At 42.7% G+C, this 223,806-nt stretch overlaps 5 protein-coding genes and 1 long non-coding RNA gene across 15 annotated transcripts; 3 read left to right on the forward strand and 3 right to left on the reverse strand.

Moving 5' to 3' along the window:
• Window positions 1–10,635: 10,635 nt before the first annotated feature.
• Window positions 10,636–15,834, reverse strand: LOC116995921 (putative Dol-P-Glc:Glc(2)Man(9)GlcNAc(2)-PP-Dol alpha-1,2-glucosyltransferase). Its single transcript, XM_033059029.1, has 3 exons — window positions 15,652–15,834; window positions 15,245–15,442; window positions 10,636–13,494 (listed from the first exon to the last, which is right to left on the reverse strand). Exons 1-3 carry the CDS (start codon window positions 15,814–15,816, stop codon window positions 12,439–12,441), a joined length of 1,419 nt encoding a protein of 472 aa, XP_032914920.1. The 5' UTR covers window positions 15,817–15,834; the 3' UTR covers window positions 10,636–12,438.
• A 44-nt stretch (window positions 15,835–15,878) lies between these two features.
• On the forward strand, window positions 15,879–18,153 carry TPRKB (TP53RK binding protein). The gene is made up of 4 exons (XM_033058432.2): window positions 15,879–16,220; window positions 16,656–16,778; window positions 17,071–17,247; window positions 18,036–18,153. Exons 1-4 carry the CDS (start codon window positions 16,080–16,082, stop codon window positions 18,120–18,122), a joined length of 528 nt encoding a protein of 175 aa, XP_032914323.1. The 5' UTR covers window positions 15,879–16,079; the 3' UTR covers window positions 18,123–18,153.
• Window positions 18,154–20,981: 2,828 nt separating this feature from the next.
• On the reverse strand, window positions 20,982–27,166 carry LOC116995582. 2 transcript variants are annotated; one of them, XR_004417765.2, is made up of 4 exons: window positions 26,610–27,166; window positions 26,144–26,183; window positions 22,983–23,076; window positions 20,982–21,767 (listed from the first exon to the last, which is right to left on the reverse strand). It is a non-coding gene; the product is annotated as an uncharacterized LOC116995582 (long non-coding RNA). The 2 variants fall into 2 exon arrangements; XR_004417764.2 differs by lacking the exons at window positions 26,144–26,183; window positions 26,610–27,166 and having other exon boundaries at window positions 22,983–24,149.
• A 60-nt stretch (window positions 27,167–27,226) lies between these two features.
• Window positions 27,227–38,966, forward strand: GTSE1 (G2 and S-phase expressed 1). 4 transcript variants are annotated; one of them, XM_033058430.1, is made up of 12 exons: window positions 27,227–27,261; window positions 27,853–27,936; window positions 28,624–28,687; window positions 28,761–29,364; window positions 30,421–30,591; window positions 31,940–32,090; window positions 33,231–33,608; window positions 33,799–33,871; window positions 34,283–34,531; window positions 35,645–35,852; window positions 37,413–37,553; window positions 38,550–38,966. In XM_033058430.1, the coding sequence occupies exons 2-12, from the start codon at window positions 27,858–27,860 to the stop codon at window positions 38,631–38,633; spliced, it is 2,202 nt and encodes a 733-aa protein (XP_032914321.1). In that variant the 5' UTR covers window positions 27,227–27,261; window positions 27,853–27,857; the 3' UTR covers window positions 38,634–38,966. The 4 variants fall into 4 exon arrangements, with proteins under 4 accessions (XP_032914321.1, XP_032914320.1, XP_032914319.1 ...); XM_033058429.2 differs by lacking the exon at window positions 27,227–27,261 and adding an exon at window positions 27,419–27,643; XM_033058431.1 differs by lacking the exon at window positions 27,227–27,261 and adding an exon at window positions 27,565–27,577.
• A 429-nt stretch (window positions 38,967–39,395) lies between these two features.
• On the forward strand, window positions 39,396–50,752 carry TRMU (tRNA mitochondrial 2-thiouridylase). The gene is given in 12 exon segments (XM_033059038.1): window positions 39,396–39,483; window positions 39,859–39,950; window positions 39,952–40,025; window positions 42,143–42,249; window positions 42,806–42,928; window positions 44,064–44,236; window positions 45,196–45,249; window positions 45,760–45,826; window positions 46,748–46,848; window positions 47,886–48,030; window positions 48,265–48,347; window positions 50,328–50,752. Coding segments are annotated over 12 exon segments (1,254 nt in total). The 3' UTR covers window positions 50,475–50,752.
• Window positions 50,753–60,312: 9,560 nt separating this feature from the next.
• On the reverse strand, window positions 60,313–222,055 carry CELSR1 (cadherin EGF LAG seven-pass G-type receptor 1). 6 transcript variants are annotated; one of them, XM_033058071.1, is made up of 35 exons: window positions 219,223–222,055; window positions 154,770–155,408; window positions 133,748–133,970; window positions 129,265–129,380; window positions 126,567–126,655; window positions 107,895–108,052; window positions 106,822–106,985; window positions 105,654–105,779; window positions 100,939–101,105; window positions 100,292–100,477; window positions 99,852–99,965; window positions 99,352–99,526; window positions 98,389–98,530; window positions 96,745–96,865; window positions 95,449–95,632; window positions 94,468–94,569; window positions 92,735–92,829; window positions 92,196–92,405; window positions 89,382–89,565; window positions 86,559–86,702; window positions 85,191–85,389; window positions 84,692–84,859; window positions 82,234–82,360; window positions 81,659–81,859; window positions 78,179–78,353; window positions 72,489–72,601; window positions 71,109–71,188; window positions 69,445–69,571; window positions 67,452–67,577; window positions 67,007–67,143; window positions 66,440–66,543; window positions 65,483–65,650; window positions 64,382–64,624; window positions 63,783–64,047; window positions 60,313–62,459 (listed from the first exon to the last, which is right to left on the reverse strand). In XM_033058071.1, exons 1-35 carry the CDS (start codon window positions 221,903–221,905, stop codon window positions 62,435–62,437), a joined length of 8,280 nt encoding a protein of 2,759 aa, XP_032913962.1. In that variant the 5' UTR covers window positions 221,906–222,055; the 3' UTR covers window positions 60,313–62,434. The 6 variants fall into 6 exon arrangements, with proteins under 6 accessions (XP_032913962.1, XP_032913961.1, XP_032913958.1 ...); XM_033058070.1 differs by having other exon boundaries at window positions 85,191–85,392; XM_033058067.1 differs by having other exon boundaries at window positions 64,382–64,582; window positions 219,223–222,002.
• Window positions 222,056–223,806: the final 1,751 nt, after the last annotated feature.

Genomic DNA, 223,806 nt, shown 5'->3' on the forward strand with positions numbered 1-223,806 from the left:
AAAAAACGTCATTGTTTGAATCAGGAGCTCTCAGCACTGTGGCTTTCATCTGCAGGTCACCTGCCTGCCCTCAGGTTTAAAACTGTCAGCAATTATTTTACGTTTCTGTGAAGGAAAAGGAGCAAATTGGGCACATTACCAGAAAAGCAAAAGCTGAAAGGAGCTCAGCTCTTCATGAAATACAGAAAGTATTGCAATAGCTGTCTTGAATTCCTGAGCCCCATCATGGCACCACTTTTCACTCCTGTGAAGGAGCTCTTCAGACAGAAGGAAGAAGCCATCTTACTAAAAATCTGGAAACTGAAGGATTGCTGTTGATAAATATGTAGTACTCAGGCTTCTCTTTTCCATCCATCCACTTTGGGTTCTTGTTTTTCTAGAAAATGTATTTTTATTTATGTTTTATGGGCAAATGATTTATTCAGTTTGAACAATAAAGGGAAGGTTTAATAGGAGCAGTAGGAATTCAAATACAGTAATTTCACGAATACAAGCCGCAGCAATTTGACAAAAATTTTGGTGGAAACCCGGAAGTGCGGCTAATATATTAATAATTTTCTGACATTTACAACCCCAGACGTGCCAGCCAGAGTGCCGAGCCAAGCACCGGCCAGTAAAAGCCGGCATTTCGCAATTGTTACAGTGTTACTGTGTTGCCCTGGCTCCCTGCAGGCAGCACGGGGGGCGGGGAGAGAGGCGGGAGAGCTCTCTTTCCTCCTCTGCTGCAGCCCAGGGGAGGAGGTGGGGGGCGCGCCGCCATTGCCGCGGCTCGGGGAGGAGAGGTTGGGGGGGGGGGGGGGGCGCGGGGGGCGCTGCCATTGCCGCGGCCCGGGGAGCCGACGGGGGGGGGGCGCCGCCATTGCCGCGGCTCCGGGAGCCGATGGGAGCCCTGCGCAGCCATTGCCGCGGCCCGGGCGGGGGGGGGAAGTGCGCCCCGCCATTGCCGCAGATCGGGGAGGAGGCGGGGTGCTTTGTCCGCGCCCACCGCCGGCGCCACGGGCGCGGGGAAGCTCCATCCCCACCCGCCGCCGCGGGGCAGCGCCGACCCGGGGTGACCGAGCCCAGTGGCAGCGGCGGCCGGCCCCGAGCGGCAGCACCGGGCTGGGCCACCTGGCCCCGTCAGCGGCCCCTAGCGGGCCGAGCCTGCACAGCCTTAGCTCAGCCAGTAAACCCTGCCCTCCCGCGGTTCTGTTACTAATTGCACGCGGGTCCTCGCTGCGAACGACAGAGCGGCTTATATTCGTGTGCGGCTTATCTATGGACAAAAACCGAAATATTTGCCAACACACAGAGATGCGGCTTATAGTCAGTGCGGCTTGTATTCGTGAATTTACTGTATATTGACTCTTGTTGTCCAAGAGGAGAATTAATCCAATCTGTGTTTTATGATTGAAGCCAAAATGTAAAGGTTAATTTTTACAACTTCATTTTGAAGCAAAATCTCTTTGTAATTAAAGATAAAAGATTAATCTTCAGTCTAATGTTTTTCCTTCCATGAGGACTTGTATTTTCTTAAATAGCTACAAAGGACCAATAAATTTCCTTCAATAAACACTGGTTGCAATTTTTTGTTGGGTTATGTGTGTTGAAAATGTATTCATCCAAAGCAATTTTTAAGTATTACAAACAAAGTATAGAACAAGAGGAGAAGACTGGTTCTATATAAATAACTCATCATCTGCTCATAAAAAAAAGCTTTGTAAAAAGCCATGAGATGCAGGGAGAAAATAAAGGCAACACTCAAAAAATCAGAAAAATGCCCTTGTCCGCTCAGGAAAGCCAATGACACTAGTTGGCCATGTATCACAGACAAAATGCAAAAATAAGAAAGTGGCTGGAAATTAAAGAAAAAAGCCATTCACCAGTGCTATTTGACCACGATCAGCAGCTGCACTCATGCATTTTGAAGGACAACAAGCTCTCATGGGCCACCAGGGAACCTGTCTCACCAGCAGAAACCAATGTAAGGTCTTTCAGTCTTTTAGAGATTCATGTACATGGAAAGCAGTGAAAAGTGTATTTTATTCTGTAGTCACATGTCTAGTAAAAATTACTCTTTCATGCATTATCTCGTCCTCTCACCACTACCTTCAATGGGAGCCACGTGACAAAAAGCACAGAACAAAGCAAGAGTGTTATAAGGTGAAGTTTTCCATATTAATTTCAGTTCTAACAAAACTACATTTAGTGTACCGTTGAGTACAAGAAATTAAGAAAACATGACAGAAATTGTCTCTTCCTTTGTTTCTAAATCTCAGGACTTCTGAAGCCTGAATCATAAGACTTACGTGCAGGTCTGCATTTGTGCCTTTCAAAATATCTTCCGTGGGTGAATCAGGGACACAATTTATATTAGATCAAATAAGAACCAACACATCAAAAAACAACCTTGGCTTCTGGGTTGCTGAAGAACCATCCATTCCCAGGTTGAGCAGATGCTGATGCTGCAACATCTCAGAGGAGGAGGCCAGGCTGGGCTAACAGCTGACATGGAATTTTATGGCTGTCTTTAGTGCTTCTTCAAGGTGGGGCAACACAGTCTGCTGAGCTCAGAGCTTTGTTACATTATCTCAGGACAAGGCAAAAGGGCTGTCAGCTCACCCGAGCTAGAGAATATCAATCATCTGAAGACGCCCTACTAGGGAAATCAAGACAAGCAAAACTCCCACACTGCAAATTTTGCTTCTGATAATCAGGGTAGGATGATCACACACTCCTTTTCCCAGGCCAGTCCTTTGGATGCCATCCCGATAGTAATGATAGTAAATACAGCCTCCATTTACATCTCTTTAAATCCTTGCCCAAATGAACACTCAGTTTTGTTTTTCAGCAGCAGGAATGAGATAAAGAAACAGTTTCAGCATGCCAGGGTGGCTGGGACAAAGCCAGCTACAGCTGTGGACAGTCTGTGGCACATGCTTACATGGAGAGCAGAGGCTGGCACAAAAGGAAGAGCAGCCAAGCAAAAAGCAGTACAGCCTATGGTGGGAGGAATGGATCACTCACCCTAGAAAGAGATGTAAGTGGAATTTATTCCTGGCCCAAGTTTCCTGCAAATGCACACAGCATTACTTTTATCTTTTTTCTCCATGCAACTTACCAGGAATACCCTACAGTTTTTTCTTCTATTTGTTATCAAAATACAGAAGTCCTAGCAAAGGTTCAAAGGAAAATATCAGATTAATAAAGGTATTTAGAATGATCAAAATGCAGATGAGCACATAAACAAGTAGATCCACTTTTCAGATTTGGTGCACAGCTACTTTCTACCTTATATGAGCTGATAACAGAAAATCTGTTGGAAGAAATCTTTTCAGCTTTGTATTTCCTTGCATTGTTCGATTGTTGTAAATATCAAATGGTAATTAAAAAAAAAATAAAGTCATTGCCCTGAGTTTTATTTTATTTTTTAACATTATATGTTCTGGTGAACATACAAATCCAAAAATCTGTAAGGTCTTTATGCCTGTTCTTTCAGGTTGCAAGATTGAGAGCACACAGCTGATGCATTTCCAGAGGCCATTATTATTTCTGTAGTGAGTAGTCCCTGTTGATTTATATCCTCTAGTGTCCTCAGAGAATGCAGTATTGAAATGAAAATAGATCCATCTCATGAAGTTGTACTTACATAATTTCAATTAAATTAGTGTGTGGGTAATGGATAAGAGACTTGGATTGTAATTACCTTCTTCAACTCTGCCTTGGAAGTATATGTTCAAAGAACCAAACAAATTGTCAATATCTATACACTTGTAGAGTAACATGAAAGTTTAAATCTGATACCAAATTATCCTGTCTACTTTAGGCTAGATTTAATGAGAAAATAAAGTGCTGAATATATTCTGTCAATACACACTGTTGTTTGCATTTTGACTGCAGGGTATAGATCCATTTGGTTGAAGTATTACTCATGTTAATGCATGAACAATTCTTTAATGTAATAAAACAGACCTCCAAACCAATTTTTATCCAAGAGGCAATAAAGCCACCTCAAGGGAAGAGGATCCTGCATTGTGAAGAAAACACAAAAAGGGCTGGAGAACATTTACGTTGAGATCCATCACAGCAAAACCCCCAGAAATCTTTTAAAGCTCTTTACAAAAGAGACTACAAGCTGATTTTGACAGGCTACTTTTTTGCCAAGTAACTGCAGACTACCAGTTAGTTAGATGTTAGGACTGACTTTAAAGGCTTTTCTTGCTTGCTTATTCTCAGACAAACTGATGGCCAAGAAAGTTCAAGAGCATCATGTCATTTACTGTATATGACTTAAATAATAAGGTAGAATCTTTGTAGGTGTTAATATCTTTCATTCAGATTCTATCACAAACAACTTCCTTTTACTGATCTTTGCTGTAATTGCATGCTAAGGTTTCTAGAAGACTTAATTTCTAGTAGGATGGACAATTTTTTTCCAGAAAGACTCTTTATTCACAAAGAAGTTGTAATTATAATACTATGATTTGAAAGTGCAAGAGGAATGAGCCCACCAGCTGGTGGTGGTGGTGAGTTTTTATTCAAAATCAAAGGCTTCCTGCAAAGTTAGCTGATCTGATAGTTGTTTAAAACAATGCCTAAAGTCCTCTAGCTTTCACACAGAGCGATTCCACGTATTAGAAAGTACAGAGCCCCATCAGAGCAAATAAAATTTAGTTTAGTCAGTAAAAGGACAAGAAAAGCAGGCTTCCTTACAGACTTCTCATTACCTGAATACCTTTATTTTTAATTCAACAGGAAAGGAAAATTCCTGTGCTCAAACTCCACAAAGAAACTGTATCTCAAGGCAAACACAGCCAACCTCTCAATACAACAGCAAGCCATTTGAGTTAGCCCCGGCTTTAGATATCAAGACAGTAATGAAGCAATTAAATTTGCCTCCAGAAGCATTTAACATCAAGGAACTCTACAGGAAACAGCCATATCATAAACTGCTCGGCCAAACCGAAACTTCACATGCCCTAACTACTATTAACATAGCAATAATCAAGGAGAAGCAAGTAAACTGCTGTGTGTATCTCCAGCCACTTCACTAGTAAAGATGAAAGCAGTTGTTATGAGAATTGTTAACATATTTATTTTGGTCTTATTTTTCTGTCAGCTTGACTTTAAAAGTCAAAAATTGATGTTTCATGTACAAGCTACCCAGCATACTCCTCACAGTGTGAGTATCCATGCATACAAGGTACACAGACCTTGTTCCAGCTAAACAGAGCAGGGTGCACAGGTCTAGGTAGATAATATTTCTTCCTTATAGAAAGAAGTTTTGTGAAGACTTCAATTATATTAATCATAACTTCTTTATGTGCTGAAAATAAAGCCAGGGAAAACCAATCTGGGATGCCAAACTCTCACATCTCTGTAGGTCAGTAGGTTAAGAGGCTGTTGTGTTGTGAGCTGCACATATGAGCATAAATTATATGTATCTGCACAACTGGAAGAGGAAAATGAGGAAAATTGTCTTTGCACAGATGTAGCAAATAGATCATAACAAGAGAGAAAAGGTTCCTAAGAGTAGAAGTAATTAATCTCTGCAAAAGCTCATCTAATGAAATGGCAAATTCATTACCACTTGACTGCTTTAAATAGAGTGTGTTTTCAAAAGAGGAGCTCCATTTCAGTTTCAAAATGTTAAACTCTACAGGATTCACTTACATAATATGGAAAGTAACTTTCTGCTTGGTAGCAGTCCTTAGATAGTTTTGTGCCTTCCTGTCAGGCAAACAGCCAGACCAGGCCACTGTAATGCTACCCTCCTCTTCCACCCTCACAAAATTTAAGTAACATATATTTTATAAGCAGTATAGGAGGGAGAAGTAAAATTACTAGCATTTATCTTGAAGCGAACTTAAAGCTTCTCTCAGACAACAGCCGTTTCAGAATCCCAAATATATTTCCTTAATTCTTAAGAAAACTGTCAGCACCTAATTTCTTTTTGGTTTTAAACAAACTATTCTTCTTCCTTGTTCCAGAAAAGAAGGCAGAAAATTCCATTCTAGTGATAATTAAGGCAACAAAACTCACTGTTACTCAAGCAAATGTGCACTGATACAGTTTTAGCAAAGATACATACAACTCTTTACTGTAGACAACAAATAAATTTCTTTTCCTTTGATGTGTTACTTTTTCTTTCTCCAGGGGCTGGACCTGAAGAGACAAGGCAATGCCACAAGGCTTCTTGAGATTTTAAAGTAAGTTAGCAACACATTGGATTGGGTTGAAACTTCACAAATTTAGCTAGCAGAGTGGTTGCCAGGAAAATCAGCTCGAACACTGGTCATCCTGGCCTCAGTCCTGGATCTGAGGCTTCCCCAGGCCAGGGGTGCCCTGCCTGAACAGGAGTGCTCTGGCAAGCAGCTCACACTAGAAGGTGGTTTCAATGAGACATCTGGCAGATGAATTCCCATCTTCACAACTATCTCTAGCAAAATAATGCTATTGGTAACAAGTATGCAGCACTGTAGCAGCTCAGGAATGCACAGAGCAGCTGGTGAGAAGGAATCCCACACACAGCACACAAAATACCCTCACTGCCCTTCACCAGGACTATAGCCATGCTTGCTTGCTGCCACACACCAACAATGTGGTGGCATTTGATCAGCACTGACCCCAAGGGTGAAGAGTTACCCCTGAAATCAGTGATGCTCCCAACTGCCTTTCCTTTGTTCTTTTGAAGTGTGACATTTAAATTTCAGTTCAGCAAGGCAATGCCTTGAGATTTCATGGGAACACAGGAAAATGCAGCATGATTTACATGTACTAAACTTGCAGGTCTGAAGTAGTGCCCTAAAATTAGAGTCTTGCCAGCGATAATCACCATTCCTTTTTCATTATATTTTCACAAGATTATTCCTATGACAATACTTTTAGGAGGGTTGATATGAAAATGTCAAAATGTAGTCTCATTACAGAAGATGGGAATGTAGCTAAGGACATGAACTCTTGCAATTACATCTTTGAAAAGGCATACACTGCTGTTATTAATAGGAGTTCAAGCCAATTTGAATTAAATGCATGGGATATTAATTTACGTCTACTTAAAACCAGAATATAAAAGCACATGGGAAACATTACTTTAACAACATTTATTTTTTAAGATGCATCAATTCTGTATTATAAACCCACTAAAGTATCTGGGCAACTGACGATGTGAAAATCATTCACATTGATGAACGACATCAATGTTCTGTTTGAGATTGGATGGGAATCAAATGAGAATCACAGGAAAATGCATGAAAAAGTGATTTAAAAATATTAAATTTACAGGTTAAAGGGGGTTTAAAGTGGTCTCTGAAACAAGGCTGTAGCCAGGTCAGGGCTGGTTTCTCCTCCCATGTAACAAGTGAGAGGACCAGATGAAATGGCCTTAAGTTTAGATTAGACAATACAAAATTTTTTTTCATGAAAAGGGTAGTCAGGCTTTGAAACAGGCTGTCCAGGGAAGTGGTGGAATCACCATCCCTCCACAGGTTCAAAATGTGCATGAATGTGGCAGTTGGGGATATGGTTTAGTGGTTAAAAAGGTGGTACTGGGTTGATAGCTGGACTCAAACTTGTGAGTCTTGTCCAACCCTAATGATTGATTCCATAAAAATGAAAGCAACTCCTTCCTTATTTGTGACACACGGCTGTGTTTCAAGTAAGCTCACATTTCCTGAACACAGAAAGGTTATTTATTTACAGATGCACAGCAAAGCACTAAAACATTCCAACAAACCAGTTCACTGTCAGGTTTCAGCAGGATCATTCTGCCAGAACCTCCTTGCAGCTGGAGAAGACGTTCCCACTCGTGTATGGCAAGCAGCTCTCCCCTGTCACCGTGTACTTTAGCCAGCCACAGTGCTCTTCTAAATTCAGCAGTGCCCTCCAGCCCCCCAAACATCCACTCTCTGCTGCTCCTGGCAGCCTTGCATGCTCCCAGCCATGGCAGAACTGCAATGACAATGATCTGCAGAAATATTTTTCCTCTTGCTTCCTGCTCCTTGTATCCCAACTATCCGTGAAACTGAAGGAACAGCGTGACGTCCTGAGCATATTCTGAGATCAAGCAGAAAAACTGGCAAATTAAGGCCATTTTAGCTACACATGGCTAGGTAAATTAGCATTTCTGTCTCATAGAGATCCCTTTTGCATCCAAAAGGATGTTTGTTAGCAAATCCAATTATCTGCATCTATATAAAGCATACTTTTAAGAAGGATGTTTTTCTATAAAACATGCCTCAGGTGACAGAAAAATGTCACTGAATTGAAAATAAAAGGCATGTCTTATCTAACAAGGGATAAGCAAGGAGAGCAAAGTTTTTCAGGAGAAAAAAATTAGGATGCTGAATATAGACAAAGTTTAAGATAATTAGAAGCATTTTCATGGACTGGGATTTACAGTTTTTCATTACACAAAAACTAGATGATGCATTTAAAAGACAGTATGTAGACTACTATAGGGCCAATAGACACTTGAACATTTATAGTTTATATGTGCATTGCACAAATAAGACTGAATATTTTAGAAAATCACCATCTGTCAGTCTCAAAAGCATAATTACTCTGCTTTTCTCAATTTGTCCTTCAGGGTTTTTTCTTCTTAGACCAAGACAAATGGAAAGAATATGAAAAGAAAATAAGAATACAGTGAAATTTAATAATAAAATACCCAAAGGAAATTTGTTAATCTGCTAAAAACAACACCTTTACACAGGATTTCAAGTTTCATTTTGTTCTCTTAGAGCAGACATGAAAATTTCACAAACAGAAAAAAATGCTGGAAAGACACTTTAAAGATGAACAAACTTGTCCTAGTAAAACTTAACATTCTATATATATTTAAAATTGACAAGGATATTATAGCTAAATCAGTTACTAAAACAAGCAACTAGCCATGAGAGAGCCTGAAGTTTTCTAATTATCAGAGTGCTGCTGGAACAACATTATGATTTCAAGCAGCATTGCACTAAGCACTTGGTCACTCAAGAAAACAGCACAGGACTGCCACCTTGTGAACAACAAAAAACACCAGAGCTGCATTAACAGGACAAAATTCAACTGCCCCCAGATACTATAGAATACTTTTTCCTTATTTTCTAAGAAGTAATCCATCTTGTTTATCAACCCTCCAGAAAATTAACAGGTAAAAAATATTTCAGCATCACTTATTATTATTATTATTATTAGCAAATCCTTACTAATTTTGAACATTAACATGTACTGTCAAAGAATTTAAAATGAATGAAATATAGAATGCTCACAAATAGCAGTTCACAGCATAAAGAATTATCAAACTTCCTATATTGCTGAATAACATATTTTTAACTACAAGAAATAAATAATGTTCTATTGTTTGTATTTTCCCCTACTTCAAAACAATTCAGCCATGCTGTGACTGTTCAGCTATTTTTATTGTTCCAACAGTTACTGAAAAATCATCTCATTTCTGAGAAAAAATAAAAGTGATCCTTTTTTCAAAGCAGCCATTATAGAAATACCAGCTATGCTATTTTTGTTTTTACCTCGAATACGTCAAGAAAATTAGCATGATTTTATTCTAGATTTATAACTAATAAAATTTACAAGAAATCAACATTTTAAAGCTGTTGTAAGAAATTTCATTGACACCTGCTGAGAATTAACCTAAAGTAAGCAATTACAGTTCTATTGAATCTATTGAAGACCTTGGCAACATAAAGCAACATAAATATAGCCCTTTCTGCATGTCTTTAAGGAAAAGAGCTAATACATTAGAAACAACTACAATGGGAATATTTCAGGAACAAAACACTAAAATCCATTTTTCAATGGATTTCAAACATTGCTACTGCTATTTGTCGAAGTTCTAGAAAACACTGGTGGAATTTGGAGATCTTTCTTTACAACCAATTCTGATACAAACATAACCCCTCTGATTTCTGGACTGACTTGGCTAACATTGAGTATTACCTACAAACACCCTCAGGCTCATAGGCAAAAGTGAAAACATAGCTTTATTCTACAAATACATTCTCCTTTCATACTTCAGTAATTCATCAACTTCCCTCTTTAAATAAACTTTTATCAACTCAGCCTGCTTTCAAATGAGCAACATATATTAAGCATATCTGTACTTTTAAATTAAAACCTGTAAGTATAGTGATAAACTCCATTATAAAATATTATGGCATTTCACAGTTCTGGATGAACAACCCCAACAGGTTGCAGACATCTCTGTATGTGTAATTTTTCTAGTGTTTCCTGGCATGGAGCTCATTAGAAAAGTATTGTGCTCAATATTTTGGTGGACTTTTGGCATTCACTTTTCACAACAAAAAAAAATGTTTTAAAATTGTACATATTTAAACTGGTTCTTTCCACTTGAAACACAGCTGCTACTTCTGTTAAAAACAGGAAGCATGAACAGTCTCTCAACAGAGTTGCTCATGGATGGCATTTAAAACCAGTAAAAACAGACATGCTGGATGGAACACCTGAGGACTACACAGGGATCTTTGAAAGGAAATTTTTTTCTCAAGGGAATTAACATCTGCTCCCCTACATAAAACCAGGAAAACCCCTCAGATCTAAGGTACAAGTTGGAATACTAGACAGAGCCCCATGCCTTTCCATGTTACCATTCCAACTCAGTATTTCAGGGCACAAATGAAGCTGTACTTAAGCAGGCAAATGCTCTTTATTTTATGATTTTATTGGCATGGCATACAAAAACAAAATTGGAAGCAGAAGGCACACAGGGCTTCCCCTCCCAAATCTGTGATACTGAAATCACAACACAATATCCCGGACTCTGCCAGAGCCATGCTGGATTCTTCAAAAGCAATCTATTTTGGCTTTCTCTTGCCCCTTCAACTTGAAGAAGGAAACAGGGACTGATTGAAAAAGGCTTTCCCTACGGTACACACTGACAACAAATTACCAAGCTGTCAAAAGGCCAAGAAGCAAAAAGCAACCTGGCAATTATCTTCAATTCAATACAAACACAATACTCCTTGAAGAGTGGTTCGAGGGTTTCCTTAGGAGAAACAGAGTTGCAAAGGCATTGCTAGAATCTGAACTCACCACACCCATCACAGTGCCAGTGCAGGGAAGGAATTGGAGCCAGGACACGGATTTTCATGTTGTAACTGAAAACAGTAACAGTACTGACCTGAGTCTCTAACTCCCCAGTACTGTCCTCTTGAGAAACAATTCCAATTCAGAGTGACCTGAGTGGTGATAATACGACGTTTCACAGATTTGGCTGAAGTATTTTCATTACAGAACAATAATGAATTTGAAGAAGCTACACCGTATCTGAAGTTTTAGACAGCACTCTCCCCTGCCACACGCTTTAGCAATCAAATTGTTTTGAGACTTTATAATAAAGTGATTTACTGACAGGAACTATTACAGCCTTCATTTACCCTGATGATAATGCACACCACATGCTTTTAAATATATATACATACATGTATGTATATATACATTGCATTTTACTTTCATCAAACAAAATATATACATTCAAGTTCCGTTAAACATGAAAAATACTTAAAATAGATCAATAATGCCATTAGTACTTCACAAAGATTATAAATCAAAGATCTTTGAAACACTCAGTGCAATTCAGGAGTGCACTCAGAGTCGATTTCAGCACGAACCTGTGAGGACAGAACCACAGGACATAAATGCTCAATTATTTAAGAGGGCTGCAATCCATTGCATGTTGCAGTCTGACATCTGTAAACTACTCACTTTCCAACAGGTCACATTATCAACTGCCATTTATGTTCTATTGTACAGTAACACTTATTCCTCCAAAGAAGGTACATACACATAGCATCCACTGTGTTTCCTAAATACCAGTTTGAAATAAAATGTTCAAAATGCCCTAATGATTTAAGAGCCTACATTTTGCTTACAAAACTAATGTAAGCATTTACTCACAAAAAAAAATAATGAAAATTCAGTGAGACATAGGAGGCTTTGAAAATATTGTATTTTAGTAGTGGTTTATACTCTGGCCACCAGTAAACCTAGAAGGAAGTTGCCTGATCTGAGGAATAAATATGCACACAGATAAATAAACAGAAATGTTGAAAAGGTTGAAATCCTTCATTTCTAAAAGAAATCTCTGAAACATACTTATAAACTGTTATACCTTCAAGGCCATGTTATATAATATTTTAATATCATGAAAAGTTACAGTAAACATCTCCTTTATTTTACACTGATTACAGAAAGGTGTTCTCACATTTCCCTTCATATTGAATTTTTAAATTCTCATAAATTCAATATATGGAGTATCTTCACATTATAACAGAACTTGCATTTGGTTGCAACAATATAAGCAAAGCACTTTCTTCCTAGTTCCAACTAGGAAAAACAGTCCTTACATGATGCAAAACATACGTTTCATTCCATAGTCTAGTCCTGAAACAGAACTGTATTTTCCTACAGGTATAAAAATATAAAAAAAAGTCACCACATAAACCTCTGTACTTCATCACTATTTTCCCATTGGAATGTTCTGTTTAGAAAAAGATACAAAGTTACAGCATTTACTAAAATATAAAAAGCCAGCTCCAGAAGTTGTCTATACAGAGACAGCAATGGAATATTGAGCCTATATATTAAGAATGGTAAAATAAAGTAACGAAATTCTAGCAATTTCTGAGGAACTGTGACTGCTAATAAACATACAAAATACACTAAGATCCAGAATATTGATTTTGATTTTAGTGTATCAGCAAAACTCCAGCCAGCAAATATATAGAATGGAACTAACAGGTATTTTACAAGTTCATGTCTTTGGAACACTTTTCTCCAGACATAGAATGTATAATGTCTGTTATCTGCTAGTAAATACTTATGGGCATAGGTAAATTTCCAGATCAGGAATAAAGAGATGACAATGATTAAGCTATACTGCACAGGGTGCTTTCGCAATGACAAAAGGAATTTCCTGATTTTAGTGGGGGTCAATAAATGAGGGAACGAAAAAAAAACTGTAAAGGACAGAAAATAGAACAGCTGAGGAAAGTGCAAACAGGCTTCATGACTACTTCTATCACCAACAACTATACCACCATTGATGAAGACAAAAATAAAGAAGAGAGATACTAATGTGATGTATGGCCAAGTTAGAGCAGTAAGTGTAACTAAGTTTTTAGGTGACATGAGATATTGAACAAGAAACTGCAGCATTCTGGTCAAATTGGAAAATGATCCTTTCCTAGAAGAAATCTTTTCATCTTTCTTTTTCTGCAACTCAATCTTCCAGGCTTCATTTAGCTTCTCTGCAACAACATTTCCAGCACAAAAAACTGTCCATACAATATTCGTCTGACGAAACATGAAGCCACAAAATCCAAGGAGAGCAGAAGTTTTATGGTTACCATAAAGGCACATTAAATAGGAAAAGAGAGTAAAAAATACTGATCCTGGATCCGTATAATAAAGGAATGTAAAAAAATAAAGGGTGGGAAACATTGCAAGAGTTAACGCAGACAGTATTCTCTGGAAACCAGACACAGCCTAAAGAAGAAGAAGAAAAATACGATTAGACAACATCCAGTAAAATAAAATAGTGCATTAAAAGAAAACTAGTATAATTCTTGAGAATTCCATTAATGTAACATGTACTCTCTTTGTTTCCATTATTGCACAAATGCTACATTTTTCTTAAGCTCCAGCTACATTAACACAGTTACACAATGTTAAAATCCAAGTGAAAACATTACTGCAGGTGAGTTTAAAATATTGCAACAAAAATACACCAACTTCTCTCATATGTAATGTGTGTACATATTTGCGGCATTAAAATCAAGGTGGGAGCATAATTGCTGCCATACCTTAGATCAAAGTCTATACTAATGGCCAGAAGAAAATAAAAAAAAAAATTGGTTTACATCCCTGCAATCTCATAATTATCTGTGAGACATTCTGTGCCTCTGCTATCACCTCTTTTGAATCCAGTCCATAGAGAGCCCACTCCAAGTTTCCCATCTTTGACGCAGCTTTTATTGTTTATAATCATTATAATTCATGAGTCAGAAGGAAATTTTAAAAAAGGTAGGAGACCATGCAGTTAAAAAGTCTTCCCAATTATTCCATTCACTACATGACACCACCACAAATCATAAATCATAAAAAATGTTGTATGTTTCTGAATGATAGTGCAGGATGAAACAGCTCACTCATCACCTTACAAGAAAGAGGAATTGAGAAAACACCGAGGTCAAAGAAATGTCCAACTATCACTAAATGCTTAGCCTACTGTCATGAAACTTCTTACATTTATGTTTCCGCTTCCAAGTCATAAAATTAAAAGTAGAAACAATTTACTTAATCTAATCCTGTACAGTGTTATCATGTGCTTAAAAATGAAGAGGTTCCTCCAAAAAAATTTTCTTTATAGTAAAGGAATCCTTCAGTTATCAGGGAATAGGAAAAAAGTCTTTTAAGGTTAAAAGTTAAACTACTGTAACTTCACTAACATGAAGGTTTTTAAACAGGCCATTAATCACTGAAACAATTTATTTACTGCAGTGGTGGATGCTCCAGAATTTTAAATATACAGCATTCTTGTATCCAAGCTGAACTGTTATGACTTGGATGCATGGACAACTAGGCAGGTAAAAACTGGCTGGATGGTGAACTCTACCCAAAGAACAGTAACAACCCCAGTACCACAGGGATCTATACTGGGACCTGTCCTGTTTAATGGCTTTATCAAAGACAAGAAAGCATCAGGAGCTACACTGTGACCAAGTCTGGAGCTCACACTGTGTGGGCAGGACCAGGCAACTTGCTCAAGAGCACAGGTGTCATCCAGAGTGACCCACACAAGCTGGAAGAATGGGGTAACAAAATGTGATGAAATTCAACAAGGACAAATCTAAATGCCTGCAGCTGAAAAAGAAGAAATCCCCATCAATGACAGGCTGCTCACAGAGCAGCCGAGGAGCTGCTGTTCAAGTTTTGTGAGGACTTTTAAGCAATTCCAACTACATGAGCATTCAGACCTTTGGATAGTAAGTCTGCACACACTACTAACTTTTATTTCAATGAGACTTCTTGTAGTTATGTATAAGAATGAATCTTGCACCTTATGCAAGAAAAAAGATTAAAAAAATAGAGAAGGAGGATTGTGCTTTCTCAGTCAAACTGATGGTGGGACTCACAGGTTATATAAAACTGAGACCATCTCACACATGTGAAGGGAACATACACTGAGCCAAAGGTGCTTGTATGAGTGCATAAAATGATTTCACTTTGACCGTACCTTATTCTTCTGATGGATCTTGAACAGAAGCAAGTACAGTAAATAGAAGTTCCCAGCACTGAAGAGGAGGTTGATAAACCTGAGCATTCCCACAGAGCACACCACGCTTCCCGTCCAGCCGAGGAGCCAGGCCGCGGGCTTCACCAGTCCCACGGAGAGCAGGTACAGGCCGGGCAGGGTGGTGATCATGGGGTCCCACTGCCAAGGCACACACACACACACACCGCGTTACGGACCCGCTGCGGCACCGCTGCCCCTGCGCCCGGCCCGGAGCACACACAGCTCCTGCCCCCGCTGCCCTGAGGGTCCCCAGCCCTGTGCGCTGCTGCTCCCCCCGCCACAAACCCGCGTTCGGCCACCCCGACCCCGAGCGGCGGCTGCGCTGCCGCTGCGAGTCCCTGCCCGACCTGCAGGAAGCGGCCCTGGCAATAGGCCTGCGCCTGCGGGACGTGGAACACCTCGTCCATGTAGGGCCCGCGCTGCCGGCGGCTGACGGCCGCGAAGAGCAGGCACGACAGCAGGAAGGCGCCGCTCATGGCCCCCGAGAAGCCGTAGGCCTCGGCCCGCTCCATGCCGGCTCCGCGCCGGCCGCGGTGGGGCCGCCCTTCCGGGGAGGGGCGAGCGGCGGCACCGGCGGGCGGGAAGGGCCGGGAACGGGGCAGGCCCGTAGGGAGAGCCGAGCCCCCGGGCCGGGAACGGGGCAGGCCCGTAGGGAGAGCCGAGTCCCCGGGCCGGGAGCGGGGCAGGCCCGTAGGAAGCGCACACCGGGCGGCCTCGTGTTGTTAGCGCTGTGTTTTCTACGGGACCTCCGTGCCGCCGATAGCCTGGGGCCGGGATGGAGCGAACGCACCGGCTGGAGCTGTTCCCTGACCACAGCGTCACGCTGCTGCTCTTCCAGCACCTGAAAAACGCCGCTGCCCTGCGGAAAAAAGCCATGGAGGGATCCATTGAGGGAGCACTGATAAACCCGGCGATGGTGAGTGAAGGCGTGTGCCGCCCTGGCGGGGTGGAAATGCTGGTGGGAGCTCGGCGAGGCTGCCCCGTGCTCTCAGTCGCTGTCACACGAGTTGCTTTGCGCCTTCTCCAGGCTGTGCGCAAGTGCCCTCCTTTGATTTCGTCTGGGTACAACAGCCTTGGCAAGATTGGCCAGAAACAGCGTTTCGGTTAATTTTCTCATCCTGCTTGGTGGAGTTTAAACATGCTTCGTGTGTAAACTCTACTGCTAATTAATTCATGCTGTCAAAAACCTATTATTTGGTGCTTTTGTTCTCATTTAACCCATAAATAGTTTCACAGTCTAGTCCTTTTTTTGTTAGAATTAGGCTATCAAAAGGAAGTAGTCAGGGTATTTTTTTTCAGATTTTAAAACAGTAAGTTAATTCTGTATAATTCTTTCTGTTGTGTTTTATAGATTGTAGATCCTTTTCAGATTCTTGTGGCAGTCAACAAAGCAGTGCATCTACAGAAGATAGGTAAAATGAAGACCAGAACACTCAATGCAGAAATTATTTTCAGCCTTTCACCAAGCAACAATGTAAGATTTATTGAACAAATTTCCTTTTTGCCAGAAAAGCTTGCTAACATCCACAAACTAAGCCAAACTAAGTGCATGTATTCCTTTAACACTCTACCTGGCTACTAAGTTTCTAATTGTTATTTTTAATAACTACTAATGTGCTGTTATGGTTTGTAGCTTGTCAGAATTCCATTAATGTAACACGTCTGTCAATTTATACTCTTAGGTGTATCTGAGACAGTAACTGAAAAGGTTCCTTATGTTAGTGAGAAAGTGACTCATAATATTTTAATTTTTTTTTCTGTTTCAGATTTCAGATGCATTTAAAAAGTTCGGGATTTCAGACAGCGACACAGCAGTACTCATTGTGCTGGTTGTGGATGGAGACAAGACTGTAAACCTGGCAGATATAGCATCTCAGGTGGAAGGCCAGCAAGTTTCCCTAGATGAACTCCCCCAGCTAACAGACACTGCCAAAGTTAAAAAGGTGTGTAACCAAAAGAGAAGACTGACACGGAGAAAAGGGATAGTTTATTTAGTTGTCTGATTAAATATCAACAGACATAATTAATTTAGTATCTGTATTTCTTTAGCACAACTGTTTTAAGTGGACCTTGGTTATTTCTTAGAATTTTTTATTTGAAACAAATTTTAGTTGTCACATCCTAACATCAAAAAGTTTAAGTCTTCAAATTATTAATGTTGTCAGGGAATTAGAACATAAAAATAAATTCCTTATTGCTGCCTACCATCCAAGCATTTTTGATTCCTGTTTTTAAGGCAAATATTAATTTAATTAAAAACTTCAGTCCTGAGCAGTTTCACAAGCTTAAGTACATAGATAGTCCCAGTAGAGGTGGTTAAAATAAAAACAGCTTAATTAGCTGCTAGGAGCTGCCTTAGGGCATGTATACTCTTAACAGATTACCATATGCTACATGTCTCCTACATGATAAAATTCAGGTAACTTAAATCATCTTTATCATGTCTGTCAAAGCATTGATAGGAGACGTGAATAAAATAGGACAAATCATAGCACTTAACATGTGGAGCTAAAGATGCTTCTGTCATTCAGTTTCATAGCTTTCCTTGTTCTTGCAGTGTCAGAATTTACTTCAGTCCAAATTTGTCTTGCAGTCACAAGAAGATAGGAATTTCCAATGTAAAAGTGGGGGAGAGGGTAATAATCTTTTCTTGTGTACATATTTTTAGAAGATATGTAATTAGTTTTTTTCTTCCTTATACATCTTTCCTGTTTTCTCCTTTTTTCTGCAGATGTACAAAGTTACTCCACAAGAAGAAAAAATCGGCACCTTATTGGATAGTGTTGTTTGCAGAATGTCAACAAAAGATGTTTTGTGAAAATGAGGAAATAAATTTCAGAGGAAGTGAAGTAGTACTGAGAGTTTGATGACATCTGAGCTTTAACCAAGCTTGGACACAAGGGTAGCGTGAACTGTGTTCTAAGCACAGAGAGCAACTCTGCCATACCTAGCAGAATTTGCCACTGGCATTTCTGTCCTTTTTCTTGACAAGGAAGAATTGGCAGTACTTTAAGTTGAACTTAAACAAAATGCTTGGAAATCTGTACTTACTTTTGTCTTTTGTCAAATGTTTTAGTAGTCCCAGACAGGGTTCAAACATTGTAAATAATTTTTATTAACTGCACCCTGATTTGTTTTGGTTTAGCAACTTGATGGATGATAGCCTTCTAACAATACAACTGCCAGAAAAGGCATCTTTACAGCCCAAGTATTTCTGATTGACTAGAAAGAGGAAATTTTCCATAAACAATCAGCAGCATCTTCCTCTTTGTGCTACTGGCATAGAGTTGCTGCCCACCCTCTGAGGACAGGAAGAGGCAGAGAGGTGCCGTGCTGGCCAGTGGCAGTGTGGAGCAGAGGCATCACAGATGTGTACAATGAAGAATAAGGTCAGTGTGGATAATGCTGTGGTGGTGTTAGCACCTGGCAGTCTGATGTCATCCATTGCTGGTTTTAATGATAAGGAGTGATGCTTTTAGTTCATAACAGTGATTTATGCATGGTGATGCTAAACTCAGAGCCTGGTTATAGGTGCAGAATTCATGGACAAATTTGCACCATAGCTTGTATCCACTTAAATTGTCAATAGAGCTTACATAACATTCTGAAAGGACATAAAACTTGTCTTGGTTTTTTGAACTACTGCTAGGAAAGGCCATCAAAGGGAACTAGGAGGACCATTGATTTCCAATAGTCACGAGGTGCAACAGCTGTGAATGTGTATCATTTAATCACATGTATGCATCCTGTTTAAGTAAAACTACTGCCCTAATTAGGTAGAAGTCCACACTGTTTGTTATTTTTATGCTGTATTATTTTTCTGGGATGTGCATAAAACTACAGCTATCTGCATTTTTTTTTCTGGTGTTTTCTGAGGTATTGTGATCTGTGTACTTAAAAGATCTTTGGAAGAGAATGCCTCACATTCTTACACATACATTTTGAAGGAAAGTTGAAATGTCCCATACAGTAAACAGACCAGTGAACTGATATATAGACCTGTTTTTGTCCGTGTTTCTGTGTTTAATACAGAAACAGCTTCAGTTTTGCATTTTGATTTCAGTTAAGTCTTCCCTTAGTTAAAACACAGTAGTACAAATACCATCCTTTTCTTACCAACCAGACCAATGGCAAATTTAGTTATGAAGCACTAAGGGAATTACAAGGTTAGGGACAAATGGCTGTGCCAACTTCTTGCATTAAAGATGGCTTTACAGAATGCATCATCCTCTCTAAAGGAAAATGTGAGGCAATGGAGCTTGGAAGGACTTGAGTCTTTAAAAACAAAAGTGTGTCACATCAGCATGTGAGAATGACCATGGAAAATAAGAGACTTGTTTTTCTTTTCTGACAGTCCAATTGGTACATGGAATATATCACAAGATTTACTGGCAGAACTACAATGTTTTTGTTTAAAATAACAGCAGACAGACTTACTTAAACCACTGCCTTTTTTGAACACATATAAAACATCTGTCCGGTCTGGTTAATACAGGAGAAATAGTAATATAATGATTGCTGCATAAAAGTTTTGACACACAAGTTCCAACCAAACTTGGATTCCTAGTTTCTATTTCTCCATCTATTTCATTGGTGTAGAGACATTAAATAGCTTGTTACTTTGACATAAGTTAAATTGTGATTTACCCAAATGAGGTGTTTTTCATGGATGGATTTACAGGAAATTATTTTGGGAGCTGAAGTCTCCAAAGTGTTGTTCAGTCAGGCAGATGATTTGGGTCTGTTTGCATTAAAGACTATGCCCTGCAAGACCACAGGTTTCCCTAGACATGGTTGCATTATCTTACTTAAATGAGTTATTTACAAAAACTGATAATAAAAGTAGGTTTTGTTCACCCTGCAAAGATACAGTTGTCTTTCTGGAACATGTTAAAAATTATTTAATTTAGATTGCTAATGTTACTGTTAAATCAACCAAGGCTGTTTTCCAGGAAAGCAAAAATTTAAGAAAAAAATACACTTTTTGAAACATTTAATGTTCTGCAGCAGTCTCTTCTGAACTTTCATACCTCATCTCCTCCATCACGAGGTGAAAGAGGAAAATTAAGTATTTTCAATCCTTATTTGGACCTCCAGTGCTTCAGAGGCAAGGATTATACCTGCAGAATTTATAAATTTAACAACTAAATGCAACATCATGATGTGTGATCAGTTATTCTAGTTTTTTTTTCCCTTGGTGGCGTGCATTTGGGATTTTGTGTTTGAATTCCAGAATTCTGAGGCCATTGCCTGTCCCACAACCCTGATCACTGGGAGTTTTGTGCCACTGTCAGAACATGTAGGTCCCTTTCCCATCTCATGTACCTCAAACATTTTTTACAAGGGAGGACCCACCCTTTTGTGTTCACTTGTAATGTTCATGCTACATGTTTTAAGACTGGGTCCCATGTTCTGTGACCATGTATTTAATGTGCCAATCATCTTTTCTTAAGTATTCCTTTGTGTGCTGCTCTTTAGGGAGCATCAACAAAGCACTGCTCCTGTGTTAAAGCACTGATAGAATGACCCCCATCAGTGATGGGCTAGTGTACTTAGAAGCTGGTGTTGCCATGAGATGTTAATGAATTGTGAAAAAACAAGTGGTGGTTGCAGATAAATACATACAAGATGAAGACTGAGCCTTCTGGTTCTGTGACAAAAGATTCACAAAAGCAGCTTATTTCATCATTTTATTCCTGAGTTTAAGAAGTCATTACCATAATTTAAAAATAACGGATGCAAGTCCCATATAAACTCTCTTCAGCAATGGAGATGAGAATTTGACTTTTTCAGTGATCTTCCTTTGCCAGCAGAATAGCTGGGTTTGTTCATTATTTTTTCCTATGTTGTTGTGACATGGCAGGTTATTTCCCTCCTTATAGTATATGTTTTACCATGGACTGGGACAGGCAAACTTAGCAGAGGTAGACTTGACAAGTTCACAAATGGAAAGCTGGGGTGGACATACAAAACATTGACCAATAAAACACAAATTGAACTCTTCTTTTTAGAATATCATGCTTAAAGTTTCATATACATGCTGAGAGTAATAAAAATGTGTACAGGTCAAACAAGTCTCTGTTATTCACAAAATTATGTTCTGTAAATGGCTTGTTAAATTGCTTCATAGAGTCATTTCCACAAGTAGCAACCATTTAAACAGTTTAAAGTAAACTGAAATATGCTGAGACCATTTTTTTGAGCCTCTTGAGTATGGATAATTGACACAAATACTTCTTTAAATATTTCACAAACGAAGTTGTTATATTGGTGCTATGAGGATGAGTCCTTTCTTGACCAGGCTCCCCAGAGTGCCACTAGAAGGATCATGATGATCACTGTGTAAAGGGTGTGGACTATAACAAGATCATCTCCGTGCTGGTGCTTGAACCCAGAGGTGCTATGCCAGTTCTCAATTTTGTTTCCATTAGTTTTCTGTCTGTGAGCACGGAGAGAATGTATCCTGACATAACAAAAAGCAAGATTAAGGTTAAAAATTATTCTTCTTTATTAACAGTTCAATAGTGTTTGTAATGAAATCCAGAGTGTGCATTGAATCATTGACTAGATTTGGGAAAGAGCTCTTCAAACTGTCTGGGGCTAATAAAATAATTTCTATAATTGGAAATGCAAAACCTTTACCAGCCATTTGGTATTTCTCTCCCACTGACAGGCACAGAGACTGGGTATGGTAAACAGTGTTCTTACTCCTCACTATTGATACAGATGACTGTATGAGAAAAAACATACCCATTCATTTTGCAATATTATGAAAGTGACAGGGTTCAAATAAAAAATTACTAGTTTCCAAAGCTTGAATCCACAGGAATAAGCACAGCATGTGATCTACCCATCCTGTTCTGGCATGTTTTTCTATATCTGCTTTTCAGAGGGGACTTGTGTCAGGGTATTCATTACACAAAGATAGCAGTCAGGAGTAACTATGCAAATTCTGTTACTGCAGGACTCTCTGCAGTAACATTTGACATTGCTTTGTCAAACCTTTCCCAAAGGGTTTGAAACTGGAAGTATTCACCTATGGCAACAGACCTCCTGTTACTATCTTCACTGAAAATTTCCTGCTACCTGCTAAGTCCCAGTGCTAAGTCCTTGTTCCTGCTGCCTATTTTTTTCCCTTTTTTTAAGAGAAATGTTTAATGTACACAATTACATCTGAACTGGAATGCCAGAAGGAGATTAACTAGTTTGTGGTTTTCACATTCATTAGGAAGGGGTCTGAGATGGATTATATGTATTGCAGATCTGGTTCATACATGTTCCTGCTGTTACTATGACAGAAGAGTAGAGATTACCACAAATGTTAGTACAGATAGAGCTTATGAGTAAAAAAGAACTTTAAACCACAATTTACATACTTAGGCACACTTTGAAGAGAGCTGTCAAAACTGATTTGTTAAAACTGAAAGACTAGGAAATGCAATCTCCAAAAGGGAATTTATCAATTAAACAGAATTTCTGCCCTTGAGCTTTTTCAGAAGGTAATTGCAGAATTAGATATTTAACATTTGTATCAGGACAATCTGTCATGCGTAGCTGCAAATCAAATAACACAGTGCATGATCGTTTGGGAGAATGATGTGAAGACCACAAGAGGAATATTCTGCCAACAGTTTGCTTTTCTGTTCCTACTGAGGGGAATGCAGCATATGCAGCTTACCTTCTGCAAGCATTCATGGTGTCTGGGTGACTGGGTTCCCACTGCGTCAGATTTCTTCTTGCAGAGAGGAAAAAAGCCTGTTTTTATCCTCTTGCTTCCGTGCACAAAATGAGAAAAATTTCTCTCAATACCAAACAAAAGAATCTTCCTTCCAAGCCCACCAACTTGACCAACAATAATATCGGAACACTTCTTATGTATCAATGAAAGCTCTCAAATTAATGATTCCTAAAGCTGATTTTGACACAGTTCTTAAAGAAATTCCCTTGAGCACTTCACAAGGCAAGTTATGAGTAATCCCAATGACTGGCTTCTTTTAGCTGCTGGGATCTCTTGTTATAAACAGTAGCTTGCTGCTGAAGTGTTGCCAAATTCATAACAACACAAGTAATGCACAGATGGAAGGTGGTGGTGGTGATGAAAAATGCAGGATGAGCTGTAACTTAGAATTACTTTCTATTAGATCATAGGCTATTTTGGGCTAAAACTTAGTTCCTTTCTACAACTGCAATTTGGTTTAAATTGCCTGGAATGAAATTTTAAGCCACCATAACTTACATGGGCTCTAATACTCAAATATTTTTTAGGAAAAAAGCAGATGCCTTTTTTAAAAAAAACCACTTTGACTTTTCTAATATGATCACATATATATGATCACATTCAATAAGCAGTCAATAAGCAATATATCACCACAAAAAAACCCACATTTTGACATCCTGGGGTAGTAGCAGTCACATACATCCTATTATTCCCTGACCACCTGGAGTCATTAATTATCAAGAGGCTGTGCCAATGCAGAATTTCTCCCAGGCTGGCTGTTGCATGATCAGCTGGGTTAATGGTGTGTTTAGTACAACCAATTCAATGGCCCTGTAATCATTTGTAGGGCTTGTAAACAAACACATTTAAATTTGCAATTTATAAAGACAGACCAAACCATTCTTTCCCAAAGCACTTTACTGCATCATCTTTAACTTTCAAATAACTGTATTTCTCACTTAACTGTTTCATCTTATTGTCACGTATAATTGCTATTAAAACAAATCTGAACTTGTAGTTCTGGTGCATGTCTAAAGGATTTTGCCTTTCCTTCACATATGTTCTGGTTACAGCATTTATGTTTTTATATAAAAAGAACTATTTCCTTTAGTTTTATTAAAACAACTAGTAATTTCCAAATATGTCCTGGAAAAATCACTTATACTCCAGAAAATTAAGACTTAGTTTGTTGACCCATGTGACTAAAACTGTGACATTGGAACCGGTGAAGCTACCAAGGACAAAAACTCATTCTTGATTATTAGTAATATATTAAATACAGAAAACCAGAAATATACAATGACTTGGAAGAAGAACTTCAGACATTAGTAAAGAATTACTGACTAGAATCAGTTCTAGTTTTTTCAGACCTAATCCTGAGAATATAGGAAGCTACAACTCTTGGATTTGGTTTCCTTAAATAACATACACAGGGATAGATGCAACAATAAAAGCTGTACACTGCTCCAGGGTCACTGCAGCTACAAAAGGCATGCCATGGGGAGCATGAAGGGGAGCACTGCCCCGAGATTGCTCCATCTACACCTTTCTGCTCAGCACTACCCATGTGCTTGGCAGCTCACCCTCAGCAACAGGCTGCTTTTACTGCTCCACTTAGGGTTAGGCTTGAGAAACCCACAAAGCCCAGAGCTCCAGGGACTGAAGAAGGTATGCCAAGGGGAGCTGACACTGCCCCAACATTGCTCCCTCCACACTTTTCTCCTTGGCACCAGCCTCACACAAATGCAGCTTTTCCTGCTCTGCCTAGGGTTAGGGTTATGCATAGGGTTGGGGTTGAGAAAACAACAAAGCCCAGAGCTCCAGGGACACTGCACCTGCAAAAGGCACACGAAAGGGAGTACAGCACTGCTGCAGCATTGCTCCCTCCACAAATTTCTGCTTGGCATCTCAGCCTCAGTGATAACCTGCTTTTACTGTCCCACTTAGAGTTAGGCTTAGGCTTAATAAAAGCACAAAGCCTAGAACTTCAGGGACATTGCAACCACAAAAGGCATGCAAAGGGGTACAATTCATGTCAACTCCCCACATTTGATGACAATTTCCTTATTTCAGAAATTTCTTTTACTTTTAACTACTGAATTTCTTGTCATTATAACCCTGCCCCAGTCAGTTTGTTTCACTTTTTTCTCTGACTTTGAGATTTACTTCAAATTAAATATTGTGATTTCAAACAGTACCAATTCGGCAAGGTTTGGTCCATTTCCCTACGCTTCATGTCATCCCATTCCATTTTAGTTTTTTTACTTTGGTTCAGAAATTTCAACAATGAAATTTTGAAAATGGAGAGGAAAGTGTAACAAGCACTCTGGAAGGCAGATTGGTAAGATATGATATGACATATGATAAAATGTATTTTTTTAAAAAAAAGCAAATTTGAGAATGCAGTGACTCCAACCAAATCAATTGGAGTTAAATGAGGTGCAGTGAAGAGGACCAAAAAAATTACCAAAATTAAAGTTACTGGAATCCCGAAATCAGGGAATCAAGTAAAAAAGACAGGAGGAGAAACTGATGAAATTAAATGCTCAAAGAAAAAAATCTGCAACAAAGGAAAAACAATCAAATGGTAGGGAATGACATGAAGTGCAGGGAAATGGACCACACCTTGCCAAACTGCTCCTCAGTGAAATTGGAAGATTTCATTTTCTTTGAGGAAATGAAGAATTTCCTTTCATGAAAAGAAATGAAATCTTGAAAACAGAGAACAAAGTGAAACAAATGGATTAGTCAGGAACTATAATGGCATGGAATTGAATGGAAAGAAACAAATCAATAAATTGAAATCCTTACATCCATAAGAGTAATTCAAGGAGCAATGAGGAAATCAAAGAGAATGGGTAGAAAATTCTGATGTAAAAAGCTGGAAGACAGAAACTGTAACAATGAGGGTTGGCCTATTTTACAAGCAACTAAGCTGGACAGTTCCCCATGCAACTGATCACTGCCAGCCAGGAGGGACTGTTCATGTCACTTCAAGGGAGAAGTGTGAGGTGAGCATGTTAATATTCAGCAGAAGCCTATTTGTCCCAGCCATTTACTGTACATATTTGCCAATACATACATTATTGACTTATATATAACTATATAGACAAGTTACATACCTACTGCTTGTGGGCTCCATGAAAAATTACAAATGGTCAGCTGGAGAAAGGATTAGAGAGAGTATCTTATCTATATGAAAATCTGCAGGTTATGATTAGCTGTTCTTATTCAGCTGATAAATTCCAGCTGATTGATTTAGCCATCCCAAAATACTCAGAACAGAATACATCACTGGAACACAATTTCTCATGCCACGCATGCATTACGTGAAAACCCTAAGTGCTGCACAGCATTAATGTTAAAAGAAATGCAAAGAGTGGTGTTTTCCTAGTGTTTTTTACCAATGCAGTTCTAATTTTATAACTATTCTAGTCAAGCTGCTTTAATAGAACTGATGATAATAGTCTGTAACTGGGACCAACATCCACGGATCTCATTATTCTTTATGCCACTTTAGGATTAGATATGCATCCCCTTCACAAAATCACAGAATCCATTAGGCTGGAAAAGACCTCTGAGCCCAACCTTTGACTGAACACATCTTGAAAATAGACCGTGAGCACCACATCCAGTCTTTCCTCGAACACCTCCAGGACGATGACGCCACTGCCTCCCTGCATTGCAATGTCTAACCATGCTTTTTGTGATTAAATTCCTCTTATGTCCAAGCTGAACAGCCGTTTAGCTTCACTTCTAAAGCTAAGCTACTAGGACAACATATCCAGCAAAGGTGTCAAAGAACGCAAAGTTATCGGCGCGCAGGCCGCGCAGCACCAGCCCGGCGGCTGCGCCGGGAGTCACGGCCCACGCCGCCACAGCCTCAACGTGAGACTCCTGCAACGCCCACACCCTGCCGAGGATTTCCCTTGCGCTGCTGCCGAGGCCGGCCAGGCAAGCCGAGCTGTGCAAGGACGACCCGCAGGGGTGACACACCACGGCCAGAGCCCGCGCCAGGGGCGAGCACGGAGCGGAACGGGGCGGCGCGGCCTGCGCAGCCCAGCAGAGCAGCCGTTAGGGTCCCCTGCCCGAACTACAAGTCCCAGAATGCACCGGAAGCGCTCGTGTATCCTTCGAACCTGCCAATGAGAGCGCGCGGGGCGCGTCACGTGAGCGGGGCGCGCTTTCCAAGTGCGGGCGGTGCGCGGCGCGGCTCGTGCGCGGCGGTGAGGGGCGAGCGGTGAGCGCGGGGGGACGGCGGCGGCTCGGGCCCGGGCCCGGGCCTTTCCCGAGCCCCGGCGCGGTGCCCGGAGGCCTTTCCCCGTTTCCCGTTGCGGTCGGGGAAGGGGGGGACGTGTGCGAGCTCGCCTGAGGTGGGGCGTTGGGCGGTCGGCGGGATGGTGAGCTGTGTGGCATTCTGTAAACCAGCTTTGCAGTGGTGTCCAGCGACAGGATGAGTAGTAATGCTAAATTAAAGTAAACAACAAGTTTCATTACAGCGTGAACAGGAACTTTGTATCGAGGGTGGCAGAACACCGGAATAGGCTGCCGGGGAGGTCATGAATTCCCCTCCGGAGATGTTCCTAACCCACCTGGAGGCCTTCCTGTGTAACCTGCTCCAGGTGACCCTGCCTTGATTCGGGGTTGGACTAAAGGATCTCCAGAGGTCCCTCCCAACCCTCACTATTCTGTGATTCTCTGTGGCAGTCCCTAAATATGAGAGCCTTCAAAGGGAATGTTTACCTCCTCCCTAATTCAGCAGTATCTTCAAAGTCTGTGACCCCGTTGTTCAGTTTTGGGGTTTTTGCATGTGTACTTCTATATTTTCCAGGTACTATGGAGGAAAAAAAAGAAATGGCAGCACATAGCCCGAGTCATTTGATTGAAAGAAAACTGGATGCTTGCTTGAGCAATGGTAGGTGGAGAATATGTTGAGTTATTCTCTGTGGTATATCCCCTGTTAGACATTAGCACAGAGCAGTAGACATCTTCTGCCTGCCTTACATCATGTTCTCTGTACTCACTTCTTGCATGGGCTGCTGTTGCCAGTCTCAGAAGCCTCCTGAGGAGCTTGTGGAGGGAGCATAGTGCTAAAGCTTGTGTAATAGTGACTGATGTAATTGACCTCTCTTCTGTGTATCTAACTGAGCTCCTCCCTTATCCATTAGCTGCTGATTTATTTAGTGTATGTGTTAACTAATAACAAAAGTAATCTTTCTCATTGGCTCCTGCTGCTGTTCTGTGGCAGCCTGACCAAGAAAAGAACTGATGTATGGGACAAATGCACTGTCACATAGCTCTAGATTGCATGTTCTCACTTATTTTGATTGGAGGCTGCTGATAAACTGCATTCCATGTTGCTGTTACAGCTACTTAGAAATTACTATTGAGCTGTTTCATAATATTTGGGCATCTCACAATTATGATCATATTTACAGTTATATCTTAAATTTCTTGGACCTAAAATATGTTTTCCTAAGTTTAGTATTTTAAACTTGGTAGCTAAAGCTTTTTTTGGAGCTGACATGAGTCACCAAATTGTCAAAGCATAGTACAATAATTTTCATTGCAAATCTGTGCTGTGACAAATTTCTTTTTATAGTTTCAGACTTTGATCTTCTGACTGATGAAAAATTTGATTTTGACCTTTCACTTTCTTCAACAAGGTAAGTTGTAAATTATATTAGTACTGTAGACCCTTCAAAATGGGGTTCTGGGCTAAATTATTTTTCTTTGTAGTGGAAATGAAGATGAAGTTTTTGTTGGACCTGTGGGACACAGAGAAAGATGTATTGCTGCCAGTATTGAAGCAAAAAAGTGTGTGTCTGCTTTTGATGATAAACTTGTGTGGAGCCCACTTCAAGGAGAGAAATTTGTGGAAATTTTCAAAGAAGCTCATTTGTTGGCATTGCAGATAGAGACTGGAAGCAAGGACAAGGAGACCAAAATAAGCCAATCAGAAGAACAGGAAAACAAGGCTGTAGAAACATTTGTGGCGGACTCGAAGTCAAAGCTGAAGATACTGAGAAACAAAACTATAGATTTAAGTCCCAGGGCTGTGAAGCGGGAAACGTACTGTGTGCAGGATAGCCCAGCATGTCAGCTGCCACCTTGTTTTCAGAAAGCTTCACATGAGCTTGTATCAGATGGCCAAGGACATGCTCTGCCTGCTCCTCCTGACAGAAGCCCTGTTAAAATATGTGTGTCTCCTACAAAAAATGCCACTTTGTCCCTGACAGAGGAACAGAAAACTAAGGAAACAAATACAAAGGCAGCTGGCAAACTGCCAATGGCAAAACAATCATCTACTCTTGGTAAAAGCAATTTGTTGACAATTGATAAGGTAAAGTCATGTTCTGGGCAACATTTTCTTCAAGTTTAACCTGTCTACAATATTTTCTTTTTAAAAGCAAACTTTAATCTTCTGATAATTCTCTACCTCATAAGATCCTTAGTTAGAAAACACATACAGAAAAAAAGATGGCAGGTACTATGGGATAGTAACCAATTACTTTGTCTATTATGACAACATCGAGCATTTGCAAGTCAGTTTCTTTTATAGTTGTAGTCTGGTTTTGTGAATACTGTAATTCTTGGCTTCTCTTCTATCTGGCTTCTGACACTGCTGTGTTGCTGGTAAAATGACTACACTGTTACGTTCATGTGTAATTTTATACTTTATTTACTGTTAATCCTTGTCAGTGGAAATGTATTCTGGGATAGCAAGGAAACAGTTGTGTTAGTGACCTTGTGAGCACAAATTCCAGTCCTTTGATGGAATATATTTTGGATTTTATTGCTCTACACTTTATAGCTTAGGCTTTAGTATATATTACAGGTTTTACTGAAGATGTAGTAGAGGCTTCTCAAGAGCCATCACCTGTAGAAATTACAGGACTCTGATTTTCATTTGTAGTATAAATGCCTTCTTGATTTTGTGTGCTAAAAGAAAAGACATGATCTTAAATGCTTTAACTAGACAAATTATACCCCACTATCTGAAGTTTGCATGGTGCAGTCTTACTGTTGTAATGACTCACCTTTTGGAAGCCAAAGTAGAAGAATAGTAAATGAAGAGTCCAATATAGTTGTAAGGTACAGCTGTTGTAGTATGGAACACTATGTAGGTGAATATGATTACATGATTTGCACTGATGAATTGTTGCAGAACTGTCCTTAAGTTGCTGTCCAATATCTGGGTTCAGGCATGTCCTAGTATTTGGCAAATGCACTCACTAGACTTACTTCAGACTGTCTTTTTCTGGAGACTTCACTGGGTTTGAAAGTTTCTTCATTGACTGTTGTCACTGTTTCTGAACAGAATCAGTGTATGTTAAAAGCTTTATGGTGATTTCTAGAAGCACTAATAGCTTTTAAAACGTTGCATTGAAATTTGCAGCTCAAGCGAGGAAAAACTACTAGTATTTCTACAAGAAGAGACTTGGACAGCATGGGATCATCTGAAGATGTAACTTCTGATAAATCTAGTATTGCTTTAGATGCTGTTGAGTCTTCGTTAAGTAGCAGTTCCTCTGTGCAAGACACAAAAGTCCTTCCTGCACCAAGTAAGGTAATAGCAAATCTCCTTAATACGAAAAGAACTTCTGTAGTATTTCTGATGAAAAAAAAGAGTATCGTTTACTTTCTGGTTTAATTTAACGCTGTTATGTAAAATGATTTTAAGGAAAAGCAATCAGTGTTTTATATTTGCCATTCTTGAATGCCCTAAGTCTGTAATGCATGAATGTGCTTAAGAATACTACAAATGTGTTAGATTAACAAGCATGCCTTTGTTTTCAAAGCACTAACTGAAGGTAAGTGATGAGCAGTTTCCTGTAAAAAAGTTTTTTATGTGTAGTTAACTATACCACATGAAAATATTGCCATAACTTGCATGAAGGTAGTATACCTACAGCTGTCAGTTGTTGTGAAGCTTTAAATGCCTATTTTAATGCTGGGTGCCACTTCACTGAATCACAGAATTGTTGAGGTTGGAAGAGACCTCTTGAGGTCATCTGGTTCAATGCCGTGCTCAAGCAGGACCACATGGAGTCATTTGCCCAGGCTCATGGCCAGACAGCTTTTGAGTATCTGCAAGGATGAAGTCTTGGCAACCTCATAGGGCAGCCAGTGCCAGTGATCGGTGACCATTGAAGTGAGAAAAGTGTTTCCTGATGTTCAGAAGTAGAACCTCCTGTGTTTTACTCTGCCCATTGCCTCTAGTCCTGTCACTGGGTACCACTGGTTACTGTTCTTTCAGGTATTTGTGTATTGATGAGATCTACCTTGAGCCTTATCTTCTCCAGGCTGAGAAGTCTCAGCTTTTAGCCTTTTCTTCAGTGGGAGGTGCTCCAGTCTCTTAATCATTCTAGGAGTCCTTTTGTTGGACTCTTTCCAGTAGCTCCAAATCACTCGTACTGGGGAGCCTGGAATTGTATGAAGATCTTCAGGTGTGGGCTCAGTGCTGAGCAGAGAGCAGGGTCACCTCCCTTCACTTGGTGCCAAGGCTCTTCCTTGTGCAGCCCAGGATACTGTCAGCATTCTTTGCTGCAAGGGTGCATTGCAGACTCACATTCAGCCTGTCCACCAGCACTCCCAAGGGGCTGGCGTGCCCTGCAAAGCTGTTTTGCAGCTTTCAAAGCTGCAACTTTTGCAACTTTTAAAGGCTGACCCTTTATTCTTTAATTCCTTTAAGTCCATACTCAAGTTCATGGCAGGAATAAAAACGACTGTTTGTCTCCTAGATCTGATGTTCCAGTTCTGTATAATCCAATGATCTGTCTCTAAGAAAATTAACCTTTTAAAATGTAATCTGAGTTAAGGAGCTTCTCTAAAATTCATGAGGAAAAAGTTAAAATACCAAGACATAATGGCAAAATAATGTGTTAAATAGGACATTTCCTTTGCTTTTGATTCAGCCTGGCTTAAGGAGGATGACATATCTGAAATGTCCTCGTGTTACCAGTGGTCTCCCAAGAAAGGCTACATCATCGTCATCTTCATCATCAGTTTCCAGCATGAACTCAAGTCTTAATTCAAGTTTGCCCATTTCTCCTATAGACAAAAAAGGTAATCACTCTTACTACAGATTTGTGCCACAAAACAATTTTGAAATAGCTAAGCAATTTCTGGTCTTTGGAAGTGTTTTTACGGTGTCCAGTACATTCAAGCACTAAGAAATGTTTTGTATGGAGAATAAAATTTTCTAGGCTAGCCCAGTAAATTGCTGTGGACATCCATATTTTGTAGGTTGACTAGATTGATACAAACCTGATGCCTACATGTGAGCATCTGACACAGCTGGAAAGGAATTCACTTGATGCATGGTCTCCTCTATTATAGCCAAGGACATGAGCTTCTGAGTGCTCTAAGTTTGACTGGAATTAAAAGGAAAAGCAAAACACCAAAACAACTGGAATTTTGATGGAAGGTGGAAGGCATTATTCCACATTTCTGTAAGCCTAAATAAAGGATGAGCTTTACTCAAGCAGGTGGGAAAAGCACCTTTAGGGAGATAACACAGCCAAGAGGCTTGTACTGTATGGAGACTGTCAATTTGACCGTTTCATTAAGCCTCAAAGGATCAGGAAAATAGTCTTCTAAAAGTACTGACAGATGTAAGGACTACCATGCCTATACATCTATCAAAATACCAAGTTTGAGCTAATTTTTATTTTGCACTTTGTTTCTGGGAGATTATTAACATATTATTAAAAGCTTAGTAAGAACTATTTTATGCAATAGAACTGTCTAATCAAGATTCATTCTTTCATTAACAGTAGTGAAAGTAACCTACAGACTAAAAGAACTTTACAGAAATCTGGGAGAAATGCTTGTGCAGTAGTTTAGCCTGTGGTGTTAATCAGTGTAACTCAAAAGTATTACCTCCTTGAAAGGCTGCTTAAGGGAACAGGGCCAGCTCTGCTGGGAGTAAATGCTAGAAGTAATCTGAATCTGCAAGCTGTTTTGGCATTCCTTGAAGAGTGTTCTTTCACTTGATTGCAGTAATTCAGGAATTTGGTGAGAAGACTACAAAGTAAAATTGCCAAAGAATTTGAGGAATAAATTTTCAGTAGTTGTATATATTCTCCTTAAACTTGAATTGTTTGAACCTAAATTTAAATGCTGTAAATAACTATTTTTCTTTCCTGTGTTAGTATAATTATTCTGCTTAGTGAAAAACTTCAGAAGTACAACTTTCTATTTCAGGAAAATCAACTGTGTCATCAAAAGCTAGTGTGAGTGGCTCTAAGCTTTCATCTAGTACAAGCAGGCTGGCTCTTGTCAGACCTACCACAGTGTCATCTCTGCAGGCTGGCAATACTGAGAAGTCCAGGAAGCAAGTGAGATCAGCTAGTACTCCCAAAATATCTAGTGGTATAAGCCTGGCTAAATCTTCAGCTTCTGCGACCTCATCTGAGGCTGCAGGCAGTGGAATTCGGAGACCAAGCTCTGTTCCCAGTCTGCAGCAGCTATGTCAGCAGAATAAAGATGGGAGTTCAACAAAAGGAAGCCTATGTCCAAAGCCCAAGGCTGGAGTTCTGTCTGCTTCAACAAGTCAAACTAGGGCTCCTATGAAGACTCAAGGTAAGCACATACTTTGTATGACCTGTCTTCTACTTTGGTTATTAAAAGCAAATGTAACCTTGAAGGCTTGTTATTGTTTCATTACACTTCTGTCCACCTTTGGGAAGGAATTAGAATTTAACTGAGAGGTAACTGCTACAAAAGAAAGAAATATGAATCTGATAGCAATTAACAAAACTTTTCTCTTTAGATGCAACACCAAACAAACTGGCACCAAAACCAGCACCATCTCTTGGATTAACATTTTGTGGCACACCTGGAAGGTAGGACTTCATTGAAAATTGAATGTACTGAGCATACTTAGCATGCCACGTGGTTGGGTGTTGCAACAGTCTTTTAAAAGTTCTAACTTTATTGTCTAGTCCCTTGAGGCCTGCCAAGTTAGATGTGTTGATGCCTATTGGAACAGATTTAAAACAAATCAAAACCCAAAACAAAACCGAATTACCCTTCCCACTCTATTCGGAAGAGGTTTCTTTGTAGTGCTAAATAGACTAAAATAATTCATAAAAGAATTCTTATCAAGTAAAGTCCTTACTATGCTGTGATTATCAGTGTTAAGGTGACTACTATTCCCTCAATGACCTAAGGGAAATGGATTTCTATCATTTGGTAGAATATTGTTATTCAAACAGTTTTTAGAATGTTTTGGCTAATGCATATTCCCCTTCTAGCGCCATGGCAGTCAGCACTCCTATGAAAGCCTCAGAAGATAAGGTCTTCCAGAACTTTTGTTTTCCTGGGAAGTCTTCCACCATGACTCCTGCCAGTGTGAAACGGTCTGGCCTACCTACACCTGTCCGACGGCTCTCGGGGCTCCCAGCAGTGACTCCTAAATCTGTGCCAAGAGCGGCATTTTCTCCACATGCTGCATCTCTCCGGCAAAGCTTCAGCTTTTCTAGCAAAAAGACCTTTACAGCTGGGTAAGAGAAATCTTCATATATGAAATGACTGTTACAGGTAAATTGTCTCTTATTCTAGTGATGACTCTTAGCTTTCAAGGGCTTCTGCTGAATGTTAGAATAAGCCATTTGAGCATAGAAAAACTGTGTAGGCCTAATAAAAATTTATAACTTCTGACTGGTAAAATGCTATAAGCCATACTGAGGTGAGTCAATATCTAACACTAAAGAATTACAGCTTTAATAGGAAATTATTTGTATTTCTTGAGCAAGGAAAAAATTTAAGATTTGTGTCTGATGCTCTGGTGTTATTTTGCTGTTGCATTCTGATGAAGGGAAATAGCTGATGAAAATGCATATTACTTTTAGCTATTGTTTTTGTGTTGCTGCCAATGATCTGTAAAATTTCACTTTTTAAAGCAGCAGTCAAAAAGCCAAGTATTTTGTTGACTTGAACTTTATTTTCTGAGCAGTTTTACTTATGTTTTAATTCTGGTTTTGTTTTCTGTGAAAGTAGTGTTGCTTTCTGCTATCTGCCCAGCATCTTTTAACAGGGACCATATATATGTATGCAGGCTGTTTTGTGGCTGGTGGAGAGGAGCTGTATTCAATAGAAATGATTCATGGCTTCAAATCTGTGTCACATTACTTTGGCCAAATGTCTCAAATAGTTTTTTCTCTCAAGGAAGCAATTATTCTGTCTACAATTACTTTATCATATTAATCAGATTACAGCCTCTGGTCCTCCAGCCAGTGTCAGTACTTCCTTTCAGCAGGGACTGAAGTGGGTGCTCAGTGATAGACAAAATCAATGCCTCTTTTCTAGCTGTTCCAAGTTAGAAAAAAAAAACAAAAAACAAAATACCTTGTGTGAAGTTTAGGCTGGATGGAAATATCAAGATTAAATTCTTCATAATCCCCCCTTTTTTTTCCATGGGTATACTTTTTCTGCAAAATGAAATATTTTGTATTTTGTGAGTAACTAGCATTTATTTGGGTAAAAATGTGGGAAGCCTTTTGACCATTAAAACTTGGGGTAAAAAAGGAGAAAATGAGGTTAGAAATTGGCTTGTCTGTCTTTAGTAGTTAATGCTGATTAAAGAACTCAATTATTGCTGATGTTCTTTTCCCTAGTCCTAAACAGAAACAAGAGAGTAAGACACAGATGAAGACATCATCTTCAGAAGATGATACATCTCCTCCACCTGTGCCACCTCTTGTACTTAACTTCTCGCCAGAGAAAACTGCTACAGAAGGAGTAGAAAATGCATTAAAAGAGACTGAAGTACAAAATAAGCTGGCTGAAGTACAAAATCAGCTGGCTGAAGAGAAACAGCCTGAGGTAAGAAATGACAATATATATTTTCCTATAAAACTACTAAGTAAACTGCTTGAATTATTTCAAGATGAGGGATAAGTAGGGAAACCACTTCAGTATACATGTCGCTAAAATGTGTTAGAATAATGAAATAATAGGATATGTTGAGTTGGAAGGGACTCATCAGAATCATAAAGTCCAGCTCCAAGCCCTGCTAAGGGCACTCCAGGAATCACACTGAACACCTCTTGAACTGTCAGGCTGCTACTGTGACCACTTCCCTGGGGAGCCCGTTCCGGTGCCTGGCCATTGAGGAAAAACCTTTTCCTGCTATCCAACTTCACCTCCTCAACTTCATGATGTTTCCTTGAGTCCTGTCACTCATCATGGGAACGAAGAGATTGGTGCCTGCCCCTCATGAGGAGGATGTTCAAGACCACAATAAGGTCTCCCCTCATCTATTCTCCAGGTTGAACAGACCAAGTGCCCTCAGCTGCTGATAAGGCTTCCGCTCCAGACCCATCACCATCCCTGTTGCCTTCCTCTGGATGCTCTCAAATAGCTCAAAGTCTTTTTTTATATTGTGGTGCCCAATGGACTGTAACTGTGTGCACCTTCTAGTGCCTACATTTAGCACTGGACATCATATGTTCAGTATTTCCATTAAGTGTGTTCCCATGACGCATGCACTGACAAATACCTGCATATTATATATTAAATTTCCACTTTTGGAAGAGTACTGTGAAATCCTTGTAGCTTCAATTAGAAAAGTACTGTAGCAGGGCAGTTTGTGTTGCAACCATAAAGCTCCTTCAGGGATTTAAAAACACCTCCAAACCCAAAACACTGCTGTAGCTAAAAGGATGCAAAGCTGCATACAGTGAGGGAGGATTAAACCCCAACGTCCATATAGCAGTAAACTTAAGTGCCAAGTAATTAGTTCAGTGAACATTTCCCCTCTCTCAGGAATGCTGAAAGCTGGCACTCCAGAGGCAATAAGAAAGGACTGAAGTTGTAATTCTGAAATATTGACCTGACAAAGTGGCTATTGATTTACAAATACTGAGGTTTAGAATAATCTGTGGATTAATTACTTGGTATTTTTCTGCACCAGTATGTTCTTAGCTTACTTGGTGACATAAAGCATGTGTTGCAGAATTGCTTAGTACATGTATGAGGTGGTTAAACTGGACAAAAGGATAACTAGAGTCTGAGGCTGTAGAGAATAGTTTATATGGCTAAATAATTGCACAATAATTGTAGTTAAATCATTTAAGTATTAAGGGGGTTACTAATCTTCTGTTTTAAATTTAACTCTACTTTTAAATGAAAAACTGTTTTATGCCCCAAGGGATCTCTTTTGCTTTGCTTTATCATGTTTCCCCTGTGATGCTAGCCACTGGCAGAGTAGAAGCTGAGGTTTTTACACTATGTGCGATTAATCCTGCATGAAAAACACCAAGCTGTAAATGAAGCCTGATCTGTGATTATTACAGCTGTATAAGCTAAACTGATTACCTCAATATATATGAAGGAAACTTGGTGAACAGGAGAGAAAACCTGAATTTATTTTGTTTTTTAAAGGCTCTACTGCTAGATATTGGAGCAGACAAATCTCTCCCACACACTTCTGAATGTGAAAGTAGACCTTTGATTGACCTTTCCAATACTCCTGAAGTGAGTAAGATTGCTTCTCCAAAGCCTGTGTTATCTGGACAGATAAAGGTAAGCTTTTTATTCAAATCGTCTGGGGCAATTTATGTTAGCAGAAAAATGTCAACTGGCTGCTGCCCTTGTCTGCAGAGCAGTTCCACAATAAGAATTATTTAATATTAGCTCAATATGATAGACATAATTAGGTACTCTTAAGGGAATGTTATGTTTAAAAACAATCAATATGTTTTGAACAAGAGCTCAGTGAGCTATTTGCAAATAGGGAAAGGAGGATGGAAAAAGAACTTACTACTTAAAGCAGTTGTTCAGAATAAAACTGTTCTGAAGCAGGAAGTGACTGTTGTCTTCAGTAGAGTTGGCATGCTTATTATTGTTTTACCTTTCTTGCTCATTTTCAGTTCTTGGCAGCAGCTCATTTTAATAAAAAAAGAAAGGATGCCTCTCCTGTTTAGCACCTCTCCTGTTTAGCTCCTCTCCTAATCCTCTCCTTAGCTGGAAGATGTGTGCTGTTGGAATCTGCTCTAAATTTTACAAGCATTTCTGGGCGAATGTTTTTTATACATTAATAGCTTGAAGGTAGATGCCTGTAGATCATTGTCAGATGAATGCTGGTAACTATGAGGATGCAGCCTTTAACAAAAGATGTAGTTGGGCTCAGTTGAGTATCAGGCCCTTCAGATTTTCTCAAAAGAGGAGTATTGCAGATCTCTGACTTTGGTGGGAGGGGCATGTTCAGAAGTACTGTGTCCTGTCTGGATGGCACTGTCATTAGAATGTGCATAGTAGTGAAACTTAGAAAAGGTTTTTAGGTTTTTAAGGTAAGTATGGGCAATAAGCGCCTTGTGAGAAGCTTGTGCTTGTCTAAGAAGGAGCATGTTTTCCAAAGCCTGAACACAAAAGCTTGAGTGTGGTACTTGTATTTGTCTTCTAGATACTAACAGGAACCCTAAACAAGAAAAGTATTTGAGAATAATAAAGATTATAACTGGCAGTAGTTATGCACAAAAGTTGACTACACTAGCTAAATTTTACTGTTTTTTCTTTCAGCTTATTGATTTGAGTTCTCCTCTTATCACTCTGAGCCCTGATGTAAACAAAGAAAATCTGGATTCCCCTCTACTCAAGTTCTGAAGAATTCTTAGCAACTGTGATCTTTGAAGTGTTTTTGGTGTTATTCCTCACTTATATAATTTGTTGAAGATGGCTCTACATTGTCTGATGAACTGCATTAACAAAAGAGAATTTTAACAGTCTTGATACAGTCAGAGTCTGATAATGGTTTTGTTCATGGATGTGCTGCAATGGATGTATTTAAACTATGTTGCTCTAAGGCAAAAAAATTGAAATTCTAATTTCTGAGTTGGAAATCTGCCTCTTTACTTCTTAATGCTTGTCATTTGATTCCTTTCTTCTATGTAAAACAAAGTTTAATTTAAAATAAATGAGTTGTTTGCTAAACCTGTACAAAATAGCTACTTTTTATTGAGTGTTTTGGGTAGACTTTGCTAGTGTTTCACTAACAACTGCTACTATGTAGGTAAAAACTAGTGGACTTGAGGGTGGTGTAGCAAGTTTGGAAAGAAACATTTTGGTATTGAATGCCAGTAGAATAAATCAACAGCACCACCTGTGATGCCAAGGAGATAACAGCAGGTTACTGCCAGATGGTTTGGTCGTAGCTGCTCCCAGCTGGGCTAAATTGTGGGTTATTTCAGGGAAAACGGACATAAAGCAATCAAAGGGAGACTTTTTCATTCTGTGCTTTGCTTTATCGGCCGAGCCTGTGCTGTGGTGCGGGGCCCTGGTGCGGGCCGGGGGCGGCTCTGCAGGCTCTGCAGGCCCGGCCGTGTGCGCAGGCGCCGTGCGCAGCGGGGCGGAAGCGGCGGCGGGGCCATGCTGGCGGCCCAGGGGCGCCGCGTAGCCTGCGCCGTGTCCGGCGGCGTGGACAGCGCCGTGGCCGCGCTGCTGCTGCGCCGCCGAGGTGCGGGGCTGGGGCTGGGGCAGGCACGGAGGGAGGGCGGCGGGGCCCGGCCCGGCGCTGTGCCGTGCTGCGGGCCCGCACGGCGCCTCTCGGTCCCCGCGCAGGACAGCGCGGAGAGCCGGGCCCCGCGGGGCCGCAAACGGCCCTGAAGGAGGGGGCGGGGATGTGACTGACTTAGCGTCGCGTTAGGGTGCTGGAAGAGCTGGGTTAGCATCACCTAGAGAAAAAAACATAGCTGTACAGTAACTGTACTGTAAAACGTAGCACAGGCTACTCACATCTTGGGTAAGATGCAGTTACCTAAACCATTCTTGAGAAACACAAGGCTTGGGTCTAGGCTGTTAGAATGTAACTAAGTCATTCTTGCCTTCATAGGCTACCAGGTGACAGGTGTGTTTATGAAGAACTGGGACCCTCTGGATGAGCAGGGAGCTTGCTCCGTTGACAGAGATTGTGAAGATGCTTATCCGGGTGTGCCAGAAGCTTGATATCCCGTTTCACCAGGTTTCCTACGTGAAGGAATACTGGAATGAAGTATTCAGGTAGAAACACATTTACCGTAGCTGGTCTTTCGGTATATTAGTGTGGTATTGTGTTACAGTGAAAAGTGAGAAATGGACAGATAATGAGCAATGGCAAGTTTATTTATCAATGCTCAGAGAAAGCCCTGAAGCCTGTTAAATATTGAGGAATTATTTTTTTCTCTGATTTGTATTTAAGGTCAGAATTTATATTTTGCTTTTAATATGTTGGGGGTTTTTTTTAGTTAGTAAGAGATTTTTCCTTGTGTGAATGTGTAATTGCTTTGTTGAAGCTTATTTCTTCAGCAACTGATGTACTGGCTCAACCTTACTGAAACTTGAAAAAATTTTTTTTCAATGTGGTGCTGTTATTGCCTGTGTGTGTAATTTTAAGCAGTGCATTTTACATAATGTGTGCTGAATCCAGTTTAGCACAGAATGATTGTGACATAACCTTGCTTCTTTAAACTTATAACAAATCTGAAATTGTTCTTTAAAAAAGAGTATTCGTATTTTCTGTGAAGTTGTTGCACTTTAAGGCAAGTTCTGCATAGGAAAAGCTGAAAGATTTTCTTGGAAGGCAGGACAAGAAGGGGCACGTTGGTAAAACAGCATAATTTATCTTTATGCACTGGGCACAAGTACACAAAAATTGTTCCCTGATCTTCATCATCCTCCTTTAAGTAGTGCTGTTATTACCTTACATGAAACTGAGGAATAACCTGGTCATGCTATCTGTACTGCATGTTGAAATGGCATCAAGCTGAGCACCAAGCTTTAGGACAGTCAGTGAAGAAAACAGCCAAACAACTCTTTCCTGGGAATGTTCACTCCATTTTTCCCCTTTTGATGTGAGAGAATGACTAAGTGCTACAAAACTGCTTGGGGTTTATTAGTGGAGTACTTCCTAACGTTCTGTTACGAGTGTTTGTTTCAGAATCCTTTTTTTCTTTACTGTCATCACTGATCTTAAATTTACTCCTCTTCTGGATCTCTCTTTAAAGAGCTATTCACCATAAAACACCTTTTATCACGAGACCTGTTCCAGATCTTGTCTTTTCTGTGGTTTGTGCAAAGCCTGTTTCAGTTCTTTCTGTCAGAGAGAAATTCAGTAGACACCCTTCATTGCCCTTTCTCTGGTTCTGTGCTTCACTAGAAGGTGTGAATGGTGTGAGGGTGGCTTCGTGGTGACTCCTTTGTAGAACTCCTAGGGTACCATAAGAGTATGCGGTGAGCCAGCAAGAGGGAGGCAGCTCTGGGTAGATCCAGGTGCTTTAATTATTAGTATGAGTTGTTGAATTCAGCTCTTTAAAAAGGAGTTCAAGAAAAAAAGGGATATGTTGCTTTATTTTCTATTTTTTAATGTAACGTCACACGATAAGGAAGAAGCAATTTATTCTGTTTCAGATGGAGAAAAATAAAACCATATACTAGGATTGCTGTTGTTCCTTTAAATCCAGTCTGTGCCCTTAATTCATCTTGAGTGCAGTGGTTACTGACTACAACCTGACAAACAAAATGATGCAGTGATAAAGCCTTCTGATATCTCAGGGTATTGTTGGATACTGGTTTAATTTCATTAGATATTATTTTTGTGTTTTCAAGTGAATAATACTAAGTAATTATGCAGCAGTGTAAAACTACAACATAACTTTGAGAAACTCTAGAATTTCTAGAAAGCAAAAAAAAAAAGGAAGAAAAAGTCTCTAAAATTAAGCCCCATGAGTGACTGCTTGTGGTGACATTATTGCAGCTGAAGTTACTGTCTGCTCAGTAGCTGAGACACTCCTGGTGTGTACCACTGTATTGTCCCACTGAAAAATTAAATAGGTTGTTTAGTTCTGAAGGTAAGTATTCTGTGAGAGATGAGTAGGATGTGCACAATGGACAACCACATCTGCCCAGAGGGAATACTGATTTAATAAAGCAGGGTTATAAGATTGTAAGTCATAATTTGACCCTGTCCTTAGTGGTCTTTGGAGAAAAACTTCCAGACATTGTTTTTTTGCACATTAAAATATAATGGGTATTTCTAAAATGTTTACAGTGGCTGGGTCTTCTGTGGGGCTGGGACTCAGTTTCTGATAGTATTATGCATGTTAATGATTCTGATAGACATTTGAATCTTTATTTTACAGTGAACTTTTAAAAGAGTATGAATTGGGAAGGACGCCTAATCCCGATATTTTGTGTAACAAGCACATCAAATTCAGCTACTTCCTGCATTATGCTATGGATAACCTTGGTAAGGCATTTTCAAGTGTGTCAGTAGAGTGTGTGACGTGGAAATGCTTAAAGAAAAAAACTCTTTAAAAGGTGGGGAAGTACACAAGTTCATGTGCATGCCTAACTCATATCTCTGTAGTAGTGTGTCAATAATTGCGAAGTATTTGGTTTTAAGATTGCTTTTACACGAAGAATCATAGAATGGTTCAGGTTGGGAGGGACCTTTAAAGGTCATCTAGTCCAGCTCCTCTGCCCTGGGCAGGGACATCTTCCACTAGATTAGGTTGCTCATATGTAGAAACAAATTTATTTCAAGGACATGCATTGACCTGACCATTAAGTTTTACATTCTTAGGTGGTCCTTAAATTACAAAAGCACAAGTGCTGGCATGCTGGTGAATAGTTTGCATTATTTGAGTAACAGGAGTACAATTATTGTCAGTGTAAGACTTCTCTAGAGGTTTTCTTCTTTCATTGCTTTCTGCTTTTCTTACTGTATGTTTGCAATTGTGTTTTTAACTGTGAATTTCAAGTTTGTGCCTTTATGTTATGTTTGGTTTTTCTTTGCCTAATAGGAGCAGATGCAATTGCTACTGGGCATTATGCCAGGACCTCACTGGAGGATGAGGAAGTGTTTCAACAGAAACATACTAAAAGACCACAGAAGCTTTTCAGAAACCGTTTTGAAGTTAGAAATAGTAAGTTGTGTCTTTATTTCATATTTTGTCCTCATATGAAAGAGAAATGTAAACTATATTTGGTGTCACAGAATCAGATGTTTGTGACCTTACACACAATGATTACCATTTAAACCCCAACCTTTGTAAACAGTTGTTTGTGTTAAACATGGTATTTACATTACTGAAAATGACCCTGACTTGTCAAGCATTAAATTTTCTTGTTTTAAGAGTCAGATTAATGTCTAATATATGGTGAGAAGCATGCTATATCCAAAGGGGAAAAACTTGTAAACTAAAGCTATGCAAACTGCCACAGTGATGATTTTACATTACAGATTTTCTGCTTTCATTTGTCCACCCCTGGACTTAAAGGGGTTTATTTGTTTCCTTGTTTTAATTTTACTTCTGAAAAGTTGAAATGACCTCAGCTGGACCTAGGGTCTATTTATGTGACAGACTGTGATTTACAGATGTGTTTTGTGATGGGCTGTGACTGACATTTTGTGTCACCAGTTGTGACTGAACTATTGGCCTGTAGGTTGAGTTCAAGTCAAGAAACATGTAAGTAGTGTTTGTACAATAGCAGAGCTATTAACTTTTAAAGAGAGGGGGCAGAATATGATTGAAAAATTGTACCAATTTTATTCCATCTCGGTAATCAGGAGATTTAATCTATTTTAAAGAAAAAGGTGAAACTCTCGTCTCTGAGCATTGGTAATAACTCCATTGATTGCTCAAATAATTGATTTCTAGTAGGGTGATTTCAGGGCAAAACAGTGTCTTTCTGAAGAACAGTATACTCCAAGTATTTGGGTCTTCATTCTCTCTTTCACAGGAAATATGAAAGTTGTTTTTGGTTTTTTTGTATTGTCAATGTCCTTGCCAGTGACACATGCACTGTTGAAATAGATGAGGTACTGTAAGTCTTTGTAAGATTCTGCATAGTACAAAACCAGAATCTTGTAGATCATTTTAGTGATGAGAAAATATTCCAAGTGTTTTTGTTAAATTTTGAAAAACATGTAAAATACTGTCTCTAACATATATTTGCAAATAATAAATCAGAAATGTTGATTTGTCAAACAAAATACGAAAGCAATTTGAACTATTAATAGTAGTTATGTTGAGATGTTCTATGTGTTTCACTTTGCAGCTGTGAAACTCCTCCAAGGGGCTGACCTCTTTAAGGACCAGACCTTCTTTCTAAGTCAGATTTCACAGGATGCTCTGAGGAAAACCATCTTCCCTTTAGGGGATTTAACAAAAAGTTTCGTAAAGAAGATAGCAGCAGAACATGACCTTCATCATGTGCTAAAGAAAAAAGAGGCATGGTAACACTTAACACTCTTTTTTTAATTTATATTTCTCTCTAAAACAACTTTCCTGAACTTTTTGAACTTTAACTTGTGACAAACTGTCCATTTCTGATAGGAAAGAATAATATAATAGGTTGGGAAGCATTTTTCATAGTTGGCTACTTCCTTAAAAGTACTTGTAGGAGCTTGTGGTTAGATGTGTAGTTAGCTTGCAGGTATTTTGTCTGCTGTTGTATCAGAAGAACTAAGATGAAGGTGAATGTATATGATGCTATGAGCCTAAAGGAAAGCATTCTCTATCACAGCAAGAGAGAAACTTTTGTTCTTTATTCTCCATAGCTTTTAAGAGCTTCCTCACTTATAATTATTTCTCACTATGTCTTTAGAAATTGGATCATAGTGTTTTTCCACAGTTACTCTTTAAAAAAAAAGGTTATGTTTCTCTGAGAACCCAGACTTCATGAGTCGATCTCAAGAACTGTTATGCAGGCTGTAGTTATGTTGCTGATGCTGCCTTGATTGCTTTTCATGCTTATATTCAGCCTCAGTAAATGGATGTTTGAAGAATGTCAGCAGTAACTGGAAGGCAAAGAGAAACTTATTTGGTTCTGAAAATGGTTTTTTTTCAAGAGATGGACCATCACTGTATCATTTTGTTGCTTTTGTACTTTAATATTAAAGAGACATCTGTTTTCAATATGCATACAATCTAGTCACTAAGCTTAATGTATTTATTGAACAGGTGTTCTATTTCCTATTATCCCTCTTCTGTGCTTACAGCTCTCACTAATTCTGTACAGAATTCGTTTACCTATGTTGCAGCAGATGTTGTGGACTTGCTTATGAGATGCCTAAGATAGTTTGGGATACATGGGAGGGAGAAAAAAGTCTTGGGCAGATTATTAATTGACGTTATTTCAAACGTTTTTCCTCTGCTTTTGTGTATTCAATTCTATGTTTCTTTTTCAGAGTATGGGGGTCTGTTTCATTGGTAAAAGAAACTTTGAAAATTTCCTTCTTGAGGTGAGCAATCTTTTTGTTCTGGTGTTCAGTTTTTAAAACACTGTCTATAGAAAAACCTCTAGCAGCTTGGGCCCACTGTAAGTAGCAATGTCCCACCTCCCTTTGCAGTCACAAGCCTAGTTAGAAGCTGATACCCACAGCCTGTAGGAAGTATCTTGCCCCTCTACCAGCTGTCACTCATTTTCTGGAGCAAAAGGAGTGAACATGCACTCCTGTGCCTGCCAGGCTCTGACAAATGGTTGGAATGTGAGAGGGACAAAGTACTGGATCCTGCTGTCTCCTGACATACTTGAGGATAGGGGAAGTGAAACCTAGAATTACTGTTCATAGGGACTGCCCTTCCTGCTTTTCTCTGAGAGCAGCATCGAGGAGGAGTCAGTAGGTTGCTTGGGCAGAGTTTGCTTCATGAAGAGTTATTTTTCATCTTCAAGAGAATGTAGTGACAGAATCTGAAATATACTATGAGATTTTCTTGGGCTGTCTTGTGACTTACCTCTTCCTCTTCGGTAGTATTTGGAACCTCAACCAGGTAACTTTGTTTCCATTGAAGATAAGAAGGTGATGGGAAGACACAAAGGTAATTGGCTGGCCCACCTTAATAACTTACTTTTAGATAAATGGAACAAGACTGCTTTTGTTTGGAGGGACAAATTTTGGGAATTTCCAAAGGTGTCTGCAGGTTTTACTCAGTTTGTTAAACTATGGAAGATTTGCTGTATACAATAGTAGAGCCTTGAACTACAACTGATTCTTGATTATTTGTTCTGTATTGCAAGAAAGCAAATAATTATTAGGATTAATCTACTGATATTAATTGCTATTTTAATACCAAGAGATCATTGTTCCCTTAATTCCTTCAAAATGACTGTACTTCAGTTCCATATTCATTAGTACCTAAACTTTGCAGAAGATAATGCACCTCAGTGATGCACAGCAGGACATTATCAAACATGGGCACCTTAACTTTGCCTTTTCTCCTGTGTGTTCTTCCTTTGCTATCCTCAGTTCAAGCTGCCAGAACTGAGTTTCGCTCCCAAGTAATTTATGATAGGATGTTATGCTGGTTCATAAAAGTAAGAGAGACTGGGGAGACTGAGTGGTAGATAACCCACAAATTGAAACTGAAATAAATAAATGTAGTCTTCTGTAATACCTAAGAATTCCACAGTTAAAATGGATTAATATGTAATCTTTAGTTTGCATTTCAGGTAGAGATGAAATTTCAAGTAGATGTTAGTTTAGTTTAGTTTAGTTTAGTTTAGTTTAGTTTAGTTTAGTTAGATGTTAGTTACTTAGTTTAGTTAGTGGCCAGCCCTCTTCTCTAAGACAGCTTGGTTTGTTAATCTTTGTTTAGTTGTAAAGTTTTGGGGAAATGATTTTAATGTGTTCTTCTTATTATAATTATTATTATTATTATTATTAAACACATTAATGTGTTTAATGTGTTAAGTATAAGATGAAAAGTTGCTAGCAACATTCTATTTTCTTATTTCTTTAGGTTGGTTCCTCTTCACAATAGGCCAGAGGGCTCGGCTGGCAGGCCTCAAGGAGGCTTGGTTTGTTGTAGACAAAGATGTCAGCACTGGAGATGTCTTTGTGGTGAGTTAATTAACACTGGATTTGCAAATGACTAATGCATGCATTTTGTGACTGCTGCTGTATGGAACGTGAACCAAACCTGGGCAGAATTCTTGGCTTTCCTCTTGGGGGAAACAAGAACCAAGTAGTGTAGCATCAGCAGATGTGAAACATCTTTTCCAAACAGGCATTTCATGAGCACCAAATTGTTTTAGATTTTGGCATAGAGTTTTTCCAAGCAAAGAGCAAATACTGAAAAAAATCAGCCAAATCTGAGCTCTCATTTCCTACTCTAAAGCATGATGGTTTTGTCTCAGTTATTATGACATGGTTTATAAAATGTGTATTACTTTGGTTTATGATATATTGCTGCTTTGTTTTTCTAGTAAAAGGATGAGGAGCCAGTGACAGTTTTATCATTTTGAAAACTGAGGCAGAATATATATGATAAATAATAAGTAATTAGTGTGTTGATGGCTAATCATATGAGGTGATGCAGACTTCTGCAGCTTGCTAGCATTGATAATATTTCTTCCTGTTCATGTAGTTGTTATTCTTCGTGGATACTGATGTGATTATAATGAGGTGTTCCGCTACTTGTTGATGTGCCAGTGCATAGGACCATAATCAAATGAGAATTGAGAAGAAACAGACAGGGGCACTAAGAAAAAATTTTATGTCCTGCAGCGTTTTTTAAAGGCAATGCCTTTGCTGGGGAGGTGTTCATTTGGGAAGCTGGAGAAGAGGGAGGTAGCATCCTGTTGAGATAGGATAAAGAAGGTCAGATTTCTGAACTCAGCCTCAAGAAGGCAAAAATGCAATTGAAGGGAAAAGCATACATAAGAGAGAAATGACTCTGAGGAGTAGAAGGCTGACAGATCATTCAGGCTTGCTTTAACCTAAGTTAAGTGCTGATAAGTGTTCGCTTCCCTGCTCATATTGCCTTAATTTTGCTATGGCTTGATGCATTTTCTGTATTTCATGCTTCACTTTAATGAACTTCAGTTTCATGCTTTTTAGCAAAAACATCAGCAATAAATAAATAAATGTATTTTAAGGCACCATCAAGAGATCACCCTGCTCTGTACAGAGACCTCCTGCGGACAAACCGAGTGCACTGGATAGCAGAGGAGCCTCCAGCAGAGCTCGTTAGAGAGAAGATGATGGAATGTCATTTCAGATTTCGGCACCAGATGGCACTGGGTAGTCAAACCTTGTTTTTCTTTTGGCTTGCTCACTTTGTGAAACTCTGGTAGTGTGTTGGTGTAGTTCTACAGTAATAGTGGATAGGTTCTGCCTTGGCCCTCCTGTTTCTGCAGTCTTGCAAAACAATTCTGTGCTGTGGTATCTTGACTTAGACCTGTTTTAGCCTCAATTTTCCTTCTTTAATGTGAACATAATGGTTAACTTCAGGTGTTTGACCATTTTCTGCTCTAGTGCCTTGTGTCCTGACTCTAAACCAAGATGGGAGTGTGTGGGTAACATTAGTGAAGCCAGCAAGAGCTATCACACCTGGACAGGTAAGTTATTAGAAGTTGTTTTCCTTCCATTTTTGTGTTTTACCTTCTCTGGCTAATAAAACAGAGTAGCTTTTTTTATTAGCTGGGGCAAAGTACAGTAGTTTCACGAATACAAGCCGCACGGATTATAAGCCGCACCCCCGGTGCCTCGACAATGTTGCTGTCTTTGTCAATAGATAAGCCGCACCCCGAATATTAGCCGCACTTTCGTTCGTCGCGAGAATCCCTGCGCAGCTTTCACAAATTGGCCAATTAGTAACAGGATCGCGGCATAGCGGGCTTTACTGGCTCGGGGCGGGGCCAGGAAGGCTCGGCCCGCTCATGGTTGCCGACGGGGCCGGGTGGCCCAGCTCAGCGCCACGGCTCGGCGGGGCTGGCCGGGTGGTGCCGCCGCCGCCGCCAGGCTCGCCGGCCGCCCCCTCCCGTCTGCACCGCCGCCGCGTTTCCTCGCCCTGGCCGGCACTGCAGGCCCCCGCACCGCCGGGCTCCCCCACGCTGCTGGCCCCGATTCTGCTGGGCTTCCCCCGCTGCCAGGCAGCCCCACCCGCCGGCCTTCCTGCTTCTGCCATGCTCCCCTGCACTGCTAGCCCCAGTTCTCCCGGGCTCCCCCGCCCTGCTGGCCCGGGCTCTGCCGCCCCCCTGCCCCGCCCTGCTGGCTCAGGCTCTGCCGCCCGCCCCCCACACTGCTGGCCCCGCCTCTGCCAGGCTTTCCCACCTCTGCCGGGGCCGGCCGGGCTCCAGCTTGGCTTGGGGCTGCCGCGGGCTCTCACTTCCGTGTTGGCAGCTTTTAGAATTTTGTTAATGTATTAGCCGCCCCGGAATATTGGCCGCACTTCCGGGTTTCCACCAAAATTTTGGTCAAATTGGTGCGGCTTGTATTCGTGAAATTACTGTAATTAATTTATTTGCATGTGAGAGTGGTTAGCTCTATTTTTACTATTTGTCAACTATTTTCAGGGAGATTGTTTCTAGTTTTAAATGATCTGTTATTATTTGTATGGTCCAAGAAACTTGCTTACAAATTTTAGAAGTACATGGAAGCATCTCTGGTCATCAGTTGTATATGCAGAAATGGAAGCTGTTGTTGTTTGCAAGAAATAGATTTTAAAAGGCATTAATTTGGTAATTGCCTGCTTAATATGGGTTTAGTGTTCAAATCTGTTTAGTGAGACTCTGTCTGGTGAATTCCATTGTCCTATACAGAGCTGAGGAGAGGTGCTGTGCCTAACAGGGATGCCTTTTAACATTGCCAGTATAAAGATACTCCATCACATTCCAGCACACTGGCTCTCAAGCATTCCCTGCATCTCTTCTGCCAGCATAAGTTCTACCCATCCTCCTCAGTACCTGGGGACCTATGGGACACATCAGGAGGAAAATTGGCTGAGAATGGAGAGAAGCTGAGAATAATCCAGCCAGAGCTTATGAGAGGTGTGAGAAGCCCCTGAGTGCCAGGAGCTGCTGAGCCTGTAACCAGGCTCTGTACTGCCAGGTAGTGAGACAAGGCTGGAAGGCTGGGCTGCCCTCTCCTTCAGGAGCCTGCTGAGCACATCAGGAAGCTCCAGTTGCTGCCACAGTCCTGGGTCCCCTACCTATCTTGACAAGTGCCACTGTAGGCTGGGCACAGTTTTCTGGGGAAGGTCAGAGAAGATGAAGGTGATCTTATGCATGTCATCACCTTTGGAAAGGAAACTTTCCAGCACAATCCATTCCACTCAGTAACTGAAGAGTTTTGAGATAGCCTTGTAGAAATTTATGATTAAATTTCCACCAACACATTTGTAAATTTACACTCACATGAGCCTACAAATTCTCTGTAATTTGGGGGTTTTGTTTGTTTTGGGTTGTTTTTTTTTTTTTTTAAGATTTATACAGAACAGATAGAAATTGCTCACCGTCCAGCATGTCTTGCACAGCCTGCAGGTGCTCACCATGGTTGTTGCAGCTGCTAAAAAGACTCTCTCTGTGTTTATCTCCTAGTTTGCTGTGTTCTACAAGGGAGACGAGTGCCTGGGCAGTGGGAAGATCCTGAGGATAGGCCCATCAGTGTATACCTTGCAACAGGGCAAAAACCGAGAGGACAGCCCAAAGAAGGAAGAGATTGATAAAATAGAACCAGCAACATAACACCTGGGATTGTTTATTGAAGGACTTTGGAGAATTTGCTGCCTGAGAACAATAAAAACTGTAATAAATGTGGTTCTTAAGACCAGTTAACCAGAGAGTCACAGCTCTTGACTGTTAGCACTGAAGGAGTTTAAAGCCAGCAATTTTGCTGGACTGTATGGTGCTGTTTATGTTATTACGTATCCTAAGGTGTTCTGTAATAGTAGTTTTACATACAAGAATTTTAATACAAAAATCATGTCTGAAATAATAAATCTATCTCCTCTGTGTATGTGAAATGCTTTTTTTTCCCTTACTTAAAGGTACCTGTCCTTAGTAAAGTACATATGTTATTTTGCACTAAATATGTGTGCTTTGAACTCTGGAAGAGGAATTAATGATGTTTAAGTTCAGCATTTGGAATGAACTCCAGGCAACAGATACTTATTTTTCATTTTGCATAGTTTTATAAAAAATGTTTTGGATTCTTAAACTGTGTTAAGTAGTCTCATCAGATGTTTACATATATCAGAATTACAAATCTCAGGGGCTTAACAGTCTTGAATGTTTTCACACAACTGTCTAATTTTCTGTTGACTGCTGAGGTCTAAGGCTGTTTGGTTTATCTTCTGGAGAAGAGAATGCATTGTTGTGCTTGAGAAAAATGCAAATTCACAGGGATTTCCTTATTGTGCATCAGTATGGACCTGATAATGATTGGATCTTGCCATGTCTCAAAATGGAGTGCTCTTAGGAAGAGCTGAATACTCCATCAAAATTGGGTAGTTTTATAAAGATTGGGTGCATATTGAGGATACTCCAAGCTTGTAATAAAACTTAATTGCAGCAAGTTAGCAAAAATGAATTCCTGTCTTTCAGCATGGTAGCAGAAGGTAACAGTTCCTGGAGTACAGTTGTGCAGGAGCAGGGCTTCCTGGTGGTGTAGAATTTTGAGATTTTAACTGGCAGTGAGATCCCAGGTTTGCTGAGAGCTGCTGAGCCAGTGCCTCATAGCAGGAAAAGTTAACCATGGTTAACCAAACCAAGGTTTGTAGCACAGCTGGCATTGGATGCCATGAATGTCTGCTACAGCACCTGCAGAACAGAGGCTTTTGATTATATTCTCTGCTTCCCTCTTTTTGTTTAAGCATCCTTAACATTGGACACAGCAATAATCCAGGATGGCTAATGCAGAAAATTCAGAAGCTAACATGCTGCTCTTTGGTGGAAACCTCTCCAGTAAAGGTCTCCATTCACTTTATAGGCCCAGACAACTTTGATTATTATCATCAGGGGTGAAACTTCATGGTTCTGCTGAAGGAGTCCTCATCTGAGGTGAATATGGACAATGTTGGGTTAGTACAGATTCACTGTCTGAGAGAAGGGTGGAGGCTGCAGCTCAGTCTCTTGCCATAACGACTAGCAAAGCCCTTTGACATGGAGTGATTGCAGCTCTTGTTCCCAGTGAACCACACCACACTGCTGTGAGCTAGGAGTGCCTTTCAAATTGCAAACAGCTTCTTGCATGGGATGCTTCACTGGAGGCTGTCCAGCAGTACCATAGTTGTGTGTTTAAACCAGCATTTCCAAACTGCTTGGAAGAGGGAGGTAAAGGAGTGAGGTGGGAGCAGAGGTTGGTGCTGTGTGCCCTCTAAGGGACCATCACTGACACCGTTGCTCACAGAACCTTTGCCAAGGCTGGAATTTGGCCAAGATTAAGCTTGAATGGGGTAAAGGAAGTCTGGCAGGTCAATTTTCTTTATTATATCTATTGCAGAAGATTAGCATCAATGTGCTTTTTAAAATGCATTGGCATTTCACTTTTTTTGGTCGTTTCTTCTGCCACTTTGGGCAACAAATTGCAACAGGTGATTTCACTTTCAAGTTGTCATTAAGCTTTTCAGGTCTTGAAATATTTGGTTTCAAAGAGTCACATACATAACTATTTAGAAAAGGAGTTTTTCCTTCCAAAGTAGAAAATGTGATAACAAGATTAGGATCATGTAACTGAAAAACCGCAACTCATGTCAGCTGAGGCTGGGTCTGAATTGAAATCTCTGTTGTGCTCTGTGAATATAGTTGGAACCTGTGTTTCTGAGTGTATAATGGCTTGAAAATTGCACTCCAAGTGCAGTTTTATTCCAGAAGTGCTTGTGTAAAACCTGTTTAAATTGCACTCCTGGTTTTGCTCCATGCTGGCAGTGTTCCTGCCCCAGCTGGTGCTGGAGCAGAAGTGTCCCCATGCAAGGAGAGCAGGGCTGTCCTGTGATTCTGTCTTCACCTGCTGAGGAGCTCTGGAGCACTGAGATGTTGCACAGGTGTGGTGAAGGATTTCATTTGCACTATGGCAGCACAGTATTTGCAGTCCAGCAGTAAAAGCATTGGCTCCTAGTGTTTGTATTAGCTTTTAGGGCTGACAGAAGCTGTCATCCTTCCATTTCAAAAGTGAGCATTCACTCTCTTTAGCTGCTTTCTCTCTTTAGATGCAAACCACAGGGGAAACAACTGTTTTTATAAAGCTTTATCCCCTTCCTCCTTGTTAGAGTAGTCTATATTTTTAAGATACTTACAAGCAAAGAAAAAAACCAAAACAACTTTTTGGATGCAGCATTTAAATGTGTATTTTTATATATTAAATATATATCTATTCTATATTTAATTTAAATATATATATTCAATATCTATATGTTGAATCCAGCCCCTATGGACAAGGCTGAGCTCCCCCTGGAAGCTGGGGATGAGTGTGTGCAGTCTCCTGTGCAGTCCCTCCCTGAAGGCAATGAGATGGGACTGGAGTGAAGGCTCACAGCACAGCCTCTGTGCCAGGATTTCTGGGTCATGCTGTTTCAGAGTAAAGGATACAATTTCCCCTTCCACCTTTATTCCCAAAACAGAATTTTCTAACCTCTCTTTGCCCAAAAGAGCCCCTTCAGCTTGGAGGCTTCTGCACAGAAGGGCTGGGGAGTCTCTGCTGTCCCTGCTCTGCACAGGACTCCGTTGGGTTCTGCAGCCACAATGAACTGCAGGGGGATCCCAGCGCCATCAAACAGCCTCGAGTTTAATTTAAAAACGTTTTCTCTGCATTTATACATATTGACATGCTTTAAAGCATTGAACAAAGTGAAATGATCTCTGACAAAGGCGATAACCACACCAAGGTGGTACACACCAGCGATGCAGGGGAGTGATGTGCCGTTTCCAGCTGGAGCACCAGGAGGCACCAGGGCATCACGGCCATCCCTGCCAGCCGTGGGCAGCATTGCTGGGAAATGGTGGCAATTAGCACATCTGTAATTGTGAGTTTTCCCCTGTTTTAGATTTTTGCTGAGCCAATCCACTGGAAGACTTGCCCCTCGGTGAGTTTGCTCACGGCAGGGATAAAGCTGTCCAGGCATGTCAGCACAGCCATGAGCTGGCTGAGAGGCAGCACCTTTTAGAGCCAAACTCTCACTGGGGCTGGTCAGAGACCATGCTACAGATCAGGCCAGTGATCCCTGGCAGCAGGGAAAACACACACTTCTTCCTCAGAGTTCAGGTCCTGCCTGCCTTCTTCCCTGTGCCAGGCTGTGAAACTTATTTGTTTCCTGGTCACTCTGAAATTTCATCTGGAGCTTGAATGGGTAGAGGTAAAAGGGAGATTTATTTGTTTTCCTCTTGAGAACCAGTACCAGATTCTTACCCTTTGAATATGTGAGGGTTCTGATAAATAGTGACTTCTGAGGTTTTTTTAAATGTCTTGCTTTTTACTACAGGCATAGCACCAGCTACAGAAATGAGAAAGCAAAAAGTGAATGGACTCCTCATTCTGTGCAGGTTTGCAGCATACAGAGTAATTTCTTCAGTACAAATAAGCTTCCAACTCATTCTGCAAGTTTAAGGTCCTAGAAACAATGAAAAACATGGACAGATACTCCTTAAACAGACCCTTCCTGGAGAAATTAAGGTTTTTTGGGTGGCTGCCCTGCCCTGAACTTTGGTAATTCAGTGGCACTTTTCCCATTCAATAGCACCATCTCTTGAGGAGGATCCCATGAAAATACCAGCATTGTAATTACAGCATATCAGTCTCTGTGGCAAAAAGCACCAGACCTATTTCCAGTAAGCAGATACATCAGGAGAAAAGTGACCTGACTACTCTGTCCTGGATTTCTCCAGAAGTGCTGGGGGGGCTCAGAAATTCCTCTGGAGCTTTGCATTCCTGCAGGGCTCCTGGGTTTGTGTCTCTGGGGTTGTATGAACTGGTGATGCTTGGAAAGGCTGACCTGCAGCAGAGATTAGACAGAGCAAAATATATAAAATAGGTATTTATTGAAAGGATACACCTTGGGCACTGCAAGAGCCCAGCAGAGCTACACCCAAGTCAAATCCAAGACAGATCCTGGTCACGAGTTTTTACACTTTTATAAGTTTTGGTTCATCTACATATTGGGGTCAATTGTCCAACCACAGCCCCAGGCTATGAAGTCTCAGCTCCCTGGCTTGCCCCCTTCCCTTTGCTGTTATTTCTGCTTTTTGGGTATTGGGTGTCCTTGATTCTCTAGCTGGGAAGGGATTGTTTTGTCTAAACTACCCTATGAAGAGAACTTGCCAACACCTAATATGAAGTTTCAGAGTTACACACTAAGCAGCAGAGAATCTGAAAAATATAAAAGCTAAAACCCAAGGTATCACTGGATGTAATCTGCAAGTTATGTTTGTGACAGTTCTGGCTGGCAGATGGGACATCTGGGTTGTATCAAAAAACCTTCAAGCTGGATTCCTAGACAAATGGTGAATTCTTCCTTTTCTCCAAGAATGCCCTAGGGAGGAAAGAGACTCAAGATGCATGTAGCACTGACTTTTGGGAGCCAGTTGTTTCATCCCTCCGTGCATCCAGTTCTTTTTATTTCAATGAAGTTTGACCAGAGCAGAGACAGGAAGTTCAGCCGTGTCCTTGGGAGCAGGGAAGATGTGCCATGTGCTCCTCTCCTCTCTGGCAGGTACTGCAGAGATTTCCTGTCTGCCTCCCAGTCTGCTGTGCTCTCCAGGGCTGATGAACACCAGCCCAGCAGGGAAACCCTGGGCTGTGCCCACTTCTCAGGGCAACTCAGGAGAGACTGAGTGAAAACCAGTGATGGAACATTTCTTCTCTCATTTGAAGGACTTCAGTGAAATTTGCATCTAAAAAAGGGTAGCACAGATCTCTTTGTAAATCTGTCATTCCCAAAGGCTGCATTCCCCAGCCTGCAGCAGCTCCTGCCTGGTGGCAAAGCAAGCCCAGCTGCTCTGGTATGGTCTCATTACACTGGATGAGGCTTTGTATGAAACCATGAACAGCAAAGAAGGATGGATTGTAAGTATAAAATTGACTAGTATGCAAAAATAGGATAACTAGCCATGTAGCATCTGGTGGATTTCAGATTGGTGCTGGATTAAATGTAGTTTTTATATTAATTTAGTTACTTAACTACTCTTCACACATTTTTCTCTCTTCTCTCTGAGAGTACATGAAGGAAGACTTTATAGGCCTTCTGTAGTCACACCAACAGCTCCATGGCTGTTAGCAAATTTGCTGTAGGTAGTGAAACTATTTGATCAATCTATTACAAGTTTGAAAGCTTTCAGGTGTGGCTTTTAAATTGAAAACTACTTTACATACTATTAGTTCTTACTCATGTAGTAACACCTTTAGAAATAAATCAGAATAATCTATGCTGGGTTTAAATATTAAAGGTGTTTCATGGTATAAGATTGTTACACTGAGTTAGTTTTACACCTACCTTTTAGGGTGAAGGATACAGCACAAGAAGAATCTGTGAACTGGTTGGTAGCCAGGTGTTGATCCTTATTTGTGACAGAACCATTTCATGGAGCAGAGACTGTCCTCTTGTGGTGTGTCTCCTCTGCACTGCAATGCAACAGTGGTGCTTGAACTGCAGAGCAAGCAGGGGAATTCCATACTGAGAGGAGAGCTGAGACTGATGACTGAGAGCTGAGACTGATGACTTTTAAGGTGGCTCCCTGCAAGCTGCCTTCTTTCTGAGGCCAGAGGAGAGCATCACTGATGGATCAGAAGAAAGATGTAAATACTGTCTAAGCACAATAGATTGATCCAGGGAATTAGAGCAGGCAGCTCTGCTCTGGTGCTTCTCGCCACAACTGTCCAACCCTTTAATTACAATGGGCTTCCTGTAGCTAATGCTGCTGAGCACCTGCCACGGACAGCCAGCCCAGCAGAGGCCAGGCTTGAAGCTCCAGGGTTAAACCTCCTAAGAGGCATGTTTAACACAGATGGAGCTTGCAGAAAATCCCAAGGGATGCATGGTGTGTCTGTGTATCACCACAGAGGCAAACTCTGCAAGAAACAGAAATGCCTTGTTGCTGCTCTGCTCCAGCAAAGGCACAGCCTTGTCAGAAGCCCCTTTGGGTTCCCCTCAGCTGTGATGGCACTGGCTCTGTCACGGATCTGCCCACAGGGAAGTGACACAGGAGGACCTGCCCTGTCACTGAGTGAGTGAGAAGGAAAATACACAAGCTGCTCTGGGGTTGTGCTTGGCGTAGCCTAGGTAAGATCAGTGTGGAGAAAGCTGTGTCAGGAGTGCTTTGATGGCAGCTCGGTCCCTCCTGACCACCTGCTCACTCCCATTTGGCCATTTTGTGCCAGCAGTATGAACCCTAACCCCTAAAGCCCCTAAGCCAACTGGGCTTTTCCCTGATCCTTTCCATCCCTGAAACCTGTGCATCTGTAACTGAAGGAGTTAACCATTCTAGGTTTCTGTTTGTTTTATTCAGGAAATAAGTATGTGATTATAGGTATTGATTTTTCTCAAAATCAATGCCCAATTTACTGTTTCCCCTGGAAACTTGTTCACTTTGCTGGCTCCCACTCACAGCAGCTGCTGCTTTGTATGGGATTCAGTGGGATGTTCCCAAGCTGAAGGGGATGGATCATTCACAAGGTCTCTGCCTTCAGCTGCCCTGTTTATACATACACAGGACTTCCCATGCTCCCTGGTTCCTGAGTATATGAATGTCTAACAACAACACAGACCCAACTCTATGTTCTCCAGATGCAAAGCACAATTCAGGCTGAACATGCAAACAAGATCATTCAAGATGAACTTCTGAAGAACTTCCATCAAAAGACCAAAAGCAAGAAGTTTTCCTACACACTAGCCCAAGGGATTGGTGATTTTGCAAACTGTTGTATTTCTAGAGAGGTGAAGCTCTCTCACAGCACCTCCACGAAGCATCAGTCCACAGAGAAATCAGTCTGGGCTTCCCTTCAAATAAAAACAGTATGTTCAGACTATGCAAATTTGAGTTTGAAGGAGTGGATACTCTATTCAGAAGTATCTTTGAGCAGAGGGATGGCAGCAGCAGATGTCTGGCCAAGGCAGAAGGGGACACACCACCACAGCACAGAGCTCTGGAGGGCTCCTGGGGGCACTTACAAATGCTTTGAAGTATTTAGAAGACAATAATGAAATAACAGGGTCTCTTTGCCACACACACACTTCAGATTAATCTAATTTTCTTTAATACAGTGCCTGGCACAGTGAATAAAGGGGCAGCAGCAGCAGATGGAACATGTCTTCAGTAAATGGTGTGATACTTCCCCACACTCTATTCTCATACACAAAACACTGTCAGTGCAGCTGACATTAATCGATATGAGGTAGGTGCAAAACTTGCTTGGCAAGAAAAGAAGTGTTAGAAAAGCCCTCTTGGGCTTAGTTTTGCTTGATATTTCCTTTCATGGTTTGAATGATGAAATAAAAGGTAGCTTGTAAAGGTTGCAGATGCTGCCTCCAGGCATCCTCATGGGCAGGACTAAAATCCAAAATGAGCAGGAGAAACTGGAGGATGGATCCAAAAATCAATAAATTGAAATGGAAAATGAGTCCAGTACAAATTGTTCCTTTTAGGGAGGAGAAGCGAGTTGTACTTGTGAGAACAGGAGCACAAAGGCAGGGCAGAACCTCTGCAGGAGAGGCTGTGAGACCCAAATGGATCCCAGAGTGCTCCTGGCACTGCTGGTGGTGTTGGAGTGACAGAGGTGATATCTCACCAGGGCTGCTGGGGACCTTTCTGTGATCCCCAGATCTTGGCAGGAGCATCCTCTGCAGCTGAGCAGGCTGTGTGCCTAAGCATGGCATAAGGATTCAGAAAAACTCATCATCCTCAGAAATGCTATTGCAGGCTACTGGCAATTCCACTGGAATTATTGTTTAGCACTTTTAGACAGACCCCTGAGTATATTTGAATCTATTTGAGTATATTGAGTTGTTGAAGGAGCTGGGCTTCATGACTGCTTATGTTACTGCAGCCTTACCATGCCATGCTGCTGCCAGTGGTGCATCTCTTACGGAATTTTTTTCTACAATTTGCTTAGGTCAAATATAATTGTAAATATTAGGACAGGAAAAGTGAATGAAATGGAAATTTTTAAAATTATTTCTTTTTTAGTGGGTGTAGGCAGGCCTACTGCTTGCATTTTGTGGACTGCTCTTGTCTCTTCTCTCCCTGCCACCACCAAAAAGGCTATAGTTGATGTGGTAATGGGTTGAAGAAGGAAGGGTAAAAGGTACAGCAGTGTTTCTGCACGTGGAAGAGTTACAGAGATCCAAGCTGCCCAGCTGGAAAGAGATTACTCATGTGCTCTAGGACAGAGCCTGTCTCTCTGACCTGGAGAAGGGGACTGAAAGATGATTCTCACTGCCTCTCCTGCTGCAAGCAACAAAGGTATCCATTGTAGGGGCAGGAATGAAGCTGAAGGAAGAAATTTTTCTTGCAGCTTGTGACTGAATCAGTCAACCCACCGTGTACTAGAAGTTTAAATGGATCCAAAACAACATGGGAGATGTATGAGGGAAATGCTGGAGACAAGCACAACCCCTCCCTCTGGGAAGCCCTGATCTGCAGAGCTGGGGGCTGTGGACCCTGCTGGGGCCACCTTGCCACTTATGTGTGGCTGATAATCCTCTTTTCCTAAACATATGCTGTAGGTGGCTGCTGGAGACAGGATCACAGCCTGGTCTCTCCCTTAACTAACCTGCTTATGTGAAAGCCTGAGGCTTATTTCTGCTTCTCCACAGAATGGTGAACTAATACGTGAGAAAAAAACTCAGTGTTCCACCAAACAATGCACTTGTATAATGAAACTAAAAACAGTTTCTCTTTGGGATAATTACTTGGGTTTGTTTAGTGTTTTGCCAGAGCTGTTTCCAAACCGAAGATCCTGAAGATTTGATTTTGTCCTAAATCAGTAGCCAGGCTCTCTCCACCTGGCTTCACACTGGCCAATTGACACTGAAAAATACTTTTATTTCCAGAAAGCTGACAAGACACGTGCAGGTCACTCCTGTGCCTTGTGAGATGCATGAATGAGGACTTGCATAACAGTCTGGAAAGAACTGAATGAGCAGGACCCTGGCTTGGCCTCAGCTGGCTTAGGAGAGCCAAGGACAGAGCCCAGACCGTCCCAGAGGCTCTTGTCACTCCCTGCAGGCTGTCGTGGGCTGGGCTGGCTGCCACTCCCCTCAAGCTGCTCTCACACGTCCTCTTCTCAATCTGATGCTTTCCTGGTGATCTGCTCTGCTCCAGGTTAGCAGAGGGCATTTCTCTCCCATGGACCATTTCCCACATCTGAAGAATTCCACAGGTTTGGACTGGAACGCACTGTGGCATCCTGTGCCAGCACAGGGCTCTGGGCTGCAAGGGGGTGTGCCTTGGCTGTTTGGTGCTTTACAGCCTCTGCTGCCTCAGTGAGAGATGGGTACCTGTATGTTCCTGCTCCTGCTAATCCCCAGGAAATGCCATTTGGACTCTCATCATCCATGCTGCACTTAAAAATAAACCACCAGAGGAAGAATACAAATTCAAAAAAATTTCTTAATTTATTGTAAATTCTCCTTTCATCTGTGATGCAATTCCAGTGTTCTGCACATTAATAAATATACATTTGTTAAAAAAAACAAACAAACTTCCAGTGTCTAATCTGCCATAAAGCTTTTAAAAAGTCATAAAAATAGGTTTTAATTTTTTTGTCATTAATACAACTGACCCTCATTTACTGCGACAATTCTGATCAAAATAAAAACTACCTACATCTCACTGGGACAAAATATACATACACAGATGTAAGAACAACTAGCACGGGTTATACACAATGCCTGAGCACACAGCCAAGTGCCAGACCCTTAAAACATTCAAAATTTTCTTTTCTGTCTGAAAATGTCACAGAGTGTGTTGCATAATTTTTAAAGGAACAGCTTTTTTTCCTGCCTCTCCCCTTCCAAAGGCCTCCTTGATACTTTGAAAATGCATAAGAATATAATGAAACCGAGATTACAGTATACAGTTTCTCATCTTTTCCTCAACTCCTCAACGATTTTCTGTTTATTTCCCTTCACACCCATTTGCACAAACCATAGCCAATATTTTCCCAAAAGGGCTGCTATGGTGAGCAAGGAGCTCCTGAAAGCCTTGTTGGCAGACAGCAGGCACAGGCTCACCACTGTCATCCTTGGAGTCACCTATTCCCACCATGGGAGCCACTGGCTGAGCTCTGCCTCACACTGCTGGATGCAAATTTTTTCACAGCTTACTTTTCCTCTTTTTGTAAACATTGCAGGAAGGTGAAGACAGCAGACAGGTCACACTTAACTTTTCTATACTTGTGAAACCAGCACATTTTGTGGGAAACATGAAACCTTAAGCCATCCATGAGCTTTTTGAAATATCAAGAAGAGCAGGAGTTTGTTAGAGCTGGGCAGTCAAATCTGCTTTTAAGTCATGTATTTCTGCTTTGATTAGCAATGTGCTGAATCCAGTGAGCAAAAAAGAGAAAAAACCCCCACACCTGAGGCAGACCTTGATCCATGGGAGGAGTGCCCTCTCCTTGGGACACGCAGAGTGCTGGTTTGTTGCAGAGCCAGACCAAGGTCAAAACCTACCACACAATCATACCAATTATTTTCTTGTTCTTGGTAAGGGAAATACTGATTTAACTTCTTCCAGACAAGGACTGTGTTGAAACCTTACACAAAGATATGTGTAGTCCCGAAGTTCAGTTCCTGAACACTTCAATGCACTTGTGAGAAGAGATCAAAATACCAAAAAATGAAAAAAAAATGGTGGGTTTTAGAAGAGCTTATGAGAAAAACATACTGTGCCCTTATAAGTGTTCCAAAATCTGTTAACAAAGCTTTTAAATTACAGTCATGGATTTTGATGTAATCTTTACTGTATTATTTTGAAAACTGCATTGTGTCTGAAGGTGGCTTCCATGCAAACCTCAGTTACTTATCAAACGCCAAATTCAAGTAAAATTGTGCAATGTTCATATAAAAAATATCAAAACATCTTTTTAATTGATTTCCTATTATCAAATTAAGAAGATCAGTATAAATGTAAAATATACAAAGGAACTTTGTCTTTAGCAACACCATACAAAATATATAAAAGTATCTACACTTTTTATATATATATATAAAGGATTTTTTTTTCTTAAGACGTGTCCGTAGGGGGCTGGACAGAGATGCTGGCATAGAAACCAAAGGACACTTGTTGTGATATTCCTCCCCTAGAGGTCAGAAACCTCAAGGGCTCATGCTGTAGCCGTGAAAACTCCACAAGAGACACCTCCTAGTGCTTGTCTTTAGGCTTACTGTAGGTCCACTAGGAAACAGTGCGTTTTTCCTTGGTTCTCCCCTGTAACAAGCACCCCCTGCAGCACTGTCTGCATGGTGCACAGGAATCTGTCCATCACACTGCATCCCTGTGGCCATTCCCACGTTTTCAGCATGGGTTCCCATGGGAGGAGCGTACCACACAGAGCCCTTATTGCAAGTGCAGCTGGGAGCAGGCAGGAGTCTGCCAGAACATGAAGCCATGTGGGAATCAATGCCCACCTCACCCTCCTCGCCGTGTGGCCACTCTGATGAAGTTCGAGGCAAGGAGCTGGAACAGTGCAGAGGTGATCACAGTTTCCTGATGGTTCAAATTGAAGTTTCATTACTGCCTCTGTTAGTGAGAAGAAGTGATCATGCAGGCTTAGGGTTGAACAGGCACAGGCAAACCACTCCACCCAAACCCACCTAATTGTTTTTAGTAAGGGCTCATGCTCTGTGAAGTTACCATGCCTTGCCAATCCAGTGCTTGCAAGGGAGATGCTGTCCTGGAGGGGAACACCAGCTGGGAGAAACAGTTTCAGGTAGGACACAACAAAAATGTTGTAGAGGAAGTTCTGCAGAGGGCTTGTGTTTGTCTAATGGTTTGCTGAGGATGCAAGGCTCACACACAGATCTTACAAGCTGCTAGAAGCCTGGTGTATCAGACAGACTCGTGCAATCTGCTGCCAACAGCAGAGCTTTCCATGATGCCAAAGCTCTGGAGATAACTCAGTTGCTTAGTACAAGCTGGCAAGATATTATCCAGTAATGACTGTGTTACCTGGTAGCAGCTTATTCAGTAATGGCTTATTCAAAACACCCATGTTTCCTGGCTAACCAGGATCTATTCCATCAGCCAATTCCCAGCAATCCAAAGATGTGCTTTTATAGTGAGGTGGGAATGATCTGTGCACCCAGACAACAGGGGTATTTAAAGCCTGGTGGGACAGTGCTAGAGTTAAAGCTGGGTGAGAAATTTTCTCTCGGTTTGGTGAAACAATAAGACTGTTATTCATGTTAATAAAAAATGAGACTATAGGCATAAAATGCCTGCAGAGATTTTACATATGGCTGTGGTCTTAATTTGAAATGCAAGAATTATTATGAGTAATAAAGTTTCTGAGAATTCCCTTTGGCTGAGAGCTTGCTCAGCCTTTTGTTTATGTTTGATTTAGTTTACAATGGTAAATTCACACACTGATTGCCATGCACCAGTTAGGAATCACATGCCTGGTAATTTAGGATCAGTAGCTTAGGTTTCTCTCCAGCCTAGCAGTCTCCTGCCTCAGCCATGGTTTCCCTCAGCCCAGATGGACACTCACACCATGCCCCCCACAACCTTGTGCCTTTCCCCACCCAATCCTGGGGGGGTGGCAGGGCAGAACGAGGTTGCTCCTGTCCAAGTGTGCCAGTACCACACCAGCCTGCCAGTTCAGAGCATGCCAGGGTGACCCAGTGGCAAGTGTCTGTCACAGCACCTTGCCCAGGACACCTGTTTTGGCCTTCTCATGGCTGAGACACCACGGCCTGGAGACACGGTATGGGCCACCCATCAAGACAGTCCCTGGTGAAGGACTCTGGCCAGCCACCAGGGGAAAGTTTAGCTCATGTGTGAGTCTGGGTTGGAAGGTGAAGGGTGAGACCACAGGAGGTCAGGCAGGGATGTGGCACTTACTCTGAGTCTGAGGTGTCAGCATGTCCTGTTCCCACGTGGAGGCTCATGGCCATGCCATTGAGCTGGTCTCGAGACTGCTCCCTCCGAACATTTTTTACTGTTACCCCTGAGTCCGAAGGAGAGCGGACCCCCTCATTTGTCCCTAGGGAAGTAGTCCTGGATGAGACTGTGCTCTGATTGTAATCCGACAGCTTTTCCCGCAAACGATTCTTCATATTCTTATCCACCAGTGGGGGAGGGTAGGTAACTTTATTTTTTAAGATGCCTGTTAAGGAAAAGAGGGAATAATAAAATTTTTTAAGTGTATCAGTAATTCCATTTATCAAGCTAAGCACATGCAAGATGTCACATTCTCTATTTGTTACTAAGACTTCTAGTTTGGCACTTCATTTCATAACCAAAAGAAGAGACTTCAGCAACTACCTACTAGTTACTAGTTACTAGTTACTACCTACTACTTCCCATGGTGTATCTGACTACACAGGTTGGAGCCATTTGGAAAGTATTTTTCCCTGACAGATCTGCCTTTTAAACTAATTAATGCTCATTAACCCCCCCAGTCTCCCAATCCAACTGTGAGGCCAGGTGGGCTGTGCTACCTTTCCTCTGTTCCGGCTGCTGGTTATTCTGGTGGGCCAGAGGTCTGTTCTCCTTCTGCTGCCCTTCATTCTCCTTGTCCTGTGGTGCTTCATTGCTGTGGTTCACCTGGTTTTCCCTGTGAAGCTCTACGTTGACCTTGGTCTCTACTTTGAGTTTTTGTTTCCTACCGGGATCCTCACCATCGCTGGCTGTCATGCACTCTGTGGGCCAATAGGGTTTCACATGATTGGGAAGGGTATCAACTGCAATGCAAAAAAACACTAGCTCAAAAAACACTTTTGATATGTTCTCTGAACCACTGCCTGGCCTCTGTGGCTGGAGAGGAGCTGTGTATCAAGCCAGAGCAATCATTCAGTCAGTCCTTGCTGGACTGCACTGCCCTCAGGGTGCATTAAATCCCCAAAAAATCACCTGGTAGGATGGCAGGGTGTCCAAACCCTTCCCAGAACAAGGTTGCCAGCTCCATTATGGAGAAGCGTAAGGCAAATCTGCCCTCTCAGCTCTCCAGGGTCAGAGATTCCTCCTTGGGGAGTTTGGTTTCTGAAACCTGAGGGTAACCCAGGTACCTTGTGCTGTATCTGTGAAGAGCCACAGCACACAGCCTGGATGTTTGTCAATCAAAGTTGCCTTTCATTACAACGGGGTCAACTATGTTTAGAAACGCCTCCACCCTTCCACACAGAAATTATATTAATGGTCAATGATTGCCAACTCTTTAGGTAGAGCCTCCCCAGCATCAATGCCTTTATTGCATGAGGAGGGGCAGGCATCTCAAAACAAGTGGCATCTTACTCCTATTTTTTCATACAAGATTTTGCTGGCTAGGTAATGCCATGTCCAACTGCTTTGGGGACCTGCCTACAAAGTTCAGTCTGCCTTAAAGCATTCAGCATTCAGTGTGATTCTGTGTGCCTCAGTACTCAGTCACCCCTGTGAACAAACCTTTGGAAGAAGAAAGGTCTCTAAGCTGGAAACAACAAGGATCTCTACAGAAGAAAGGCACAGAGGTGGAGACGTTGCCTCAGTTGCATGGCAAATTTATCCCATCTAATCTAAAGCTATTTTAGAGCACCACTGCTCTCCCCTTGCACTGGGGGTACCTTTGGGTGTGCTGTGGAGTGGGCCATGTTCATTGTTTTTGGAAGTAGATGTGTTCCACTTGTTCTCTGTCTCGAGTCCATCCTCCTCGCTGTCCGAGGAATGGGAGGAGGCGTAAGAACTGCTGTGCTCATCGAGGGACAGCTCGCTGTCAGAGTCTGAATCGTGCTCTGCAAACAGGGGTGGCAAAACACAGTGGTGAAAATGTACACAGGAGTTGAACAAATCTACATGACAAATGCACAAGGAGAAAGGAAAGGCAGGCATCTGTTTCAGGCCATGAGACGAATGAGCTCTTACATCTCTAAGTGTATATAGGATAAAGTGGGAAGGACAACCACAGGGAAGCACAACCACTAGTGGGCAGGATCTTTTACATGTACAGGACATGTAGAACAGAGTGGGAACATATTTTTCACTATTTAATATACAGAACAGTAACTCTATTTGATCTCAATGAACACATCACACAGGCAAAACAGGATATCTAGAAATACCAAGAATCTGAAATCCACTTTACTTAAAAACTGCTACAAGGAAACAAAATTGAATATGGACACCAAAATGAAAGGAAATCAGACAAGAGGCACTTCTTATTTTTTGTACAAACCACAGAGCAGTAAAGGAGAATACTACCTCAAGGTCTCAAACATTAAAATTTCTCCAACTAAAAATCAAGAGCTACAGTATGTAATTTGTGAGAAAGAAAGGGGACTCCATAAACTGTCAACAGTTGTGAGAGCATCAGATAAAACTTAAACCATCACAAACAGCAAATATATGATACTTCCATTCCTGGATTTCCTTGTAAGGCAGACATTGCATAGCTTGTTATGCCAATAGCATAATGAGAATGAGAACATCTAATCATTCTAATTATTCTTCCTGTTATAGAAGGCTTCAAAGAAAGTGATGAGAAGGCGCACAAATGGGTCAAAGCATTTAGAAATTATTCTTACCGTTGGATTTGGATGGATTCCTGTGAAAAATGGAGGAATCTGCTTCAGTCTGACCAGCCCTTGCTTGACTTGAGGATCCACTGAGTTTATGAGCAGCCTCATCCCTTTGAGAAAAAAAACAAGACAATCTTCTTGGTCACTTCACTGCTCTTAACAACAAGGCAGACATGCAGACAGCTGCAGGGGATGCCAGCCAGCCTGTGCTTGACTGCACAGTCACTTTATGGTGAGACAGAGGCCATCCTGATGTAGCTATCTGCCTTATGCCACATGGATCACACTCTGAAAAAGCCTAAAGCCAATGAGCTAAACTGTGCTCCTTGAGACACATCTGAATTGTAACAGGCAAGCAGTACAGCCCATCTAGGTAACATCACTCTTAGGTTAACCACTGAGTTGTTGGACCCCTGCCCCGAGACACATGCAACAGAAAATGCACCAAAGAGAACAACAGTCACATGAAACACAACTGTTAAGACATGAACCAATCAGAGTTCTGATTTCCACAAGAGCAATAAAAAAGGGAAAGGCAAGCACCTGAAAGCCATGCACCTGCCACCGGATTACCTGAGAATATAAGCAAGGTAGCTATTGTGGCTCTTGGCTGACCTGACGGTGCTTTCTAGGGAGACAGTGGATTCCCCCATAGTTGTGCGGTACATGTTTGGCTCTTCTATGTACGTGTTGTTACAGTTCAGAGATCGCTGAAAGGGGAAAACAAAGACATAGAGCAATAGTGAATGATCCTTCCAGAAGCTCACATTGCCCACAAATGTATTAAGTTTCAAAGAACCAAATGGGTTTTGATGCCAGGGAAAATAATTGTTTTCTCTCAAAGGTTTAAATCAAAATAATAATCAAAACTTTCAAGAGATGCCATCATTAATCTTTGTACAAGTGACTGAAAGCAATCCTTTAGTTCACTTAACTGCAGACAAACCAACTGTAAGTTTATTTTAGGTAACTTCTACCAGAAAGAGGATATTTTTTCTCCCAATGCTTTTTTCCTTACAGTTAACAGTGTAGCTCTTGTTGCAGTGGAATCATCTGGAAGAGGTTTCTTTCCAGTTAAAGTGTTCTTCAAGTGCTTTCTCACTTCTTTGTTAAATACACAGTGGAAGAAGAAAATGAACAGCCCCTGCATAATAGAGAGGAAAATGTAAATGCTTCACTACTACCACATTGCAAATATGGATATTAGAAAACACCCATTTTGAAACAACTCCTGAATTCTAGTTTGTAGTCCATGACAGTGTATTTCAAAAGCAATAACTATTTTCTTTCTTGACTGAAATGGCATTGACTGATCTCCTAGCACTTCTTCATAATTTGATTCCAAGTTCAAATGTGCATTAAAGGCCTGGGAAAATATACAATAATATGCATTTCTCCAGAATTTAAGAGCACAGGTTGATTTGGGAAGAAATCCAAAGGGAACGTCAAAGTTCCACTAGAAAATATTGCAGAGATTTTAGAATTTGGGATTTTGGAGCTTAGCAATAGCAGCACATGAACAATATCATAACCTTTAGTGAAAGCCTCTGGAAATAGGCAACTTCTGTGAAAGAAGCCCTTAATACCGTGTCTAAGAGAATTTCAGAAAGCCTTGTGAGACGTGAAGAAGTACTGGGGGCAGAGAGGTCCCAACTTTTGTCACTCAAGTTCCTTGGTTAAGCAACACCTCTGGTGGGAAAATCAGTGGAGTCCCCAGGGCTGGGCAGTTGTTGGCTGCCAGGAACACACATTAACAGCTTTTGCTGGGGGCAGGGCACACACACGTGTGTGCCTTCAGATGTACTTGCTCTGAGGGAATTAACGCAGCTGCCAAATTGTTATCAACTTTGGTTGGACACACAGTATAGAAAAGCCAATACTCATGAAGTTGCAGCTGTACCAACATCATAAGAAGCCTGAATTTCATGATTTCAGCCAAAGCAATTGACTTAGAGTAACTTTAAACTTCAAGCTCAGTTTCTTAACATTCAATCAAATGTGATCTTAGCTGGCTCTAGCACTTTGGGATTATTCATTAATAAAACTCACACAAATGTCTCTTTAAAAATATGAGTTCAAAGAAGGCAGTGAAATGCCACATACCTCCTGGGCAAGTTTGGAGAATTCTGGCTTCTGACTTTTGTCCCTCTCATTAGGTTTACGTTTAATTTTATTTTAGATTCGTGGAAACCTGGTTTATCAGCCTGAGTAGGTGCATTTATTTCAGAGTACACTGGCTGCAGCAAAATAGCTTTGTTCCAGGCTGACCTATCTGCTGTGCTTCCAGGGCACTGACAGCTGACTCCAAAGGAGACCCATCAGACTTTGTTTTCTCTGTGGCTGCAAGTTGTGGCTGTTGTGCTGCAGCTGAGTGTCCTGCAGCAGCTGTGGTAGTACTGCAGGCACCTACTAGGGCAGTTACTGTCATCCTTGGTCACATTCAAATTGTGACCACATGAAGCTCTGTGACTACTTCTGCGCCAGGTCTCCTGCAAATAACTACTTTCTGCATCTTTAATCAACAATTGTGTAAACTGGGACAGGCAACCCAGGAAAACCCAAACGCAACTCATATTTTATTTGAAAATCCTTATTTGTCTCATTTCTTTGAAAAGTAACTTATTTTGTGAAAGCCTTGAAGTTGGAGCCATTCACTCTGGGTGTAACATATAGCAGTCTCTCCTTTGTGATAGCAACAGAATGACTTAACAAAGAGCACACAGAACACAGTAACAAAGATTTTGTGTCTAGCAAGACAGAAGTATAACTGCCTACTGTCACAGGTTACTATGGTAGTGCATTCACCTTTAGAATGACTAAAAGTGAGAGATGTAATTACTCAAAATTATAGTTTTGATGAAAAGAACCTTCTCCTTGAGAAGAGAAAGCAGAAATTGCCCTTGAGATCTCTGTTTTTCGTAAGTTAGTTCATGTTGAGCAGGTTTTTGGAGGTCTGGGTGTGGCAGTGCGCTCACCAAAGTCTACCATAGACAAGATGCTACCCAACTTACCTGCAGGCAGCTGAAAATGGCAAAGAGATAGTGAAATGTCATGACATCGCTGTTGACTGCCATGAGCCCCAGTAGCCACGTGGCGCTGACAAGCAGCAGGAGCAGGAACGCTGTCCGCAACACAGAGCTGCAAAACCAACACACATGGACATTTGCAGGGGGATGGGATACAGGGGAACGGCCCAGCCTCTCCCCAGGGATGGTGGTTTGTGCCCAACAACTTGGCAACTGGAAAAGCCCTTAGGGAAAATGAGGGCAGTGTTCACCAACTCCCATTTCCAACTCTCACAGCAATACTCCACAGCTTAGCATGTTCATGTTAAAAAAGTGATTTCTTTCCAAGTTTATTACCAAGACTTTCTTCGAACAAATCTGTTTTACAAGCCTATGCTGTGCAGCCTTTATGACTCTGAGGAACACATCTGGGCAGTAAATGGCCATGTCCATCTCATTTCAGTTTGTCAACTTCACTCTCACATTCCTTCCCAACATTACTAACCAAGGTTTTGGATTGAGGGCACTCAGGGAATATTTGTTTGCTTAAAAATACAATTTCCACAGACACTTTCAAAAGACAGAAGCAAATCTAGTGGCAAAAGTTTTACATTATGAGTAAAACTGCTGCCATTAGGTAGCAATTATACTCCTTGATTTAGGGAGATTTAGACCTCAACTTCAACACCCAGACACTATTGGGGTCAGGGTTCAGAATGCACAAAAGTGACAGTTGCATGGAAGCTGGGACTGGAAAGGGCATGCCAAGGGGAGCATGGCACTGCACCAACATTGCTCTTTCCACACTTTTATTAACTGGGCCACCCATGCTGCTGGGGAGCTCACCCTCAGATTCTAGTTTTCATTAAGCTCAGTGTTAGTGTTAGGGATAGGGTTCAGAGAACCACAAAGTCTAGCTCCAGGGACACTGGGGTGGAAAAGCTATGCCAATGTGTACACAACACCCTACAGCCAGAGCTGAAAAAATAATGAAAAGCAGCTATTTGAAATCTCATACAGCTACCTCGTTGGAAAAAAAAAACCAAAACCCAAAGGGCTGTTCTGCCACTAGCTAATCACATTTGAGTTCACAGGTAAATTCTGAGCTTTGGGCAAAACAGATGTTAATGAGAACGGGTTGCCACAGCAGCTCAGGAAGGTGGCAGGTTGCAGCTTGCGATGCTGCTCATCCCATTGAGGCTGGGACGCAGGGAGGTCAGCCCTCAGCATGGAATGTCAGTGGATCTCTGCCATGGCACAGCTGGTAACCCAGACACTTGAGAGGAGAGACCTTTCTGAGCCATGGACAAGCACAGGGAGACCCAGAATTATGTCTACCTGGGCATGCCATGGGCAGAGGTGAAGTGACAGTGTAGTAGAGACTATCATCAAAGGTCTGGAAGGACTGCAATGATACCACCTGGAAGACAGATCTTTCTGTTCTCCCTTCTCCTGCCTACACCTGGTGGTGCAGAGCACCATGGTGGAAGTTTTACAGGATCAACAAGGGAGCCACAGGAGTGGGTGGGATGAAGCAGCTCCAATTGCCTCAACCAACACTCTCCTCCATAAAAGTATCTTTATTTCCTGCTCCAAAACTTAATTTTAGGCAATTCTGTCTTTTATCATTTCTGGTCAGAACTTCTACAGGTTTTTGAACTCAAACTTACATGACTCCTGTTTTCTCAAATGACCGTTGCCTTCGTCTGCATGATGCTTTCATTGCTAGTATAAAGATGACAGTGTTTATCTGAAAGAGAAATTGAAGTAACAGCATGGATTCTTTCCATACATTTGTTACAGTTCCATTTTCAATAACAATGCAATTTTTATCCTAAAATGGTTTGTGGCACCAAAAATTTTTTTTGTTCATCCTACAGGTCTCTAAATTCCAAGATTCACCTTGTTTCAAGGCAACATAGTCAAGGACATCCTGGCACTAGATCTGGATAAAACTCAGTAAGACAACCCTATGCAAAGATGGTTGAGGTTAAGATAAAAACACAAGAATGGCTGTCCTTGTCCAAACCAGTGTCCACCTCAGCTCAGCACCTTGTTTCAGTTGGGTCAAACCCGAATTTGGCAATATTTTCTAACAGAGTATACAGTGATAATTACTCTGAATAACCTCCAGTCTCCACAGATTTCCATGTCAGCTGGGATGTACGAGGTTGGTGATGCATTTGTACTTATCACTTGTAATGAATATTAATGCTGAGCATTTGTCTCATCATTCACTTTCCAAAACTGTGTAGAGTTTTACCACTGCCATTGTCCAATTTCTAGGAATTTCCAACTTAAAATGCTGTGGAGAAATGATGCAGCTTGTCCTGTTTCTGCAGGATCTGCTGCCTCTTGCTTGCGTTGAAAATGGTTGGGTCCATAGCCGATTTCTCCAGACCAACACACTATTACAGGCTCCTCCTTCCCCCATCTCTGCAGCTTTCATTTCTCTAGGCTTAAGACTCCTAGTCCACTTGTTGGTCCTCCAGTGGGAGCTATCTTATGTTTCTGATGACTTGTGACCATAACCTACAGTGCTTCCAGGTCTACTTTTTGAGGTGAGGAGACCAGAACTTGCATTTGGCATTCAAGATAAGAATCAAACCATGAAAATTTATCTTCTGGTGTTACTTTGGGGGAGCAGCTGTAAGGGAAAAGTTAAACAGCAGCCCATTCTTTTAAATTCCTGAAAGTGGAAATATTTAATATTTCTTTAGGACTTCTGGATGAAGTGACTTGTTATGACTCATTTTGTTGATTTGTTTACTAATCTCACAGACAAACCCTTCAAAAATGGAACAAAGCAAATGAGAAATAGGTTTCTGGCCATACAGCCATTCTCCACAAGCAGTCTTTGTATGGACAAGCAGCCCTCTGACTTCCAGGAGCTTAGCTCATGTCTTATCTATTTAAGCAAAAGATGCAAGCTCGAGCACATTTGCTTCAAATGTAAAGAACTTTGTTTTGTATGACTACTGTTTGACAAAACTAACAAGAAAAGGTAGCAGTAAAGAAGAGAGTTCTGGATGCCAACTCCTCCTACTTACAACAACAACCATTACGATGGGCCCAGCAAAACTCCAGATCAGGGTGTCATGAACAGACAACCAGCAGAAATCAGGATTCCCATAGCCCTGAGGATCCAGACCAACAGCAAGCCCTGTGTCACAAAATGGAGAAAAAGTAAATCAGAAAGGTGCTGCCTTTAACCAAATGTAGTTTCAAATAAATGAAATTATAATGGCAAAATTTATTCAACAGGAAATTCTGGAAGGTAAAAATTGAAATAAAACTTTTGTAAATCAAAATCTTTGTCCTGGTCACTTCATATCAAACAATACTCTGAGTTTTGCCAACTAGAACAAAGTTCAGCTACTTAAAAATGACAACAAATGCAAATCCCAAATTAATTCTGTTTCAGCATAGTTTTATAGTCATTCTCACACAGTGTGAGCCTTGAGGGTGAGTGACATGTTAAGGAATTTCAATAAGCCTGTGCAGCAGAATGACATGAATCATAACTGAGGAGATGTCTATGCTGTGAAAAAAAAAGCGCATTCTTAACTTGCTGTCACTTAAATATCATCAGAGACAAAGGAACCTGGGAAATAATGGGAGTTAACTGCTTGAGCTCAGGTGGGATTCATTTTGAACTGCCATCCCAGGTACCTCACCTTGCTTTCAGCACTGTCTGAAATGGAGTTAATGCCCCAAGGCAATCGAGTTTAAAACACAGCTTTTATTACTTTATTCTTCAAAACCTGGCCAATTCCAAGGGGTTCTCTGAACCCAACATTTACCTGCTGATTTACAATGCTGTCTGACTTGGTGACCTACACCCCTCCCATATGGTGATGGACTGGGATTTGCCTTTGACCTGCAAAATCATACACCATGCAATTGTTTATTATGCTGCTCCTCATCAGACCTGAATTCCAGACCCTTTACCAGCTCCTCTTAGACTTGCTCCAGCATCTCAATGTCTTCCTTGTAGTGAGGGCCCCAAAACTGAACTGATTCACAGTGTGGCTTCACCAGTGCTGAGCACAGGGGGATGACCTCAACATTCTTTCAGTCCTCCTGAGTTGCCTGCTTTTTCCTCCATTTTTCCCTTGGTTCCAGCAAAAGCTCCCTCTGCATCCAGGCTGGTCTTCCCCATTGGTTTGTCTTACAACACATGGGGATGGCTGCTCCTGTGCCTTTAGGATTTGCTGCTTGAGGAATATTCAGCCTTCCTGGACTCCTTTTCTCTTCATGGCTACCTCCCAAGAGACTCTGAGTTAAGTGTCTAAACAGGCCAAAGTCAGTCCTGGGAAAACCCAAGGTGGAAGTTCTGCTGAATCCCCACCTTACTTCTAAGAGAATTGAGAACTATCATTTTGTATCATTATGTCCAAGACAGTCTTCAGCCATCACATCACCCACCGGTCCTTCTCTGTTCACAATCAACAGGGTCAGTGGGGTATCTCCTTTTGCTGGCTCACTCATCAGCTGCATCAGGAAGTTCTGTTCCACACACTCCAGGAACCCCCTGGAGTCTTTCCTGCTGCATTGTATTCCCAGCATACACCTGCTAAGTTGAAGTCTCCCACAAGAACAAGGACTAGTGATGGCGAGACTTCTCCCAGCTGTTTGTAAAATATTTCCTCTGCCTCCTTATCCTGGTTGGATGGTCCATAATAGACTCTTACCATGGTATCTGTCTTGTTATCCTTCCAGATGATTCTTACCCATAAACACTCAACTCTTTTATCACCAAATCAACATCTACACAGTCAAAACAGCCCCTAACACAGAGACACATCTGGTCTTTGCTGCCACATGGATCTCCAACCCCTGCCTCTGAGATGGCAGATAGAAGGACTCTCTAACACACTAACCCACAAACACTGGCATTCTGCCCTCAGTTGCCTCTAGTGAGCTTGGTTTTATCCGTTTCCCCCTTCAAACCTAGTTTAAAGCTCTTTTAATGAGCCCTGCTAATTCCTGTGCAAAGATCTGCTCCCTCCTTTGGGAGAGCTGTACCCTGTTTGCAGAGATCTTCCTTCTCCAGGACACAGAAACTGATCCCTGTGAAGCTGTGGCCAGTGACATATGGCAGGTGGTTGCAGCCTGCTGTCTGGGCGTGGGGGCACCTACAGCAGTGAGCGTATGTCCTGTCTCGAGAGGCGGCCAAGGCTGACGGCAGCGCTGCTCTGCAAGGAGGGCTCGTGCATTCAGAGCCACCTTCTCCTGAATTGAAGCCTGCATGCTTCGATGAAAGGACACTGAGAAAGGGAAAGGTAGCTGCATTTCACTCTTGCTGCTTAGAACTGGCCCACAGCCAATATTCACATCTGGTACAGGCCTATGGTCTATGAAAACTAAACTGGCTATTTGGCAAAGCGGTGGATATTGGATCTGTTTTCACTGAAATGTGGAATGAGATAGGACTAGCCTCCCTTCCTGCTCCCATTGGCCCTTCCACCACCCCCTTCAGCAGTTGCCATCCAGAAAGAATTAGCCATAAATGATTAAGGGACCATAAAGTATTTTACACAGATGTAATTCTATGGACACAGTCTGTTTCCCAGGACTGGATTTCCCCATTAATAGGACTCTGGCTCTATGAGTAATTGGCAGACAGCAACATTTTTTCCCTCTCAAAATCCTACGCTTAAGTTCTCCATTAAACAAATGGGGCAAGTTGCAGTCTTCAGGTACATGGTTCAAATATTACTGCAGTCAACAACACGTGAAATAACACTTTACTCAAAGGCAGAATTAAGCCAATGCAATGTAATACTGAGAAATATTTTGGCACATCAGTTAAATGCTGCAGCCTGTCTGCCCTTAACAGACTGAGTGTGCAGGCTGAGTGATACCTTGCTGACGTTTGCAGGAACTGGGGCTGGTCCTGTGGCCAAGAGTCCTGTGGGGACCAGTACCCATCCCCAGCATGCACACAGTGTGCCAAGGGCTACAGGAGGGGCATGCTTTGACCCTCCTGAGCTCCTGAGGGCTCAGCAGCCATGTGTGTCTCAGGTAGCTATGGAGCAGCCTCAATTCTCTCCTGATTCATTGCTTTGCTCAGGATTTGAAAAGTGCCAGTTTCTGGGGGATATTGGTTTTAGGGTTGTGTAAGAAGCTGCTTTAACACAAGTGCTGCAGTCTCCATGGCAAGGCAGTTTCTGCACACATATGTTGAGCAGTTAGCGTGCTGCCACGGAGACAGGCAGAACTGGGGGGTCTTGCTGAGTGCCAAATCCAGCCTTTGCTCCTGTAGCAAGGAAGCCATAAAATCCCTCTTCAAGATGGATCAAACTACACTCTAAAATGAGCAAGCTTAAAGCAAATTTAAAATGTTCCACTATCACTCCCAAAGGAGGACTATTCCAGATCCACACTCTTTTGATGGCTGTAAGCCTTCTTCCAACTTCTATTCTATTCTATTCTATTCTATTCTATTCTATTCTATTCTATTCTATTCTATTCTATTCTATTCTATTCTATTCTATTCTGTTCTATTCTATTCTATTCTATTCCAATTCATGGCAATTTGCACTTCTATGCTGTGATTAAATGTGGTTTTTCCCTGTTGGAATGCTCCTTTACTGTTTTATCCCTCTCTAAAGGCCAAGGTTCCCTTCTTCAAGTAGCTTAGTATCATCACAGATGCCTAGGACCACTATGTCCCAGCTTGAAATGAATATCAGTTTGAGCACAGAAAGTAGAAAAAAATAATATACAAAAAGACATGGCTACTGTAGTTAAATTTTCCCTCTCAGGATAGCTATGATGAAGATGAATGGCATTTATCTTTAAAATAAAAAAGTCCTCTGCATGTCCCAAGACTAAAATTTCTTCCCATTGGTAGACTATACCAATAATAAGAAAAATAAACAATCCTTCCCTCACAAAGCAATTTAAATAACGTTTAGGATTCATGTTATGAAGTTGAAACCTTTTTACTGTTTAGAAATAAAAATTAATAAAGAAGCTCACTTAAAATATGAACAGTAACAAGTTATACAGAGGCAAGAAATCCTACATTGTGCTATTTATAAGGAAACAATTTTCTCTTCAGATGATTTATAAGCCTGGAAGGGCAAACTAAAAGCTTAGTTTTCTTTATCCTTCGTTTCACAACATCTCCTGACTTTCTGAGTAATAGGGGTCTGACTTTTCATTTAAACAGAACTGCAAATTCAGTAGATTCAGAGATTAAGTTGCAGGACACAACATGGAAAGTTTTAAAAGTGCAAGATAGTTTCATATCACAGAGAGCAATATCTAAATAGAAAAATGTAAAAATGGTAAGCTTGTGATATTTAAATTGCATAATACTCCTGTTGAGAAGGTCTGAATTAATTTAGATTTCAGGAGAGAAAGTAAACCTGAAGCAGAAACTCCTTCCAACATAACTCTTCTAAAGATAATGAATTCTGAAATTTAATTAGTTTTTGTTATTTAATGATACTTCTTTTCTGCTAGAAATTATGCTGCCAAATATCCTGAAAGTCCTGTATGCACTGATAAAAGTCACATAGGTTGAAATGCTTCAGAAGTTCAAGGACAATTTCTATTTTAAATGTCTGGGGTACGTCTAAAACAGCAGAGCCTTCTATGCTGTGCCTTCTTACTATAAACTGATAGAAATAGAAATTATTTAGGCACAAAATTATATGGAAAAACTTATCAGCTCCCTAAGGAGAGAATTAACCTGTACCAGCCTACACTGTGATTTGGTATTACACTTTCTTAAAACACACAGAAAAAAAGAACAAGTGCGTATTTTTAATTTTCTAACTTGTTCCATAATATTTTTGCAAGTGTACATGAGTGATAGCTATTTGTTTGATCTCAGAGACATTCAAACCTCTGCCATTGCTGACAGTATGATATTATCTGTAAAAATAAAACTAATTGGAAAAAAAAGTTAACTGCCTATGATCTGGTTTTCCATATGGCAACAGAAACATGCTGAAACAGTTGAACCCAAAAAGCCCACTCCAACTGTTCCATGAAGCACAGTTCCTGAGGAGCTGTCTGCCTGAATTAACACAGCGCCGTGTGCTCAGGGTAACACTGGAAATGTCTGTGGCAAAAATAGGCATAGTGGGGGCGGAGATGGATGTGCTCCTGCAGATCACTCTGGATAGGTTTAAAAGATTACTGCCTCCAGTTTTTCATTACTTTTCCTCAACTGGAAGTTACAGCCTTTGTATCTGAAATTAAGTAAAAGGTAGCTTGAGTATTCCCAGCTTGGTTTTATGCCAAGTAAAACAGAGCCTCTGAAATTCCCTTCAGGAAGTATTTACTGCTGGTTGACAGTAGGTAGTGGGAATGAAGGGCAGTAATGTCCTGTGGGTAGGCAGCATTGCTTCTGAAGCCACTACAGTTACCTCTGAGAGACCAGGTGCCCACATCTGGAGGTACCAGCACAAGGAAAGAAAATTTCTCTGACAGCTATTGCCAAAGTTGCTAAAATAAAAATACTGTTATTCCCAAGTAACGTTATCAAGTCTTGATTTAATCTGTGCACTTATTTTATTGGATAACATAGTGTCATTTCAGCTGGGGCAACAGACGTTTGGTACACAGATGTGCCAAATTCAGGCTGACTTCTGCCAGATGTGGTTTGGTGCTGCCCTGGTGCAGGAAAACACCCACAGCTGTCTGGGATGGGGTAACGACCCTGAACCTGGCCAGTGAAGATGACAGGGAAACAAAGCTTTTTGGGGGTGGTTGAGGGTACCTGTTATGATGGCAGGAATGCCCCAGCCAACAACGTAGTAGAACCTCATGTGGCCAAAGTTGATGTTCCTCACTTCAGTCAGCATCCGGTAGATGTGGAGCTGCTCCACAAACATCCATGCAAAGGTGCTCATGTAGAAATAATGCAGGAGGATGGCAATCACAGTGCACACAAACTGCAGAAAAGAAAGGGCAGGGAAATTAGAGTTGCTCTTCTGAATCACAGCCTGGTGAGTCATTGGTTCCCCCCGTGTAGCTAATGGCAAGTGTAATAAAAAGATTTTGGCAGAACAAATATACTGCCAAATATACTGAAAATTAGGTTTTTCAGAGTTTCAGAAGAACTGTTCATGAAAGATTTTGCTTTTTTAAAGTAAAGCAGATCATTAAGCTCTGTCAGGCTGAGAGGAGCAAAAATTCTGCTGAAACCAGAGACCAGGTCCACCGTGTGACTAAAAGTAAGAGCTACAATGGGCAAACTAGTGGCTGAAGTCATCTTTGTGATCAAATAGCCACCTTGAAACCTATGACCTTGAGATACTTGCATTTCTGTAATATCTGCTGACCAGTTTTCACTCCCAGCTTAACAGTTTGATGAGTGAAAACAAGAATGACCATAAGCATCGACACCTAAATTGCAATCTTGCAATTAACCTCCTTTCAGAAGCCAAACAAGGATCTGTTGATAAGCTTGAATTAAGAGAACTTTGTACAACCATTCAGTTTTTGTTCAAAAATGTTTTGCATTGTGTTTTGTAACCTTTTGTTCCCATGCAGCACTGACCCTGCTTTCAGAATTTGGCATGACTTTTTAGTGGTTTTTCATGGTGTAATGCTCAGAAATGTACATTTCCCTGTTTAATGTACATTTAACCTCTTTGCTGAGCAAAAGAATCATACAAAGACTGCCAACTTTCTGGATTCACTTACCACATCAGCGTTATTACAACATCAAGTGTTATTGAAAATGTGGCTCACTAAATAAACCATCTTTCTTCCCTCTATGTAAGTAGTGCTTTTCTTGTTTCTATTCTCACATGTTTATGAGTAGAGTGCTGCCCTGAACATTACCTTTTTCAGGTAAGAAAAAAGAAAGAAAATAAATCACTTTCTATCAATAGTCCAGGGAAAGATTAAGACCTCACCCAGAAATGTGACTGTTAATTTACAGAAACCCATAAAAACCAGGCTGGGTGCCAAGCAGCACAGCATTATTTGTGCTCCAGCATTCTTTACCTCTTTATGTTCATCAGTGCATGACTCGTTAGACAACTCTCATTCCATACAGACAGATGAATAATTGTCTCAAGCAGACATGGCTTACAGCCCTCCTACCTTCTCAAATTGACTGGGTAGGCTGTAAGGAGCAGCTTTCTGCCATATGAAATACATTCTGTAAATTAAAGATCTTTGTAAATGGTTTAAAGGTTTGGGGTGCTTCATTGAGTCCTACAGAACATGATCCCACCATGAGCCCTAAAGCACAAAAATGAGGAGGAGTAAAAGAGAACAATCTCACGAAGTACAACCATTAGGATTTGTGGTATTGATGTAATGAACTGTTTTACTACTTTTATATACCTCTACTTGGTGCTTCATGATAGGAATTTGGAAATGAGTAGCCATCATTTACTGCATAAGTTTTGGTAAAATTCTGTAAGGATGTGGACTTGGCCCCCAACTTCTCAGCAGATATATTGGAGTATAAACCCCTTGGTAGTGTAATGCAGTGAAAAATGAGTGGTGTGTTCAGCAAAGCATGGGAAAGGTCAAGTTACACAGAGTGCTGTGTATCAATTGGCAAGGTGAGCTCCTTTCAGCATAGTTATTTCAGTATGCAAACATTTATATAATGAAACAAAGACAACACAAGTTCACACATGACATGAAACCATATCCCAGAGGGCAGGTCACTGCAGATGATCTCACCATTGCAGCAGATAAAGGACCTGAGTTCCTGGTAAAGGAGAATATTGGTATATGGGATTGAAAGTGATGCAATCAGCTAAAAAGCTTTATCAGTTAGGCATTCACAATTTTTCAAAAGGTAAAGTTGGAAAAGAAGCCCAGGAAAAAACCCAACAGACTAACCTGAATCTTAGAAATGGAATAATTTCAACAGCTTAGTTTTATACAGTTTTCCAAAAGAAATACTATTAAACAGAGGTTTCTTGGCAAGACAATTTTTATAAGAGAGGTCTCTCAAATTTACTAGGTAAAGTTCTTGTCAGCACTCAGTTACTGGAAGTTGAAATTAGTCAAGGTCAGATACTTTTAAAAATGCATGTTATAGCTCCAGTGGATATTAGAAGCCAGAGTGACAGTGTAGAATTAAGTTATACAGCAAATGAGGCTGTGTGTTAGGCACCACGGTGTCACTACCATGATGGTGATGATATTAATTGAGTGTAGGCATATTCTCCTATTTCTGCTGCTTGGACAATGTAAAATCAGCATGATTTTGATCTCAACATTGTACTTCCCTCTCAAAAATTAGATTGAAACATGTACAGTAATGGATTTCTAAAAGACAAATTTCCTTCACAGTGTTCAGATAATCCCTAAAGTAACATTTAAAATATTTTTCCTATCAATTAAGGACATACTTTTTATTGCATGTCATCCCCCATCCGTGTCCAGCCTGTTGGCACAGGTGCCTGTGCAGCCTGGCAATGCTGGAGCCCCTGTCTGTCTCTTACCTGTCTGAATGGCAGCCATGGCTTTTGGGATGGGTGCTACTAAGAAACAGCAGCAAGACTACATATAATGCCACATGGGAGAAGTGAGGTCTTAAGTAGAGAACACACACACTTCATGTGTGGTTTATATCTATCTCATAGATATAACTTGCATTTCTTGCATGCACAGTGCTGGAGTTCCTTGCACTAAGCTTTGTCAACAGGTATGATGGGCTGAAGCCAACAATCACTGTGTCTGGAAGGCACAAAGTAAACTGACAGGTCTCCTACTGAATCTTAGATGCAGCAAGCTGTCCCATGCCTGGCAAGTGGCTTCTCCAGAATGGCCAGTGGGTGTACAATGTGCATATCAGCACCTGACCAGCTCCACATCAATGACAACCTGTGAGTCAGCACCAGGAGCCATTTGGGCTTGGGAGGTACCTGCTGCAGGAGAAACTGCAGAGACTCCTACTTAACAAAGCAAGACAGAAAACACACTGATGAAAAGGAAGGAAGAAATCAGTATGCAAGGTTCAGTTCCTGGGATAAACCTTCAACAGGGCTGTTGTCATATATTCTCTGAAAATAAGATATAGTTCTATTGCCTGCCATTGCTATTAATGGTATCAACCACACACGAATATACTAAAAATCTGATGCTTTTCAAGTAAGTGTTGAAGTCAAAAAGAAGCCAAAAAGAGGAAAAAGTGAAACAGATGGGAGAAGGTAAAAGCTGCAATATGAACTCCTGATTTAAAGCTTGAGAACAACTCTAGCAATGAACACTGAGTAAGTCTTACCGGGTTTTCAGTCTGGTTGATTCCAATAAGAAAGACAAGCTCAGAAAAGAACAGGGCAGCCACCAGGTTTTTGTGGATACTGTGCAAGTTGGAGCGCAGTGTGCGGATCAGGACCAGCAAAATGAAGGTGATCAGCAAAGCCGCCAGCGAGATGGACACGGTTGTGTAAGTGACGATCTTCAGAGGAAGCACCTCCCCATTCTGCAGAAAGACAGATTGACAGGATCTCTTGGGGCTTTTCCTTGCTTTTCCTCCAATCAAATCTACTACTCAGAATCCCAATGTTTTCATTACTGCTGAGCCAACACACAGATTTACTTAGGGACCAACAGGAGAGGGTGATCCCACCTCTTTAGTTGCAAAACATGTTGAGTGTTGGGAGCTGCATGAGCAGTACCCAGGAGATACATCAACCAGGTTAAAAGCTGTTTAGGTGCTGTCAGGCATGGGCAACACACTCCTGACACTGGGATTGATCTGCTGACAATGGCCTGAGTCACACGCAAAGCTCAAGCTCTGAGTCAAAGCCCTTGAAAACCAAAGTCTCCAAAAATCCTGAGTCTGACATCACCCACCTCTCGTTTAGAAATGTCCATCAGGACAGCAAAGCTGGTTATATGGTTGCACTGGCAAGCAATATGGCTCTGGTTTCTGGAAAACAGCTCACACCCCCTGGAGGACCAGGCACCTGTCCCGCCAATCCTGTGGGGAAAAAAGGCATTTCTGAGTGCTATCCTTTGATCTCCCCTCACCTTCCACTGCCCTCTGTGGCAGCTTGTGCTGCACAACCAGAGAGAACTGCAAGTACCAGCACAGAATTATTTATAACTGTCACCTGCCTGAAAGAATATCAGCAAATTAAAAAGGCCTTCAGTTGAAGTCGTTTCTGATAAGACAGCTGACTTTGATGCCCGGATTTTGTAGGTTTATAACAGTCAGTTTTGAGTTTAAAAAAAATAAAATTAAAAATTTGCTTTTCGGTCAGTGACCACACAACCAATATGGGAAAGAGATTGCACCGAACAAAATGCCTGTAACCAAGATAAATAACACCAGAACCACAGAGAGAAACATGTTTTTGAGTCATGTGAATTAAGTTTCAGAAACAATATTATATCACTATAGAGTTCCCCTGAAAAGTACACAAGAAAAGGCTAAAACCTTCTCTAATAAATAATATTTATATCAGGAGATCTCTTATATTAACAATGGGGAGGAACTGCTGCCTTAAAATTCTTCCCTGTGCAGTTATGGTTAACTCCAGTGACTTCAGAAATTATTTTGTATCAATATTAATTATTCTATTCTGAAGTTAATGAGTAATAAAAATAGCCTTGCAGTTACTGAAAGATTTTTCAATTACATATGACAAGACCATTTTTTCATTCAACAATAAAATACTTGTTAAATTTTAATATCACTTTCTCTCAAAAAGTACTCCCTTTCTTTCTAAAAGCTCTTTCATTACGTGCCATGTAAGAGCTGCTTTTCAATTGTGGCTGTAGGAAGATGTAACACAGATAACAATGCCACTGAAGTTGCCAGTGAATAGCTAACTGATGAATCACTTTAGAGCTAATGAGTTATCCAAGCTCATACAATATTTAAAAATTTATGAACAAGGACTTGCCATCCCCTCACAGTCAGCAGATTGACAGAGTGTATACAAGCAAAAACACTACATCACATGTGGGCAAATGGAAGAGTTTATTACTGTGAGTTTAAGAGATTTCTGTTGCATCTTCGAGCCTTTAAATAACATAATCTCCTGAAGCCTTTAACTAGGAGGCACACATTCCCTAGGTTAGTTTGCTGTTTCATTTCCAGCACAGGATATTGCCTTTTAATGGCAATAATGGTTTATTAGAGTTTTTGGGTTGTTAGGAAACAAGTAACAGCCCTTTCCCCTGGGCAGACCATGTCATCCTCTCAGTGTGTACTTGGGTTTGTAGCTGGAAATAGCAATGCATATGTAATAATTACAATATTGTGAAAGCATAATATGAATGTGGTTACCTCTCAAAACATTTTCTTTGTTTTATTGACACTCTTGAAATATCTCTAACAGGACTGTGCTGATTCCAAAATGCCATAAAACCAATGAAAATCAGCATATACATTTCCAGCTCATACAATTTTTCTCATTTTCAAGAAAAAGATGTCTTTCTCTTGAACTTTACTGAATACACAATACCTAAATGAACCATTTTCAGAACATTTCATCTTTTCCCTCCCAGAGAGTCAAATACTCTCTCCTCATACTCTGCTTCTGTATTACAATTGCTTTCCAGAAACTGAAAAGGTCTAATGTCCCAAAGAAGGTATTTTCTCTCCCTCCATTTTTCACTAAAACAAATGAAAGCAAATCTGCAATAGTTGACAAAATCAAAGTTGTTTCATATCAGTGCAAATGCCTTTGCATTGAACTTTGATTAAAAAAAATTGATTCAGAAATTCATAATCTTTACTCCTAATTTCATCTTCAAACCCTCAGTCCTCATTTCTACCAAAATGAAGATTTGGTTTTGTAATTTTTTGCACTGACCCTGGCTGAGGCACCAAGGGTAGGTGTCTGCTTGTTAACTATGTCACTGCAGTGTAACAGGAAGCCCCTGGAAGAGCTGAATCATTTCCTGAAAATCCTGATTTAAAGAACTCAAACAAGTCATGAATTAAGACACTGGAGTCAGACCATGCCTGTCCAGACATACATCTCTGTATGGATAGCATGGGCAAATACAAGAAAATGGTGAGATTTATTATTTCTGGGTGGAAACCCTGCAGAAAGACATGACAGCACTGTGTTTCTTAGAAACCACATGGCTAATCTTTTGTTTGAAGAGTTATGATAATTACTTTCATTTTTCTCATGTTAGTGGGAAATGACTACATGGCTGTATTCCACCAAAAATCAACTGTTAGTTGAAAAGACAGCCCATGAAAGGGTTTCCTCCAGAACTATCTTCCTGGGCAGGCCTTTTCTGCTACGCAGACAGTTGTCACTCACAGCCCTAAAGCAAGCAGGAGACATACGTGATGGAGTGATTCCAGAAGACACAGACAGGCTTCGTTCTCTCCTCTGTTTCCAGCATGGCATACTCCACTATGATGGGCTTTTCCACCAGGTTGGGAGGAAACTCCCCATCACTGTGAATGGCTGTGCTCACTACAGGTGTGTTGATGATAGGGCGATTTGGCAATCTGCACAAGGAGAAAAATTGCACAGTGATCTACACACCAAAATACAAAGCTACATTCTGCAAATAGAAGATTTCCAGTTGCTTCTGCTCAGAAAGTGAGGCAGGTGTACCATCAGCCCTCCATGGAGCTGTGTCTCCATGATCTGCTGGTACTTCTGGTGTGGTTATTCTCCTACAGTGTGCCAGAGGAGGACATGAGATAGTGCTGCGGTGAGAAGAGCAGCATTGATGATATTTGGCTGGTATAAAAGCATCTCTGTTGCCCCTACACATTCAGAGAGTAGAAGAAGGGATCAGAACAATTCACAAACAGCCAATTGTCTGAATTTTACCTCAAGCTCCTTCTGTCAGGATCATAGTTTTCAGGCAGGAGGTGTCCCAGGGATCGGTATATAATGACCATGGCAACAGTATGATGTGTCTCAATGTCTGGGTGTCGCTTCTTTCTCTTTGCAAAAGCACTCTCAGGGTTGAACACATTACTGTTCAACTTAGAGGGTATTTTCTGATTTGAAGGTTTCATTGTAGGCACTGCTATGGAATTAATACAAACATTAAATTCTTTGCACACAGCTTCAAAGCTACCATTTAAACTGATCATTTTGCTTTGCCAAGATACAATAATATCGGAGTTGTTACAACCTCAGGCTTAGAGCACTCAGCATGTTCCTAATGTTATATTTGATATTTTTAATAAAATTTCAGCACAATTCATAGTTATATAGCTGATAATCAAATAACCATTGAACAGTGAAAAACCACTTAGTCTAGCTACAAAATAAGCAATTTCTAAGCTAAAAGGTCCATAAGTACTCTATATATAACTTAAGGAGAACATTAAAACATTATGCATGCTGTTAAATTGCATGTACCTTTATATATGGTAAAACTAGTATTAATGAATACACCAACTACTCACATAAGACTTCACCCTGCTAAGTCTGTAATTTAAAGACCTTTCAGTTTTGGGAGATTCTCTTAAAATTCCCATTCCCCTTTTTCTTACAGAAAAGATACAAATCATAGAAGCAGATACTCTGTCTCTAAGCAAAAAGTCATAAAGCTGTATTAGCTTATTATGTATTGTTTTCAGAAGAGTTACTATTTCCCCATTCAGAAGACATTCAGCCATGGTACAGGTATTGAACTTTGAGTTACCCTCTCTCCCTTTGCCCAAAAATCCTTCTGGTGCTTTGCAGCAATCTTGGGGTACTGGGAAACAGGCACTCCCCCGTGTATTCTCCCTTACCCAGCCCAAGACTTTTTCATTGCTGCCTAGTTCTGATAACACTTCTCTCTGCTCCCAGATTTGGATTCTCTGTCTCTCACACCACTCCCTCCATCTCTGCAGGGACTGGAGAAGGTAGCTGTGGGACTGCAGGCTCTGGGCAGCCATCCCATCCCATCCCATCCTATCCTGGTGGGAACAGAGGCAGAGCATTTCTCCCGCTTTGACAGGGTTTAGAGGTGCTGCAAGTGAGACCTGACAGACAGGTACAGCCAGTCCCACAGCCCCCCATGCCTCCATCACTGCCGGCAGGCAAAATGCCTCAGAAGTATGCACAGCTGCTCCATCCCGAAATAACGTTCACTTGTGCAGCCCTGCTCTCACCCTAGTACCACTCTGCTCCCTGAGGATCAATCACTCTCCCTGGGAGCTGGCCAGAATTGCTCACCAAACAGCAGCAGAAGGGTTTTACCTTTCCTTTCTGAAGGTCTGAATAAAGTATCAGGGAAGACAACAGATGACTCCAGATCTTTTGGGTAATCTTCTTTAATCTCATGGAATCGTGGTATTCTAGCTCCCGTGAAATTAGACTTGTCAAAGATGTCAACAGCAATAACTGGGGGGGATAAAAGTTTCCCATCATCACAGTGAAACATTATTGAAAGGTTAAAATGACTGCACAATGCAGATAAAAAACTTAAACCCTAAAATAGAAAATAAAATTTATTTTTTTCCGTTAAGACCTTATATGATAACTAAAAGTTTATGTGTCAGCATTATGGTACATTTATCAAAATACAGATTTATTGTTCAAGTGGAAAGGAAATCACAAGTCAGTATCTCATAGCATGAAAACATACTGCAAATATTGGAAATAAATGAATCATAAAATTGTTTAGGTTGGAAAAGATCTCCAAGATCAAGCTGAACTGCTAAATCAGCACATCCAAGTCCAGCACTAAACCATGGCCCCAAGGGCCAGATCTACATGTCCTAAATACCTCCAGGGATGGTGACTTCCCTGGGCCGCCTGCTTCAATGCCTGAGAATTGTTTCAGTGAAGAAATTTTTCACCAGTGAAGTGATCTCGAGGTAGCACTTCACTGGTGCTTCTCCAGCAGCAGCTGACTGTGGTTTCACAGAGGCTTTTCCCTGGCTACTGTTCAGTGAATGCTCCTGCTTCACAGAGTTTCTCCATGTGCTGCTGGCATGCTCCAGCGTGTGTTGCATGTTCCAATTTCAGACTTGCTTTTTAATGGGAAGACTAAATCTACTGCTTCAAAAACATACTTCTACATCTGCTGGATTGTGAAGTCAGCTGACCAAAGAAAATAACATGCATTTTATCTGGAACTACTCCTTAGTCCTCTACTAGCAGTTCCTCCCTAGCTTACCTCATCATCTCTGCCTGCTTAACTGCCCAAATACTTAAAAGTAGTAGAGTTGGCTTTAACTTTCTCATTTAAGACAAGTCACTGAGTGCCAGTTTACATGTCCTGGGGACAACCTTACACCAAAAGGTGTGATCCTTTGCAAATTTCTGTATGAAGAAATATCCACATTAAGAACTTTCCTAGTTTCTAACTAACTCCCAGATGAGCCATTAGAAAACTCTATTAACATCATGTTCACCTGGAAAAACTGCTCAAAAGAAAACAGACCTCTTTCAGGCCAGAGTTGCCTCATACCTCTCAAGCTCACACCTCTTTACACAAGAAGAACTGGTTGAAAAAAGTCATGATTTACAACCTGCATGAAATTTTGGGGTTTGTTTTCATCTCAGTTCAGTTGGGTAAAAATCCTGAGCACACTTTTTTTCTGAGTATGAAGTTAAAAATATTTTGATTCTCATAGTCCTGAATGATAAGAAAGCATTTCCGTTTTGGTTTATTAAACAAAAATCAAAGTGCTTCAGTTTGGCTCAGTTCAACAATAATCTATGCCCTGTTGATGCAGGATGCTGCAGCCTTTGTAACTTGATTGCCTCATGCCTTTCATTTTCTGCCCCTGTGATTGTGGTCATAAAGCATTCTTGGGACTAGCTTTGTAGCCAATTCAAATTCTTATTATAACAGCAGGTGTGTTGGGAAAATAAGACAAACTTTTGTCTTCATATCTGAAATAAAAACAACAATTTGAAAAGCTAAACATAAGTTCAGGCTGATATAGTTTAGAGCACCTCTGAAAGAAAACACAAATAGCAATGCTGTTGGTGAGGGATTTCTGAAGGTCAGCCAGCCCCATCTCCCCTCCCACTCAGAGCAGGACTATCACCAACACCCCCTCAGCTCAGACTGCTTGTAGCTGGGAAAGAAATGAAATAGAGAGGGCAGGGGAGAAAATGGGGAAACAATCTGACCAGGCTGTAGTTGCTGTGCTTCACCTGCATATGCACTGCAGGGATGTCTATGAAATATATCACAGTCCCAAGTGCAGGAGCTGCTATTTGTTTGTCAGAGGAGAAATTTCCTGTGATAGGTGCGGAAGGTGTCTTGGGATGCCTGATGTTTCCTTCTCAGTTTAGACTCATTCTGGATATTTTGGATCCCATGGATTTTGCCCTGATTATGGGTCTTGCAGGACTGGGACGGCATTCGAAGGATTGATGATTCTATGAAAATACCTTTCAGCACAAGAATCTCTACAGGTGATGATTTTCTGGATAGGTTCCAGGTTAGGAAATCATGTGAAAATCAGAGATAGAGTCACAGAATCATCTAGGTGGGAAAAGACCTATAAGATCATTGAGTCCAATCTTTGATGGATCATTACCCTGTCAACTAGACCACAGCACTAAATGCCACTTTCAGTTGTTTCTTGAACAACTCCAGGGCTGGGAATTCCACCACCTCCCTGGGTAGTCCATACTTACGCAAGTAAGATTAATAATATGCAATAAAATTAATAGTAGGGTTACTTTTTTTTTGTACTGCAGTAATTCTTCAGGTGGCGTTGGTGTGCTTCCTCCAAAAATGAGATCTACTACATTCAACTATATTAGTTGGTCTCAAAAGGCATCACCTTTATGTACAAACTTAGTCCTTCCTACTATCTCTGCACTGCTATGACTGCAACAAAAAGCCACATGGAGCAGTGGCATGGTCCAGAGACAAAACAGATCAGACATCTCCCAAGAGGCCCCCATGGCAACTGAAAGATATGGATCAAGGCTCAATGGATTTTAAATTAATGCAATGATTTTTCTCAGTGGGTACTATTAAAACAAATAAGTAGCACCTCTATCCAGCACATTTTTAAGACCAAAAAAACGGCAGTTTTCAACACAGATACTCACTCATGTTACTGGTAACAATGACAAAAGGTCTCATGTAGGTTTTTTTCATGTTCTGGGCCACATTGTTGAAGTATTCCTCATAGTGCCTGAGCAGGTGAGCGGTGCCACCCTCTGTTCGCTGAATTTGCTCCCAGTGCTCCTTGTTGGCGGGGTCCAGCAAGGCACTAGCCACTTTGATAATATTCTGAGAAATAAAGTACAAGCCTAAATTATTAAGCAAATGCAGATCTGGGTTTCAAGTGAGAAGTACTGAAAATGATTGGCCTGACTGCCTCAGGTGAGTGTATAATAAAATATTTAATGCAGGAATGTTCTACTGCAGGCATATAAAAATATGCACACCAGTTACTCACCCAGAGGTTTTTTGGTCATGTAAAGAAAATCCCTCCAAACTTTTTACGAGCAAAGTAAGCCAAAACTGGAGGCTATAAGAGAACTGACTACTTTCTTCCCCTTAATGACAGGAAATAGAGCAAGAAAATGCAGGACGAAAACCTATCCATGTTTTCTTTGTTTCTGAGAGATCAGACACATAAAAAGCACAGCTCTTAGCAGGTACACTGAAGAACTTCTCCAGAGAAATCAGAATAATGTTTTTTTGTTAAAAAACAAAAGAAAGCCATGGATAGAAATATCACTTCCTCTTTCACTTCAGTTTTTTCTTTCACTTTGTTTCCTAGATAACAAAGACAACTTATAGAGTGAAGAATGATAAGAGTGAGTATCAACCCGCATAGACAAACCTGAAAATACATAAGAAAACTTAAATCATGTTATTGTCTCTCCATTTTTATGTTGCTTATAAATGGTATTAAAAAGGCATTTCTTTCTGAGGACCTGACTCTTCTGCCCTTTTCTTAGAAAAATATGCAAAGGGACCCTCAGGCTGAATGGAAGGAGACTAACCCCAAAAGAGAGCGCTAAATGGCTTAAATGAGAGAGATGATAAGAAGTTTTTATTCTTGGCATACATATGAACTGTGTTGTTGTAGTAAAACCTAATTCCTAACTAAGGCAAAATTAGTGTAAATGATGGTAGGAATAATCACCACAAGCTCTAAAATAGCCAAGAAAAATATTTAGGCTTCATTTAGGAGGAGTTATCTGTATCCTGTCTGTATTGTTTGAGGCTGCAAAGAATGTATTTGAGCTAAAAGAGACTCCCAGTATGATCATCTTTACCTAGGGTGAGAAGCACGACATGGTTCCCAGGAATGCAGGAGACACATACTGTACTTGGTACCAGGCCTCCTCCATGTTTGTGAACATTATTTATGGATTTTTATTATCTATTTTTCAGACTTCTATGTGGGACTATAAAAAATAAATTCCTTCTCCCTTTGTGCTTCCTCAGCCTAGGATGTTACCTCCTTTTATTCATGAGTTGTACTCGTTAGTTTTCAAATTCCTGACCTATCCTAAAATATTTAGGGAGTTCTTGGAAACATCATCTGTATGAATTTCAGTGCCAAGTGCAGAGAAAAATAAATTAAAGCTTATGTTTCCAAACCAGTTATTTTTTTGCTTATTGTTCAAATTTCTACTTAGCAAAACATGATAGAAATGAAGTTCCTTTTCAAGATGTGAATGGCCTGCTTCACAGCCCACAGAAAAGAAAAAACTGAATCTCTTAAAATCTGATGCATCTAAAACGTGAAATGTTTCAGAAGTTCTCCACTCTCTGCTGACTATACAGTCCAAGACACTAAGGAATTTTCTCAGTCTTTCTTTCTCAGCCTTTCTTCCTGCTCCTAACTCCAGTGACATCCTCTTCTGGTGCAGCTTGGCTTTACAAAGGCTCTCCAACTCACCCCAAAGCCTGCCTGACCTATGTGGTGCTCCTGGAGTATGGTGAGCAGTGGCTTGGGTGCAGCACACCCTCTAAGGGAGCCAGCAGTGGCCAGCGTGGGCCAGTCTTGACCCATGGAGGGTCATTCATTTCCCATGCTGGTGCCCAAGCTCTGGCTCTGTCAGCACAGATCCAAACAGATGTTTCAGCTTGGACTCTGTGTTGTACCATGGTCAGGACCTTGGAAATAGCATAGGCAAGGGTGGAGAACAGTACCCCACTGTACACATGGATTGAGGAAAGCTCTACCAGCCTGACACGGGTCATCCAGCCTTCACATTATCAGACCACAGAAAACTCCCAAATGCCTTCAAATTTCCCATTTTTCCATCACAACTACATATTTTATGGGACAGGGAAGGTGCTATCGCTTGCTCTCTAGCCCTGGTCAGGTCTTTGGTAATAACTGGGTCTTTTATGAATGCCCTGAGTAGCACAAGCTCTCTGGCACACATTTTAGTATGTGCTTTAAAATACCAATATGATATGGAATGTCTTTCAATGTACCAACTCATGCCTCAAGTGTTTTCAAACAGAATTAGACGGAACCTTCAGAGTCAGTAACTGGGTCGGAGTTAGCTCGCTGCACATTTACATGAGCATGATGACATTAGGCATGTTTTAGAACAAAAATAAATATAGTACACAAAACTATTTCAGCCAGGAAAAAATCATTAACTTAATGATTTTTTTTCATATGGGGACTATTGCTTTTGGTTGTTACTACGATGATATATGTTAGAAAACCACATTCTATTATATTTGTATTACACATATGCGTGCATAGACACATGCATAACTAACTTTCCATTCTAATCTGAGAAGAAAGCCTTATTTGTGGAACAGATTAGGCAACTACACAATATCCACTTCACCTTAGTCAAAGACAAATTTAATTACCCACTGCCACCTTATTTTTAAGGGAAACTGTAAGGCCTCAGCACCGTATACAGTATTTCTCTTACCTCATTGAATTCCACATCCCTTGTGGCTGCCAAGTCAAATCCTTGCTGCTGGCTCTCATACTGGAGGACCTGGATCATTATCTGGTAAGCTGTCCTCACATCATTGCCATACAAGCTTTGTGTATATCTGGTGGCATTCTGCAGGGATCTCACAATCCGTATGGTTTTGTCTCCATCCATCTTGGTCTCATTGTGATGTAACTTCTCATTCTGAATCAGATAAAAAGAAAGAAACAATCCAATTAGATATATATGCATATTTATTTATTTATTTAATTCTAGTTACAAAGACAATCACAAAAATTTTGGTATTTTTGGCACAAAGGAATTGTTTGGTCAAAATTTTATTTGTCTTGAGAAGGAGTTGGCAACAAAACTCAATGGCAAATGTAACTGAGAGCTAGAAAAGTACCAGGGTCCTGATGCAAAATTAGGGTGTTCAATGATGAAGTCAAAAGATTGAGTGCAAGGATATCAAACTGGAGTCCAAACGGATCATTATTTACACAATAAAGGGAAAACTGTAAAAATCAGCTCACCATGATTTTCAGATCCACAAAGGTGTTGGTGGTGCAGTTGAAAAGCTCAGGAGGCAGCCAGCCCTTTTCTATATTACAATGGCGAACGGCATTTCCTGAAGGAAACAAAGCATCACTGGCAAACAATGTTCTGAATTGTGCAGGGTAAATATTCCTAGATTTCAACTATCCTAGACTTTCAGATTTCCTACATTTCCGAGTTGCTCAAAGCTACACGTGTATTTCAATTTCCAAACACGGGGTTCCTGTGAGAGAAAAGTTAAAGACTACTAATCTTCAGGAATCACTTTCCCCAGGCTTTGGAGAAAAGTGCAATAGCCTGCACAGGAAGACCTCCTGGACAAATGTATTCACATCAACACATGCCCACACATCTGCATGCTGTATGTGCTAAACACTTCAACCAACATGCATAATTGCCTTTTTGCCACTTGCAAATGGACCGAGAGCAGCTTACTGTTTAATTTAGCCTATTATATTTTGTACTATTTGTCAATTAATTTTAAAATGCAATTCTTGGCTGAGGATCTTTCACCATGAATTGCAAGTAATCAAATTCAAAATTTACATTTGTGCTAGTTAATTCACACATAACATGCTGCATGTGTCTAAGCCATTCAATTACCAATACCTAAATAAGAACTACAATTTATTTTACTACATCTAATTATTTCTCTTCCATGATTAGGTGAATACAATTAAGCCTCAGGTTCTTAGTCTGAATATTCATTGTTATAAGGCTTACTTTTTTGAATGATCTGTAAAATTTACTTAGAATGTGCAATTATTATAAGCAACACTGTCTGCTAGTCTATTTCCTAGAAGAGACACAACCACAAGAACAGTGTAGAAAACTCATTTTAATTCAACTTTATACTACCATGAAAATATTCTTCACCTAAAAGAAAGAAAAAAATCTATCTCCTAAAATCCTTAGAATAGGAGCTAGGTTGACCACAAATCTGCACACCTATAAGCAGTAGCCTGCCCGTAGAAATATTTGGGGCAATCACATAACTATTTATAACTCCTTGAGCCTAAGGAACACTCACTGCACAGAGTTACCAGGTCCAGAACCAAGACTGAGTTTTCATTTCCCATAGAACAGCCTTTGGAAAAGACTGGGAACTCTATTTTCAAAAATCTGATACATGTTTTTCCGAGACATACATGTAAAAGCAGATTGTTATTTGGCTGTTGTACAAAACAACACAGCTCATCTGCTTTATAGAAGGTGTTTTTCAGCTGTTTCACTTATGGAAAAGATATTGTGTGGAAAAATGCAAGTTTTGTTGCAACTCTTCACTTTAGTAGGCTGCAATCCTAGTAAAGTAGTCATCAGGAATATGATTTTCCTAACTTTATCTTTGCCCAGATGAACAGTACAGCTAAAGAACACTTATAAGTCACTAGAAATTAAAAGTTACATGTGTAAGAATTGCTTGATAAATAGAAAATAAAAACCAGAAAATTGGATTCTGTTTTTTTGAAAATAGAGAATTTCTGTGCTTTGTACTTCTGCTGTACTGCTGTATTTATTTATTGCTAGATTTCCAAATGTATTTTAACAGTTCTTTTACTTCAGCTGGCTACACATCTCTGCTCATGATATGCATAAGCTGTGCTGCAGTCTCTAAACCAAATGAATTAATGCTATTCCCTATGTACACATCTTTTCTATTTTAAAAAAGGCATGCAGATAAAGTAGGTAATTATTTACCATGGGCACTTACCCACTGAGCCCTTAGGACAAGGCACAGCAGCTGGCTGGCCAAACTTGGTCTGTGGCCACCAAATACCAGCCTCGAAAGCTTTGGGACAGCCATTATAAATTACTGAAAGCAGAAAAAGAAATGATGCATTTTTTCTGACAAGATAAAAATCACAACAATGAGACATTTCAACCTGCCTGAAGGACCTTCCTGTTACTCCAAAGCCCTGTCAGGATATCTATCCTCTGCAGTGCCTCCCAAGCTGTAACCCATCAGCTGCTCCTTATCCAGCAGATTGGACAGACAGGTACAGGCAGAGGAGAGCTCAGGATGATTATGGGGCTCTGGATTTTGGCTGTGCCTATCTCTGCTTGCTCCTTTATTGTGGGAAAACATTTCTCCTTCATTTCACCCACACACTGTGGGGAGATGGCTGTTGCAGCAGCTTTGTGCTGATCACAGGAGGACGGTGGGTGGGTGGGTGAGAGGAAAGGCAGGATGGGCAAGATGGGGAAGAAAGGCAGAGTGCACGAAGTGCACGGCACAGCCTCTGTGGGCAAAAGGTGTGAGGGCTCTCACCTGCCTCTGCAGCTGCAGCTCAGCAACACAACACTGCACTGGCAGGTGAACTCAGGTTTAAAGAAAAGCTGGTGTTAATCTTGCCCCCCATACTCTACCTCAGCTCACTATATTGCCATTTGAGAAAAACTGAAGAGGTAAGAGCTTTTTTTCTGTTTTCTCAGCCCCTGTGAGTCACACTGGCACATATATAGGAGTAGGGGCGTATGTTTGTCTGCTGTAGCCCCCATTGTCCTCACTGCTGGAGCCACACTGCTGGGCTCACAGGCCCCAGGACACAGCTGTGTGGCCACTGCAGTGTCCCCAGTGCCACTGCCAGGGCTCAGTGTCCCCCAGTGCCACTGCCAGGGCTCAGTGTCCCCCAGTGCCACTGCCAGGGCTCAGTGTGCCCCAGTGCCACTGCCAGGGCTCAGCTGGAGGTACCTTCGCAGCCCCTGACGGTGACCTCTGCGAAGGGGTTGTCGCAGCGGTTGCACTGCCGCCCTATGACGCCGGGCTTGCAGGGACACTGCCCCGTCTCCATGTCGCAGGCGCGCGTGTGGGAGCCAGATGGGAAGCAGTCGCAGGGGTAGCAGGTGTCACTGCTTTGGGGCCTGTAGTAATTGGCCTGGAAAAACCAAAATGATGGACATGAGGTATTTGACTTCCAAACTGCTTACATTTCTGAAACCTGCTCTAGCAGCATGTACATCATAAAAGGGCTAACTTTGCAGAGCACAGATAAAAATTACATTACTACTATCAGGGTTTGCGTTGCCATTTGCAGTGGAGCCACAGGGCCCACATTACTCCTCGGGCACTTGTTACAAGTGCCCACCTAACACATTCTTGAGAAAACATTTAGAGTTTCCTCAGCTTTGCAATTCCACTGTTGTACAGCATAAACGAGCCACTAAGGAAAGTTCCTGCACTGTGCATTTGTGTTCCACGTAGAAGGCGGAGAGCAGGCAATGATCCCATATTCTAATTGCCTCTGTGCATGCTTTTGATGTGAGGCGCTGGGATTGCAAAAGAGCACGGAGCTGGCACCCCACTGACTCCATTTAATGCAACAGTTGCTGTGTGTCCTGCTGGCATTTTGGAAAGGAGCAGGGGGCCAGATTCACAGCCACCATTCTGCACAAGCACAGCTCCTCTGATGTCATTCAAGCCAGTTGTAAAACCTATTGTGAGAAGTCCTTTGTAAAACCTTCATGACGAGGTGCCTCCCCTCCCATGTCCCCCATCTGTCCCTGCCTGTCCACAGAAAATTCGTCAGAGAGGGCAGTGAGGAAAGCATTTAGCTCTCCAGCTCTCTCCAGCTGACAGGCCCTTTGCTGGCCATGGCCCAGGGGAGAGCTTCACCCAGCTGGCCCGAGCTGTTTCATGGCTATTACTCACTTGTGATACACAAAACCCCACTGACACTCCTCTGCACCCAGGTCTGATCTCCCCTGATAAACCAGGCTGCACTTCAGAGATCAGAGCCAGGCTTTCATCCTCTCACTTCGGTTTTCCAAACACAAATAAGATAAGAGCTCTACAGTATGATTTGGAGAAGGGTGGTGCCAGCAAAATGTCTAGGTAATGATTAACTCCACTGTGCACATACATATATATGTGATACAAAGCACAACTGTGTGTACTTTGTCTCAGATACTAACTTGTAATTCTTTTTACAAGTTAGTACAGTTTTTAAACTAAAGAAATTTTGACTTAAGACTGGCTTCTTTTACTTACCTTACAGTGGCATTCTCCATTGGTCTTATTGCAATCAGAATCAAACCCTTTACTAGTCTCACAATTACATGGGCCACAGATGGGGTTTCCCCACCAACCTCTGGGACATGGTAGGTCGATCCTATTAAAGAAAATCAAATTGAAAGAAAGTTATTTTAAGTTCCCTCTTAAAAAGTGTGAAAAAAAGCTTTGGGCTAAATCTGCACTCAACCACATCAGTTTACAGACAGTAATGTAGCTCAAACATCAATACATAAATATATAAATATAAATACACTATAATATGGGAAGATTCAGCATCAGCTCAGGTGCAAAGCTGTTTGCAAGCTCATCCTATAAAGAAAAGTCACTACTTTCAGCCAACCTGCTTTCTCGGATGGTTCACGACAAGGTCTGAAAAGCCCTGATCTGCCACAGGAGAGACAGAGGACATGTGGCTGGGAACATGGAAGAGGGGAGGGTGGCAGCTTTGATCTGGACTATGGATCAAAGACTGTGATTCAGACTGAGTGCAGCAGCACTGGAAGTCAAGCAGCAAGCCAAAGGCCACCCCTGCTGAAGGAAAACTCCCATTCTCACTGATACTATTTCTTCTGGGTGAGCCTCTGAGCAGGTCATCCCATAGATGCCTCAACACTGGTTCTGGCAAGGAGACCTCTGATTCTCTGATAGCTGGGAGTCTTTGTCAAGCAATAGCCTGAAGGATAATGGGTCTGAGACCAGGATCATGGCAATGCACAAGGTATCCCCTCCCTGATGCTCATTTTAGGAAAGAAAAGCTATTTGTCTCTGTTTTGAAGTCCACTACCAATTTTATTTACGGTAACTGCTAGGTTTGTACTTCTATGCTTTAGTATATGAAAACCACAATGTTGCACTTGACACCATGTCAGCAGATAATGACAAGGGACAATGTCTCTGCGTTGCTAATCCAGAGGAATGAAAGATAAATCTGGCAACAGCACGGCCAACATTTGCAAGCCCACACAACAAAAGGCAGAGGAAGAAGCTTGCAGTTTTCAAAGGGAAGGAAACATCACATGAGCCATTCCTAAATGGGCAGACAAATGCACTTCATTTGCACATCATGAATGGCCCATATTACAGTAAATCAAAGTGCCGCCTCTGGGATAAGGCTGGTTGCTGAATGCTTATCTGAGACCAGGAAGCTGCTGACGAGGGAATCAGCACGTTTTTCCCACAAAGCAACAGACACAGGCTCCCCGACTGTCCAGAAGAGATGGCTTTTTGCCAGCCCAGGGACTGGACCTCAACTGCAAAAACATTTTTTCTTGCTATAGGCCACCAAACTGGTGCATTGTTCTGTGTGCTGGGGAAGCTGAAGAAGAGATGCAGACCAAACTCAGGCCAAGCCCACTACAAAGCACAGGTGAGATGCAGTGCTGTGTAACACAGCAGAATGGTTGAGCCCCTGAGCAGCTGATGAAGAAAAGTGGCTCCTGAATAACACAGAATATTGTCTAGTTTCTGGGAAGAGCTCAGGAATGCTGAAAGGCAACGGAGCCTAAAACACCACTAAATTGTAACAGGAAAGTTTATTGGAGCAGAACAGGGAGTGGGAGGACTGCTGCCTTAGATGAAGAGCTACCTGGAAGGATCAAGACGCCAAAATAATTCTCTTACTTGCTTTCGCAGTACTGTCCGTAGTAGCTTTGTCCACATTCACAGGTGTAGCCATGGGATGAGCTGGGTTTGTGCACGCATGTGGAGACATGCTCACATGGGTTCAAGTTACATACATCAACACAGTCTCTCCCAAAGTACCCTGGGGAGACAAGGTAAGAAAATTACAGCAACCATTGTAATTTACGATTTGCATGTCTCCAAAAGACTGTCTTAAGCTTATAGACTAATAACACATCTTCAATAATCAGTAGATTTCCCCCGAGATACTGTCAGAAATGAAGCACTCTTTTCCCTCTCAAACAAAATGATAGTAAGCCATTCTTTTTGACAGTCTGCTACCATGCTTGGGGCACCCTTGTGCCTTTGGTTCCCGGTTTTATATTCAGGGCATGTGCTACAAATAGTTTTGTATTCTCTTGCTGCATGTACGGGAGGTGACTGTGCTGGGTGCTGACAGCATATGCTGGCTACATGCTCCAAAACAGAGAAAACATTCAAAGTATCTTGATTAGGATGCAGAGTGAGAGACTGAAATTCAACAGCAGAAAAGGCTGAGAAAGAAAAAGAAAAAGAAAAGAAAAGAAAAGAAAAGAAAAGAAAAGAAAAGAAAAGAAAAGAAAAGAAAAGAAAAGAAAAGAAAAGAAAAGAAAAGAAAAGAAAAGAAAAGAAAAGAAAAGAAAAGAAAAGAAAAGAAAAGAAAAGAAAAGAAAAGAAAAGAAAAGAGGAGGTGCACAGGAGCCCTTTGGACCAGAGACTGTCTTTCTGTTTGGTGGATACATTGCCTGGATTCTTAGCCCAGGACTGCAGCTTCCAGGGTGCTACAGTAAGAGTGAGAAAGGCAATACTGATTGGAAGAGGAAGAATCAGAAGATGAACATTTTCTCAGCCTACTGCTGCTGTGCTGCTTCTGTTGAGTGCATGAAGGTGTGATCAGCTCCAATATGAATGGTCACAGGTTACCTGGGTCACAGACACAGGAGTAGCTGTCCCAGTCATCACTGCAGTAGCTGTGCTGGGGACATGGGTTGGAATCACAGGGGTTATCCACTTCACAGCCCTCCTTTACGTTAATCTTGATAGCTTGTTTCATGTTGAGTGTTGCTATGTTCGTAGATGTCTCTCCCATTCTTACTCCCTGGTGACAAAAGACAATTATTTTAAAATTAGAGTCTCCTTTCAGAGTACATTATTATGTGTTTCATTATTTTCATAAATCAGTGAGGCTACATTTTAAAGAAATCATCTGATCAGCCAAATCCAGATATTTTTCAAATGTTTTTCCCCTATGTGATCAGATTTGTACCTGGCAAAGTGGGTAGATTTTGGTATTTTGTTTCTTAGATAATTTTTATGGAGGAAACAGAAATGTTTGAGGGTGGTTGATAAAGAAACCTCCCACATTTTCACCTGGGTATTTTCTCACAAGTTCAACATTTATTGCTACACTTTTCATTTCATACCTGCATACATCCATAAAATCCCTGCTGAACAGAGACTTGGTCTCCAGAGACACCTCCCACAATGATGCTTTTCATTTTCAATCCAGGTAGCTGATTTCCAATCTGCACAGTGCTCTGTGAGGAAGAGGACAGCTGATAAGATGCACTATCATCCTCTGTGACACAGACAGCCTGCTTTCTGTAGTGATAGAGTCAAGCAGTAGCTGTCAGTAGATTACATAAAAAATACCAAAGCAGTGAGGAGCCAGACATTGGAATGTGTCTTTTTACAGACTTCTTTGTAAGATATCATAAAGTTTAATAAATTAATATCATTGATTAGGCATTAATCACTACAGAACATGTCTCATAGCATAAGTACTTGTCCACAGTCCTTTATCCTACTTTCTCCTAAAAGCATTTGTGCAGTGCTCAGTGGTAAAGTTATGATGCTGCCTTACCTGGTACATCCCATAGTCCAAGGACATGACAGCAAGGTACTTGAGATCTTTACCATCTTTTGCACTCTTCAGCTCTATTAATAAATGATGCCATTCCCCATCACTGACCCGTGACTGGCTCATTTTCAAACTAGCAACCTGGCTCAGGCCACTGTACACTTCAAACTGCACATAGTTGTTCAGTATCTGTTGAGAAAAAAAGTAAAATCATGTCTATTTTTGCCACATATTTGTACTTGATGCAGAAGGAGGTGGAGAGCTAGATAACAACTTTTCCTAAGACAGCCCAAAATGAAAAAAAGCCCAAAGAGTAAAGATGGGAATGCTTGCAAAAACTCCTTGTGTAACTTTGGACATTCAAACTTCAATTTCCCTTTTGGGCAAAAAGCCCCCAAAGCAATAGATCCATTTTTTACATCTATATTAATGCCCAATACTACCTCTGACTAGAAAAATAATCTTAAATTAATATGAATCTTATAATGATATTTTGATGATTCACTTTCTGATCTTTGTAAAAGGCTAAAGTAATGATATTTTATTGACATGCATTTAGTTAGGAGGATGAAGCTATGTGGTTCATCTGGCTATATCCACTGCTGGGGGAGTATTAATTCTTTTCTAACCAAAGGCAGCCACCCTTTTACCTGAATGTTGATCTTGGATGCAGCCCCAGCATTGGCTTGCATGAGCATGCCATTGACTTTCCTGGTTCTGAACATCAGCCCGATGTACCACGGCACAGAGATGGTAATGTCAAGGTCACTCCAAATGATAATGCTCTCACCACTGAAACGGTGAGGAGAAGGCATTGCTGTGGATCAAAATACAAAAGAGAAACAATTTTTATCCTTCAGGACAAAAGTTAGGAGGGAAAATGATGCTATGTCACAGTGATGACACAAGGGAGCTACTTCCTCTTCCACTGAGCTATATTCAAACTACCACGGATGAAGAGCTGGTCTAGGGGAGTTACTGTGAAACAGTTGACAATACTGCAAATTTACAACCTGCCCTGGTTGTGGGGTAGGCATCTTGTCTTGGTGCCTGTACTCAAAAGCAGCACCTCCACATTGCTGTGGCATTACCCACGTGAGAGCTGTTCCTAGAAAGGTAAGCTCAGGATCTCTGCTGATACAGTTCTGCTGTTGAGTGGGTGGACAGAGCAGGAAGTGTGAGGGCAACAGTTGTTCCAGATGTTTTCAACATAACCTTGATTACCTGCTTCTAATTAACAGATTAAATACAGGAAAAGGCTGGGAGGCAACAGGAAATTTGAATTAATTATGAATACTCCAGGGCCAGATTATTCAGCTGTCCCAGCTACACAGCCTTTTCACAGGGAGAAAGTTTGTGTGGAATTGCCTAAATCATCTGCCTTAAATATCCTGAGGTGACACCTGCAAAATTGCCCCCCCTCTAACCTTGCACAAGCACAGCTTCTACAGGGTGACACCAATGACAGCCTTCAAGAGAAAGCACTCTGCTGATGGATAATAGAGGAAAATCCATCCCCTTGGACTTTTAAAGTGGTTACCCTGGATAACAGGAGCTACAGTCCCATGGACTAGATCCCACTGATTAGAAGCACAAATTAAGCCATGGGAGATCTGTGCTATTTACAACACCTCGTATGACACCTCCACCACATGTGGAACCTTGTTGTGGGACCTGCAGTCAGCCTCTGCCAGACATCCTTGCTCATGGGCATGTTGGGGAAGTTCATGGCAGCTTCTGTGGAAACAGGCCTTAGAGACTGGGTACAGCCACCACAGATTAGCACCCAACCTTTCATTTCATCATGTGCTGAGTCCATGTTGGTCAGTGAAATGACAGAGCTTAACAATCTTTCCCCTTCTGCTCCACACTACCAAATCTGCTGACACTTTCTGGATTTTTTGTAGTAGGAGAGATAATTATATACAAATGCATATGTGTTACTATGAAATGGTAAGTCCTTAGAAGAAGGTTGAGGGATGACACCATAGCAGAAAATGGAGTAAAGTTGATGTGATGTTACATTTTTTGAGGAATCAAGCCAAACCCCAAATCCTTGTATGTCTGCCCTGCTGGTGTCTGAAAAGGGAGAGGCTGGAGTGGGGAGTGGAGTGCAGGGGGTTGGAGTAAAGTGCAAGCACTTTAGCTCCCCATTTGTGAGAAACAAAAAGTCAGGAACTATTGGGTAGTCAAGCCAGAGGTGTAACTTGACTTGCCCCTCCTTAAGATGTGGTTACCAACCACCCCACATCAGGCTAAGGGCAGGCACTTCCAAGGGGCAGCCCTTCTCCCTCCTGCTCCAGCCTGTGATCTCCCCTTTGCAGTCATACCACACATACCAGAGAGGGCATGTGGTGGAACTGCAGCATAGCCTGCTCTTGAAAACCAGATGGCAACTGAAAAAAAGATTGTCACCAGATACAGATGCCCTTAGGTCGCTCAAAACTTGAACACAGTGCTTGAGTTTTGGCTGTCCGGGCCAGGGCACAATTCATCAGCCCACACTGCACCACATCAGTGTAAAAGTAACCAGGACATTGGTGTTGAGCAGGGTTATTTTCCCTTGCTCCACCTGGGCAGAAGTCAACCTATGCCTTCCTCTATCCTGCTAACCTTCACAACGACCCCAGCTTCCAACTTTGTGACTGATTTTCTGGACTGTTGCTGAAACTTTTGAGCCTGTGTGCCTCTGGAGCACAGAGGCAGGATGCAAACTTGTGCTTCCCACCTGCTGAAGGCTGGGAATGCTGTCTGCAAGCATTTTGCCTTTGCTCCTGGGAGAACTGGCCTGGCATGGCAATTAGCCACCTTCTTCCTTTTCTCACTGGTGGTGACTTTCTGTACTTGCAAATACCATTCCCTTCCCACACCTTCTCCTAATTTCCCTCCCATCCCTGGGGCCAGGGTGCACCTTCCCCTGCTAGATAAATAGAAATTCCCATTTGTCAGTCCCTCTGACCTCCCTTTTTCTCCCAGTCCTTCCTCATGCCTGGGACCAGGAGTGTCCATGGCTGGCCACATGCACTGTCCCCAGATGGGACCTGACCTCCCCGTCATCACAGAGGCCCACGTGCTTCCCAGCACCTCCCTGCCATGGGCAGTGCAGTGATGCAAACTAATGGAGTTTGCAGGGTTTGTCACTTGGAAGCACTGCCTGTGTAGCCACACTCACTCCAAAGAGAGTCTTACATTTAACAGGCCAGCAGGAAGGTGTGAGAGTTATTCCCTGTGGAGACAGAGGGCCCAAGGAAACATGCTGCCAACATCCCACTGGATGTCACCTGCAGTGTGGGTGCTGGACATGTGGAAGCTTATATTTAGGTGCAGATCTCTGGTGTTCAGCCCAAGGCTAGTGCAACGACACTGGCCTTCACTGTCTGAGTGAATCAGACACAGCTGCTAGATCTTCTTCACAGAATTGCAACACATCATAGTTTAAAACAATTAAATTACAATAAAGGTGAAACTAATTTTTCCTTAATTTTATCTCCTTTCTATATATCAGCACAGGGAGATGGGAGCTGACAGAAGGTGAGTTAACAGGTTCTAGGAGGGTGGTGAAGGCAAAACACCCCATCCTCACTAGTGCAGACCAGATCCCAGAGTTGCTGAAGAGCAGGAAATGAAAAAAAGGCAAATTGGTAACTTGCCAAAGTCTTTGTCCTCAGAACCAGCACTGCCAAAGAGATCGAAGAAATGCAGCACTTATACTCAAAAATACAAATATTCTATCTAAGACTTTTTAACAAATAGCTGCCTAATAATAGCTAATGCTCTCAGGATCATAGCTGAGCATTCAAATAAGCAATTTGAAAGACAGGAATATAGTGTATCTATGATTCCTCCTGACTTTAACTGTGGGCTCCTGTAATCTTTGGTCACATTCTATTTCTTTCTTGGCTTACACTTTTTCTGCAGAGACACTGGCCCACAAATATCATCAAAGGACCAAGCAGCCTGCTGCCTTCAAACTATTAGAAAAACCCCACAAATTGAATCATCAGCAAGAACATGGGGTGACAAAGGGGATGTGCAGGAGGAATGCACAGTGCTGGAGGCAGAGGTGACAGCTGGGATGGGGGGAGGCAGTGCTGCTGTGACTGCCATCATCTCTGTCACCTGAATTTAAAATGAGTTTCCAGGGATGGCTACAGGGCAGCTCCTAAATGATTTTCTAAATCCTAAACACTGTGGATTGGTCTTGAGTTTGGGATAAGAAAATAGTAAATTAAACAAACATTTTATCAAATTCTAAATTTCCATTTGAAAAACAGAGGGAAGGACATCTTTGCATGTGGTAACAGTACTCTCCATTTACACCAGTACAGGACACTCCATAGCTATGCCCTGGCATTCCTCTCAGGATACACCAGAGTGGGTTTATAGCACAGAGAACAGCCAATCATGAAGAAAGCACAGGAACTTCACCAACAAACCTACTTGACATGAGACACATGGAAAAATTAGATCTTCATACAAATATTTGAGGAGCTGCTACAGAAAGCAGGTACCAGTCTAGGGGCAATAATAACAGCTCTGGGCTCTGTGTGAGTTGGAGCATAGGAAAAGGTCTCCATCATTGCTTTTCCTTGTTCTTCACCCTGCAAACCTTTATCTCCAAGACAGAAACTTAACCATGTGTCCTCTCCTCTTAAGCTAATATTGCTGCTTCCCAGGGAAGGGAAGAGAAATTGCCACTACCTAGACCTGGCCCAGTAGAAGCACGTTTTCTTTGCTGGAAGCATCCAGGAAGACTCTAAAGGAGCAGCCACCTTACAGCACCAACCCCATGGGACTCCTCACACAGGCAACTCCTCACTTCTAGGGAAAAAACTGACTGCAAGTTCTTCACACCCTATAAACTCACCTGCTGCTCCTTCCTTATCCTTTGGTAATGATGTTTCACACATATATGCACATTGTGTTCAATCAAAGAGAAATCCAGTAAAACTGAAAGTGCTCTTAGCACAGAAAGCCTTCTTGCCAAAAAAGTGGTGATTAAAACAGCACATTCATCCCCAGTTTGAGTCAAAGCCCAGTAAAGTCAGCAGGATTCTTTCCACTGATTTAAAGGGGCTTAGGATCAGGCATTTTTACTATAAACAAATTACTAAATGCAGCCAAGTTATTTGGAACTACTTTGCTTATGTAAATAAATCAATGAAAGCTGCTCTTATTCATGACAGTATGTCATCTACTATATGGGGGATCTCTTAATTATTTCAAATAGATAATGGGTGACAGTCTCAACTGCAATCTTCTGTTACCCTTCAGCATCACAGCTGGACACAGATGCTGTGAGATGGCAATGACAGGCAATGAGCTGTGCACAATGACAATGCACAGAGAGCTCTTTGCAGCCTACCTTGCTCACAGTTTTTCCCTCCGTAGCGCAGGGGGCACTCACAGATGTACGTGTTCCACTTGTTGATGCACGTGCCTCCATTCTGGCACCAGTTGGTTTCACAATAATTCCTCTGCGCTGCACAGCCTGGAATTTAGGAAGACCATCACTTTGTATGGTTTTAATAAGAAAAAGGCTCAGAATGACTTTTTCAATTACTCAAATGAAAAATTCAAGGTTTTATGTAAAAAGAGGACATGACTACTACAAGTTTGGGTTTTTTCCTTTCTTTAAAAATATGTTAGAAGGCAATGAAGCAAAATGTGGATGGCAAAAGTTTATGCAAGCTGATGATGTGTCAAATGCATAAAGACAAGTCTCTCTATCAAAGGCATATGCTATGATTCCCTCCTTAATCCACAATCGATAGAACGTACTTTAGAAGTGCAATTTAGCTCTTACACAGACCTTCAGCAGCATGGACAGAAGGGACTTTCCATTTTTGTCTGTAAGAGCCAGTTTTAGGATGATGAGAACATTCTGTACACCTAATCACTGGAACTAATCCTGATCAGGGATCCAAGGAATGGAAATCAAATCAGAACCTCCAACAGGCTGCTCCATGAAGCAGGTTTCACATTTGGGGATTGCAGAATTTTATTTACAGAAAAAACACAATTTAATAAAAAGTCATTGTAAGTGCTGCCTTTTTCATGAACTAATCCCACTGGCTTTCAGAGCAAAATGACATTTATTAGGTAGTTTAAAAACAGAAGACAAAAAGTTAATTTAGGAGTAAATTCCTGGCTGAAACTCCCAGCAATGCAGAAAGTCTAAACAAGCCCAGTCCTTTCCAATGTGCTGCTGAATCCTGGAAGTGTGCCCTGTGCCACGGGCTATTGTATGCTTCCCTGGCACAGGTGTGGACTGCACCTTGCTCAAACAAGTGAGGTCTGGCCGGAGACAATGGCAGCACAATGCCATACAGCACCTGAAGTCCCTGCCCCATAGCTGCTTTGCCCTCAACAATGCTAACAGGGGGACACGGTCATTTCAGAACCCTGTGTCCCCTTCCCCTTCCTGGGGCTCCTCACAGTGCCAGCCTCCTCAACACCCTAAGCCATGCCACCTACACAGCTGTGCCAGAGACCTTTCTGGTGTTGACCTTTGGGGTAGTAGCTGCCCATACCTGGCAGAGTGCCATTATTGGCAATGAAACCAGCCATGTCAATGGGCTTGCTGTCGATGGAGAGGTTTCTCATGCAGCCAATGAACTGCCTGTTGTGCACCGGGAAATCCTCAGGCAAGTTTGGGACACCACCAAGGAGGAGAGGGCCAGTCAGGTCCAAAGATCTGAAGAAACAAAGAAATGCTCATAATTTCTTGCAAAGAATTTGTTTTGTTTTGTTCTTTTTCCTACTGCTTCCATAAGCACATTTAAGCTGCACTTCCCGCTGCTACATGAGCACTTCCAGAGTTCGTAATCAAAGGACTGTCCAGTAACACTAACTTCTAACTTAGGAGTTGTCACGTGCATATAGAATCCAGTGACCTGTCCACAACAGTTGCTAGTATGCAGAAGAAAATGAAACTTGGAGAAAAATGTGCAGTCACAGGACACTTCTTTATGACCCCAGTCATGCAGGGACTGGCTGATGCTGCTCAGCACAAGGTTGGGAAGTGGTACATTTTTATATAACGAGTTAATTATTATAAAGTGTCAACCCTTTTAAAATCCTCTGAAGATCTCACTCTTAATGACATTTGGTGGATGTAGGTTCTACTGAATGACCCCACACTATGTGAGAAGTGTTATCATATGGTCACTTGGACTAGCCCCAGTTTTTATAGTGTGCCCTTCTCCTGGGATATTAGAGCACCATGCATATCTCAATTGTCTCTTTGCTATCACTCATTACTTTATATCCCCCTATGCTGTTTGCTGTTCACCCCCTCTTTAAACTCAAAAGTACTATTTTTTTTTTCCTTTCTTCACAGGAAACCTTTTCTCACACCCAAAGATTTTCAATGGTTGTTGGTTTCTATCCTTTATTTCTATCTCCTTTTAAGATAGGACTCTTAATTTAAATGATGGAAGTAATTCCATGTCCCAAACTAAACTTTGTTTTTTTTTCTTGTTACATCCCATCTGTCTTTCCAACTTACTGGTTAATCACTTAGTGCTCAGTGGTTAATTGCACACTGTTGACTCTCCACTGGAAAAGGCAATGAGTGGAAAACACAAATACAGGGAATGCTTACTTTTTGGAGCCAGTCTGAGTGCCCTGGGCAGCACAGGTGTAGTTTCCAATGAGGCTCCCGAAGCGCACGGCCACTGCCGTGTCACAGTCATCCACAGTCACCACAGCCACCTTCTCTCCAGAGGGCCCATGGGGAATTCCCAACCGCCCGATGTTTGGCTTCAAAAAACAAATGGCACATGTCATACAGTGCTACATACACATGGGGTTTCAATGCTGGGTCAGTCAGCTCCACAACATACTTGTTACTACCCCCCAAAGAGGACAAAAATAGAAGATGTAAATAAAACAGCAGAAATTAGGTTGTCCCACAACATTTAGGCAAGGAAAAACCTTGATGGATGACTTCAGTCAGAGTCCACACATGCCCAGTATGATACACAGGGTGGTCAGAAGAGGCTTTGGTCTTTTCCACAGCTGAATCAAACAGGTGTTTTCTCACTTCTGCATAGAAAATTCTAATAAATTATGCTCATTTTGCACCTCTTCACCTCAAGAGAATGAAAACCCTAAAAATATGTATTATTACAGCTAAGGCTTAAATTACATTTTCTCTGATGGGCATACTCTGTCAAGACTACCAGAAACTGAGCTCAGGCTTCTATAAAAGCTATAGTGAGGTGTTGTCTGATGACTGGGAGGGAACTTGGATGAAACCTGCTTGTTCCAGCTACAAGATGGAGTGCAAAAAAAACCACAGCCCATTGCTGGGTCAGCTGAGAAGCCCCCAGTTTCTAGTTACAGGAGAATAGAGACCAATGACCTGTGGAGCTGGACAATCAAAAATAATGGATGTATCTGTGCTTGCTCTGGTGCAGGCACACAGACTGACACAGCAGGCGCAGCATGGAAGATGGAAAGAAACTGTGTTCTAGAGTAGTATTAAAAGCACTGGCTTTTCCTCACCTCTGCTTCTCCCAGGCAGTAGGAAACTCCTGCCCACCCAGTCACAATGTGCCCTGGTGAATATGAGCAACAAAGCTAGAATTATCACACTCAGCTTCACACCTCCACTGTTACTGGCTCACTCTGCCAATCACCTGCTGTCAGTGCTGTTCTCCCCACTGCAGCACCTACCGAGTGGGGAAATTCAGCGACCCAAACAGACAGGCTTTCTTAAGGGACCACCATGAATTCAACACCAGCCATCGAACTAACTTCTGTGCTTCCACCACAAACAGATCCTTCATCATCCTCACTAATTTTGTCACTGATGAGATGTATCCCAGAGTGGCTGACAGGAGATGATGTTTGCTGTGCAGAAACTCAAGACACAGATTTGTCCAGTGGAGAAGTACATTAGGACTCTAAAAAAGGGTGCATGTATAAACAGCAGCATAGCAGCCTCAGCAAAGAACTAGAAAATCCTGTAAGAAAATTGTTTCCATGTTTAGTGTTCATACTGAGCCAAGGGGTCTTCATCTACCACTGGTGCAAGATTGCTGAGGTCATTATGGGTACAAAAGAAGCACTGAGCTGAACTCTACTGGCTTTGCAAAGGGACACTCCACAGGAACGAAGTCAGCAAGGTCTGACCAGATACACTGAAAGTCAAAACATATTTACTGGATGTGTTAATCAACAATAGCTGTATCCATACGAAAATGAAGATGGCTGGGCATCTGTAGCTTGCTGTACACTTGCTTTAAAACATGTACTGCTTGACTGCATTCTGAAATTGCTTATTTGTACAGCAAACAAGGAAGCAGTAAGGGGATAAATGACCTCTTTCTGTTTCACTTACACACACACATAAATTTGTTAAAATACTTACAGCCACTTTCATCATCTGTATAGAGGCAGATTTCTTTTTAAGGGTAATTATCCCAATGTATAAAAAACATTTTTTAAATATGTTTCCTGGTGTCAGTTCCAGTTGAAAAGTATTTTCCATTTCCTCTACCAAGAACTAACGTGATCACATAGTTTGGCAGTTACTCAGTATAAGGTTTTGACCTCTCTTGAGTGGTATTAAGGCAGATTTTATTTTTTCCGATACTCCCTGGACTTTGCCACTGCCTAGCTTGGAAAGACAGGAAACATACGTATTTGAAGTGCTGAAAATGTTATTGTATGCAATGATGGCAACATTAGTGAACAGCTTTTCAAAGTAAATGAAAAAATACGTGAAAAACTAACTGACAGGCAGACCTTCCCTTCCAAAATTAAAATGTTTACATTCTGGGTGCTACTTCTATTCATTCAGAGGAATGATTCGATTAACATTTATGTTCTTGTGCTTCACTGAAATAATCTATTGTTTCTTACATGGGAGCCTTGACAAAGGCAGGGTATTTATTCCCTCAGCAGGGGGGATCTGCCCAATGTTAATCATGATTGCAACCTGATGAGACTCAGCACTTTGCAGCTGCTCCTTCACAGTCACTAGTTGCAGTAGTAAATTGATTTTTTTCTACTTATATTTAACATAGAAACTGAAAAGTGTTTCTCTAGATGTTGACTGCTCATTGCAGTACAGATCTCTGGCACCCCTTTGGCTCTGATGACCACACAGAACCACGAAGAAAGGGAATATTCCAGTGAATGAAATCTATTGGCAGTTCAAACCATGCTTAGTTCAAACACAAGGTGATTTTCTGACCATGCTAAAAAGCCCATTTGACAGAATTTGACAGGCTTTTCCCAAAATGCAGGAATATGTTACTGGGAAATGAAAGAGAGATTTTCTGAGTGATATAACGGGACATGAACTCAAAATATGTGGCAAGTACTACACATCACTCGTATTCTAACAGTTTAGGAAATACTCTAATTGAAATAATGAGAAATAAATAAAAGAGTTTATCAGAGAAAGCCCAAGTTAGGAGCTCCTTCAGCAATGAATCATGGAACAGATTTTATTCATTAAATATTTTGATTAATGTTAAATACAGGTTACTGGTCATGAACAGGATATTTAGAGAATCACACATTTAAAAAAAAAAAAATCATTTTGAATAGGTGCATGCAAGAAGGAGAATGAATCCCACTACATGAAACTTGGGATTTGGTGACAAAAACTCCCATTGCAGACTCAGACTCTCAGCACCAAATGATGAAAAACAATAAAACAACCCTACTAATTAACTACTAAACAATAAGGAACCATGATGAGATTAAAAGGTTAAAAAGGCAATACAACATTGGGTTGTTGCACAGCTGCATATAAGGAAAATTTCTTTCTGAAACTGACACTGAACAGGATAGAATATTTGGGCAGTTTTGTTTTCATTTACTAAAAATACCTTCCAACTACAGCAGGTGCACAGAACAGCAGCCAGAGCAGTGCCAAGTTTACCATATCAAACAGGGAAAATGGACTTGGCACATTTAGCCTAGCAAAGTAAATAGGCTGGAGAAGAGTTTTGGAAATAAGATGCCATCACTGCAATGGACACAGTACAAGAATAAAGGGGTCTTAGATGCCCATGGTAATGTAGGTTGGTAATCACCAGGTGATGCTCAGCCATTGGAGGGATCATTTTTGGGAAAGTAGCAGGGCTGAAAATGATAAAAACCTCCTTTATTTGTTTATGATTATAGAAGCTGGTGTTAGCAGAGGACTGACCTATGTTTGAAAGAAAAGAAGTAACTGTAAGTAGCACTTGGAAAATGAACCAGAAAGTGAATTGCCAACACTAAATGACAGCACACACATTCACATTTCAGGCATGATCTTTGCCTCAATGAAATCCTACTGGAGCAAGACTGATCCCTAACAGTAGGAACAGCTAACACTAACCAGCATTAATTCACACTATTATTTTCTGGAAATATGTTCAAGGAGTTAAAAGCCAGACTTTCATCTGGGTACTTAGCAGTCCTTTCTGCCTGTCAGACCCATCTCCTGAAACACATGCTACCCGAAAGGCAAGTTTCATTAGCTGTGCCAATTCTGTACTCATGAGTAAATGTGCAATGTGGTGGACAGGAATTTACCAGCATGACCCCCATTAATAGTAATGCAAGTCATGTAACTGAGTTCCTGCTCATGGAGCTGAAAATTTACCTTTCGCTGCCTAACCCTAAAGGCTGCCTTTTCAGTTAGTGCTTCTAAGAAAGAAGCTGGGATTCAAATTTCAAAGACCACATGCTGTAACACAGAGTAGCAAGAAGAGGTACCAAACAGTGCCTGAGAGAAAACCTGGTCTCCCTTAAACAAACCATGAAAGAAGGCCATTACTCCCGGACTCAAATGAAAGGAGGAAAAAGCAGCCCTGAGTGTTGCAGTGTTTTATCACCATCACATGATGATTCTTCAAACATTCTGTGCATCTCATAAGGAAATTAATGTTGTTATTGTTTTTATGCTATAGCCACATATAGGGTCACTTGGAGAAGAGAAAGAAACAGTCCTGCTTCAGGATCCACATGTGACAGCGTAAGTCTCCTACCCTCTTCTCTATCTGTAACCAAGATGAACTATATTAATGTTCCCCAAGTGATGGCAATTAGTACCTAAAAGAGTAAACAGTGTAATGAAACTAAACTTTGTCTCACTGAGCTTTCATGAAGATCAGTGGTTCTGATCTGTGAATGGCAATCTCCCATCTCTTGTCTAACCCATGACATTCACCCTTGCCCAGAGAGTCACAGGCAAAATGTGACTAGAGGAATGACAGACTCTTAGGATGTCTTCTGAAAATTGCAGCTCCCTTTCTGACCATAGCAGCGATAACAGTGTCCTAACACTACTGTCCTCAGCAGTGACCTGGGGGAGCTACCTTCCTGAGCTGCAATAAGGGATGGAAATCTCTTTGGTTACTTGTAGTGACTGTCTCAGATTGCAGTGAGAGAACACCACTGCGGAGATATTTTACTAGTGATGCCAAATCCAATTTTTGTGAAACTCAGTTACGGAGTAATATCTGGACTTCTCCACATAAATTCAACAGCAAGAAAGACATGTAGCTTCTTTTAGGGGAAAGTCCTGAGAAGCTTAATCTGTGAACTTGTGTTTTATAAGTGGAGACCAGAGGAGAGAAAGTCATCAAAACACATCTGCTTATAGTTTGCAAATCTACTGCACAAACCCACTCTGATCCTATTTAGAACATCAGACGTGGATATTCTCATGTATCTCAGTTTCATTTGGATTCTCTACTATGTTTAAGTAAATATTTAAACTGCAAGAGCCCACACAGTTACTTATTAAAGACACAGCTGGTGTAACGATGCACAGTGAATGGAGAAGACATACAGATCAACAGACAATGGGAGCCCTTGTCCTAAACACTTAACCCTTGTATTTTAGATCATATGTCCTACTGTTTCCAAATCAGGATGCAAAATTGTTGGAGCGGTTTAAGCAAGTAGTCCAATCTTTGGCAGACTTATTTTAAATTAAACCAGACTAGATACTGTCTGTACACGTAATAATAATACTGCAAAGTTAAAATGTTTGTTTAGTCAATCAGCAGCAGTGGTGACACTTGGATTCCTGGATCTCACCCTTTTATTAGTTAATCTGTAAGATAATAGCCTTTTCCAGAGGTCTTACAAATATTTCCTCAACCAGAAAACTTTTTTCCAACTTCCATTCTTAGATAAAAACTTGCCATTTGACTTTTCTCACAGATGGGAAGAGGGAGAGTGGTTTTGTCAGCCATCAGAGATTGTTCCAACGCAACAGATATTCCCTGAGCACAGACTGAAGGCTGTGCTCTCCAGCACAGACTTCGGCCAGGAGCTCTTCCGTCTGCTTTAGCCACCCTATTGAGTATTTTGAAGGAGCTGAGGAGATGATTCAGCAGCAGACTGTAAGTATGGCCAAGACTTTAAAAATGCAAACCAGTATTGCTTGCAGATGGGACACAGCCTACCTTGTTACACTTGGCACCAGGAGGAGACCTATTTTCTTGGGGGTCAGATGTTGCATATTGTAAATTCTGCATTTGCTCAGCTCACTGTACACATTAAAAATATATTTATTCTAGAGAGCCGATCTTTCAGCAAAATGCTCTGCATGGCATAGCTTAATATTCAAAGCTTGGCTTGTTTGTCTTTTTAATAAGTGCAAATGTGTAAGAAGAAAAGCCATCCTGAAGTCAGTGCCAGCCTTTCAGTGATTCCAAGAGTTTGCTTACCAGACAGTAAGTTACCCCTCTGTTTTTGTTAATTAGTAGCTAATGATTTATTGGCTGTTTGAAGTGGTTAAAGGTTAAAAAGAATCTGTTTCCTAGTGATTTCTGTTAATGTGCTGCTTCAGACCCCACTACCCCTAAAAGTGCTGAGTGGAAAATGCCGTATACCTTTTGGGGCTCTTTGCTTTTTAACGCTTCCAGCTCCAGCAATAATGGGGAAATGGAGCAGCTGGTGCTGGGTCCTGCTGGAGGCTGGAGGCTGGAGGCTGTGCCACACCAGGGTGCCCCTGCCCGGCTCCCTGGCGCTCATTAGGCTGCCCCGGCGGCTTCGTTAACCCTCTGCACGGCTGGTGGGGAAAGGAGGAACCCCTGCCATTCCCAGGCGATGCTGTGCTGCTTCACTGCTCAAAAAGCTCATTAAGGGCCCATGGCAGCAGTGCTCTCCCTGGACAAGCTGCCAGAGCCCAGCCCCCCGCCAGGAAAATAAATAAATAAACAGGAAAAAAATAAACAGGGGAAGCACACTGCTTACAGTCCTCAGGGGTGAGACTAGGAAATGCCAGAGGAGCTTAGCATGGACTTGCAGACCACTCTGATCAATCAGGAAACTCCAAATTAGGCTAGATTACAGAAACCACTAACCTTAATCTCTGTTTTCTAGAGTTTCCCCTTACAGATTTCCAGAGCACCTTTAAAATAGGCGGTGTGAAGAACAGATCCTGATTAGTCACCAGGGAAAGGCAGGACAAGTCATTTCACATAACCCCCTTATTCCTTTGATGTATGTATCCCCTTTATTCACTGAATATTTTAATGGCGTTTCTTTATACAAATTTGGCTCAAGTCTGTACAGAAATACGAGAGCCTGTGACAGTGAAAAGGAAAACCAAAGAGTTTCCCATCAGTGAGTAAAAAATGCAAATCCTGAAAAGCCACCAGACCAGTTCCTTTTCCTAGAGAAACGCCCTGCAACACCAATCATCGGGATCTGGGCTGGCCCACGAAGCCAAGCGAGTTTTACTGGCCTGATTTGTTATCTCCTTAAGGGCTGCATCCAGAGGCTAAACTTTGATATTCAAAGTAGGAGGCTTTCAGCACAGCTATGAGACCTGGCACTACTGAAGGGCACTGCCCCAATTGCTACTGCATTTCCAGTGCTGGCGCAGAGACGGGGAGCAGCCCCTCCTGTCCCAACATGTGGCAATGGCACAGGAGGGCTGTGAAAAGCCATGGTTACACAGGCATGGCATCCAGATGTGTTTCTTGCCTCTACAGCATGACCAGTATCTTCACAAATATCATCCAGCTACTGCAAAGGCTATATTCTTAGTTTTGTCTAATTCTGGCGAGGGCTGCTGTAGTGCTGCTGGGAAGATGAGTTTTCCCTGTCTGCAAATGGAAATTTTATCCTCAAATGTGCATTCCCTGATGCTTCTCAGCTCTTTGATGCTGAGTCAGCGACACAACAAGACAGACCTGTTTTGGCTGTCAATAGACCATCCTCTCTTCCCTCAAGAGAACTGTTCAGTTTTCCATGTGGGAGACAGCACTCGCCACAGTGCTCTGCTGCTGTGGGCATCCTTGCTCTTCCTCTCCTTGCTCTGATCTGCCCCTGTGGCTGATGTCCCTTCTCCCTGACCTCTTTTGCCTCTGAACCCTTTTTCTGCATATTTTGCTGTCTCTATCACTTTCCACCAACAAGGATGTTCTCCACCACCCTTGGAGAGCTGGGAAAGAAGAACACACATCCTTTGATCCTGGAAGAGCCCCCTTGTTCTCCTTCCTCTGCTGACCTCTCCCAGTTCAGCAAATCCTTCTCTCTTTGCCATTTGTCCCTATCTACCCACCAAAGAACCATTCTCAAATATTTTTGGCGTTATATAAATCTTGCAAGTTCTGTGACATATTTTTCCATCCAGGATGTCAATGTTGCTGTTCTCAGAGTCCAAGAAATACCTGTGACACTTATGCACAGCAACTAACTCCTTCCTGGACAAACCCTGGTGAGACCTCACCAAACTGCTGCTTAGTGTGGGTAATGGAGTCACATTTCAGCCTATAAAAACCAGAATCCCACACTTTTCTATGGGCTCCCTCTCTGCCCCCATGGGTGGATCTTGTGAGGGTCTCCTGGCACACAGAGACTTCTGCAAGGCTGGGTAACTGCAAAGTGCTACTTCCTCTCACTACACAGATACAAAATACCTGAAAAGTTACTGCAAATCAGTGAGCTACTGTAATTTACTACATGATTTAATGGAGATAACAGTGCACTTCAAAGAACTCGCACCAAATTCCTGAGGTGCCATTCCAATGATTCTGTTGGCTTTGAGCAAGGCTTTGCCAGGCTGGGCTGTACAGCACAACCTCCAAGCACCGTCCTGAGAGCCTTAGGGTGAGCCAAGGACCATTCAGACTCTGCCAGATTTCATGGACATCCTTTACATCTCCTTAGCCTTCAGGAGGAGCTGAAAATCACCATTTTGGGAGGCGCCACTAAATGTCTGCAGATTTTTGCAGTGCAGAAGTGTCAGATGGTTTGAGCAAACTGGGTTTGAAGAGCATTGCTGGGTGCCAGGTTCCCCAGGATGACTGATACCCCCACACCAGGAGGAAAAGCCACACAGCTGATACCCAGTTCAGGTGTGGGGTGAGCACCCTAGGTGGGCACACAAGTTAAGCCTTTAAAACCTGGGTGATGTGAGAAGAGTTAAGTACTGAACAGCCTTGCCAAAGATGAGGCTTCCAAAGCAGGAGCGACTCAGGCTGGTTTTGCCAAGACACAGCCCCTTACTGTGCAGATGTTTTCTGAAAAGTTACAGTTCGTGTTTGTACATAAAATCACCACCACAACAGTGTTTTCAGGTGATGTTTGTTACTCTGTGAGAGCAACAGTTCCAAAAGCAGGCGTGGGAGAGAACAAGCCAGGCACTGGGTACATGCTTTCCCTCCCTTCCCCAGTTGATGGAGAGATTTCTCAAAGCTGTCACTGAGAGCTGAGCTACTCAGTGCTGGGGAGCAGGTCACACTTTACATCTCAATGACCTCCCAATGACTTTCACTGCTTTACACTTTAATTTCCCGAGACACAGATTTAGAGGTGAGTTATTTGTTATTTTGTGTCAAGACAATGGAATGTCGCTCCACAGCCAGATCCTGATTTCCTTTCCCAGATATCAATCACTTCACACTTACCCTCTACCAGAAAAAAAAAAAAAAAGCAAACAAAACACCAACAAAAACAATTACTAATTGAAATCCACATGAATAAATATCGGTGGAATTGCAGGGAGGGGCTTTTAAAGTCCAGGCTCACATATCTTTGTTCTGCAAGGGCAGATCAGCTGCCCACCCCCATCCCTTTACACCCACTAACACCTGCAAGGGCTCCACAACCAGCCAGAGCAAGAAAAAGTAAATATTAGCCAGGCAGCCCTCCAGTGCTTTTCAGGAGATGTTAGGAATGTAAATGGTTGCCATAGGCCAGACCAAAGTCCCACTGAGGGAGTGGTAGACGCTGTGGAAGTGTGTAAGAACAGGGCAAATGTGCAGCAACATTTCTGTTTTCTCTAAGCTTTCCACCTGCAATACTGCAGGCTGGAACTCAAGACAGGTTTTCACAGGATTCTGTCGCATTTTTTGAATCGATGGGACTCGTTCTCATTTAATCAATCTTTTGCTTTATACAACCACAGAACATAACCTGTGAGTCCTGCTCAATAACATCACTTGCACACAAGCAAAAATGTTCCTTTAGAAAGGGAAATACTGACTTGATTTAAAGATTTCAAGGGACAGCAAGAACATCAGAAATGTGGGCAGGTATATTAACTCTAACCAGAATCCGTCAAGGTTCAGTTTCTATATAGCAAGTCTATGGTCTTATCTAGAGGAGGATTTTCATTGATGATCCTCAGGATTTGGGTGGAAGAGGTTGAATTTGACCTCAGCAAAGATGTGAGTGTCTGAATCATGAGCCAGAAAGCCAGGAAATGACTCATAAACTGAACTATTTTTTTCTGAGATTACCTGTTCTCACAGCATTTTAAAAATTAAGTTCTGAGCATGTGGGAAATGACATCTTTTGCATTCAGACATGAAGAACACACTTTACGTGTTTGACTAGAACAACATTCTGAACTTTAAATGTAAAACACAGAATGCATTCAGTAATGAAAAATCTAATTTCTTTCCTTCCTCTAGCTGCTTGTAATTTTAATTGCTAGGGTTTTTTCACATGGCCATGCCCAGTAGCACCAAAAATATATAGTACAGATAAGTTACACAAACGCATAGCTACAAATTCCTCATACTCTCATATTGTACATGAACTTCCAGCACTACCTACCACATCTTTCACCAGTATACAACCCTACCCACCAAAAAGCACAACAATCTGCTGATACAGCAATTTCTGTTCTTGTAAGAAAGTTGTGAAAAAACTGTCATAACCTGCTTCTGGCTAGCCACCTTGGTATTCCGGTCAAATTTCCTTACCCTGTTGAGCTGAGAAGTAAATTAAACATGAACGTCTCTCAGGATGCTGCTTAAAAATTTTGGTTGTGACTAGAAAAGAAAGTGACTTTTGCACTTTTTTTCTTGTAAAGCTGAAGAAACCATGGCAACTTTCTCTGTAAAGAACAGGCCCCCCAGTTACATGGGTTAGCACAGCTAAGTCCTCAAAAACTTGAGCCAATGAATGGACTGTGGTTATGCTCCCTGTGGTTTTGGTGTCCTGCAAGCTTCCCTGTGCGTAAGCCATGGCAGAACATCTGATCCCATGAAAATGCTGTAGAAGGAAAGGCATTCAGCACAAACTGATGATCTGGGGAGATGTACCATCCACGCTCTGCTGCAACTAGCACTGTCCACCACCTCCTCCTTGCTGTAACATCTGACCTCTAGACCCTGCTGCACATTCTGCTATAAAACAATTCACAATGAGATGGGTGATAAGGAAATGATAAAATTGGAAGGAATAGGGTCAAATCTCAAGTAATATGTGGTTTCTTTTAAGAGGAAGCACTACATTGTAACACACTTTCTGCCTTGCACACTTTAGAGAGCCTTTAAAAGATATATTGGCATTTCTTATAAATATTATGAATTTAGGTTTTGAAATGCCATAAAATTCTATTTCTTTCTGGAAAAATATGCCCAGAGAAGTAGGTTGCTCCTAACTGAATAACATTTTCAATATTTCCAGTACCTTTCCACCTCCCTGGTTTGCTTGACATGGCAATTACTGTTCTGCATTTTTCTGTATCAGACAATGCCAAGAAATGCTGGAGCAGGCCTGTGTCAATCACAAATGCTGTAAACACAGCAAGCCAATCTGAGCCAGCAAAATCCAAACTCTGGCAGTGCCCACATCTGATCAACAGTGGCATTACCATAATCTTCAACAACTGCATTGTTTATTTAGAAAATCTCCCTCAATCCCTTAACAAATTAGTCTGGAATCCACCACGAGGATTAACTTCAAAAATTCTCTCTCAGATCACAATTACATCTGCTCAGATGTCACCAGTAAGAGACATTTGCATAAGCCATACCCAAACGTTATTGCTAATTGTTTTTCCAGTTATCTGACTTCTGTTGGGGTCTGTCTTTTCCAACCAAGTTACAAAACTGAGCACTCAGCTGGGCAATCCTGCTCTGGTGCAAGAGGTGCTCCCCAGCACAAGGGATAATACCAAACACTTACCTAAGAATTTAATTGCCAACCACTTTTCCTGACCGTTCAGATTAAGAAGTAAACGATACTGGGTGGTGTCCTGGATACTGTGAGGGCAGTGTCTTTCACCCAGGGTCCAATGACTAAAGTTATGCCTAGCTGGTGGCAGCTATGTGGCTTTTCTCCAAGGAGCTGGCAATCCCTATTCAGCTGCAGGCATGTGCCTGCCTCATAAATCACCCGCAGCGCTGGCAGCCTCCTTGGCAGGCTCAGCAGGGAGACCGAGAGCTGAGCAAACAAGGTGTTTGTGCTGGAATGCTCCCACGAGGTGGGAGTGGGGTGGCACAGGGAAGCCTGTGCTGAGCTACTGCCTGATGCTGCCTGGTGGTCCTGGGGCAGCAGAGTGCTGAGAACCCAGAACTCTAGAAAGGATTGGTTCCCATTACAGGAAAGAAAGCAGTAACCAGTGCCATCCTTGTCTTTTGGCACAATTGTCACAGTCTGAATTTCACCACAAAGTTGTAGTGAAAGGCACTCTGCCTTTTTTTTTTACCAAGGCAAAGTGGCAAAATCAATTGTCAATCCTGGATAGGGAATATATTTCCATAACAGGCAAATTTGCCATCGTCAGAGAAGGTTTGTGTTTTCAGAAGGAAACGAGATAACCTATCTGTCAGCTCCAAAAGCACCTCATGCAGGGGTTCGTGTGCCAGAGGCAGCAGGGTCTGTGCTGGCCTCTGCAGCAGACTGCCAGAGGCTGCTGCACTCATCCCACCCTGTTCAAAACAAATTGCTACATTAACCTCTCCAACACAGACCTGCACCACTCCCACTGCCTGTGACTGCCTGTGCCACTCATGCTCGTGCTCTTGGAATAAAAGGCACATCCTGCCCGCCCACGGCAGGGGATTGCAAGTGGCCACCAAGCTTCAGTTGCCCAACTACAACAACACACAGCCCTGCAGATCTTGATTTTTGAGGGATGGCTGTATCACCTCCCCTTGGTGAAGGGTGGTTGCATGACACTCGGTCTCAGCTGGCTCCTGAGTGGGAGAACAGAGAAGAGGGGTGGACCAGAGTTTTTAAAACGAAAAATCTGCGTACACATACTCTAGTTGTTCAGCAGTGTTCTGCCTCTGGCCACTGTTAGGCAGTTGTGTGACACAAGCTCCCAGAATCAAAACAGATGCTCTAGTAAAACAAAGGCAGTGATGAATGTTAGAGATTTTTGCTTTAACATTAGGAGCATTGACAGATAATATCTTCAGGTATGCTCTTCATTTATGCCTGTTTGGAAACGAATATTCACAGAACTTAATGCCTCTTTCTGACCACCATACTGCCTGACCAGCTACAGGTACAACATCATATGAAACCCTGACCTGGCCTGGGACTGCTTTTTTTCTTCCTGACTTTTCCTCCATGACCCTGCCCTTCCTTCCACTTTATCCTAAGTCCCGAGCAAGTACAGATAGGATCTGTTTCTCTGTTGTGAACAGCTTCATCCCAAGTCTACTGAGCTGGCAGCAGTTCCAAATTCACATCATGCTCAAGACCCTCAGCTGCCCACAGCTTCATCAGGATGGCACACATAAGCTCTGTCCAACAGTGCTGGGGAGCCACCACTCAGATGGCATGAACAAATGGGGCTCACTGAGGTGCCCCAGATATGGAGGTGGTAGGTTTTGCCCAGAGGCTACCCCTGGCATCAACAGCCAGTCTGTGGGCGCTACTAGTGAGGATTTGTATGGAGGATTTGTGGATGCATGCTTCAAAAAATAAGCTCTGCTGGTGCTACAGCACAGCTGTATGGGCATAGTAAAACAAACCTTCAGGATGAGCATTGGCCAAGGAATGCTCAGGTGAGGGAGAGAGCTGCTGCCTTCCTGCCCACTCACCTGCTGAGCAAGCACAAGGGGAGAGCTGCAGTACCCACCCCAGGCATGGAAAATAAAATACAGTGGGGGACTTGGCACAGAAACACAGGCTGTTCTGTAAACAGCTTTCAGCCAGTGGATGAGGGATAAAACCTCCATGAGATGGGAAGGTACTGGCAAATTCTAGTGCATGAGTGGGCTGAGAGCTAAATCTCTACAGTATTAACTAAGTCTTCGGTGATATTCAAGCTGCAGCTTGCCCCAGATGAAGGCCAGTTAACTCAAGAGAAACCATCACTTACCACAGGCAGGAAAATTTTGAATTCATGTGAGTCTAACTGAGAGCAATGCACCTCCTGTTCTTTGAATTCACAACACACTAAAAACCAACCCTAAGCAGCCCTCACTTCTTTCAAGTTTATCTCTAAGAATTTGCCTGTTTTCTCCAGCAGTTGTCTTCAGGCTAAGTATAGGTCTGGGTCCTGCCGGGTGGGAAGCACACAGGGATGAGAATCAGCAGGTCCCTACTAACTGTAATCGCTCTGAAGGGGTGGGCTACTCCCAAGACAGCCAAATATCTGAAACAAAAACCATGGACATCTCAGTCAAAGACATTCAAGGAGGACAGCAGCTTACTGTTGATTATCAGATATGAGAAGAAACTTCATCCCAGTTATAGAAAAAGAGTAATATTTGTCCTGCATAGCTCATCTTAGGAGACTGTAGGTTCAAGAGACCAGAACAGTGGAGACACTCTCTTAGGCACCCATCATTTTACACTTCCTGATCATGGAAGTGGATCTCATCACAGACACTGCCTAAGAGCACACAGAAGTTGTTACTTTTGTGAGTCATTCAGTGAGTCATTCAGGGCTTTGTTCATCCTATCCCCCAGAATTACTGCACTGCACATCAGACACTCACCGATAGCTTGTTTCTATATGCTTTTCCCAGGTTTTCTGTCATTGAGGTAAAATTATCCTGTGCTCCCTTAAAGAGATACAGAAGAACCTTCTGCCTACAGAGCACAACATCCTTAAGCAACTTGGATGTCATATGTGTATAAGTAACACATAATATACAGAGCATATAAATACAAATATACAGGTACATGCCCTCTATAATTAAAGGATCATGTCCATACTCAAAATATTTCTATGTTGTGCCAAATGATGAATTCTACCCTGAGGTAATGAGTCAGGTAAAACATTTACATAAGTTTGATGGCATATCTCAAATTCTGAACAAAACTGTGTTTCTATCAGAAGTTTGGGAGAGTGGCTTGAACTTTGCACTTAATTAAAAACACCACTCACTACTGGGTTCAGTAAAATCTGCTGTTCCAAGTACGGCCTACAATCACACATGACCTTGTATGTGCAATGAATGCCAGACAGTTCATGTGATGTCATTGCTGTTGAGCATCATTACCATCAAATATGGTTTGCTCCTATTCCAAACAAGTATCAGCATGGCTAAACCTGGCCACTGTCACTCATGCTGGCAGGCTCAGGAGAGCTAAAGGATGAGGACCAAACTCCACCAGACTATATTCCCATAACTGGGAAAGGTAAATAGGGCAGCTGACATTGCTGCTGGTCCTTACACCAGCTATCCTGTGAACAAGCAGCAGGCTGTTCGTACTATTTTTTAATCAGTTCTATTTACCAGGCTGAAATCTTCCCCTTCCTTCCTCTTTTCCTTCCAAAATAATTCTTAAATTATTTCTTCTAAATTTCTTATCAATATATATACCTCTTAAGAAAGCAGGTCACCCACAGGTTACCTTTAATTCAATACCTCCCATTGATTTTAATGGCTGCAAGATCAGGACCCCACTAAATAATGTGTTTGAGCTAGCAGTCAGTGAGTGGCCTTCCTGCCTGTCTTCCCCCACTGTCAGCAAACATCTATAATGGCAAGTAACATGTAAACTGATCCTTTGCTACTGGGAAGCTGAAAAACTTCTAATATATAACTGAAACTAGATAATGGTTATAAAACACTCCTAGTTCACTCCTAGTTTTGCTGTCTTAAAACTTCTAATTCCTCCCTCTTGGTGTCTTCCCTTCCAGAAATTCAATACAGAGCTAACAGTCCAAATTCCATGTGCTTCCCTCAGGCACTTCTACTGAAACCAAGTGTGTCAGCTGGTTTCCTCCAAGGTAGGGAGCATCCATTTCCACCACTGCACAGTAAATGAAATGACATTGCTTCCATTCTTCTGATACAATCTGTTTCCTTACTGCAATGTTTTACAGTGCTGGCACACAGCAGGATTGGTAAGAAAGCATCAAGTACTTGAACTGACAGCAAACTGGTTTGATGCCTTTCTGCAAACACAGTGGAACAAAGCCAGCTCTGGACTTATCTTTCACTGATGAGGCTCCAGCGTTTGGCCCCAAGTAGAAGGAGAGCTCCATGATATGCAGTTAATTCTAAACCATTTCTTTCAACACCACTAAAATACTACCAAGCACATCACTTCTGTGCTAAATACAGAAAATACTTTACAGGAGTCAATTCTACACTTGCTTCTTGTTTCATCACGGTTATTAGCAAACTAACTTTGTGCAGGGTGACTTTGCACATCGCCAGGATGTGTCTATCAAGAAAATAGCTGCTGCTGAAGTTTTTTTAATGCAAGAAAGGCAAATCCATAAATTGGATCTCTATGGATACCTGTGATGATTATGCATTTCCCGTGGACAATGTTGGCAAGAGATGTCTAAAAAGGAGCAAAAACCAGAAGTGCCCCAGGCAAAGTGCAGTATGGTGAGGAGCACCAAAGGGATGCTGGTGGAGGTAGCCTGCCTGTGGCCCTGCTGCCAGGAAAAGACAGAGGTTGACAGAAGGGAGGAGAGTCCAGAGGGCCTGAAGGTGAGGACCAAACGAGCTGGAGACCAGGAGGAGGGAGACAGCTCAGGGGAGCTCTGAATGCTCAGAAAGGTTGTGCAGTGTCTGGGCAGAACAAAGGCACCCTATAGCCTTGGGACAATGAACTGACACTGCAGTAGAATATTGAAGAGTGGAAGGATGCAATATCTGCAAACTAATATGTGTGCATCATCATTTAGGATACTCTTGAGTTTTGGTACTCTGTTATTCAAACATCTCAACTGTGTCAAGTTTAGACACAGCATCCCATTTATCTTGGCACAACACGAATCCCTAAATTATCCCTGTCTTTTCAACCTCCTCACTGGAACTTTACTTCCAGCTTTGTTAAAACATGAAGTAGCCAAGAAACTGCTGTACAAACAAATAGCAGCCGCGGTGAAGGCTCAGCCCTGGGGCAGGGTGTGGGGCAGCCTGGCGGGCAGGGCTGCAGAGCTGCCTCCAGCTGCCCCTGCCCTGCAGCACCCACTCCCTCTTTCACTGCTGGAGAGCTGGTGCAACACGTGCCATTCTCAGATGTGCTGGGAAGAAGTCCTGGAGAGCATGCTGAATACATCCTGGTGAGCATATCCTGCGTGTGCCATTTACTCAATACTGTGAGCTCCCCCCTCCAGCCCAAATTTAACCATCCTGCAATAAATGCTGTAAGGGGAAGGTGATGACCTCAGTCTCTCACAGGGACAGCAAAGGGCACAGAGCTGCTCTCCACACAGTGACCCTGCTTTTCATCACTTTCATGTCACGCAAGTGGCAAAGGCAGTGAAGTCAGCAGTGTTTCCTGGTGTTTCCCTCTGCTCTCCCTCTCTGCCCTGAATTTTGTCCTGTTCAGTGGAGACTGGCTCATTTCACTTCAAAAAACTGGTGCAGAAGAAGAAAATGATGACAGGACCCATGTGTTAACAATGAGAAAACACCAGCTGCTAACATGGCTCACCTACCAGTCTGGTTAAACCACAGCAAGCCCTGGAAATGAGGCAGGGGTTTATTTTTAACATCTGTGTCACATCTCTTTGCCTTCCTCTGCTTCTCGGGCCCCTTATCTGCTCACTGGCACTTCAGTGAGCTGGTCCAGCGGCTCTCCCTGCAGCTGTGCCCAGGAGCCTGAAAGCTGGGGTGTCCCTTCACGGCCTCAGCAAGCGCTGTTCACTCTGCCAGAGTAATCCTCTAAGAAATAAGCACACATGGAAACAGAGGAAGAGCTTCACAGTGTCCATAGATGTGTGCATGGCTACACACCAAGTTTTGCTCTATTTCTCTGGGCTCCAGACAGCAGAGAGTATATTACGTATATTAAGCACAAAACTTAATTAAGTTTTAAATTTTTTAAAAAAATATAAAATACTAATAGAAAGCTTTTCATTACCTCTATAAAATATCCTTAGGCTAGGAGATCCTATCTAGGAGTCAAAATAGAATTTTAATCTTCCCATTCAAACTGCCACACAAACTGTGATGAAAGGATGTAGCACTGGGAAATAAAGAACTTGCTGATCACATTAATCCTTCATCTTCCATTCAGCTTCCTACACCAGTATCCTGTTTCCTTTTTAACAGCCAACAATGCTTCTCTATTTCCTTATGTGATCCCCCAAAATGCTATCATGTCAGACTTAAAAGCAATGCTTCTTAGTCACTAAATGAACACTTTAATTTTTGTTATGGTTTATAGAAGATCTCTGACATCTACCTGTAAATAGTGACACTGTACACTCTAGAAGCCTGCTTTCTGGTTCATCATGAATGGCTGCTTTGCACAGAGAGCCTGCAATCCTTTTCATTCAGTCAGACTGACCCTGTGACCAAGTGGCAGTGACCAAGAGGGCAGCTGAGGGACAGGGACCCCAGAAATTGAAAATGAAAATAGTTCCAAGTACCTGAAGGTTTCCCTAGGAGTACTTCTAAAAAAATGTAGTACATCTAGTTTTGCCTTCCTGGCTCAAAACTCAAAAGTCCTATGAGAGAATTTTTGTCCCAGGCAAGGTAAGCAAGACTAGTACCATTTGTGCAGAGCTGTAACAATGTGCCTGGTTAAACAAATAAAATTCAGGTCACCTGCATATGTCAGGTCAGAACTAGATGATCCCACACCTCTATTGCTGTATAAATAGCAGGGTTATCACCAACACAATTAGTCTTACCTTATTGTAGTACTGCACCTGAACTGAATGCCACTGCCCATCGCTGACCCCTCCTGCAATGAACGGTGCCACTGTAGTGGTTGTCTCCCCTGCAAAAACAGGCAGAAGGGAAAAATAATTCACCATCACTGCAAGAAACACAGAGACTCTCACTGGACACAGGATGCAGCCATCTTGCTTCATCAGGAAGGAATTTGGGTTTGTCCTGCAAGACAATAAATATCCCCAGTTTCATGGAGTCACACAAAAACCAGCTTCTGGTACATTTGGGTGAATTATGTTGTTTTTTATCATGCTTCTGCAAAGTATGGCAGCAGATGCATTGGGTAGATACAGCTGTTGCTGAAGTGATCAACTGAGGGAGAAATGTACATGAATTTTTCTGCATTTCTGCCAAAAGCACCCATTGAGGTTTTTTTGGTATGATAAGTATTGTGATGGGATATTTTGTCAGGGAAGGGAAGCTACTCGCTGTTAGTGCTGAGAAAGTGAAATCCAGAAGTACTCTAGTATAAAACCCATGGTAACATTTTGCTCAGCAAAATTTTACCAGTGATTAATGAAATTATTGGCAGCCTTTCAGTGTTTAAATTTGAAAGCAAGACTTTGCCACTGCAATTGGAAAGCTGAAGCTTTTAAGCCAGGACTGAGTCAGCAGACTCAGCTCAGTAACCAGGCATATCTGTTTTGAGGTAGCAGTAAAATAAACATTCATGTTGAAAGTACATAATAGGCCTGGCACGGAGAAGGGATTGCTCACTTTTTTTTTTCTTTTTCTTTTTTTTTTAACAGTTGGAAAATTCTACATAATAAACCACAGGAAAAGTAACTCCCCCTGTAAATTAACAAAGCTCACAGTATTGTTGAACTTAAAATGTACTTTCAATCCTCTATTTGCAACAAATACCTAAGTCAAGTATTATTCTTGTGTCCCACATGCTCTTGAATTTCCATCCCATGTATTTCTATTATTTAAAAAATATATATTTCAGCTTAGCATGTATCACATCCTGCTGTGATGGTTTGTGTCATTTAGTGATAAAATCTATACAAATAATTGGGTTTTTTATTCAACTATCAAGTGTCTGCAAAAGGAAGATCACTGCTCTGCAATCCTTTTGCTCTGCTTTCTGTGAAAAAGTTGTTGCGACATGTAACACAATGAGATCAGGTGTCCAAAACTTGTACTGTTCGTTAAAAGCCACTTAAAACTATAAAACATAAACCATTCTCCTTCCAAAGAAAATACCATTTGTAATATGCAGGACCAGACCTGCTCTCAGGTGCAGCAGTGCAAATCTAAATTTAGTTTAGTGTATCTTAAAGGGGTTCCTTCACATTTAAATGCATATAAGTGCAAGCAGAATTTATTTTTTTCCCATTCATCCTCGGGGTACCTTCCAAGCAATTTGATTCAAGTTTAGACAGGTGAAGCAGAGCTACAGAAGAAAGCACATCTCTCTGCAACATGCTATTTCCTTACACTAATCCATTCAGAAACCTGCCTTAAAATCTAATTTGGACAACTTTGAGGTAATAAAGGGGAAATGTAACCAGATATCTTCAACCCAAAGAGCCCACATATGCACTTAAGCATCGCTGGTAAATCAGTGGGGTCACACAGGATTTACCATGGGGTCTGAGGGCAGCAGCCACCACTGGTGATGAGTGTGCACCACCACTGTGGGCTGTGCTTCTGCTTCTATGGCTTTACTGCTTACAATGCCTCACTTTCCACAAAAATGAAACAGGAATTCACTTGAGCCCACGTGTCTATCCTGAATACAGATAATGGGAAATAGCAGGATTATTTCCTGAATTAGGTTCCCCAATACAGAGGCACAAACATCTCACTTGACCTACACAAAACTCCACTTGACTTACAGGGCAACAGCCCTTTCCAGGTATTTGTTTTAGTCTCAGTAGAAAAGTACCTTAAATACCTAAAAATACCAGAGTTTGTCCACACTACTGAGATTTCATAAAGTCACCAAAGCCTTGCACTGAAAGCACAGATCTGCTTTGGGCATGTGTCCTGCCTGAACTTTGCTTGTCAGCTCTCCCCACTCTCTTCTCCTACAAGCACAAGAAGACACTGGCCTAGTTCTAGTGCAGAAAGCAAGCAAATGCCAAAGCTGCTCCTTGTAGCAATGAGAGTGCAGTTCTCCTAAATTCATTGTCATTTATGGCTTCTTCTGAGAGGAGGTGCTTCTGCAGTGCAGAAATGCCTTCTAGAAACAGCACAGCTCCTCCTCTAATCCCTCATGAATGACAGGCAGTTTTCACTTCTGCTAGCTTTTCCTTTGGCTTGCATAGATTTTTTTAGATAACATTTATGCACCTACGTTCCTCTGATAAACACACAACATTTATCACAGTATGATAAAATGAAGTGTCATTTAAGCAAACATTGGCTCGGAGGCCAACATTCAGGCTAGTGCCAATCTTTTATAGTAGTCATAAACTCTGGCTTTTATAACTGGTGTGTTGACAAGCTCCTGCCTACGACAGAGAGTGTAATCACCACAAACCGCTACAATCTGGAGTACGCCCGGCATCAGTTGTTTACTGTGCAATGTCAGCCAGTAAATTAATGAGGCAGCAAATAGCCATATAAAATCACTGAAGTGCATTTCCAAACGGCTTGAGAGGATCTCCTGACCTCAAGCAGAAATGCTCAACTCAGGTGACACCTCACCTGCAGAGAAGGTGAGCTGGATCTGCTCCTCAATGATCTCCAAGGCAATGAAGTCGTGCTTCTCGTTGAAACGCCCATTGTAGAGGAGGAGAGCGTTCCTCTCCCTGGTTGCAAACCTAGAACAGAGACATGGAGTTAGTTTGTGCTTAACAGCTTATGGATTAAAGACTGATGGTCAAGTCAACCAGAAGAAAGACAGCATTGTGTTCAGCAGATAAACAAGCCTTTGAATCAATCTTCAGACAGAAAAATTGTAAAACAGGAGTCAGCCACAGGATAAATCTACTCTTTCACAGTCAACAAGGCAAGCAGATGGAAATCACAGAAATCTTCTCTGCAGAGATCTGCTGACCCTCACGAGGGCTAAAATTAGGCAGACACAAGATGCAGCAGCAGTATCTGACACTCACCAAACAGTAGCACTTACTACACTCTGCAAACAGTCTGACAGCTAGAAAGCATTCTCACATCAAAGGGGGATCCTTGCTGCCTGCTTGCTGTCTAAATGCTACAGGGTCCTAGGACAGTCATCAACTGATTAAAAAGCCTGATGGGGAGGTAAGGAGAAAGAAAGATAAGAATTACTTTAATAATGCCATGTAGAAAATCAGAGTTAGTCAATCAACATGTCAGTCAATTGGAGGAAGGAAAATAAACAAATGATTTCACTAGATCAGCACCAACGGGTGCATTTGGGTTTTATTTTTCTTGTGCTACTAATATGAGATGTATCTTTCTTGCAGAAAAAAGGGCAACTCCACTTTTAAAAAAGCCTTGTGGTTTTTTTTTTGTCAGCACAGAACATTTTTTTTTCAAAGTTCTGCTTGTTGTGAGTATTTTATAATTTTTAATTGAATTCTCTTATCTCTGGAGAGTTGCACACAGCTTTCATCTACTCAGAAATGCAAAAAAAATTATTACAATTCACATAAACATTTTTTACAAAGATTAATATTAGATAAAGAGAGAAAAAGAGAGAAACCACGGGAATTTTTGTATTTCCCAATGGCAATTTGTATCTTGAACTTCAGGAAATATGCCTGATTTAAATTAACCCACTTTTCCTACAAATGAATGAAATACTGAACAGAGCTAATGAAAACTGTCTTCCACAGACACAAGAAGAGACTCTTGTGCTTGTAATATCATGTCTAATAGCAAGACTCTCATGTGATGCAATAAAACCTGCATTTCAGAGAATGGGAATGAAGCAGTATTTTAAAATACCAGGGTTGGTATTTGTAAGAAAATGTTTCAAAGATGAAAAATATTTTTTACCAGAAGTTGTTTGTCAGACATGCGTATGTTGTGGATCCCACCAAGTAGAGACCTTTCAGAATTTGAGCTACATGGAAACGGGAAATTTTATTCATATAGTTTTACATGTTTTGGAAGGATAATTAATTGTTCTGGTTCAAAAAACCAGAAGTCACAAATTTAATATTTCCTGCAAAATTAAAATTTAAAAAATATGCATTATAGTCCATCAAAATATTAATTAATGTTTTGATTACTTTCAATTAGTTTTAGTACACATATTTATTTCTAGTTTTGTTTATCATAGTATAATATTATTCAAGTAAAAAGTAAACTAAATTAATTATAACAATACCGTTGAAATATATCAACATTATCAAAACATGGATTTAGTTTTTATTTTTCACCATCAAAAACATTTCATCTAAAGGAATACAGTTCCTGTAAAACATTTCCCAAGACTATTCTTCCATGGATAACTGCTTCATCCAAATATTTTGACCTCATCTATCCAGAATATATATGGGCAAAGGAAAAGGGAGTAATACTAGTGGTGCTTCTGCAGTGGGCAGGAAGATTTAGTCTGGCAGCAATAACAGGAAGCTTAGATCTGTTTGAATATATGTTCTCATATTCTTATAATTTCCTACCATAAGTATGAACTACTCTTTATTAAACTATTACATTATTAAGCCATTTTGTACATTTCTTTATCTGTGCACCGTTCCATTCTTTGCCACTAATCAAAAGCAACTTTTGTATTATACTCATGGTTAAAAGCACTACTGCTTTTGAACTTGTCTGGTTGTCACCAACCAGCTGGGGGAAGAAAATACTGTTTTTTAATAGAAGGGATATGTTTCATTTCATGACACAGGAAACAAAAGACTCTCTTTCTTACAGAATTTTGCATAAATAATGAGAAACCCTCTCTAGTAACAGCGTCTCCTGGAGTGAAGTAGTAAGTGTTGGAATTAAGCAAGGAACATACATAACATTTGGAACATTAAGATATATATGGCCAGTAACCTAAATACTTTAAAAATAATTTTAGTTATGAGACTGGACAAATATTCTGCTCTTTGCTAGGAGTGGGTCCAGAGTCACTTGAGGCCAAGGAATACTGGACATCCTGGGATTTTATGAATTCTGCCAAATCAGAAAATACCTAACGGCAAATCATCATCATCATTAGCAGTCAAACTGCTAATTCTTGCTGATCCTCACATAATGTTTTCCTCCTCCACTGAAGGATAATAAAAGCCAAAGAAATAGCTAGTGTAAATAAAAGTAAACTTCAGGTATGAAAAGTTAAATGTGTCACCATTCCAGACAGTGTGGGATGAACCTCATAATGGCCTGAATTCTTACAGTCACACCGAGTGGACTAAAGTGTTTAGCTCATGACTAAATAAGCCATTGTTGTTCTAAAGATAGTGAAGAAACCCTTGTGTAAGGACTACCTTTGTACAGTACTTTGCTATTTCTCAATAACCCCTACACAGGGCATTTGAGTAATTTTAACTTGAAGCACCCTATACGTCAAAGCTCTCTTTCCAAAAGCCTGAAAAATGACACCTCATGGCTGAGGGGACAAGTCAAGGGTACTGCAGGCAATTCACGCTGGCAGCCAGCCCAGACCGCTCCTTTGTTTGCTCTCACTGTGGGTCTGACAAATCCATTGGAGCCTTTTGCTCCTCGGTTTTTCTGTGTACTTAGACCTGATGCTCTAAAACAATCTTCACAGGCACAACTCTCCCTTCCCTTGGCTTGTGTGCAAACCACATCTGTACTTTCTGATTTAACCAAAATGTCAAGATCCCATAAAATTTTGACTTTAGGATTAAGGCAGATGAAAGATAAAATGGTAGAACTCATAAAGTGAGACAATGGTTTGGGTTGGAAGGGACCATAAAGACCATCTAGTACTAAACCCCTGTCATGGGCAGGGACACCTTCCACTACACCAGGTTGCTCCAAGTCTCATCCAGCCTGGTCTTGAACACTTACAAGGATGGGGCATTACTTACTTATATTAACAGAAGCATTACATGGGGAGCCTCTCTGGGATCTTAGTTCAGGAAAGTAAACAAGGACAGTACTCAAAAACATGCTGTAAACAAGTGACAGATGTGAAGCACCAGTAATGGCTGGGTGCTGGAGGGGACATGAGCCTGAATCCTGTCTGACCTCCCTGAGCACTTTCTCTGGACAGATACACAAATACACAATCAGGTCTGCCTTTGCAGCTGCTGTTGTACCTATCAAAAAATTCCCAGCTCTGCTCTTTGGGGTCAGGACTAACACATTTTGTACTGTTTACTCACAGTCAGCTGTGAGGGAAAACCAAAAGCCAATCCTGGCCAGCTAAACCATGGGAAAGCTGCAAGCCCACCCCCTTCCCAGAAAAGAGGCATCTGTGCACCTGGAGCTCTGGCTCCAGATCATGCAAGCCCTGTGCCTGACCCAAGAAGTCCTCTCCAGAAGAGGGGCTTTTCCCAGGTGAGGGAGAGCCCTTGCCCATGACTGTTATCATTGCTCTTCCTTGCCTATCTGAGCTCCCCCAGGGGAAAAATGAGAGCCTGGAGACTGCCCAACACAGGGATGTTGGGGAAGATGAGGTGGGGATAAGACTACTTGTGCCTGGGAGCTGGGATGGGACCAGAAACAGGACCTGGGTGTGAAGGCCAGAAGGAACTAAGAGAGGAGCTGGATCAGTTGGGGCTGTCCCAAACCCAAGGCTGGGGACCACTGAAAAGCAAGAACCTGAGAAGAACCTGACTGTGCTCAGCCATGGCCTGACATGCCCAGGTCCTCTCAGGGTGGGGGAACAGGAGATGGGAAGAGTGCTCCCAAACAAGGTGCACAAACAGATTGGTTCTGAAAGGAAGCCAAAGGCCCAGCTGGTAGACTCTCAAACCCAACATCTACCCCAACATCCACTTCAGCAGCTGAAGGCTGCTGATGGGTGCCAGAGGGGTCCTGGTGTCCCTTCTCCATGACCCTGCGCTACAACAGGGAAGGCCATGAGTCAGCAACTCAGAAACACCCACAGCAGGGCAGAAAATCAAATGCTTTCAAATAACACAGTTATGCCTGTTCGTAAGGGTTACAGCCAGAAATCCCTGCAGTGGCCTTCAGGGTAGGTCTTGGTGGTACCAGTACATGGCAAACAGTCCTGAGCTCAGAGAAGCAGCAGCCACAGGCCCCTCCCGCTGGGACTTACATGAGGGAGACGGTGAAGTGGAAGCGCTGCCGCAGCCCCTTGAAGGTGATGAAGGACTGAGGGGGGAAGCTCCTGGTGGTCATCTCGCAGTAGGGACGCTCGTACTCGCCCGGGGGACACTCGCACTTGAAGCCCCCGATGAGCAGGTTGACGCAGGTGCCGCCGTTCTTGCACACCCCCGGAGCACAGCGGCCGGAGCGCGCGTTCACCTCACAGGACTCTCCTGCAAGGGGACAAGCACACATCAGGGAAGGTGGCACCTCACCCAGCACCAAGCTGGGACACCCAGCTACCCAAGTGGTTCTGCTGCAGGTTAAGCTGCTGCCAAACTTCTACACCTCATCCCCACAGCAACTGAGGTACGAGCCTGTGATTGCTGGGGGTAAGGATGCTGCATCTTCTTTAAGTCTGAATTTTCAGGGAAGAGCCAAATATGATTTCATGAGCAATCCTTTTGCAAATATCCATCATTAGCCCATGGTTTTCATATTCCTTAGCCGCTTCCAAACTGGGCGACAAATACAGAGCAAGCGACAGACAGATCTAGATGGGAGGAGGTAAAAACCCTGTACATACTCTATCAACCAAAATATATGCTAATTGTTTTGGTGTTTCACTGCAGTTGTAAATTGTGTAAAAAACATAAATGTTACACTTTGTCTTGAATGGAATTTGGTGCTGCTGACCATTGTGGCAGCAGGACATGGCTGAGCTCATGACACAGCTCTCAAAATGTCTACAGCAAGAATAAGCAGGATACACATGACACAGGGATTGCTTCCATACACGCATCCTGCAGGTGATGATAATTTTCTGAACCCTTCCGAGAAGGGCACATTAACTCTCCACAGAAGTTAAGGACTCTGTCTGCCACTTGCTAAAGTTGTTTCACCCCTAAATACTTTGCCTGTATTTATCCCCAAAGCACGTAGTAAGATGTGTTAAATACAACATTAATGAATGTGGTGTCTTGCTTTGTATGTACGCCATGGGGTTTTGTCTTGCACTTGCCCAAAATCTGAGAATGAATCCTAATTTTTAAAAAGCAATGTACTTTTAAGACGATACTAATTTAAAAAAACCTGCTGAGGTTGGGATAGAGCAGCTGCTGAATTAATCATTGTACAGAAAGCCAAACCCTCTGTGTGAGTTAATTAGTTAAAATTAGTGTTTTGACATGTGTCTTCCTATGGTATAAAGCACATTCACATCCCACACGTAAAACTGTTCAGAGAAACTGGAGGTGGCATATACAGTTAATTTAACCCAGTAACGGCATCTGACAAATAATAAATGTAGAGTAATACTACAGTAATTTCACGAATACAAGCTGCAGCAATTTGACAAAAATTTTGGTGGAAACCCGGAAGTGCGGCTAATAGTCGGGTGCGGCTAATATATTAATAATTTTCTGACATTTACAACCCCAGACGTGCCAGCCAGAGTGCCGAGCCAAGCACCTGCCAGTAAAAGCCGGCATTTCGCAATTGTTACAGTGTTACCGTGTTGCCCTCGCTCCCTGCAGGCAGCACGGGGGGCGGGGAGAGAGGCGGGAGAGCTCTCTTCTTCCCTCCTCTGCTGCAGCCCAGGGGAGGACGGGGGGGGGGTGGGCGCCGCCATTGCCGCGGTTCGGGGAGGAGAGGTGGGGGGGGGCGGGGGCGGGGGGCGCCGCCATTGCCGCGGCCCCGGGAGCCGACGGGGGGGGGGGGGGGCGCCGCCATTGCCGCGGCCCGGGGAGGACGCGGGGGGGCCGCGCCGCCATTGCCGCGGCCCGGGGAGCCGACGTGGGGGGGGCGCCGCCATTGCCGCGGCTCCGGGAGCCGACGGGAGCCCTGCGCAGCCATTGCCGCGGCCCGGGGAGGGGGGGGGAAGTGCGCGCCGCCATTGCCGCGTCTCAGGGAGCCGGCGGGAGCCCCGCGCTGCCATTGCCGCGGCCCGGGGGGGGGCGGGAAGTGCGCGCCGCCATTGCCGCGGCTCGGGGAGGAGGCAGGGTGCTTTGTCCGCGCCCGCCGCCGGCGCCACAGGCGCGGGAAAGCTCCGTCCCCGCTGCCGTAGGAGCGGGGGAAGCTCCGTCCCTGCCTGCCACCGCGGGGCAGCGCCGACCCGGGGTGACCGAGCCCAGTGGCAGCCGCGGCTGGCCCTGAGCTGCAGCACCGGGCTGGGCCACCTGGCCCCGTCAGCGGCCCCTAGCGGGCCGAGCCTGCACAGCCTTAGCTCAGCCAGTAAACCCCGCCCTGCCGCGGTTCTGTTACTAATTGCACGCGGGTCCTCGCTGCGAACGACAGAGCGGCTTATATTCGTGTGCGGCTTATCTATGGACAAAAACCGAAATATTTGCCAACACCCAGAGATGCGGCTTATACTCAGTGCGGCTTGTATTCGTGAATTTACTGTACTCAACACAGTCAGCTGAAGGAATACATTTCCAACACTTCAGTGTTTGCCTGATGACTCGCCACCAGATGATAAAATTACATTGGTACAGGCTCTTTACAACGATGCTCAGCAACAGGACAAGGGGCAACAGGTACAGACTGACAAGCAGGAAGTTCCATCTGAGAACAAGGAAAAACTTCTGTCCTTTGAGGATGACAGAGCACTGGAATGGGCTGCCCAGAGAGGCTGTGGAGTCTCTCCCTCTGGAGACATTTGAAACCCATCCAGATGTGATCCTGCGCAAAGCTGCTTCAGCAGAGGTTTGGAGGAGCAGAGACCCCTTCCAACCCTGACCATTCTGTGGTCCTGTGATTGATTGAAGTACAGTTAAAACAGTGAAAACACATTCCTGCAAGAAAGTAAAAGCAGCAGGAGTTGTGGGCAGTGACTCATTAACAAAGGCAAACTTAAATGGAAAGTTTTGTTCCATTTGCTGCCCCACAGCCCTGCTCCCACAGGTTCCCACACCAGAGCTGCCCACACTGGGAGACAGGCTGAATCCATCACTACTGCTGCACCCACACCTGGCTCTGCACCTCTTTTCTGTGCCAGGGTGTAAACTGCCAGGGTTTGCAGCTGGTTTGGACACTGCCCCAAGGGCAGGGATCTCTCAGATAAGGTGAGGTGGGCAGCTTTCTGCTTTTGGATCTCCAGCTTTACTGCCTTTTTCCTCTCGCATCAACATCACTTGCCTTTCAGACAGGTATAGCTTAAGCTGGCAAAATGCAGGAGCAAACATCGGATTGCTATGATCAGGAGCCAGGCCTGGATGCACACCCCATCCATGTGGGGCCAGCTCTGGAGGATGGACCTGCTCTGTGCATTACTCTGAACTAATAACCCATACAGCCTTGAGCCCAGGCCTGTGCTTAGAGCTTTCCCCCTTCATACTGATGGTCCTGTATTCTCACTTTAACATATTGAGTGAAATGCAGTGAAAATCACTTGATAAATATCTTCCTGTTTCCATTTCTCAGCTCTATATATCTGGCAAGATTATGCGAATACACTTTCCTTAATATTTTTAAAGACTCTATAATGTGTTTCTTATGGAAAAAAATGGTATATATCATCCAAGACGTCCCTGGTACACTGGATATGGTGCACACACTCATCAGATGTTTTAAAAGAACACTTCAGCAAGCACTTGTTGATGATCCACTACATAAGCACAGCCCTTCCACACATATCTTGTGTACCAAAACCCTCAATAAAATGGGAAAAAAAAAATCCTATAGAAAGACAAAACAGAGGTTCATTGCTTTAAAAAAGTAGTAGAATATTTTGTGAAATAACTCTCTGACTCAGAGAAGAATGTAAGGCTTTCTGGGAACAGAATGATGTATTTTGTAAGAGCAAATAACACAAAGGCTTGAATACACAGAGAGAAAAAGGAGAGATTCCTGGCATTGCAGCATGCTGTGGAAATGCCATGGCAATACAGAGGTGAAATATAAAAGCCTAAGCTGGAAGTCAGTGATAGTTCTTTATTAATTCTGTGATATAACAAGAATGTATTGACCATTTGTTTAGACACTTATACAGGCATAAAATCATTTAAGAGAAAAGCTTAAAGTTCTATTGTACAGTGTCAGTACTGCTTTTCATTATGATGTGTAAAGAAATAAATTAAAAGAATATACTTCAAGATTCTTTGTCCTATATTCATTCAGCTGTAGCATCATTGATGTCCCAGTTACTAAAATTATTCTGAATTCTCTTAAGTCTATAATGTAAATGAGAACTATTTGATTAATATTCTTTGATGTTGAATTTTCATATTTTATGTGTATTTACCAAAATATATTAAAATAATGGTTTTGAGATCTCAAAAGTAAATCCAAGGTGTCACTGTGCTTTGAGGCACAAAGGTTACCAAAAAACCTTTTGTTTTTTTCACTTCAAAACCTTAATTTACCCTTTTCTACAAAAGTGCCTGGATTTAGAAACAGGGCATTTTTGCCTTTTTAGAGTAGCTATCTGAGCAAGAATTCGAAGCACTGCCTTGATGAGGACTGGCAACAGAAGGCACCTTTGTGTCACCATTGGGTTTGTCACTTCCAAGGGGAGCCCCCTCCCCCTGGACACGCCACTGTCCCACAGCTCTGCCCTGCAGGAGTTCTGAGGCACTGCCTAAAAACCATCCTCAGAATTTGAACCACAGCCTGCATGGACTTGAAGGAAGAGCTGGTTGCTGGCTGGAGCTGGAGTCAGAAGGCCCTAAGGGAAGAGCTGCTTGAGGAGCAGGAAAGGAAGGGAGCTGCATGTGCCAGCCCTTGGGAATGAAAAGCGCCTGTGTGCCTGCTGGCACTTAAAGGTCAGAGGGCTGGGCCGTGCCATCAGAAGGGTGGCCTTACCGTCTGGTAGGAAAAAATAGTACAGAGAGGGGAGAGCTGCTGTGCAGTGAGGGTCTGGAGGGTCTGGGGTGATAAAAGCACAGCCCAAACAGCTGTCACACACAGCCTGGGGTCAGTCTGTGATGGCAGTATGGCTCAGCCACTCACCCAGCCTGTGAAACTCTCCTTTGCTCCTCACAGCATTTCCTTGACTAATACAATTTCATTTTTCATGCTGGTTTGCATTTTAGGAATCACTGAACAAACTAGTTACACATCTGAGCTCTGTGAAATCCAAGCAGGGGATGTGCAGCCCAGCCCCTCCAGCTGCTAAAGCTAAAGCATGCGCTCTCAGATAACACCGGCCGTGGCTGCTGCTATCTGCCAGCAGATTCCTGGGCCTTGAAAAAATTCTGCCCTTGCCAGAAAATGATTTACTGTGATATGACAGCAGCTGATCTTATGGGCCCCAATTAGTATTGATGACTCTTAAAGCTGTGAGTCCTGTGGCTTTTCTGCAGCATTACATAAATGTAATGCTGCCTGGTTTTAAAGCCCTTGAGATGAAAATGTCATAGTTGCTTTCGACACTGCATCCTACTCACAAACATCCTAACATCCTATCTTTAGTACATATCTATCCTCTTTGATTTTAGGACTAATGTTACAAAGATGTCAATCATAAATTTCTGTTATTAAGTTTATATAAGTGAGGACACCACAATAGCAGGTGCAAAATAACAAGAACAGGCAAATACGATTGGCTAGATTTGGTTTTCCTCTGACCTATTCCAAATAAAGTAATGAAAGTTTAACTAACAAACAATAAATGGTGATGAAAAAAGTGAAAAGCAATGAAAAAATGTATCTTAAAACTGAGACAATAATCTCACAACTGCAAATGCCTTGTGAGCTGAATGTTGGGGTTTCAAGCAACACATTGGAGTGGATCAACGAGCAGAAATCTGACTATGGTTTTGTTTATGAGTTGTTTGACCTTACAACAATGATGTATAATGTTTGAAAGCTTTCTGGAAACAAGATCATGGCATCCAAATACATACAGAATTTCTCTTCACATCTATTTACTGCTGTGTGTTTCACCAATACACCAGTTTAGGGACTAGTCCTCAAAATCTTTTACTATTCTCTGATTGTATTCAACTGAAACAGTACATTAAATATATATTTACAAGAAGCAGTAGATTTGCACTGATGTTCATTTTTCTTCCACTTCCCTGGACACATTAATTTTTTACTCACTATCTCTAATTGTTTGAACTGATTCTTTTCTCCTTTCCTCATCCTGCCACTTGCTCTAGACACATATTAATTTTCTCTATGTTTATAATTGCTTTGCCAGAATAAAAAGCATTTTGAGAAGCTGATTTAAGCAGCCCACCTCAAATGATTTACTTTAAAGTGAAAAGAAGAATCCACAAGAGTTAAGGTAAAAGTAGAAACAACAAGAAATAGAACAATTAAATTCTTCAAACAATTCCCATTGACCATTTGCCCTAATAAAGAACCAACTACATCAAAAATGTATTTGCTGTCTTACACAGTATGGGAAATCAATCCTCCTTTTCCTCTAGTACTTAAAGCACTACTAACCTTACATGACAATTGCCACCAGAGCAATCAGTGCACTAAATAATAAGAAGGCTGTCAAAAACAAATTAGCGGCAGAATCAGCTTGGAAATCTCTGCTGGGACAAGAGATAAAGAGGTTGGGATCCTGCGCTTTAGGGGTGATTTCACCACAGTTCAGTCTGAGTGGGAGTTACCACAGTCCCCTCCTTTCCCCAAGCATGCTGCAGTTTCCTCCCCTCCCTTGTGTTGGCATTCATGTAATCCTGCAGTTGACTGATTTGTAGAGCTAAGATGGCAAAACACCGCTCATTTCTTTATTGAAGCATTAGTGATCTTCAGATTAGGTCCCTTCTATGACTGATGGAATGAACAGCACAGCAAGCACATGGGAAGGAGGCAGGACCATGCACCCAGGAATAAGAATGAAGGAATGGTCTTAGAAAGGTTTAACTGTTGTGGAAATACAGCTTTAAGCCATTTTAGATGGCTCAAGTGTGAGTCTAGTGGCTCAATGCTTGCCTTAGGTGAACTGGATCAACATCTCCAGTAGATACTCACCTCTCTCCACTGGTTGTACATGCACGTACTGCAGGAAAATTTGCCTAAAACATAGGTGCAATTCAAATAATAAAAATTAGCACTGAATTTTGTCCATAAAGGGACATTCATTACTTCAGTGGCTCTGTGGTGCATGAGTCTACCCTCAGAACCTACTGGGAGGTCAGCCTTACCTCCCAGCAAATTGGCAGGAAATGCCAATTACCAATGAAATGTGGCACAAACAAACAAACAAGCAAGCAAACAAACAAATATCTACTGGGTTTATGAGAGAAGTTAGAGAGCAGCTACCCAGAAACATTAGCCAACTCATTGTGAATGATGGAGAAGCTGGATCAAATAGAAGTAGAAGCCACTAGTGTACTAGTGACAGAGATTAATTAGGAGACAAATAAATGACTCAGAATTGTTATGTGAGTAACAGATGTAAAATCTGGGTTCCTTAGAAATCAAGAGCCAAACCCCTACTGCCACATCAGAGAGGCTGTGCAGACTCCATACTACTGACACTGACGGTCATGACTTTCTGAGCTTTCTAAATGACACTGCTACTAAACCTTCAAACTTGAAAATACATTTTTGTCTTCTCTTTTACTCATTTGTTTATGTTTTTAGAACTGGGACTAATCTAGGTTAATTAAAATTATCCCAAATCCTCTTACAGGGAGAAACACCAGCTTAAGGTCTATTTTAGAGTTTCCCTCCTTTCTTTTGCTTTCTGCTTCATTTGCTGCGTTTTGACTTACAGTCATATTATGAGAAGCAGGTTAGAGTAAAATAATACATAAATACCTACACAGACATACTCCACACATACATACTCAAACTGCTGACTTGCAATGTCCTGCAGAATTTCAGTTGCCAACCATTCCAGATTCAATATTATGTATTTACAAGAGAGTAACCTCACCTAACAGCACTACAAAATGTAACAGCAAAAATATTCCTGTCACACTCCGTATATAGCTTGCCAAGTAGTTATCTGAGGTGATGTGTAGAAATGATTCTATAATAAGATACTTCAGAAATCAGCCTTTTATCTCTGGATCTGCTTTAGTTTTTCTGTGGCTGTAAGCCCTAAGCTCTGAGTTGGTGGGAAGAATGTGTGCAGATTTACCACTGCTCTTTTGGATACAAATATATATCTCTTTTACCTCTCCTTTACCATCACCCTTCTCCCTTCCCTGTGTTTTGTCCATAAAGTTCCCCCTAGGCATCCCTGATAACTCACAATTCAGATCTTCAAAAATCATAAGACTCAGCTAAATAAAGGTCCTAAGATCTTTAATCATGACTTGCTTTAAAATAATGAATGCAAGAGGCTTTTTATTTTATTTTATTTGCCTCTGAAGCTGTGGGTGTTATCTGCTGGCCCCAAGGTTCATGAGAGCTCTTGGTGGTCAAATTCCAGCCCAAACTGTCTGTTCTAAGGGAGCTCCCACACCTCAACAGGATGATGCTACATGAGCCTTCCCAGTTCCTCTTCCCACCAGGGAACTCAAGGAAGGCATCTGTGCCCTGGTTGCTCTGAAGTCCTGCAAGCTTCTGGGAGGAGAAGGAGGACCACCATGAAAATATCCCATGGGTCAAACAGACAGGGAGAGGCCAGGACCCCATTCTACTTGCTGATCCTTCCCCAGAGGAAACCAAGCTAAACTGTATTTTACAAAAGCAAAAGCAGGTCTCATCTCTCAAGCTGCTTCAGGCTGTGCTCACTGATGCAAAGCACATGCAGAGCAGCCACTGCAACAGTGCCTGGCCCTTTGGGAGCCCCAAACCAGGCTCAGGATCACAGAGCAGCATCAGCTGAGCAAAGATGTTCCATTTTCCCTCGACTCCTCCCCTTCCCTGGTCACAAAACAAAGCAAAACAAAAGACACCCTGCAGAGAAGGATGGATGGATAGATTGATGATTTGGGTTGTTTTGTGTTTTTGCATTTAAATGAGAAGGAATAATTGGGGGAGGTGGGAGCGAGAAGAAACAATACTGAGGAGGATTAGTGATATTTGGGGCACATCTGTTGGAGAAATGTATTAGTCTGTGGATTTCAGAAATTATGAGCATGTTCTCAAGATGATATATATAGTGCATGATCACTGAACCTCATTCTCCTATGTAATTTCCACTAGTGCCAGCAAGAACAAAGCACAGACAAAAGTCACAACTGAATACCTGTGTTCTCTTCCTTGTGTACTTGTTGAGGATTAAAAATTCCCAGGCATTAATTTTCTACTCTATCTACAACAGGCAACTCACTTTTCACCTTCCAGCCAGAGGCCAGGACAGTGTGAGCACCAGAAGTGCAAAGGAGATTTATCAAAACTACTGTGATTTTTTGTTTTTTCCTGGCAGCACCATGGTGAGCAAGAAGCCAGATGCCACAGTAAAATATTCTCCATGTAAGAAAACACCCAATTCTGAAGCCCACCTTATGGTTTGGCAAAGAAAAGAGGTAACTCATGATTCTACAGCCCATGGATTGGTGCCAATACCTCCAAAAAAAAGCTCCAGATGTTTGTTTTGCAGAGGTGGGGCACATCCTCAATGGCAAACCCAAAAAGAGACATCTCCATGTGAAACCTGGGCACTGGTGTCCTGCAATGGGCCAGTGGGCAGGGCTGCACACAATGTGTCTGGTTTTCCCCTGCTGCCTGCTCCCACAGCACCAGACACAATCACCCCCAGGCTTTTGAGGAAATGCTGAGGAAAAGCACTTTTTTGGAATGCTTTAGATGTGGTGGATGAGAAAATCCCATAGAATCACAGGATCATTTTGGTTGGAAAAGGCATTTGGCTTCCAAGCCTTTAGCCTGTCACACTTACTTAACAAATTTTGCCCTATGGGGTCCAGTGGGTAATTTCTTAGCATTTTATCTTTACTCTTGGCTGACTTGACAATGGTTGCTAAGCTTTCTAAGTTATTGAACCATTTATTGTAATGTACAGGGCCCTCACAAGGTGTCATCTCCTGCATTTGACCTGTAAAGTAAAGCTTTAGAGACCTTCTAGATTCTGTCTCTCTCACAGAGCTGAACACAAATCTACACATGAGAAAAAAGAAATGCACAAAAACTTCCAATTGAGCTCTGTGGCAGGTTTACATGTAAGACAATTCATCATAATGCAAATTGCAGTGATTTGGTGTAAGATACGGTGATGAAACAGTGCCTTTCAATAAAAGCCTAAGCTTTATCTCTTGATGTATTATCAGGGGGATAACATTATTATAGATGTCAACGATAAATCTCAAACTAGATTATGCCATTGTGTCTGCAATTTGCATTTGTCTACAATTACTTGGAATAAATCTCTTCCAAAAAATCCCACCTTAAAACCGGTGCAGAAGCTGGAGGTGTAAGAACAAAGCATCCCTTTGCATAACACATCCATTTACAGAGGAATATCCCTCCCTCCATTTATTTTTAAGAGGCACAATCACCTTTACTATATATTCATCTGATATTTTATTTTGTTTTCTCATCTCTCTGTGCCCCTTGATTCCTCTCCAGGAGTGTTACTCGAGGAGGGGCACATGGAGAGAACCGAAGGCTGGAGTAGCCACCATGGCTGGCAGGACAGATTCCCTTTGGGCCAACCTTTGCAGGCTGATCCATATTTGCATTTCTGCACGCCTGCAGGCACTTCAGCATGGGAACCACCTGCCAGGCCTAGTTCTCACCTCCTCCCATGGGCAGCAGTGGGAGAGAAGAAGGGGACAGACTCATTGTGCTTCTGCTCAGATGGCAAGAAAGATTATTTCATCTCACAGAGTTGCAATTTTTCCTGGGCACCAAATGCCACCACCAGACCATTAACTCCACAAGGCTGCTGTTCCACAGGCTGTTTCAGCCTCACACTGGGCTTTTCAAACTACATTAAACTATTCATGTGAAAGAGGAAAGCAAGCAAGGCGTGGTGGCAGTGGCAGGGGTGTGTGAGCAATAACATCTTTTATCAACAGGAACTCAGGAGCTGGAAAACCAGACACACTTTCAGGCACCATCAGGCTTCCTGCTCACTTGCAGCCTGGTTTCCCTAAGCTGCTTTCCACAGGGATCACCAAAGGGTTGCAACTCCCAGTTCCTAAATTGGTGGGCAAGAGCAAAACTCTAGCACTCATTTTTGATCAAGTTAGCATCAAAAAGCAATTCAAAAAAGCAACACATCTGCAAATAACTGCCCTCAGGAAGAAGAAGAAAAGTGAAGGCTAAAGAATAAGCAGAAAAGAAGATCAGTGTCTCCCTTTCAAGGGCGAACATTGTTCTTTTCTTTAGGAGAGTTCAGCCCTTATTTCACAAGATCCCACTTGATTTTCTCCAAGTAACTGTTACAGACATGATGACTCAGCTCGCAGAAGACAAAACACAGAAGAAGCCATCTCCCCTTGTGTCCAGCAGCCCCCTGGGACTGACTGCACCAGCAGCTGCCTCTGCACATCTCCACTAAAGCAGGGCTGGTGAGAGCTTGCATTTTGTGTTTTCCATAAACTACAAGTTTTCACAGGAAAATCTCACTCTCACATTTTCTGTGCTATGGTAAATATCATGGCAATTTAGAACCAGGCAGACCCGAAATCAAATCATGCCCCTTAACATCCTAGGTGGTCCCAGAAGCCCTGGTGGAAAGAAGCATAATGGCCAATTAGTGAGAATAACTGAAGATATGCCATAAAATATTAATAATGCAACACAAAACCATGCTTAAAGTCAATTGTGAGTACATGTTAGGAAGCTAGGAGTTCAGAGCTCTATATTTTTATTTTATATGAGAAGTATCAGCTTAAAAGAAAGGTATACTGAAAAGCACTGTCTATCTTTACTGTGAATCATAGTTCAGTGGTTTAGCATCATGGGATAACTAGCACTGCCAAAACAATCTGATGCTCATCAAATTCTCATTGTTATACATTGAAAGAAAATTCTGAAAAAAAACCCAATCACAAATGCCCCATTGCTTGTCAAATTAAGTGATTGGGGTTAAAAACATAATCCCATAATCTTATGTTTTGGTAGCCTCAAAAATATTTGGTACACAACACAGGAACACAAACAAAACAAAAAGCAACTTAACCAGGGAAACTGACTTTTTCTTAATGAGTCATGAAAAAGGGACTGTAATATCACATATATCTTGCACAGAAAATCTCAAAGTCCATGTATTTTTAAACCTACAGAACAGATGGAAATTCAAAAGTTACTGTCTTAAAAAGTATTTTTAAATGGACTCATAAAAAATTAATCTAGCCAGCTTTCACAGCTTGTACTTAACTCTGCTTACAGCAGTCCAGTGAATTAAAATTCAGCCTTTTTGTTAAATACCATTCAATTTTAAAGTAACCTTAAATGATTACCATCTTATTAGAGTTAATACACTTCATTGTGTCAATTAGAATGTATTTAATTATTAATATGAGGCATTCATTTTAATATCTTCATCTTTCTTACAATATGCACATCACTTGTGCTGACCCTTTGAAGCTGGCCTGTCTAATTAAAACATGCTTTTTAATTTTACTATATGAAAATGCTTTACAAAAGGTCTCATATGCTTCTCTGTGGAGAATTTGAGACACAGCCTGAAGTAAAGTATGCTCATCTTGATTTTTAGGAAGTGAGGATTTGGAGGTGGCCGCTCTGGGGCTGCGTTCCGGGGGCTCCGTACAGTGCGGGTCGAGAACAAAACCCGCCCCAGGAGCAGCAGGGCTGGCACGCAGGCACTGAACCATGATGCTCTAAACAAAAGAGCATTTGCAACAACAATGAAGTTGTGGTTCCCACCACGCTCTGCACCACTGTAATTATCTTGATGTTCAAGGCCAAGTGCCTCAGTCTGGTGCTCAACTGTCCAAACTTTCAATCATCATAACACAAAGAACTGAGACACAAGAAACTATTTTATGCTTTTTCCCCTTCCTAACAGGATATCATCCTGATACCCTCATCTCTGCACCCAACCATCCTTCCTGCCACTTTCCCATTGTTTATCCACTGATGAAAACAAAAATGTCTAATGTGGGAATTATAAATATATATAAAGAATTCCAACATGTTTTTCAAAATTCAGTCTTACTGCTTCCCGGTTTTGTTTCCCAGTTTTTTATTTGCAGACAGGAGAAAAGGAGCCCCATTACCTTAGTCCTTAGAAGTTAAATCTCTTTTTTGTTTTGGAAGATCTAGAATATTTAACTTCAGATGTCCTGGATTTTTTTTTTTTGTCTTCACCTCTGATCTGCTGTGAACACTGTGAGAGGATTTTCAGAACATAAGGTATACTGGAAAAAAATACTATCTCATTATGATTTTATCTTCTGCACAAATAACTTATAGGCAAGTTTTCAGGTTTTTCTCCTCCTTTCTCTTCTCCTTTTTTTCTTATCTGATTTGTTTTCAGTGAGAAAAAACCACCACCACTTAAGGGGTAGTCTAACATATGGGTTGTTTTGACATTTAGCAAGTGTATGTTTGGGTGATGAGAATGCACTTGTGCAGCTTAAAATTTTATTCAGCTAAGTTTTTGAAATTAAAAAATGGGAAAAATACCCCCAAATCTTACATTACACAAGGCTCAACTTGGCTAAATTACTAAAAACACAATTGTAAAGTACAGTCACGGAGAAATTTGCCGTTGTTTAATAAAGTGCTATTTAAAATATTTTAATGAAAAAAACCTCCATGAGTGTAATTTCTGTCAGACCAATGATCTGCAATGCATATATATGCTCACATTTATGACTGTGTGTGGGAATTTAGCTACATCAGTGAGGAGGGATTTTAACATGTACCTATGCACTTATAATATCAAACACCTCCAACTTTGATTAACTGCACTTCACTTCCCACATTTTTTATTTTAGTTTTACTGAATTTTAGCTACATGCTACTTTTACTTTTTTTTTGCTATCAAAATCTGGGGAGAAAGTGTAAAATGATCAGTGATAGACTCTTCAGCTGACAAATGAGGGGAGTGGCTAAATGAAGGGAAGAAGCCAGCCCCACAGCTGTCTTATGGAGAAGCAAAAGAAGATAAGCTGTAATCAGTAAGGAGGATTTCCTACACATGGAACTGTTTGGAAGAGCTGAATTCATAAGTATATTGGAGATGAATTACTAAGGTAGCTCCTGAAGCCAAAGCTAAGTGATTACATTGTGATCTGCTACTCGCTTCTGCAAAGCACCATCATGCCTCCACTGCAGGATCACCCAGAAAGAACATGAGTCCTGTCAAATAATTCTAAAACTAATTAAAAAGAACAAACACAGCATTAAGTCTGTAGCTAGGTTTCCACATGACAGCAAAGGACTTTGATCAGAGCAAATATTTCCACGGGCAAGGAAGATAAGACACAAGGCTCCAGATGAGGCATCTGAACCCCAGCACTTGCAGCAGGTCAGCTGAATCAAAAACAATCCCACATGCAGCACCTTGGGGTGAGGGCAAGGAGGGTTTGGACATGACTGAGAAATCTGTGGAACTTTATACAGTAGCTAGTTTATGCACATCAGCATGAGGGTAATGTAAAACTCTTTGCCTGGGTTTAAGAAAAAGCATAGCAGATTTCTGTGAAGGCTGCAGGCCATGTACAGCATTTGAGAGCTAAACTGTCAACAAATACACCACAGTAATCCAATTAGCAAAGGCTTTTTGCATCCTGACAAGTGAGCGTAGGTTGAAGATTAGCTGAAGGACATAACCTCCAGAGAAAAACCCACCTAGAGAAATGGCAGACCTCTTCAGAGAGTCCTGTGAATCTGATAAAAACTCACAGATTTGCAACATTCATCTCCTGTGACTTGGTGACAGACATGGGCAGGAATATAACCAACAGAAACATAACAATAATAGATTTCAGAATTTGACTCTGTTTTTATTGTTTCACTTATCTTCTAAAGGAAGCAGTCATGCAGTTGTGATATCTGGGCCACAGCCCCAGTGCAGCATCACTCAGATCCAGCTGTAAGGCTGTGGTGTACTAGCCCCATCCCTGCATGTGTGAACAGCAAACCTTGCCACAAAAAGAAGCAAGGACCTGTTTTAACAGGCACAGCAAATCTCAGAGTTAAGCACAGCAGGTGAGTGGGTGCACAGACTTCTGCTGAGAATCTGTGTCAGGAAAGAAATGTCTTTCACAGGAATTCCCCCAGGTTTCTAGCCATGGGCAGCCCAGGAATGGCCCTTCCTCAGCTGCTCTTGACTTGCTTTTCATTCAGCCCAGGACACAATTGGCTTTCTGGGCTGTAAGAGCACACTGCCAGCTCATGTCCAGGCTTGTATCCAGCACCTCTGAGTCCCTCCTGGCAGGGCTGCTCTCCATCTGTTCATCCCCCAGACTGTGTTGATACTGGGGGTGCTCCAACCCAGCACAGGACCTTGCTCTTGGTCATCTTAATCCTTATGAGGTTCCCATGGGCCCATTTCTCGAGCTTGTGCAGGTCCCTCTGGATGGCATCCCATCCTTCAGGGTGTCAATAGCACCACTCAGCTCGGTGTCATCTGAGAAATTTGCAGAGGGTGTGCTTGATCCCTTTGCCCATGTCATTGATGCAGACAATAAGTAACAATAATGATAGCCTTTTCCAGCTTTTACACCAGTCATGCTCTGAAAAGTGTTTGGAGGATTTAAGCTCTGCTTCTGGACCCTCCATCACCCGGCTTACAGGCTCCTTGCCAGCCACCAAGTGCTGTGACTTGGAAGGGGCTGGGAGGAAACCTGGCTGTACACAACTGCTGCCAACGTGGGGGCACAGCTTGCCAGGTCTACACCAACAGAAATACCTGCTTATTCAGGAAAGGCAGAAATGGGCTGAAACAGAGATAGTTGAAAATGGATGGAAAAGACTGTGCTGGGATATCAGCCAAGGAGTACTAATTCTAAGGATGGATCTTACAAGTAAACAATTATTTATCTTTATCAGATGTGAAAAAGCTGCAGAGTCAGATGCACAGCAATCAAAGGGAAGTGGTGATGCTGCTATGAAGACCTAGTTTCAGCACAAGCATCAGAATAATGGCATGGCATGGCATGGCATAGCACTGCTGAAAAAGAAAAAAAATTAGAAAAATGTCCAAAACTTCAACACTGTCCAGACCTTCCCTGGGATGCAATCACCCTCCACAGGCTTTTTCATGGAATTGCCATACAGAAACAGCAAGGTAAGGCAAGGCACCGAGAAACAATGAAAGTTTGTCAGCACTCTTCTTCAGTTTTTTCCTTTCATCCAAAATCAGCAGAAAAACTTCATAAAAATCCGTTAAGAGTTCAAATTCTGTAAGTACTGCAAATCATCCAGCACTCTAATTAAACTCTTAAGATTGAGGCTATATGTTTATATGTTTTTTAGCGTATTAGACCTTGCCAAGGTTTTTATCTGTTTAATATTCAAAACCACCTGGAATCCAGTAGCATAACTCTGAAGTCCTAGACTACAAGATACTGTTAAGGCAGCAGTGATACAAAACATTTCAGAATCTTCATTGTGTTCCCTTAATACTTGGATGAAGTATCAGAGAGATGACTCATGAAGCTGTTACATGGCAAGGACAATGTCCCTACATTCATGGCAGTGCTTGTGAATTACAGAATTTCTTGTTTGGTGTTTCATATTAAAGAAAAACTTGGTCACCGCTGCTTGAAAGTGTTGTCAAAGCCCCACAGGCCTGTAAGGATAACCTTTACTCACACTTGCTGTCACAAAACCACAGCCTTTCATAAGCTAAACAAGGAGTTAAAGAAGCAGTGAGGAAGGAATCAAACTTAGATTTGCTGTAGAGGATTTGGCTGCTACACACCTGTGAGCCCACCAAGCTGCAGAAATGCAACTGAGAGTGGAATTTCAGACCTTCTAGCACAAGATAAAAACACTCATTATGACTACTGTGGCTGCCAGATTTCTCTACCTGAAAGCTAAAATTCCCTGAAATAAATCTCTCTGGACTGAAAAAGGAGAACCTGGTATCAGAGTGAGCTGAGAAATTACTATCTGAAGAATGGATATAAGTAAAGATAAAGCAGAAGATATCCTCACATTTACTTTTATGTTCTATGTTTGTAAGAGCCAAACACTGAGAACTTACTAAGCAATATGATTAGGAACTTCTGGCAGGATGCTGAAAAACCAGCTATAATTACCTTCTCATGACACAAAGTTTGAATTCATAGCAGGCACATTAGATGTCATGATTCCTCATGTCAATATGGTATCACAAATAGAAATTAGGAGGGAAAAAAGTGTAACGCACAAAAGATCTCCAGTTGCTGTATTTGATTACTAGAAGATTTACAACCATGTAAAGATTTCTCCTCACTCTGAAGTGAAATCCAAGGAGAGATGCAAAGGATATGGGGAATTCTCTGATGATCTTTTTCCCCTACAAACTGCTCCTTGCTAGGGGGTGCATAGCAAAGGAGGCAGAGAGAATGTGATCATGCTAAGGAGAACTGTGGGAACATTATATCTCTTCCTTACTTCAGGAGTTGGTGGGGTTTTTTCCCATTAGATCACATTTGTTCTGTGTCAATTAAATGTTGCTTTTTGGGAACATGACCATAGAGGAGAGCAGTCGTGGTGGCTGCTGAGCAGGAGGACCACAAGAATAGCACTGGAGGAGGTACCCACTCCTGGCAGGGCAGGAACAGTGGGAATTCACACCCAAAAAGGTGCTGACTTATGGCCACATTGGCAGGCTCTGTAGGAGGCAGCAGGATGGGCTGGAAGTACAGCTCATGCAGGAACTGCTGTGGCATCCATGCCCCCAGACCTGGTGTGGATGACATGACGCATTTGCACTTCAGGGGGCTGCCCCTGGGGAGTACAGACAACTCCACTGTGTCTAAGTCTTCACCTACAGCTCACCTCAGCTGCTTCTGCAGCACTCAAAGATATATGAAACGAAGCTGGAAAAATTATACAGGCTTTATATAGTGTTCAATGAATTGGTTTGCTTAATTAAAATTACATCATTTAACCTTTAGCCATGCACACAGCTCTCTGCCATCAATGGCACAACTATAAGTGTGTACATTGTTCACTTTTCTACATTAATTTGTATATACAGAAGTTAAAGAGATTGTAAGTCTGAAAAAGAAAAAGGATTAAAAATATGTGTACTTCCTCACTCACCTCCTTACATCACAGGAAGTGAATTCCAAATCACCCCAGCCTAGCCAGTAGTCAAGTTTCAGAAATACCTTGTAGAAGCTCAGTTTACCTTTGTGCCCGTAACAGAAGATTCCTGAAGACAGAGAAACTTTCATCATTAATAAATGACTAACAATTACATCAAACCAAAGGGAGGGCTTCAAAGCAGGGTGGAAAAATGGAGGGAAATTCCATCCTATTAAGATAGAACATAATTGTCTAGTACAGGAAATAAACACTATATTTTTAGCAGGTGACCAGTCAGATAAAATCAGTACAGGGTTATGATTGTGTAGTGATTTCTCATCAAACTGCAGCCTATCTCCCCAGAGAGATGACAGATCTTGGCATTTTCTTATAATTATTATTCTATGTAGGCTCTTAATTGGGAAATGGAAACATGAGAGCTCCCAAAGCAGGCTCAATTTCATAGACTATTACCATTCATATTTCATCTTTTACAATTAATTCAAAGATTTGTAAGTACCTTATACTGGTCTATTACTACTCCAAGTTAAAATACTACCATGATAAAATTTCAGTAATACCAGAATCTTCCAACCTTCAGACTTAGCAATTCTCTTTTCATTCCAATTTATGGCTATTCCATTCCAGGAGCTAACACACACTGCTGCTATTGAAACCATGATATTTACATACCAAATAGATAGAAATCTGGATTGCAGTAAACAATAAATTCACATCCAAGCTGAAAACACAATATTATGATTAATAGATATAGATTGAACTTGCAAATGTAGATGAATATATTTGAAGAAAGTATTCAAATCATAGGTAAAATAACAATACTTAAAGAAGATTGGGACAAAATTCAATAATGCATCTTCATGAAATAATTCTGGTAATAGATTACTTGTTGATAACGCTTTCAACCTTGCTCTGTAAAAGGGATGAAAATCAACAAACTAATAGGTTTGGGTTTGATAATAAAATATGGTTATGCAACATGGAACCTGGAGGCATCAGAGTAACTTCAACCAACCACAGAATGGATACTAAATTTCTACTGCATTCATCACTAATAAAACAGAAATATTTGACATTTTTGGGATAAGGTATTCCAGAGCCCTCTTTATCATGGTTGGAAGTGTTTTATCCCAGCCAATCTGAATGTGATCAAACTGTCCTTCCAAAGAAGAAAGAGTTTCACTCAAGAGTAGTTAACTCTGAAACCTAAAGACACAAAGCTATAAGCAGTGCTCACTCCTTAACTTCTGACCACTTTAATATCCTGGCAGCAGGACAGTTAATTTTTAACTCAACAAATATGCACTGAAAATAGACTTACAAATCAAATCTTTCTTTGTGTATGAATAATATGGTGCTTCTCAATATGTACTGTGTTTGTTCTGACTACAGCATTAAGTATTAAACATATTCATCAATTATTAATATAAGCTTATTATCTTTCATTTTAAAAGTATATTTAGTCTTTTTTTCTGAAGATTTCTAGCAAGAGATTCTAAAAATGTGACGGAATGCATGTCATTCCAAAACTAAGACATGAATGTATTAACTTCATTTTTATGCATATTTTTGGTTAATGGATCTTGCTAGTTCTAAGCATTCCTATTTACAGTACACTAGTACACAGATATTTTAAAAGAAATCTATTGATCACAAAATCTATTTTGCGATGCCCAATTCTGTGTGTATCGTGTATTTATGGACAATGGACTTTAAAATGTATTTCACTGTGGAAGTCATTAATGAGAAGCTTGGCAGGAAAGTAACTCCTCAACAAACATCAAATATCCCAACCATCTCACAGTTCTATTCAGGATTTCTCCCATCAGGCAAAAAAATATTTGTCCCCATCTTCTTAGAAAGGTCCTGCTGCCCCAAGCCCTGCATAAATTGAATGGAGCATCCATGCTGGGAAAGTCCCAGTTCCTTTGCTGCCATGTTCCTGCTCACTAACTCCTGGCTCCTTCCACAGTCACATTTTTGATGGCAGCCCTGAGGCAAAAGTCAGAGACTGTGAAGGAAAACCCTTCCACCTGGAGGGCTGGATCCACATCAACTAGATTTTTTTTACATTGGAATTTAAATAATTTATGTTTTCAATTTTTTATAACTGCAGCAGTGAGAGGCAGTGTTGGTAACCAGCCCCCTCTGCTTCACCCCTTGTTTGCAGGGGTCACAGCAGACATTGCTGAGCTGTCAGTATAAATTACAGCTGGCAGCACGTCAGTGCAGAACACTTAAATGCGTGTGCAATTTCAAATACATAAATAATCCCACTGACTTTGCTGAAGCACCAGAAAACATTCACCTTATATTATTTCATAACTTCTCAGGAGTATTTGAGAAGCAGCACTTTGATCTTTATTAGCTGTCAAGTCCATGATGAGGCAAAGCACGTTCCTCAGCAGGCTGTGGAGACAGGCCTGGAAGCAGCCATGTCCTTCTGGAGTTTTATCTGAACATTTACAAACCAGAGCTGACTTACAGTGTTTCCCTAGAGTGTGTTATTGCAGCTTTTAGGGAACAAGAACAATCCTAATGCTCTGTGCTGGCTGATGACCACGGGCAGGAGCTCTGCAGAGGCTGTGCACCCACACTATGCCCTGGTGTGTGGAGGGACCTGGAATGGGTTTACATGCAAACCCATGAACCAGCAGTGTGCCACCTTTCCCTCTCCAGACAGAAGAGATGTGTTTGCATAAAGCATTTTGAGCAGAAATTCACACAGTGCAGATCTCTCCAGCAGCTGAAGTCCCCATGCAGGACCTGGACCAAGGCCTGGTTCCCACCACCGTGCACACAGAGCTATGGGACTTACCCAAGCGACACTCACAAACCTTCCCCTGACCAGAGGGCAGCGCCAGTAGCTTTCCTCCCTTTGACTAAGAATGCCAGCAATTTCAGCTAGACACAGAGCTGGCCTGGCTGATGGTCTAGCATATAAATCACGGGCCAGAGATAAGATAAACACATACCAGTGTAGTCCTCGTAGCACTCACAAGTGTAGCCGCCCTCCCGGCTCCGGCAGAGCCCGTTGCTGCCGCAGGGGTTGGAGTAGCACAGGTCAATCTCCGTCTCGCAGTAGTCGCCCGTGAAGCCCGGGGGACAGCGGCACCGCAGCCCGTTGATGGGGTGGATGGGCCGGAACAGAACCGTGTTGGAGCTGATGAACGGCGCCGAGCTGTCAAACTTGAGCACGGACACACACTTCATGTAGTTCTCGCAGGGCTCGCGCAAGCAGATGTTGTCGTCGAAAGGCAGCACCCTCTGCGTGGAAATGGTGGTCAGCAGTGTCCTGTTGAGGTAGATCTGCTCCTGCAGGTCCTCCGAGGGGAAGAACTTGTTCCGGATGCCGCCAGGGAGCAAGGCCGAGAAGGTCACGTTCAGGATGTTGGAGCTGACGTCCGTGTCATTTTGGATGTTGAAAACGAAGATGCCGTCCTTGGCAGTGGAGAGCACAGTCGCCACCCCCTCCACAAAGAGGGACAGGAGGGGAGACAGGAACCTCTCCTGGGACATGTTCTCCAGCCGCACTGTGATGCTGTTGGTGAGCATGTCGTCCGTGATGATGGTGACACGCAGCGTGCACACTGCAGTGACACTGTGAATGCCATCTGAAGGGAGAAAAACCACAGCCATGTCAGAGAGTAGCCTCCAACCTTGGGGCAAGGAGGCTCCCACAGTCTCTGAAAATGAAACAGACCTGCAAGGCAGTCGGTTCAGGGCACCAGGATGACAGAGGGAAATGTATCCACCTCCTGCAGTTATTACCATTGCCTTTTCTCAGGAAAACAACATAAAATTTCTTAAGAATTGTAACTCAAGGGACCCAAGACATCTCAAAGAGGTCAGAATACCTGGAGAAGATCCCAGGCAAATAACTAGCAAGGGTTAGTGTGGAAGCAGTCTGAGAGCCCTATGATGGCCAAGGGAAACCAAGAGGAAGGGGACTCTCCTAACAGTGACTGCTAGTCCACAACTCGTGCTGGGAAACTGCTGCTTTTCACAGCACAATACCATAATTATCTTCTTCAGATGTGATCTCGAGCTTAAGGAGCCAGAACTCTGCACAGACAGAGAATTGTGACCAGAGCTTCAGACATAAGTCATCGAAGGAAACAAGTCCTCACAGCTGAGTGCCAGAACTTCTTCACTTCTCACATGCAGTTTCTCAAAAATATTTTACGAATATTAGAAAAAATTTAAAATAAATGTGTCTGTAGTGAAAAGCAGACATTTAAAAACTCTTCCATTTTATCCTTCCTTTAAGGCATTTCTGATACTGCTGTGGCAGTTCTGCAATAAAACCCATAATTATAATAATATGGCACTAATACCTGACACTGGGCTGAGAGATGCCACTGTATAATTTCAGTACACCCTGAGGCTTACAGTAGTGAAGGCACAAACTCTAGGTTATTCTGTCATTATGGAAAATAATTATGACACAGTGAGAGCTAAATTTAATCCAACTTCAATGCAAGTGTGGAATGGGAAGTTGCATCATCACTGAAATCAAATCACTTACTTTAAATCTGTCTCCTTGCTAACACTGGGGACTCGTTAAAATACAGATTGCATTACAGAAAATATGGTTAGCATTAGAGCAGCATCTAGAAATCCCAGATGAGATCAAGAGTGGTTTCTGATAGGAAATGTTCCTTCTGATAGATGTCATAGTGTAAACACACAACTTTAAATGGACATGAGTTCGTCTCATGAGAGAGATTAATTGGTTTGAGTGGCCAATATGAGGCTCAAAGTGGGGTTAAAAACTGAGCCCAGTTTCCTTAATCCACAGCTCAGTGTCACAGCCTTGGTCTGAAATATCCCAGTGATACTAATTACACAAGTAACCTTCTATTACGCCTGATTTCAATTAAATGACAAGGTACGTGCAGAAATGGATTTGGAATCACATCAATGTAAAATTGAATCAGGAACTGCATTTAAATCCATCAGTATGAGATCAAAATTCTAACAGCATAGACTGCTAAATGTCATTTTGCTAAGGTTTGTTATCTCAAAGTGTAACTTGGTGACCTATTATGGTCATGCAGAAATAGAAAAAATCAGAATTATTTCTTTCCTACTCAGTGTCACCACTTCATCTCAAGTGAAGTTTTATTTTAAAAAGAAATGCATTGTTGTAAGATTTTTCCTCCAGTTTTATAGTGTGAATATAGTTAATCACAGCAGCATAATTAACAAATTGCCTTTTGACTCCCTCCTCCTATCAGGTTGTCTGTAAAAGCTCAGCTGTTGACTTTTTCCCCACTGAAGCAGCTTTTATGCAAATAGAAAAATCTCTTCCTCTGTGTGCTACTACTTTAACTACTGCCTGGCTAAAACCAATCAGCCAGGAGGGGTAATTGTTGGAGTGATCTGTTTGATTTCTCCCAGGTAACAAGTCACAAGAGGAAACAGCCCCTGGTTGCTCCAAGGGAGGCTTAGATTAAGCATGAGGAAGAATTTTTCCACCAAAAGGGTGCTCAGGCATTGGAACAGGCAGCCCAGGAAAGTGGTAGTCACCACTCTTGGAGGTGTTTAAAAGATGTGTAGATGTGGCCCTTAGGGACCTGATTATTTAACCATGGGCTTGGCAAGGCTGGGTTAATGGTTGGACTAGATTATCTTAAAGGTCCTTTCCAAAATAAACAATTTTATGATTCTATGATTCTGTGTGCTCATCACAGAAGCTCACATATCAGCTTTCATTTTCTCCCAAGTTTACAAAAATCTTTATCTTCTCTCCCTCAGACTCATTCTAGGAATGTAGTCTCAGCTTCAATCAAGACCCAAAACAACCTTTACAAATGATTGGTAGCCAAAATCCTCACTGCAAACTCCTCCTACATGGTCTGTGGATTTCTGGCCAACAGACAATACAGGATACCAGTATTTTCATAAATGACATCCTCAGACTACCCATGTCTATAATTTGCACAGCTCATTCACCTGAAAAGCCAGAACAAACTATTCACTTTTTTTTTTTTCCTAAAGCAATTGACATTTGCCTGTTTGTCCCACAGGGTGTCTGAACTATTTTGCTATTTGTTGCACAATATGCTACAGAAGTTCTCTCATGCCAGCCAGAATGCTGGACAATGGGTCCTTTTTTAAAGAAAACACTATGATCTATAGCCCATGGTATGTATAGTAAGAAGACAAAATACGATCCAGTGTCTGACAATGCAGTAGAGTCTACAAACTGTCATAATCAATATCAACTGTCACAATATGCAAGAGCTTCCCAGCATTCACAACAGCTATTCTGACAGAGTTAATAAATCACTGGAGAAAGCCTGGTGTCAGATACCACACAGCCTCCTTGTTCCATGGGCAGCACAAAAGAAAACTGGGCACGGACATATAGCTGCAAAATGAAGTTGTGTTTTAAAAGCCAACTCAGCTTTCTGCAACCCTGTTGCAGAGCATTAAAATAAAAAGAGAGTAAAAAAGGAGCAGAGCATATAGGCAACAAAAGAATGGCACAGTTATAGAGCTGGCTGGACAAGTGCCTCTTTCATATCACTAGTTAGACTGAGAGCAGCATCACAGGATCTGATCATCTATTCATTCAGAAACTCAAGGAAAGTTGAAACAATCTGTGGTTTTATGAGACCAAATTAGTATCTATTCTACTTTCAACAGACAACATTCGCTTTGAGGTTGGGAACAAGGGCAATAAAGAAAGTGGAATTTTTTTGTCCTTTTTGGGAAATTACTTAAGCCCTAAATACCCAGTAATGTATGTGTTTTGAGAATTTACAATCAAAATACTCCATGAATGTTTAAAATGTTTCCTGCCAGAAACACCAGAATTATCATTAGGAAGTACTATTTTTTGGAGTGGCAACACTTCATGGCCTTCAGTGTTTGAGATGCCCACCACATGTAGTTAGCAATCTGCTAAAAAGGCTCAAACCATCCGAGTTTCCAAAGGTCTTATTATACAGCTCTAAGAAGCCCCCATCATGCTATGGCAGGTGCAAGATGTTCACAGTCAGAGGTGTGAAACAACCTTCAAGTTGCTCCACTGGAAAATTCTGGCTGCACTTTACTCTTTGGAGCAGATCTCGGATAAGATGAGTGCACACACACTCCCCAGGCTTAGCTGTCACCAGTTCTCACAGCCATCATGTGGGGGCTTCAGCAAACCAGCTGGATGCAGGAGTCCTCCTGAAGGAGCTCCAAACACTCAGATCATGCTGGCAGATGGGATGTGCAGCCATCCTGCTAAGAGTGATCTGAGCAGATAGCCTGGATCTTAGCAGCCCAAAACACCTGGATGGCCTGAGGAAACGGAAACACAGGACAGACCAAAGGGGGAAAAAAAGGATTCAACCAATCCTTTTGTTGGCTTGGCTCCTAAATCCCTGTACCAATGGCTTTTGTCACTTTGTCCTTGAATTTCTCTTCCATAAAATAAGGATAATAGCACTCAACCTGTACACTGTGAAGCAGTGGGTACAGATGACGGAATGCTGAGACCTGGGGTAACAAAAGCAACATAAATGTCCCTAAGAAATCACAAAAGAATTTTTTAAGAGCTGTTGCAGACAAGTTTATCGAAAACAAGGTGGAAAGATTAAAATAAGACTCTTAATGTCTCACAGACTTGTGAATGAACAAAGAGAATTTTGAACAGTCTAGTGGCTACACCAAAAATGTGTTCATTACAAATGTGGTCCCTGCACACTGAATTTTTATTCTGGCAGTATTATGCTATGTATAATTTCCACAAGAGTGCTCTCTAGAAAGTGGAAGTCAAAGCACATTGTCGTCTTTTGAGTCATTGTCATTGTTGAAGAGGAGACTTAAAACTGGAATTACTCATCTTCATCCCTCCTCAAATTAATGAAAAGATCTAATAACAAACACATACCCTGATGCATTACAAAGAAAAGAGAAGAAAGGCTGATGAAAGCTTGACACTCTCTAAAATACATTAATAACTAGAAAATTTACTAAATAGGCATTGTTTCATTATTACCTTTTCTTTACAACAAACCTTATCAAATCTGATACTTTAATCTCAGCTTTCTATCTTCTGGCAGTCTATAAACCAAAGAATTTTATTATCTAGAAATGTAAACACAGCGAAGTTTAACTGAAATGCATATTTGGCAATGGCAGCACCTGGCCAGAAAGGTCCTTTTGTTTCTTTTTTAAGTTTGCAGAAATAAAATAATTAACACTTTTTGTAGCTTATTGCACACAAAGGTCTTAGTACCAATTTTGAAAGCTGCACACTTCACACAAATACTTTAGCATCAGAGCTTTCTTACAGAGATATTCCAATCCAAACCCATTCTAATTTTGCTTTATAACACATCTGGAAATAGCAGATGGCAGTCTTTACGACAGCCATGCAAAATCCCTGGCTAGTGATCCACAGGTTCAAACAACCTCTTGCTCTTCCCAAACCATAAGAAGCAGCTGTGGTCAAGGGTAGCATCCATTGTTTGGTAACAGGCCTTGGAATGATCAAAGCTGTATCCTCATTGCTTCCAGCCATGTCTTTACATATGGGAGATAACACACACCCAGTCCAGCACTAAACCTGGGATTACTGATGAGGATGCTGTGCTTTTAGAGTGCTCTCCACTTTTTGGGTGGCAGTAGCACATCAGTAGCACCAGGTTCCAGAAATGAATACTGCAGGCAATGCTTGGCTGTCTGAGCAGGGCTGGCACCCAAACCACACTTCCCACTGAGCAAACAGCAATAAAAAATCAGCAGATGTCAATAAAAGTGAGACAGAGTGCACAGCCCTGCACTGAGCTTTCATCTGCCAGCATTGCAGGGCTGACTCCTTTCCTTGCATTGTGCTTCCACCACCATGGAAGCAGATTTAAAATGCACAAAATGCATCAACGTGCTAATATTGTCCCTTCCAAACCCCTGCTGTAGGCACCACAAAGTTTCACTTCCATGAGTAGAAATAAGAAGTCTATGAAGACCCATAAGATAAACTCCTTAAAATATCTTCTGTGTTATGGAAAAGTTCAGGAGCTTATAATGCAAAGAAAATATCCTGAAAGAAAATAAACTGCACAGAAAATGGTAAGTGGAAACCTAAGCAAGATTCCTTGCTGAAATACCGGGAAAACATGACCAGAAAAGAAAAGACAAATGGGCATAATTGCAAATTTTCAGATACTCCATCTCAGGGTTTCCCCAGTTAGCAAGTGTTTCAGGTTAGAAAGTGTATATGACCCCAGTTTTAGTGTCCCCTCAGGGCACCCTGGAAAAGGAAGCAGGGGATGGTTTTGGTCTTAGCTTTCCAAAATACAGCAAATGTCCTCTCCGTATCCCCGAAGAGTCTCTGTTTTGTAGCACAAACAGCTCAAAGTGCAAAGGCCTCTTTTACTAGAGAAAAGTGATCTTAAATGGTAACAGAAAAGTGACATCAATGAGAAATACACTCCATCACTTGCTTTATAAAAACATAAACATATTATGTATAATGTCATACAATCTCTTAGACAGGCACTAATGAATTCTGTCAAAGCCTCCCTTTCCTTGGAATCAGAATCACTGCTGCTGAGCAATTCTGTCATTACATCAAGTTGGATGCAACTGCACAGAGATGACCGTCCTCGGCCACATGAAGCTTACTCAAATTATTGATTTTGTCCCTTTGTTTCAGGCTGCCAGTCAGCTCCCTGCATTTAGGAGTGCTGACTGCCAACACAAGTTGTGGGCTTTGGAAACAATATATAAAAATAACTATCTATTATTCACACAATGCCAAAGGTTCATGTTGGAACCACTGCTCTGAAGAATGTCAAAGTCCAGGTCTGCTCCCAAGCCCATTACACCAACAGGAAGATTCCCATTGACTTCAGTGGGCTTCACTCCCTGCCCAAATTTGGCCTAGAGCCTAATTCCCAGAGTCATTGCCAGTGCATTCACACAGAGCTTCACTCCCAACCCTGCAGCCCCAAACAAGAACAGTCTGCCCAGGAAATAGCATGGGGTTGAAAAATCAAAACAGCTTGAGTAGAAAGCAAAACATGAGGGATGAGCAGGGCAAGCATGTGGACACTAGAAACATGCCACATGGGCTGCACCTGCTGAGTTGTAAAGGTGGCAAGGGTTTTACTAAAATCAGGTGTCTGAATCTGTACCTCAACATCTCCCAATTTCCAGGAAGGATGAGCAGCTGCAGCCATCCTTCAGCAGATGCTCTGTTTTGAAAACATTGGCCAATGTTGCCTAGCATCATTTGGAGGAAAGAAGGTTTGGAGCATTCACAGGAAGAGGGAAGACAAAGATGTGTCACCTGGTGTTACAGGGATATTTTAGATTGCAGGGTGAGCTAAAACAGGAGGAGCTGAGGTACATGGTGTGTGCAAGCACCTTGGCATACCCAGTCCTGACTGAGCTGCAGGGAAGGGGAAAGTCCTGGGTAAGACATGTCTTTGGGGGAAAAGAAGGTATCTGGGATTAACTACAGCAAGACTGGCAGACTGATGATGGCAGTGGGTGCCAGTGTGTGACTGTGCCAGTGACCAGCCCTCCTTACACCAGCATTAACCACATTACCCCCAGCACCTTCCTGCTGCCACTGCAGCAACTCGGAGCACCCCAGGGTCTGTCCCAGGCCACTGGGTCTGCACCATGGGGTCATGACTGTGCCAGGCTGTGCCTTGTCACTGCACTGCCCCACGGCAGCATCAGCCACATCCCCACTAGTGAAATGATGTCAGGATCATTGCAAGCAGTGAAGCCCAACAAGGGTGTTCAGACACTTCCAGACAAAGCCACCTCTTCTACTCACAAGCTGTAGGCACTCTTAATTTCAAGCCAAACCTTAATATACTTCTTTTTGCAAAGAAGATGAATGTCTGGGACACCTGGGGAAAGTGGGCAGTGGCACCTGGGGCTCTCACCCCACAGTTCCTTTGACATCAGCCATAGCCGCACCAGCTAAATCAAAGAGCTAAAAATACCCAAACTGTGGGAGGATAAATTGTGCATAAAGCAACTGTGAATTCCCAACGTGCATAAGAGAAAAAAACAAACCAATTTTGGCATCATTATCTTTAATGTAGCCTGTGCTGCTCAGGATTATTTACTTTGTACACAACACTGAAAAGAAAAAGAGCATATTCAGTCTGCAGTTTGAACAGGGAATTAAGAACAAATTTATGCCAACTGGATTGCTCAACATTGTACAAGACTGCTGTTCTGAAACCAGCACCTGCAAGCTGAGAATTTTGAAATGTTAATTGGGTTGATAACACTAGTCTGGGGGAACATTTCCGGAGGGTAGGAGGTAAAGCAAGTTGGATCTGCTGGCAGGAATACGCACTCTTGAATTCTAACTGCAGCAAGGCTGAAGAGACACCTAATTTCCTTGAACACCTCCCACAGAATAATCACTTCTTGCTCTTCAGGTACCTGGTGCTCATGGGCTATAGCTTATGTAGGGGATGAGATGCAGGGGATGCTGACAGGGATGCAGGAGGAACAGGCTGAACAAGGAAACCAGTCCCTGTCCTGAGCAGAAGGCTCAAGTATAAGGGATTGGGGTTGCTTAGAGGGAAGTACGATATGTGGGGAGATAGCATGAGCATGCTAACAACCAGCTCTTTACAGGCTATTTAACTGAAAAAGAGACTTTGCTTCTATCTAAAACGCAAAGCAATTTTCCCTCTGGGCTTTGCACATCTTCCCATACCTCAGCTGGCTTTCCTTGTTGTCCTGCCTTGGTAGGGTGCAGAGGCTTGGAGCCCTGCATGCTCTGGGCTGTGCCAGCCCTTGGTAGGGTGCACAGGGAAGGAGCCCTGCATGTTCTGGGCTGTGCCAGCCCTCGGTAGGGTGCAGAGGGAAGGAACCCTGCCCTGTTCTGGGCTGTGCCAGCCCTTGGTAGGGTGCACAGGGAAGGAGCCCTGCATGCTCTGGGCTGTGCCAGCCCTCGGTAGGGCAAAGAGGGAAGGAGCCCTGCATGCTCTGGGCCGTGCCAGCCCTTGGTAGGGTGCACAGGGAAGGAGCCCTGCATGCTCTGGGCTGTGCCAGTCCTTGGTAGGGTGCACAGGGAAGGAGTCCTGCCCTGTTCTGGACTGTGCTAGCCCCAGTGGGGTGCACAGGGAAGGAGTCCTGCCCACTGCTACTCCACAGCCAGCTGCCAGCCACAGTGCAGGTTCCAGACTCCCACTGAAGACCGGGATTTCCATTTAATGCTAATGTCCATGGAAATTAAGCACCTTTCAGCACTCATCTGACCTGTTCAGCTGAAAAACCCCACTCTTGATGCTACACCAGATAAATTCATAGAGTGACTTGCTGGGGGCTCCAGCACCTCCCATACAGCTTGATCTTGTTTCATATATAATCAAAACTATTGCCTAATTACTGCAATAATTTTCTCTGAACTTTAAAGGGAGAGAGGTATAATATCATTCACATTTTAATTCTAATTAAATGCAGAGCTAAACGTTGTTAGCCAGAAGACAATTTCCCAGCAGACTGGCATGGCCTGCAGTGTCATCTCACAGTGTGCCACAGCGGTGGCCGCAGTGGCTTGGGTGGGGCACTGCTGGGCAGGCAGGGATGCCAGGCAGCACTGGGGTGTATGAATCCCAGGCACAGGGAGCACTGCTGTCCAAAGCCAAAGGGCTTTTCCTGGGCCTCCACCTCTCCTGCTGTAACACAGGAGTCGAAAATCCATGAAAGCACTGGACAAACAGCTGCAGTCACGGGATGCTCCAGCGTTAAATCTCCATTCAGCCCATGGTCTTCAAGTAAATTATGCATTTTGTACAGAGGGCATGAGAGCAGTGTGTTTACCCTGAAACGCTCTTATGTCACCTAGCCCCCTCCAAAAGGGACAGCCTCTGTGTGGGGTGCCTGGCTGTGCTGCTGGGGGGACAACCCATGGGTCGCCCAAAAGCCTCCATTCTCCTCACAGCTACACATCCCCTGCAAACATTTGTACTCATTGTGTCTGATTAAAGCAAGAACTTTCCCAAGCAGGCCAGAGCTCTAGTCAAATCCCTCTCTTTGCAGTTTCAAAGCAGGAATGGATGAAAACTGTTTTGAGGATGGCAAGAGGGAGGTGGGGAGAATTGGGTGGGGGCCTGGAAGTTTCAAAACTGGGAGCAGGGATAAGGAAATTGCTTCTCTGCCTCACTGTTTGCACCTGTACTGCACATTAGAAACCTCAAAGGTATCCTTTCAAAACAGCATCAGCAAAATGAAATCCATCAGGTTTATTTTTCTAAATGTCTCCATATCCCCATGTTGCTTTTGCCTGGAGATTTGCTCTGCTCCTTGCTGTGACCCTCAGTGAAATCATGGGGACACTTCCTGCTGGACGGGGTTCAGGTTTGCTATCTCCAGTGGAAAAAAACAGAAGGGAACAATGAAAGAAAGACAACAGTTATGTTTTTCTGATGTCATTTCTGTTTATAGACAAGTTTTCAAATCAGTTGTGTATCAACTGAAAGGTATTGATACATGAGGTGATGCTCTCTGAAGAACAAAAACCACCAGAAATGTTCAGCTGTGGCAGCTCAACTGGTTGCTGCCTGTGCTCATGTGCTATGGAGGCCCAGCTTGGGGAAACAAGAGGGTTCTTAGGCATATGGGCACTATTTTTTTGGTTTTTTGGTTTGTTTTTTTTTTTTGTTTTGCTTTTTGTTTACTGTGGTTTCTGTCATCCTAAGGCATTTTCAAATTAATACAAGGTAAAAAAAGAGGGCTATCTCTTTGGGACAGGGCAAGCAATAATGGCTACGTGTCAGCTTCCACATGCACCAGGCACAGGAAAAGTTGGTTCAGCAGCTCCTTCTGCCCCAGGAGACTCAGAATCAAACATGAGGGACCCACACAAACAAGGAAACACTCTCAGGCTGCTTCAGTTCTCAGATTTTTTGATGGGAGCCATGATAGGGCATGGATGTCCCACTTGTAGCACTCGTGTCCAAAAGAAAAGATTTCAGAGCCTTTATAACTCTACCTGTTCTCCCTTCCTCTCTCAAGTTCAATTAATGTTGAAGAATTTTTAATAAGAAGTAGATAAATTTCAAGAGAAGAGATGGGGTTCATCACAGCCCATCTGTTGGGATGTGACAAAAAATACACCCATCTCCCACAGTCAGAAAAATTTAGATTTTCAACCAACTTAATTCCATTAACAATCCCTAGAATAAAAATATGCAACAAAATATCACACTTTCCTTCTTTTTAATTTCAAAGGGAATAGATTTTCCTATTTCTTACTAGACTTTCAGCTGACCAGTTTAGCTGGTCTTTTCTGTTAGCTAAGGTCTGCTGACTTAAGCAGAGTAAGAAGCAAATAAGCAAATCAGAAACTTGAGGAAATAAATTTAAGCAAATAAGAAATGTAAATAAAAAAATTGCTTGCATCATATGATTAAAGAAGTAAAAGCACAATGACAAACAGGCAAAACCACCCTTACCAAACTTTCACAGTTTTGGGAAACCAGGCACTGGGAGTATTTATAGGGAAAATGCTGTATGCTTTGTCTGGGCTCTCTGTTGATAGGCAACCTACACAATCTTCTAAAAATGTCATGCAAAAACAACCCCCTTTTGATTAACTAACCATCTACACATCCCTGGCCACTGGCAGTGAGATCATGGTGGGCTTGGCTGCATGGTCAACCGAGATTATTCTTGGATCCCTGCCGTTAAAACTAAAACTAAAACGCTGGACAAGAATCAAAAGAGACAAAGCACTTGTTTCCTGTTTCTGTAGCGCTGAACTTGCAGTGGGTATTTTTGTCCCCAAAACTTTTCCAAAGACAAAAGCAGGCCCCCATACAAAATGTGGAGAATGGAAGAGCTGGGCTCCTATTGCTGCATCATCTCGGGAAGCCGAGGCAGAGAAAGGGCAGGTCAAGTTCTGACAGAGGAAAAGTGGGGAACAGTGACTCAGAGCCACTGGTGAAACACAGAAACTACACTGATCTTCAGAAATGATACCATAATCTCAAATGCCTATCTAAGGATTCCCATTCAGCTGAACTGTAGAAATGAAGTCATAACCACATGATTCACTTCTTTAAGATCCAGATAAGATTTTCTGCCAGACACTTTGTATGACACAGATCTGGAGCAAAATTTTGCATTCTAGGACTAACGTAAGACTATCCAACAAATTCCATAAGGAAAATACTAGCTTTAAAGGAGTTTACTGTAATGGATAAACAGAAGAAAATCCATGCTCTGGATACATGCTTGATCTTAGCACAGCATCAGCAGGGCATCACCAGAGTGCACCAGGCTGGGCTCTGCCAAGCAGTCACAGGTTCCTGGCTAGGAGCAGGATGACTGTGTCTTTCTCTTCTGGGTGATGATTCTTTCCATCCTATTCTGCCAAACTGGCAGACAATGCAGGCGAGTTGTATTTGGTGAGACCAGGATATTAAACAGCACACAGAGCCTCACCACAAGAGCATGGCAATACCCAGCAGGCAAAGCAGGGCAGGATGACTCCCTGTGACACCTGTATCACGGACAGCACAACGTTTTTCCAGTTCAGTGGAAACGTTTTTCCAGTTAATTCACCATTTCCAGGCATCCCATTGAAACTAATGCTCCCTCTAGATCACTGGACATCTTAACATCTGTGGGAAAACCTTCTCTTTCAACCCAGGCAGAATTCCCAGGTGTAGAAGAGGACACACACAATGAAAGCTGGATATAAGATGACCTTAATGGTGCCATGGAAACAGCACTTTTCAACTAGCATGGAATAAAATACCCATGGAAAAAAAAAAGTTTCATTGTACGTTCAGTTTTCCCATATAGTACCAGTAGATTCCTATTAATATCTTTAAAGGCGTTATTTTTGCTTGTTTTGCTGTTATATGGAAAAATATAAAATACTGAGCATATGTAAAATGTACTCAAAATCTGTAACCATTAATGTTGAGCCTTAAAATGTAAATCACTCTGTTAAAACATGAAAATCTTTATTCTAGGAATCCCTACTTCTATAATGCCACTCATCTCAGCACAGCCTGGGTATTACAGGACTGCTGGACATGAAGCCTTCAGACTGAGCTCTGAGACTATTTTGGTATGACATCAACAATGTGCAGCTTCCTGAGAAACCACCAAGTCACAAGGATGAAATTGCACCGAGCATTAGTAGAGGTTCATGCTATCACCTTTCTATAAAACATACCAAACTCCTGTGTCCTCTATTTGTATGCATGCAATATGAGATAAATGTTATCCCTGAGAGAATATAAATATTATTCTTATTTTTAAAATACACTTTATTAAATTTAGCAGTATACACTGGGAAAAGCAGATGTCTGTAAATCAGGATTTTATCTTATCTGAATTCCTGCAGGATGCTTCATACTGTGGAGTCGCTTCCCAAGAGCTCTGACAATTGCTGAAGTTTAATTAGCAGAAAGCATTTGTGTTTCAGTGTCCAGAGCATCTTTTCACCACCTGAGCTCTGAGATCAACTGGACAAACAGTACATCAGCTCTTTGGACCGTGCCTTTGAGTCCAGACATTCATTCTCTCTCTCCACTTACAAAATAAGGCTTGTGCATGGCTCAATTCAATTACAGAGAAGAAAAATGTATTTTAGCTATTTTTAAATATGCTCAATTTTCAAAAACCTCTTTAGCCCTCTTTATATCTAGTATGATATTTCCCTATTTGGCCAGTTCTGAGCATCTTTATGAAAAAGCTTCCTAAATGCTGAAAAAACACTCAGTTTTAACACCTGCAGTCATTCTACTGCATTAAAAACCCCAATAATATCCCGCATGGAAAGACTTGCTCCTTCTCTCCACAGGGCCTACCAGAAACCCCCTTCTGCTTCCCAGCCTGCAGGACACCTGCTGATCCCTGAGGTGGGGTCCTAAGACAGCCAAATCCTACCCTCAGTGGTCCCCAGCTGCAGGACCTCACAGCACTGGCTGCTTGAAGCACTGATCTCCCTGAATGTCTCACAGGTGGGCTCGTGCAAAAGGGAACCAGAGCTTCAGTATTTGCAAGGAAAGAGCTATTTCTGTCTGGATGTGACAGCTGGTAGTGGGGAGAAAGGCAAAGCAGCTGTAACCCAGATCAGCAGGTTTACAGGACTGCCAGTGCGCCCAATACAGGAAGCAGCAGCTCAACACAGGCTGATATTAGTGGAAAGAACAGGAAAATTCACATAAACTGTGCCAGCAAGGGATGGCTTCAGCACGCTCCAGGTCAGAGGGAGCACAGGCAGGAGGCTGGGTGGGGGCACGTGGTGACCACAGCAATGCCCAGCTGTCACCCAGATGTCATTCCTCATGTCAGAAAACTCCGAGCAAGATGCGCATGGAAGTGTGGTGACAGGTGGCTGCAGTGTCTGGGGAAAGCATCAAGTGGAGATACATTTCTACCAGAAATATCCCAAAACTGTAGAAGTTCTTGATCTCCAGTTCAGGCTGACTCCTGTGATTGCTAACAAGAAGTGGATGCAGCTCTTCCTCCACTATCCCTAGAAGAACAGATAATTGTCCCAGAGAAGCTGGCTTTTACTCCTCTATTTTTTGTCTTTCTGTCTTTGCAGGAAAAACAAACTGCTGCATTTGTAGCTAAAAGGACATGGAAGTACAAAAGGACAGCTCACATGGGTGTTCTGTTCTGAGCAATGAAGCAGAAGCAAACCCCAACACTGCATTTCATGGTGGAAGAATGTTCATGGGCATGAAGCCCATGGGGTGAGGTGGGTTTGGCCCTCAAGCTTTCATGAACTCTAATTCCATGACAGTAAAATTTAAAAGTGCTTCTCCAGTTGAAAACCGTGTCTTCTACCTTGGTTTCATTAAAAAAAAAGAACAGTCTTCTAATTAAGGATGGATGTAAAATTAAAAGCAAAAAAACCCATTAAAATTTTAGAATGGATAGATGCATAATTAAAAGGGGAAAAAAAAAGAAAATTTCAAAGAATGTTCAAGCTCAAAATAAGATATTCTAGTCCTGAAAAAAATACCAATTTGTCTTTGTGTCCTTTTCAGAGACCTGCTTGGCAAAGAGGGCATTTCACAGTCCCCCCATACGGAAATCCAATGCCACGCTCCTGCTTCAGGACTGCTGCCGGCTCCTTGTTTAGTGGACAAACCCTTTCACATTTGTCTTTGAAAGAGGCTCTTGTGAACAGGAAGCTGTGCTGTGACACCAGGCTGCTGTGCTCTTTAGCACAGCTCAAGCTCTGTAAATGACCTCTCTCAACTCGCTTTCTCAGTTGGCTCAAGACATCTCCTACATGTTGTTTCTCCAGTAACCTGAGGCTTCAGAAAATGCTGTAACAGGTGGTCAAAGTTAAGCCAGCACTCAGAAAAAGGAAACATCTTAATATCACCTACCTAATGCACCTTTTTGTCTTTAGATGTTTACACTCAGAATTCAGGGGGTTTTTGTAGAGGTCTGTGACTCATACCCAGACACTACTTGAAGCCAATAGATATGATATTACAATTTCTTAAAATACAGCATCATCTAACATCTGCTGCATTTTACTGACTGAGTCATCTGGAAAGCACAGGAGATCATGGAAGTACAGAGAGGCTCCTTAGGTCTCTGAGTGCATCTTGTACCTCTCCTTCACAATTGTTTTTATTCGCCAAGCAAGTAATGATATTTCTGTAATTATTTAAAGTATTCAGCTCACTTGGTGCATGCTGTGCACTGCTGTGCAAGGCACGGGATTTGAATAATTATGCTGTCCTAGAAAATACCAAACCAATATCCCAAGACACCAGCAGAAGCTGAGAAATGTCAAAAAAAATAATGTGGCAACAACAAGGTCATATGAGCATGAAACAGACTATTTCTCTGTTATCACTTACCACTGTAAAATAAATTGGGTGCTTCCCTCTCCTCTTTCCAAGCACAGAGAACATGCTCAGCACTGAGCTCAAAACAGTCTCTACCCACAGCAGCAAAGTAACTGCTTTGCTCTGGAACACCTTTGGTGTAGTGGAGTTATTTTAGGTTTGCACACAGGCACCAGGAGGCAGAATATGGCCAAATCACTTTAAAAAGACTGAACTGCTTGAGATAAAGACCTGAGAATCCACCTCTTAATACACCATTGCTCTAATTTCTCTTCTTAAAGCATTTGCACCAGTAATCAGAGGTGATCACTGAGCTCCATCCTGCACCTTTAATTAAAGTCTGTTTCTGAAAGCCCTGTCTAGAGAGACTAATCCCTCTCTACTCAGCTGCTAGACTTGCACAGCAGGGCAAAGAGGCAAATACATGTTTGAGGAGGTGAACAGGTCCCAGTGTGGCACAACAAAATGTCACAGAACATCTACTGATACTCAAGCCTGCTACTTCATATGCAAATTGCCAAGAGTCAGTAAAGAAGTGGGCAGAGAAGCACATGCAGGGGAAAACCATGAATGCAGACATGAAAACTAATCATTCAAAGATAACTGCATATTAGCTTTTGTTTGGTGCTACCAGTGTGGGCTCAGGTCCTGTCAGCCCTTGCCTGAAGCTGTGCTTCTGCAGGAGCAGATGCAGAGAGCTTGCAAAGAAAACTGTAGGAAATCCTCCCTCAGAGCTCAAAGAAGATGGGAAAGAAAGGAGAGCTGTCACACCAACAAAAGCAAGTGGAGTCCTCAAAGCAGTGGTGTGGTGGCTCACAGGATCCTCATGAGCTAAGGAGTAACTTCAGAGAGCTACCATGCTGCTATAGGCTTGGCATATCAGGATTTCCACCTTATTAAGGTCACTTCAGCCTTTACTTGTGAAGCATTGCCACTTACCCTCTGCTCAGCCAGCACAGCAGGATTCCATCTCCCAGCATCAGACTTACCCTACAATTCATCTCCTCTCAGTGCCAGTCCCTTTTTCCATCTCCCAGAGTGACCACAAAGTCCTCCCTCGGTTTCTCACTCTAAACTTCTCTCTTCTGGAGCACCAATGGGAACCTGTCCTCCTGTGATGGCAGGTGACAGCAGGTGCCAGTGGCTGCAGCCACTGATTCCTTCTCCACATGTTAACGTGGATAAGGAAAAGTCCCAATTGCAAGCGTAGGTGCAAATGTACAGAGACAAATGGCCTTACCCTTCCTCATCCCTCACCCTGAGTGAGCCTGGCAAACTTTGACCATCTCTTTTTTCAGCCCCAAGGGCTGCCTGTTCCATGTTCATACACCTGGCTCTGGGTCTCAGCACGCCGCTAAAATGCAAGAAGATAACAGTAACAAAGCAGAGATATCTCTTCCAGAAAAGGATTTAAGGTCCCGGGGCATATGTTTGTGGAGAATTTACTGTGTGGGTTTAGAGACTGCTCAGACTGACTGAGCCACAGCTCCTGCAGAGACCAGTGCATGGAAGGGGACACAAAGAACCCAAAACTCACACTCAAGAAGCAACCATGAGCCAAAGCCTGAGGACAGAGATGACCTAAGTGACTGAGACTGGCATTTCACGGTGAAGAGCCAAAACCTATAGTCTGTAACAAAGAGAACAGGATGTGATGTTACCTTCTGGGAGTTTAGGATGGGATTAATGCAATAAACATATGGAGGGAGATCAGCTCAAGCATACCAGGGAGTTTTCTGAGTCAGTATTTTCAAGTGAAAACTAATGAGAAGGGCACAGGGAAGTCAATGCTTAATAGGATCATGTTAGAAATGTGTAACTAGAAAAGCCAAGAGGGAGACTCCTCTGCAGCTGTTCTGGTACCCACTGCAGACCAGCAGAGATTGCACAGCAGCCCAGGGATGCAGCAGTGCCACAGAAATGAACTTGCAGGGGCAGCACTCATGGGTGCTTTCTTCAATGAAAGGTTAGTGCTAAGATTAAATGGTCTTAAGCAAAGAGGGTGCTAACCTCCCTGTGTTCACAACTGACAGTTCAGAAGAGCTTAGAGATAAGTGCAAAACACCAGAGGAGGCACTTGGCTCTGAGGTCTCATTACAGGCTCCAGCATGGAGTGTAAAAGAAAATATAACAGCTTTCCTTGCTCCCTAAATATACATCCTCACTCCTCGACTGTACACCACAGTATACATTACAAGAAGCCAAGCCACACATGGCACACTGGTGGCTGGTGTTTGCCTCCACTGCTGACAGGCCCCCAGTATGCAAACATCTTCCCAGCACAGACAAACCTCTCAGGTCTGTGTAATCTGGGTTTTCTGCAAGCCTGGGGAAATGCCTGAATATGCTACTCTGCAAAGCCAATTCTGCTCCTTTTTATGGCGTAAATAAACCCTGAAAAGTCAAAATACTAATTTAAAAAGCGAAATATATGTGCTTGGTGACAGCTACATTGATGTACACACACACAATGTAGAGGGTATGGGAAAGAGGTGAGCTATGCAAAAATGTTAATAAATGATGCAATTTGTGACCTAGGCAACACCACCAAACAGAGAACAATGATTCTTGGAGAGAGAGAATGGAGGCAGAGGGGTGGGTATGCAATGCTAGATGCTTCTAACAAAAACCCATATGACAATGAAGAAAATAAGGAGGTAAAACATTATGGGGGTGAATAAATGGGACAAACCCCAAAGCAGTAATAAGAGGAAACCAAAATTGGACATCAGGAGCAGACCACAGTACAACATAAACTTGCTTGACTTTTTGCACCTTGTAAAGAGGCAGGGAATTTTAACACACTGTGCATTTCCACACAGGCTAGATTCTGCTAGCAGAGCTGGAGAACAGCTCTGTGACACAGAAACAGCAGAATCTAACTACAAGAAAAGAGACATGAGAGAACTTAAAGGAACAACTAGCTGGTAATGCAACATGTGGCAGTTTAGTGCTAGCAATGAACAAATACAGCAGTCAGCATAGTTAAAATTGATTAGCCACATACAAGTAAATTGTTAATTCCAGTAATGTTTCCATCTGCAGGATTCAGACATGACAGAAGCCAATTTAACCCAACATGAACTTCACTGGTTGCACTTTTATTAATATAGACTAGTTATTGTTAAAATGATGCATGATAAAAGTGGAATATCTTCAGAGTGTTTTTACTGGAATCACAGAAGTAACTTCCAATCCACCTGGACTTGAGAGATGGTCACAGAGTGTTGAGTTCACAGCTGCAGCCTGTGCCAATCTAACTGGGAGCACACACTGACTTACGTCAACTCTTCCCTCTGCCTCTCCTTTCATCCCTCTCTCTCTCCCCCTGCAGTGCAGCATGCGGGCTGGGCCCCCTGCACCCCATGAAGTCACCCGGAGGATGGAGAAGGCACACTCACACTTCCAGCCGGGACTCCTCGCTCGGGGAGGGTTTCCCAGCCAGCCAAGCCTGCCCCGCAGCCAGGGCTGCTCGTCCTCCAGCAGCTCCCCCGCCCCGGCCCCTCCAGTACCAGTTTGTTCAGCTCAATTAAACAGGCTCTTGTCAGAGTGCCTTGGGAAAGGACAAGCTTTCCCTTCCAGTGAATGACAGACATGGAAGCTCCTGCATTTATTATGTTCAGGCTGGTTTCAGAAGGACATACGCCTCTCTTTAGCCCGGTGAAACCTTGACAGGCACTAAATGGTATTTGGGGACTTTACAAGCAGGAAATACTTGGATTCTCTTCTTGATACTTTTGTTATAAAAAGTTACTAAGTGGCTCGTAAAAAATGACTCCAGAAATATCAGAACTTCTAGTTAATCTACTGACGTATTGATAAAAGTAATAATAGGGTTTTTTTTAAGTAAGTATTTACAGTACTTCTGATTCTTCCTTAAGGTCTCCTCTCGAGCCACCTGATAACACTTTCAAGTTTTTAATCTCCACTTCACCAATAAAGAGTATTTAAAAATTATTTAAAATCAAATCCCAGCCATCCAGAAGGTTCCATCCGACAAGCACCTCATGCTTGGCAAATACACCATGCTGTAATCCTCCTGCTGCAGCACAGCAGCAGCTCTTCATTGAATGTCCTCAACCATGAGAAACCTTCTTCCATCCTCCCCCACCTGACAGGCTCAGGAGCCTGTTCCTCTTGACACTATTGCCCCAGAGGAAAGAAAATTACAAACATCGGCTTACTAGCTGGAAATGGTTGAAGTGTACTCCTCCTCCTAGCAGAGCTGAGAGTGAGGAGCTGAAAGGTGATGTGCGTGAGAGTTCCTTTGATAACAGGCCAAGAAGTGACATGAACAAGATAATCAGGCCTTCAAACCAGACATGCACATCTGGGACAGCTATCTCCAGCTTCCATCTGACAAGAGAATAATCCTGCTAATAGGAGTCTTTCACACCAGGCTGAGTGCCCCGCAAAAGAAAAAAAATAAATGAGTTTAATTTAGCTTCTCTCTGGCTCTTTCTGGTGTCTGAAACACTGACTCATGCCATGCAAGAAGGGGTGGGATTTTGCTACAAGGGGTTTTGTCATGGGTAAATTAGATGCCAGTTTGGTCACTCTGGGACCTTTTGCACTAAAAGTCCAACTATAGTAATTTTGGGTGCAAAGAAAGTGGTCTCTCAGACACAGTTGTGGAACTGCACATGGACCATCCAAAAAGCCAAGCCCTGCACACTGATGTCCAGCTTGCCAACAGGAGGGAGAGCAGGGCTGTCCCCTAGCATGCAGGGGAGGGCTGTTCTCAGCACCCTGTGTAGTGCAGGATAACCACACACGGTCAGGATACCACCAAGGCATGACACAACACCTCCGTGTGACGTCCAGCAACAGGAGTGTCCAGCTGGGCCTCTCACCATGCACGGTGGGCTCTGTGGGAGTGGTGAGCTGTGTGACACAGCAGCAGAAGCACAGGGAACATCTGGCTCCAGCTCACACTGGCAGGGAAGGAGGGCTCGGCCTCCAGAGCGCAGCCTGGGTCGGTCGGGAAATGCGCTAACCCCGAAAGAATGAGCAGCTCGGCTCCTGGTGGCTGATGTCAGCTGCTCCTGACTTCTCTTGCCTCAGGTGAGTTGATTCATGTGTTTTATAGACATGAAGTATGAAGTATGAAAGATGCCATTGTTCCTTGAGGATCCTCACAGGATGCAGTTTCTACTCTGTTTGGTCCTGGATTTGCCTCCTTACCAAGAGTGCTGAACCACAACCACACAACCCAACACCACCAGCTTTTGAGAAGATCAGGTCCAGGTTATTCTTTGACTGACCCTTATTTTCCTTCTTCTAGTTAGTTGAATCCAACTAACCACACCTCTAGCACACAAGATCACAGACAAAAAACGGAATGCAGACCAGGCTTCTGCTTTCAACTCTTTCCCTGATCTGGTTCTCCTTGCCTCCCCGCCTTTGTTTTTTTCTCACCAGTCTGGTGTGGGTAATGAAGACAGAATATGCGTTTTGCCTCCAGCAAAAGTTTTTTTAGTTCAGATCAGCTGCCTCTGACTGGAGTAAATAATTCTGGTATAAGAATGAGATGTAATGCACAGCAAACTGAAATAAGAAAAACCTGACGGTAAATTTACTGGCTGCTTCAAGAACAGACTCTACCCTGACCCTCTGTTGCCTGCAGCAGCTCTGGTGCTTGACATACTGCTGCTCTCCCACAAAGAGCAAGACCGTACATGCACCTACAGCTGCTCCAGAGGTTGATTTGGGGCTGAGACACACAAATGTCTGTGCTGCTGGAGACAGCCAGAGTCCTCCACACTGACCTAGTGAAGGTGACAGTCCCACAAGAGGTCTGGCAGGGCACTTTGTGCCAGGCTGGGACACCCTACCAGGCACACACGGCAGCTGAAACCAACGTGCACTGCAGCCTCACCGCAGGAAAGCCAGAATTTGGACGAAACCCATTAATACCAGCCTGGCAATTAACAACCCACAGCTCTCAGTACAAGAAAATCAACTACTGCACCATTTGAAGTGTAGCACATGTACATACATGAAAACACTCAAAGGGAGCTTCAAAAGATATGCTGGGGTGAGGAGGAGGAGCTGGAGAGGCTGAGTGCTGCCCAGAATAAGAGCCTACAGCAGTCTTTGTCTCACTGCTTTTGCCAGTTGCCTTTCATAAACAATGTTTGGGGGAAAAAGCCTCCATAAATGTCAACAATTGTAGTTTATTAGATGGTCCATCACCTATTTGTAAACCAACTAAATTTCTTAATTATACTTGCCTTTAGATGGTAAGAACTACACAAAAAAATTGGTAGCTTTTGTGAAGCTATAGGAGAGCAAATTACCAGCTTCCGGCACCTTTCTAACAGCTCAGCAATTTCTGGCACAAGCTCATTCAAGGAGGAGTATGGAAAAAGGAATACGTTTGTGAGAAAGAATGTCTATCATCTGTTATTGCTGTATTTCTCCAAAGCAGAGCAAACAGCAAAGCTCAGGTAAAGCTCAGACACACAGAGCACACCTTCCAAGAGCACTGAAGAGGGAAAAAATTCAGCTGATTAACGTGTATAGACTAGCATTTTACAAGGTTTTAGCAGTATTTTAAAACATGCTGGGAGAAGCACATCAGTCTGTCTCCATTAGACTAATGCTGGTTAGCTCAGGGGTCTTCAGCCTTTCAAGGCTTGGCACTCAGGGGAGTTCTTCCTCCTTGCATCAGACTGCCTTTGCCAAGAGAAACTAAGGAAGCTCCTGGAGCAGCTGCTTCTGCAAGGGGTGACATGCTGCAGACCCTGTGATCCATGGTACCACCTGGCAAGCCAAAGGCACCCTGCTCCTGATCAATGTTATTATCAGCCTATGTTTCTTATTCCTCATTTTATTCAATGCACTCATTTTACAGGACACAGAGAACTAGCACGGAAAGACTTATTAAAAGCAAAATTATTTGACTAAAATCTAAAAAATATTTATGAGCTGACCTTCTGGCCCCAAATTAAAGTTTACCTTACAAATTAAAAAATAATAAGACAAGCAAAATAATGCCTTCATAGAACATAGCAATTAAGCAATTTAAACAATAGAAAAATGCACTGGACATATTTCAGCTGAAGATGGGAACAGTAATTTAACACCTTTCCTGTATAAAGGTCATTTCATTTGCCACTCCATCTTATCTGGCTGATCATTGTAATTCTACCATTTATTACAGGATGTAAAAAAGTATTTTAAAAGAGAAAACACTTGCAGATTTTTCATCTAGTGCACAGTACGTAGCTAATAACTATTAGAGTTTCACTGCATTCCTCCATTGCCACTCACTCCAACACTCCCTGCCTGGGCTGCCCAGCTCCTCTACACGCCAGCACTAAACTTTGCAAACATGCCCCATGTGCAAGTGTCCCCAGGCAGGGCAAGGGCCCATCCCTGCAGCAGCAGCTCCCACTGCACTGCCCAGCCATCCCCTGTCCCACGCCATGCCCATCCATCCCCTGCCCCACGCCATGCCCACCCACGGGCTCCTGAGCACCAACACCCCCTGGAGCCCCCATGGGAAAGGGTTGCAAAAGCCATGGCTGTGCTTTTTGGGCCACCAGACTGAGCACCAAAATGCCACCTGAACATCACATGTTACATTGAAAGCATCATGCAGCTTCCAAAGTGCACCAAGGTCTCTCTGTGCTGTTTTGGAGAGCACTGTTTCAGAAACAGGAGTTCCAGAGACTTCAAACAGCTGCATGTTCTGCAACTGAAGCCTCCACAGATCTTTTTCAGTGCAAGGAAGATAACTAAGTAATCCTCTTCTCTGCATGAACACAGAGACAATAATACTCCTTTCTGGGATTTTTGTTTGGTGTGGGGGAGACCTGCTGATGTAGGGCTCTGAGATACCTCCCAGGTCATGCCAAGCCCTTTCTGAAGAGTAAAATGCAGACAGAAGAGTAGCCATCTTGAAAAAAATAAAAATAAACAACTTGAAAAATCATTACAAGGTCTTGTATCCTACTGCACAACTTCAGAAATGCTGGAGAGGAGTCTCATTCTCCCTCTTGAATTTGGAATGCCTGTCCAATTCAATTCACAGTTAATTTATACTTCTAGATCTCCTCAAATAATGTTTTATTCCTAGAAAGATACACAGACACACACACACACACTAAAAATGTCCAATAAAGATTGGGGGATGAAAGGTTTACAAGATTTTTTTTAACATACTGAAAATCCCACTTGCTGCATTCTAACCTTTCAGCGTTTTAAAGGGTCTTGTTGCAACCTGTTTGTGGTTCACCGCTGGTTGCTTGGGAAGCAGTAGCTAACATGTACAAAATATAAGACTGGTGACTAACTAGCACAGGAACAGGTATCTTCAGGGCAGGAACGAGCTATAGCCAAGCATCAGCCTTCAGAAACCGAGCCCCCACCAGCAATCCTTGCTAAGGAGCTCTTAGAAGAGCCCAATGGCATTACCCTCTACCCAAACCTGTTTTAAAAATGCACCAGTTTGGGAGGTGGCTGATGTTCTGACTGTTCCCCCAAAGCTTTTCTCTTCCTCCTCCGTGCTCAGCTCTGTGGAGCTCATGGAGTCACCAGAGATGTGTTTGCAAACACGGACAGAAGAACAGCCAGGATTCTCACTTCCATCATGAACAGCACACTTTTACCAGCTTTATTTCCTTTTCTTTTCTCTATACATGGCGAATGGCCTCTCCAGTAAAGCCTTTATTTGTGAAGGGTGGAGACACTTGTTTTTACAGTGCTCACAGAGACTATTTCAAAAACATTTCTTGCTTTCTGGCGTTATGTTGTGTAAATAGAGAAAGGACTTGCCTATCACTGCTTGACTTCAGCTGTTAGCAAGTAATCCACACCTTCACTAAGCCTTTTGTGAAGAAAATACTAAAAAAGTATTACTATCCAAACAACCACCTGATTACTATTTGAGCTCTTGTGTTCTACTAAGCTTGTGTTCACCCACCTGAGAGGCCTCTCAGAGAGTATAGGGATCAAGGGATTTTTTTAGGCAGGTAACACTCCAAACTCGCCACAGAAAATATGTGTCTCCCCTTTGAAAGGAGAAGGCAGAAAGTCACAGCTGCACCGTGAGGGATCACATCTACTGACATCCCTTTGCACAGCCCACAAACCTGCTGCAGTCAGAGCTGACACAGATTTCTGTGTTTGTGTAAAGGGGGATCTATCAGGAACTGCCCCTCCAGCCCTGGGTGCAGAAGTCACCCCAGCGCTTTGCAACACGTCAGACTTGTCACCACATGCCATGAAATAATGTAAATTTGCTCAAAACCAGAGCTCATATTTTATCAGACCTCCATAGAACATACAATTTTATTAGCAACTCTTGGGTGGAGTGTTAGAAGGCAGCTGAAGAATAAAACCACATAGGTTAAGTGCACATTTCCAGGCAAGCCCACCCAGCTGTGAGCATGTGTACAGAGCTGTTGCACAGCAAGGCAGCAGCAGAGCTCGAGCAGAGCAGCTCCACACCATGCTTCATGCACCAGGGATGAAAGACTCAGGCCACCAAAACACACCCCAATCTGTTCGCAGAAGAGCTGGTTGTTTTGTTGCAAGACAAAAGAAACTCATCCCTTTTAATCTATGTATTTGAAGTCTGCCCAGAAGATAATCACTGTCCTCACCCCCAAAGATGCCAAGCTGACAGAACTCCATGGGTTGTGCAGAGCCTTACAGGGCTATTACTGAAAAGAGAACTTGGCATCCCTGGTTCCAGCAGTAAACTAAACAGCTCTCTGAGTCTGAACTAAATGCTCAAGCAGTAATGCATCTGCCCTGGGCATATGAGAATGATCTGGAACACCCATCCCAGCAAGACCCATCCCAAAATTGCCTTTACAGTTCAAATCAAGATTTGCATGTGGTCTCGCCTGCCCGGTCTGGCGCCCTGTGAAGGCTGCACCCCCTGGTTCCCAGCCCTTGGCAGGCTGCAGGCTGCCAAACTCAGGTTTCATTGTCCCTGCATGCTGCTCATTCCTTCTGGCAATACCTGTTCCTTTTGAAATGTATGTGGAGTGAAATGTATGAAAAGAAGGGGAAAAACCTAGGGACAACGTGTCTCTAACATTTCCATTAACTGAGTTTGTCTAACATATGCTTCTTTTCCTGATCCAGCCACAAAGGGAAAGCACAGAAACATGCTCCTGCTCCCTAAGAACCACCACAGAGCACTGAGTGAATGCAACAGATTCCACAGACCCCCGTTATCCCTATTAAAAACCTGTCCTGTCACAAGGACAGTGAAAATTTGTGGAGGCCATAAATGTCTGCTTCACTAACCAGCACAGCCTTGGCCTGAGCTCCACAGGGAGCAACATGATGCTGGGACTGACTTAAGAGTGCACCCCATGTTTGTGTGTCCATGTGTGCAGAAGAGGAAACAATGCCTCTCATCACGCCACCATTTCCTCAGTACCTGTGTGCACCACCTGAACACCCTGCTCCTGTGGGTAAATGACAGAAATGTCCCCAGACAGACGCAGCCTGCAGAACTCCCCTTGTTTGTGCCAGGTCCTGTTACTGGGTGTATATGAAAAATTGTATTGCATACTGTAGACAGGAGGCTGGTCTATTCAATAAAGCTTTTTCAAATGTGGAAAATGAATGCATTTTTCAAACTGTCTTTAATTGTCTGCAATATTTGCTGAATGAAGTGGTAAAACAGTACAGCAATGCTCCTACAGCTGTCCTGTGCAGAGGCTGAAGACAAAGGAATTCCCAGTGTGGAGACCCAAAACCAAAATGGCATAAGACACTTTGGTTCTTCGCCACAAACATTTTAGAAGCAATGTATCAATTTTCTTCAAACCATATCTTTGCTATCACACCTTTAAACTCATACCAAAATCATATAAACAAAAATAAACTATGATCAGCCCAAATAACAGCAAAGTTCCACAGTGACAACCAATAGCACCTCCATTTATTTATACATGCAAATTGTGAACCAATACACCTTTAAACCAAGTTTGTAATTTTTCAGAATTATGTAAATACATAATTTAGAAGATGGCCATACTGAGGTCAACTGTGACAGAATTTACTACGCTGACACTGACTAAGGACTATTTATTCAGACCTTCATATGACACCTCTATGGCAGTCTTAAAAAAAATGCCAAAGTGAACGAAGAAGAGATGTGGATGATCCAGCACCCTCTGACACCTGGAGTCTCTTGCTGCCACTTTTCCCAAATCTGTGCTGCAGCAGCTTCTCCTGGGTTAAAAAAGCATACTTCAGTGCTTTCATTTTTGTTTTCTTGTGGAGAGTCCATAATAGTAATTTCAGTGGCTGCCAAAATACAGAGGCCAGTTCTGTGCTCTGGACTGGTCTCTGTTGGTTTGGGGCTGAGAGCTGCCAGGCATGCTCAAGAGAGGCCACTGAATAATGCCACCAAATTAATTGTTCCATTAAAATACAACAAGCATAATCTGTTTAATTTTTAATTATTCAAGTACTAACTGTAAAACAACTGAAAGACCAATTATTTTCAATTACTTTGATACTCTAGAAACCCTTGAAAAAAGGGACAATGAACTGAAAATTGATTAGCAAGCAAAAAGAATAAAGTTTAGATTCTATTGTTTGCTGCAAAAAGAGAATTGCAATTATGTGAATGCATTTTAATTTGTATCTATTTGCATAATAATTTAGATGCATAAAGTTATTTTTTTCAGTAAGTTTTATTATACTGTCTTATAAGTCTTTAATGGAACTGCAATGGAAAAAGTGATTGTCAAGATCAAAAATAAGAGAAGGAATTCAAACTGGCATGATATCAATAGAAGTCTTAATCCAGTTCCTAAGGAAAACAATAGGAGTTTTGGCATTCACTATAATGGAAGCAGATCCAAGCCTAAATGTCTGTGTTTTGGGACTTTGCACAATTTCCCCTAGCTCTCAACTTTAATGATACCATTCCACACATTCAATTTTCCCCTTGTGAATTCACACTTTCACAAGAAAATATCAGCATGTTTCACCTGTGGATTCGAGTCCTGCTGAGGAGCTAAAACATTAAGATCACAAGACAAATACTATTCTCAGATGCCAACATGAAATAATCCCAGTGGTTCTGATGAGGTTTACACTACTCTGACTGTAAACAGACACATGTATGTATACTGAAAAAAGACAAATGCTTTCCCTTTCCTAGAGCATGAAAGCTCAAACTTCTGAAATTTAATGTTTCTGGACTTGGGATTTTTTTCCTTTTTCTCAAACTCCTTCATTTTAAAGTAGTTCCACTTTCAGATTTGAAGGTGAACCATTTCCACCTGCAAAGACTGAATACAATAAATTTTTGCGTATTGGAATTGGATTTTCTGCTTGCTAGGGATTTTCAGTGTTGAGGTTTTTTTTTAACTCACAGCAACTTTGTTCACTATTTTCCATCTATTTCAAATGCTGCTAAGTAATTATATGACAATAAATGCAATTTCTCATGCTACACTCTCTTTACAGAACCAAAAAATCCCAATATATGACCATATCTTACATGGATATAGGCACACAAAGGTAAATATATATACATACACATGGACAGAGGACAAACACTGACAATGAATGAGAGTCACATCTTTCAAGCAGGGAGTTTAATTCCTGTGTCCTTCACATGCTGGCAAACACAAAAGTTCCCCAAGACACAGCATGTGTTCTTCCCCTCCCACTCTCCCCTTTCACATATTCCCTCTCTCAGTGAAGCTGCAAACAGGAATCTTTACACCTTGAGAGACACATATTTTGCCAGATACAGACAACAGGTATTTCTCACCCAGGAGGGCTGGGAGGGAACTCTGGGGCAGACAGGAAAGGAAAACTTTCCAGTTGAAGTAAGAGCATCCAACTCCAGCAGCTTCCCACAACACCCAGCCTTCTCCTTTGCCTCCCAATCCTCCAGCTCTCACCCCCTCATCCTGTTTTCCTTCAGAGCTAGTTTCACTCTGCCCATGGTTCCCAGGTGAGGGAAGTCAGAATTGTACTTGTGTCTAAAACAAAATGCACTTTATTTCTTTCATAATATAAACCCAGAGGCCCTGGGACTTCACCTTCCCAAGGCTCTGTACATCCAACTCTCCTCCCTTCAGGGCCAGACTGCTGTTTCTGTCCTGATTCACCAAGCACCAAAGGTTTTCACTATGTTATTCAATACCACTTTTGTGAACCAGAACAAAATACACTACTTGATTTCTTTTAAAGAGGCTTTATCATGACCCAGGGCTGGAAACACTTCACGCATGTGTTTGTACAAAGTAGTCCATCACAAGCTTCAAAAGACTGTCACCCAGAAAACTGTGTACCTAAAAACAGACAAGTCCTCACAGCAGTGTTATCTTTAAAGCCAAAGTAGCAGTGGTACTACTTAGTGTTCTGGTTCAAGCCTGAAAGACTCAAAATAAAGCTTTCAGCCTTTTAAGTGGCTCCTCTTCTGTTTATACAGAGAATAAACTTCCATAAATATCTTTGGCGCATCTGCCCTAGTGCTTACTTTTAATTAGTCTAATTATCAAACACCTCCTTAGGCAAAATTTTCACACACTAAGGGCCTAACATAATGTGCTTTTATATAAGCAATGTCCTGTCTTTCTGCCTGGACAAAACTGCTGGGAAGAGAAAGGAGATGTCCAACAAAACCTAGAAGCGTGATGACTTTGTAGATAATTTTTACAGAATTCTTAAGTAAATTTAAACAATTTACTACCTATGTGATTTGCCAATGTTTTCTGAAAGAGAGTGAAATTGAGAGAGCACTTGACATATTCCTTTTACAACTACTGTATTTAAATTAGAGAATTTCTACTACACAGTGTATACTGTAGAATAAAAACAAGGTTTAAATGCAAGGTTTCTGCTGTGAAAAAGTCTAGAATGTGCAATCAGTTGTTGAGCAACTGATCTTGAATTTAATAAAAGGGGAATCTCAGTAAAGTATGCTATTTTCTTTCTCTCAGCAGTACAGAAAGAAAGTTCTTCATTCACCAAGACAGCCCATCAATAAAGTTAAACCCTAGGTTGGAGAAGACCATTGTTACGAATACAAGGATAAAGACCTCCCGGACTGAACAAAGTACTCAACATTTTGATATATTGAGCTTTCACAGTCTTAATATTTTTCCTGCAAGAAAATCTCTCCTTTATGCACTTTCCCCCATTATTGCATTATCAAAATTATCATGCAAGCAAGTAAATAATGCCTATGGATTTAAACAGGAGTGCACCTTTCCAATATGCAAGTCTGTCACTATTCCTATTTTGGGTTTAAACAACCCCATGTAAAGTAACTTTCTGAGCTTATGCAGCCAGTAATTGATTAAAGTCTTGTGTCCCTTTTCTGGTGGAACAATGATAAATCATCAGACATTAGCTCACACCTTTCTGCCTGATCACTTCCCAAAGCTAAGAATGCATGGAATTGTGTTCCCCCAAAATGCCCAACAATGCCAAGAATGCATTGCTCCTGCCCAAAGGTTGACAAAAGCAGCACAAAAAGGAAAAAAAAAAAAAAAAAAAACGAAACAGAGGGCTAATATTTTGAATTGAAGACAATGAGTGGTGACCAAAGGGGACAGTTACATTGCTCCGGGTGCCACAGCAAGGAAATTGTCACATGGCTCTAACTCTAATACATTCCATGTGTGGCTACTTCAGTACTTAAATAGCTATCTACATATCTGACATGGAAAGTTTTGAATCTCCTTATTAAACACTCCTCTGTCAACGTGCTCCTCTGGTCCTAGAACCCTTCACACCCTGGTACGAGTTTCTTCTCAGAGTCGCTCTGCAGTGGCCTCTGGGCTTGGTCTAAATGGACAAATAGGATGAAGTAAGTAAGGCTTCTGTGATCAAGCTGAAGCAGCATAAACCAAGCTCTTTTACAGCAGCGAGCTGGTCACTAGGATGAGAAGTCAAGCAGTGTTTTTCCTCCAAGCAGCTCCCGCTGGCACTGCTGGAGCAACGGGCACCTACTTGATGAGCTGCCCCAGGGCATCCATCTGCCAGAGCAACGTGTTCCACAAGAACTTTCATAGCCTTCACTCATCATCTTCAGTGAAAACACTTACTCATCAAAACAGAAAAATACATTGATGAAAGACTTCTCTATTAATAATTGAAAGCGGTACATATCACACAATTAAAAACTTTATATAACTTTCTTTATTATGTTGTTCAAATAATCCTGTTTCAATAGATGTAAGTTTTAAAAGGGCATTTATAGATTAACACTGTTTCTGTTCAACAGAGATGGATTCCTGCTGTGAAGAGGGACACATTCTTGTCTTTCTATTGTCTTCTACTTTCCAACATTTCAATTCTGCCTGACACAGACTCCTCAGCCTACACTTTGGAGAGGGCAAAAGTAATGAAATAAGAAATCTGTTTCCCTCATTTAGGAACAAGAACCACCCAAGATATTTTTGTGGCACAAGGAATGAATCTTCTGCAGGACAGCTGCACTGTGCAGAAGGTACAGTAGACTTGGAGTGTGCTGTATTCCAGCAGCCTTACATTCAAATTTGGTAATATATACTGCAAGGCAAACGTACCAACATGGCATATGAATCCAATCCAGTCTGCAAGTCAGGCAGTAAATCATCTCAGCAGATATTATATAGTTAAGTAGGAGTACACTTTTCCTCTGAATTTCTCTGAATACCAAGGTAAGACCTCAATGAAAATGCTATCCAAAAGGGCACAGCCTCTGTAGGCATTTACAGTATTGCAGATTTTTCAAGAATTAAACAAAATTACTGAGTTGGTATTTATGAATAAAGAGACCACAGATTATGGGCTTCCCTAGTCACACAAAATTTTCGGACAATGAACAAAACGATGCACTGTGCAACCCTCAGGATGTGTGACTTGAGAAGCAAAGGTGACTCCAGTGCTGGAGACCTAATGGGTGTCCCTGCCCTTCCTGGGCTCACATCCTGCCCTGGCATTTCCAGGCACCCTTTCCTCACCATGGCACATGCTGCAAGGCTGGCTGCCATAGTCAAGTGGAGAAGGCAAGACAGGCAATCTGGTTTAGTCTGTGAACTAGAAAGCACTCAGTGAGGGAAGGAGGCAGATCCTGGCTCCACACCCCGTGAAACTAACTCCTAAATTATTTGAAGGTAAATTGAACACCTCAAGATCTCCTGCTCTCCTGGCTCCCAACTTCAAAATCATCAGATGAGAAGATGCCCCTTCAGAGTCAGAAGCTGAGAACCCAGTTCTACAGCTGCATAGAGACAAACAATAGAGAACTCTACAGGGTAGCAATGCATCCTTCAAAAAAAACCCTAAAACACTCCATGAAGAACAACCAAACAAAATTAAAAGAACCCCATGAACAACAAGTGGATTCTTGTCCACCTGATGAGAATAAACTGTACAGCATATATTTTCTCCTCCAAGCTACCTGCACACAACACACTGACACAAGTTTTGTCATCAGAGATTCTTGCCACACCCTCTGAAGAAAATCTGATAAAAGAAGCTTAGTGCATTATATGTAAACAGACTTGAAATGGGAATTTTGCTAATAAAGTCTCTACCAATTAGTGCCCAGTTGAGATCCACAAAAGTAAGCTGTGCTCACAGACTGTTGCTCTCTCTCATTAGAAGACATACTCTGCCTGTTACAAATCTCTTTAGATCCCAACATGCTAAAATACAGCACGCAACAGACATTATTTACAGCAAAGGATTAGGTTAGTTAATTTATCAGTGTTAATTTAGAGGTATTTACTTGTTGAAGTAGTTGCACATTTAGTCCATAGGCTTACCGTGAGAATGTGACCAGCATGAGTTGTTTAACTGGTCCCTCAGAACTCAGAAAAATGATCTTTATCTTGCTCTTCACCAAGTCAAAGGAAAAACTCTCATTCCTGGGAACGGCACAGGCTCCAGCCCATACCACAATTCTTCCAGAACTGTGGCCAACTTTTCCCACTACATTTTTACAGTGAGCTCCTGATATTTAAATAGTGCACTTGGTATTCAGATAGAAAACAGCTTTATCTACTTTCGCTGGAGTTCAGGTATTAGATTTTGGAAGGTCAATATTTCTTTTTACATCAAGGAGAATCTCCCATGAGGTAATTAAATCACAAGCTTACTCATGGTGTGCAGTAATGTACACCTGGTAATTGCCATACAACTGCTCCTGGAACAAAGCACTGCTTAATGCAAACACGGCAGAATTGGGCCCCAGGACTCTATTAAAACGCGGCACAACTGTCAGAGTATGGCTTTCTCACAACAACACGTGATTTTAAAATGAAATTGCAGTAGGTTGGGAAATCTTATATTAAAGCAATTAAACGTTTGCTCATTAAAGTGTTTTTGGTTTTTTTTAACCCTTAAAATGAAAAACTGATAGCTGTGAAATCACAGGGCTCCAGGTGTGAGGGCATTCAGAAAAGCAGTAAGTGTGCTTGCCTGCAAGATTTTCATGCCATAAAAAAGTGCCAGTGCTGTCTCCATTACTTCTCTGGCCCAGGAACCTGTTTTGCCATCCTGACCATGCCCCATCTGCTCAACAGGCAAAGAGCAGCTTGGAAGGAGGGTGAGATGCTGTCTTTGTGCAGGAGGCACCCACGGCCCTTTGAGGCAGGACTTTGACTTCTGCCAATGCAAATCTCCTGGAAACCTCAGCATCAATTTTACCAAGAAAGGGCAGGAAAATGCAAACAAGGAGTCTACAGTTACAAAACAGTTTTATAATATGAACTGTCCGTTCTTAAAATGAAAACAACATTTTAACTAAAAAAGGAAAAGGGAGATGCTGAAAGGCCAATAATTCATACACTATATTAATTTGTTGGCTGTGTGAAATCCAACAGACTAACTCAGCAAGTCAAAACTTCTTGTGCATGAGTCAGGATTTGATTCACAATCTGACTTTATAAGCCTGCTAATGCACTCATTACATTCTCACAGCCCTACTAAATCATTCTCCACTCACCGTATTTGGGCTAAATATAAGAAGGCAACATGTTTGTATCTTTTAATAACACCACAGTTTGTCATTGCCTTAAAAAGTGAGATTTTTAAACTATTTAAAAGAGAAATATATATAGATATTGGTACATTCCCAAATATATACAGAAAGTTTATAAAGAAAAACACAGAGGAAATACAAGTCTGTACACTATTCAGAACTGAGCCATCTGCACTCCTTGGAAAACAGACTGAACTAGTTAAAGAGCAAACCAAATTCCCCTGTGAGCTACAGTCCCTTCTGTATTTGGGTACACAGAAGGATCCTGCTCCTAGATTGCCATCCACATCCAGTGGGAAAGTGAGAAGTCCCACGAGGATGCACTAATTAGCAAGTGCTGTGTTAGCACTGGCAATATCAGTAGAAGCACTGGAAAGAAGCTTAGGAGAGTACTGAATACATGGGAGGGAGGTTCTTGTTTTATTCTGACTGCATTTAACTGGTGCATGCTACCTACCCTGAGGGAAATCATAATCAAGATAAGGCACCCATATTTTCCCTAAGGTCAGCTCAAAAGGGCTCAGGTAGGAACACTTTACTGACCTCAGCAAATGTGCAAGAGGATTATAGAAGTCCCTCACCTTCTTGATCCCATGATTTGGGTAACTGCAGTGAATTGTTTGAGGCAAGCCAGAAAACATAACATGCTTTCCATAGTGAAAACAACTGGAAACTCACTCGTCCACTAAACAAGTTTTCACATAATTTCTGAAGAACTGCTTCTCCATAAGAAAATGGAAAAGATCCAGTCTAGATGGAGCAGACTTGACTTGTGGTTGCTATCTCTTCACACCACTCCTGAACTGTGTCTGAGAAGTACTGATAACAGCTATCAATCACAGATTGTTTGATTTATGCTCAGCCCAAGGAAACTGCATTCCAAAAAAGGACAAAATGCACTTCAAAAGGGAAAGGAGAAAGACCTTGTATTTCACAGCACACCTTCTTAATGCACAGCCTGGGGTTTCCCACTCTACATCCACTCCTTAGGCAAGGTCTCAGTGACTGCCAGCCCCACCCCTCTGCCTTCCTAGTCAGGCAGCGAAGGTTTTATCCTCTCCTTGAGGTATCTCCTGGTTAGAATACATATTCCATCCACGCACCTTTGAAAAAGTAATTGTACCCTTAAAAAGGATTGTGTCCACTACATCTGTTTGCTTTCTTTTCCTTATGGTCATCACTGGAAATGCCACTTGAAATGCATGTACCAAGAATAAACTATGCCTTTGATCTGTCCAACCTATGACGCAAGTATAAAATAAAATTAAGAAATACAAAAGAACTCGTTGATTCCCTTAAGCGATCACACAAAAAACTCACTAAATAAACAAAACTACCAAGACATCAAATACCTTTCCAACAGTAAATTGCAGTACAGAAGAAAACCTGGATATTCTGGATATTAAAAGCTTGACCTGGAAAAGTCCAAATTCTCCCTATCTCAATGACTTTTGTGAGAGAGGCTGGTCCCCAAACCCTTCAAATGAATTTTCTACTGTTTCTGAGTACTCACACACTATCTGTGTCTGTTACTTAGAACTGTGGCTGGTGCAGCACTTCCCAAACACACTGCATTGGCCAAGAGACAAGCCCAGCCCCAAAGGTGTTTACATGCATTTGAGATCCTTAATGAAGCTGCCAGACAGGGCAGAAAAGATTGACAGATGTTCCTGGTGGCACAGCAAGAACGGTTAATCCGACAGGGAGACAAATACGCGAGACGTGGAAATCCACTGTACAAGCAACCTCAGCACTTTAGGTACCTAAATCTCTGCAAGCAAACAGCTCTCAGCAAAAGAATGATTCTTAAAAGAATTCATCTCAACAGAGAAAAATGTTACAAAATCCACAGGCAAGAAAAATCCATATGAAAAGAGGACAAACAACAGGGTCTAGATCTTTCCTCCTAAAAATGAATTGAAAATGTAACAAGGAGGTTGTTACAATGAAGTCTAGCACCATGTGGGAAAGGAAGTCAAACTGTTGACCTGGTCTTGCAAACCTCTTCCTACCCAGGCAGCAGAAAGAAGTTCATTTAATGAAACTGCTCAAGGTAGACAAGAGAGCTCACTCAGGCAAGAATTTGTCATGTTAGTGCCTAAAGAGATATTTATGAGTGATAGAGTTTTCAGACCTGAAAATTATTATAATAAGCTTTGGTGTCTCTGCTCTATAGAGAATTGACTTGTTTATACCTGAAAACTGTTTTACCACTTGCAACCAAATTACACATGTTCTAATATTTTTGGCAGAAACAGCAAACATGGTTGACAGCCATGCTGAATCATGCCAAATATCCCTGCAAATTTATCCTCGTTAGCACTGTTCTAAACCATCTAACTGCAGCACTTTGTTTGCCAACAGTTTCTCAGACCAATTTATTCTGAGACAGCACTGGGGAGTCTGCTTTCTGCAATGATGGGTAATGGCAGGAGTGGGTATAAGTCATTGGGAAACTAAGAGATCTCCACCAAAAAGTGTAATTAAACCCGTATTTACCTCTCACAGCAGAAGGACGATTCATATGTAATTCAGCAAGAATGTAAACAGTTTTAAGATACTTTTACTAGCAGATAAAAGCTTTTCCACAGGACAGATTTCTTCTAATGCAGCCAAAGTTACTAATATAACAGTGATAGTGCCTAATATCTACTATTTTAATTTTGATGGTATAAGAATTTTTATCTTTTGTGTGCTTTTTCCACTAAAGTAATGAATAACAATTCTCAATTTCCTAGTCCAAAGTGATGTGACATTATAGGGACTAGAGGGTGCACACAGAGAGTATTGTAACATTAACAACGCAACAGAAGAGATCCTTTCTCAGAGTATTCACGTGGAAGAGATGGGAGAGTTCTGTTTTTACAAATTGAATAGATGTTCAAAAACTACAAGAAAGGAGCAAAAGACTTCCTATAAAGTCAAACACCTCGTAATGTTGTTGTATCACTGCAATTTCACAGGCTCTAAGACCACTCATATCTGTTCAATACATTTAATGTCCCATGTCATGTAGGCTGTGATGGATAGGTGTTGGTCCCACTAGCGACCAAATTCTGCTCACCTCCCCAGTGGGAACAGACTCATGGAATCATCAGGACACTGTATGACTTTAGGCTTGTGGGAGCTGGTTGCAGTGAAGTGACAGATTTCACTGTAATGTGAGCAAAAGTAAAGAGATGCATTTTAGAACAAAACCATATAAGCCGCACTATATGATGCAATGTAACCAAAACGTACTGCCAGCGGATAGGAGACAGGCTGTTTGGGAAAAGAAAAGGCTAATGGAATTCTTGGCTGCACTAAAAAAGAACCCTTTATGCCACAGTGCAAGCCCCAGTGAAACTGTATCTGGCCTATCATCTCTGTTTGGGGCTGTGATCAGGCAGCACCACAGAGCCCCCTGATTGCTACACGCCCCTCAGTGCCCTCACCTGCATGCTTGCCTTGGGAAGTCTCTCCTTGCACCACCTCTCAGGATCTGAATGCAGATCCCGAAGTGGCACAAGGAGAGCATCTTCAAAAACTCATATTGTTTGGCCCTGCTGAATCATCCTCGCTTTGGGAGCTTCCCCCAGCAGCAAAGAGGGAACTAAGAAAAAACTGGATGCAGGTTTAACTGCATTAACTCCCTTGGATACATTCCTGATGCCATCCCAGAGACCAGCTGTTCACCCTGTCCCTGAAACCTGGAGCCAACACAGCATGCCACTGTCACCCCTTCTTGTCCTCTGACCCAGGGGCAGGAACCTCCACTGCTGGAGCAAGCTGTCATCCTCACACTGTAAGGGCTGAGGATCTGCTCAGAGCCATCACACAGATTTTAAACTCAGGCAGGCAGTAATTTCTTGTATTTTCATTAACTGCACAGGTGTCAGTGTATTTTCTACTCAAGAACTGAAAGAATAGAGGCAGATAAGACATGAACTCATATATATGGGAAGAAGGAAGGGAATTCTAAAATCCTAAGAAGAGCTTGGAATGTCTGAAGCATATGGGAGGGGGCAGGGTCCCAGCAACTGCACCTCCTGCATTTCCCTTTCAGCCAGCGCCACACCACCCCTTCCCCTGTTAAACCTGGGTCTTGAATTAAACATTCTAAGCAATTCAAGTAAATAAAAATGTAATACAGGACAGATACATATACTCTATGGGTACAAATTCCTCTGAAAAATAAAGTTATTAACAGTGAACAAGTGAGACAAAGTACAATGGTAAATGAAATGATATTACGATGTCTCCAGTGCTCTGGCTCCAGTTTCTGTTATTTAGTGATCCATCACTTTGAAACAAATAAGCGAAAAGTCCCGACTGAGAACACCCTCCTATAGGCAGGTGATCACAATCTTTCAGGCTAAAGCATGTTTATTGTCAGATCCTGGAGAAACTTATAGTTCATCTGTGGTTTTGTTGCTGTGGCTACGCAGACAAAGACTTGAGCTCCTTTTCTGCAAGTTCAGCCCGTAGCTCAGGGCATTCAACGCGTTAATTCTGCTGGGGCCAGATGAGTGATACCCTGCAGCAGATACGATCTGGCTGCTACCGATGAAAGACTCATTAAAATTTTCTTGCTGCGAACACACAAGTGCAAGAACAATTTTGAGTGACCTTATAGCTCTGCAAATGGCCAGCAGCCAAACCCCTACCACTGTGTACGACCCCTTGTACTGGAGCTAGAGAAAACAAATTTAACAAGACCATAGCTGCAAGGGAATACGCCTGAAAGTTTAAAATCTTCCCAACGTTTCCCTCACTGTGAGGCAGAGGGATTTGCTTTCACACAGAACAAGCCTCCGCTTCATCCACCTTGTATCAGATAACCTTTTACATCCCAGCTCCCGGAGTTTTGTCTTCTCCGGGAGCTGTGAAAATTCCTCCGGTGCAGTGGCTGCGGTCAAAGATCGCATTTACAAGCGGAGCGCGATGCTGCCGGTATCCACAGCAACGGGGCCCCGGCGCGGTTGATGAGTAACCCGGGACAAAGGCTCCGGTCCCCAGCGCCGGCAGGAATGGGGCTGCGGGGGGACACACCGGCACCGCACGGGGACGGCTCCAGGCTCCGGCAGCAGCTGGACACACGGCCCTGGCTGCGGGCAGCGATCATAAAGGGAGCGTTGAAGCCAGTTTTGCCAAATTTTGCCAAATGCCTTTATTATTCTTCCTAATGAGAGTATTTACAGCAGTTTCTCATGTGGAGAAAACACGTAAGAATTATGAGTTGGATTCAGATTTTGGTGCTCCTTAACTTCAGAGCTTTCAAAAAGAAAGGGCAGACAAAAATTGTTCAAAACACTGTTTTAAACATCAGTTCACCTGTTGCAATCCCTTGGCAAGTATGATGCCAAGTCCAACCATGCTGAGTTGCTTTAAAAATCTGTTATTAAACATGTTTCAACATTCCAGTATTTCTGAAATATTTAAAATCAGCTGCATGTGTGAAAAGAAAACTTTTCTATGAAAGCAGCAACCTGCTGCAGCACCCTAAGAGCAAGGGAAGGCAGACATGGGGCAAGCTTGGCTGAGGCTAAAATGACAAAACCTGTCTCCTGTTATCTTGAGAGCTTAGTGACCCTTCTGTGGATTTTCCTCACCTGATGAGACCCTGCAGACTTGCTCCAAGCTCCTGCCAGACACCCAGACAAGGATGGACAACCGGGAAACTCGGGGTGGTGCACATGTTCCCCTCCAGGCTGCTGTGGCAGCACAGGCTCACGATGCTGACATGGCAGAGCAGACAGCCTCTCTGCACACATTTCAGGGGTTCCTGGTCTCACCTGTCCTGGCTCTGTCCTGACAACTGGCTGTGTTTAAAGTGAGCACTCTGGACAAGTTTCAGCTGGGAGAAGCCCAGCTCCTGCACTCACGAGTGACTGCATGAAGCTCACAGAAGTGCACATTGCAGGGTAGTAAGTGGAAATGATCAGCAGATGTGCTTCATAAGCATACCTGTGATCTGAACTAAAATGAACACAGATGCACCTATGGTAAAACAGATTTAAACTACACCACAGCTTTCAGCTTTGCAAACTCCCCAACTACCCTGATGGAATAAAAAAAAATAGTCCCTGTTTCTCCCTCAGATGGATTTTCCCATACCCACAAACCCTGAAATTACTATTCTGGAACTGATGAACTCTCATGCAGGGAATGAAAGTAAAATAAATGGCTCCCAGGTCCTGCTCCTTTCAAGTCGATTGCAGAAGTCCCTTTGACTTCAGAGACAACAATAAGAACAATAATAGGTTCTCATTAGGCCTCATTCCCAGCAGGGCTTTGGGTACTTCCAGAAATAACAAGATCTTCCTAAAGGTCTCTTTCTTTGTCTCTTTCTTTAATCTCAATAGGATTGGAATTTGGGGTTAATTTTGTTGTAAGAGTAGGCACTGAAATCCAGTGCAGCTCACATCAACACCTCTCATTCTGCCACTGTCTCCAAATAGCTCAGGATTAGACCTTTCTTGCTGGGCAGCCAGGTAAAAAAGTAGGTTCCTAACAGATGGCTCTGGCCTAGCCACGAGTTTAGCTTTCATCTAATTAATATTCCTTGCATGTGCATGTGTTATGAAAGAATTGAAAGTAGGTGTATGGAATAAAGCACATCCAGGGACTCCAAGCAGTGAAAGATACAATCGCCAAGATACTTCTACAACCTCACCCCAGCCCCTGCACATATTTTATTCCTAGCTTAATTATCTTCCAATCTTTTCCCAGATTATCCAGCATACATTTTGACTCACTTTATATAGTAAAGATCCCATCCAAGAAACATGTGCCTCCTAATCTTATTTTAGTCTGACTGAGAAATACAGCACAGATGTAGCAGTGATTCAAATAAATAATTGCATCTCTCCATTAAAAACTCCACCATACTGATTCAATACTGTATTTCTAGATTTAGCATAAAAATGATTTGTTCATGTTCTCAACTCTCTCTTTTGCATCTGCATAGTTCTGTCCAGAGCCAAACACACTGATGACACATTTGGATCTGCCTGCTCCAGAGGTAACAGTTAATTCCCAAACTTGTTTAGGTCTTTTCAGGCAAGAGACCAAACTTCTATGAGGAAGGATTTCCCAGGCTGTGCTTTTCAAGCCTGCTCAGAGCTGGTCATTCAGGGCTCAGCTGGAGTGTCTTCCTCGAATCTTTTCCTATTAATCTAAGAAACTAAGTTGTGATCCTGGTTTAGACCTAAAAACCTGGTGCCTTGCAATAGCAAGAAATTTGAACTTAATTCCCATTGAGTCATTTCTTGTAAAAAGTAATTAAAAGAAGCATTGATACACAAACAGCACTCCAGAGTCCTATTGTTTTACAAGTGACAGAAATCTGCATTTAGACAATGAAATAGGCTCTTCAATTTAAAGGGTGCCTTACTTTAAAAGGGACTACAAAGGTGCATCTTGCAGCCTACTTTTCCTAAAGAATGTCTATGAGGAGGTTTCAATCACTATGACAACCTCTTTTTAATGCCAATGATTTTCTAGCCCAGACAACTCTTCCTTGAGAAAGGGCATGTTTTAAGGCTCTGCCAAAACTATGGTTAAAAGCCTTGCTGACAAGAGAATAATCTATGAGGTTACCATTTTGGCAAACATGAGTTTTCAAAAAGAATCAAGAATTTTACATTATAACTGGTCAAAAGATTGCTGCTGTGAATGAAGAAAATAACAGGAAGAATAATAATAAGAAAAAAAGAGGCCAGAAACCAACCTGCCATAAGCATCATTTTAGTAAAATACGGGTGTTCTGGGATCTAAAGGTTTTGGTACCTCATGAGTTTGTAAACCTATAAAGATGCATAGGGACAGATAAGGAAAAGATTATATACCTCTGCAGATTTGCATTTTATTTCAGTGCACAATAGGGATTTTTACCTGCACAATGGTTTTTTAACCATTTCTTGTCACTCATATTTACACAGCATTTCTTATACTATATTGCCATCTCTCTCTAGAATAAGCAAATAAAGGGCATCCCCTGCATCAATAATTTGATCTTATTCCCTAAGAATTACCTCAGCAGGAATAGGATAAAAGAGACTCTTGAGTATTCACAGTGCAGTTCTCACCCGGAGCCAATTCAGAGGCACATTAACTCATCCCCGGAGTGCTCTGCATTCCCCAGGATGGTTCGTGGCCATGTGGCTGGGATGGTTTGTGGTCCTGTAGCTGGGATGGTTCGTGGCCATGTGGCCGCCCTGTTTTCCCTTTCATTGAGGATCTGCACCCACCTAGGTCACAGCGAGCTCATTTTCTGCTCTGCCTTCTGACCTGCTGCTACTTTCCCAGGGAAATGAATAAACACAGGTTCCATGGCACAGCTAGAACAGCAAATCACAGCGAATCAGTGGGAGACGCTGGAGTGCAGAACAAGGATTCTGGAGACTCATCCTGAACAAACACTCACACTACCCAGAGCTGCACACAGCCTGCTGCAGGGGTGGGCACCAGGAGAAACAGCAGAGTGGTTTTGCAATCAGAGCCAGCACAAAGCCTTAGCAGCTGCTGCTATTGAATCTGAGGGATGCAAAGGCTGCACACACCCCAACACCCGCCGGCATCAGCAGCTGACAGCCCCAAACAAGAGCTGCAGGAATTGTTCCCTTTTACCACAGTGGTGTTCCTCACACGTGTAGGTACACACACAAGAAAGAGGACTTTAGTGTTATCCAACAACAATACTATGTTATACAGTACACAATAGTTAAAAGAAAGGGGCTGATTTTATGTTAGACATGCCTGAGTAGAACACAGTGCTGCAGGGTAGCCTTTGACTTGTTAAGAGCACAACTACAATATTGAGCTTTCTCTTCTAGGAGCAGCACATACAGAAGAGAATGAGATGCTACAAAAAACCCTACAACAATTAAAGAAGCTGGGGAAACACCTCTGTTTCTGAAAGAATCCACATAAGCCTGGATATCTGTTCCTCTGACTCACCAGGATCTGTTGAAAGGGTCAAACTAACACAAGATATTGTCTCATTGCTACTGCCACTATTTAGGGTTTTAAATGCTGGAACAATAGTGAACTTCTCAATATTTTTACCTCAAGAATAACTGCAGTGATATATGGTCACATACAGGCACACAATAAACTTGAAAAATGTAGCAATACAAGTCTATTTATAGACCTCCTAGAGGTCCAGCCAACAAATATCTGGTAATACTTGTGTCTCTGTCATGCTATCATCAGAGAAAATAAAAGAAAAATTAAGCTCTGGAGTGTTAAGCCACAGGATCTGAGGATTTTTTCTAGAAAGCATTTATGAATGCCTATACCATTTAGATAATTAAAATAAGCTTTGTCAGAAAAATTACATCAGTAAAGAGACAAGAAATCAGACCTCTCCTTCAAGACATGACACCCAGTTAAGGTTATGTGTTCACAGCCCCCCAGACTAAGCAAAAAGGCCTCTGGGAGTGAGCAGGACATCCCAACAGGGCAGGACTGGCAACGCTTCTCTCCATAAGAGCAACAAATTCCTTTCAAAAAATGCAGCCTCTTGCTCTTAGGGCAGCAGAGCTATGAGAGCACACAGTCAGCCCTAGGCTATCTACAGCTTCTGCAGACAGAGTACATTGTCTCCCAGCTGAGACAAAGGCTGGTCCTCCAAAACAGATGCTGGTCGTGCTGGGAGTAGCTTGAACAGTGACAAACTCACGCATCCATCAAAGTCAGCAGAAGAACAGGTGCAGGAAGTCAAGCTCAGCCTTCATAATCTGCTGACAGTAACAGAAAAAAATCACCCCAGAAGGCAACACCTCCCAGGCTAAAGCTGAAGACATAGGTCAATCAACCTAGAAAAGAGGTGGAAAGGCAAGAGAAGCTGAAAGTCATGACTTTTGCTGACCACCAGCCAGGTTATTTCTTCTGTTAAAACTTCTGTCAGGATACTTTGCCAGAGAGCACCAAGCTGTGTCACAGCAGCCAGGGGTGCAGCTCTCTGGCTGGGTCCTCTCAGCATCCCCAGGAACACACGAGAAAGCTGTGGGCACACACTCAGGACAGCTGCTGGTTATGTGTGGCTTTGGTATGTGTGAGCAGTTGGGGAACTGGTGGAAATCCCCCCAGACCCACTGCTTTGCCCTCCACCTGGCCTCTTACAGGCACCATCTACACATTTCCCACCACAAGGTACAAACACTACAATAGTTTTCAACATGTTCCAGTTTCCTGAAGGGTGATCTCAACCTGTCAAGCAGCTGACAGTGAAGAGCAGTTCCTGGTTCTGCTGCTGTCTCTGCTTCCTCTGACTCCAAGGGCTTGACAGCATAGACAAATACCTCCTAAAATTATCTAAAATCCAGATATTGCAGGTAGTGGAATCAAGGACATCAGTTACCCAGAGGAGGATGCTTTAAATGACAACATGAGAAACGGGAGTTGTCCAGACTCCCAAACAATTTGATATGAAAGGGTTGGCCCAAGGCACAGAAGACCCTCAGTTCCTCAATGCAACTGATGACATTTCAGGTTTTTCTGCTCCAGAGGAATTACAGGAGTGCAACATCTCAGACCCCTCAGAGCAGTGGGGGCTGTACAGAGGAGGAATGTCCAATGGAGAGGACCTCTCAGCAACCTGGAGGAGGAAACTGATGGCTGTGGAAGCCTGTTCCCCAGACCCCAGCCACCCAAGGCTCCTTGTAGATGTCTCCATCACAGCTTGGCACTGCTTAGGAAAAGACTCACAGCCTCATCTGGATTGCTCAGGCTTTAGGGAACTGCTCTGTTTCAGACATGTCAACCTGGCAGGGCTCAGCCTCAGTGGGATGGATGTCCAGTCCAGCACTGATGACCCAGGTGTCAGCCAGCCATATGGAGCACAGTCAGCCAGCAATATTTGGTCAAAACCAAGTTTTATGATTCAGGCAAAAACAAAGGTAGTCCACAAGAATACAGGAGCTTTGCAGTAAGTTCCCATTAAAGCTGGTGAGACCCAAGAGACAGCACTGCCAGGTTCCCTCCTAGAGGCTTTTGGGGACACGGGTAACAGTTCTAATATCCAAAATGCTGATGTAGGGGAAGGTAGCTAGGCTGTAACTCTGGAGCACAGAATTAAACAAAATAGGCTCCCTTTATGAGCCCTGCCTGAGGTGGTCAGCCTCTAACAAAAGACCACTGACAGTCCTCTGGCACGATCTCAAGCAATCTGAACTTTCTGCAGCTTTTGCAGTAACACAGTTCACTTAAAGCTGTCACAGGCAGGAACTTTCCAGTAATCCTCATGTTAGCCCTTATGCTGGTTAATAATTCCCTGCTCAGTCATCTGTGGCTGAGACACAACCAATATAATTCCGGTTAAGTCTAAAAGTGGAATCAAAAGCATACATAGAAAATTTGAAAAAATTAAATAAAGCAAATGCTATATGATACTTGTGCGCAAGGCAAAGCAGAGTTTCTGGTTTTTTTCATTTTATTATAGTGATTTATAATCCAAAATGGAACCAAGATCAAGCCCCTATGACCCAAAACATAAACACAAGAAAAACAGCAAACACGTTGCTTTTTATGTCCTTTGAACAATGATGTTTAAGATCTTCTGCTTTTTACTTTTGTTCCTTTTTTAATCAGTAAACAGAGACAAATTTAAATCTAACAACTAAAAATAATATCCAATGTTGTTGCCAAGCACTGAGTTCCCATTTTGGGTGAAATTGTTCTCCAAAAGACTGGTGACAGGGGCCCCATGAAGACACTCTTCCACAGCACCATGAAGCTCCCAAAGCCCTCTATTCCATATGCCAAGGAGATAATATTCTCACTACTTTGGTCTCCTTCAGAAGCCTACAGAAATCTTCTTTCTTGAGCTGATTTTGACTTTGTTAAAAAATTCAGTGTGTTCTGATTTTAGCAGAAAGAGTTCTTGTAAAAAAAAAAAATAATCTGTCCACATGCACTCACTTTGGTCTTTCTATCACAAAGGGCTGAGCAAGGGGGTCTAAGAAACCAGGCAGCCACACCTGCCCCACCTCAAAGCAAAATCCTGACCAGCTAGGCAGCATTGTTAAAGGAAAAAGCAGGGATTTTCCCTTAGCGATTCAAAGGCAATGCATACAGCAATTAAAGTATCGAGTTCAGATGTGCTCACAATTCATGTGGTTATAACAGCAAAAGTATCCAGATGCATAAATAAATAAATAAACAAACTGTGAACAGGGTAAAACCTTTAGCCTGAATCAAGTCTTTCCCCAGGGATGAGAGAGCCACGATGATCCCAGGAGGGATCAGCTGGGCAGGGATCAGCTGGGCAGGAGTGACAGGCACACTCTGGCTCAAGGTGTGCAGAGACCCTGACGTCAGGGGCATCTCCCACCCTCTCCTGGCTGTTTCCACAACCAGCAACTACCTGGAGATGGGTCCAAATGTAAGCAAGAGCCCAGTGGGGATGAACATCTTAATTCTGACAAGATGCCCAGCCCAGATCACAGCTACCCTGACAGGGAGGAGAGCAAACACTGCTCAGCACAGCTCTCCTGCTTGCTCTTTTGTTGACAATTTGCAGGCTAAAATGATGCCAACAAATACAAACAAAAATGTGAAAATACATTGCTGCACCTGGTTCTTTATTGCTCTCTGAAATACACGGCTAAGCTTTGCTCTGACATGAGTGGGAAGGCAATATAGCTACTATTTATGTATTGAAATGGGCATGAAAGCAGCCCAGCATCCAAAACAGCCCAGCTAGTGAGATGAGTGAAGACAGCAACAAAAAGCTGTACGGGGTACCCTGCAGCTCTTCAAAGAGCAGCCACCAGAAGCAGCTGTCTGGTGACAACAATGTTTCTATATCCAAAGTTTTGCAAAGAAGTTTTGAAAAATTATGTAAACACAGTAAAATTTTTGCAGAAAAATACAAAGCTCAAAGCTCTGAGAACATTGCAGACAGTTACAATTTGCCTTTTCCCTGGAAATGGTTTGGCCATAAATGCACCCATATGCATTGGGATGCTTTCATTTACACACCCCTGGGCAAGTCAGGCACATCTGGAGAAATCATCTTCACAGTGTATTACAAAACTAGGAGCACTCCTCACAGGATGGAAAGACAGATGGCTAAGATGAAGTATGACAAGGAGATATAAGATCACAACAAAAATGGAAACAAAAAAAAAGAAAATCCCTGTCCCTCACAATATAAAAACTAAAGATCACACACTAAAGTGACACGATCAGGCAACATGTTTTAACAGAAAACAATTTCTGCAAGTGTGTACATCTGAATGGTGGGGACTGTGATCAGGCACTGGGGGAAGCAGAAACTTCAGAGGGATTAAACTGAGAATGAGGGAGCCATGGATTGTGGCATGGACTTGCCCCACAGTGAGTCAACGCCATGATTGGGGCAAACCTGTAGCCCCAAAAGCCCTTAAACATCTGCCTGCTGCGAGCTGGAACAGTGCAAGGAGGGCAGGATCTGTCTGCACTTGTCCTGTTTCTCATACACCTTCCTTGGTACATGTTGCTAAGCAGAGCAAGAGTGAGGATATTAGCTTGGCCATCCCTTTGGTCTCACAGCATTTAGCAGGTCTGACAGGCGATGCTCATGGCTCTAAATAAAACAGGGCACCACAGACACACATAAACACACAGTGCTGCCACATAGCTCAGCAGTGCTAGCCCTGGACCTGGGCAATTTCTGCAGCAGCACCTTGCTGAGCTGGCTCACATGCAGGGACAGAGCTGGCCACTCCAGGATGGACACAGCAAAGGGAACCATTCCAGCCCAGCCAGCCTCTGCCATTAACCCTGCAGGGCAGGGAAGCATACCTGTCTTGCTTAATGAGCCTCTGTAAACATTAACAGGGCAGTTCTCTAAATTACTTAAACATGCAAAGCAGTGGTTAAAATCATCCAGCCTCTTCTCTGCTATGGCAGCTGGGCTCCCTGATCTCACACATCAATAAAAGGGCCACTCAGGTTAATTGGAGGACATATCTTAATTACCTATACGCCTGGAACTGACCGTGTAGCCCAGCCAGCTCCCCATCCCGGTGGCCTCCTGGCTCTAAAAGGAGCGGTGCCAGGAGATCCCCTTACACTGTTTACCTGCCTCTCCTCCAGCCTTGCTTCCCCCAAAACAGAAGGAAGTCAGTGTACTTTTTGACTAACAAACTCACCCAAAGAGGGTGTGTTGTACCTCACAGAAATTGTAACTCACAGAGCAGGGTACACCCAAAAAATGTCTCCAGCAAGCACCAGTTTTTCCCAGAGGCTTGTTTTGTGCATATTATATTCAAGACCACGCTTTCATGAGGCTGTTCCTGTCTGCAGAGATCAGTGTGAGGGAGCCCTGGGGCTCCTTGCCGCCCACAGCCACCATCCCGGCTGCTCCCACGGCTGCTCCAGCCTCCACCCTGGCTCTGCACCCACGGGAGCTCTCATCTGAGATCAAACAAGGTTCTCCTCCCAGAGCTTCACAGCTTCTACCTCCCAGCTCCCTTTTTCAGGAGGATTTTTCTCATGCAGGAGAAAAGCATTCCTGACTGGATTTCTTCTGATCAGCCGTGGGGTGAGGCACAGAGTAATCCCGGTGTCCATCTGGCCGCCTTCTCCCTGCCTTTACCTGGTTCCTCCCAATCCACCAAGACAAAGATTTTCTGCCACAAGAGAGATTCCAGCATGTGGTGAGCATCCTTAGCACACAGGTGCCCAAGAGAAGAGTGAGAGGGAGAATGGTGTCAAATCAAAACACAGTTCAAAAGACAGCAAAGCAGTGCCTTTCCTCACTGCACTGCACAAACCTGGCTTCAGGGAAGTAGATACCACACTTAAAGCCAAGACACTGAGTAATTGCAGGCTGCTTAGCCCAGCACTGCCTGTTGTGCAAAGCCCTCTGTACAGGTTTCTGCACAAATGAGTGATTTGAGCAATTTTGGCCAATTTTAATGATAGGGACAGCAAAAAGGGAAGCCCAGGTGCAAGCACACAAGTTTAGTCTGTGGCTGACCATGTCCAGAGCCCCTGGGCTGCTAGGTGTCAGTCACACACAGACTTGCTCCTCGGGCTGGGGCTGGCAGGGACTCCATGGCCTTCTGCAAGGGCTCCAAAGAGCGGCAAACCAAAGCAGATAATGATTTAACCATGACAGCCCATTTCCCAACTCTGAGCAGTTTTACACAAACCATTGCAGAGCCTGACTCTCATGAGTCACCCTGTTTAGTGTGACTCCTCTCCTCTGCTCCTCCAGGAACACAAGCCAGCACAGGCCAGCCCGTACCCATCTGATGCTGGCTCATGAAATCGATTGCAGGAAGCTGCAGTTCTCAGACTGCAGGGCCCTTGTGTGCAGCCAGCGAGCCAGTGAAGGAGCACACGTGGATACATCCTGCATACACCACTTGTCTACATCCTTTATTTTTTCCACTCTCTCATGAGTTTTCTAAACTCATGGATTTCCAGACCCATGGTTTGGAGGAAACAAAGCAGGGGGGGAAAAAGCAAACAAGTGTGGACAAAACTCAAGGTAGCCTGAAATCCCAGCAGCCTCCCCAGAACCACCTCTCTCCAACTGGCAGGGCTGCACCCATCTTTGCAAAGATAGAGGCCTTTTTTTTTGGTTTTTGATTTTTTGGTTTTTTTTTTTGGGGAAGTGTAACCAAAGTTACCAGGACAATCCTCTGAAGCCAGCAAAGTTTCCTAAAGTGTGAGAGAGGCCAGAGACCAGCCCTTTCTATTCCCCCTCTTTGTTTGGATCAGGAATTTGCAATCCAAATCCCAGCCACTCCAGAGCAGGCAATGAGCCTAGCTGCTGTAAAAAGCATCTTAGAGAGCTCATGAGGCTGTGTGCCAAGGAGCTGCTGCGAGACAAGGTGAACTGAGCTAGAAAAAAACCCTGTATGTATATAATACCATTAAGATTGCAAATAAAAACCTGTCCTGCAGTGCAAAGGAATGTGATAGTTACCAAGTGCTCCCCTATAGCTGCAAAAGAGTCCTTGAAATATTAACAGGGTTATCAGCATTCAGTTATCGGTTACAGTAGTGCCTAGATAATTCAAAGGACTGAGCCAGAGCTCATAAATATGTACACTTTCTCAGTGCAGAACTCTTATTATCAGAGAATTTTTTACCTTTTTAAACTGAAATTTGCTAATCTTTTAAATTAATAAACTTAGAAAGGCAGCAATCTATAGGAAAAATATATTCAGTTGTTTATTTTTGCATCCATTTACTACTGTTTTTTCATGTGCTCTGTGTGTTTTCAAGACAGGTGTTTTTAAACATGTTTATTGAGGTTTTGATGTTAGTACAGTGCAGCTGCATTTTGTATCACAAAATCTCTGGCAGGTTCAAGCTGAAGAATTTCTAGGTGGCAAAAATTCACACAAATGAAACATGGGAGCTTTGTACCCACAGAAGAAAGTGATGAGTGCTGACACTCTTGCCTACATGGATTAAGTGCTGAGTATTGCAAACAGAGAACTGGAACAAATCTTTCATTGATAGAAGTTCATGTGGTCACACAGGCCTGGGTGAGAGACAGTACAACATTTTCATAACTGAAAAGGACTTTCTAGGAACTTTCAACCTTCCAGAGGGACATAATGCAAGCATGGGCAAAATTATATAATATCTCCTTCAAGACAAAGCAGCAGAGAAACCACCAGAACCTAAACCCACCTAATTACTGCCTCATCTTTAACACCATCTCTATGTCTGTCCAACCATGTGCTGAACTCCTCCAGCATAAGGCAACAGAAATTCTACTAAAAAAATATTTAAAAATTAAGTTTTGCTTTGGTTGCAAAGGGCTGACTACCACAGCTCCTCTCCACCTCTGCACTGGAACTCATCTCATACTGCATTCAACTGTTTCTTCACACCAAGTAAGAACTTTTTTGTCTGTTTTTATTGCTAGTTTGGCTTTTTGTCAACTCTTGTCCTCCCCTGCATTATCTTCTACTCATTCAATGAACTCAGCTGTTTCTTCATGCTAAGTCAGAAGCTTGTTTAGTTGGGGCTCTTTATTGGCAGATTAGCTTTTTGGAAACTTGGTGCATGGAAATAGCCCAGCACCAGGTCATGCAGGTGATGGGAAGCAAAGGGCTGTAACAGCCAGAACCAAGATTGGTTCATTTTGGCAGCAACTTGCATCCTGTGACATTTGTGAATAACTTCCAGCCCCCTTCATGCATCTGTTGAACCACCTTATTGTGGATTCTTTACCTTCTTTTGATACCACATTTAGGAGAAGATAGCAATACTGTTACCAACACTCACCAAATTACACAAGCTCAGGCAATTCAAAGGGCTAATTGCTCTCACAATTTATTAATACATATGTTTAATTTCTGCAGCAAAAAGAGAACAGGAAATAATTTTTCCACCAATGTCTTGGGGTGGAATTTTCTATTTAAGGAAGGTTCTCAAGGAAATGCAAAACTATGAAGCTTATCAATTTATCAAGCTTTATCTTAAACCCAGTTGCACTTCTTTGGATCCCTTCACAGAGAGATTATCCCAGAAATTTGCTGCCCTGAAGGTTTCAAACTGCCTTCATCCCACCTAAATTTATTATGTTCACTTACATTTTTTTCCTTTAAACTGTCCTACTCCTATACTTCAGGGATGTAGGTAGCAGTCATAATCTTCTTTTGGATTTATTTTGCAGGGAGGTGGATGCAATCTTCTACCACAACCTCCGGTAAAACCAATTCTCTGTTCCCCAACTGGTCCTCTTTACAATACACATGAACTTTTCAACAACTTTTTCATTAACTTTTCTTGACTAGGAACAATCAGAATTGGAGAGAGATGAGATATTTGCAGTGGCTTGTACAACAGCATGCAATACTTCACTTTATATAATAAACCCATCTCACTCACTAAGCCCCTGTGGTGGAAGCCCCATGCACCACTGCATTTTCTCTGCTGGTCTGATGCTTCCATGTATGTGAACCAACTCAAATACATGGACAGTGGGTAGGCAAGGTTAAGTCACCCAAATAGTGTAATTTCAGAAAATGGAGTAATTTTCCATTCCAGTATTTGACAAGCACCTTGATGGAGGGCCCATTTCCAAAGAGAGGGCCTGGCATATCACACCCAGGTAACAATATATTGATGTTTTCAGAGAAGCACAGCCTTTCCTCCAAACAAGCAGCAACACATGATCCAACCAAAGGAACTGCAAGAGGTGCTGAAATGCCATCACATGGAACCTAACATGTTCCAAGGGATTTTGTGACTCATAAATTATCATAGAGTAAATTAAATGCTACAAAATACCTAAGAACAGAAATAGAAAATAAATTAATCAAGATGTCTAGTAAGCAATAGAAACAGAGGTGCTTTCTAGATGTTGGATTATTAATTATTGTGTTTTCCAAAAGGGATTATATTACCCTGAAGTTCTCATGGATCAGCTTCTCATTTCCTAGAGGACCAGCTCTCAGCTGCAAGTTCAATACCCCAGCCCATGACTTGACCAGCTCTGCAAGGTGCCTACACCCATGGGCCCCTCCACTGGACCAGGAGGATGGAGCAGGGGCTCAACAGTGAAAACCCCTCCCCAGGACAGAGCACCAGCTAACTGCCTGCTGACTGTCACAGGTGGGATGCAGGGAGGGATGACACGGGTCACAAAACTAGTCAGAGCCTTGGATTTGATAATCACGGTAGAACAACAGGGGAAAGTATGGCAAAAAAAAAAAAGTACTGGAAATGCAAATACATGGCTGTGAAATCATCAGGCTGAGCTCTCTGTTGAGTGCATGGACAGATTCAGTGACCCGCAGGGAATGTTACCTGCTGAATGAGCCAAGAATACGCCTTGCTGGCTATTAGGCAATGTCATGTAACATGACTACAGCAGTAAACACAAAGGCTCTACAGTGCAAAGAACAACACTGGGAATTTCACAACTGCTGAAATCTCAGTCTGATTTCTCTAAAATTCAGTTTCATCACAGGAACAAAATTTAATTAGGGTTTTCTTATCATTAGTCACTTATATAAGTTCATTGTAATGCCCAAAAATGCACAATATCCAAATTTCATGCAGCACTAAGCCATTCTATATGACCAGGATGGGATGTGTAGAGCGTGAGTAAAGTTGTTTGCCTCATGGGATGCTTTCCAGTCTGAGAAAGCTTTCAAACTGGCCATCAGAGTTGTCACTTTACTTTCCCTTTAGGCCTTGAAAAGAGTAATGGAATCTTCTAACAGCTACAGGCTGATCAAAGAGACTGGAGTAAAAACCCAGGGAGTCACTGACAGCACCTCAGAGCAGGAGAAACTGTCCTGGAGGACTTGCCCCAGGGGGAAAAAAGGGATGGATACTTAACTGCCAGAAGTGGTGTGAAGAATTTTATCTGATCATCTCAGCATCTCAGCTTCAGCCCAGTCTGATGCAGGTTGGCTGAGATAAAGGAGTGAATCAGTCATCTCAGCTTAAGAAATCCCCACCACTTGGCAAAGGACATATTTTAAAAGCAGATCGTACCAAAGTCCGTAAAACTCAGTCATACAAACCAAGAATGTTCACGGCACAGAAGAGAAAAAAAATGTCCTTGTCTCTCAGTTCTCACCTGAGTTTATTGCCATTAATCAGTCATGTCCATCAATGCTGTTAGTAGTAAATAGGAATTTCTTAGTTTAAAGCCTCTTAAAGCTGAATAAAGTCCCAGACACCGTTATTAGCTGAGCCATAGGGTAGCTGAGGCACAAAGGCACAAGTCAATAAAGGCAACTGCACAAGGGATAGAAAAAAAATACAATCAACATCAATGCCCAGACTGGGCCACACAGGTGTTGCTCCCACAGAGTGCAAAGAGAACAAGCACTGACACTCTGTGCAGCATCCCTGCAGCCTGGAGCTGGACACAGCTGTCCCACGACTGCTTGTGCAGTTCACCTCTGTGGGACTGTCAGCACCTTACGCTGCAACTCCCTGGGCTTTGCACAAGGAGAGGGGCAAAGGATTGTGTCTGCAAAACCTCTGGAAGCTGCAACCAGCAGCCATCACCTCTGAAGTGTCTACCCCAGAGCTGCCAGTGGAAGTGCAAGGGCTGCATGGGCAATGCCATTTCACCAGGAAGGGATGGACCTGCCCCAAGCCCTGCACCAATGTACCCTCCTAAGTGAGGCACAGTGGTCAGAAGAGGGTGCAGAGTGGATGAGGAATCTGCCCTGTCTCCCCAAATGCAAGAGGGAAGGCAGTGACCAAGGAGGCTGCCACACCACCAGCAAGCCCTGTGCTTGGTGGGCAGCTGGCAGCCAGCTCCCAGTGCCTGCTGCCTGGCCCAGGACAGCACTGCTGGCTGTTATCTCACAGGGCAGTCACTCAGCTGATGCCTGCTGGTTATCCTCATTATTTACAGCAGGTATTACAAAAGCAGCCCAACAATTTCTCTGCTGTGCATGGCCCTGTACAAATTTGCAGGAAGCAAACTCCAGAGATGCAGCACCATGCTACACAACAGAATAGGGCAAACAGATCCAGTGAGTGCAAAGGGAGAAAGGAGAAAAAAGAGTGGAAGAAGGAAAGATGAACACCACCCTGAATTGTGTAACAAACTTTCAGCATCTACCAGGCCCCAGAATACACCCAGGGTTCCCACTCTGCACAACCAGTGCAAACCACCAGTGCCTACTGTCAGCAGAGGTGTCAGACTGCCAAACTCAATGAAGAATAATGTCAGGCAGCTTGGTAAGTAGGACATAAAAGTTAATCTGTCCTAAGTATCAAACAAAAATCTCAGAGAAATGCACCCATATCACTCTAACTTGTACCAAATCCTTTGGCAAACACCCTGCAAAAGCAACCAGAAGGCACCAGCAGGTTCGTGAGCTTGAGAAACTGAACTTAAGACAGGATTTAAACTAGCAGGCAATTATCTGCCAGATGGAGAGCTCATCATGCAGAGCACACATCAGTAAATTATGCTGTGTCAGTAAGAGGAGGCCAACATCAGAAATACACCCCGTGAGAAGGGAAACTGAGTCAGCCAACGGGATAGCTGAACCCAGCCACTGGTGCCAAGAGCCCTTTACCACAAGTGCAGGGCAGCCTTGGCTGTCTCCAGCATCAGCGAGCACACCGCGGGAACAGCCACCGCATCCCAGCGACGAGCAGCAACACGTCCACAATTACCAGCAAGTCTATCATCATGGCAAACTGCAGTGAGAAAGAGGATTAAACAGGAGGCCAACATGGGTTGGACTCTGAATATTTAGCAGCATATTTTAAGTCTGGGCCCATGAATTCTTCCATAACTGACCCTTCAGCCCATCTGGGGGCTGCTCCACATAAAATCAGAATATGTTTACAAATAGTTAAAGCCAGGAGGCAAATAGATCATCTCTGATCAACATGGAAATTCCCAAAGTTCTTGTTTATTTTACTTTTAAGTTTGCAGGTGAGAAGAATTCAGCTCCTGGTTACAAATAGAAGTGACCTAGTCCTGTCATGGCCTGAATGGCTCATGATCCCACTTTTTTTATGGCCTAAACAGCATCCAGTAGCTGAAGGCAAAAGCCAGACTGCCCACACTGCTGCTGAAGCAGAGGTGCCTGTGCACATGAGCCAAAGCCTCCTCTCTTGCACCCTCCAAGAGTGAGTGTGATCCTATGGCTTATGGCACTTGCTAAAGAGATGGGAAATGTGAGTCCCACAACAGCTTCTGAACCTTCTTCGGCTCCTCTTTAATGTACAGCACAGCGAGAGCTCTTAGATCAAGGGCTGGAGCCCAGCCCATCTCTGCCCTGCTGAGTGTCCTGATCGCTATGCTGAGTGAAGTGCCCAAGCTGTAGTGGGATGGCATTTCAAGTATTCCCACTTTATAGGACACTTAACTGCCTAAAACAGAATAGGGCTGCAGGGAACAGGCACCTACAAGTGAAGGGCTGTAGCACTTGCTGGTTAGATCCACGTCCTCTTAATAGACCTAAGGCGTGGAAGGTACCAAACGCCTCTCCCTAGTCACACGGAGCTGTGCCCACAGTGTCTAGAGGCTGCTAAAACAAGAAAGGCACTGGTGTGGAATGGTTTTTACATGATTTAAACTAAATGCACACAACCAAAGCAATTTTAAAACTTAGAATCACAGCTGGGATGTTCAAGGGTCTCCTTCAGAAACAGAGCCAGCACGAGCACCACTGCAAGCACACAAATAAATGGGAGGCTGAGCCAGTTCCTGGAAAGTTCAAAAGTGCTGTGACAGAATTCAATGCAATAAGCTCAATGACTTGCTAACATCAGTTTTGAATAGGATCAAGGAGTCTGATCTGTGGCTAGTGAAACGAAAGAGTAAACTCAACCAATCCAGCAGATCTTTGTGCCCATGATGTGTGCTCTGGCGGCATGGCAGCTACAGGGTCAGCTCCACCTTGACTACATCAGCTTCCAAACCTAACAGCAGAGACAGACTGCTGGGTGCTGGCCATCACATATTGGAAACTCAAACCTAATAACACAGTCCTTGCTTTGCCCCTTTTGGTAGGGTCCAGAACCTCTTGCTTCTTCCTGAAACTGGGCCTAGCCCACAGACTCCACGGCAGGCAGGGGATGCCATGTTGACAGCAGTTGTTAACGAGGGATTTTTCTATTGCCTCCTTCAAAAAGCACTGAAATATTTTGACCATATGTGTAATTTCCAAAAGTGCTGGAGATCTGATGGAATGTAGCATCTATCACATGTCAGGCAATGGTGTTGAAAACAGATTACTTTCCTTTGTATGTGATAAACATAACATGTCTGTGTTTATCATGTGGTCCCCTGAGGATTTATTACAGGTTTGCTGTTCCATTTGTTTGCTTTTTTTTGTGCTTGGCAAGGGTAAACACTGGAATAAATATGAAGGTGGTTACAGCGTAGCAGCAATAACAACTTGTTGAAACAGAGTCCAACAGTTTTCCTTTCTCTCCAGCAAATCCTACTTTTCTGTTCAAGGGCTTTTGTTCAAGTGCAGAGATCATCTTTTTGAAGTATTTTTAAATTTTCTTTCTTTGTTGAATGCCAAATCCCCATAAAAGCATACTTTCCCCCTTCATTCACTCAAACCCTTGACAATATTTAAAGGATATCCTAACATTATTCACGGCAAAACAGTTTCCTCTTTGCAAATTAGAGGCTCTCCCATCTTCTCTATCTAGTCTGCTAAGCCTGTTACTACAGGTAGTTTGCTGTAACAGAAAGAAGTACAATCCTCACTCCAAAAGAAAACAAACTCTTCCATTCTGGCACACAATTCAGGGTGGGTTCATCCCCCTGAACTTCAGCCACCTAACAACAAGGTAATCAGCCCAAGCCAGTCACTCATGCTCCCTCTTTAATCAGTGGGATGAGATGGGCATTTCCAGTCAACAGCCCTCCTGCTTATCAACCAGGCAGGGCTGCAACCTACATTTGAAGCACTGGAAGAGATATAGAGGATGATCATGGTACCAGATAGAGATCTGACCATAAAAGCCAAGCAGTACCTTTGATAATGATATTTTCAATCTAACAAGATCAACATAGTGCAGTTCATTCTCAAGCAAAGTCTTAAGAATTAGGAAAAAAAGTATTAGGCAAATCTCAACAGATTTCAAAATTTTCAATAAAGATTACATCCTGCCCCTTTTGGAAATTGTATTACTTCTATAAATAGCTCAGTGTTTTTCAACACTGGAAAAAGAGCTCCATTGAGGGGGAATAATAATACTGTCACTTGTCACAGAAATACAAAGTGGCAAAACTGAATTTAATTAGGTTTCAGATGTTCTTTGTTTCAAGTGGACAACCACTGTGAACAAATTTATGAAGAACTGAACTCCATGTCAACTTGTTCTGTACTTTGATTTATGCAATCTTTTGTCCAACTAGTCTTAAAAAAGGAGCAGAACAAAAAAGCCTATCTTTCAGAAAAGACAGTACTACCATGCTTGTTTCTTGAGTAGTTAGGAGTACTATATTACCTAAAAACATCATAATTCCCACAGAAACCAGGACAGAAAAACTGTAACATGGAAGATTGCCAAAGACTGTCATTAGATCTGATCTGAGTATCTTCAGCTCTTCTAACCCTCCTACATTTCCTAAATACTTTCCATAGATATTTTTGGAAATGCAAGTCAGTAGGCCAAAGGAAGCCAAAAGAGATAGTTGCCCAAACAGTCTGACTTAGGCAATACTGAGGTAAGCAGGTAAGCTGTGTTGTTATCTCAAGCACTCAGACACAGAGAGCTTGTCCTCACCAACTGACTCTCAAAACCCTGAGGGCTTAGGAAAGAGAGGGTGAAGGAATGGAGAGCATTGATCTTGTGTCTTGACATTTGATCCTTCCCTTACTCATCCTCCATGCATGAGCACTTCTGCTAGAGTTGCCTACACTGCTAAATATTGAAAAGGTACTTGCACACAGGTTTAAAGAGGGTTCTGGTTCACATCTAGTTGTTTCCTGCTCCAGCTTTCAGAGCAGTCCTATTCCCAGGGTCTTTGTACCAGTCTCACCTGACCCACAAGGCAATTGAGGGGCTCAGTGAAAATGCAGGTTGAACCTGTGCCCAGCAATTGCTGTACCCAAAGTTACCAGACAGATGTGTGCCCAGCTGTGCCAATGTATGCAGCAGCTACACATCTGGCTGAACTGGAACCACCATCACAGGTGTGGCACACTCTAATGACATGCCCCTGGACCCATGAACTCTGAACACTGGCCAGCCCAAAGACTGGAGACAACTTGTCAGCTGCAGGGGTGTGACAGACCTGCTGCACACTCTGAAGAGGAAGCAGATCACATGTGAGTCACCCCAAACCCTCAGTGAAGATGCTGGGAGATACCAGGATGGCAAGATGCTCTGACCAGCCTGGCTGAAATGTAAGGATGTCTGGGTTCCTATCCAAGTGTCTGCTAAGGGTCTCTCAATCACCCTACAGAAAAGCAGTGAGCACACTACCTATTTTCATTCACCTAATGTTATACTTTAAAACCTCAGTCATGGGATGTCAGAAAATGTATTTAGCTTCAATGTATTTAGGAGTCAGCAATGGATGGGAGTTCCAAGGTATTAAGTACATACACTGAAGGAAAATGGACTGTTCAACGAGCAGATGTAAAATGATAGGCTTTATCAGCAGCCAGACACTTCCTCAGGTAACACTTGGGATGTTGGAGATAATGAAGTATAAAATCCCACTGCTTCACATCACCTACTTTCCCCACCGCTACCTCTACTGCAGGTTTGCTATCACTCTAACATCGAAACTTAGAAAACTGTTCCTGTATTCTAAACAAAGGGTTCTTTAGCCATTACTTGGATAACAACTCAATGTTTATTCTGTATTTGGCAGTTTGCAGCAGGTTCTGCAATCCCAGCCTAAAACAATTCTGAAATGCCTGACCAGAAAAACAGAACAAGAGAGGATCCTTCTGAACTCATGAGTACACGTCAGAAGGAAGAAAACTTCAGTGATGTGTGAGATGGAAGCAAATCACAAGAGAATACACCGAGGAAACCAATTCTTTAATATACCCTGAGGCTTAAAAAGTAATCAAAAAATATAAACCAATTACTAATCCAATTCTAAAAAATGCTTATTGCAACTATCTCCTCATTTGCAAATAATGTGAAAATGAGAGGAAAAAAGTGTTCAAGGTAATCCCACGACCATACTTCTCTACATTTAATTTCTTTCCCATGAGACTTGTTATCAAATAAAGCCTATTAGATCTTTCTCACTGTCATATCTCCATTCTCATTCTTCTCATACTTTATCCTTGTTACCTTAGCTTCTCTCTTTCCCAGAAATTGCTGAGAAAAGTATCAGCATTTTATTTATTGACATACAGAAGATACCTTTTATCTCAGTAAAAAGTTAGTTTTCAGTCAGACTTCCACTAAATATTTTCCCCTCATTACCATAGATGTTTTCCTGTCTTTTGAAACAAAAATACTCCACTCCTATGAAATCCAGGCATGAAGTGGAAGGAAGCCTGTAGAGAACCAATACGACAATCACAGCTTTTTATCAGCTGGAACACATCCTACAGCTGAAAATGGAAAGTCACATTCCAGGTTGGAAGGATGCACAACTACAGTGCACCTTGCTGTAGCATAAATAAGAATGTAGAACCTATGTGGATGCAATAAAGGATACAGGTAACCACAGCCGACCCAGGAACTACCCTAACCTTAACTGATGATCACAGTTCTTGATTTGCTATTTTAGGAAAATAAATGTAAATATTCAAAGTCACCACTACTAGCTATTACAAATCATCCTTCACTTCAGTCCCACCAAACCCACCACACAAGGACTGGGGATACAATCCTGCAGCTTGTGGTACCATGCCATCTTTCTAAATGGGTGCCTCACCATTGCCTCCAGGCCTGGGCAGCCTCTGTGCTGCTGCCTCCTCCCCTTGCTGCACAGAGGGATGGGTGCACCAGGGAAGTGCAAGAGCCCAAGGTCCCAGGAGGCAAAACCCTGCAGCCACACAACAGGCTCCAACACCCCTCCTGCTCCAAGGGGAGGACTCTCCACCAATCCACACCCATCATCTCCTAACTGTGTAGGGATCCCCATACCAGCTGCCCGTAGGAATGTTTCCCTGGAAGAGGGGCCATGGAGAGCAGTGTGGGTGCCAAGTGTCCCTGGCTGTCCCTGGAAGTGTGTCCTTGGTGGCAGCCAGAGTAGCTGCCCTGTGGATCTGCCCCCAAAGCTCACCAGGAACCACTGCCCTGCTGCCCAAAGGTGGGGACATGAGGCTGGGCTCTCCCTAGAGCTGCCCAGGGCTCCAGCGCACATCCTGAGGGGCCACATCATGCTCGCCCTCCCTGCCCAGAGGTGTCCCATACAAGGATACCTGTTCATTAGAATTTCCTTTTTCCCTTTAATCTCACAATACTCTGTATCTCAGGCATAGCTGTGGCCTCACCTTTCCCAGAAGGGCTGCACCAAAGTATTGCATCATCTGTGTTTGTATGGAGAAGGCACAGACCTGGAGATTCAGGATCATTAGCAATAAGGACTTTTAAATTATGATAGTAATGAAAATTCTTTACAAGCTCCGTCTGAGTAAAAATGCCCAAAGTTGACAGTAACACAAACAAGTTCTATGTTAATGTCTATCTGCTGATTGTCAATAACCTCACTGAATGCCACTGGATATTTAAAGCTAAAGAAATGTAGAACACAATACTTGAGCTTGCACAGTCCTCAAAAATGTTTGGGCACCTATCCCTCACTGCCTGAGGTGTAACACCTTCCCAGAGCTGTATATTGTATGTTGTATAACGATATTTTACATTTATCTGGACCACTTAAAAAAGCTGTAGCGTGCAGGCAGTTTGGGTTTTGTCTGCACTGCTGATTTGGGCTGGGTTCCCAGAGGAGTTTGCACACACATCTACTGTATCCCACCGAGCTGTCGTCGATGATAAGTGGGACTACTTGTGGCAACGCAGCCAAGCAGGTGCCAGCAGTGTCTGCAATGTGACACCCAGGCAAACTTGAGTAACATTTGTGCAAAGCTGATGCTCCCACCAGCCTTCCCCCCACCGCCCCAGCGAGAACTGCGATGTAATGTGCAACAAGCAAGCGCAATGTGAACTTCAGCAATGTTTAACCCATTTTTTGACCAAATAATTCCCAATTCGGCATTATCATAAACATTACTGCGGACAAAAAAAATCATCGTTTTTAACCATTCTGCCAACTGAAGTCGTGTATTTACTAGTAACACTAAGAAATTACAGACTGATTGACTCTTGACCACCTGTTTTAGAAGGTCAGAGTAAAATCCTGCCCCTCCTGGAAAGTAGGCACAGGATTTCAGCAGAGTCCAGATTCCACCCCAGTCGTTAAAACAGCAACACAATGTGCAGACATGGGAATATAAAGCCAAAGTTCTGCCTTTCTGTAGGAAAACCTTGAAGGTACACTAGAAAAAGGAGACAGTGCCTTTTTAAGAGACCCCTGGAGCATTTCTGGAGCAGTTGCATGCAAAAGGGGTCCGGTTTGTTCACTCAGCTCTGTACAACAGGCACAGGCAGAGGGGCACCCAGAGAGATTCACTTCAAAAGAGACAGACTTCAAAAGCTCCTTCCCAATCCAAAGCGAATGCTAATATCCACACCACCCACACTCCTGCTGCTCTGCTGGGCTGGTTCCTGACTGGCTGTGGGGGCACAGCCCACGGGGACCCCACGGGTACCCCAGCACCCAGGCAAGGGTAGAGCCACGCACGCCCCGAGCCTGCTCACAACCCCACAGAGCTTCTGACAATGCTGACACGAAACTTCTGACCGCTTTATGAAGCCTAGTAGCTCCATTTGCTTGGTCTTCATGATTCTTAAATTTTGTTTATATGCAGAAGGCAAAAATTACCATGCTTATTTGAATAATCCCCAACAAAATGAAAGAGTGCTGCGTTTAGCCACGTATCAGTGTCTCAAAGCAACTCAGTGGAGTAGCAGGGCTCCTCGCTAGCACTGCACACACTCACTTGCCTCTGAAACACAACACATCACTAGATAGAAAAAAGATTTTTATAGCACCACTGTTATTTCCGACTCATATAGAGATCAAATTCCCAAGTTCATAAAGAGTTCCAGTCCTTCCCTGACCTAACAGCAGCTGTGAGCAGCAGAGGACTGTGTTTGTCTGGCTAGAGAGGTTCACGGCTGCTCCATGGACAGGTTTTTTTCACTTAACTGGCAGGTCATTTTAGCGGATGATTTGCAGGTGTTACGCAACACTTAGAGATAACCCCGTGGAGTACATCTGTCTGAGCTTCTTCTCTGTCTCTTTTCTTTTTTGAACTGTATCAGATAAATCAGAGAAACCAGGCAGGTGAGGCTTTCATGGACTAATCACACAACGACAAACTGCTCTTCCAATTTCCACACAGTGAACTTCTCCAAATAAAAGTCAAAAGTGCTTGATAAATTATCTAAAAACTCTAGCCATAAAACACTTTAACATTTCAAGTATCTCAAGACACGCGGCAGACAGTCCATTTTTATGAATTTCACAGCACAGTTTCGAAGTCCACACCTTCACAAAAACGTGAAAATTATGCTGAAATAATCAATCTCCTGCATAAGAAAACAGGTCTTCACTCCTACCTGAGACTTCACCCACTTAAACCATGTAAATCATTATACTGAGAAAGGAATTGTTCATGTCAGCTATTTTTCTTCACTGAACACACTCTTCACCTAGGCTAACAGCTTTTCCAAGCTTTGTGCTTCAAGATGAGTGCTTATCTTCTGCTACCAGATAAAGAGCTACTGGTTCAAACAGACAGTGACCATGCAGTCATCTGCACCTTAATCCAAATGTTTTTCTTTAAGGTCACAAGCCTACTGTCTGTTTTTCCTGCTAGTCCTCACAGGACATGGGAGGAGCATTTACCTTACCACATAAGCTGCACTCCAGCATTTTGGGAGAACCAGGAGTGGCTTTTCAGGAGATACACTGTAGCAAAATCAGTCAGCTCAGTTAATGTCATTGTCATTTTCCCGAAGCAAAAAGAACCTCAAGCCTGCAAACACAGGGGAGAGTGTGGCTCACTTTTTTGAGGCCATGCTGCACACTGTGGCCACTTTTACAGCAAAACAATTGCTGCTGGGATTATGCCACAGTTAGATTATTATTTTTCTAATAATCTCCCCAAGTGTGATTTTGCATACCTAGTATTTGGAGCTTTTTTCTCTTTTACAAAAATAACACAAATCTTAGTTTCAGTTTGCAGAGAGAGGCAGCAAGGAAAGTATCTGGCTAAACCTTTGAAAGTCAACAGAAATATGGGATCAGGTCCACAGTAAACTTTATAGAGTGGCACCTGCAGAGGAAATTACTCATTGCATGATTGATGTCACAATTAGAGGCATAAAAAGTAATTCCATGATAAACAAGCAAACGAGCAGAAAAAAAATAATATCCTAAGAGTGTGTTTGTGCTCAAACAAAAGTACATATTGCCAATATGGAACAGCCTTGACACATACACAGACACAAGTTCCCCAGTGAAGTTAATGGCACAGTATCCTTCCCTCTCCCTTTCTCTCCATGTCCCTAACTGCCCTGATTTGGGGCTGCAATTGGCCAGCATTGTCCCTAGTGCCACTAAAGCAACTCCAGTGCCATGAGCCATGTTACACAGCTATCACACAGCCATAGCTCATTGCTTTCAGAGCTGCCATTTCCCACAGGACTGCAGGTCCTGGGCTGAGGTCTAACACCAGCCAAACCTCTGGGAACACGGAAGGGAGTAAGCATGTTTTGTTGCTGAAAAAGCAGAGATATCAAATTTCAATTTTTAGAGAAAAATAAAGAGGGAGGGGAGACAGCATTACAGATACATGTGCATTCCCTAAATCTTTGCAAGTCAACATCATTTACTGCCTTTATAAAACCACATCAGAAAAGCTCCAGCCAAGGTACCACCTCAGCTGAGGGAGTATGCTCCCTTCCATGTACACTCATATTTATTTATCCTTGTGATCCACGTTTACTAAATAACTTCAAAGCACCACTTCAATCCACAGCATATAGGCTGGATACATTTTTGTGGTCCCTCTCCAAAAATTTCACAGATACATTGCTGCTTCAGGAAATCAAGAGCTACACTCTAAACTGCAAGTGTGCTATTTCTGCCCATGCCCCCATACCGGCATACAAACAAAATCATGCACTCAAATGCTTGCTTACCTGAGACTGACACTTTCATAAGGGCTTCCAAGGGTCTGTTGTTGTCCAGATCACGACTGAGTTTGAGTTCCCCAGTGGCAGAGTCCAAAAGGAGTAAGTTTAACTCATTGCCTTGGACAAAAGTGTAGGCTAGGCTATCAGACACATCAGGATCATGAGCTGGGATCTTGCCAATCACGCCGGAGGGAAAGCTGTTGGACTTGTTGGTCACATAGTTATTGAAGAGGATCTGGAAGTCCTGCAGCACGGGCGGATTATCGTTCTGGTCCAGGAGGCGGATGTGCACGGTTGCTCGGCTCACGAGAGGGGCCGAAGTGGCCTGCACCACAATAACATACTCTGTCCGGCTCTCATAATCCAGGTCCATTAGGGCTGTGAGGTCTCCATTGAGCAAGTCTAGTTGGAAGACCTCAGGGATGTTCCCCTCTACAATCTGGTACATGATCTGTGCGTTGGTCCCCTCATCCGGATCAGCTGCACTGATCCGTGCCACAATAGAGCCCACAGGGCTGTTCTCCTCCACAAAGATATCAAATTCATCCTTCTCAAAGACAGGGGGGTTGTCATTAATGTCCAGCACAGTCACCTGAATGTCCACAGAGGCTTTCAGTGGTGGGCTGCCCCTGTCCACAGCAAAGGCCCGCAGGCTGTAGACAGCCACGTTCTCGCGGTCCAGCTTGCGCAGTGTGCGTATCACTCCAGAGGTGGGCTCGATGTAGAAGTCTCCATCTCCATCATCGCCACCTTGGAACGTGTAGAGGAGACGGCCGTTGAGGCCTGAGTCACGGTCAGTGGCAGACAGCTGCAGGACACTGGTGGAGAGTGGCACGTCCTCAAAAACCGAGCCCTGGTAGCGGTCGCGCAGGAAGCGGGGTGCATTGTCATTGGCATCCAGGATGAGAATCTCAACATACGTGGTGTCCGATTTCTGGGGGATACCATTGTCGTGGGCTGTAATGGCCAATGTGTAGGAGGCCTGGTCCTCATAGTCCAGCTCCATCAGGGTGGTGATGGTGCCTGTATCAGGGTCAATGCGGAACTGGGGGATATTATCATCCAAAATGTAAGTGATTCTTGCGTTCTCCCCTGTGTCTTCATCAGTGGCACTGATGGTGACAATAGAGGTACCAATGGGTTTGTCTTCACTGACACTCACTGTGTAGTGGGAGCTCTGGAAGACTGGGCGGTGCGTGTTGGCATCTGTGACATTGATGAAGACCTGGACGGTGTCAAAGCGAGTGCCATCAGATGCAGTGACTGTGAGCACATACTGCCTTTCTTGCTTGTAATCCAGGGGCAAGGCCAGTGTGATCAGCCCCCCTCCACTCTGACTGGTGATGGCAAAACGGTTCCTGGTGTTGCCACTGGTAATCTGGTAAGTCACAACACTGTTAACATCTCTGTCCACTGCTGTCAGGGTCAGGACACTGCTGCCCACAGCTGCATCCTCGTTCAGTCTGAGGTGATACACCTTCTCTGTGAAGGTGGGGTTGTTGTCATTCACGTCCAGGACAGTGATGGACACGCTGGCTGAGGAGGTCATGACGGGCACGCCATGGTCCCTGGCCTCCACCCCAAAGTGATAGTTTTCCACAGTCTCTCTGTCCAGCTCTGCAGCCACAGTGATCCACCCTGTACTGTTGTTGATTTGAAAAGGGAACCCAGAGTCACCTGCTACAGGGGCACCTCCAGTGGATGGTGCCATCTCTATGAGTTTGTACTCCAGGCGGGCATTCTCTCCAGAGTCAGCATCCACAGCCTGGATATGCAGCACCGAGTAGCCCAGAGGAACATTCTCCAGCACTGTGGCCTGGAAGGGAGTGCTCACAAAGATGGGGGCATTGTCATTCACGTCTACAACCTGAACCGACACCATACCACTGGAGTTGATCAAAGGAGGTCTGCCCCCATCCTGGGCTTTGATCCGGAGCGTGTACTCCCGAATAGTCTCGTAATCCAGAGGGTTGATTAGGTCAATGGCGCCAGAGAAAGAGTGAATGTAGAACTGGCCTTTCAGGTTGCCACTCACAATGCTGTAGTGCACCTGGGCATTGCTGCCCCGGTCCCGATCTGTGGCCTGTACCTGCAGTATCTGGCTGTTCACTGGGGCATCCTCTGGCACCTGCACCAGGTAGCGCTTCTCACTGAACTGAGGGTAGTTGTCATTCTCATCCTCTACAGTGATGTGCACCATAGCTGTGGCACTGCGTGGTCCTGGATCCTTGCCCTGGTCATTGGCTTCCACCACCAGGTGGTACTCAGAGACCTCCTCACGGTCCACCGAGGCTCGGGTCCTCACCACCCCGGAGCGTGGGTCAATCTCAAAGACTCCGTCACCAGCTCCAGGCTCCAGCAGGCGGTAAAGCATGTTGGCATTGGCTGGGGCATCACCATCGGTGGCACGGATGGTCAGCACCTCGTAACCCACCTCCAGGTTCTCCCGGATGCTCTCCCGGTACTCGGGCTGCTCAAACACGGGCTCGTGGTCGTTGGTGTCACTCACAGTCACCGTCAGATAGGTGGTGGCCGAGCGGCGGCGTGGGGAACCATGGTCGGAGGCGGTAACCTTCAGCACGTGGGTGTCCTTCGTCTCCCGGTCGAGGCTGCGGGCAGTGACCACGCTGCCCGTCTCGGCGTCGATGGTGAAGTAGTCGTTGGAGCGCTCGTCAAAGAGCGCCTCCATGGAGTACGCCAGCCGGCCAGCTTCACCCTCGTCAGGGTCCTGGGCCCGCAGCACGATGACCGCCGTGCCGGCCGGCTCGTTCTCCGGGATGGACACCTGGTAGCTGGGCAGCTGGAACTGCGGGGGGTTGTTGAGGCTCCGCGCCCGCCGCGCTCCCCGCCGCCCGCCGCGCTCCGTGCCCGGCGGGGCGCAGCCGGGGGCTCCGCGGGGCTCGGCGGCCGCTCGGGGCCGGGCGCGCCGCGGGCAGGGGCCGCCGCCGCGAGGCCCGCGGGGCTCGGCGGGCGGAGCGCGGCGCGGCGCGGTGCCCGCAGCCCTCAGGCGCCCGGCGGGCGGCAGTGCCGGCGGCTCGGCGGCAGCGGCAGCGGCGGGGCGTCCCGCGGGCCCCGCGGGCAGGTGGAGGAGCGCGGCGGCGCGGGGCGGCCGCGGGTCCCTGCCGCCTGCCGACGCCAGGGCGCAGAGCAGCGCGGCCCAGGACACGCAGGCGGCGGCGGACAGCAGCCGCGGCATCTCCGGAGCTCAGCGGGCAGCGGGGCCGGGCAGCGGGCTGCTGCACAATCCATCCACCCGCCGGGCTGCCCGCCCGCCCGCATCCATCAGCCGCCGGCCCGCCCGCCCCCACCGCCCTCGCCTCCCGGGCACCGCCGGCCCCGAGCCCCGCGCCCCGTCCCGGTCCGCGGGCAGCGGGCTGGAGAGCTCCAACTTTTCCACCTTAAACTTTGAAGTGAGTTCAAAATGGCTCCTCTCCTCCTCCTCCTCCCGCCGCCGCTCCCCAGAGGGCGATTAGCATAAACCTGCTGCTCCTCTCCTTCGCCAAAAAGAAGAAAAGAAAACCAAATACCGAGGTCCCCCCGCGCGGCGGGGCCGGCCCACGGGCGGCGCGGTCCCGCGTGGCTGCGCGACACGGCAGAGCCGCCGCGCCTCGTCCGTCCCGTCCTGTCCCGTCCCGTCCCGTCCCGCTGCAGCCTCCCGGCTCGGCTCAGCTCGGCTCGGCTCCGCTGAGCAGCGCGGAGCGGCGGGCGCTGCCCGGGGCGGGGTTTCCTGCCGGCCCCGCCCGGCCCCTCCCGGGCGGCGGCGGCGGGGGCCGGGCCGGCTTCAGCCCCGCGGGGCTCCCGCTCCGCCGCCCGGCGCCCCTCGGCGGCCGGGGGAGCGGCCCGGCCCGGCGGGGCCGTGCGGGCTCGGGCAGGTCCCGCTGCGGCTCCGCTGCCCCGCTCGGACCGGGCTCCGCAGCTCGGCGGCTCTCGGCCGCTTCCCCACGCAGAGCCACCTGTCGTGCCAGATCCGCCGTCCGCAGCAAAGTTAAACAGAAACACGTTTACATTCATTTTATTAAATCTCGCTCTGGAGGGGGGAAAATAAAGTGAAACTACTTTCCAGGGCAAAATGAGCATCATGTGGCGGCCCAAGGGTTGCTGCCGGTATCCCGGCTCAAGATCTGCACTGCTCACGCAAAGCAGCCGGCAGGATCCGGAGCGTCGAGGTAAAGATTTCTTCGGGGCAAACTTCTGTGAGAAGAAGCAAAGCTCAACTCCGCATGGAAACGTTGCGATTATAATGGTGATTACAATGTCAGTTCCAGGAAATCATGCTAAATCCTTTATGTCGCGCTGCTTTTCCCCCGGCGCTGCAGACGGCGGAGCGGTGCCCGAGCCGCGGCCGCATCCCCGCGGCTGCAGTGGCCCCTGGTGGGTGCTCGGGAAGGGTGCGGGACACCCGCCCGCCGTGCTGCCCTGCCTGCCGGCGGCAAACAGCCGTGCCACCTACAGAGATCCCGAGAACCAGAGCTGCCCTGCCTGCCGGCGGCCGACACCCGTGCTACCTGCAGAGATCCTAGAGCCAGAGCTGCAGGAAGAAGACAGGGGGTGATGAACAGCAGCTCAAGGCTGCCGACTGGGATTTTGCAA

The sequence above is a fragment of the Catharus ustulatus genome, chromosome 4 (assembly GCF_009819885.2).
Source record: "Catharus ustulatus isolate bCatUst1 chromosome 4, bCatUst1.pri.v2, whole genome shotgun sequence".
In the NCBI taxonomy this organism is placed as follows: Eukaryota; Metazoa; Chordata; class Aves; order Passeriformes; family Turdidae; genus Catharus; species Catharus ustulatus.

Coding starts and splice junctions, on each gene's coding strand:
- CELSR1 (XM_033058070.1), bottom strand. CDS start 221,905: ATGGAGGCGCTCTTTGACGAGCGCTCCAACGACTACTTCACCATCGAC. Junction 98,531..99,351: donor CTCCTGTGTCTGTGACCCAG/GTAACCTGTGAC, acceptor TTGTCTCCCCAG/GGTACTTTGGGAGAGACTGT. Junction 85,393..86,558: donor CAGACCTTCAGAAAGGAAAG/GTAAAACCCTTC, acceptor TTAATTCCATAG/CAGTGCCTACAATGAAACCT.
- LOC116995921 (XM_033059029.1), bottom strand. CDS start 15,816: ATGGAGCGGGCCGAGGCCTACGGCTTCTCGGGGGCCATGAGCGGCGCC. Junction 15,443..15,651: donor GCCAGGGCCGCTTCCTGCAG/GTCGGGCAGGGA, acceptor GTGCCTTGGCAG/TGGGACCCCATGATCACCAC. Junction 13,495..15,244: donor AGATCCATCAGAAGAATAAG/GTACGGTCAAAG, acceptor CTTCTTCTTTAG/GCTGTGTCTGGTTTCCAGAG.
- GTSE1 (XM_033058428.2), top strand. CDS start 27,738: ATGAGAGCCTTCAAAGGGAATGTTTACCTCCTCCCTAATTCAGCAGTA. Junction 27,937..28,623: donor GGATGCTTGCTTGAGCAATG/GTAGGTGGAGAA, acceptor TTCTTTTTATAG/TTTCAGACTTTGATCTTCTG. Junction 30,592..31,939: donor TCCTTCCTGCACCAAGTAAG/GTAATAGCAAAT, acceptor CTTTTGATTCAG/CCTGGCTTAAGGAGGATGAC.
- TPRKB (XM_033058432.2), top strand. CDS start 16,080: ATGGAGCGAACGCACCGGCTGGAGCTGTTCCCTGACCACAGCGTCACG. Junction 16,221..16,655: donor CACTGATAAACCCGGCGATG/GTGAGTGAAGGC, acceptor TGTGTTTTATAG/ATTGTAGATCCTTTTCAGAT. Junction 16,779..17,070: donor GCCTTTCACCAAGCAACAAT/GTAAGATTTATT, acceptor TTTCTGTTTCAG/ATTTCAGATGCATTTAAAAA.